The sequence below is a fragment of the Bombina bombina genome, chromosome 2 (assembly GCF_027579735.1).
Source record: "Bombina bombina isolate aBomBom1 chromosome 2, aBomBom1.pri, whole genome shotgun sequence".
Lineage (NCBI taxonomy): Eukaryota > Metazoa > Chordata > Amphibia > Anura > Bombinatoridae > Bombina > Bombina bombina.
This window is the reverse complement of record NC_069500.1, coordinates 59,349,776-59,638,133: the sequence shown is the minus strand read 5'-3', so window position 1 is coordinate 59,638,133 and position 288,358 is coordinate 59,349,776. Positions and strand designations below refer to the sequence as shown.

The following is a 288,358-nucleotide window of genomic DNA, read 5'->3' as shown; positions in this document are numbered from 1 at the left end:
ATGTGGCAGTTTTTGTTTTCTGAATGGAATTGATGAGAAAAGCCTGCCATACCGTTAAAATGACATGTATGTATACACTTCAGTATTCTGGGGATGGTATTTCACCGGAACTACTGTGTTAAGGTCACTAATCCTTTTAATAACTATTCTCATGTTAAACGTTTTTGCTGGAATGTAGAATCGTTTACATTGCTGAGGTACTGTGTGAATAAATGTTTGGGCATTATTTTCCACTTGGCAGTTTTTTGCTTTAATTGTGACAGTTTCGTTTCTCTTCACTGCTGTGTGGGAGAGGGAGGGGCCGTTTTTGGCGCTCTTTGCTACGCATCAAAAAATTCCAGTCAGCTACTTTTATATGTCCTGCATGATCCGGTTCATCTCTGACAGATCTCAGGGGTCTTCAAACTTCTTTGAAGGGAGGTAAATTCTCTCAGCAGAGCTGTGAGAATTCTTATAGTGACTGTGTATAAAAAACGTTGTTTTGTTTTCTTATGTACAAATTTAATTAGTGTTGTTTTTTACTAATGGGAACAAACCTTTGCTAAAAGTTGTGTTGTTTTAAAATTTGATGCAATAACTGTTTTTCAGTTCATTATTTCAACTGTCATTTAATCGTTAGTACCTCTTTGAGGCACAGTACGTTTTTTGCTAAAAAAGATTATAACCAAGTTGTAAGTTTTTTGCTAGTGTGTTAAACATGTCTGACTCAGAGGAAGATATCTGTGTCATTTGTTCCAATGCCAAGGTGGAGCCCAATAGAAATTTATGTACTAACTGTATTGATGCTACTTTAAATAAAAGTCAATCTGTACAATGTGAACAAATTTCACCAAACAGCGAGGGGAGAGTTATGCCGACTAACTCGCCTCACGCGACAGTACCTGCATCTCCCGCCCGGGAGGTGCGTGATATTTTGGCGCCTAGTACATCTGGGCGGCCATTACAGATAACATTACAAGATATGGCTACTGTTATGACTGAAGTTTTGTCTAAATTACCTGAACTAAGAGGCAAGCGTGATCACTCTGGGGTGAGAACAGAGTGCGCTGACAATGCTAGGGCCATGTCTGATACTGCGTCACAGCTCGCAGAGCATGAGGACGGAGAGCTTCATTCTGTGGGTGACGGTTCTGATCCAAACAGATTGGACTCAGATATTTCAAATTTTAAATTTAAATTGGAAGAACCTCCGTGTACTACTAGGGGAGGTCTTAGCAGCTCTCAACGATTGTAACACTGTTGCAATACCAGAGAAACTGTGTAGGTTGGATAAATACTTTGCGGTACCGGCGAGTACTGACGTTTTTCCTATACCTAAGAGACTAACTGAAATTGTTACTAAGGAGTGGGATAGACCCGGTGTGCCGTTCTCACCCCCTCCAATATTTAGAAAGATGTTTCCAATAGACGCCACCACTCGGGACTTATGGCAAACGGTCCCCAAGGTGGAGGGAGCAGTTTCTACTTTAGCTAAGCGTACCACTATCCCGGTGGAGGATAGCTGTGCTTTCTCAGATCCAATGGATAAAAAATTAGAGGGTTACCTTAAGAAAATGTTTGTTCAACAAGGTTTTATATTACAACCCCTTGCATGTATCGCGCCGATTACGGCTGCGGCAGCATTTTGGATTGAGTCGCTTGAAGAGAACCTTAGTTCCTCTACGCTAGACGACATTACGGACAGGCTTAGAGTCCTTAAACTAGCTAATTCTTTCATTTCGGAGGCCGTAGTACATTTAACCAAACTTACGGCTAAGAACTCAGGATTCGCCATACAGGCACGCAGGGCACTGTGGCTAAAATCCTGGTCAGCTGATGTTACTTCTAAGTCCAAATTACTTAATATACCTTTCAAGGGGCAGTCCTTATTCGGGCCCGGTTTGAAAGAAATTATCGCTGACATTACGGGAGGTAAGGGCCACGCTCTACCTCAAGACAAGGCCAAAGCTAAGGCTAGACAGTCTAATTTTCGTCCCTTTCGGAATTTCAAAACAGGAGCAGCATCAACCTCCACTGCACCAAAACAGGAAGGAGCTGTTGCTCGTTACAGGCAAGGCTGGAAGCCTAACCAGTCCTGGAACAAAAGCAAGCAGGCCAGGAAACCTGCTGCTGCCCCAAAGACAGCATGAACCGAGAGCCCCCGATCCGGGACCGGATCTAGTAGGGGGCAGACTCTCTCTCTTCGCCCAGGCCTGGGCAAGAGATGTTCAGGATCCCTGGGCACTAGAGATCATATCTCAGGGATACCTTCTAGACTTCAAATTATCTCCCCCAAGAGGGAGATTTCATCTGTCAAGGTTGTCAACAAACCAGATAAAGAAAGAAGCGTTTCTACGCTGCGTACAAGATCTGTTAACAATGGGAGTGATCCATCCGGTTCCGTGGTCGGAACAAGGACAAGGGTTCTACTCAAACCTGTTTGTGGTTCCCAAAAAAGAGGGAACTTTCAGGCCAATCTTAGATTTAAAGACTCTAAACAAATTCCTAAGAGTTCCATCGTTCAAAATGGAAACTATTCGGACAATCTTACCCATGATCCAAGAGGGTCAGTACATGACCACAGTGGATTTAAAGGATGCTTACCTTCACATACCGATCCACAAAGATCATCACCGGTATCTAAGGTTTGCCTTCTTAGACAGGCACTACCAGTTTGTAGCTCTTCCATTCGGATTGGCTACGGCTCCAAGAATCTTCACAAAGGTTCTGGGTGCCCTTCTAGCGGTACTAAGACCGCGAGGGATTTCGGTAGCTCCGTACCTAGACGACATTCTAATACAAGCTTCAAGCTTTCAAACTGCCAAGTCTCATACAGAATTAGTTCTGGCATTTCTAAGGTCGCATGGATGGAAAGTGAACGAAAAGAAGAGTTCTCTCTTTCCTCTCACAAGAGTTCCATTCTTGGGGACTCTTATAGATTCTGTAGAAATGAAGATTTACCTGACAGAAGACAGGTTAACAAAACTTCAAAATGCATGCCGCGTCCTTCATTCCATTCAACACCCGTCAGTAGCTCAATGCATGGAGGTGATCGGCTTAATGGTAGCGGCAATGGACATAGTACCTTTTGCACGCCTACACCTCAGACCGCTGCAATTATGCATGCTAAGTCAGTGGAATGGGGATTACTCAGATTTGTCCCCTACTCTGAATCTGAATCAAGAGACCAGAAATTCTCTTCTATGGTGGCTTCATCGGCCACACCTGTCCAGGGGAATGCCATTCAGCAGGCCAGACTGGACAATTGTAACAACAGACGCCAGCCTACTAGGTTGGGGCGCTGTCTGGAATTCTCTGAAGGCTCAGGGACTATGGAATCAGGAGGAGAGTCTCCTTCCAATAAACATTCTGGAATTGAGAGCAGTTCTCAATGCCCTTCTGGCTTGGCCCCAGTTAATAACTCGGGGGTTCATCAGGTTTCAGTCGGACAACATCACGACTGTAGCTTACATCAACCATCAGGGAGGGACAAGAAGCTCCCTAGCAATGATGGAAGTATCAAAGATAATTCGCTGGGCAGAGTCTCACTCTTGCCACCTGTCAGCAATCCACATCCCGGGAGTGGAGAACTGGGAGGCGGATTTCTTGAGTCGCCAGACTCTTCATCCGGGGGAGTGGGAACTTCATCCGGAGGTCTTTGCCCAAATACTTCGACGTTGGGGCAAACCAGAGATAGATCTCATGGCGTCTCGCCAGAACGCCAAACTTCCTCGCTACGGGTCCAGATCCAGGGATCCGGGAGCAGTTCTGATAGATGCTTTGACAGCACCTTGGAACTTCAGGATGGCTTATGTGTTTCCACCCTTCCCGCTGCTTCCTCGATTGATTGCCAAAATCAAACAGGAGAGAGCATCAGTAATTCTAATAGCACCTGCTTGGCCACGCAGGACTTGGTATGCAGATCTAGTGGACATGTCATCCTGTCCGCCTTGGTCTCTACCTCTAAGACAGGACCTTCTGATACAGGGTCCATTCAAACATCAAAATCTAACTTCTCTGAAGCTGACTGCTTGGAAATTGAACGCTTGATTTTATCAAAACGTGGTTTTTCTGAGTCGGTTATTGATACCCTGATTCAGGCTAGGAAGCCTGTTACCAGAAGGATTTACCATAAAATATGGCGGAAATACCTATACTGGTGCGAATCCAAAGGTTACTCCTGGAGTAAGGTTAGGATCGCTAGGATATTGTCTTTTCTACAAGAAGGTTTAGAAAAGGGTTTATCAGCTAGTTCATTAAAGGGACAGATTTCAGCTCTGTCCATCTTGTTACACAGACGTCTGTCAGAAAATCCAGACGTCCAGTCCTTTTGTCAGGCTTTAGCTAGGATCAAGCCTGTGTTTAAAGCTGTTGCTCCACCATGGAGTTTAAACTTAGTTCTTAACATTTTACAGGGTGTTCCGTTTGAACCCCTTCATTCCATTGATATAAAAATGTTATCTTGGAAAGTTCTGTTTTTAATGGCTATTTCCTCGGCTCGAAGAGTCTCTGAGTTATCAGCCTTACATTGTGATTCCCCTTATCTGATTTTTCACTCAGACAAGGTAGTTCTGCGTACTAAACCTGGGTTCTTACCTAAGGTAGTCACTAACAGGAACATCAATCAAGAGATTGTTGTCCCATCCTTGTGTCCAAATCCTTCTTCAAAGAAGGAACGTCTTTTACACAATCTGGATGTAGTTCGTGCCCTCAAGTTCTACTTGCAGGCAACTAAAGATTTTCGCCAAACTTCTTCCTTGTTTGTCGTTTACTCTGGACAGAGGAGAGGTCAAAAAGCTTCTGCTACCTCTCTCTCTTTTTGGCTTCGTAGCATAATACGTTTAGCCTATGAGACTGCTGGACAGCAGCCTCCTGAAAGAATTACAGCTCACTCCACTAGAGCTGTGGCTTCCACTTGGGCCTTTAAGAATGAGGCCTCTGTTGAACAGATTTGCAAGGCTGCAACTTGGTCTTCGCTTCATACTTTTTCCAAATTTTACAAATTTGACACTTTTGCTTCTTCGGAGGCTATTTTTGGGAGAAAGGTTCTTCAGGCAGTGGTTCCTTCTGTATAATGAGCCTGCCTATCCCTCCCGTCATCCGTGTACTTTTGCTTTGGTATTGGTATCCCAGAAGTAATGATGACCCGTGGACTGATCACACATAACAGAAGAAAACATAATTTATGCTTACCTGATAAATTCCTTTCTTCTGTTGTGTGATCAGTCCACGGCCCGCCCTGTTTTAAGGCAGGTAAATATCTTTTAAATTATACTCCAGTCACCACTTCACCCTTGGTTACTCCTTTCTCGTTGTTTCTTGGTCGAATGACTGGGACTGACGTAGAGGGGAGGAGCTATATGCAGCTCTGCTGGGTGAATCCTCTTGCATTTCCTGTTGGGGAGGAGTTATATCCCAGAAGTAATGATGACCCGTGGACTGATCACACAACAGAAGAAAGGAATTTATCAGGTAAGCATAAATTATGTTTTTCCCGCCTCTAGTTCTTCTGCCAAGAGTGATCTCCAAAATCATCATGGAGCAATTGTTTGTGCTGCTGGTGCCTCCAGCATGTCCTCACAGGTTTTGGTATGCAGAACTTGTTCGTATGTCCAGTTGCCAACCTTCGCCACTTCCATTAAGCCCAGACCTTCTATCTCAAGGTCTGTTTTTCCATCAGGATCTCAAATCATTAAATTTGAAGTTATGGAAATTGAACGCTTAGTGCTTTATTCATAGAGGTTTCTCTGACTCAGTGATTAATACTATGTTTTAGGCTCGTAAATCTGTTTGTAGAAAGATTTATTATCAAGTTTGGAAGGCTTACACTTCATTGATTTTTTTCTCATAAATTCTCTTGGCATTCTTTTAGTAGAATTCCTAGAATTGTACAGTTTCTTCAGGATCGTTTGGATAAAGGTTTGCCTGCAAGTTCCTTGAAAGGACAAATCTCTGCTATTTCTGTTTTATTTCCTAGAAAGATTGCTAAACTTCCTGATATTCATTGTTTTGTGCAGGCTTTGGTTCGTATCAAGCCTGTCATTAAATCAGTCTCTCCTCCTTGGAGTCTTAATTTGGTTTTGAAGGCTTTACAGGCTCCTCCATTTGAGCCTATGCATTCTCTGGACATTTTGCTACTTTCTTGGAAAGTGTTGTTTCTTTTGGCCATCTCTTCTGCTAGAAGAGTTTCTGAATTATCTGCTCTCTCTTGTGAATCTCCTTTTCTGATTTTTCATCAGGATAAGGCAGTTTTGCGGACTTCATTTAAATTCCTACCTAAGGTTGTAAATTCTAACAACATTAATAGAAAAATTGTTTTCCCTTCTTTGTGTTCTAATCCTAATAATTCTTTGGAAAGATCTTTACATTCTTTGGATGTGGTGAGAGCTTTGAAATATTATGTTGAAGCTACTAAATATTTCAGGAAGACTTCTGGTCTATTTGTTATCTTTTCTGGTTCCAGGAAAGGTCAGAAGGCTTCTGCCATTTCCTTGGCCTCATGGTTAAAACTTTTGATTCATCAAGCCCATTTGGAGTCGGGTCAAGCCCCATCTCAGAGAATTACAGCTCATTGTACTAGATCAGTTTCCACTTCCTGGGCTTTTAAGAATGAAGTTTCAGTTGATCATATTTGCAAAGCAGCAACTTTGTCTTTTTTGCATACATTTACTAAATTCTACCGTTTTGATGTATTTGCTTCTTCGGAAGCAGTTTTTGGTAGAAAAGTTCTTCAGGCGGCGGTTTCAGTTTGATTTTTCTGCTTTTGATTTAAGTTTTTTCCTCACATTTATGAGAATAAATTTATATTTTGGGTTGTGGATTATTTTTTTCAGCGGAATATGGCTGTTTTTATTTTTATCCCTCCCTCTCTCTAGTGACTCTTGGGTGGAGTTCCACATCTTGAGTATTGCTATCCTATACGTCACTAGCTCATGGACTCTTGCCAATTACATGAAAGAAAACTGTAAGGTGTTGGTTTCAGGGAGGGAGGGTCAGGCCGAAGCCGCGGGCCCACTGTACCACCTGAAGCAGATGTAGATTATCTGATAAGGATATCCTTAGAACAGACTCAGACCACGCAGCAATGATCCAAAACTATTCTTCTTTATTGAAAGACACACAACATGTCTTATAGGCACCAATTACAGTGTACAGGGTTAACTTGATGACACGTTATGCCTGCATCATTTTACACAGTTATACACAGTGTTATTCTGGAAAGTTACTAGCTCTAAACAATCTATATAGCCATAATAAGAAATGCATCTGCGAGAACGACAAGGTCGTTTGACCATCTTACTGAGAGAGTACTCTCCTGGGCCTAGTGCCAGGAACATGTACAAGGTTAGCTGGCTTAGCAGAGTAAAATAACAAGCCTATATTTCTCACTACAGAATAACCCATTATTATAAAGTTTAATCATTACAAGATGGATGCGAAGAACAAGATAGCGCTAGTCTGGTTCACATTAACCCTTAACATACCACCCTTTTATTCTAACAGAATAACATAAAAATAGACATGCGCAGAAAATGAGTAAAACCTTTAACAACAGTATGAGCCTAATACTACAGTAACATAACTCTATGTGAGAATACTAGAGAGAAAAATATTCACATGTCATGGTATAATTTTATAGGCCAATAGGGTACAATTTGTCACTGCACATAGGTGCGGCCCCTCCAATACCTTCCGTCTACCTTCCAGCATCCCCAAAACTACCGGTCTATCCGCACAAAGACCCAACCAGCCCCCCATCTACCCCAAACAACGCTGCATCTTTTATTTTTCCACCTGCATTGCTAGCACCCCCCAATATGTCCAACAGTTCTTTCTCCACAGTAAAGCATGACATGGTAACAGCACAACTGTTTCTAGGTGGCCTCTGATCACTTTAAGAACAGTCTTTGTCCTCTTAGAGTGCTCCACCTTCCTCAGACACTTTGCGTTAATACAGTTCATTTGCAGTAGGGATGCTTATCCAGTGCTCTTCCGGAGGGAGATGATGGAAATCTGATGGTTTGTTCATGAGGTAGACAAGGCAGCCAGTGGATCCCCATGGCAAGCAGACACTCGAGTCACAGGGAGTCTAGGAAGAAAACAGAAACAGTACAAGATGAGTACACACCCCAATACAATCACAATTATGTCCAAGTAAAACTTCTTTCATCTTTTTTCAAGCATTACAATTCCTGTAGCTTAACTCATCCTATGTCAAAACCAAGAAAAAACATTGTTGATATAGAATACAAACTAAATACATTGATACTTTACAGTGAATAATTCACAGCTTCTCTAAACAATTTAAATGATACTTCATGAATACTAAGCAAGTGAAAACTGCTAGACTTCCTCAAGAGGCCGAATGGCTATGCTAAAACTTATGCTAAGGCCTGCCCTGCAGCAAAAATGATAAAGAAAAACAGTCAATAAGAACAAATGAATCTCTTTACACTGTCACTTTGAACTACTAAAAATAAAAGAACCTAGTGTTGCTTAATTCAGCAAATCTACTATCTATAATGTTTATAATTCTCCAACCATGATCCTAATAGTCAACAATCTCATCTGATATAAACACTACTAGTTTCTAATTATTTAATGCAACCTAAATTCTCTCACACTCCTGTATGAGGAAAGAATACAATCATAACATCATTTAAAACTACACAATCTTTTAAAAATAAACACATCTTTATGGTAAGATAAATCCTTTCTTTGACAAACATCAGGAATTACCAAATTCACTTAGCAGATACCATACCAATTAATAAAAGGGAAGAAATACATTTGCTTTCATAAACTATAATTATGCTACTCCCTAAATAAATATTTCTCTGTATAATTAATATAAACTTCTAGCTGAGACATGTCCTCATTATGTTCTAGAGGGTGAAGGGTCTAAAATATTCTGATATATTGCAGCATTTTCTTTACAAGGTGCAAACATATTTTCTCCTACATTGGTGTGTCCGGTCCACGGCTTCAGCCTTACTTGTGGGATATTCTCTTCCCCTACAGGAAATGGCAAAGAGAGCACACAGCAAGAGCTGTCCATATAGCCCCCCCTCTGGCTCCGTCCCCTAGTCATTCTCTTTGCCGCTCTGAACAAGTAGCATCTCCACGGGGATGGTAAAGAGTATGTGGTGTTAGTTGTAGTTTTATTTCTTCTATCAAGAGTTTGTTATTTTAAAATGGTGCCGGTTTGTACTATTTACTCTACAACAGAAAGTGATGAAGAGTTCTGTTAAAAGAGGAGTATGATTTTAGCACCAGTAACTAAAATCCATTGCTGTTCCCACGCAGGACTGTTGAAACCAGAGAACTTCAGTTGGGGGGAACAGTTTGCAGACTTTTCTGCTCCAGGTATGACTAGTCTCTTTTCTAACAAGACATAGTAATGCTAGAAGACTGTCAGTTTTCCCTTATGGGATCGGTAAGCCATTTTCTTAGACTCATAACAGAATGAAGGCTTATAAAATGGGCTGGTTGACACTATTGTGGGCTAAATCGATTGGTTTATATCATATTTATATGACATTTGGAGTGCTTTGTGAATTTTGAAACACTTTTGGGAACGTTTTATTACTCCTGGCAGTTGTTTAGACGCCTAATCTAGTCAGGAAGGCCCCTTCACTCTGGTATGCAGAGGGAGGAGGCCTCATTTTCGCGCCTCAGTTGCGCAGTTACTTCTAGAGGCAGTGCATGCAGCTTCATGTGAGAGGGTCCTGTGGCTGAAAAACGGACTCAGGAAGGCTTATTTCTGTGGTGAATAACCCCCAAGGAAGGTAAAAGCCGCAGCAAAGTCTGTGGCAGGGACTGTAGTGTGTTTAAACCGGTAAATTGAACAATTAGCTCCGGTTTGCTCATTTAAGGGGTTAGAGACTTGAAATTTGGTGTGCAATACTTTCAAAGCATTAAGACACTGGGGTGTGAATTTTGTAAAGATCGGATATTTCCTTCATAGTTTTTCAAACATTCAGAAATAAAGGGTGCTCTTTTTATTATTTAAAGAGACAGTAACGGTTTTGTTTAAAAACGTTTTTATTGCATTAATAGCCTGCCAAAATCTGTCTAACATATCTGTACCTTCAGATAGCATATGTTCTGTGTGTATGGAGGCCAAGGTGGTTCCCCCTTTAAATGTATGTTCAAATTGTGCCATGGCGTCCAAACAAAGTAAGGACAGTACTGTCACATTTAATAAGGTTGACCAAGATGATTCTTCAAATGAAGGTAGTGGGGATAGCTCATCATCCTCTCCTTCTGTGTCAACACCAGTTTTGCCCACGCAGGCGATACCTAGTACATCTAGAGTTACTATGCAACAATTAACTGCAGTAATGGATAATTCTATAGCAAATCTTTTATCCAAACTGCCAGCATTTCCCAGAAAGCGTGATTGCTCAGTTTTAAATACAGAGGATGAGCAAGTGGGCGCTGACGATAATTTATCTGTTATACCCTCACATCAATCTGAATTGGCAGTGAGGGAGGGTCTGTCTGAGGGAGAAATTTCTGATTCAGGAAAAGTTTCTCAGCAGGCAGAACCTGATATCGTGGCATTTAAATTTAAGTTAGAACATCTCCGCGCCCTGCTTAAGGAGGTGCTAACTACTCTTGATGATTGTGACTCTTTGGTGATTCCAGAGAAGTTGTGCAAAATGGACAAATTCTTAGAGATCCCTGTGCACGCTGATGCTTTTCCGATACCCAAGAGGGTGGCGGACATAGTGACTAAGGAGTGGGAGAAGCCAGGTATACCTTTTGTTCCACCACCTATATTTAAGAAACTGTTCCCCATGGTCGACCCCAGAAGGGACGCATGGAAACGGTCCCTAAGGTTGAGGGGGCAGTTTCAACGTTAGCCAAGCGCACAACTATTCCTATTGAGGACAGTTGCGCTTTCAAAGATCCTATGGATAAAAAATTGGAAGGATTGATTAAAAAGATATTTGTTCTGCAAGGTTTCCTTCTCCAATCAATTTCGTGCATTATTCCTGTCACCACGGCGGCGTCTTTTTGGTTCGAGGAACTAGAAAATTTGCTCCAAAAGGAGACTCCATATGATGAAGTCATGAACAGAATTCACGCACTAAAGTTGGCTAATTCCTTTATTTTGGATGCCGCTTTTCAATTGGCTAAATTAGCGGCGAAAAATTCAGGTTTTGCAATAGTGGCGCGCAGAGCGCTTTGGCTAAAATCTTGGTCGGCGGATGTGTCGTCCAAAACAAAATTGCTTGATATTCCTTTCAAAAGTAAGACCCTTTTCGGGCCAGAATTGAAGGAGATTATTTCAGACATCACTGGGGGAAAGGGCCATGCCCTCCCACAGGATAGGCCTTTCAAGGCTAAGAACAAATCTAATTTTCGTTCCTTTCGCAATTTCAGGAACGGACCGTCTCCTAACTCTGCAGCCTCTAGACAAGAGGGTAACACTTCCCAGCCTAAACCAGCATGGAAACCAATACAAGGCTGGAACAAGGGTAAACAGGCCAAGAAGCCTGCGGCTGCTACCAAGACAGCATGAGGGGGTAGCCCCGATCCGGGACCGGATCTAGTAGGGGGCAGACTTTCTCTCTTTGCTCAGGCTTGGGCAAGAGATGTTCCGGATCCCAGGGCACTAGAAAGTCTCTCAGGGGTATCTTCTAGAGTTCAAGGTACTTACTCCAAGGGGAAGGTTCCCCATGTCTCGCTTATCTTCAGACCAGATAAAGAGACAGGCATTCTTACATTGCGTAGGAGACCTATTAAAGATGGGAGTGATACACCCAGTTCCAACAGCGGAACAAGGTCTGGGTTTTTACTCAAACCTGTTTGTAGTTCCCAAAAAAGAGGGAACTTTCAGGCCAATTCTGGATTTAAAAATTCTAAACAAATTACTCAGAGTTCCATCATTCAAAATGGAAACCATTCGGGCGATTTTACCAACAATCCAGGAGGGTCAATATATGACTACCGTGGACTTAAAGGATGCGTACCTGCATATTCCTATCCACAAAGATCATCATCAGTTCCTGAGGTTCGCCTTTCTGGACAAACATTACCAGTTCGTGGCTCTTCCATTCGGTTTAGCCACTGCTCCCAGAATTTTCACAAAGGTGCTAGGGTCCCTTCTAGCGGTTCTAAGACCGAGGGGCATTGCTGTAGCACCTTACCTATACGACATTCTAATCCAAGCGTCGTCCCTTTCCAAAACAAGGGCTCATACAGACATTATGTTAGCCTTTCTCAGGTCTCACGGGTGGAAGGTGAACCTAGGAAATAGACATGTGCGGTTCGTTTCGGATTAATTCGGTAAATTCGGAGATTCGGATCGATTCGGATTTCCGAATTAAAATACTTCCGAATCTACCGAATGAATCCGAAATAGCTGCCGTATCTCCGAATAAATCCGAATTAGCTCGTTAAAATTCGGCATTTCCCCATAGGAAACAATGGGAGTTTCGGCTGAAAAAAAACTAACACCGCAGCCCCATTGTTTCCTATGGGGAAACACTAAGTCTGCACCTAACACCCTAACATGTACCCCGAGTCTCTAAACACCCCTAATCTAACACTTATTAACCCCTAATCTGCTGCCTCCGCTATCGCTGAAACCTGCAGTATTTTATTAACCCCTAATCTGCCGACCGAATATCGCCGCCACCTACATTATAACTATTAACCCCTAATCTGCTGTCCCTAACACCGCCGACCCCTACATTATAGTTATTAACCCCTAATCTGCCCCCCCAACGTCGCCGCAATCTAACTACAAGTATTAACCCCTAATCTGCCGACCCGATATCGCCGCCACCTACATTATAACTATTAACCCCTAATCTGCTGTCCCTAACACCGCCGACCCCTACATTATAGTTATTAACCCCTAATCTGCCCCCCCAACGTCGCCGCAATCTAACTACAAGTATTAACCCCTAATCTGCCGACCCGATATCGCCGCCGCCTACATTATAGCTATTAACCCCTAATCTGCTGTCCCTAACACCGCCGACCCCTACATTATAGTTATTAACCCCTAATCTGCCCCCCCCAACGTCGCCGCAATCTAACTACAAGTATTAACCCCTAATCTGCCGACCCGATATCGCCGCCGCCTACATTATAGCTATTAACCCCTAATCTGCTGTCCCTAACACCGCCGACCCCTACATTATAGTTATTAACCCCTAATCTGCCCCCCCCAACGTCGCCGCAATCTAACTACAAGTATTAACCCCTAATCTGCCGACCCGATATCGCCGCCTACATTATAACTATTAACCCCTAATCTGGTGTCCCTAACACCGCCGACCCCTACATTATAGTTATTAACCCCTAATCTGCCCCCCCAACGTCGCCACAATCTAACTACAAGTATTAACCCCTAATCTACCGACCGCAAATCGCCGCCACTATAATAAATGTATTAACCCCTAAACCGCCGCACTCCCGCCTCGCAAACACTATAATACATTTTATTAACCCCTAATCTGCCCTCCCTAACATCGCCGCCACCTACCTACAATTATTAACCCCTAATCTCCCGCCCCCAACGTCGCCGCTACTATAATAAGGTTATTAACCCCTAAACCTAAATCTAACCCTAACACTAACACCCCCTAACTTAAATATAATTTAAATAAAACGAAATAAGTTTACTATAGTTAAATAAATGAATCCTATTTAAAACTAAAGACTTACCTGTGAAATAAACCCTAATTTAGCTGCAATATAACTAATAGTTACATTGTAGCTATTTTAGCATTTATATTTATTTTACAGGCAACTTTGTATTTATTTTAACTAGGTACAATAGCTATTAAATAGTTATTGACTAATTAATAGCTACCTAGTTAAAATAATTACAAAATTACCTGTAAAATAAATCCTAACCTAAGTTACAATAAAACCTAACACTACACTGTCATTAAATAAATTAACTACCTACAATTATCTACAATTAAATAAACTAAAGTACAAAACCCCCCCACTAAATTACAAAAAATAAAAAACCACTAAATTACAAAAAATAAAAAAATATTACAAGAATTTTAAACTAATTACACCTAATCTAAGCCCCCTAATAAAATAACAAAGCCCCCCAAAATAAAAAAAATGCCCTACCCTATACTAAATTACAAAAGTTAACAGCTCTATTACCTTACCAGCCCTGAACAGGGCCCTTTGCGGGGCATGCCCCAAAGAAAACAGCTCTTTTGCCTGTAAAAAAAAAACACAATCCCCCCCCCCACATTACAACCCACCACCCACATACCCCTACTCTAACCCAAACCCCCCTTAAATAAACCTAACATTACCCCCCTGAAGATCTCCCTACCTTGAGTCGTGTTCACCCAGCCGGGCCGAAGTCTTCATCCGATGGGGCAGAAGAGGACATCCAGACCGGCAGAAGTCTTCATCCAAGCGGGGCAAGAAGAGGTCTTCCATCCATCAGAAAAGTACAAAAAAACAAACAAACACTACATTAGCAAGAATAATAAAATATTACAACCATTTTAAACTAATTACACCTAATCTAAGCCCCCTACTAGCTATTAATATAGCTACAATATAACTAATAGTTACATTGTAGCTATTTTAGGATTTATATTTATTTTACAGGCAACTTTGTATTTATTTTAACTAGGTACAATAGCTATTAAATAGTTAATAACTACCTAGCTAAAATAAATACAAATTTACCTGTAAAATAAACCCTAACCTAAGTTACAATTACACCTAACACTACACTGTCATTAAATTAACTAAATAAATTAATCCTATATAAAACTAAATACTTACCTGTAAAATAAACCCTAATATAGCTACAATATAACTAATAGTTACATTGTAGCTATTTTAGCATTTATATTTATTTTACAGGCAACTTTGTATTTATTTTAACTAGGTACAATAGCTATTAAATAGTTATTGACTAATTAATAGCTACCTAGTTAAAATAATTACAAAATTACCTGTAAAATAAATCCTAACCTAAGTTACTATTAAACCTAACACTACACTATCATTAAATAAATTAACTACAAGTACCTACAATTAAATACAATGAAATAAACTAAACTAAAGTACAAAAAAAACAAACACTAAATTACAAAAAATAAAAAAATTACAAGAATTTTAAACTAATTACACCTAATCTAAGCCCCCTAATAAAATAACAAAGCCCCCCAAAATAAAAAAAATGCCCTACCCTATACTAAATTACAAAAGTAATCAGCTCTATTACCTTACCAGCCCTGAACAGGGCCTTTTGCGGGGGCATGCCCCAAAGAAAACAGCTCTTTTGCCTGTAAAAAAAAACACAATACCCCCCCCACATTACAACCCACCACCCACATACCCCTACTCTAACCCAAACCCCCCTTAAATAAACCTAACACTACCCCCTGAAGATCTCTCTACCGTGTCTTCACCCAGCGGGCCGAAGTCTTCATCCGATCGGGCAGAAGAGGACATCCAGACCGGCAGAAGTCTTCATCCAAGCGGGGCAAGAAGAGGTCTTCCATCCATCAGAAGTCTTGATCCAGGCGGCATCTTCTCTGTTCATCCATCCGGAGCGGCAGCATCCTGAAGACATCCCACGCAGAGCATCCTCTTCTTTCTTGATCCGACGACTAGGTGACTGTACCTTTAAGTGACGTCATCCAAGATGGCGTCCCTTGAATTCCGATTGGCTGATAGGATTCTATCAGCAAATCGGAATTAAGGTAGGAAAAATCTGATTGGCTGATTTAATCAGCCAATCAGATTCAAGTTCAATCCAATTGGCTGATGGAATCAGCCAATCAGATTGACCTCGCATTCTATTGGCTGTTCCGATCAGCCAATAGAATGCAAGCTCAATCTGATTGGCTGATTGGATCAGCCAATCGGATTGAACTTGAATCTGATTGGCTGATTGAATCAGCCAATCAGATTTTTCCTACCTTAATTCCGATTGGCTGATAGAATCCTATCAGCCAATCGGAATTCAAGGGACGCCATCTTGGATGACGTCACTTAAAGGTACAGTCACCTAGTCGTCGGATCAAGAAAGAAGAGGATGCTCTGCGTGGGATGTCTTCAGGATGCTGCCGCTCCGCTCCGGATGGATGAACAGAGAAGATGCCGCCTGGATCAAGACTTCTGATGGATGGAAGACCTCTTCTTGCCCCGCTTGGATGAAGACTTCTGCCGGTCTGGATGTCCTCTTCTGCCCCATCGGATGAAGACTTCGGCCCGCTGGGTGAAGACACGGTAGAGAGAGATCTTCAGGGGGGTAGTGTTAGGTTTATTTAAGGGGGGTTTGGGTTAGAGTAGGGGTATGTGGGTGGTGGGTTGTAATGTGGGGGGGGTATTGTGTTTTTTTTACAGGCAAAAGAGCTGTTTTCTTTGGGGCATGCCCCGCAAAAGGCCCTGTTCAGGGCTGGTAAGGTAATAGAGCTGATTACTTTTGTAATTTAGTATAGGGTAGGGCATTTTTTTTATTTTGGGGGGCTTTGTTATTTTATTAGGGGGCTTAGATTAGGTGTAATTAGTTTAAAATTCTTGTAATATTTTTTTATTTTTTGTAATTTAGTGGGGGGGGTTTTGTACTTTAGTTTAGTTTTTTTAATTGTATTTAATTGTAGGTACTTGTAGTTAATTTATTTAATGATAGTGTAGTGTTAGGTTTAATTGTAACTTAGGTTAGGATTTATTTTACAGGTAATTTTGTAATTATTTTAACTAGGTAGCTATTAAATAGTCAATATCTATTTAATAGCTATTGAACCTAGTTAAAATAAATACAAAGTTGCCTGTACAATAAATATAAATGCTAAAATAGCTACAATGTAACTATTAGTTATATTGCAGCTATATTAGGGTTTATTTTACAGGTAAGTCTTTAGTTTTATATAGGATTCATTTATTTAGTTAATTTAATGATAGTGTAGTGTTAGGTGTAATTGTAACTTAGGTTATGATTTATTTTACAGGTAAATTTGTATTTATTTTAGCTAGGTAGTTATTAAATAGTTATTAACTATTTAATAGCTATTGTACCTAGTTAAAATAAATACAAAGTTGCCTGTAAAATAAATATAAATCCTAAAATAGCTACAATGTAACTATTAGTTATATTGAAGCTATATTAATAGCTAGTAGGGGGCTTAGATTAGGTGTAATTAGTTTAAAATTATTGTAATATTTTATTATTTTTTGTAATTTAGTGTTTGTTTGTATTTTGGTACTTGTATGATGGATGGAAGACCTCTTCTTGCCCCGCTTGGATGAAGACTTCTGCCGGTCTGGATGTCCTCTTCTGCCCCATCGGATGAAGACTTCGGCCCGGCTGGGTGAACACGACTCAAGGTAGGGAGATCTTCAGGGGGGTAGTGTTAGGTTTATTTAAGGGGGGTTTGGATTAGAGTAGGGGTATGTGGGTGGTGGGTTGTAATGTGGGGGGGGGGTATTGTGTTTTTTTTTACAGGCAAAAGAGCTGTTTTCTTTGGGGCATGCCCCGCAAAGGGCCCTGTTCAGGGCTGGTAAGGTAATAGAGCTGTTAACTTTTGTAATTTAGTATAGGGTAGGGCATTTTTTTTATTTTGGGGGGCTTTGTTATTTTATTAGGGGGCTTAGATTAGGTGTAATTAGTTTAAAATTCTTGTAATATTTTTTTATTTTTTGTAATTTAGTGTTTGTTTTTTTTTGTAATTTAGTGGGGAGGTTTTGTACTTTAGTTTATTTAATTGTAGATAATTGTAGGTACTTGTAGTTAATTTATTTAATGACAGTGTAGTGTTAGGTTTAATTGTAACTTAGGTTAGGATTTATTTTACAGGTAATTTTGTAATTATTTTAACTAGGTAGCTATTAATTAGTCAATAACTATTTAATAGCTTTTGTACCTAGTTAAAATAAATACAAAGTTGCCTGTAAAATAAATATAAATGCTAAAATAGCTACAATGTAACTATTAGTTATATTGCAGCTATATTAGGGTTTATTTTACAGGTAAGTATTTTGTTTTAAATATGATTCATTTATTTAGTTAATTTAATGATAGTGTAGTGTTAGGTGTAATTGTAACTTAGGTTAGGATTTATTTTACAGGTAAATTTGTATTTATTTTAGCTAGGTAGTTATTAAATAGTTATTAACTATTTAATAACTATTGTACCTAGTTAAAATAAATACAAAGTTGCCTGTAAAATAAAAATAAATCCTAAAATAGCTACAATGTAACTATTAGTTATATTGCAGCTATCTTAGGGTTTATTTTACAGGTAAGTCTTTAGTTTTAAATAGGATTCATTTATTTAACTATAGTAAACTTATTTCGTTTTATTTAAATTATATTTAAGTTAGGGGGTGTTAGTGTTAGGGTTAGACTTAGGTTTAGGGGTTAATAACCTTATTATAGTAGCGGCGACGTTGGGGGCGGGAGATTAGGGGTTAATAATTATAGGTAGGTGGCGGCGATGTTAGGGAGGGCAGATTAGGGGTTAATAAAATGTATTATAGTGTTTGCGAGGCGGGAGTGCGGCGGTTTAGGGGTTAATACATTTATTATAGTGGCGGCGATTTGCGGTCGGCAGATTAGGGGTTAATAACTATAATGTAGGGGTCGGCGGTGTTAGGGACAGCAGATTAGGGGTTAATAGCTATAATGTAGGCGGCGGCGATATCGGGTCGGCAGATTAGGGGTTATTACTTGTAGTTAGATTGTGGCGACGTTGGGGGGGGCAGATTAGGGGTTAATAACTATAATGTAGGGGTCGGCGCTGTTAGGGACAGCAGATTAGGGGTTAATAGCTATAATGTAGGCGTCGGCGATATCGGGTCGGCAGATTAGGGGTTAATACTTGTAGTTAGATTGCGGCGACGTTGGGGGAGGCAGATTAGGGGTTAATAACTATAATGTAGGGGTCGGCGGTGTTAGGGACAGCAGATTAGGGGTTAATAGCTATAATGTAGGCGGCGGCGATATCGGGTCGGCAGATTAGGGGTTAATACTTGTAGTTAGATTGCGGCGACGTTGGGCGAGGCAGATTAGGGGTTAATAACTATAATGTAGGGGTCGGCGGTGTTAGGGACAGCAGATTAGGGGTTAATAGCTATAATGTAGGTTGCGGCGATATCCGATCGGCAGATTAGGGGTTAAATAATGTTATTATAGGGTTTGCGATGTGGGGGGGCCTCGGTTTAGTGGTTCATAGGTAGTTTATGGGTGTTAGTGACTTAGTGTACTAAAAACATACCGAATTTCGGAACGGAATAGAACCGAATTCAGCCGAATCCGAATAAATCCGAAACGAATTTATTCGGATCCGAATAAATCCGAAACGAATTTATTCAAATTTTGCCGAATCCGATTCGATCCGAAACGAAATTCGAAAAGTCCGAATCGATCCGAACCGAAAACGAACCGAATTTTTTAGCGGTGCACATGTCTAGTAGGAAAGAGTTCCCTGTCTCCGTCCACAAGGGTTCCTTTTCTGGGAACAATAATAGATTCTGTAGAAATGAAGATTTTTCTGACAGATGTCAGAAAATTAAAGCTTCTAAACGCTTGTCAAGTTCTTCAATCTATTACTCAGCTTTCCATAGCTCAGTGCATGGAGGTAATAGGATTAATGGTTGCAGCAATGGACGTGGTTCCTTTTGCTCGAATTCATCTAAGACCATTACAACTGTGCATGCTCAAACAGTGGAATGGGGATTATGCAGACTTGTCTCCCCAGATTCAAGTAGACCAGGTAACCAGAGACTCACTCCGCTAGTGGTTGACTCAGGATCACCTGTCTCAGGGAATGAGTTTCCGCAGACCAGAGTGGGTCATCGTCACGACCGACGCCAGTCTCTTAGGCTTGGGCGCGGTCTGGGACTCCCTGAAAGCTCAGGGTCTATGGTCTCGGGAAGAGTCTCTCCTCCCGATAAACATTTTGGAACTGAGAGCGATATTCAATGCGCTCCTGGCCTGGCCTCACCTAGCGAAGGCCAGATTCATAAGATTTCAGTCGGACAACATGACGACTGTAGCATACATCAATCATCAGGGGGGGAACAAAGAGTTCCTTGGCCATGAGAGAGGTATCCAAGATCATCAAATGGGCGGAGGATCACTCCTGCCACCTATCTGCAATCCACATCCCAGGAGTAGACAACTGGGAGGCGGATTATTTGAGTCGTCAGACTTTCCATCCGGGGGAGTGGGAACTCCACCCGGAGGTCTTTGCCCAGTTAACTCAACTATGGGGCACTCCAGATATGGATCTGATGGCGTCTCGTCAGAACTTCAAGGTTCCTCGATACGGGTCCAGATCCAGGGATCCCAGGGCGACACTAGTGGATGCATTAGTGGCGCCTTGGTCGTTCAATCTAGCTTATGTGTTTCCACCGTTCCCTCTCCTTCCCAGGCTTGTAGCCAGGATCAAACAGGAGAAGGCCTTGTTGATTCTAATAGCTCCTGCATGGCCACGCAGAACCTGGTATGCAGACCTGGTGAATATGTAATCGGCTCCACCATGGAAGCTACCTTTGAGACAGGATCTTCTAGTACAAGGTCCATTTGAACATCCAAATCTAGTCTCTCTGCAACTGACTGCTTGGAAATTGAACGCTTGATTCTATCTAAGCATGGGTTTTCAGATTCAGTTATAGATACTCTGGTTCAAACCAGAAAACCTGTAACTAGGAAAATTTACCATAAGATATGGCAAAAATATATCCGTTGGTGTGAATCCAAGGGATTCTCTTGGAGTAAAATTAAAATTCCTAGGATTCTTTCCTTTCTCCAAGAGGGTTTGGATAAAGGTTTGTCAGCTAGTTCTTTAAAAGGACAGATATCTGCTCTGTCTGTTTTGTTACACAAACGTCTGGCAGCCGTGCCAGATGTACAGGCGTTAGTTAGAATCAAGCCTGTCTACAGACCTATGACTCCTCCTTGGAGTCTAAATTTAGTTCTTTCAGTTCTTCAGGGGGTTCTGTTTGAACCCTTACATTCCATAGATATTAAGTTACTATCTTGGAAAGTTCTGTTTTTGGTTGCTATTTCTTCTGCTAGAAGAGTTTCTGAATTATCTGCTTTGCAGTGTACTTCTCCCTATCTGGTATTCCATACAGATAAGGTAGTTTTACGTACCAAGCCTGGTTTTCTTCCAAGGGTGGTTTCCAACAGGAATATTAACCAGGAAATAGTTGTTCCTTCTTTGTGTCCGAATCCAGTTTCGAAGAAGGAACGTTTGTTACACAACCTAGATGTGGTCCGTGCTTTAAAATTCTATTTAGAAGCAACAAAGGATTTCAGACAGACATCATCCTTGTTTGTCGTTTATTCTGGTATGAGGAGAGGGCAGAAAGCTACTGCTACCTCTCTTTCTTTTTGGCTGAGAAGCATCATCCGATTGGCTTATGAGACTGCCGGACGGCAGCCTCCTGAACGAATTACAGCTCACTCTACTAGAGCTGTGGCTTCCACATGGGCCTTCAAGAACGAGGCTTCTGTTGATCAGATCTTTAAGGCAGCGACTTGGTCTTCTCTGCATACTTTTGCCAAATTTTACAAATTCAATACTTATGCTTCTTCGGAGGCTGTTTTTGGGAGAAAGGTTTTGCAAGCCGTGGTGCCTTCCGTTTAGGTAACCTGACTTTTTCCCTCCCTTCATCCGTGTCCTAAAGCTTTGGTATTAGTTCCCACAAGTAAGGATGAAGCCGTGGACCGGACACACCCATGTAGGAGAAAACAGAATTTATGTTTACCTGATAAATTTCTTTCTCCTACGGTGTGTCCGGTCCACGGCCCGCCCTGGCTTTTAGTGAGGTTTAAAATTTTTAGTCCATACACTACAGTCACCACGGCACCCTATAGTTTCTCCTTTTTCTCCTAACCGTCGGTCGAATGACTGGGGGGCGGAGCCAGAGGGGGGGCTATATGGACAGCTCTTACTGTGTGCTCTCTTTGTCATTTCCTGTAGGGGAAGAGGATATCCCACAAGTAAGGATGAAGCCATGGACCGGACACACCGTAGGAGAAAGAAATTTATCAGGTAAACATATATTCTGTTTTTTTATACTCAGTGGGCCATTCAATAGGGTACCATACTGCGAGGTTTAGAGTTACACTTATCTAAAGGGTTACTTTTCTTAAGTACATAAACTACAATGTGCACTAAGACCAATAAGGCATGCTTTTCTGTAGACAAAACTATATGACTTCTTATAACTAATATGATCAACAGAAAATAACACCAATACAAGAGCATACAAAACAAGAAATATAAGTAAATGAGTTAAAACAATACTCCCCTAATTTAATTGGTTGACCCTGTAACAGCATAACAGGTCCTCAATATCAACCGGCAAGGCACAGTCCAGAGAAGGATAGTCTTTATGTTCTGACAACCCACATCAGAGGAAACAGTCATGGATTACCCAGAGTCCAGTTCTGGGGCTGGTACCAGCATGCAATGCAAAGAATGGATCCAAAGATAGTTTAGCAACTTTTACTGCAGTATGGTGGTTAAAACAAGCTTGACAAAAGGTCTTTTATCTTCATTTTTCCTCTTTAAAAGGTTTACTTGCATTCAATCTTCAATCTTTGGAAGAGTGCACTTATGGAATCTTATCTGTACAGATTTTACCTAAATATGGGAACTCAAAAATAATTCAGTTAGTGTATTTAATCTCTGGATACAGCTGCATGATCTCATCCTGCAAATACAAATATTGTGTTAAGAACAAAATCGAAAAATAAAAGATTTTAGGTTCACTTTCTTACTTAAAATACTAATCACCTAACTCACACAAAGATACTCATCAATACTTCCCCCTTGTTTACGTGAAACATCCCATGTGGCACGCAAACACAATATAACAAGAAACTAAAAGACAAATCATGCACTCCACTCATGCATGCAGAATACAATTCTCAATAGCAAGCCACATCAAATAGACCTCACTATGCAATATGTCATTCAGACAGCACGCTTCCACACGCAATCACAAAAGAGAAAAACATAACAATCTCTTAGAAAATATTTAAAACCACTTGTCTATGCCACACAACAAAACATTAACAGCCGACAACAACTTCGAACAACCACAATTAACCTGAAATTCAACACCTATACTAACATTCCCTGAAACAGCACTCGCAAAACACTACACAGAATTAAAAACATCCCATAAGAATCATCTATACCCTGGCTCTGCAACGTCTACTATGCACAAGACTTTGATATCATGCTAATGATGATGCTCATTAAACTCCAGTTGCATATTTACACATAAAATCCTGACCATAAACTTACAAAGGAACACACAAACACACCTAATTATCCTAGTTTGGAAAAGATCAGATAACTATGGTACAGCCACCGTTCTATATAGCTCCTGCCCACATGCACCATGCAAATCCACTGTGAAATAAATCAGGTGTGGCACAAATAACTTGGAAAAAAAACTCTAGAATCCAGTCTATACTTTTACATAACCAAAATTTTAACAACACCACAATTATTGGATCTAACTTTGTAGATAATTTGATATTCGCCATTCTGCAGCACTCTAGCCAAATATAACAATTGCATATAACACAAAAAATAAGATTTCTACAAAAGAATAAAATTTCCCCTTTAAATTATTCCCAATGATCCATTAGCCTTACTTATAATAAAAATGTATACTGACGTTCATTAAATAGCCTAAGCAAGCATAAGCAGCATAAAAACACACTCACAGTGGGATGCAGGCTAATTAAAGGGACATTTTACCCAAATTAAAAATTATCTTTAATTGAAACTGCTGACACAGTTAAATATACTAGTGTTAGGCTTACAGTAAACCTCATTGTCTTCTCTGTAAATATTTCCTTAAAATCTCAGATTTTATATCAGGTTGCCTGTATCCCTTTAAATATTTTCACTCCTCTGTTTGTCTTTCTTTTTTTTCTGCTAGTCTCACAGATCGCAACACTAAGAATGTAGACAACTTATCAACTCAGTTTGCATTACAGAGAGAATTAAGTTACACTGCAAAAGAAATATCTGCTATCTAAACGGCAGATTTAAAAAGAATAATACAAAGAAAGGTCTCAAAAAATATATTTTGCAAATTACTAATAGTGTTATTGCTGCTCCTGAACTCCTTTCACATGAGTGAACTGGTCCTTCAAAAATAAAATGACAATTTTCTATTGCTCCGTCTACGCACTGAGCTCTGATTTTACAGACAAATATAAGATAAAGATTATCCGAAATTCAACCCATTACAATTTACTTCATATATACACATAAACTCACAAATGCAACTTCTCCTACATTTTAAACTATTCAGCTTGTATAACAAGCCATTGACAATACATTAATATCAAAACTATGTTACAGTGGACTGTCCCTTTTAAGGACTAACCATTTATCACGTAAATTACATATGTATACTCTAACCATAATTTAGGCTGCTTGTATGATTTACCACACAAATTCAACTTCTGTACTGTATCATGACCTGCATATTAATTTACTTGCAACAGAAACGGACCCAAATACTTTTAGATACATTTAATGACATACAGCCTATAACTATATTTTATTCTTTCCACAAATTCTTGCAAATATAACATACAACCCATTAATCATGCCAGAAAAACTTTCATAGTTACTAGAGCGTGACAAAAATCACACACACCATCGCACTTTCAAAGTCGTTAGTTACTTCACTTGCAAAAACAATATATTTATATGCCACAACAGGTGGACAGTTTTTATATTTACATATAATTATCACTTAAAACTAAAACTGCACCTATAACACACATGCTTAAAACATGCTGTTGACTTTAAAATACCTTTATAAAAATAACACTACAAAATACCTCCTTACAACGTCTGATTTCCCAGCAAAGAAACAGAAAGAAACATTTTTTTTACAGTGATACACTCACACAAGCCCATCTCATCTCGCATACCAGAATTCACTCCCCCTTTTTTTTCACCTTTCCTCCTCCGAAAAACAAATATTCCATAACATACCAAAGACACATAAAAATACAATAAGATCAACTTTCCACCAAATGTAAAATGTATTTGAAAGTCTCCGAATTTGCAAAGAATGGCCATCTCCCCACAAATTGAGAAAACATTTCAAAACAGGATAAAAATATCCTCCGTTCCTTTTTTTTATTTTGTTATTCTGTTGATCTACGCAACTCTTTGACACATGATAACAGACACATTACACTTGACACATCAAAATATACAAAATTTCCTTTTCATTACTGCAAACAAAGAGAGAAAGAGTTTTACCAACGTAGCTGCTGTAACAGTTTTTTTTCCCTCTGTTCTCTGATCTGTGTGTGCGCTCTGTGGCGGCCCCCCTTCTTTGCCCGCTACATTTTTAACACAGAGATTTCTCTATTTACCACACAGCAGTGCTTACTGACAGTGTTTTTTCGTTTATGATCCCCCTCCCTTTCTCGAGTGGATGCAGTATGTCTCTCTGTTTGAAATGTTTCCGTCTTTAACAGAAACTGTTAACCCTTTTGTAGACATTAAATATGTAATCTTCTCTGTGCATTATTATCTATAAGCAGATCCCATTCCTCAACACAATAATAGCAACAATAATAAAATGCATAGCCACTTAATATTTTCTAAGCACAGCACAATTTTATAGCAATAAAAAGCAAATAAGCAAAGCAAAGCATCAGATACCAAACATTAGATCCAGGTGGGTAACAAAACTCTATTATGGGAAGGGATATGGAAAACTTAAACACACGTGAGACTCAAACTCACTGTCGCACGGCCATGCCACCTTGCATGCCAATTATTATCTTGCGCGCTTACCAGACAGGACTGCAATACCTGTCTTAACCTAGCCCAGGACTGTAAACCTGTCTAGAGGGATTATCACACGTGCCGACAGGACTGAAACCTTTGCACAAAACCCTGCTTCTCTCTTTACTGCAGGAATATCTTTTAACCCTTTATCATATATTACCAACACCTATTGCAAGACTAAATTTAGGTTCAGATTCACAGAGGGAAAGCAAGTAAAAACACTCATACTTACCGACTGCGAATCCCATGAGCTGACACCAGAAACTGTAAGTTGTTGGTTTCAGGGGGGGAGTGTCAGGTCAGGCCGAAGCCGCGGGCCCACTGTACCAGCTGAAGCAGATGTAGATTATCTGATAAGGATATCCCTAGAACAGACTCAGACCACGCAGCAATGATCCAAAACTATTCTTCTTTATTGAAAGACATACAACATGTCTTATAGGCACCAATTACAGGGTTAACTTGATGACACGTTATGCCTGCGTCATTTTACACAGTTACACACAGTGTTATTCTGGAAAGTTACTAGCTCTAAACAATCTATATAGCCATAAAAAAAAATGCATCTGCAAGAACGACAAGGTCGTTTGACCATCTTATTGAGATAGTACCCTCCTGGGCCTAGTGCCAGGGACATGTACAAGGTTAGCTGGCTTAGCAGAGTAAAATATCAAGCCTATATTTCTCACTACAGAATAACCCATTATAATAAAGTTTAATCATTACAAGATGGATGCGAAGAACAAGATGGCGCTAGTCTGGTTCACATTAACCCTTAACAAAAACATAATTTATGTAAGAACTTACCTGATAAATTCATTTCTTTCATATTGGCAAGAGTCCATGAGGCCCATGAGGCCCACCCCCTTTTTTATGGTGGTTATGATTTTTTTTTGTATAAAGCACAATTATTTCCAAATTCCTTTGTTGATGCTTTTTACTCCTTTCTTATCACCCCACTACTTGGCTATTCGTTAAACTGAATTGTGGGTGTAGTGAGGGGTGTATTTATAGGCATTTTGAGGTTTGGGAAACTTTGCCCCTCCTGGTAGGATTGTATATCCCATACGTCACTAGCTCATGGACTCTTGCCAATATGAAATAAATGAATTTATCAGGTAAATTCTTACATAAAGTATGTTTTTATTGTTTCCCTTGAATGCAGCTTGTAATGTCACTGTGATAAATATCTTACACATGGTAAACAAAACAGGCCCCTGTACTAAACCATACACAGGTAATTCCCTTTCCTTTGGACATACCTCACTTCTTAAAACACTCTTGTTTATCCCTGTGCCAACATTCTACCATCCAATTATGCTTTAGTTTGTGAAAGTGTTAAAGGGATATTAATCCATGATCTTGTAGTAACTGATCTTGTAGTAAAAATGTTAAATAAAAATAAATATAAACAGATTGTGTATATTAAAAAAAAAACGTACTTGTTTTCTTGCTAAATGAGCACTTAGAAATTCTATATGTAGCCATTGCTCACAGCTAGATAAGAAAGCTACCATTACAGAACTTAGGTCACATGATTTTTGCAGCAAAAGTCCTATACTAAACTTGGGCAATAAACAATTTGCAGCTAGCAGATAGGGGGCCCCTAGCAACATTTCAAAAGAAAAAAACTGCTCTGTCTTCCTGCAGAGGCCTCAGCCCCCTTGTAGGGCTGTGACAGGAAGTAATGGGCTCTACACAAATAAAGTAAAATTTAAAAAAAAGGTAAAATCCTTTTAACCCCTTTGTGCTGGTACTTATTTGTTATAAAGGAAAAAAGTTCAGATGTAAACATATAAGTAAAAAATATAAATAATGCGATTGTGTTATTTCAATGATAGGATCGAGTCTGGGGGGAGTGCCTATGATGCTAGACACGCCCTCCAGCCCGCAATCCCAGTTAGGAAGCCGTTATGGCTTCAGGACAGCAGAATGGCTAGGACGACCCATGTTGTCCTAACGGCGCAAAAGCCTAGCGTGGTTAGGATGGCATGGATCGTTCTAATGGCATGAAGGGGTAAAGTGATGAATAACCCACTGCTTGATAGTTTTTTTATTTTATTTATTACAACAATGAAACAGACTTTTATATCCCTTTTAAATGATATATTAAATTCAGAATACCTTTAGTTGTGTGGTTTTAAAGCAACTTTTTAGTCTATAGCACTGGTTTTCAAACCTGTCCTCAGACCTCCCTAACAGGACACATTTTGAAGATATCTGAACTGGAGCACAGGTGAAACAATCAGCTGCTTAGTAAACATAGTTATTTTACTGCTCTCATCAAAGGTAATCCTGAAAACCTGACCTGTTGGGGAGGCCTGAGGACAGGTTTGAAAACCAGTGGTATATAATGAGCTTCATACAATAAAACAATGCTGGCTTTGATCTTGAACGTTGTTTCTCTTTAGTAGACACACGTTTTCCCCCTACTACTGACAACACAATCAGTCAATCACAGGCCTAACATCCGCTAATACTGATGAATATTCACTTACAAACATTTGGGTAACTTAGATTTATTCACTATTATTTTGACAATGGCAAGAAATTTAAAAAAAAAAAATTATTTGCTAAATAGAGAGATTTAACTTTATTTCCCTTTATAATAGCAAATCTTCTCAATCTGTTGTAAAAATAAAGCAAACGTAATCTTGAAAGCTATTTATTTATCTCTAACAATTTATACTTTGTCTCTTCTTTCATTAATAACAGGTTGTTAAGTTTTCTTTTGACTGACTGCTCTCTTATCTGCGTGAGCCATGATATGTATGCATAAATATCTGCAGTCTTCCTTTGTTGGAATATCCATTTAAGTTACTGGGTCTTTTTTTTTTTTTAAAGGACCATTTAATACAGTTTAGCTGCATAATAAAAACGCAGTTCCAGTATCAGAAGAAAAATATTAAAGGGCGTTACCACAATATATATGAAATATGCTGTATATATTGTATTGTGTATTTTTTCCACATATCACTGATATTACCTACACCATAATAATTAGAATTTTAATCCAAAATACATAAAGGGGATTGTTTAATTCTGACCATTCTGCAAGCGGTTGGGAATCTAACTGCTGTGTATTAGCTAAAAGATGAAATACGATTACTGTGTTTTGTCTTTAATTTTGAGTTCATTTAAATAATTGCATTTTTATGGTGGGGTGGGATAATTAGCTTCTCCAAAATCTGAAACTGTTGTTTTTGTCTATTTACTCAATCTATACCTGAATACTAAACCATACTGACTGATGGTCACTGGATAATAAACTCACACCTACAGATGAACCTGATATTACGGTTTGTATTACATCTAAGATATACCTTTCTTATGAGTTCACTCTTTAACCAACTGCCTAAGTGATTCTCCTTGCAAGGATTAAAAGGACAGTCTAGTTAAAATTAAACTTTCATGATTCAGATAGAGCATGTTATTTTAAACCACTTACCAATTTATTTCAATCTTTAAATTTGCTTTATTCTTTTGTTGAAAGCTAAACCAAGGTAGGCTTGGGGAATGGGGAATAAAGGGATTATATATATATTTTAAATCTACATTCTGGAGTAGACTAATATTATATATTCAAACTGATCTAGCAACAGGACACGTAGCTTCTAACTTGGTATATACCCATAACCTTGCACTCTGTTGTCATTTTATTCTTCTAATAACCTGTCTAATCATCACATCACTGAAGAATGCAGCTTCACATCCTATATAATAATTGGCCAAGTATGTTTGTCAGATGCAGTCATGCGCAGTAGAGACTGCACGTGACAAACATACCTGGCCTTAATCATTGTCGGCTTGGAGAGGTGAGTGACAGCTGTGAGATAGGGAGCGCGAGGTACACAGCATACAAGCAGCTGTGAGATAGGGAGCGCGAGGTACACAAACAGCTGTGAGGTCTGGGGAGCACGAGGTAAGCTGATTGAAACAGCCTGTGGCAAGAGATATGGAGCGCGAGCTACTCAACAGCTGTGAGGTCTGCTGCGTGAGAAGCGGCAGTGCACGCTCCCCAGACCTCACAGCTGTTTGTGGCCGACGGGAGCGTTGCGATGGGGGCGTGGCCGGGCGTCGTGAGGGGCGTGGCTGGGACGGGTGTCGCCGTGATGGGGCGTGGCCGGGCGGGGTCCCGCGATGGGGGCGTGGCCAGAGAGGCAAAGGCTTTCAATGAAGACAGAGCCAGAGAGGGAGCAGGAGAGGGGGGAGAGAGCTAAAGGGGGGGAGAGCCTAATTGGGGGAGAGCCAAAGAGGGGGGAGAGAGAGAGCCAAAGAGGAGAGAGAGCAAAAGAGAGGAGAGAGAGCAAAAGAGGGGAGAGAGCCAAAGAAGGGGGAAAGAGAGCCAAAGGGGGGGGCAGAGCCAAAGAGGGGGGGGGAGAGAGTCAAAGAGGGGGGGGAGTGCCAAAGAGGGGGGGGAGAGCCAAAGAGGGGGGAGAGAGCCAAAGAGGGGAGAGAGAGAGCAAAAGAGGGTGGGGGAGAGCCAAAGGGGGGGGGGAGCCAAAGGGGAGCGGAGAGCCAAAGAGGGGGGAGAGAGAAAGCAAAAGAGGGGAGAGAGAGCCAAAGAGGGGGCGGGAGAGAAAGCCAAAGAGGGGGGAGAGCCAAAGAGGGGGGGGAGAGAGCCAAAGAGGAGGGGAGAGAGCCAAAGGGGGGGGGAGAGAGCCAAAGGGGGGGTGAGAGCCAAAGGGGGGGGAGAGAGCCAAAAGGGGGGGAGAGAGCCAAAGGGGGGGGGAGAGAGAGAGAGACAAAGAGGAGAGAGAGCAAAAGAGGGGAGAGAGCAAAGAGGGGGGAGAGAGAGCCAAAGAGGGGGAGAGAGAGCCAAAGAGGGGGGGGGGGGAGAGCCAAAGAGGGGGGGGGGGGGAGAGCCAAAGAGGGGGGAGAGCCAAAGAGGGGGGGGAGCCAAAGAGGGGGGGAGAGCGCCAAAGGGGGGAGAGAGAGCCAAAGGGGGGGAGAGCCAAAGAGGGGGGAGGAGAGCCAAAGAGGGGGGGGGGGAGAGCCAAAGAGGGGGGGGGAGAGCCAAAGAGGGGGGGGGGAGAGCCAAAGAGGGGGGGGGAGAGCTAAAGAGGGGGGAGAGAACAAAAGAGGGGGGAGAGAGAGCAAAAGAAAGGAGGGAGAGAGCAAAAGAGGGGAGAGACAGAGCAAAGGAGAGGGGGGAGAGAAAGCAAAAGAGAGGGGGGAGCGAAAGCAAAAGAGAGGGGGGAAGAGAGAGCAAAAGAGAGGGGGGAGAGAGCAAGGGGTGGGACCGCTGTACTGCAAAAAATGGCCCGTGTACACGGGCTTTAGTACTAGTTTTATATAATTGGTGAGATTATAGTGAATCACTGACCTGCCTGCACAGTAGTTTTATATAATTTGATCTGTTTCTTATTAGTTGTGTTTTCCCCATTGCAATGCTGCATGCGTTATTACATTCTGTGAGATCTTGGTAAGTCAGGATAACTCAGTTCTGTATCCTGTTGGTACACTTCAGATACTAAAGGATTCAGGATTACTATGCCCTTTTCATAATCATGAATGACTTTGGTCATTACAATCTATTTCTGTGCTCATCTGTATTTCTTTTATGTAATTGTCAAGAGTCCATGAGCTAGTGATGTATGGGATATACAATCCTACCAGGAGGGGCAAAGTTTGCCAAACCACAAAATGCCTATAAATACACCCCTCACCACACCCACAATTCAGTTTTACAAACTTTGCCTCCTATGAAGGTGGTGAAGTAAGTTTGTGCTAAGATTTCTACGTTGATATGCGCTTCTCAGCATTTTGAAGCCCGATTCCTCTCAGAGTACAGTGAATGTCAGAGGGATGTGAAGGGAGTATCACCTATTGAATGCAATGATTTTCCTCACGGGAGATCTATTTCTTAGGTTCTCTGTTATCTGTCATAGAGATTCATCTCCTACCTCCCTTTTCAGTTCGACGATATACTCTCATATTCCATTACCTCTACTGATAACCGTTTCAGTACTTGTTTGGCTATCTGCTATATGTGGATGGATGTCTTTTGGTAAGTATGTTTCTCCAACATTGGTGTGTCCGGTCCACGGTTTCATCCTTACTTGTGGGATATTCTCCTCCCCTACAGGAAATGGCAAGGAGAGCACACAGCAAGAGCTGTCCATATAGCCCCCCCCTCTGGCTCCGCCCCCCAGTCATTTTCCTTGCCGCTCTGAACAAGTAGCATCTCCACGGGTATGGTGAGGAGTTTGTGGTGTTAGTTGTAGTTTTTTATTTCTTCTATCAAGAGTTTGTTATTTTAAAATAGTGCCGGTTTGTACTATTTACTCTACAACAGAAAATGAAGAAGATTTCTGTCAAAAGAGGAGTAGGATTTTAGCAGCAGTAACTAAAATCAATTGCTGTTCCCACGCAGGACTGTTGAGCCCAGAGAACTTCAGTTGGGGGGAACAGTTTGCAGACTTATCTGCTTCAGGTACGATTAGTCATATTTCTAACAAGACATGTTAATGCTAGAAGACTGTCAGTTTTTCCCTTAGGGGATCGGTAAGCCATTTTCTTAGATTCATAACAGATTAAGGCTTATAAATGGGCTCTATACTGGTTGACACTATTGTGGGCTAAATCGATTGGTTTATATCAGATTTATTGGACATTTAGAGTGTTTTTTTGTGTTATAAAAGCACTTTTGGGAACGTTTTTTTCGCCTGGCATCTAGTTAGACTACTACTTTAGTCAGAAAGGCCCCTTCACTCTGGTAATACAGATGGAGGAGGCCCCGTTTTCGCGCCTCAATTGCGCAGTTTATTTCCTTGGCAGTGCATGCAGCTTCATTTGAGGGTCCTGTGGGTAAAGAAAACGGACTCAGGAAGGTTTATTTCAGTGCTGTATCACTTTAAGGGAAGGTAAAAAGCCGCAGCAAGGCTGTGGCAGTGATTGTTGTGTGATAAAATTGTTTATTTGAACAAATAGCTCAGTTTTGCTCATTTTAAGGGATAAAGTCTTGAAACTTGGTGTGCAATACTTTCAAGGCACTAGGACTCTGGGGTGCAAATTTTGTAAAAATCGGACATTGCCTTCATAGTTTTTCAAACTTTCAGAAATAAAGTGTGCTTGTTTATTATTTAAAGAGACAGTAACACTTTTCTTTAAAAACGTTTTTATTGCATTATTAGCCTGCCATATTCTGTCTAACATGTCTGTACCTTCAGATAGCTTATGCTCTGTATGTATGAAAGCCAAGGTGGTTCCCCCTATTAATGTTTTGTGCAAATTGTGTCATAGCGTCCAAACAAAGTAAGGACAGTACTGTCACATTTAATAAGATTGCCCAGGATGATTCTTCATGTGAAGGTAGTGGGGATAGTTTATCATCCTCTCCTTCTGTGTCAACACCAGTTTTGCCCGTGCAGGCGATACCTAGTACATCTAGCGCGCCAATGCTGGTTACTATGCAGCAATTAACTGCAGTGATGGATAATTCTATAGCAAATCTATTATCCAAACTGCCATCCTATTCTAGAAAGCGTGATTGCTCAGTTTTTAAATACAGAAGATGAGCAGGTTAGCGCTGAGGACAATTTATCAGTTGTTCCCTCACATCAATCTGAGTATAGCAGTGAGGGAGGGCTTGTCTGAAGGGGAAGTTTCTGATTCAGGAAAAGTTTCTCAGCAGGCAGACACTGATATAGTGATTTTTAAATTTAAGTTAGAACACCTCCGCGCCCTGCTTAAGGAGGTCCTAACTACTCTAGATTATTGTGATTCTCTGGTAATTCCAGAGAAATTGTGCAAGATGGACAAATTCTTAGAGGTTCCAGTGCACGCTGATGCCTTTCCGATACCCAAGCGGGTGGCGGACATAGTGACTAAGGAGTGGGAAAAGCCAGGTATACCTTTTGTTCCACCTCCTATATTCAAGAAAATGTTCCCCATTGTCGACCCTAGAAAGGACACATGGCAGACGGTTCCTAAGGTTGAGGGGGCGATTTCAGTGTTGGCTAAGCGCACAACTATTCCTATTGAGGACAGTTGCGTTTTCGAAGATCCTATGGATAAAAGATTAGAAGGACTGTTAAAAAAGAATTTATTCAGCAGGGCTTCCTTCTTCAACCAATCTGGTGCATTATTCCTGTCACTACCGCAGCGTATTTTGGTTCGAGGAACTGGAAAATTCGCTTCAAAGGGAGACTCCATATGATGAAGTCATGGACAGAATTCACTCACTTAAGTTGGTTAATTCATTTCTTTTGGATGCCGCTTTTCAATTAGCTAAGTTAGCGGCGAAAAATTCAGGGTTTGCTATAGTGGCGCGCAGAGCGCTTTGGCTAAAATCCTGGTCGGCGAATGTGTCGTCCAAGAACAAATTGCTTAATATTCCTTTCAAGGGTAAGACCCTATTCGGGCCGGAATTGAAAGGGATTATTTCAGACATTACTGGTGGAAAGGGACATGCCCTCCCACAAGATAGGCCTTTTAAGGCTAAGAACAAATCTAATTTTCGTTCCTTTCGCAATTTCAGGAACGGACCAATTCCTAACTTTGCGGCCTCCAGACAAGAAGGCAACACTTCCCAACCTTAACCAGCATGGAAACCATTGCAAGGTTGGAACTAGGGTAAACAGGCCAAAAAGCCTGCTGCTGCTACCAAGACAGCATGAAGGGGTAGCCCCGATCCGGGACCGGATCTAGTAGGGGGCAGACTCTCTCTCTTTGCTCAGGCTTGGGCAAGAGATGTTCCGGATCCCTGGACACTAGAATAGTCTCTCAGGGATATCTTCTAGAATTCTAGGAACTTCCTCCAAAGGGAAGGTTCCACATATCTCGCTTATCTTCAGACCAGATGAAGAGACAGGCATTCTTACACTGCGTAGGAGACATAGTAAAGATGGGAGTGATACACCCAGTTCCAATAACGGAACAAGGAAGATTTTTCCAACAATCCAGGAGGGTCAATACATGACTACCGTGGATTTAAAGGATGCGTACCTGCTTATTCCATTCCACAAAGATCTCTATTAGTTCCTGAGGTTCGCCTTCCTGGAAAGACAGTTCATGGCTCTTCCATTCGGTTTAGCCACTGCTCCCAGCATTTTCACAAAGGTGCTATGGTCCCTTCTAGCGGTATTAAGACCGAGGGACATTGCTATAGCACCTTATCTAGACGACATTCTAACCCAAGCGTAGTCTCTTTCCAAAGCAAAGGCCCATATAAGACATTGTTCTAGCCTTTCTCAGATCTCACGGGTGGAAGGTGAACGTAGAAAAGAGTTCCCTGTTCCCGTCAACTAGAGTTCCCTTCTGGGAACAATAATAGATTCTATGGAAATGAGGATCTTCCTGACAGAGGTCAGAAAATCAAAACTTCTGAGCGCCTGTCAAGTTCTTCACTCTATTCTGCAGCCTTCCATAGCTCAGTGCATGGAAGTAATAGGATTAATGGTCGCAACGATGGACATAGTTCCTTTTGCTCGAATTGAACTAAGACCATTACAACTGTGCATGCTCAAACAGTGGAATGGGGATTATGCAGACTTGTCTCCCCAGATTCAAGTAGACCAGGTAATCAGGGATTCTCTCCACTGGTGGTTGTCTCAGGATCACCTGTTTCAGGGAATGAGTTTCTGCAGACCAGAGTGGGTCATCGTCACGACCGACGCCAGTCTCTTAGGCTGGGGCGCGGTCTGGGACTCTCTGAAAGCTCAAGGTCTATGGTCTCGAGAAGAGTCTTTTCTTCCGATAAACATTTTAGAACTGAGAGCGATATTCAATGCGCTCCTGGTTTGGCCTCACCTGACAAAGGTCAAATTCATATGGTTCCAGTCGGACAACATGACGACTGTAGCGTACATCAATCATCAGGGGGGAACAAAGAGTTCCTTGGCGATGAGAGAGGTATCCAAGATCATCAAATGGGCGGAGGATCACTCCTGCCATCTATCTGCAATTCACATCCCAGGAGTAGACAACTGGGAGGCGGATTATTTGAGTCGTCAGACTTTCCATCCGGGGGAGTGGGCACTCCACCCGGAGGTCTTTGCCCAGTTAACTCAACTATGGGGCATTCCAGATATGGATCTGATGGCGTCTCATCAGAACTCCAAGGTTCCTCGATATGGGTCCAGATCCAGGGATCCCAAGGCGACACTAGTGGATGCATTGGTGGCGCCTTGGTCGTTCAATCTAGCTTATGTGTTTCCACCGTTCCCTCTCCTTCCCAGGTTTGTAGCCAGGATCAAACAGGAGAAGGCCTCGGTGATTCTGATAGCTCCTGCGTTGCCACGCAGGACTTGGTATGCAGACCTGGTGAATATGTCATCGGCTCCACCATGGAAGCTACCTTTGAGACAGGATCTTCTAGTACAAGGTCCATTCGAACATCCAAATCTAGTCTCTCTGCAACTGACTGCTTGGAAATTGAACGCTTGATTTTCAGATTCGGTTATAGATACTCTGATTCAGGCCAGGAAGCCTGTGACTAGGAAAATTTACCATAAGATATGGAAAAAATATATCTGTTGGTGCGACTCCAAGGGATACTCTTGGAGTAAAATTAAAATTCCGAGGATACTTTCCTTTCTCCAAGAGGGTTTGGATAAAGGTTTGTCAGCTAGTTCTCTAAAAGGACAGATATCTGCTCTGTCTGTTTTTTTGCACAAACGTCTGGCAGCCGTGCCAGATGTACAGGTGTTTGTACAGGCTTTACTCAGAATTCAATTCAAGGGGTTCCGTTTGAACCCTTACATTCCATAGATATTAAGTTACTATCTTGGAAAGTTCTGTTTTTGGTTGTTTTTTCTTCTGCTAGAAGAGTTTCTGAATTGTCTGCTTTGCAGTGTGTTCACCTTATCTGGTATTCCATACAGATAAGGTAGTTTTACGTACAAAGCCTGGTTTTCTTCCAAAAGTGGTTTCCAACAGGAATATTAACCAGGAGATAGTGGTTCCTTCTCTGTGTCCGAATCCAGTTTCGAAGAAGGAACGTTTGTTACATAATTTAGATGTAGTTCGTGCTTTGAAATTCTATTTAGAAGCAACGAAGGATTTCAGACAGACATCTTCTTTGTTTGTCGTCTATTCTGGTAAGAGGAGAGGACAGAAAGCTACTGTTACCTCTCTTTACTTTTGGCTGAAAAGCATCATCCGATTGGCTTATGAGACTGCTGGACAGCAGCCTCCTGAACAATTTACAGCTCATTCTACTAGAGCTGTGGCTTCCACATGGGCCTTCAAGAACGAGGCTTCTGTTGATCAGATCTGTAGGGCAGCGACTTGGTCTTCCCTGCATACTTTGCCAAATTTTACAAATTCGATACTTATGCTTCTTCGGAGGCTATTTTTGGGAGAAAGGTTTTGCAAGCCGTGGTGCCTTCCGTTTAGGTAACCTGATTTGCTCCCTCCCTTCATCCGTGTCCTAAAGCTTTGGTATTGGTTCCCACAAGTAAGGATGAAACCGTGGACCGGACACACCAATGTTGGAGAAAACAGAATTTATGTTTACCTGATAAATTTCTTTCTCCAACGGTGTGTCCAGTCCACGGCCCGCCCTGGTTTTTTAGTCAGGTTGAAAAATTTCTTTCTTTCTTTATACACTACAGTCACCACGGCACCCTATAGTTTCTCCTTTTTCTCCTAACCGTCGGTCGAATGACTGGGGGGCGGAGCCAGAGGGGGGCTATATGGACAGCTCTTGCTGTGTGCTCTCCTTGCCATTTCCTGTAGGGGAGGAGAATATCCCTCAAGTAAGGATGAAACCGTGGACCGGACACACCGTTGGAGAAAGAAATTTATCAGGTAAACATAAATTCTGTTTTTCATTACTTAAGACACTCTCAGCTATGGTTTGGCACTTTATGTATTTTTATGAAATTCTAAATATATGTATTGTACTTATATTTGCCATGATTCAGCTTTTCAGTATTTTTCCTTTTGCAGGCTGTCAGTTTCATATCTGGGAAATGCATTTTTTCGGAAAAATTTATTTTCTTACCTGGGGTATAGTCTCTTAAATTTGCGGGCAGAATCAGGCTCGCGAGGGCGCAAAATGCCAAAGTATATTGCATCATTCTTGGCGCAAGATTTTTTTGGCGAGAAGTTACGTTTGTTGATGCAAATTTGTCATTTCCGATGTCTTAGTCGACGCCGAGTACTTCACAAGGTTGCGTCTTCTGTGACGCGAGTGTGTCATTTCCGGACGTTTTTGGCGCAAAAAAAATATTTTTCTGTTTGTGTGCGTCATACTTGGCGCCAAATATTTTCATTATTTAAGACCCCCTTTTCTATATGCCTCTTGCCTTTTTTCTCTTTCAGAGGGCTATGCTGTTTGCATTTTTTCCCATTCCTGAAACTGCCATATAAGGAAATTGATAATTTTGCTTTATATGTTGTTTTTTCTCTTACATTTGCAAGGTGTTTCAATCTGATCCTGTCTCAGAAATCATTGTTGGAACCCTGCTGCCCGATAACAGTTCTACCAAAGCTAAGTGCATTTGTTGTAAACTTGTGGAGGTTATATCTCCAGCTGTGGTTTGTAATAGTTGTCATGATAAACTTTTACATGCAGAGAATGTATCCATCAGTAGTAGTTCATTACCTGTTGCTGTTCCCTCAGCATCTAATGCACAAGATATACCTGTAAATTTAAAAGAATTTATTTCTGATTCTATACAGAAGGCTTTGCCTGCCATTCCGCCTTCTAATAAACATAAAAGGTCTTTTAAAACTTCTCATAAAGTTGATGAATTATCCTGCTCTGATGAGGATCTATCGGGTTCAGAAGATCCTACCTCAGATATTGACACTGAAAAATCTACTTATTTATTTAAAATGGAGTATATTCGTTCTTTGTTAAAAGAAGTGTTGACTACATTGGATATGGAGGAAACTAGTCCTCTTGATATTAAAACTAGTAAACGTTTAAATTCTGTTTATAAACCTCCTGTGGTTATTCCAGAGGTTTTTCCAATTCCTGATGCTATGCTATTTCTGATACGATTTCTAAGGAATGGAATAGGCCTGGTACTTCTTTTATTCCTTCTTCAAGGTTGTATCCTTTGCCAGCAGTTAGAGTGTTGGGAAAAGATCCCCAAAGTTGGGGCGATCTCTACTCTTCCTAAACGTACTACTATTCCTACGGAAGATAGTACTTCTTTTAACCCCTTAACGACCAACGACGTATGGGGTACGTCCTGCAAAAAAATGCAGTTAATGACCAAGGACGTACCCCGTACGTCGTTGGTCTTTGAAAGCAGTGGAAGCGATCCTGATCACTTCCAACTGCTTTCATGTTATAGCAGTGATGCCTCGATATTGAGGCATCCTGCTATAACATTTTTTAGCCGTCCGATGAAGAGAGAGCCACCCTGTGGCCCTCTCTGCATCGGCCAACAATGGCCATGTTCGTTGGTGGGTGGGAGCTGATCCAGGGAGGCGGGTGGGCGGCCATCGGTGGGGAAGGGGGGCGGGATCGAGTGCGCGCGGGTGTGGGTGCGTGCGCAGGCGGGTGGGAATCCTACACTATGGAACAAATGTTAAGTGGTACACGGTGGGAGAGAGGGTGGGAAAATTACAAATTTTAACGATCTGGGAGGGTGGGAGGTTGGGGGTTGAGGGGGGGCAGCTACACTACAGAAAATAGAATTTTTAAAATAATAAAATGTAAAAAAAAACTATTTGATTTCAAACTGGGTACTGGCAGACAGCTGCCAGTACCCAATATGGCGCATAATAAGGCCGAGAGGGGGGTTAGAGAGCTGTTTGGGGGGGATCAGGGAGGTTGGGGGCTAAGGGGGGATCCTACAGAGCAGAATTATCTTTTTTTTTTTTTAATCCCCAAAAAACTCTTATTTTAGTACTGGCAGACTTACTGCCAGTACTTAAGATGGCGGGGACAATTGTGGGGTGGGGGAGGGAAGAGAGCTGTTTGGGAGGGATCAGGGGGTGTGATGTGTCATGTGGGAGGTTGATACCTACACTACAGCTAAAATTAACCCTGCACGCTCCCTAATTAACCCCTTCAATGCTGGGCATTATACACGTGTGGTGCGCAACGGCATTTAGCTGCCTTCTAATTACCAAAAAGCAAAGCCAAAGCCATATATGTCTGCTATTTCTGAACAAAGGGGATCCCAGAGAAGCTTTTACAACCATTTATGCCATAATTGCACAAGCTGTTTGTAAATAATTTCAGTGAGAAACCTAAAATTGTGAAAAATTTTACGCTTTATTTTTATTTGTTAGCATTTGGCGGTGAAATGGTGGCATGAAATATACCAAAATGGGCCTAGATCAATACTTTGGGTTGTCTACTACATTATACTAAAGCTAAAATTAACCCTAAAAGCTCCCTACAAGCTTCCTAATTAACCCCTTCAATGCTGGGCATAATACATGTGTGGTGCACAGTGGCATTTTGCGGCCTTCTAAATACCAAAAAGCAATGCCAAAGCCATATATGTCTGCAATTTCTGAACAAAGGGGATCCCAGAGAAGCATTTACAACCATGTATGCCATAATTGCACAAGTTGTTTGTAAATAATTTCAGTGAGAAACCTAAAGTTTGTGAAACAATTTGTGAAAAAGTGAACAATTTTTTTTATTTGATCGCATTTGGTAGTGAAATGGTGGCATGAAATATACCAAAATGGGCCTAGATCAATACTTTGGGATGTCTTCTAAAAAAAAATATATGCATGTCAAGGGATATTCAGGGATTCCTGAAAGATATCAGTGTCCCAATGTAACTAGCGCTAATTTTGAAAAAAAGTGGTTTGGAAATAGCAAAGTGCTACTTGTATTTATGGCCCTATAACTTGCAAAAAAAGCAAAGCACATGTAAACATTGGGTATTTCTAAACTCAGGACAAAATTTAGAAACTATTTAGCATGGGTGTTTTTTGGTGGTTGTAGATGTGTAACAGATTTTGGGGGTCAAAGTTAGAAAAAGTGTGTTTTTTTCCATTTTTTCCTCATATTATATAAAAATGTTTATAGTAAATTATAAGATATGATGAAAATAATGGTATCTTTAGAAAGTCCATTTAATGGCGAGAAAAACGGTATATAATATGTGTGGGTACAGTAAATGAGTAAGAGGAAAATTACAACTAAACACAAACGCTGCAGAAATGTAAAAATAGCCTTGGTCCCAAACGGACAGAAAATGGAAAAGTGCTGTGGTCCTTAAGGGGTTAAAGATCCTTTAGATAGGAAACTTGAATCTTATCTAAGGAAAGCCTATTTATATTCAGGTCATCTTCTCAGGCCTGCAATTTCTTTGGCTGATGTTGCAGCTGCTTCAACTTTTTGGTTGGAAACTTAAGCGCAACAAGTATTGTATCCTGATTTGTCTAGCATTGTTGACTTGATTCAACATGCTAATAATTTTATTTGTGATGCCATTTTTGATTATATCAAAATTGATGTTAAATCTATGTCTTTAGCTATTTTAGCTAGAAGAGCTTTGTGGCTTAAATCTTGGAATGCTAACATGACTTCTAAGTCCAGATTGCTATCTCTTTCTTTCCAATGTAATAAATGATTTGGCTCTCAGTTGGATTCAATAATTTCAACTGTCATTGGGGGGAAGGGAGTTTTTTTGCCTCAGGATAAAAGACCTAAGGGTAAATCTAAAGCTTCTAACCGTTTTCGTTCCTTTCAACAAAATAAGGAACAGAAACCTAATCCTTCCTCCACGGAATCCGTTTCCAATTGGAAGCCTTACTCAAATTGGAATAAATCCAAGCCATTTAAGAGATCAAAGCCAGCCCCCAAGTCCGTATGGAGGTGTGGCCCTCATTCCAGCTCAGCTGGTGGGGGGGCAGATTAAGATTTTTCAAAGATGTTTGGACCAATTCGGTTCAAAATCAATGGATTCAGAGTATTGTCTCTCAGGGGTACAGAATAGGATTCAGAGTAAGACCGCCTGTGAGAAGATTTTTTTCTTTCACGAATCCCAGCAAACCCAGTAAAGGCTCAGGCTTTCCCGAAGTGTATTTCAGACCTGGAGTTATCAGGGGGTAATCATGCCAGTTCCGTTTCAGGAACAGGGTCTGGGGTTTTATTCAAATCTATTCATTGTCCCAAAGAAAGAAAATTAATTCAGACCAGTTTTGGATCTAAAAGTTTTGTATCGATATGTAAGAGTACCAACTTTCAAAATGGTGACTATAAGGACTTTTCTGCCTTTTGTTCAGCAAGGGCATTATATGTCCACAATAGACTTACAGGATGCATATCTTCTTATTCGATTCATCCAGATCACTATCAGTTCCTGAGATTCTCTTTTCTAGACAAGCATTACCAATTTGTTGTTCTTCCTTTTGGCTTAGCGACAGCTCCAAGAATCTTTTCAAAGGTTTTCGGTGCCCTACTCTCTGTAATCATAATATTGCAGCGTTTCCTTATTTGGGCGATATCTTGGTACTTGCTCAGTCTTTACATTCTGCAGAATCTCACACGAATCAACTAGTGTTTTTTCTTCAAAGACATGGTTGGAGGATCACTTTACCAAAAAGTGCTTTGATTCCTCAGACAAGGGTAATCTTTTTAGGTTTCCAGATAGATTCAGTGTCCATGACTTTGTCTGTCTCTAACAGACAAGAGATGTTTGAAATTGGTTGCAGCCTGTCGGAACCTTCAGTCTCAGTCATTCCCTTCAGTAGCTATGTGCATGGAAGTTTTAGGTCTCATGACTGCAGCATTGGACGCGATCCCCTTTGCTCGTTTTCATATGAGACCTCTACAGCTTTGTATGCTGAACCAATGGTGCAGGGATTATTCAAGGATATCACAATTAATATCCTTAAATCTCAATTTAAGACTATTTCTGCCTTGGTGGTTAGATTACCATCGTATTGTTCTAGGGACCTCTTTCGTTCGCCCAACCTAGACTCTGCTCACAACAGATGCGAGTCTCTCAGGTTGGGGAGCTGTTTGGGGATCTCTGACAGCACAAGGGGTTTGGAAATCACAAGAGGCGAGATTACCAATAAATATTTTGGAGCTCCATGCGATTCACAGGGCTCTTTAGTTTTGGCCTCTGTTGAAGAGAGAACAGTTCATTTGTTTTCAAACAGACAATATCACAACTGTGGCATATGTCAATCATCAGGGTGGAACTTGCAGTCCTCAAGCTATGAAAGAAGTATCTCGGATACTTGTTTGGTCAGAATCCAGCTCCTGTCTAATTTCTGCGGTTCATATCCCAGGTATAGACAATTGGGAAGCAGATTATCTCAGTCATCAGACTTTACATCCGGGAGAATGGTCTCTCCACCCAGATGTGTTTTCTCAACTTGTTCAGATTTGGGGCCTTCCAGAAATAGATCTGATGGCATCTCATCTAAACAAGAAACTTCCCAGGTACCTGTTCAGGTCCAGGGATCCTCAGGCGGAAGCAGTGGATGCATTGACACTTCCTTGGTGTTATCAACCTGCTTATATTTTCCCGCCTCTAGTTCTTCCAAGAGTGATCTCCAAAATCATCATGGAGCAATCGTTTGTGCTGCTGGTGGCTCCAGCATGGCCTCACAGGTTTTGGTATGAGGATCTTGTTCGGATGTCCAGTTGCCAACCTTGGCCACTTCCATTAAGGCCAGACCTTCTATCTCAAGGTCCGTTTTTCCATCAGGATCTCAAATCATTAAATTTGAAGGTATGGAAATTGAACGCTTAGTGCTTACTCATAGAGGTTTTTCTGGCTTAGTGATTAATACTTTGTTGCAGGCTCGTAAATCTGTTTTTAGAAAGATTAATTATCGAGTTTGGAAGACTTACATTTCATGATGTTACTCTCAAATTCTCTTGGCATTCTTTTAGAATTCCTAGAATTTTACCGTTTCTTCAGGATGGTTTGGATAAAGGTTTGTCTGCAAGTTCCTTGACAGGACAAATCTCTGCTCTGTCTGTCTTATTTCACAGAAATATTGCTAAACTTCCTGATATTCATTGTTTTGTGCAAGCTTTGGTTCGTATCAAGCCTGTCATTAAATCAATCTCTCCTCCTTGGAGTCTTAATTTGGTTTTGAAGGCTTTACAGGCTCCTCCATTTGAGCCTATGCATTCTTTGGACATCTTTTGGCCATCTCTTCTGCTAGAAGAGTTTCTGAATTAACTGCTCTCTTGTGAATCTCCTTTTCTGATTTTTCATCAGGATAAGGTAGTTTTGCAGACTTCATTTAAATTCTTACCTAAGGTTGTGAATTCTAACAACATTAATAAAGAAATTGTTGTCCTATCCTTGTGTCCTAATCCTAAGAATTCTTTGGAGAGATCTTTACATTCTTTGGATGTGGTGTGAGCTCTGAAATATGTTGAAGCTACTATAGATTTCAGGAAGACTGCTAGTCTATTTGTTATCTTTTCTGATTCCCGGAAAGGTCAGAAGGCTTCTGCCGTTTCCTTGGCTTCGTGATTAAAGCTTTTGATTCATCAAGATTATTTGGAATCCGGTCAAGCCCCACCTCAGAGACAGCTCATTCTACTAGATCAGTCTCCACTTCCTGGACTTTTAAGAATGAAGTTTCAGTTGATCAGATTTGCAAAGCTGCAACTTGGTCTTCTTTGCATACATTTACTAAATTCTACCATTTTGATGTATTTGCTTCTTCGGAAGCAGTTTTTGGTAGAAACGTTCTTCAGGCAGCTGTTTCAGTTTGATTCTTCTGCTTCAAGTTTTTTCCTTTCATTTATGAGAATAAATATTAAAAAAGAGAAGAGAAATAAAGATATCTCACACCAGCACTCTTGGTCCAATATGTTTTACTTAGTAAAAGATAGTTCACATATGCTTAAAACTATCTACTGTGCACAGTTAACACAACTAATACTAAGGCAGGACTTTTGTAACAGGTATATACACCCTATTACCATTCAAAATAAATATTGAAACAAAAAAAGGAAATGATAAAAATAACATTAAATTCTGAGGAAAACACTCGCAATTAAAGTAACAAACGTGGATAAATAATAAAGTTCATGAGATGCAAAACAGCAAAGATATACTTATCGTTGGCCAACGTTAGTGCTGTATAGTTGCTGTCCTTAAAGTAACAAAGTATCCCATGAACCGGTCATCAAAGATTTATCCGCGTGATTTGTAATCCGTCTGTGACTGTTCCTTAGGTGAAAAACAGCATATTCTCTGTAACAGAGTGATCCTGGAGGGAGCTGCGCTTCACAGCCGAAGGCCGGTTGATCCCAGCACACACAAGCCGTGGCGTGTAGTATAAACGTAGCGGTAATTCCTCCCTCTACACTTTGTTACTTGCTTACTTGCTGCTTGACAGGAAATCCTCCCAACGGAAATGTACACTTCTTTGTAACTTGACAGTTGCACAGGCTACTCTGGGCGTTCTCCTCACTGTCGCTCAGATCAGACTGAGCCGTTATAGCCGATGTACGTTTCACCAATTCTTTGGCTTCATCCGGGCAATTGTATGTTTGTATTTGGTGCCGTCCTCATTTAAAGGGATATTGAGTGCCATTACCTCCGGAAACATAGCTGGTGAATATTGGTTCCTATTCACTGGATTTCATTAATAAATATATCTTTATAATGAAAACTCTTCTGTTTCAATATAATATTTGTAACCATTTACAAAAAGCAACATAATAATTGCTGAGTGTCAACCATATTGGTGTGTATTAACATACTACTATTCACTTTATAGTTGACTACTTTGTGCAGAGGCAAATTCACTCACAGTAACAGCGACTTTTAATCAGATGCCACCTCAATTTCTAAATTTAACCTTAAGGCTACATCTTATACTTAAGACCTTTTCAATTCAACTCAAAATAATATACAGTCACAGACATTATTTATATACAATCATAGAAAATGACCTAAATTATTTTCTTCATTCAGACCTTGGGGCGTGAGGGTTCCCAGGTTGAAAATCCACTTACTTTCTCGCTGTAGCAATATTTTGTCTACATCCCCACCGCGAATACCTAAGTGGACCTTATCAATACCTATAAGCCTAAAGCAGTTAGGAGAATTATGATATTCTGTAAAATGTCTCGCCACACTTGAAGTTATGACATCTTGTTCGATGTCTCTTACATGTTCAAGTGTGCGATCTCGTAGAGCCCTTGTGGTTTTCCCCACATAATATTGGGGACAGTTGCATTTTGCTAGGTATACTAGGCCCTCCGTTCTACACGTTATCTTAGAGCAAATCCTATAAATTTTACCTTTCCTATCAGAGAAAAAACGTATTTTTTCTATGTAGTTGCAAGCTTTGCATTTTTTACATGGATAACACCCTGGCTCCATACTCTTCCTGTCCAGCCAATTTCCATCCAATTGTGGCCGAACATAATGACTATGGACCAGGCTGTCACGTAAATTAGGAGCCCTACGTGTAGTCATTAGGGGTTCTGGAGTCAAAATTTCACATAGTTTAGTGTCCGTCAGAAGAATATGCCAATATCTTCGCATTATTTTCCTCAAATCCTCCCAACTTTCATTATATCTTGATATAAATCTTATTGGTCCACTCTGTCTTTTATTAGGTTTTTTAGCTGTAGCATTAAAGATACTCTCTTCCTGTGTTCGCTTATATTGACGTTGATATGCTGTACTTATCATTTTTTTAGGGTACCCCCCGTCTCTAAAACGTTTTGTCAGCTCCTGTGATTCTTTAATAAACTCCTCATCTGTTGTACAATTCCTTCGTGCCCTAAAAAACTGTGATACTGGAATGCCTTTTATTTGATGTTTAGGGTGAAAGCTGTCAGCCCTTAACAGGCTATTGGTGGAAGTTATTTTACGATAGACTTTTGTAGTCAAAATACCTTGATAGGCCATTACTGTCACATCCAAGAAATTGATAGAGTTAAAGTCACAAGTAGGTGTAAATTTCAAATTGAATGTCTCATTGTTCAAAGATTCAACATAAGACTTCAATTGTAGTTTTGTACCCCGCCACAGGAGGAACACGTCATCTATGTAGCGAAGCCACATAGAGACGTGCTCATTCACTGTGGCAGAGTCCAAAACATAAATGTTTTCCCAGAAACCCAGATAGAGGCACGCATATGAGGGCGCAAATTTCGCCCCCATAGCCGTGCCTCGTATCTGCAGGAAATACCTGTCATCATACACAAAGAGGTTATTTGTAAGTGCAAATTCCAATAAATCACAAACAAAGTTTGTGTGTCTCTGAAAAGCACTCCCCCTTTGCTGCAGAAAGAATCGTGTAGCCTGCATTCCCTTTTCATGGGGAATGCTAGAATACAGCGACTCAACATCAATAGTTGCCAATATTGTATCCTCTTCAATACTAATGCCACTGATCTTTCTTAGAAAGACATTTATGAGAATAAACTTATATTTTGGGTTGTGGATTAATTTTTTTCAGCGGAAATGGCTGTTTTTATTTTTATCTCTCCCTCTCTAGTGACTCATGCGTGGAGTTCCACATCTTGGGTATTGCTATACGTCACTAGCTCATGGACTCTTGCCACTTACATGAAAGAAAACATAATTTATGTAAGAACTTACCCGATATTCATTTCTTTCATATTGGCAAAAGTCTATGAGGCCCACCCTTTTTATGGTGGTTATGATTTTTTTGTATATAGCACAATTATTTTCAAAGTCCTTTGTTGATGCTTTTTACTCCTTTCTTTATCACCCCACTTCTTGGCTATTCGTTAAACTGAATTGTGGGTGTGGTGAGGGGTGTATTTATAGGCATTTTGAGGTTTGGGAAACTTTGCCCCTCCTGGTAGGATTATATATATCCCATACGTCACTAGCTCATGGACTCTTGCCAATATGAAGAAATTAATTTATCAGGTAAGTTCTTACATAAATTATGTTTTTCTTACTCCAGGAGGAGCTCATTTTGAAGGAAACAGAAATCAGGTACTGTATATGGCACTTCCATGATGTGACATGTTCATATGCTTCTAATATACTTCTATAGATGAAGTAAAAGATGGGTCCATGCTGGATAAATCCTGGTGTCTTCATAGTTGTCTCAAGGGCAGAAGCGCTGGAGTTACTGTCAATATCCCCAATAGTAATGTAATAGCTGCTGTGTTGGGGAGATTTGCTGAAGTCAACAAGAAAGTCACATGATTACTTTTATTATAGTGATGCTGTGTTCATTTCTAGTTGGTTATCTAATGGATATGTAGTTCATTGATTTAAAGGGATAGTAAACACCAAAAATGTTATTGTTTAAAAAGATAGATAATCCCTTTATTTACCATTCCCCAGTTTTGCATAACCAACACTGTTATAGAAATATATTTTTAATTCTGTACTTACCTTGCATCTAAGCTTCTGCAGACTGCCTCCTTATCTCAGATCTTTTGACAGACTTGCATTTCAGGCAATTAGTGCTGACTCTTAAATAACTTCACGTGCGTGAGCATAGTGTTATCTATATGAAACACATGAACTAACGCCCTCTTGCTGTGAAATGCATTCAGCTGAGAGGCAGCCTTCAAGGGTTTAGAAATAAGCATAAAATGAGCCTACCTAGGTTTAGCTTTCAACTAAGAATACCAAGAGAACAAATCAAATTTGTTGATTAAAGTAAATTAGAAAGTTGTTTAAAATTACATGCCGTATCTGAATCATGAAAGTTTAAATTTGGACTTTACTATCCCTTTAAAACAGCTTTCTAGATTCAATGTCTTTCTTAATGCATTCAGGTAGAAGTACCTGTTCGGTGTAAATTATGTACAAATTGAGAATTTCACTTTTTTTTTACATAATAGGAATCTTTATTTTCAGTATGCGATTTTGTAAGTTCTAACATGGCAGATAATGTTTTGGAATAACATAAAAAAGTTGGCATATTAAGTCTATTTAAATATTTAGTTTAGAATCATATAGCAATCAATTGACGTCATATGTTAACTATTACATAATGTGTCAACAGCTGATTTAGTTACAAAAGTTTATGAATTTCTTTTGAGGAACACAGACAAAATTACAACAGTTCAAAAAAAATAAATGAAACAGAAATATTTATAAATATACATATGAGGTTGTTTGTTTTTTTAATGTTGAAAAAAGTTTTTGGGAGTTGGAATCTAAAATTTTATTTAGAACAACATAATCAGCAATAATAAAATATAAACGCACAGGTTACAGCCATCATGAACAAGGTGAAATGGCAAACGAATCATCTAATTGCTCTACCACAAGAGTATTGTTGCATTATATCAGTGAGATTTTCTGCATTGGTCTATATACAAATAGGAACCATCTGTGGCTGTCATCTTGAGCTATCCTGAGGACACTTTCCAACATCTTCAATTCTAATCTTGTTTAATGGATAGTGATAACTAAACCTCTCTCTTTAGGGCAGAGCAAGTGCTCTATGGTCTCTGGGTTATGAATCAACAATATATAGGGAATATTTTTACATTCAGCACCAGAAAAACACAAGATTTGGTTATAATCTTCTCCTTGCTGGTTCTGGAGGCATAAATTCCATCATATTCACTTTCATTGTAAGTTCAGCCTCCGTGGCTTTCTGCAAGAGGGAAAAAAATATAATACAAAAAAATAAATTAGGGTTATACTAAAATATATAAATTAAAAAAGGACATGTGGTGATATTGTATTTATATATTCACAGTATACCAGGTCAGAGACAGAAAAGGGGACATACTGGTTATTTTCAACAGCACAATTGGTATGTAGTGCAAGTTTAGAAAAACAATTCTTCAATAGGGATCCGTTTTGAAATGTGCATAATTTACTATAAATTCTTATTACAAAAATAGATTAATTTCACTGCCCACAGAATAGCATAGTATATAAGCCAAACAATGGCAAAGTATACACAACCAACCCATTGTCCGGGACCTGCGTCCATGTGGCTGGTGGTCCCTTCTCACTGGAAATGTGCACATGTAACCTAGTGCACAACTGACCAGTCAGAAACTGAGCCATCTACTGTATGTCCATGCAGAGATCAGCAGTATCTAAGTTTCTTTTCATGATCATAACCAGCAATATAAGAAATATGTTGCAGTCAGCATTTTAAAATAGAAGTATATTGAGGTGTCAGACCCAGGGCACAGTCCTGCTAAATGAGTCCATCATCATGGTGCATGAGGTATAATAATTGATTTGCTATTTTTTTTTTTTATCATGTATGTGTGGGGTAAGGAATTTCAGTGCATATGGGTCTAGCTGTGTTTAAACAAGGACATTGGTTTAAGGGTAGCCTACAAGACTTACTGTGCAAGCCAAGCAGCAATGGTGTGCTCAGACCTACAGGATAAAACTACTCTGGTACTGGAAGAGGGTAAAAGCTCAATAATGAAAGTAAGTCTCTTTTTTTTAACTGTATATACACTCTTCAGAGTACTGTTTTATCAATGGTCTGCTACAAAAGCTGTGTGTTTTTTACCCCATTAGAATTCAAATTCTAAAAAAGGTTAGTGTACCAAAGATCTTATCTTCTCCTCATTGTACCTCTATATAATATAATAGAGATGGTCGCTGTATCTTAATAACCACTGTTCCAGAAACATTTTCCAAAATGAGGGTTGTACATGACAACACAATGAGGGTTAAAACACTGCTCTGTATGTAACGAGCAACAAAAGGGGGTTAAACCACCACTCTGTGTTACTGCCACAAAGGGGTTAAATCATTGCTCAGTAATTGTACTAGCACAATGGAAGTAAATCAATGATCCATCTGTATTCATGGTAGCCATGAAGGGTCAAAACACTGCACAGTTTGCAAGACAAAAGAATATATTGAATTGAGGAAGAGCACATATTTCAGGAAGGAAAGTAAATTATATATATCCCAGTCACAACCTAGCAATACCCCATGGACAATAAATATACCATCTTATACAAGAGTAGCAATACTTACAAGTTCTCGCTTTGCTTCTTCGATCTTCACTTTAACAAGAGATGGGTTCTGGAGGGAAAAAATAAAATAAATTTATCAGCAGTGTGTGAATTCTGAATGTGTAAATTAAAAATATGAATCTTAAAATTCCTGGGAAAACAGCATAGAGTGTGAATTTACAATATATAAGTCCCTTGGTACAGTATAGGCATGGACTTTCGTATGTGGAATAAGGCAGCCACTCACAACCTTCGGCTCTTTTCAGACCTGGATTTCTTCTTGTGAAAGTGCAACACATTAAGATCGGTGGAAATCTGGATCTTAGTGTGTTGCACTTTCACAAGAAGAAATCCGGCTCCGAAAAGAGACAAAGGTCATGAACAGCTCTTGTCTACCACGTGAAAACTAATGAAGCATCCGAATGACTATGCCTAGTACAGGAAGCTTAGCTAAAGTTATACGATTGCTCCAAAAATGAAACAAGACTGTACGATCCAGTACTAAAATAAAATAAAACAGGTTGAGATCTGTGCATCTTCTAAAAGGGCTAATTAATTAAAAATTGTTTGCATAAAAAAAAAAAAAGTTTAAAAATTGCTAGCAAGATTTTTAAAATAATTATCAAAACTAAGCAAAATGAATTACATAGCTAAACTGCCTGGAGCAGTGTATTTCAATTTAGTTCACAGCTTCTAGGCATGGTCCAGCAGATAATCCCTGTTCACTTTTGCATTCTACCAAAAGAACAATAAATATAGATACAGCCATAGAAGGCTATGTGTGGTGGGAGTTAGAGCTTTACAATTCAGAAGCTAAAAAACATAATTTATGTAAGAACTTACCTGATAAATTCATTTCTTTCATATTAGCAAGAGTCCATGAGCTAGTGACGTATGGGATATACATTCCTACCAGGAGGGGCAAAGTTTCCCAAACCTCAAAATGCCTATAAATACACCCCTCACCACACCCACAATTCAGTTTAACGAATAGCCAAGAAGTGGGGTGATAAAAAAGTGCGAAAGCATATAAAATAAGGAATTGGAATAATTGTGCTTTATACAAAATCAAAACCACCACAAAAAAAGGGCGGGCCTCATGGACTCTTGCTAATATGAAAGAAATGAATTTATCAGGTAAGTTCTTACATAAATTATGTTTTCTTTCATGTAATTAGCAAGAGTCCATGAGCTAGTGACGTATGGGATAATGACTACCCAAGATGTGGATCTTTCCACACAAGAGTCACTAGAGAGGGAGGGATAAAATAAAGACAGCCAATTCCTGCTGAAAATAATCCACACCCAAAATAAAGTTTAACGAAAAACATAAGCAGAAGATTCAAACTGAAACCGCTGCCTGAAGTACTTTTCTACCAAAAACTGCTTCAGAAGAAGAAAATACATCAAAATGGTAGAATTTAGTAAAAGTATGCAAAGAGGACCAAGTTGCTGCTTTGCAAATCTGGTCAACCGAAGCTTCATTCCTAAACGCCCAGGAAGTAGAAACTGACCTAGTAGAATGAGCTGTAATTCTCTGAGGCGGAGTTTTACCCGACTCAACATAGGTAAGATGAATTAAAGATTTCAACCAAGATGCCAAAGAAATGGCAGAAGCTTTCTGGCCTTTTCTAGAACCGGAAAAGATAACAAATAGACTAGAAGTCTTACGGAAAGATTTCGTAGCTTCAACATAATATTTCAAAGCTCTAACAACATCCAAAGAATGCAACGATTTCTCCTTAGAATTCTTAGGATTAGGACATAATGAAGGAACCACAATTTCTCTACTAATGTTGTTGGAATTCACAACTTTAGGTAAAAATTCAAAAGAAGTTCGCAACACCGCCTTATCCTGATGAAAAATCAGAAAAGGAGACTCACAAGAAAGAGCAGATAATTCAGAAACTCTTCTGGCAGAAGAGATGGCCAAAAGGAACAAAACTTTCCAAGAAAGTAATTTAATTTCCAATGAATGCATAGGTTCAAACGGAGGAGCTTGAAGAGCTCCCAGAACCAAATTCAAACTCCAAGGAGGAGAAATTGACTTAATGACAGGTTTTATACGAACCAAAGCTTGTACAAAACAGTGAATATCAGGAAGAATAGCAATCTTTCTGTGAAAAAGAACAGAAAGAGCAGAGATTTGTCCTTTCAAAGAACTTGCGGACAAACCCTTATCTAAACCATCCTGAAGAAACTGTAAAATTCTCGGTATTCTAAAAGAATGCCAGGAAAAATGATGAGAAAGACACCAAGAAATATAAGTCTTCCAGACTCTATAATATATCTCTCGAGATACAGATTTACGAGCCTGTAACATAGTATTAATCACAGAGTCAGAGAAACCTCTTTGACCAAGAATCAAGCGTTCAATCTCCATACCTTTAAATTTAAGGATTTCAGATCCTGATGGAAAAAAGGACCTTGTGACAGAAGGTCTGGTCTTAACGGAAGAGTCCACGGTTGGCAAGAGGCCATCCGGACAAGATCCGCATACCAAAACCTGTGAGGCCATGCCGGAGCTACCAGCAGAACAAACGAGCATTCCTTCAGAATCTTGGAGATTACTCTTGGAAGAAGAACTAGAGGCGGAAAGATATAGGCAGGATGATACTTCCAAGGAAGTGATAATGCATCCACTGCCTCCGCCTGAGGATCCCGGGATCTGGACAGATACCTGGGAAGTTTCTTGTTTAGATGGGACGCCATCAGATCTATTTCTGGAAGTTCCCACATTTGAACAATCTGAAGAAATACCTCTGGGTGAAGAGACCATTCGCCCGGATGCAACGTTTGGCGACTGAGATAAACCGCTTCCCAATTGTCTACACCTGGGATATGAACCGCAGAGATTAGACAGGAGCTGGATTCCGCCCAAACCAAAATTCGAGATACTTCTTTCATAGCCAGAGAACTGTGAGTCCCTCCTTGATGATTGATGTATGCCACAGTTGTGACATTGTCTGTCTGAAAACAAATGAACGATTCTCTCTTCAGAAGAGGCCAAAACTGAAGAGCTCTGAAAATTGCACGGAGTTCCAAAATATTGATCGGTAATCTCACCTCCTGAGATTCCCAAACTCCTTGTGCCGTCAGAGATCCCCACACAGCTCCCCAACCTGTGAGACTTGCATCTGTTGAAATTACAGTCCAGGTCGGAAGCACAAAAGAAGCCCCCTGAATTAAACGATGGTGATCTGTCCACCATGTTAGAGAGTGTCGAACAATCGGTTTTAAAGATATTAATTGAGATATCTTCGTGTAATCCTTGCACCATTGCTTCAGCATACAGAGCTGAAGAGGTTGCATGTGAAAACGAGCAAAGGGGATCGCGTCCGATGCAGCAGTCATAAGACCTAGAATTTCCATGCATAAGGCTACCGAAGGGAATGATTGTGACTGAAGGTTTCGACAAGCTGTAATCAATTTTAGACGTATCTTGTCTGTTAAAGACAGAGTCATGGACACTGAATCCATCTGGAAACCCAGAAAGGTTACCCTTGTCTGAGGAATCAAAGAACTTTTTGGTAAATTGATCCTCCAACCATGATCTTGAAGAAACAACACAAGTCGATTCGTATGAGATTCTGCTAAATGTAAAGACTGAGCAAGTACCAAGATATCGTCCAAATAAGGAAATACCACAATACCCTGTTCTCTGATTACAGACAGAAAGGCACCGAGAACCTTTGTAAAAATTCTTGGAGCTGTAGCTAGGCCAAACGGCAGAGCCACAAACTGGTAATGCTTGTCCAGAAACGAGAATCTCAGGAACTGATAATGATCTGGATGAATCGGAATATGCAGATATGCATCCTGTAAATCTATTGTGGACATATAATTCCCTTGCTGAACAAAAGGTAAGATAGTCCTTACAGTTACCATCTTGAACGTTGGTATCCTTACATAACGATTCAATATTTTTAGATCCAGAACTGGTCTGAAAGAATTCTCCTTCTTTGGTACAATGAAGAGATTTGAATAAAACCCCATCCCCTGTTCCGGAACTGGAACTGGCATAATTACTCCAGTCAACTCTAGATCTGAAACACATTTCAGAAATGCTTGAGCTTTTACTGGATTTACTGGGACACGGGAAAGAAAAAATCTCTTTGCAGGAGGTCTCATCTTGAAACCAATTCTGTACCCTTCTGAAACAATGCTCTGAATCCAAAGATTGTGAACAGAATTGATCCAAATTTCCTTGAAAAAACGTAACCTGCCCCCTACCAGCTGAGCTGGAATGAGGGCCGCACCTTCATGTGGACTTAGAAGCAGGCTTTGCCTTTCTAGCTGGCTTGGATTTATTCCAGACTGGAGATGGTTTCCAAACTGAAACTGCTCCTGAGGATGAAGGATCAGGCTTTTGTTCTTTGTTGAAACGAAAGGAACGAAAACGATTATTAGCCCTGTTTTTACCTTTAGATTTTTTATCCTGTGGTAAAAGAGTTCCTTTCCCACCAGTAACAGTTGAAATAATGGAATCCAACTGAGAACCAAATAATTTGTTACCCTGGAAAGAAATGGAAAGTAAAGTTGATTTAGAAGCCATATCAGCATTCCAAGTTTTAAGCCATAAAGCTCTTCTAGCTAAAATAGCTAGAGACATAAACCTGACATCAACTCTGATAATATCAAAAATGGCATCACAGATAAAATTATTAGCATGCTGAAGAAGAATAATAATATCATGAGAATCACGATGTGTTACTTGTTGCGCAAAAGTTTCCAACCAAAAAGTTGAAGCTGTAGCAACATCAGCCAAAGATATAGCAGGTCTAAGAAGATTACCTGAACACAGATAAGCTTTTCTTAGAAAGGATTCAATTTTCCTATCTAGAGGATCCTTAAACGAAGTACCATCTGACGTAGGAATAGTAGTACGTTTAGCAAGGGTAGAAATAGCCCCATCAACTTTAGGGATCTTGTCCCAAAATTCTAATCTGTCAGACGGCACAGGATATAATTGCTTAAAACGTTTAGAAGGAGTAAATGAATTACCCAAATTATCCCATTCTTTGGAAATTACTGCAGAAATAGCATTAGGAACAGGAAAAACTTCTGGAATAACCACAGGAGCTTTAAATACCTTATCTAAACGTTTAGAATTAGTATCAAGAGGACCAGAATCCTCTATTTCTAAAGCAATTAGTACTTCTTTAAGTAAAGAACAAATAAATTCCATTTTAAATAAATTTGAAGATTTATCAGCATCAACCTCTGAGAAAGAATCCTCTGAACCAGAGGAATCATCAGAATCAGAATGATGATGTTCATTTAAAAATTCATCTGTAGGGAGAGAAGTTTTAAAAGATTTTTTACGTTTACTAGAAGGAGAAATAACAGACATAGCCTTCTTTATGGATTCAGAAACAAAATCTCTTATATTATCAGGAACATTCTGCACCTTAGATGTTGAAGGAACTGCAACAGGCAATGGTACTTTACTAAAGGAAATATTATCTGCTTTAACAAGTTTGTCATGACAATCAATACAAACAACAGCTGGAGGAATAGCTACCAAAAGTTTACAGCAGATACACTTAGCTTTGGTAGATTCAGCACTAGACAGCGATTTTCCTGTAGTATCTTCTGACTCAGATGCAACGTGAGACATCTTGCAATATGTAAGAGAAAAAACAACATATATATATAAAGCAAAATTTATCAAATTCCTTAAATGACAGTTTCAGGAATGGGAAAAAATGCCAAAGAACAAGCTTCTAGCAACCAGAAGCAATAAAAAATGAGACTTAAATAATGTGGAGACAAAAGCGACGCCCATATTTTTTCGCGCCAAATAAGACGCCCACATTATTTGGCGCCTAAATGCTTTTGGCGCCAAAAATGACGCCACATCCGGAACGCCGACATTTTTGGCGCAAAATAACGTCAAAAAATGACGCAACTTCCGGCGACACGTATGACGCCGGAAACGGAAATAGATTTTTTGCGCCAAAAAAGTCCGCGCCAAGAATGACGCAATAAAATGAAGCATTTTCAGCCCCCGCGAGCCTAACAGCCCACAGGGAAGAGTCAAATTTTTTTGAAGGTAAGAAAAAAAGATTAAATCAAATGCATTATCCCAAATATGAAACTGACTGTCTGAAAATAAGGAAAGTTGAACATTCTGAGTCAAGGCAAATAAATGTTTGAATACATATATTTAGAACTTTATAAACAAAGTGCCCAACCATAGCTTAGAGTGTCACAGAAAATAAGATTTACTTACCCCAGGACACTCATCTACATGTTTGTAGAAAGCCAAACCAGTACTGAAACGAGAATCAGCAGAGGTAATGGTATATATAAGAGTATATCGTCGATCTGAAAAGGGAGGTAAGAGATGAATCTCTACGACCGATAACAGAGAACCTATGAAATAGACCCCGTAGAAGGAGATCACTGCATTCAAATAGGCCATATTCTCCTCACATCCCTCTGACATTCACTGCACGCTGAGAGGAAAACCGGGCTCCAACTTGCTGCGGAGCGCATATCAACGTAGAATCTAGCACAAACTTACTTCACCACCTCCATCGGAGGCAAAGTTTGTAAAACTGAATTGTGGGTGTGGTGAGGGGTGTATTTATAGGCATTTTGAGGTTTGGGAAACTTTGCCCCTCCTGGTAGGAATGTATATCCCATACGTCACTAGCTCATGGACTCTTGCTAATTCCATGAAAGAAATAAAGGGTTAATGGCGAGGCACTGCAGTATAAATGCAGTATAAATTTGCAGGTAAAGTAATTCAAGTACACATTATATGATTTTGTCTCTATCCCCACTTGTTGTATGTCCCTTTAAGCATTTTCATTTGCTAAATGTAATGTATTGAGAGTGTTGGTGTCTGTGCTGATACATTCTCCTGGTAGAAATACAAATCCCAACACTACCATGCATAGGAGTTAAATTCATAAAATAAGGATAAGCTGTTCGTACATCAACTTTATATCTCATTTATAAGGATTAAAGCAAAAAAATATTTACAGGTGCTAAATCCTGATAAGACTTCAGTTTCTCCTTCAAAAGTATAGATTCTGCTTTTAGTTCAGCAAGCATCTGTAGGAAAGAATTAAATACAAGAGCATTACTATGAACAAACAACATCACAAACATCACAAATGAATATTGTATTTATATAGATTTGCTAGTTTACACCAGTTAAAATCGGAGCATGTTAATGTTTTTTTGCACTTTACATGTTGAGCAGCACATTACAGGCATATGAAAGTTTACCAATACAAACCTCGGAATGAGAGACAAGAGAACGATGTGTTAAAGAATCATCTATCCCTGAAGCTGAGAGCTGATCCTGCAACAGACAAGAGTTATAATCTAGTGATATACAAGCTTCTTACAGTCTGACACGTACTGACATTGGATTATACATTATTCTACTTATACTCTATGTGGTGCATCAGAGATTCAGGTACTAGTTAGGATACTCTGCCTTGTACCTTCCTGGGGTAGGTAGAAACTTTACCAAAGTCTTCAGTACAGATAAAGAAAGATTGGTTCTAACCCCTCTCAGTACAAAAGGGTCAATAAGGGGAGCTTGCATGTATTGCTCGGGGAAGTTCCCCAGACCTCTATATATTGTGGCAATACTCTAAGTTCCCTACCATTTCTGGCTACCCTAATCCAGTACAACATTAGAAATGTATATGCAGGGGGCTTGCTGCAGGAGGATTCAACTACTGTTTGCTGAACCCACATTTCCCGCACTATCCATTTTCAGTTGGACCAGCCCTGCTTCAGACTTCTGCAGATCAGATTGTATGTTCCGAATTATTTTGGCACTTTTGTGTTATGGATCAGTGTTCAATACGTACGTTCACTTTCTATGCAGAACATTAACATGACTTTGTGTGAATAATATGACACATTTAATATGGTTTTCACTGATATGTTAAAGGGATACTGAACACAATTTTTTTTTCTTTCACAATTCAGATACAGCATGCAATGTTAAGCAACTTTCTAAGATGTACTCCTGGTATCTTTATTTGAAAAGCAGGAATGTAAAGCTTACAAGCCGGCCCATCTTCGGTTCAGCACCTGGGTACAGCTTGCTGATTGGTGGCTAAATGTACCCACCAATCAGCCAGCAGAATCCTGGGTGCTGAACCAAAAATGGTCTGGCTCATAAGCTTACATTCCTGCCTTTTTAAATAAAAATACCAAGAGCACAAAGAAAATTTTATAATAGAGCAGGCAATTTTAAGCAACTTTCTAATTTACTCCTATCTGAATCATTAAAGAAAAAAAATTAGGTTCATTATCCCTTTAACATTCAAGATAAATTATTAGGCCTAATTATTCATGCTATACAGTTTGTGTGGTACTAGGACATTAAAGGGACACTCAATCAAAATTAAACTTTCATTATTCAGATAGAGCATGCCATTTTAAACAACTTTCCAATTTATTTCCATTAACAAAATGTGCACAGTCTTTATATTTAAACTTTTTGAGTCACAAGCTCCCACTGAGCATGTGCAAGAATAAGTGTATATGCATTTGTGAATGGCTGATGGCTGTCACATGGTACGTGTACGCATTTGTGATTGGCTGATGGCTGTCACATGGTACAAGGGGAGTGGAAAAAGACATAACTTTTAAAATTGTCAGGAAAAAAATCTACTACTCATTTGAAGTTCAGACTAAGTGCTATTGTATTGTCTTGTTATCTTGAATTTGTTGATTATGCAAATCTACTGTGTTGACTGGTCCTTTAATACGTTTAACAGCACATGTAAAAAGCAATTCAAAGTGTAATATTTTCCCCGCCTCTGCTAGTGGGCGTAACTTAAATCTCTCCTCCAGTCTTGTGTAAACATTTTCCCCCTGCAGATCTTGCCATTTTTTTCTCGCAAAATAAAAGGTGTCGAGATCTGTCAATAAAAACACCTGCATATGAAATTAGAGGCTATTGTAAAATACACTGAAAAGAGAGTAATCTGAGTTGTACTGTACAGCAGGGATTAATGTGTAATGTGCTCCCCCTGCTAATTTGACTCCTTTCCCCTTCCAATGAACTCTAATGCTATGGAAGACATCTCTCCCAGGACAAACCTTTTTTATTTTTTTATAGAATTCCCAAAGGCAGCACCGGCAAATGTCACCACTTCCACTCTGAAATACAGAAACAAACAGAAGGCACCTAGAGCGTTTATAGCTGAGAAATGCGTTGCAGTTTTTTTTATATCACAGAGGGCAACTTTGTCGTTCCCTTAATGTGTTTTTAATAAAAGCTTTTAAATCAGGTGCACAACTGATTCTTGTGTATCCTGAATGAAAAGCCGCTGTGGGTGATTACTCCTACCTGGAGCCTGTATATCCTGAACCGGTAGCCACTGTGGGTGACTACTCCTACCTGGAGCCTTTATATCCTGAACCGGTAGCCACTGTGGGTGACTACTCCTACCTGGAGCCTTTATATCCTGAACCGGTAGCCACTGTGGGTGACTACTCCTACCTGGAGCCTTTATATCCTGAACCGGTAGCCACTGTGGGTGACTACTCCTACCTGGAGCCTTTATATCCTGAACCGGTAGCCACTGTGGGTGACTACTCCTACCTGGAGCCTTTATATCCTGAACCGGTAGCCACTGTGTGTGACTACTCCTACCTGGAGTTAGTGAGCTGGGACACTGAAAGTTCCTAGACTGGGTGAATCGGCACAATAAAGTGCTGCCGGCTTTATGAGTACATTTGTTTATGCACTGAAACAGTTTGAGCTGTATATTACAGTATTACAGTAGGAGGCGCCTTCTGTTTGTTTCTGTATTTCAGAGTGGAAGTGGAGTCTTTTAACCCTAAGAAGAGCAACCTTGGTGGAACATATGAACTGTTATATATGGTTCCTAATTTGTGACTCTTACCTTTTGAATTAGAATATTATTATAGATTTAATACCTGGAGTGCTGGTATTAAATGTCAGCATACTTTTTCAGGTCTGCCCCAGCAACGTTTTTAGAATAAGACCTACAGTGTCAGGGTAAATTAGTTCATTTGGAATAGATTTGAAGAGCTTCCAGTCATTCTAGAGATATATCTTTAATTTTTCCTGTAAATGCTTCCCTGAAGAAAATGTTGCCTGTATTAATATTTTTTCTGGGAAGGGAATTTTGTTGGGGTACCTTTTAGTAAAATAGCCATTATAGCTAAAAATGTGTACACTGTAATTCGTTACAGCATGTCATTTTAAGACTAGAGACGGTGCACCTCTATGTGTTTCTCCCACAAAGGGTTTTCTTTTGGTATCCTTAGTTGAAAAGCATACCTTGGTAGGCTCAGGAGCAGCAATGCATTACCAGGAGCTAGATGCACATATACACATCAGTAGCTGACCTATTCAACAAAAGGCCCAGGTGCAAAAAAAATCTGGGCCCCCCAAAGGTAACTCCATAGTAAACAATAGTAATAATATACATGCTGCTCTGTATAATTATTGTGAGGATAGACAAACAGATGATAGACAGACAGACCTGCAACTTGCACTAAGAAAAGGCTCCCCTGCATTAGTTTTGTACACATTCTGCACACACCTACAGCCCCCCCCCCCAGTACTTGGACCCTGGTGCAACTGCACCTGCTACACCAATAGTAGCTCCGCCCCTGCCTTGTCATTGGCTTACGCTATGTGTTCAGCGATCATTGCTGCTCCTTCACCAAAAAAAAACGAACAGAAAAACTAAATTTAATAATAGAACTAAAATGGAAAGTTTAGTGTTTTGTGTAGCTTTAAAGTGATGGTAAACTTTCCTATATGTATAAACAGATCTGGAATGTTAGCAATATTTTAGATGGAGTTTAATTCATCAGTTGTAATGAAGATGCGCTATAACTTAATTTTAATGTAGCAATAAAGTTCAAATACCCAAAACTCCGGCTGCTCACTTCAAAAGTAATTTTTGTGAACAAGTTTGAACTATTCTCCAATCAGCTCTCTATACAGCACTCACACCATTTTTTTGTGTGGGTAGAGCACTGATTGGACAATAGTTCAAACTGTTAGCTCACAAAAAGAAATACTTTTGAAGTGAGCGGCCGGAGTGAGGTATTTGATTTTCAGCACTACATTCAAAAGCTAAAACGGATCTTCATTACAACTGATGAATTAAACTGCGTCTAAAATATAACTAACATTACGGATCTATTTACACAAAGGTGAACGTTTACCATCACTTTAAAACACAGCACACAAAAATTACTGTTTTCTGAAATATAAATCGACTAGGTTTCCTGCTGACATTCATCATTTTTTCTTTTTTTCCCCATTTAAAAGAACACACCTGAGCAGTTCGGATGCTGTATTTATAGTCCTCTGATTTGCCTTTCAGTATTTTCATGTTTTGTAGTCGAACTTCAACTTTGTTTTTCTCAAACAAACATTCTTCCTCTGCTTTCTTAAGATCCCTTAGTATCAATAAAATAAAAAAAATAGTATTAAGAATTCTATTCAAACCAAAATGAACAAAAGTACAAATATACACCAACATAGTACATTTCCATGTTTTGACTTCAACATAATTGTAACATTCACCAGTGAAACCTATCCATTTACTAGGGATCAAGAGAGAGAAAAAATCAGGACCTCTAAACTCTCCCTCTTCCCTGATAAAAAGGTGCCATTCCAGGCTCTCTTTTGTACCAACCTGTAAAATAAAAAAAAAGAGTGGCTTTTAGCAGTGCTACATCGAGCTTGGAGCCAAGATATTGACATTATATGAAAATTCGATTTCCTTCTATCTTGGCTCACTCACGAAACAAACAACTATTCACCAGTGAAGACTTATAAAGCAGTAATCAAATGGCTGGGTTAAACTATTTTTTTATTTATATTTTTATAATTTTTATTTCTTTAAAACAGAAGATATTGCTCCAAAACCTGGTCTTAGTGAAGGCCTATACAGCTATCTGTAAAACGTATAAGATTATGGTTATTATAGCCTGGGTAGAGATATTAACCTTGCAGAGTGAACTGTGGTATTGGGGTTGGCATGATTTAGTAAAAAAAATAAAAATAAACTGGACAACCCATCTTGAATTTGCAAGAATCTGACTTTTCAGAACACCGTAAGGCAGGGCTCAACCAACTAAGGCACCAGGGCGACACTGATGTCTTAATATTAGGCTTCCTCAACTCCTGATGAACATTGCCATCAAATGAGAAATTTATCAAAAAGGGACTGAGATCCAATTTCCTTGTCTAGTTTTTGTATCCTTATTTCTGTTGCTTATAATGAAATAGCAGATATATTTTTAATATATAATCAATAGCTCCTTGCAACAAATATCTTCTTTTAAGATTCAGATTTTCATTCCATTGGGTCTCCAAAGACCACCACCATCAACCTCAAAAAAGATCATTATTTTGGCTAATCTAGAAAAAGCTGGTGTAGTCATACCATTTTCAATTAAAGTTAAAAGGAAAGAAACTTGAATGCTTAATATAATGCTTTACATCCTAAATTAAAACATTAAAAGGGACATGATTCAGATAGAGCAGTGTTTTTCAACCAGTGTGCCGTGGCACACTAGAGTGCCGTGAGAGATCCTCAGGTGTGCCACGGCAGACTGACAACAGTGTGACATATTTTTTAAACTTTGCTTGTTTTTTACTCCCAGTGCAGGGGTAGTTTGTAGGAGGCATGGCATAACAGCACAATACATACAGTATGTGTGTGTTTTTGTGTATGTGTATATATATATATATGCTGTATTAGGCTACAATGTGTGATTTTTTTAACATTTTGGGATGGTGGTGTGCCACAGGATTTTTTTTATGTAAAAAAGTGTGCCACGGCAAAAAAAAGGTTAAAAATCACTGAGATAGAGCATGCAATTTTAATCAACTTTCCAATTGTGCTCTTGTTATATTTACACTTTGAGTCACTAGCTCCTACTGAGCATGTGCAAGAATTCACAAAATATACTTATATGCACTTGTGATTGGCTGATGACTGTCACATGATACATGGGAGTGGAAATAGACAATTTTAAAATTTGTCACAAAAAAGAATCTACTACTCATTTAAAGATCAGACTAAGTGCTATTGCATTGTCTTTTTATACTGTATTTACTTGTCTTTTTCAATTTTATTTTATTTGAGGTTCAGTTCAAGGCATACAGCAGTAATACTATAATGATTGTATTACATTGTACACAGATGTCAGGTTAACAGTTAGAGCATATTACAAAATCAAATGATTAAAAACAAAAAGATAATAATTACACTGTGTGCAGAATTATTAGGCAAATTAGTATTTTGACCACATCATCCTCTTTATGCATGTTGTCTTACTCCAAGCTGTATAGGCTCGAAAGCCTACTACCAATTAAGCATATTAGGTGATGTGCATCTCTGTAATGAGAAGGGGTGTGGTTTAATGACATCAACACCCTATATCAGGTGTGCATAATTATTAGGCAACTTCCTTTCGTTTGGCAAAATGGGTCAAAAGAAGGACTTGACAGGCTCAGAAAAGTCAAAAATAGTGAGATATCTTGCAGAGGGATGCAGCACTCTTAAAATTGCAAAGCTTCTGAAGCGTGATCATCGAACAATCAAGCGTTTCATTCAAAATAGTCAACAGGGTCGCAAGAAGCGTGTGGAAAAACCAAGGCGCAAAATAACTGCCCATGAACTGAGAAAAGTCAAGCGTGCAGCTGCCAAGATGCCACTTGCCACCAGTTTGGCCATATTTCAGAGCTGCAACATCACTGGAGTGCCCAAAAGCACAAGGTGTGCAATACTCAGAGACATGGCCAAGGTAAGAAAGGCTGAAAGACGACCACCACTGAACAAGACACACAAGCTGAAACGTCAAGACTGGGCCAAGAAATATCTCAAGACTGATTTTTCTAAGGTTTTATGGACTGATGAAATGAGAGTGAGTCTTGATGGGCCAGATGGATGGGCCCGTGGCTGGATTGGTAAAGGGCAGAGAGCTCCAGTCCGACTCAGACGCCAGCAAGGTGGAGGTGGAGTACTGGTTTGGGTTGGTATCATCAAAGATGAGCTTGTGGGGCCTTTTCGGGTTGAGGATGGAGTCAAGTTCAACTCCCAGTCCTACTGCCAGTTTCTGGAAGACACCTTCTTCAAGCAGTGATACAGGAAGAAGTCTGCATCCTTCAAGAAAAACATGATTTTCATGCAGGACAATGCTCCATCACACGCGTCCAAGTACTCCACAGCGTGGCTGGCAAGAAAGGGTATAAAAGAAGAAAATCTAATGACATGGCCTCCTTGTTCACCTGATCTGAACCCCATTGAGAACCTGTGGTCCATCATCAAATGTGAGATTTACAAGGAGGGAAAACAGTACACCTCTCTGAACAGTGTCTGGGAGGCTGTGGTTGCTGCTGCACGCAATGTTGATGGTGAACAGATCAAAACACTGACAGAATCCATGGATGGCAGGCTTTTGAGTGTCCTTGCAAAGAAAGGTGGCTATATTGGTCACTGATTTGTTTTTGTTTTGTTTTTGAATGTCAGAAATGTATATTTGTGAATGTTGAGATGTTATATTGGTTTCACTGGTAAAAATAAATAATTGAAATGGGTATATATTTGTTTTTTGTTAAGTTGCCTAATAATTATGCACAGTAATAGTCACCTGCACATACAGATATCCCCCTAAAATAGCTATAACTAAAAACAAACTAAAAACTACTTCCAAAAATATTCAGCTTTGATATTGAGTTTTTTGGGTTCATTGAGAACATGGTTGTTGTTCAATAATAAAATTAATCCTCAAAAATACAACTTGCCTAATAATTCTGCACTCCCTGTATAGTATGGATACAGAATATAGGTAATATGCCAATTTATCTAGAAAACTTCTATTTGACACAAAAGGTAAAAGCCCATTTTTAGTATATGGAACCTTCTAAATAGAACTATAGGCCGCTTTTAGACCTTGTAAATCTTATGCTTAAATCAACAGGAGTTAAACTGAATAAAATAAATCACTCTTTGATCTTGAGTAATACATATGAAAGGAAACATATGGTATATACCACTGGTTTTCAAACCTGCCCTCAGGCCTCCCGAACAGGCCACGTTTTGAGGATATCTGAACCGGAGCACAGGTGAAATATTCAGCCAAATAGTAAACATGGTTATTTTAACTGCTCTCATTCAAGGTAATCCTGAAAACCTGGCCTGTTAAGGAGGTCTGAGTACAGGTTTGAAAACCAGTGGTATATACTGATGAGATGGCTCTATATAGAATACTCTAAATACTGATGGAGCTTGGTACAGGAGTTGTGCACAAAAGGAGTTCAACTATTATGACAGCTGAGCTTACTTTAAGTGTGTGGCTTAGTTTAATTACTTATCACATTATAAAAAATGTGGTTAACTAGTAGTTAATATTCGCGTAAGGCTGACTAACATACGTGTTAAACTTCCTTATGATAAACATTTACAGTTTGTACCACCACGGCCGCAGGCAGCACGATGAAATAAAACATGTAGAGAAGAATCAGCGGTACTGTAAAAATACAACATGCATTTCCCCAAGCCTAAATCAAATAAAATTAGATTAAATCAATATGTGTTTAACTGTATGAACATTTGAAAATGGACTGCAGGAATGAGAATAAAGCTTCTAAAGTGCAAAACCTATTTAACTATGAATATTATAAAAGTTTGTTATCATAGCAGACAGGACAATATGTACTACTATAACACTTTGTTAGATTAATATAAAAGTAATGGTCTAGGAAGTACATGACAGCCGCATAAAAAAAAAAGAGTCGATAGCTAGGGCTATGGTATACATGGATTGGCAGTAAGTATTAAAGTCCACTGAGCATCAGGCTTAGTTACCGTCATTTAGGGAGAGTCCGTCTGTACAAAGAAGTGCGCTCAAGGAGTGAAATCGTGTACAGCCGGAATAGGGAAAAGGTGGCAGTGTGTTAAGACTTATCGTAACAAGGTTTATTTCTAGGCTGTATATACTGTTGGAGTCTATGTATATCTAAAACCTCATCCTACACCGGACTGTGTGAAGATCAGAACGTTCTTTGCTGCTTCTGCCATTCTTCCTGGAGCGGTGTGGGTAATTTCCCAAAGTTCAGCTAACAGCGTTGTCGACTTTAGCTCAATAGGGTTAACAAATCGTCCCTGCAGATTCAACCAAGAATAGGGCCATCGCCTGCCTTGTCTGATATTGATGTCCCAAACACTGCGTCATGAAGGAGCTTCTCTCCGGTAGGGTAAGAGCTGAACAAGAACTGGCTTGAGGGTAATTTACTTCTTCCTTTAGCGTGTGAGGCCAGTGTTCTCTGTCATAGCGGGGCAGATGGGGCATCTAGGGGAAGCTTCTTCAGCTAAAAAGCTGCGTCACTAGCGGGGCCAACCCCGGTAACTGGGGATGGCCCCACTGTCTCTAAATACCGCTGCTCCATAACTTGTCCGCCTGCTCTGAGGCAGCGGACAAAAATCAACCCGATCGAATACGATCGGGTTGATTGACACCACCTGCTAGCGGCTGATTGGCCGCGAATCTGCAGGAGGCGGCATTGCACCAGCAGTTCACAAGAACTGCTGGTGCAATGATAAATGCCAACAGCGTATGCTGTCGGCATTTATCGATGTGCAGCAGACATGATACGCTACATTGTATTATGTCCACTCACACATTAATAAATATACCCCTAAGAGTCTACTTCTCTGTGTTACTTCATTAAGAAATGGGAACTGCTAGATAAATACTCACAAGTCAGGATAGTTCAGAATACAGAACACCTAATTAATAGGCCGAGGTGCAAAGGATCAAACCTGACTTAATGCAGCTTATAAATAAATAAAACATGTTGTAATATACTAAAATAACTTCAGTTATTTAAAGAAAGTTTTTGGTTCAAGTAACAAACTCTTACCTGTGACACATTACACAGTTATACACTGCTGCTGTGTGGTTAAGGGCTTAAAGGAACATTATACACTAGATTTTTCTTTGCATAAACGTTTTGTAGATGATCCAGTTATATAGCCCATCTGGTAGTTTTTGTAACAATGTATAGGTTTACTTATTTTTAAGAACATTGTGCTGATTTTCAGACTCCTAACCAAGCCCCACAGTGTCAGATGTATACATGCGTTTACAGACTCCTGTAGGCTACTGCTTATGTTATCTTTCTTTTCATATGCAGGGAGGGGGGCGTCTACTATTCTTGTTTTTGCAGCCCCTTCCAGTGGGTGTTCCAGACTAACCTCATTAACAGTGCTAAACTGGGAGTATATAAGTAGGTTTTTAAAAGGTTTCATACTGGATTTTTATATCAGTATCTGTGCATATTCTTCTATAGTAGTGTCTATTATATGAACATTGGTGTATAATGTCCCTTAAATATTAAACATTTTGTAATTAAATGAACGTTATACTCACTGTTCTAGAGACTTTTCCAACACTAAAGCCTCAGTTAGTTTTTTTCTCAGGTTTGTCAGTTCAAGTTCCATTTCTTGATTGTTAGCCTCTATTGCCAATAGGTCAGAACTCAGCTCATTGACAGCAGGAATGTAACTACAGAAAATAAAGCATTTGTGCAGCTATTACATTTTAGGCAATAATAATTGTGATACTAAAAATGTAAAATTATTTTTCTAACCTACAAATGACCTACGTCTCTCTCATCCCCAAAACATCATTCATGGTAGTGAAATGTTCTAATTCATGGTTAGGCTGTATCCCACCTTTCAAAGCTTTAATTGCTTACCCCCTCCTAACGTTCCTTATAATCATACCCCAACAGAAGTCGTATCTCACTGCTGATGCAATTACAAAGCAGCTCAGGTAAGCAAACCCAACGCTCTTAGTGTAATTAGCCCCTAAGGTGTCCTAACCAGGTTTAAATGTGTATTGTAAAACCCTGTCATGTCCTATATCTGAATTATATCAAGGGCTGTTTATTATATACCCTGTGCTCATGTACTCGGCACAATGGAATTTGTTAACACTTTATAAATAAATATGGAAAACGTTGCGAATAATTACATTACCTTGACAATGAAGAATCCTTTAATTCTAGTGCAACACAACTATCAATTAGTTGGTTCAAATAGTTATTGCTCATTCGGGATAAATTTGAGTATGATGGACCCAAGCTATCGGCTAGAAGTTCCTGAAGGTATTTAGCTGTGGGAAAAAAAAAAAAAAAAAAAAAGGCTTTTATGCAGGATAAATAAAAATCAATTATTTAAAAAAAATAAAAAAAAAATAAAAAAAAGATTTTTTTTTTTATTGAATTCTGATTTTTTTTATTTTATGTAATTTTATTATTTTAATTTCTTTAATCAAATATGTTTTGAGGAAAAATCTATCCAAAGTGGATTTGCACTTTCACAGGAAGAAATTTGTCTTCTAAAAAAAGCCCAATGCCACAAGCGGCTGCCTTCTACTGCATTTAGCTGCTAACGAAACTGCCAAACGCACATCCCTTATCCAAAGATAGGTTTCTATTTAAAGTTATGGTAAATTTCAGACTTTAAGAATGTTGTAATATAAAATATATATTAGTATACAAGCAAAACTGCATAACATTTAAAAAAAAAAAAAGTGTATATACATTTTATAATAAAAGATTTATAATCCTATAAACCCACTCTCTACATAGGCTTCCTAAGGACTTTTAAAGGGCTGGACCTCAAGAGTGTCATATGACACACACACTGATTGGATGTTCATTAGAATTGTCATTAAAAAAAAAAAAAAAAAGGTTTATCCCAGTGGACCAGCATAATATTGTAATAGAAGCATTACTATAGGCACGGATTTAAACCTTTTAACAAAAAAAAAGGTACAGAATGCACATATACTATTTAAATGGCAAAGATTACATATATGGCATTTGATTAGCTAACGTTTACCATCTCTTTAAGATACATTATTATCAATTTTTATTCGTTCTCTTGCTTTATTTGAAAATGCATGAATGTAAAGTAAGGAGCCGGCCCATTTTTGATTCAGCACCTGGGTAGAGCTTATTGATTGGTTTGCTACATTTAGCCTCCAATCAGAAAGCGCTACCCAGGTACTGAACCAAAAAATGGGCCGGCTCTTAAAGGGACATTATACACTCGTTTTTTCTTTGCATAAATGTTTTGTAAATCTATTTATATAGCCCATAAAGTGTTTGTTTGGTTTTTTTTTTTAAATGGATAGTTTTGCTTATTTTTGCTCTGATTTTCAGACTCCTAACCAAGCCCCAAAGTTTTAGGAGAATACCAACGTATAACTTCTCCAGCTTGCTTCTGTTTGTGTAAAGGGTCTTTTCATATGCAAAGGAAGGGGGGGAGTGTCTGATATTTCCCACTTGCAGTGGGAGTTCCAGTAACCTTTTAAACAGAGCTAAACTGGAAGCTTCTAAGTAAGTTTTAAATGGTTTTATACTGGATCTGTATCTGTGCATATTCTACTTTATAGTGGTGTCTATTACATGCAGTTATATAAAAATTGGTGTATGCTGTCCCTTTAAGCTTACATTCCTGTTTTTTCAAACAAAGATAGCATAAAAATGAAGAAACATTGATAATAGGAGTAAATTAGAAAGTTGCTGCTCTATCTGAATCATGAAAGAAAATAATTGGGTCTAGTATCCCTTTAAAGGGACAATGAACCCAAATTTTTTCTTTCGTGATTCAGATAGAGTATGACATTTTAAGCAACTTTCTAAATTACTCCTATTGTCAAATTGTCTTCATTCTCTTGGTATCTTTATTTTAAATGCAATAATGTAAGTTTAGACGCCGGCCCATTTTTGGTGAACAACCTGGATTGTTCTTGCTGATTGGTGGATAAATTCATCCACCAATAAAAAGTGCTGTCCAGAGTTCTGAACTAATAAAAAAGCTTAGATGCCTTCTTTTTCAAATAAAGATAGCAAGAGAACGAAGAAAAATTGATAATAGGAGTAAATTAAAAAGTTGCTTAAAATTGCATGCTCTATCTAAATCACAAAAGAAAAAAATTGGGTCTAGTGTCCCTTTAAGCATTGCTGTAATGTAAAAAAAAATTTGGCAAATCAATTTTATTAATCCATTTACGTCGTCATGCTCTCCCAGGGATTTCTGTCAGATTATTTTGAGCATTTTTTCTATCTAGAAGGTATTATTACATATTTTTTTTATTTTGTAGTTCTCAAAATTGTGAATTTTTGTCTGCAGAAATAACCTGTTTGAATTGTTGCTTTTTGAGTTTAGAAAGATTACTAAATTGTAAACTTTTAACAAATATTAACAATTGCTTTAAATTGGAAAACACTCAAAATGTTTGATGTAATTAAGCGCAGCATTTAAATAAGGGGATTTTTTTTTTTAATGAAACAATAGGAGATAAAGTTGTTTTCTTATTTAACATGAAATTAGTAGAGCTGTATCAGTTGTGTACAACCTCATAATAAAACTCATTACCTATTATAAACAAATTCTTATGGAGCATAAGCAGGAAGTATACAATTGATACTGCTGTATTAGTTTAAATTTAAAGGTTAACAGTTTTTATCTGATACATTTTTTCCAGGACAAAAAAAAACACAAATAAATTATACACTTGTAGAATAATGATAGCCAAATTTGAGTACAGTTTTAAAGGGATAGTAAAGTCCAAATTAAACTTCCATGACTCAGATAGGGCATGTGATTTTAAACAACTTTCTAATTTACTTTTATAATCAAATTTGCTTTGATCTCTTGTTATTCTCAGTTGAAAGTTAAACCTAGGTAGGCTCATTTGCTAATTTCTAAGCCCTTGAAGGCCGCCTCTCATCTGAATGCATTTTACATTTTTTCACAGCTAGGAGCCTGTTAGTTCACGTGTTTCATATAGATAACATTGTGCTCACACACGTGAAGTTATTTAAGAGCCAGCACTAATTGCCTGAAATTTTTGTCTGTCAGAAGATCTGAGATAAGGGGGCAGTCTGCAGAGGCTAAGATACAAGGTAAAAAGTATATTTCTATAACAGTGTTGGTTATACAAAACTGGGGAATGGGTAATAAAGGATTATCTATCTTTTAAAACAATAACATTGTTGGCGTTTACTATCCCTTTAATCTATGTTACCACTGCTGAAAGTCTTTAAAAGGGACAGTATATACTGTAAATTTGTTTTTCCAAGCTGCAGAGTATAAAATGTATGAGAAATTGCTTCTTTGGGTTTATTTTTTATATGAAATAGCTGGTTTTGTTCTTTGGAAACACCACCCATTTAAATAGATGATTCTTGCAGGAAAATCAGATCTTTATTTCATCACTCTCTGTACACAAGCAAGCTTCCTTATATTGTCTCTGTCAGTTTACTGAAGCTTAAAGGGCCATTATACAAGCCCCAAAGTTCTATTTGAGGGCCATTAACCAAGCCCCAAAGTTCTATTTGAATACCGTCAGCTACCTTCTCCAGCTTGCTCCTGTTTGTGTAAAGGGTCTATTCATATGCAAAAGAAGGGGGAGGGGGGTGTCTTATTTCCCACTTGCAGTGGGCTTTCCAACTGCCTTTTCAACAGAGCTAAACTGAAAGCTTCTAAGTACGTTTTTAAACAGTTTTATACTTGATTTATATATCAGTATCCGTGCATCTTATTCTTTATAGTAGTGTCTATCACATGCAGTTATATGAAAATGAGTGTATACTGTCCCTTAGAGAGAAGAATTGAAAATGAGCAGTTTTCTCTCTCATAACCCCCATTGGGAGAGTAATTTCTTCTGCTGGCTATGTGTACTCAGCTTTTCTATAGCAATACTTAAGTACAGAAACATTTAGTATAGGTAGGGATACTACAGGCAAAATCAGCTATTTCAAATGCTGAAATAAAGGTAAACTATTTAATACACTTCCGCATATAAGATTAATCGCTGGGAACAAAGGAGAGAAAAAAATGAGGGTAATAATTTGGCAATAATTAACTTGATTGACAGTAAACGGCTATTTCACCTTCGGCTTTCACTTCTGCGGACTTTTGCTTCAGGTCATCTGTAACCAGAGCTATATCTTTGTCACGAGCTTCATTCCATTCTGCTAACTGGTGTAAGATTTCAATTGTTCTGTTGTTCACCTCATATTGTGGAATTGGTTTATCACCAAATATATTCTTTAGCCATGTGACTATCTACAAATAGAATGAAATATAAGATTAGTTGTGCTTGCTTTACAGTTAAAAAGGGAAAAGAAAGTCAGATAGGGACATAAAAGTGCTCGGTCTTACAGCAGCTTATTATTGCAGCATTGATTGCATATAACGGTGTTTAACCTCTGTACAGTGATTAAACACATAGCTAAACTCAGCTACAGAGCAGCAATGCCCTACTGGAACTAGGGTTGCACCGATACCGATACTAGTATCGGTACCGATACCAAGTACTTGCATGAGTACTTGTACTCGTGCAAATGCACCGATACCTCCACTTACTACCCATATGCTATCTTGTGGTGTTTTTTTCAAACTGCATGTTCCCATTTCATTTAAAGCTGGAGTGGAGACTAAACTAAAAATTGTTTACTACTGTTCTGCCAATACAAATTGCTCTTATTGTAGGAGAGATCACTGTACTGTGTTCAGACAAACCCCTGAAGTACTGGGCAGTTAATAAACTGAGATTTCCAGCTCTGGCTAAAATGGCCCAAAAATATCTTTCTGCCCCATGCAATAGTGTGGAAAGTTGAACCTCCTTACTGATAGCAAAAACAGACTTATAGCTGAACATGCAGAGATGCTTCTGTTCCTTAAAAAGAACTTGCCACTAACTTTTGAAAAATTATTCTAATTCCTAGATTGCCTTTTATACTGCTAGTTCTCATCTTGCACAATTATGTTCAAAACATACTGTACTCTGAGGAACATCTTAGCTTATATAATTGCAGGAAGAGTACTCATAGGAAAAATGAAGTTAATCCCAATGAACACTCATCCTGCAATTATAGGACTAGATTTAGATTACATTTGATTGGTAAGCTTTACCAATGCTCTGCTCACATTTCCAACGCCATAGCCTTTAATGGAGTAGGACTGGTAAAGCTTACCAGTCAAATATAATCTAGCCCATAGTGTTGTTCACCATGATTAAACAGTATTCTGTTATATTTTTTACTGTATGGCACTTTTGGTTGGTTGTGATTTTATATTTGTCATTTGTTGTTATTATTAATATATTTTATTGTAATATTTTTATTTCTAAACATGTTCAGTGAACTTTTTTATTATTTCATAATGTCTTTTGAATTACAGTCCTTTATAATTATAAAGAAGGAATCTTAAATAATTAGTCTGTATTGTGCTTGGTAAACTGTCACATGACATTAAAAAAAAGTATCAGTAATTGGTATCGGCGAGTATTTGAAAACAAGTATCGGTACTTGTACTCGGTCTTAAAAAAATGGTATTGGTGCAACCCTAACTGGAACCTAGATGGAAACTGTGAGCCAATGAGAAAAAGACTGTGTATAGCCACCAATCCCAGTAGTGAATTGCTGCTCCTATGCCTACCTATCTATTGTTTTCAGCAAAGGATACCACAAGAACAAATTAAATTTGATAACAGAGATAAACTGCTTAAAATTGCATGCACTTCCCAAACCATGAAAGTTTAATTTTGACTTTGTGTCCTTTTAAGCAGAGTTAAATGATTGGGTACAATGTCCCTTGTATAATATATGCTATATTTTAGTTTGCTGGATGATTCCTTCCAGTATCAGTAGCTGACTGCTTCTCCCCGACTGACTGTAAATTATCAGTAGGTAACTGTACAGCAGACCTGAGATAAAAGCTTTTCAGTAACGTAGCCCACTTCAGTTTCACACAGCTCTTTCTAAAGAGGTTCCAGGTTTCATGGCAAAGAATAGACGAAGGCAGCAGCTAATTTCATTAAAGGGACATTCCAACCAAAAATTGGAATCCACACGTCTGTATTTCAGTTTTGAATAGAAGCATTTTTGTAATATACATGTATTAGCAAAACTGCTTCTAATAAACACTAAAGTGTATTTAAGTATGCACCGTGCACCAGCATTTTAAACAAAACACTTGCTCAGAGAGCCTAAGGTGCTTGTACCACCTGGTAATTACTCAGTTTGTTAGTTGCTGACTTGATACAAGCCCCACTGGAGCTCTGAGCAGCTGCATTATTCAAAATGCTGGTGCACTGAGAAAGTGTGTTCCCATTACAGTTCATGGATCAGGAGGAATGCATCGGATTAGCTGCACCACCAGCCTCAAAGGGACAATAAAGTCAAAATTAAACTTTCATGGTTCAGATAGAGTGCACAATTTAAACAACTTTCCAATTCACTTCTTTTAGCTAAATGTGCACAATATTTTTATAGAAACACTTTGTGAGGCACCTGCTCCTACTGAGCATGTGCAAGATTCACAGGATTTGTCCAAAAAGAACCCACTACTCATTTGAAATTCAAACTAAGTTCTTTTGCATTGTGTCTGTATTATGTATTTATTGATTATACTATTCTACTATGTTTAGTGGTCTTTTAAAATAAATAAATCTGTGGGAGGGGAACTGTCAAAAAGCAAACCCACAGTGGTGATGAAATACAACTTCACCTATATTCATACAGTAAGAGAGAGACACAGTGCTAAAATTCTAAACCGTTTACTGCTGTCCCTTATTCTCTTCAATGGATTATAGTGAAAAACAGCAACATTCCAAGCTTGTGCTTTTATATGCTAGGCAGAAACACAGATGGAACCCAATTAATAGGTTAATTATTGCCATTATCCTTTTCTCAGGCATATCAAGCCTTATTCATAATCATATATATGCCATATACTGGCCATTAAAGGGATAGGAAAGTCATGACATGATTCAGATAGAGCATGACATTTTAAGACACTTTATATTCACTTATTTATTCAAATGTGCTTCGTTTAATTAGTATTCCTTGTTGAAAAATAAATATGCACATATCCTACAGTAGTGGGAGCAAGCTGCCGATTGGTGCCCGCTCTCATTTGTCTCTTGTGATTGGCGAACTAGATTTGTTCAGCTAGCTGCCAGTAGTGCAAAACTGTTCCTTCAGCAACGGATAACAAGATAATTACGTAAATTTGATAATAGAAGTAAATTGCAAAGTTGTTTTGAAATTATATTTATATCAAATTCATGAAACAAAATTAGGAGTTTCCTGTCCCTTTAATGTTAAAGTACAATCCAATAGTTAAAAGGGACATTAAACAGGTGGGCATCACTACAGTACCAAGAATTGTATTACCATATTAATACTTAAAAACATTTTTCCTTTCCATATGTACACAAGAGTGTCTACTCGTCAACAGAAGTTAAAGAAAAACTAAACCCCCAATTTTTATTTCATGATTCAGATAAAGCATACAAATAAAAAAAAAAAAAAATTTTACAATGCACTTCTATTATCAAATTTATTTTGTCCTCTTGAAAAGCAGGTAGGTAGGTTCAGGAGCGTGCACATCTGCTAATAAATATATGTTACAAGAATGCTTTTAGCAATATTATACATTGTGCAGACATTGCTGTCATCTAGTGGTCAAAAACCTTCTTGAAAATGACTGCTGCCATATACTTTTCCACTTTGCTATTCTTTAATAAAAAAAAATAACATCAATTTATTAATAGTCATAAATTAGAAAGGTTTTTAAAACTGTATGCTCTATCTGAATGATGAAAGAAAAATGTATTAGCTTTTCACAGCAGGAGACTGCTAGTTCATATGAGCCATATAGAGTAGACTGTCCCTTTAACACAGCGGGTCTTCTTAGGCTTAGCAGACTTGTGCATGGTCAGGCACGTATTTATTTTGTAGATTGAATCAGTACATACTTTCTATAAACTAAAAATGAGTTAACTGGTCTTGTTAAAAACAAGAGTCAGAGGTGAATGCCAGATAAAGTGCGTTATAACCAGATGTGCCAGAGTCAAATTAAATACATAAACTGTGAATGCTGCAAAAGAGATTCCGTGAATATATCACTGTTTCAAAACTGCGGTCCTCAAGTACCCCCAACAGGCCAGGTTTTTATTATAACTGAACTAATACACAGGGGAAGTAATCAGCTGATGAATGGGAGCAAGTTAGTAACCATGGTTACTAATCAGCTGATTACTTTCCCTGTGCACTGGGTCAGCTATAATGAAAACCTGGCCTATTGGGGGTACTTGAGGACCGCGGCTGAGAAACACTGATATAGATTGGGTTATAGAAAACCTATGTAAACAAGAGTCAGCAGCAGAAATCAACCTCCAAGTGGAGGTAAAAGAGAAACAGACCTGTTCATTTAAGAGTTTTTTCCTGTAGCAGGTTTGACTATCATTGTTTGTGTAATTTATCCTTTGTATATATATATATATATATATATATATATATATATATATATATATATATATTATATATATATATGAGAAATAACGTACACAACACAAAATTAAACTACTTTATAAAGAATTGAACATGCCCCCAAACCATTGATAACAGGGAACCTTATTTAAATGACACTGATAAGATACTGTTTACAAGTGATGCTATTCCCCAGTTATACAACCCGCCGCATATCACTAGCAATACCTTAGTGTTCCTATGATCCATTACTGGGTTTATTCAACGACTGAGCCTGGCGCCATAACTTCATCTGACACGTGACTCAAAAGAGGCCAATCACTATGCAGGACGGCAAGGACACAGACGAACCAATCCTTAGCGATAGGTCGGTGTACGTTGTCACGTGAGTATACGCTTATCCTCATTATTGCGGCCATATTGGATGAGGAATTTATTATAAATATAATTTTATATAAAATAGTGCCGTTTATTTTTTGTTATCGTTCCGTTTGTATAAAGTGACGATAAGTACCATTATATGGGAGCTGTGCAAACAAAATGATTTTAGACCTTTTATTTATTTACAACTGTGTCTGGTCATGTCTTAATCAGAAACAAAACTTTATTTTTGTGTGGTTTCCTGTTTTTGTTTAGCATAAGTGGCATCATACAGTCAGTTTGATGTTGTTTGAAGCAGAGAACTAGTGGCCCCCACTATCTAGTCGTAATGGCTGGTGAGCCAGCCAATCAGCAGACAGAGGCTGTGTTCTATCTGCTCAGTAGCTGCAATGCTTGAGGTTCCCGAATTGGTATTTCACTGTAAATACTCTGGAGCACCTAATTTGTGCACTTCTATGTCCCTTTAAACCATCTGATTGAGGGTTAAAGACTGTAGCTTTTTTTTTTTTTTGCAAATACAGATGTTAAATACGTTTTATGATTAAAATATTGGCTAGTACTTTCCAAATAACCCTAAATTCTGATTTAAAGCAATATCAAATCAATTTTTACCCAATTTTTATTATCAAATTTGCTTCTCTCTCCTGGTATTCTTTAATGAAGAGCATACCTTGGCAGATAGTGTGCACATTTCTTGGTGCACATGGCAATAAACACAGCTGCCATCTAGTGCTCTTACAAATGTATAATAATTGTTTAAAGTATTTTTTCAAAACTTCTGCCACATAGTGCTCCGGACACATGCACACTCTTGAGCCTACCTACCTGCCTTTCAATATAGTATACCAAGAGAACAAAGTAAATTTGGTGGGTTTCATGTCCCCTTAATTACAGTCAATGTACCCTGTACATCGACTGTCATTTTTATGCTTAGGGGTTAAATAGCGGGGGTCCAGCCAACAGCATAGAGACAGAACTATTTCCGAATGCCTTAGCGAGTGTGGCATGTAATAATAGCTATTCTTATTGACACGTGACATACAGGTTACATCTGTATCGTTAAAGGGACAGTCAACACCAGAATTTATGTTGTTTTAAAAGATAGCTAATCCCTTAATTACCCATTTCCCAGTTTTGCATAACCAACACAGTTATAATAATAAATGTTTTACCTCTGTGATTACCTTGTGTCTAAGCCTCTGCAGACTGCCCTCTTATTTCAGTTCTTTTGACAGACTTGCATTTTAGCCAATCCGTGCTTACTCCTAGGTAACTCCACGTGAGTGAGCACAGTGTTATCGACATGATTCACATGAACTAATGCCCTCTAGTGGTGAAAAACTGTCAAAATGCAGAGGCAGCCTTCAAGGTCTAAGAAATTAGCATATGAACCTCCTAGGTTTAGCTTTAAACTAAGAATACCAAGAGAACCAAGAAAAAATGCATGCCCTATTTGAATCAATGTTTTTTTTTACTTGACTGTCCCTTTAAGTGCTTAAAACAGTTCTTTCCATGAGAGAATACTTGGGAATGCTCAGGAGCGTTCCCGTGTCTTGAGCACTAAATGCAGAAGATTTTTAGAGACATTGTTGCTAACACTTCTGCCACATAGTGCACAAGACAGGCATACCCTCCTGAGCCCACCTCTTTATGCTCTCATGTAGCAAGGTTTTTAACAAGGATACCAAGCAAAAGAGTTAAATGTGAAGCTAAAAGTAACTGATACTTTTTCTTTCTTTTAATTTGTACAATCTATCTGAATCATGAACAATTAATATTGACTTGCATGATCCTTATGGTTAAACTTGTGCTAAATAAAATCATGTGTTCCTGTGTACCTTGACAGCCCCCTAGACATGTGACATAGACAAGTGTCATGTAATATCAGTCTGCATACAGTGTGAAATGGAGTCTTACTTATATATACCTATACTTATTTGCTCATAATGGGTTAATGGGACAGTGAAGTCAAAATTAAACATTCATGATTCAGATAGAGCAGGCAATTTTGAACAACTTTCCAATTTACTTTTATTTTCAAATTTGCTTCCTTTTCTTGGTATCCTTTGTTGAAGCATTAACCTAGGTAGGCTAGTAGGAGCTTAGTAGCGTGCATGTGTTTTTAGCAGTCTATGGCAGCACAATTTGCAACATTGTATAACACTGCAATAAACAATGTTGCAAACACTTCTGCCAGGTGGCTATAGACACATGCACGCTCTTGAGCACACCTAGGATAATTATTTAGCAAAGGATATGAAGGGAACTAAGCAAAATTGATAATAGGAGTACATTGGAAACTTGTTTAAAATGTCATACTCTATCCAATCCCTTTAAGTTTAGTTTTGATTTTAAGGTCCCTTTAAGGAGAACAGATCCATTAGAAAAATGCATCTAACAATTTATCTACAAAATCCCTATACTTTTTTATTATTATTATTATTACTAAGTATTAGGATTAACCCCAAAGTTAAAAATTGATTTAATCTATTTTGATGGTTAAAATGCTCAATCATTACTCACTGGTTTAAAACATAAAAAATACAACTGTATCACCAACAAGACAAATAATGTGCTACAACAAACCATGATTCTATATTTACATATGTAACGTAAGGGACACAGCAGCAGCAGCAGACATGTGACTCCCTAGTGCTGTGACCAATCAGATAAAGACTCCCAGTGCACAGCTCTGTCATTGAGATCACTGTGCAAGTAAAACCTATGCTTCCGGGTCTCGCACAACCCTCCCTGATTCACTGGAAGCAGTCTTGGAGTGACTACAGTTTGCAGTTCCCTCCCATACATGGGGAAAGCCTCTGCAGTATAGCTGGTGTCTGAACCATTCATAGTTTTGTAAATATATAAGAACATTAATTGGTAATAAATTAACATTTTGCTAGTGAGGCAAATGTGTATCTGCAGATCTACATTACACTAACATTTGGCTTTTTATTCATAGATGACATAAAACAGACACAATTCAATATAGCACTAGGTTTCAAAGTCACTCCTGTATGTGTAAATGCTCAGCCAAACTTTTACATTTTTCCAAAGTTACAGTCCTCCGTTTATACGTATGTATAGCACCAAATGCCACAAGAAAGCAGGATCTGTGTATTAGCGGCTCACAGCAAAAATGTTATACGAGTCTTATTAATTAGCTGTCGGTCCGTATATTGACTCACCCCTTCGAGGATAAGCTACTGTCGGGATTAGTAGCGGGCCATCATACAGGTACTGCCTTAGCCCTTCTTTATCTCCATCGACCGACACTTATCGTTAGTCCAGGTTATAACACTCCAAGAGCCTCCTCTGCTCCCGCTACTACTGCAACTCGTGTACCTGGCACCTCCGGATGACGTCAAAGGTCCGCAGCTTCCGACTTCGTCTGTGCTGTTTGCAACTTTGTATCTGCTCCTCTTTTTCTCCTGCTACTTGAAACTCCTGCGGCTGGAACAAAACTGAGTGTAACCGTTCAGGCCAAGGGATCCGAATTGAAAGCAAGGTAGGGTCGTGTAGAACAGGAAAGAAGAAGCTTCCCACTCCTCCATAAATAGTGAAAAAACAAGTTTCCAAAAGAACGAGGACACACAGAATTTGTTGAAAGATAAAACGTTCAATTTATTAGGTACAAACAAGTTTAAAAATATACATAGCAGAGCAGCATCAAAAATGTGCTACGAAAGCAAGTAAGATCACAGTCTTACGCGTTTCAGCATTAATTTGCCGTAATCATAGACTCAAACTAAAACAGACTAAAACAGACACACTCTATTATCAAAGTTTCCAAGAGATTTGCAAGAATATTATTATTATCTTTATTTGTAATGTACCTACAGTGACCAGAGCCTTATACCAGAGTGTGTACAATAAAGGGCCCTGCTCCTCAGAGATCTTACAATTTATTTAATAATACAGTTAGGGGCCGATTTATCATTGTGCAGACGGACATCGATAAATGCCGACAGCAAACGCTGTCGGCATTTATCATTGCACAAGCATTCCTTGTGAAATGCTTGTGCAATGCCGCCCCCTACAAATTTTGCAGCCACTAGCAGGGGGTGTCAATCACCCCGATCGTAGCCGATTGGGATGATTGCTGTCCGCCGCCTCAGAGGTCTTAACACCGCTGCAGTTTCAGGGAAACCTGAAACTACGGAGTTAGATTGCAGCATCCGCTGCTTGATAAATCTACCCCACTGTATTCAGTATTTCCTATAATGGGCTAGATTACAAGTGAAGCGCTAATTTATCGTGTGCCCATAAACGGGTACATTTGCCTGTTTACGGGTACACAATAAATAATTAGCCATTACAAGTGGCTGGTTTTAAATCAGCACTAGCAAATGTTTCAGAGCGTTGCCATGGTAACCCCCAGCAACGCTCTGAAACATTTGCTATGAATTAGAGGTAAGTTCATTGCTGAACCTACTCTTAGCTATCATTGGGACCCCATAACTCCGCTCTGCCCACCCATAGCAAACAAAGCTAATCACCTAAATAACCAAGACCAAGCTAATCCCCGCGATACAGTGCAGCTGATATGCATCATATGGGTATGCTGCCCTGCAGGGCGGGACAGATGCGCTTTCTATATTTCTAACAACAAAGATGCTGTGCGTGCGACAATGCGAGTATTGCTCCTCCTGCCACCTCTAGCTGCACGGTACCTTCATGGATTCTTGCACCGGGGCCCTGAGGTTTCTAGTTACGCCTCTGGTGGCATCTTTATTTTTTTAATAAATAACTGCACAAAGCAGTTATAAGGGGTTAAAGTGAGCAGATCTGGTGTGTTAGAAAAAAAACGTGCGTTGGCATTGGAGCGCAAATATCGAGCTCACGAGAGCACAATTTTGCGCTTCACTCATAATCTAGCCCAATATGTTTATAGCTACACTCATGGACTACAGAATATACTTTTTTTTTCTATTTTAAACATATATATATAGATTACAGAAATGGTACTGGGAGAGGATTGCTGGGACCTTCCTGATTGAACAGGACAGGGAGCTTTCCACAGCAAAAATATTTGTTTAAAAATCTAGGCGGTAGTTAGCCGTACTCAAGATCAGGTGCAGACCCCCAACAACAATTATAACTTCAAAACTTGCTAGAAAAGATAAAGTGCCACAGTAGAGCTATATGAGATACTGTGTAAAGAAGGGGGATTTCAGCACTCAATAGAACTTCATTTTACCCAGTTAGGTGTTTGGCTGGAAGCTATTAAGAGACACATACACGGATGCACATAAGTTCAGATAGCACGACAAATTTATTTACTAAGTAACAAACATACTGAAAAGACATTAGCATCTCGTCTAGGTACTAGAAAATATATTACTACCACTGCAGTGGGATATTATAAACAAAATACCAATCGTAATATATTGCTGAAGCATCAATTATGTAACAACGTTCTATCAATTCATGCACAGCAGGGAGTTGTAGCTATTAACTAAACAGACTGATTTGTGATCATATATACGACCTGTATTAAAGTCCTCCTTATGGTTCAAGGATAGAAAAAAAAAAAACCACAGGTTCATAAAGAGTCCATTTCTGCCTGGGCCCAGGCTCCAAATGAAGACCTTTGTAACAAGACTTATATGCTAGGGCTCCGAGGTAAAGACGTCCTCTCTAGCTAGCATGGATATATGATACTGTGTTGCAAACCAAATTATGTTGTTGCTTATGACCCACGACAAGCGCAGCTTTCCAGGAGACTGCGGTGAGTAGTGGTCCGGGTATCTGTATTAATGCTCACCTCCGTGTCCTCTTTACAAGCGCAATTGAAAACTTCAGTCTCTGGTTCGGGTATAAGTAATGTAATGCTTCCGTGCATTTGTGTGCGCTATTACTAAGTTGAGCACAAATATCGCTTTTGCAAAAGCGATATTTTGCGCTTAACTTGTAATCTGGTCCTTAATGTCTTTTTACAAAAATCTTTCTTCTCCCTTACCTCTCTTCTTGCTTTGCATAAGGCACGGGAGTGTAAAAAAGGCACTGCCGGGTAAATTCAGGTCAGCTGGAGCCAGTGAGGTTTACAGGTTCTCCAGTGATAAGTAAGAATGCAGAACCCCTCCTCCAGAATCCTCACTGGCTATTTCAGATACAAGATGTAAACTTAATGGGACATCCTTGCATTTGTTAGAGCATGTAATGTTTGTGTCACTGGTGCTATATAACTCCCACCAATAGATTAAACACATTAGTAAAGTGTTGTTCATCAGGAAGACACAGATAATCACCCAATCAGACAGTTGCAGCACCACTTTCTGCTTCGGAGCTGCAAGCACTGAACCCAATTTTTTTCTTTTATGATTTAGATAAAGCATGCAATTTTAAGCAACTTTCTAATTTACTCCTATTATCAATTTTTTTCGTTCTCTTGATATCTGTATTTGAAAATAAGGAATGTTAAGCTTAGAAGCCGGCCCATTTTTGGTTCAGAACCTGGGTTACATTTAGCCACCAATATGCAAGCACTATCCATGGTGCTGAACCTAAAAAGGACCAGCTCCTAAGCTTTACATTCCTGCTTTTAAAATAAAGATACCAAGAGAATGAAGAAAAAATTATAATAGGAGTAAATTAGAAAGTTGCTTAAAATTGCATGATCTAGCTGAACTTGGGTTTAGTATCACTTTAACTGGACTTTAAAGGGACAGTAAAGTCAAATTTAAACTTTCATGATTCAGACAATGCATTTGATTTTAAAAACCTTTCCTATTTACTTCTGTTATCAAATTTCTTTATTCTCTTGGTATAATTTTTTGAAGTAGCAGCAATGCACTGCTGGGAGCTAGCTGAATAAACTGGGTGAAACAATGGCAAGAGGCATATATTTGCAGCCTCCAATCAACATCTAGGTCCCAGTAGTGTCAAAATAAAATAAAAGAAGGCGCCACCATAGTGCAGATCAGCAATATCAAAAACAACCCACACTCAACTGTATTGTACTTACAAGATGTAAGGCACTTGATAAGTGCTACAAATGCCTTCTGAGCTATTATAGTCGCTCAGCAAACTCTTCCTCGTACACGCCAGACTCCTCTGTATCCTGTTAACAGCTCTCACTGTGTTCTTTTTGGTACAGTACCACAGGTAGGTCTCAGAGTAGGGATAATAAACTGTTCACATTAACAGTATGTATATACAACGGTCACAATGGTTTGTGTAAAATAATCTAAAATTCCGTGGAAAGTCTGTTATAAGTTAAAAGACTTTATTTAAAAGTAATAAACCACAACGTTTCACGGTCTACAACAACCGTTTCATCAGGTGCATTACATGTTTAAAATTGTCACGGATATAAATACACTGCTCGGCATCCTCAGAGTTGCACTGCACCTGCGCGAAGACCTTTCAATCTCTTCATAGAGTCTAGTCCTGATTTGTTAAACACTGACCAATCACTGTCTCCATTTCATTCACACCTCCAGTAAAGGTAAACATAAATTAAAATGAACTCGAATTGCTTGTTGATCAAAATAGACCTTTTTTTTTACAAGGAACCATCATTTTCTCACTGATCACAATCAATTTTATCGATCATTTTCAACAGGTTTTCAAGAACATTTTACATTTATTAAATTCAACACCTAAATTTGATTGATAAAGTCTCAAACTAGCCTTTATGACATATTGGAAAGTATTCCAAGAGGATTTGGAATAATTCTATTTATGTTGCACATATGCAAGACACAGTCAACATTTAGAGGTGTATTTGTATACATTGTCTAGATTCATTAAAGCTCTCTTCATCCCTATAGTCCATCTGCAGTGAGCAAGACGCAAATGTGCCTATTGTATGTATATGTATTTAATACAATTTCCCATACAGCTAATAGGATCTGCAGGAAAAGCAAGAAAATGGAAATTATGATCGCAACATGTAGAAACTGTGCGTAGCAACCGCATTCTAAAAATGTTTGTGTTGAATTCAAACTTGCATTGTCGTGATTGTCAGTTACAGTACTATCAGCTTTGTGACTGTATTTCATTTTTTTCTTTCTTTCTTCTGTTGGCGATCAAGATATTTTGCAATATTTTTTTTTTTTTTTAAATGAGAAGGTACAAAAGTCATGTTTTGAATATTAGGGACATGCAATACTCAGGACCCCTTGACGTTACCTTTTTACAGTAATGGAAATTAAGTAAAGAGAAACTCTACAGTGAGGTTTTCCAGTTTTGGCCCCATATTTGTGGCTTCGTTATTGCAATAGAGGAAACCTCATCACTTTCACAATTTACAGTATAGGAACTATTAAAATTGTGTTCTAGAAGATGAGATAGGTTTGTCAGTATATTTATACGTTCTCAGCAGTGCTCTCCATATAATATGTCAGTATATTTATAAGAATCTCAGCAGTACTCTCCAAATAATATGTGAGTATATGGCAGGGTTATAACTTAATATATTTAACAATCTTTCTTTAAACTAAACCCACAATCAAATATGCATATACTAAGACAATAAAATTAATATAAATTCCTGAATTCTTTATTATTAGTTAATATCTATGAACACATTGAAATATATTTGTGGGAACCAGAATATGAATAAATATTATACGCATTTAAAAACTATTAAAATATGCTATGCAGAGTTCATACACGTTTACCTTATTCACAATAGCCTTTCATTCAGAGTTGCATTTAAAATATCACAATGAGACTTAAAGGGCCACTAAACCCAAAATCTTTCTTTCATGATTCAGATAGAACATACAAATTTAAACAACATTACAATTTACTTCTATTATTTATTTTGCTTCATTTTTTAGATATCCTTATTTGAAGAAAAAGCAATGCACATGGGTGAGCCAATCACATGAGGTTTCTATGTGCAGCAACCAATCAGCAGCTACTGAGCATATCTAGATATGCTTTTCAGCAAAGAATATCAAGAGAATAAAACAAATTAGATAATAGAAGTAAATTAGAAAGATGTTTAAAAATGCATTCTCTTTCTAAATCATGAGAGAAAAAATGTGGGTTTCATGTCCCTTTAAGATAGCAGCTACTAACATTCAGCAATACAATTAACAGTGCTAAGTTAAACAATAGTACAATATACACTTCTATTAAAACATCAAAAATTGTATATATTATTTGTGCCAATAGCCAAACTCTGAATTATAACTCTATATTTGCACAGATAAAACAATTTAGCATTAAGGATATATGTTTAACAAGACTATGAATATGAGCTAAAATACAAATTGCTCTTTAAATGTATTTACTACAGCAATCTTTTAATACATTACCAAGATGAACACCAATCGATGTCTAGTATTTCTTAACAGGAACAATCTCACCTCAGAATACAAAAAATTGGGGATATCCGCATATGGAGCATAAGAGTAGCTGTTTGCTTTATAATAACTGCAGCAGTTATTTTCCTTCAGGATTAGCCAGAGTTAGCCAGCAGCCTATTTTTTTCCCTCTATGCTTGGGGTTAAATCATCTGATCTCACCCCTCCCCTTTTTTTTGATCAGTACCCATCATTGGTGAGATTGGGAACGCCCAAACGGAAGCTTGTCTCCATTTGGGCGTTTCCAATCATGTTGTCAGGGAGATGCATCCCTGCAACAACCTATCGTCTCTTGGCTGTAATACCTGCATTGCAACACCGGATTTTGTCCATCGGGGGCAGCATGACAACAACACAGCAATACATTTCACCATCCAACATTCTTAACAATTCAATATTTCTATGAAGTGGTTATTCATCAGACCATAACTTCCTGCATCAATCACTTACAATATTAATTGTAGATGGGGTAGTATCATTTTTCTGATTATTTTAATATGAAACATCATGTGTCTTTAACATTATATTATATTAAAGTAATTTATATTGCTAACTATTCAAGATTGATAGCATTTAAAATCCTGGGGCGCGATCCGATATACGGCGTAGTTTGCGGCGCAAGCGAGGGAACCCGCGTCGCCCGCAGTTTCAGCTCGCAACTCGAGCTATCCAATATACGGCGCCGTCAGATGCTAACGTGCCGTAAGTCGGATAAACCAGCGATGTCCAGAAATCTGCGCAAGTACAAATTTCTGGCATCGCCAGTGACTTGCGCCACGTTAGAAACTGCCGGTGCCTACAAAACCTGACTAAAGTATGAAATCACCCGCACTGTCTAACACGCCACCTAAACATAGCCCGACACGTCTAACCCTCTATCCGCTATCCCCCCTCACTAGCCTAACAATAAAAAATGTATTAACCCCTAAACCGCCGCTCCCAAACCCTGCTGCAACCTAATAAAGTTATTAACCCCTAAACCGCCGCTCCCGGACCCCCGCCAGCTATATTAAATCTATAACCCCCTAAAGTGAGCCCCTAACACCGCCGCCATCTACCTTACCTACCCCCTAAAGTGAGCCCCTACCCCGCCGCCATCTATTTTAAAATTATTAACCCCTAATCTAATCCCCCTACCCCGCCGCCATCTATATTAAATTATTTAACCCCTAAAATAATAAACTATCCCTACCACTAAACCTAAGTCTAACCCTACAAATAGCCCTGAAAAGGGCTTTTTGCGTGACATTACCCCAAAGTAAACTGCTCTTTTGCCAGCCCTTAAAAGGGCTTTTTGTGGGGCATGCCCCAAAGAATTCAGCTCTTTTGCCAGCCCTTAAAAGGGCTTTTGGCGGGGCTTTGTCACAAAGTAAACAGCTCTTTTGCATCTAATCTAAATCCCCCTACACCGCCGCCAGCTATAATAAATGTATTAACCCCTAATCTAATCCCCCTACACCGCCGCCAGCTATATTAAATACATTAACCCCTAATCTAATCCCCCTACACCGCCGCCAGCTATATTAACTATATTAACCCTAATTCTATTAGGGTTAATATAGTTATTATATATATATATATATATATATATATATATATATATATATATATATATATATATTAAGTATAATAACCCTATCTAACTCTAACATCCCTAACTAAACTCTTATTAAAATAAATCTAATAATATTATTAATTAAAATATTCCTTTTTTTTTTTCCAATAATTTTTTATTGAGGTTAAAAATCAAAAAAACAAAAAACATCAAGCGTGATGAATTACAACAAACATATACATATGAAAAGAAAACCTAGCAAACAGGTTGCTGCAAAATAGCAAAATACAGTAAATAAACCTCACATTTTCTATTTTAGTTACAAAAAAAAAGAAAATTTTAAACCTTATATTTCCAAAAAACAAAAATAAGAGATAATCATTACGCAAAAATACAGTAAAAAGAAGGAAGAAAAAAAAATACCCCCACACAATTTATTATAGAGATATGCTTATTACTAAAGGCTCATAGATTACGTGAGATCCTTCTCTCACTTGACCTAAAGGAAACAAAATCGCACAATTTATTACAGAGATAAACTTATTACTAAAAGCTCTTAGATTACGTGAGATCCTTCTCTCACTTGACCTTACTTCTCGCCTATATAATAACATAACAAGGGGGGAGGGAGAGGGGAAAAAAATAATAATTAAATATTCCTCTCTTTTCTGTTTTCATAAATGGATAAAACACAAAAGTTAAATATCTCTCTCTCGATCCCGACCCCGCCCGCCTACCCACTCCATCCCCCCCGAAAGTTATCAACTAGTGCTCCCTCACAGTGCCCTCAATCCACGTATGTGGAAAAACATTAAGTAACGTTAATTCCGCAAAACTCACCGAGGAAAGAAAGGGGGAGAGTATCCTTTTTTGCAAGGGATATGGCTAGGACAAAATAACTGGTGTCCATTTCAATAGAAACTTCTTGATCCTTCTCTCCGATACATCATAAAGATAAAATGATTCAAAGACAATTTGATCTTGCAAAAATCTAAAAACCATAGCTAATCCCGGCATCCGCCTAGCCTTCCAATTTTTGAGAATACAGTATCTAACAGTAAGAATAATAGTATTTAAACTATTTATGGTGTTCACATTAAAGGGCTCTTGTGGAGGACATAAGAAGATGACATCTTCCGCTGATAGAGCAATTGATACTTTGTATAGTTTGTTAAACCAAAATATAATCTTTAACCATAATTGTCTTACCCTAGGGCATGTCCAAAACATATGAAGCAGGTCAGCCCTATCATGTGAACAGCGGGGGCATACACTAATAGAAGTCGGGTAAAATCTGGAAATTTTCCACGGAGAAAGATAAAAATTATTAATCAATTTCATGTGAGATTCATTCCAAGATACCGGAGCTTTACACTTACGTAAAGAGACAAAACTCTGAATAATCTTATCATGATTTACTGATGGGATTAACGACAGCCAGGACCTACAGATATTATCCCTAATTACGAGACTCTGCTTGGTCAACATGATATCATACATCAATGATATTGAAGAGTTTCCAGCCACAAATTTTCGTATAAAAAGCTTGATAACCGACCAGTCCGAGAACGAGGGAGAGGGCCAGCTTTGTGATAGGACAAAGTGGCGAATTTGAAAATAAGCAAATAGATTAGATCTAGCCAAGTCATATTTATTAAAGATCGTATCCACTGTTAATAATTGGTCATTCTCATCTAGTAACTGTTTGACGTAATGTAGTCCTTTATCAGACCAATCTTTGAAAACTTTTTGATGGAGGCCGGGCAAGAAATTAGGATTATTTACAATAGGCAACCATTTGGAAAATGAATAATCTATATTTAACATTACGCAGAACTTTTGCCAGGCAAAAACTATATTTCTAACAGTAATAAGACATCTAACATTCTGAGGCAACTTCTGGACATAAATATGTAATATAGCTTTTAACACAAATGGGGCAATCAAATGATTTTCTAATTCTTCTGATGAAACTAAATTAGTACCAGCAATCCAATCTATTGCCGTTTTGACCATGGCAGCTAAATTATACAATTTAATGTTAGGAAGCGCCAATCCCGCCGATCCGGAGTTTTGCATTAATCTAGCCAGCGCAATTCGGGGCTTTTTATTGTTCCAGATAAATTTAGAAACTTGAGAATTAAAAAGCTTTAAGTCCTTATTCAATAAGAATAAAGGCAAATTCTGGAGTGGGTATAACAAACGCGGAAAAATTATTGATTTTATCAAATTGACTCTGGCTGTGATAGATAATGGAAAGGTAGCCCAGAGTTGTAAATCAGATCCAATTTTTTGGAAAAGGGGCTCAAAATTGGCTTTATACCAGAGTTTCGGATTTTTATGCAAAACCAAACCTAGATATTTAATAGTATCAACCAATTTAAATGGGATATCGAGGCCTTCCAACTGAGAATTATTATACACATTAATTCGCTCTTTTCCAAGTTTATCTTATAACCTGAAAAGGAGCTGAAGACTTTTAACACCTGTAGAATCGTAGGAATAGATTGCTGGACATTGGTAAGAAAGATCAACACATCGTCTGCATAAAGCAACTTTTTAAGACGGTATATACCGAATGGGACTCCAATCAAAATATCTCTGCAGCGAATCGCAAGAGGTTCCAAAGCTATATTAAAAAGTAAAGGAGAAAGAGGACACCCTTGCCGAGTGCCTCTTTGTAATATTATTTTAGAGGATAAAGACCCATTAATAAGTAAAAAGGAAATTGGTTTATGATATAATCTAATAATAAATTGTAGAAATTCCCCTTTTAAGCCAAACTTCTCCATCGCCCTAAAAAGATGTTCCCACACAATTGAATCAAAGGCTTTGATCGCATCCAGGGAAAGTATTGCAGTCCCTTGCCATAATGGCTTCTTCCTCTCCTTATCCACATTCCAGGCATAATCTAAAAAATTAATCAATTTGCGAGTATTCTTAGCTGGATTTCTAGCTACCATAAATCCAGTCTGATCTGGATGAATGATTTTATGTATGTGAGAAGAAAGCCTTGAAGCAATAATAGCCATTAAGATCTTATAATCTGTGTTCAGAACCGAGATCGGCCTATAAGAGGCCGGGTCTTCGGGATTTTTGCCTTTCTTTAAGATGAGCGAAATATTGGCCGCAGAGAAATAGCTAGAAATCACATTATTAGACATATAATAATAATTAAAGAGTTTTTCTAAGGTAGGCAAAAGGACCTCGCCAAGACATTTATAAAGCTCCACTGGAAACCCATCTGGTCCAGAAGCCTTATTCATCTTCAAATGATCTATGGCTTTTCTAATTTCATCAATAGATATTGGAGCATTGATCGATATTAAGTCTTCGCTACTTAATTGGGGCAACTTTAACATGGACCAAAAGGTATCTTGGTTAATAATATCTGTCTCTACTCCAGAGTATAATTGTTGATAATAGGCAAGAAATGCCTCCATAATACCCTTCGTCTCCGTATATCTTCCCTTTTCAGTTTGAATCGCAGGAATGATATTTCTCTTTTTTCTAACCTTAGTGAGTCTCGCTAGATATTTAGCGGAGGAGCCATGCAATCCTTTAAATTGAAGATTTTTTCTTCCTTCCTCCTCCAAAAGTTTTTGTTTTAAGAACAAATCTCTTTCCTTCCTATTGTCTTGATATTTCTTCCAGTTTCCCGAAGTGTGCCTCAAGCAATATTTTCTATATGAGTTCCTAATTTTATTCATGATTTGGGTTTCCCATGCTTTACTCTTTTTCTTCGCTATACTAATATATGATTGAACTTCTCCCCGCATTACAGCTTTAAAAGCTTCCCAAAAAATTTCCGGTTTATTAGCATAGCTTATATTATCAGAGTAGTATCGTTGCCAGAGGGATCTCAAAAAATTAACAAATTTAGGATTAGTGTGCAAATATCGAGGGAAATAAAAACTAGGCGTTTGTGTCCTATTCTTTAGCCCAGAAAGAAGTGACAAAGAAATAATTGCATGGTCTGAAATAATGATATCTCCGATTCCTGCCTCTAATTTCTGATTGGCCAAGTTCTCCGCAATTAAAAATAGGTCAATTCTCGAAAAGGTGCAGTGTGCTTTAGATTCGCAAGAAAATAACTGTTTATCTGGGTTTTTTAAACGCCATATATCCAATAATTTTAGCTTTGCACAAAATAGTGATAGATATTTTGCATTCTTTACGTTAGCTAATCTATTTTTATTAGAGAATCTATCTAGTGCCGGAGATAAGGTAGCATTAAAATCACCCCCTAGAATTAAATTTTCAGCACTAAAGGGAAATAATTTGATTTGTATTTTCTCCCAGAATTCTCTAGAGAACTTAATTTAGAATTCTTTATAGACACATGAATTAGGATGTATCTTGCAGCCGGATCTATTTCTACCTTATCTATTTTATATTCTAACTCTTTGTGAAACAGAATAGCAACCCCGCATTTTCTAGCACGACCAGTTGTAGAGACTACTTCCCCTACCCATTTTATCTTCAATTTAGCCGCTTCCTGCTCATTAAGATGTGTCTCCTGAAGGAGAACAATATCTGGTTTATAGCTAGCCAAAGTTTTAATAATCAATTTACGTTTAATGGGGGAAGATATCCCTCCTATATTCCAAGATAAAATCTTAATACCTTCCGCCATCTAAAATCCGGCTAATTTAGCCATTTTACAAGAGATAATCCGCTCGGGGTGGGTTGGGGGCACGGGGCGAGGGAGGTAGGGGAGGGGCGGCGGCGGAGAGGGGCGAGAGAGAGAGAAAAAAAAAAAAGGGGGGGGGAGGGAGGGGGAAAAGGGAAAGACAATACATAAAAGGTACAAAAACAACAGCCTCACAACTTCTATTGACATATGGTCCTTATTATCTGGGAGAGAGAAACACATTTCCACATAAGACAACCTTACCATTGTGTAAAAACTAGAACTTTACCCTGTCTCTATAAATTTTTTAACATCTGCTACCTCTTCAAAAGAAAGTTTAGTACCTTTGTCCTCAATAATTATACGTGCTGGATATACCAGTCGAGCTTTAACCCCTTTATTTATCAACTGCGAACAATATGGGGCCATTAATTTCCTTTTGGCAGATGTCTCATATGAAAAGTCTTGAAACAGCAGAATCCGATTCTTTCCAAATATAGGAAGATCATTATTTTTAAAAAGTTTCAATATTTCAACTTTATCTTGAAATATTAGTAATTTAAAAATACAGATTCTGTTCCTCGAGACTCCATCCGAGGAGGGTTTCTTTTGGCCCAGCCTTTGTGCCCGTTCTATCGCCAGGGGTAACAACTCAGGGGCAATCCCTAACATTTGTGGTAATGTAATTGAGGTGAAATTCAATAAATCCTCAAATTCTGGTGTTTCTGGGAGACCCACTATCCTAATATTGTTCCGCCTGGATCGGTCCTCCAGATCCTCCAGGTGTGACTGCATACTTTTAATTTTAGCATCCTGTTTCTGAATTTAGTCTCCATGAATATGAGTTATATCTTCAACCTCAGAGATTCTAGTCTCAGCCTCAGTTAGTCTGTTTGAAAACTGTCTGATTTCAGAGGACAATGAAACTAATTCAGCAGAGATAGTCCCTAGTTCTTTCTTAATTACATCAAACTGAGGAGAAAATATCAGTGTATGTGAATCAGAAGACATTTTACTAGTTTCTGATGAGCTATCCAAACTGGTATCTGATATTTTACTTTTTTTATCTTTTACTTTTACAGGCATTTTGGGTGAATTCAACTTCACCTGAGTGATAAATCTATCCATAAAGGATAGAGCAAACAACAAAAAAAATAAATCAAGTGCACTTAAAGTGAAGACCCACACAAAAAAACATCACAAAACCCCCCTCCCAACCGTTATATATTCTCAAACTTATTATATAGCAATTATACTAGTGTTACTACATAGTGCTTAATAGTGCAAAGTAGTGCGTACAGCCTGAAAGTCTCTACTACCCTATCCAGTTGGTGTTAGCTTTTTTCCTTTTTTTTTTTTTTTTTTCCCCCTTCCTTTTTTGTTCCTTTTCCTTCCCCTTTTTTTTCCTCTTTCTATCCTTTTCTTTTTTATTTTTCTATGAGCTTGTCTCCTTCCAGATAGAAATGCACAGGGCTTTTAACAGTTCCCTTATAGCTCAGTTTTATCACAGATTTGTAGCGGCTTGTATAACACTTCAGTACTGGCTTACACACCCAGTTTAATTACCTGCATCTAGAAAAAACACAGGAATTTTTTTTTAAATAAACTGAAGCGTTTCGGGGTAGTTAGCCCCTTCCTCAGACAGAAATATATATATAAACACGCAGAAAAAATGCAATATATATTCTTATAGACTATTCCCCTTAACCCTCTCCTTAACCCACTCCAATATGTGATCAGAATAGTGTGTATCAAAAATAGATCACCAACAGATAGGAGGTCTCTAGAGAGTCCCCAAACAATGAATGGGCTGGGTAAAGGACAACTGGGGTGGAGGACTAAGTACAGTCAAATTAAGACGGTCAGCAAAGGGGCTTATTACATAGTTACTACACCTCTGTTTGTCCACAGAAAGCTTCCCTAAACCTAGATCTAATAGTTAGCTTATCTAAGAGCCAGAGAGTATACAGAAAATGTAAAGGAAATTAGAAAAATGCACAGCACCTATAGCAAACCTTATTACACATTACTATGTAAGTATAGGCAGACAACCCCAATTTAACACATTCAAAATCTCCCTATGAATGATGGAATTTGACCAGACTTGTCTTAACAGGTTAATACATAATTAGACATATTAGCTATCCCCTCAAATCTCAATTTACATAATGCATCCCTGGTAATACATTTCTAACAATTCTTTATTCACACATATGATTAGCCACTTTCGTATATTGCCAATATTGTCCTCTGCATCTATGTGGCAATCTGAGATTCTCTGTAAGATGCTCTTCACTAGCAGTTCGAGAGTCTCACATATAAGGATAGCACTATTAGGGCAAAAGAATCCCGATCAGTATCCATCCTGACGTGGCAAAACCAGTTCACTGTAAAGATATCCCCTTTTCTTTTCTTGTGGTCTAACAATAGGAAAAAGTACAGACACTATGTCTATTAGCTAGAGAGTCAGCCTCTCTCCTTCAGCTAATGTCTAATGGCTACCGTTAGCTAGCGGGCTTCTCAGTTCTATGGTAGCAAGGCAGGCAACGGGAGATTTTAACTTACGTGCCCCACTCTGGACTTCTCCTCTGTGTCCAATTATAACCGCTAGTACCTAGCAGCCCGTTCCTCTGCCTGTGTAACCCGGACACTGCTCCGATATTCCAAGTAGAGACCGTCTGGGCACGAGGCGAGACTTGATTGGAAGATCTTCACACACCTTCACTTCTCATTGGTAGATTTAGAGGGCTCAACCGCAGGGTGGCCCCCAGATTGGTCGGCTCCCTTCTTCTGCTGCGTCGCTGTTCTCACAGCTATCCGATGTAGCATACACCTAGAGCAGGGAGAATCCTTCACCTTGAGCGAATCCTAGGAGGTGTAACCACCCCACAACGGGTACCGCTCTCCTTCCCTGATCACAGCTCGGTCCTCTGCAAGCGCTCTGCTCCAGCCACCCTGTAATGCCTCAGTGACGCTGTATCCGTGCCGGGCCAAGTGCACCCCAGCCCCGCCAGCTAAGTCCTTACGGTATGCAGAATAGGTATGTCCACAGGCTTCAGGTAACAGGTATAAACAGCATTATTTTAATTTGTTTCTCTCTAGTCCCGCTTTTATTTTTAAAAGTGAGGTTGCGGCTCGGACTAGAAGCCGTAGAAAACAGTCTATAGAGGTTTCCCAGCCTGGGCCAGGTTTTATTCGGCCGACTCCCTAGGATGCAGCCTAGCACCGACAGCGGGAGAAATGGCCACAGGAGTTCGTTGTGCACAGCTGCTCAATCTCCATGCAACACTCCAGACTCAACGTGTGCTACTGAACAGCTCCTCCCACCGGAAAACCATCATCAATGTATCTCAATTAAAATATTCCTATTTAAATCTAAATACTTACCTATAAAATAAACCCTAAGATAGCTACAATATAATTAATAATTACATTGTAGCTATGTTAGGGTTTATATTTATTTTACAGGTAAATTGTTAATTATTTTAACTAGGTATAATAGCTATTAAATAGTTATTAACTATTTAATAGCTACCTATTTAAAATAATTACCCAATTACCTGTAAAATAAATCCTAACCTAAGTTACAAATACACCTACACTATCAATAAATTAAATAAACTACAAATATCTATCTAAAAATACAATTAAATAAACTAAACTAAATTACAAAAAAAACAAAACACTAAATTACAAAAAATAAAAAAAGATTACAAGATTTTTAAGCTAATTACACCTATTCTAAGCCCCCAAATAAAATAATAAACCCCCAAAATAAAAAAAATGCCCTACCCTATTCTAAATTAAAAATAGTTCAAAGCTCTTTTACCTTACCAGCCCTTAAAAGGGCCTTTTGTGGGGACATGCCCCAAAGAAAACTGCTCTTTTGCCTGAAAAAAAACCCACAATACCACCCCCCAACATTACAACCCACCACCCACATACCCCTAATCTAACCCAAACCCCCCTTAAATAAACCTAACACTACCCCCCTGAAGATCTCCCTACCTTGTATTCACCCCGCCGGGCAGAACTCTTCATCCGATCCGGGCGATGTCCAATCAAGCGGCAAAGAAGAATTCTTCATCCCGGCGATGTCTTTCTCCAAACGGCAGCAAAGTCTTCTTCCATCCGGCAGCATCTTCCATCAAGCGGCATCTTCAATCTTCATTCATCGCTCCTCCGACGCGGAGCATCCATCCCGGCCGACGACTGAACGACGAATGAGGTACCTTTAAATGACGTCATCCAAGATGGCGTCCGTCGAATTCCAATTGGCTGATAGGATTCTATCAGCCAATCGGAATTAAGGTAGAAAAATCTGATTGGCTGATTGAATCAGCCAATCAGATTCAAGATTTTTTTATTTTGGGGGGCTTTGATATTTTATTAGGGGGCTTAGAGTAGGTGTAATTAGTTTAAAATTGTTGTAATATTTTTATTATGTTTGTAAATTATTTTTTTATTTTTTGTAACTTAGCTTTTTTTATTTTTTGTACTTTAGTTAGTTTATTTAATTGTACTTATTTGTAGGTAATTTATTTAATTAATTTAATGATAGTGTAGTGTTAGGTTTAATTGTAGATAATTGTAGGTAATTTATTTAATTAATTTATTGATAGTGTAGCGTTAAGTTTAATTGTAACTTAGGTTAGGATTTATTTTATTATTTTAACTAGGTAGCTATTAAATAGTTATTAACTATTTAATAGCTATTGTACCTGGTTAAAATAAATACAAAGTTGCCTGTAAAATAAATATTAATCCTAAAATAGCTACAATATAATTATTCTTTATATTGTAGCTATATTAGGGTTTATTTTATAGGTAAGTATTTAGCTTTAAATAGGAATAATTTATTTAATAAGAGTTAATTTATTTCGTTAGATTTAAATTATATTTAACTTAGGGGGTGTTAGGGTTAGGGTTAGACTTAGCTTCAGGGGTTAATAAATTTAATAGAGTAGTGGTGAGGTCCGGTCGGCAGATTAGGGGTTAATACTTGAAGTTAGGTGTCGGTGATGTTAGGGAGGGCAGATTAGGGGTTAATACTATTTATTATAGGGTTATTGAGGCGGGAGTGAGGCAGATTAGGGGTTAATAACCTTATTATAGTAGCGGTGAGGTCCGGTCGGCAGATTAGGGGTTAATAATTGTAGGTAAGGTAGCAGCAACGTTGGGGGGGCAGATTAGGGGTTAATAAATATAATATAGGGGTCGGCGGTGTTAGGGGCAGCAGATTAGGGGTACATAAGTATAACGTAGGTGGCGGCGGTGTGCGGTCGGCAGATTAGGGGTTAAAAAAATTATTAGAGTGGCGGCGATGTGGGGGGACCTCGGTTTAGGGGTACATAGGTAGTTTATGGGTGTTAGTGTACTTTAGAGCACAGTAGTTAAGAGCTTTATGAACCGGCGTTAGCCCAGAAAGCTCTTAACTCCTGGCTTTTTTCTGCGGCTGGAGTTTTGTCGTTAGATTTCTAACGCTCACTTCAGCCAAGACTCTAAATACCGGCGTTAGAAAGATCCCATTGAAAAGATAGGATACGCAAATGGCGTAGGGGGATCTGCGGTATGGAAAAGTCGCGGCTGGAAAGTGAGCGTTAGACCTTTACCTACACGACTCTAAATACCAGCGGTAGCCCAAAACCAGCGCTAGGAGCCTCTAACGCTGGTTTTGACGGCTAACGCCAAACTCTACATCTAGGCGTTAGGTTCTCCACATATTGATGTGTATTGGCAGCGTTTATCAAGTTTTTGTCTGATGTACGGTACAGCAGATGCTGAGGTAGAACCATTTTTCTACCAGTCATCAGTTCAAAAGGTGACATCTTGGTAGCACTACTTGGAGTTGCTCTTAATGCCATTAAGACTAGAGGTAGTTTTACATCCCAGTCTTTACCCGTTTCACTCACAAACTTTTTGAGGATTTTAACAATGGATTGGTTGTAACGCTCATTACCACCACTTGAGGCAGCTCTATAAGCAATATGGAGCTTTCTTTTTACCCCTAGTATTTTCCACATTTTTGTCATCACTTCGCTAGTGAAGTGGGTTCCCCGATCTGACTTGATTCTTTGGGGCAAACCAAATATGGAAAACACATGGTTGATGAGCAATGCTGCACATGTTTCAGCACTATTGTTAGGTGCACTGATGCACGCTACCCATTTAGTGAACAGGCATGTCACTGTTAACATGTACTTGTTACTGGACCAATAAAATCAATTTGTATATCTGACCATGGCATTACCATCCCCCTTTTCTGCAATGGCACTCTGTGCGTTGGTGCAGTGGGTTGGAACTGTGGGCAGATTAGACACCCTTGACAGTAGGTTTGAACATCTTTTAACATATGTGGCCAAAAAGCGTAGTCACGCAATATTTCATACGCGAGTTTGGCACCACGATGGCCAGATGTGGGAGCATCATGGGCATGTTGAAGCATTAGACCTCTGAACTTGGTGGGTACTACCCATTGTTGGATGCCAGTTTTGGAGGTTCTAATTAACAAACCATCCTGTAACTTGAATTGTGATCTGGATTTCATTAATATTCTAAGATCTTCTTTGCCAATACAATCATCTTTTGAGATGGGGTTGCTTTCAGGATCTTCTATGTGTTTATAGAAGATGCCTACAATGGGGTCTTCTTTTTGACTAGTGATCAGGTCCTCACTAGGAGAATCCTGATTCCATTGTACCAGGTTAGGCTCTGTCATATTTATTGTGCATGCCTACTTCTCTAATCTATCCTTTACAAGTAACTGTTTTTCCACACTTGGCGCTGACACCTCCCACAGAAATTAACATAAAATAACACAGGCACAAGGAATCACTGCTTGGTTATTTCTAATGCAAGCTGTATACTTCACAGCCGCACTACTGAACAACTCAAACCACTCAGCTGCGCTCTCACAGCAGCATCCTCCTCTCCCGTGCCGACCAGACCGCTCGCAGCAGAGCAACGGAGCAAGCAACCCTCGCCACCTCCGCTTCTAGGAACCCAATCTCCAGGCTTACTATTACCAGACCTCCTCCTTTATTACTTGAAGTAAGTCACGCTGATATTTAATGCCACAGTTCAAAGTCTTTGTTGCTGCCTAATCCAAATTTGGCTAAAACCAGATCTTGATCTCCCTTACTCCGTTACTTGAATGTACCTTGTCTAACAGCTATATCTGCCTTATCTCTCTAATAAATAACTGTCACGCTCATACAAATGACTTAGTAGATCCTGACTTAATACATATAATTGGGCCAAACCGTACTATATCTATATAAGTACTGAATTAGTATTCCAGTCCTGGGATACTTAAAGCAATTGCTACAATACTTAAACCAGGTGTAGAGAACCAATACTGAGCTGGGCTATAAGCTCAATTATCTCAGCCATTGATCTCTAGAACCTAATATAAAACTAAAGTGCATTGGCTCATACTGCTACCCACGCTGCGCCCATTACTGTTAGCAGTATGTCACATACACTTTATACAACACCACTAAGCTGCAGTTGTGGTCCTTACTTTAATCAAATCCATTTTGACTTGCAGGGAAGTACCGAATTATAGAAACCCTGACAGGCTCACTCTGTTGTTAAGTCTGGTTTCTGGTAATGGCTTCTACCTGAATTGCACCCATTAAGTGGTCAATATTAAGGAGTTCTCCAGTTATGGTTCCTTGTTTGGCTAATGAATCCGCAAGATCATTGCCTTCCTTATCTGGGCCTAGAACCCTGGAATGACCCTTGGTCTTTTTCCAGTGTATGGTTAAATCATTGGATACCACCAGATCATCAATCTCACAGAACAACTCTCCATGCTTGACTGGCTTGTTATTGCTTTTCTGCATGCCATTTCTTTTCCAAGTTGGCAGGTATTTAACAAAACTGTCACGCACATAATTTGAGTCAGTTATGATCACAAATTCATGAATACCATGTTCAATAGCCATTTCAATGGTTTTTAGAACAGCAGTTAGTTCTGCAACTTGACTGGATCTTGGTTCAATGTTGAAACCTATAGATATATTTGGGAATCCATTTGCCCAAGTTATACCAATGCCAGCAACTAATCTGTGCTCATTATCAATAGTGGCATGGTAAGAACAACCATCACCATACACCCAAGGTAATTATTGACAATTGTCCTCGTACATTTTATATGGGGAAAGCAATTGTTCCTCTAGGAAATCATCTTCTGACGATTCTTCCCCAGGCTCCTTAGCAGTACAGTCGTGGAGCTCAGCAAGCCCCTGTGCAACTGGATTCTTTTTATTCTGCTTGTAGTGAATTTCTAAAGGCCAGCCTTGTAAGGAAAGAGTCCACGCTGTTATGCGGCTAATTGACAAATTCCCATCTCTTATTCTCTCACTTTGCAAATATAGCAAAGGCTGGTGGGCCGTTTCTACAATAATTTTCTCGCCCTGTACATAGCTTCGGAAATTTTGTAGATTCCATACAGTAGATAAGAGGGCTTTTTCGCAATCGCTAAATTTTATTTCTACTGGGGATAGAGTTTTGCTTGCATAAGCAATGGCTTTGCTTAAATTATCATGCTTTTGGTATAAAACAGCACTCATGCTTACATCTGTGTAACCTGTCTCTAAGAAAAAAGGTTTACCACCTTCAGGGTATGCTAAGCAAGGTGCTTGTGTGAGTTTTCTCTTCAGCTCTTTGATGGCTGTCTCTTGACACTCACTCCAGTGCCATTTCACATCCTTCTTTAGAAGAAGTAGTAGTGGTTTAGCTAACTCTGCATAATTATCAATGAATTTGCGAGAATAATTCGTCATACCCAGGAATGATCTCAATTCCTTTAAATTAGTTGGGTTTTTAGAATTTACTATAGCTTCCACCTTTTTCTTCTGAGGATTTAGTCCTTCAGAAGTAACTTCATGTCCCAAGAAGTTTACACGAGTGCGGCACCATTGAGCTTTTTGTAGGAATAATTTGACACCTGCCCTTTTAAGTTGGCTGAGGACGTGTTTAAGCTCTGCGATGTGTTTTTCAAAGTCTGTGCTTTTGATCAAAACATCATAAACATAAGATAAGTTCCCCCTTTCCAGTGCATCAGGCATAGCCTTATGCATGAATACAGCAAATTCATGTCCAGAATTTATGTATCCAAAAGGGAGTCTCTGAAATGCATATTGGACCTTTTGGAATGAGAATGCCAGCTTATACTGGTCCTCCTCATGTACCTTTATGGTCCAATATCCTGTGCACAATCAATGGCAATGAATATTTTGGATCCCTGCATTTGTGCTAGGCACTGGTCAATATATGGCACAGGCCAGCCAGACATGTACACTTGTTTATTTAGCTGTCTTAAGTCAGCACACAAACGCCATTGTCCATTGGGCTTAAGAACACCTAGAATAGGATTATTATAAGAGCTGTGCGCCTGTCTGATAATACCTCTTTCTTCCAAGTTCCTTATGATTTCTGCGAGAGAATCATATGAGGCTAAAGGAAGTCTGTATTGTTTAACAAAGACAGGTGGTGCATCGGGATCTGTTTGTATTCTTGCAATGTGCAAGTCTGTAGTACCACAGTCATAAGAATCCCCAGCAAAAATATCCTTGTTCTCCACCAGGAGTTCTCGCAGCTGTTGGCGTTCATCATCGCTGGAACAGCCATTAGCTAAGGATATTTACTCTTCGACTATTTGCTGAAATCCTGGAAAGATTTCAGGCTGTCCTATTTCATAGGCTTCTTCCAACCTAGAGGTGAGATCCCCTTGATTATAATTTACATTGCCCCCATGACTCTGGGTATTGGGGTATTCTTGATCTTTGATCGGCTGATCAAATACTAGAGAGGCTTCTTCAATTTTACAGATGCCTTCCTCTGAGCTGAAGGGATAAATAGACTGAACAGTAAATAGACCCTCTGGCATAGATGCAAAGGATTGTCCTATTAATTGTTCTTCAGTTAAGTATCCTTCAGGTATTAGCCCAATTACATTATTCTGGAATCCAAAAGTGTAATAACTTGATTCCAGCGCATATCCTATGGTAGTCCCCTTGGATAAGTTTATATCCTGTGGGGTCATGTTATGTACAATAACATGTATTGGAATAGTTCCAATATTTACCATAGGAGTATAGGTCATTGTGACACCCAGATTTTGTATTCCATGGGAGAGGCAAATTAGTGTTTCAGAAGTTTTTAATTTCTGACCTCTCTTTACCTGTAAGGGTAAAAGAAATTTATCAGCCCCAGCAGGAATCATAACATTGTTAGACACCTGCATATTCACAGCATATGGCAATTGCTGGTTTGATTTCAGGGCTGCCTTTTCATCCTGAAATACTTCAGGGTCCCATTTTAACCTGCTCCAGAGGCAAAAGTTAATCAAATCTATTTGTATGGCATATCTATGTAAGATATCATTGCCAATATAGATTTAATTATGGGGAGTATTTAAAACTAAAAACAGGTGCTTCACTGACTTATTACCTATAGAAATAGATAATAAGCACTTAGATGTGATGTTATAGCTTTCAAACCTGTTATCCAGGCCGTGGACACAGTGGTCTTGGGGAGAAAGATATTTAATCACTTTACGTTCAGCTATCTGCGCTAATAAGCCTTCGCTTACATAGCTAGCTTCCTGTTTTAAGCTCAATTTGGCATATTTTGTTGTACCAAGGTCATGCACTTGTATAGGGATAAATAGATCCTCTTTAACTCTCTCAATCCCTGTGAGGTATTGAACGTGCCCCCCCCTTAGGGATTTTATGATCCCCCTTGTAGAGAGATATGGTTAATACATTGCCGTCTAAGGAAATATTCGCTATCTTTCCAGGCGAAATTTTACCATCAGAGCCACTTAAAGGAGTCTGATCATCTATTTGTAGGCTAGTGATTTCAGGTACAGAGTTATTCCTGAAGTGAATATCCACAGCATCTGGTTTCTCTTCCACCACGTGACAGTTATGTCGGGGGCGAGATATACCAGATTTCTCATAATTAATAGGTCTTTTAACTTGTGACCAAATTACATTATTTATGCAATCAATTATGGTGCTTAATCGCTTCAGGAGATCACTACCAATAATTAAACGATCAGTTGGCAGATCCACTATAATGACAGGGTGTCTTATGACCCTGTTCCCCAATTTAAATTTTAACCAGGCCGTACCGTAGACGTTTAGAGAATCACCCCCAACACCTATTAGAGAACCATCAAATTCTTTTATTTTAGGTTTGTGGGGTGTTAGCTCGTTTAGCTGTGTGTAGTACCTGTGGAATAAAATAGTTGCCTGAGACCCAGTATCAATTAATCCCATGATAGGGTTGGAGACGGAATCCTGCAGCTCAGCTAATACATAATATCTCCCTGCAGTTTCTACCATTTCACACATAAAATTGGCATTATCATACATCTGTGGGCTTCGCCACGTGTTACCTGAATCCGCCATGTTTTCCGACACAGAAGAAACTTCATACCTACCGGTCTCCTCTATGACAGGGCCGGCTGGATTCTTGTGTACTGCATCTGTGGAAATAAGGTTAAGAGAACACTGCAAAGGAAAAGATTGGTTAATGCTTTCAGGCCGTGGTTGCTCGTCATCACAGCTAAATCGTCCGTTTCCGGTCTGTGGGGAGAGAACATGATTAGTACCATTGACATTTATCATTACATTTTGTAAATCTCTCCCCTCCCTTTCTGGTGATACTGTAGTATTTATGACTGTGCCTGTGGTCCACTGCTGACCACTGGTTGTACCCCTAAAAAAGTATTGTTCGGTTGCTGAGCCGTAAAAGGTTGACTCATATTAGCGAATTGTTCGCTCAACCGATTTAACTGGGTATAAAGCATATCTACTTGATCATACAAGTTACCTCTACTCCTGGGCCTATCTCTGGATGCCCCATAATAATGATTCCTGGACCATTGGTTCCCCTCAGAATTAGGGCCGCTGTTTCTATCCTGGCGTGGTTGCCCCTGGGGTTCAGCTTGTTCAGCATTAGTATTTTGGGGAGCATTATTTACTTGGGGTGTCTGGTTACCCTGATAATATCTTTGCCATCTATTGTATCTACCCTTGCGGGGGTACCAATTATTTTTGGGGTATTCTCTTTGGGAGTAATTATTTACCTGAGTATGCCCCTCACTTTGGTTATAGTCTCTCTGCACCTCAGCCCGTGTTGGGGGAGGGGTAGAGTTAAATCTCTGTGGAGATGGCCTGTTTCTTTTGGCCACCTCCGCATAGGTTTTCTTTTTAGACTCCAAATTGAGGGGGCTAGGTGACACCCTAGTTTCTGCCACAATTTTGGGTTTTGATTCCCGTTTAACCCCCTGTTCACTGGACTGCTGAATAGAGTATAACTTTGTACTCTCTTTGATCAGCCATTCCAATGAGCAGTTCTCATCAAAATCTCTAGCTAAATTAATTTTGATGGGTGCGGGCAGTGCTTCAAAAAATAAATTCACAAATTCTGAGCATTCAGATATGGGATTATCTTCAGCCATACTGTACGCATTTTTTCAGTACGGAAAGGAAGTCTATGGGGCTCTGATTTGCACTACATTTTAAACCATATACAGCTATTTTCACTGCAGTTTTAGTGCGATGTTGCCCGAATTCTTTTCTGCACTGTCGTTTTGTTTCACTCCAGGAATAAATATTCATATCCTTTAGTGAAGCAAAGAATTTGTGATGTTTACCTTCAAATACCCAGGGCAGAAATTTAATTTTTAATTGCTCACTTGTAACATTCATTATAGCTAAAGCATTTTCAAAGGCCTCTAAGTGATCAATTACAGAGTTTGTTCCCTTGTTGGAGAATATAGGTACTGCATCTTTTAAGAAAGTAATTATTTTATGGGAGTCATATACCTTATTAGACGTATTTTGGGATTCTCTAGGAGCCTTATTTTTGGGTTTGGAGTGTTCCCTATCTTAACTATGGGGAGACCCCCTACGTATATTATTGTTACGTGGGCTATTTGGGTATCTAGCTCTGCCCTCTGACTCTCTATAAAAGTTTCCCTCCCTTTCATCAGCTGAGTTACAGCAGCTCCCTAAATTTACATCATGAGGTGACTGTCTATTTGGGAAATCTATTTCTGACCCAACAGGGGTCCTTTGTCTACATCCTTCCATATATTTCTGCATTTCATCCCTGACGCATTCTCACTGGCCTAGATTTAGAGTTTGGTGGTAGCCGTCAAAACCAGCGTTAGAGGCTCCTAACGCTTGTTTTTTTACGGACTCCGGTATTTAGAGTTTAGTTACCGACACTCAAAAATCACCCAACGCACAAATCTCTACCGACAGCTCAGACCCAGTAGTTAACATCTACCTACAAAATAAACATCCACGAATCACAAAACAAATATTACACAAAGTACACTTACACTCCTACAAACACTACACTATATTTATTTTTCAGATTTAATAATTTTTCATCAAAATAGAAAGGATCAAAGTTGCGAGATCTCGGGTGTTAGAAGAAAAACAACACAAATCTATTTTGCCATTGACTTACATTGACACACGGGAAAAAACCCTCATATAGCTACATCTAACTAATAATATTATCACAAACATACACGCATCAATGCATACAAAAAATATACACCACATTACATACACAAACAAGTTATTTATTACAAAATGAACACGATTTAGCTACTTTTTCACACAAGCTCATGACGTCACTCACTTTACGAGGAAAACCAGTCTTTGAAAAAAAAATTACCAAAATTTGGAGCCTCCATTGACTTCTATGGGGAAGATGTGCTCGTGCACGCGACAGACAGATTTCCCTAATGCACGCAAATAGCGTAGACAAAAAAACTCCAAATACCAGCGCTAGAAATAGGAAAAAAAACATGCTTTTCTGCGTTAGACCCAGCTATGACAAATAGATCAAGAAATGACTATTTCCCTATGGTGGACTTATGGATTTTACTTATTGAATATTCACAACAGCATTAAATTGTTTCATACTTTTATATTACATCAACTACAAATCAACATCACTAGTAACAAACTTTTTTTAAAAAAAATTCACATTTAAACGGACACAAAAATAATTTAAACATTTCAGGATTCACAAACAGTACACAATGGGAAACACCTCTCATTTACCTTTATTATTGCATTTCATTTATTCAACTCATATGCTTGCAGCAACTGCATATCTACATAGGCTTAACACATGATCAGTCATGGATGCACATACATTACTTTTATCATTCACTCATACATGTGCATTCAAATGATGGGGGGAAAACACATTACATTCTCTCTAGGAATCACAAAACAGAACATATGGATTTTACTGTACTTTTAACATCATGATTCCATCACAATATACCATTAGGAATTACGTACAAGAAGAACATCATTACACCAGATTACAGATGTCACTTTATGGGAAGGAACAACAATGCCAGACCGCTATATAGAAATCAGCATATGTGGGACACAATCACAATATATACGTATATGTACATAACACGCATCACCCATCACGCAACCACAAAGCACACATTTATATTTTATTCAGCACACAATAACAATGTAGCACAATACAACAACACAATGAGGATTTCAGAACTACATAGGCAGGTTAATAATATGATGACGTCATTAGAAGATTCAACCATACACATTACAGATTCACGACTGTACCGCCCCTTTCAGAACTTTACCACTCAATACTACAATACAACATATACGTAAACAACAGTTTGGAACAGCATTATTAGGGCGATTTGAATGGGACAATTAATAAATATTGACATCTCGGCAATCACTTATATATATAATACTACAGATGACAGCCGGAAGTTATTCAGTATTAGTGCCATTTGAATGGGACGCATACAATATTGACAGCTCGGCAATCACTTATATATACAATACTACAGATGACAGCCGGAAGTTATTCAGTATTAGTGCCATTTTAATGGGATGCATACAATATTGACAGCTCGGCAATCACTTATATATACAATACTACAGATGACAGCCGGAAGTTATTCAGTATTAGTGCCATTTGAATGGGACGCATACAATATTGACAGCTCGGCAATCACTTATATATACAATACTACAGATGACAGCCGGAAGTTATTCAGTATTAGTGCCATTTGAATGGGACGCATACAATATTGACAGCTCGGCAATCACTTATATATACAATACTACAGATGACAGCCGGAAGTTATTCAGTATTAGTGCCTTTGAATGGGACGCATACAATATTGACAGCTCTGCAATCACTTATATATACAATACTACAGATGACAGCCGGAAGTTATTCAGTATTTGTGATATACCTTTAAGGTATATCCCGCCTACCTTCCTCCACCCTATATCAGGCACACCTGAACAATCATTCCTTGCCTGAAAATTGTTTTTCTCTTTGGAGTTGTTCTGATCGCATTTCTCTTGTTGAAATTCTAATCTTGAATATAACTAACTTGCTTCATTTTTATCCTATCTCTCAGAACATCAGTTGTAAGTGAGGATCTCTAGTTATCACTTAACTTTCAAAAGTATTTAATTATATCTCCAATTCTACCGGAATCCATTATACTTCAATCCGGATCAAGGAGCCACCGGATCTACTTGCAGCGTTCCGGAAGCCGCACTCACACCAACGCCGTATACTGGTCACAGAGGTAAACCGTTCTCCTCAAATCTAAGGTAATACTTAAACCACTTTTAAAGGATCTATTACTTACCTTGTCTCTCTCTGGAAAGCATCCTTGCTAAAATCCTCTGTTGAATATTCTACCGGTTATTACTAAAGGCTGACTGTGTTGTATATATTTTATGTATGAGTGTGTGAGTGCGTGAAGACGTTCCTGAGAATTGTTACAATAAGGATACAACTACTGATGTTAAAATAAACAGCCGGAAGTTATTCAGTATTAGTGCCATTTGAATGGGACGCATACAATATTGACAGCTCGGCAATCACTTATATATACAATACTACAGATGACAGCCGGAAGTTATTCAGTATTAGTGCCATTTTAATGGGATGCATACAATATTGACAGCTCGGCAATCACTTATATATACAATACTACAGATGACAGCCGGAAGTTATTCAGTATTAGTGCCATTTGAATGGGACGCATACAATATTGACAGCTCGGCAATCACTTATATATACAATACTACAGATGACAGCCGGAAGTTATTCAGTATTAGTGCCATTTGAATGGGACGCATACAATATTGACAGCTCGGCAATCACTTATATATACAATACTACAGATGACAGCCGGAAGTTATTCAGTATTAGTGCCTTTGAATGGGACGCATACAATATTGACAGCTCTGCAATCACTTATATATACAATACTACAGATGACAGCCGGAAGTTATTCAGTATTTGTGATATACCTTTAAGGTATATCCCGCCTACCTTCCTCCACCCTATATCAGGCACACCTGAACAATCATTCCTTGCCTGAAAATTGTTTTTCTCTTTGGAGTTGTTCTGATCGCATTTCTCTTGTTGAAATTCTAATCTTGAATATAACTAACTTGCTTCATTTTTATCCTATCTCTCAGAACATCAGTTGTAAGTGAGGATCTCTAGTTATCACTTAACTTTCAAAAGTATTTAATTATATCTCCAATTCTACCGGAATCCATTATACTTCAATCCGGATCAAGGAGCCACCGGATCTACTTGCAGCGTTCCGGAAGCCGCACTCACACCAACGCCGTATACTGGTCACAGAGGTAAACCGTTCTCCTCAAATCTAAGGTAATACTTAAACCACTTTTAAAGGATCTATTACTTACCTTGTCTCTCTCTGGAAAGCATCCGCATTACCTTGCTAAAATCCTCTGTTGAATATTCTACCGGTTATTTCTAAAGTCTAACTGTGTTGTATATATTTTATGTATGAGTGTGTGAGTGCGTGAAGACGTTCCTGAGAATTGTTACAATAAGGATACAACTACTGATGTTAAAATAAATATACCTAAAGTCACATTTATTCTATCAGACCTCTGAACTGTTTGCTTTACGTTTCATACCATTATTGCAACAATTGTTTCTACTCATTTATTCCTTGCTTCTGCTTGGCCTCTACGAAGTTTTCTTTCAGTAAAAGTCTCACCAGTGATTTAACAGGTAGTTCAAACCATACTGCCTGTTTTATTCATTTAAAGAGCAACAAACCCTTACTTTAAAAAACACTGCATAAGATCCTGCATAAAACAGGACATCACAGTATTAGTGCCATTTGAATGGGACGCGTACAATATTGACATCTCGGCAATCACTTATATATACACAATACTACAGATGGCAGACGGGAAGTTCTGAATTCTTATTGCGATTTTAAAGGGACGCATACAATATTGACATCTCGGCAATCACTTATATATACAATACTATAGATGGCAGATGTTACTTTATCGTTTACAAACAATATTGCAGCAACATTGAACGATCACATTCGATGCACATTATACACAACTATGCACTTTCATTCATGTTAGCGTGGATGTGTGCTTTTTACTATAAGATCGCGTTTAAGAAATATTGATTACGCATATGATCAAACATTGCAAACATGCACTGTATGTGTGATATTGTACACTTTAACATTGAGATTCATTGGGGGAAAACAACTTTTCAGCAAACACATAAAAAACGCCCACTTTGAAAGCATTTGCGCCGCTCACATACAAACAAGTGAATTAGCAATCATTACAAACTCACTACCATTGGACTAATTGTACTATAAATCCCCCAAACAACATGGCCAAGGCATCCCTTGTGATCCACATCAGATCAATTTGCATACCTTGTTACGCCTTGCTCTGCTGTTTGGAAATATGGATGATGATGAGATGATAGACGTTGCTGGTGCTGCTATTGGCGAACTAGCTGTTGATAGAATCAGGCAGCCTCGGCGTGTCCGAGTGAGACGAAGGGCTCGTCTGGTTCGCGGTCCTCGTGTCTACAGGGTGAGACCCACCTTGGAAAACATGAGCGACTTTGAGGTTTATGATAAGTATCGGCTCAATCGCGAACAGCTCATTGGCCTTTACGATCTTCTTAAACCTCATTTGGACCACGTATAAGAATAAGGACTGCTGTTCCCGGCATGAGTAAGATGCTAAGTTGTCTATACATCCTGGCCTCCGGGAGTTTTCAATCCGGAGAAATGTACATGCATGGCCTGTCTCAAGGTACATTCTCTGTGGTGTTTGATAACTTTCTGGACGCCATGGTACGTATCAGTAAGCATTACATAGGATTCCCACAGAATGATGGTAATTGGAGGCGCCTGAAGCGGGAATTCTTTGCTATTGCTCAATTGCCCAATGTCTTGGGAGCCATAGATTGTACCCACATTGCGCTGCGTGCTCCAATTGATGACTTGCCCTTCAGAAATCGCAAACATTTTCATAGCCTCAACGTGCAGTATGTTTGTGACGCACAGATGAGGATTATGCATGTGTGTGCGAATTTTGGAGGTGCTTGTCATGATGCCCGCATCCTCTCTCTGTCCACCCTGTGGCCGCAGTTTGAGGAAAGACAAATGCCCCCTGGTTATCTCGTTGGTGAGTATTTGTGCACAACATGGTTAATTAGTTAGACAATTGTCACTGTAGTTTTAAAATGTTAGCGTAATGTGCAGCTATAGGATGCAATTTAACCATTTATTTATCTTTCCGCAAATGTCTAGTTTTAGTTCAATGCAGATATGTAGCATGTCTTACCTTAAATGCTCAGATAGAGAATGCAATGTAACCATTTAGTTGGGATTTTACACAAGGTCTGGTTTAGGAGAAATACGCATATGTAGCATGTCTTAGCTGAAATGGGAAGATAGCAGCAAATGCAATTTAACCATGTCATTGTCTCTTTCCGCTAATGTCTACTTTTAGTTCAATGCAGATATGTAGCATGTCTTACCTTAAACCTCAGATAGAGAATGCAATGTAACCATTTAGTTGGGATTTTACACAAGGTCTGGTTTAGGAGAAATACGCATATGTAGCATGTCTTAGCTGAAATGGGAAGATAGCAGCAAATTCAATTTAACCATGTCATTGTCTCTTTCCGCTAATGTCTACTTTTAGTTCAATGCAGATATGTAGCATGTCTTACCTTAAATGCTCAGATAGAGAATGCAATGTAACCATTTAGTTGGGATTTTACACAAGGTCTGGTTTAGGATACATACGCATATGTAGCATGTCTTAGCTGAAATGGGAAGATAGCAGCAAATTCAATTTAACCATGTCGTTGTCTCTTTCCACTAATGTCTAATTTTAGTTAAATGCAGATATGTAGCATGTCTTACCTTAAATGCTCAGATAGAGAATGCAATGTAACCATTTAGTTGGGATTTTACACAAGGTCTGGTTTAGGAGAAATACGCATATGTAGCATGTCTTACCTTAAATGCTCAGATAGAGAATGCAATGTAACCATTTAGTTGGGATTTTACACAAGGTCTGGTTTAGGAGAAATACGCATATGTAGCATGTCTTAGCTGAAATGGGAAGATAGAGAATAATATTGAACTAGATTATTCTTTAAAAAAATAAACATTTGTTAGTGGATTATCGTGTACACAAACTCTTTTGGGAATCAAAATACCATTTTGATGATTCAGTTTGAATTATGTTCTGTTCATAATTTATAGGTGATTCTGGTTACATGAGCCGGCCTTGGCTTCTAACCCCCCTACGTAGCCCTACTGATGTGGCTGAGGAGCGCTACAATAGGGCTCATAAGAGAACCAGGGCTGTGGTTGAACGAATGTTCGGGCTCCTGAAGATGAGGTTCAGGTGCCTTGACAGGTCGGGAGGAGCCCTCCAGTACAACCCAAAGAAGGTGGCTAAGATCGTTATAGCCTGTAGTGTCCTGCATAATATTGCACAGCGGGCTGGGATGCTGCAGGCCGTCCAGGCGCACCGAAACATCCTCAGAGATGAGGAGGACGATCCAGTTCTCGAGGGGCCATTCCAGGATGAGGGGCTCAATGTCAGAGCAGACATCATCAACCGCCACTTTAGGCGGTAAATAATAGAAGTTAGATTGGAGTATTGTCAATAGATGTGAACTCTAGGGAAATGACAAGTAGAGAATTGTGCAAACATGTTAGGATTGTTCATCAAATGCTAAAAATGTGTTTCATTTATTAATATAGGTGATGCTCTGGTCATTGGGTCCTGTAGCCAGTCTTTGCCACCTGGTTTTTAAAGAGAACATCAGCTGGTAAGTATAAATGTATAGACTGTTGCTGGCATGAATTGTACACAAATACATCATATGGCATACATTTTCAAAACTAGTATTTAGTTTACACATTACTTAAAATGAAAATACTCAGAAAGGGATCCTCTAGCATAACTATCCTCTAGCATGACTATGGTTCAAAGTCACACATTAGAGGTTCGTTATGCTCAATATGACTCATCTTCACACTTGATTGATAGAACATAACACAAGATGCTACACACGCTTATTAAGCTAGTGACAGAAATTGATTCAGAAATGGGGGGTGGGAGAGGGGTACAGAACTGATTCACACACTTGTAGTAACAATTTTGTAAAAACCATTTATGCCATTAGGGAGATGACTTCATGTAAAGACTGAAAGGGAAGAATTCGAAGAATGACAGTGAAGAATTCCCAGACTGACAGTGGAAAAAGACAAGATTGAAATTGAAGAATACCAATGGGATCATGTCTGGCATTATCTTTCAAATCTGCTGACCTTGAAAACCATACAAAGACATGTTCACATGGTAAGTGCCAACTATTTGATAGAATAAGGCTGTGGAGGCATCCTATTGGAAACACTTAGATTATTTTTCAATTTTTAGATGGTATTTCAGTCCTCTATTTTTGAAATGATGAATAAGACACCTATTGAAGATCAACTGTTTTCTCCAGAATTGACTTTCAAAGACCATGCATTATCCAGGTTCGTTTACCAATGCATGATAGTTAAAAATCACAGGAAGAATGTAGAATATTTGTAGCTTACATACATTAGCCATACTTTGTTCATAATTAGATATTTAGGTATCACAATCAGACACTTAGATTATTTTTCATTTCTTAGATGGTATTTCAGTCCTCTATTTTTGAAATGATGAATAAGACACCTATTGAAGATCAACTGTTTTCTCTAGAATTGACTTTCAAAGACCATGCATTATCCAGGTTGGTTTACCAATGCATGATAGTTAAAAATCACAGGAAGAATGTAGAATATTTGTAGCTTACATACATTAGCCATACTTTGTTCATAATTAGATATTTAGGTATCACAATGAGACACTTAGATTATTTTTAATTTCTTAGATGGTATTTCAGTCCTCTATTTTTGAAATGATGAATAAGACACCTATTGAAGATCAACTGTTTTCTCCAGAATTGACTTTCAAAGACCATGCATTATCCAGGTTGGTTTACCAATGCATGATAGTTAAAAATCACAGGAATAATGTAGAATATTTGTAGCTTACATATATTAGCCATACTTTGTTCATAATTAGATATTTAGGTATCACAATCAGACACTTAGAAGATTATTTTTCATTTCTTAGATGGTATTTCAGTCCTCTATTTTTGAAATGATGAATAAGACACCTATTGAAGATCAACTGTTTTCTCCAGAATTGACTTTCAAAGACCATGCATTATCAAGGTTGGTTTACCAATGCATGATAGTTAAAAATCACAGGAAGAATGTAGAATATTTGTAGCTTACATACATTAGCCATACTTTGTTCATAATTAGATATTTAGGTAACACAATCAGACACTTAGATTATTTTTCATTTCTTAGATGGTATTTCAGTCCTCTATTTTTGAAATGATGAATAAGACACCTATTGAAGATCAACTGTTTTCTCCAGAATTGACTTTCAAAGACCATGCATTATCCAGGTTGGTTTACCAATGCATGATAGTTAAAAATCACAGGAAGAATGTAGAATATTTGTAGCTTACATACATTAGCCATACTTTGTTCATAATTAGATATTTAGGTATCACAATCAGACACTTAGATTATTTCTCATTTCTTAGATGGTATTTCAGTCCTCTATTTTTGAAATGATGAATAAGACACCTATTGAAGATCAACTGTTTTCTCCAGAATTGACTTTCAAAGACCATGCATTATCCAGGTTGGTTTACCAATGCATGATAGTTAAAAATCACAGGAAGAATGTAGAATATTTGTAGCTTACATACATTAGGTATCACAATCAGACAAAGGAATACATATTATAGTTTATATAGAGGTATTTGAATGGATATGAAATATTACATTTATTTTCAGCATACATATATATTTATTATTTAAATGTGATATACATTATTATGTATAATTAGAAATGCTGATATTTAAATGTAATTTTTATTACACAATATAATGGTGTATGGTTTATTTTTGGTTTTTAATCCAAATATTTAATTCATAAATATCTTGATAAAATGTTGCACAAAGTTAGAGCATAGACACAAGATGATTGTAAATGTATTTTATGAATATTTTACAACGTGTGTATTAAGTTTGTAAAAAAAATTTTTTTTTTCAGATTCTCATCTGATGACTTCCAGGAATTTTTTTATTTTGTTTTTGTTAAAAGAACTTTTTTATTTTAAATGGTAATAATCAACATTTTATTATTAAATACCTTCTTTTGAACAGATTATAATAAATATCCATATAATCTGTCAATAAAAAACAATTTGACTCCCATGACTGGTAGTTGGCTATTTGACAAGCACATGCATAAAATCAAATTAGGCATCATGTATAGCATTAATTTTAGAAAATCCACTGATTCAGAGAATATTAAAGTCAACTATCTTTTTAAAATTAATTGGGGAGTGAAATCCATCGATGCTTTTATTGTGTAATTTTTAGATGTTAATTTTAAATATTTTCGGATATGTAGTCAGAATTTGACATAAATTTATTTTTTTCACTTTTAAGAAGGGGAAGTGGTTCACTTACATTAAAGTGACAGTGTTGTTGAATGTAAAATTTATTTTATAAGATCTTGTATCTTCCTTAGGTATCTAAAAACATTATTTTAAAACATTTATAATGTTTAAATAGAAAAATGGTAGGTCAGTTAACTTCATATTTTGCACAAGCTACTTATTGGATGCCATGTTAATAGATTTTATGTTCTAGTGGATTCATTTAAAGGGTCATTTAACTATAGTTATTAATATTATGTAGTTTTTTAAATCTTACCTCTTGGGTTAGACATCACATATCTATATATAATTTTCATTCCCCTTTAGTTTCTTTTGACAATGTTAAATCAACATTCCGAATGTTTTGGTCCTTAAAGGGACATTCTCAAAATATATTGTGTTTTGAATTTTAAACAATCATAAAAGAATTTTAACATATTTATAAAGTACTATTGAATTACATTCAGTCTTTAAATATACTTAGAAAAAGATACATCAATGCACATATCTTAGACAATGACATAAGGCATCTATGTGCAACCAACAATCAGCATCAAAATAGCCTATGTAGATATGTATTTAATCCAAGAATATATATAATTAAAATCTAATGATCGAATAACAAAACATATTAAGTTGTTCAAATATTATAATCTTATCCAAAATGCATAAATAACATATAGCTTAATGTCCCTCTAAGCTGAAGACTGCGAAATACATCCATTACAATATATTTTTCATTCAGTGTGTAAAAAAATCCAGAAGTTAATCTAAATATGCTTTACTCATATGTTATACTAATTTTGCCAAAGGAAGGGGCCTAGGTTTATGGTATTTCAAGCATTATTGTGAAATGTCTCCTTAAAGGGACATGAACTCAAAATATACTTAAAGGGAGACAGTAAAAAAAAATAATTATTTAGACATTCTGAACGAGTATTCAATTTTAAGCAACTTTATAATTGACTCATATTATCAATGTTCCTTGTGATGTTGCTATCATTACTTTAAAAATAAGGCATTAAATTGATAATTTATTTGCTTCAGTACTCTGGACAGAACTTTTTTTTTTTGGGTGGATTAATTTATCCAACAATCATCAAGGACAAACCAGGTTTTTTGCAAAAAAGTGTCCGTAATATAAAATATCAATTTTGATTTGCAAAGAAAGATAACAAGATAATTCTTTACATTTGAGAATCGGATGAAATTATAAAGTTGCTTAACATTTCATGCTCAATCTGAATCACGAACGCTAAATTTTCCTGGACAGTGTCCCTTTAAGAGATTTAAAGAGTATATTTACTTCTCTTATCTTGACATACTTTGCTTGAAAAGCGTATCGAGATAGGCTCAGTAGATGAAGATTGTTGGATGCACAGAGATGCCTTATGTGATTGGCTGAACCATGTGCATTTAAATTTCTTCTGTGGAGGATATCTAAATACAAAGATAAATTGAGTTACATTTTAAAGTCTAAACAATTTTATATCTCTACAGATCATTTGATACAATTGTTTGGTTGTAATGTCTATTTAAAAATAAAGACGCCATTGCACAATAACATATGAGCAGTTCAGAAAAATACAAGCTTGAGGTTTATTTACTAATAACAAACAAACAAACCTGTAGTTTAACATCTATAAACAGATTATCCAAGTTACTGACATTATAACCTGAATTTGAAGATTCAGAAATGTTGAGTGGGAAACGGATCTTGAAACACCAGATTTGCATCTTTAAACATTAGAGTCTAATGTCACGCAATAGCACACAATCAATGTGCATTATAAATACATTTAATAGAGCAATGTCAATACTTCACAATAAGTCACGAAATTGATTTTATGAACAATAAAGACATACAATATTAAATGTGTATTAATCCAACATATTTGTATTAAAGAAACAGACCGTTATTAAATCGAGAAATGTCTACAACATTTAATAATGTGACAGTATTAGATTTTCAAGAGAATTTAAACATTAATATTTAACGGATCACGGATATTAAATCTGCGTCACACATATCCGCATGACAGGCCCATGAGTTACAAATAAGTCTACATGAAAAATGAAGTAACAGCACCACCAGGAGGTATGTGTATGGAAGTTGCTAAGATATGAAACATTAAGGAACGGCCAATCAGAGTTCATCACACAAACACAACTTGAGTCAGGATGGTCTCACAGACATTCTAACAATATTTCAAACTTTTACCCAATCAGATGTACAGATAACTTGTCCCATGGTGCATCTCATGTTCACTTCACCATATAAAAGTCCATTACATGTTGCCATCTTTGTCAGTTCTCTAATGCCTGCAGGCAGTATATATTATTATTATATATTATATATTCTACAACCCAGCAGGCATGAAACCTCCCAGGTTTACTAAGCAGGAGAGCGCTGCACTGGTCCACGCCGTCAAGGAATTTTTACCCCAGCTGTTTGGGAACAAGAGGAGGTTGACAGATGTGCCTGTTAAGAAGGCCCTCTGGGAGTCTATCACCAATGCGGTTCAATTGGTGTGTGACATCCAGAGGAGCCAGGATCAGATCATGCAGAGATTTGGAGATATGAGGTTGCGATTGACAAAAAAAGTCGAACTCATAAGGGAGTGGGTACAAGCCCGTAAAAGAGGGGGCCAAAGAAAGGCCCCGCGGAAACTCTACCTACTCCCTTATGAGGTCACTTTATGCGAGCTCCTCACTCTCCGGGTCCCCAAAAGATTTAGATCCTCGCCATCCTCGGCCTCCTCTTCTTCCCTCCCAGCTGCTGGATTCGAAAGTCCTGACTCAGGGGCCAGGGCAGCTGTTTCTCCGTCCGGTGGCCTGGGAGGAGATGAAAGAGAATCTGAACCAGGTAACTATCCAACTTCATATAATATATTATTTTGATTAGATTTTTAAGAAATGTGTATATAGTCTGATACTAAACCTATATAGATCTCACAACATACGCTACATATGATGTTTAGATATCTGATTTTAGATTAGTGACACATGAAATAGGAATGATGTTTCTTGCGCTCTACAGAATATGCGTCACAGAGCGAAAATTGAATTGCTCATACACGTTAACATGGGTTTGCTGTAAGTGGCATTGCTTTACACATGTTGGTCAAATGACGGATGCGTAATTCCGCTTGGAATCATTGCGCAATGATCCCGAAAATTAGAATTGCGCATACACGTTAACATGGGTTTGCTGTAAGTGGCATTGCTTTACACATGTTGGTCAAATGACGGATGCGTAATTCCGCTTGGAATCATTGCGCAATGATCCCGAAAATTAGAATTGCGCATACACGTTAACATGGGTTTGCTGTAAGTGGCATTGCTTTACACATGTTGGTCAAATGACGGATGCGTAATTCCGCTTGGAATCATTGCGCAATGATCCCGAAAATTAGAATTGCGCATACACGTTAACATGGGTTTGCTGTAAGTGGCATTGCTTTACACATGTTGGTCAAATGACAGATGCGTAATTCCGCTTGGAATCATTGCGCAATGATCCCGAAAATTAGAATTGCGCATACACGTTAACATGGGTTTGCTGTAAGTGGCATTGCTTTACACATGTTGGTCAAATGACGGATGCGTAATTCCGCTTGGAATCATTGCGCAATGATCCCGAAAATTAGAATTGCGCATACATGTTAACATGGGTTTGCTGTAAGTGGCATTGCTTTACACATGTTGGTCAAATGACAGATGCGTAATTCCGCTTGGAATCATTGCGCAATGATCCCGAAAATTAGAATTGCGCATACACGTTAACATGGGTTTGCTGTAAGTGGCATTGCTTTACACATGTTGGTCAAATGACGGATGCGTAATTCCGCTTGGAATCATTGCGCAATGATCCCGAAAATTAGAATTGCGCATACACGTTATCATGGGTTTGCTGTAAGTGGCATTGCTTTACACATGTTGGTCAAAATGAAATGTGAATTATTATATATGTGAAGAATACAGTATTCTTATTTTCAATATTATACATAATAAAAAAAAGACTAGCAGAATCAAAATAAATAATAACATATGTCCATCAATTGATGAGAATGAAATAACACAAAAAAATAATTAAAGGGACAGTCTACTCAAAACTAAACTTTCATGATTCAGATAGGGCATGCAATTTTATACAACTTTCCAATTTACTTTTATCATCAAATTTGCTTTGTTCCCTTGGTGGTATTTTTGAAAAGCTAAACCTAGCTAGGCTCAAACTGATTTCTAAACAGTTGAAAACCGCCTCCTAGCTCAGAGCATTTTGAAAGTTTTTCACAGTTAGACTGTGCTAGTTCACATGTGTCATATAGATAACATTGTGCTCACTCCCGTGAAGTTATTTAGGAGTCTTCACTGATTGACTACACTGCATGTCTGTCAAAGGCACTTAGATAAGGAGGCTGTCTGCAAAGGATTAGATACAAGGTAATCACAGAAGTAAAAAGTATATTAATATAACTGTGTTGGTTATGCAAAAACGGGGAATGGGTAATAGAGGGATGATCTATCTTTTTAAATAAGAAAAATTTTGGTGTAGACTGTCCCTTTAAAGCTACAGTAAACAACACAACTGATTGAAAATAAGAGTACAGGATATATTTATCATGAATTTAATTGATGAAACAATTAACTCATGGGACTACCAAAAGATTAATAGTTTTTAATTGATTTGGTAATAATGTAAAGATTTTAAACATGGCATGATTTGTATTAATGATATCCAATCCTCATTAAATATATATTACAGATAGTGATGTTGGTGCTGGAACCTCAAGCCAGGGCTTGCTACAGTATGGTATGTCTCATTTTAATTGACATTTGTCTTAGAAACATGGACAGAACATTACATACAAAATCCACATTGTTCAATATTTATATGTATCCGCAAAATAGATTTGTATTGCTTAATCTTATTTGGATACATTTTGACAAAATTCACACACATTTGCATATGTTTTGATTTTAAAAATATAGATTAAATTTTTGAAATTGATCACGTCATTTAAGGGACATGCCAACTAAATTTTACATTGAATGATTTGGAAACGTGATTTTATTGTTTTGTTTAAACATTTTATGAGCTACATTGGTTCAGTCTATTGTTTTAGTTCTTCTAAAAACATATTGATTTTGGTTTAGGTTAAACAATGCATTACTGGTATTATCCGGCTGTTTTTTTATGCATAAATTGGCATTTGGTCAAAAGTTAAAATCATGTGTTCAGATAACAGTAGTACATAGTTTCAAAAAGTATACAATTACACATTTTGAGCTTCATGTCCCTTTAAGAGAGGATAATTAAAAAAATTCTAGGATATCCTTAACTAACATATTAGATTGTAATTGCATGCTCCATCCCATTCATTACATCAACATATGGAGTAGAGAATTAATTAACAGCAACATTGTCAAATCAATATTTTTTTATATTAAAGGGACACTGAGCTAAAATTATTACTGTGGTCATTCAGATAGAGCATGCAATATTAATCAACATTTAAATATAATACTATAATCATATTTTAAATATTTTATTGCTAAATGTATTTTAAAATCAAGAATGTACGTTTATCTGCATCTCCATTTTGGTTGACCAACCTGGGTTTTTATTGATGATTGGTGGATACCTTCAACAAACAATATTTATTGAATCCAATATTGCTTATCTGCCTTTAAGATTAAAATGTAGCAAAATTAAAATAGGAGTCAATGTTAAATCATTTGTAACAGTTTGAACAGTGAAATCACTGATTGAAATAAATCATGTCAGTGTCCCTTTGATAAACAATAGATTCATTAATCCTTACATTCTTTGGATTAAACAATATTGATATATAATTCCCATATTCACTGTTTGAGTTACTTTCTAGATATAAGCATACTCTAACAGCACCATGATTACATATTTGTACAAATCAATTTGGTTTGGTATTGTGATCAATATGTGTTGTGTCTTAAACAAGATTACTGTACATTGCACAAATGGCTCGATGTGCCACATGTCTTTGTTTATATTTGTCAACAGCTGTTATTCAAAATGTCGTTTGTGTGTATTCTTTTAAGAACATTGATCAATGGGTATATTTAGATATGCAATAGCATCGTATGAGATGAGTTTGATGTCTAATATAGTCAGAAATTAAACATATGTTAAATACATCATTTTTTACAGAATCCCTTTGATTCAGTCAAGCATTTTTTTATTCTAATGACTGCTCTATTCTTCACATTTTCAAGTTGATTATTCTTAGAAATCGATACAGATGTGATTTAGTGCTATCCCAAATGTGTTCACTAATATATATCTATATCATTCATAGAGAGAGTTGTTGTGGGGAGCCCAGAGGGATCCAGCACCGACGCAGAGCTGCCTTTGCGGTCTTCTGGTAAGTCCATTGACTCATTTATATGTCATTGAAGGTGTATTGGTAATCAATATTATGAGAACAGGAGAAGTGGACCGAGCGCTACACCCAGGGCCTTAAGCTTACTAACTATATAGCCTCCTAGTAGGCTAACAATACAAAAGTTAAAATGGGGAGAGAGTAAGTGCTAAAAAAGCTTAAAAGGCTAGTAAAAGGTACATTTTAATACATATAAAAATTTACAAATGGCAAACAGACGCATGGATCCATGTCTGACTTAACAAAAAAATATATATATATAATAAACAAATCTAAAAATATCTAAAAATATCCAATGGAGTATAGCATGTGACGCTGACTTAGTGAGCCAGTGATGAGGAGTTAGAAGGACATGTACATTCAATAATATAAACAACCTAAGTGAGTGATTGAGTGCACACAATAGCTTTCAACAAAGAAAAATAGCATTCACAAAAAAGAAAAATAGCATTCACAAAAAATAGTGTTCACAAAAATTGGCGTACATAAAAAATGTTCAAATGTTCAACCGGTTATATGTAAGTGAATCCAGTAGTGTTTCCTCCAAAGTGACGTGTAGAAATATAACGTGAAGTCAATAATAGTAGAATGTAAACGTTGAGTGGGTCAAATTAATGTGGTTCAGCTGCTAAATTAAAAAATTGTAAATCCGTGAGGTGTATAAAAATAAAAATAAAAATAACTTGTGAAAAAATCCACGTGGAAAACTTGAATTCAAATGATAAACAAAGGTCAAAAATCAAAAGACAAAAATCAAAAGACAAAAATATCAAAAGACAAAAATAGAAAATCAGTGATAATATTAAAAAGCACTAAAGATCTAGTGAAAACAAATCCTTAATTCAGGCGTTAAAAATCCTTGGTAAGATCCATAACAAACAAATACATCGATAAAATACCTAAAAGGGAACAAAAGAGAAACAAATAGTGCAACACTGTATATGATATATAATATAGGTAATTAAAACCAAGCTCACCAGTATGCCTGGCATGTTATGGATCTTACCAAGGATTTTTAACGTCTGAATTAAGGATTTGTTTTCACTAGATCTTTAGTGCTTTTTAATATTATCACTGATTTTCTATTTTTGTCTTTTGATATTTTTGTCTTTTGATTTTTGACCTTTGTTTATCATTTGAATTCAAGTTTTCCACGTGAATTTTTTCACAAGTTATTTTTATTTTTATACACCTCACGGATTTACAATTTTTTAATTTAGCAGCTGAACCACAATAATTTGACCCACTCAACGTTTACATTCTACTATTATTGACTTCACGTTATATTTCTACACGTCACTTTGGAGGAAACACTACTGGATTCACTTACATATAACCGGTTGAACATTTGAACATTTTTTATGTACGCCAATTTTTGTGAACACTATTTTTTGTGAATGCTATTTTTCTTTTTTGTGAATGCTATTTTTCTTTGTTGAAAGCTATTGTGTGCACTCAATCACTCACTTAGGTTGTTTATATTATTGAATGTACATGTCCTTCTAACTCCTCATCACTGGCTCACTAAGTCAGCGTCACATGCTATACTCCATTGGATATTTTTAGATATTTTTAGATTTGTTTATTATATATATATTTTTGTTAAGTCAGACATGGATCCATGCGTCTGATTGTCATTTGTAAATTTTTATATGTATTAAAATGTACCTTTTACTAGCCTTTTAAGCTTTTTTAGCGCTTACTCTCTCCCCATTTTAATCAATATTATGAGCATGATTCTGATGAAGCATAACATTTGAAACAAACATATAATTTACTCCTCTGATTATATATTAATTTTATTTTAATATTGAAAGATTAAGAATTAAAATTTTCTTAGTCTACACCTTTGTTATTCAGAAGATGTATAGTATATGTTTGTTTCCATGTTCAATTTTGACAACAATCATCAAGTGATACACACATGAGAAATCTTAAATGTTCAATGTACTATGCTTTTATGATTTTAAAATTAATACAAACAATAAATCGAGAATCTGAATAATTGAGAATAACAAATCTAATGTCATTTGTATGCTCCATCAAAATGATGTAAATCATAACTTTGGGTGTGTATATCTTTAATGCAACATTGATGTGTGTCTTTGAGCAACAGTAACATATGTTATAATATCTGATCTTAACGTGTACACAACATGTTATGTTTTACAGAGATTGATTTAACATGTGGGACGGAGGAGGAAGAGGCTCCCTTGAAGTCTGATGGTATGTGAAATATATCTAACATGTATCCAACATGTTTCTTTATTGGAAATCATTTTATTGAAGACATTCAAAGTCTACAGCTTTTGCACTTTAAAAAGGAATATTATTGGTCTCTTCAAATACACTACTGCCCCCTTTATATATCAGGCAGCATGAAGATATGCTTGGATTATTTAAAATCTTTGGATTTCTAATTCATGCCATCATGATGTCACATGCATATTCCAGGCCAAACCACAATAATAATTTTATAATTGTACAGACAGTCATTGCTATTCATCTGAGTGCCTATATGCATACCATATCCTCATGTCATCATTGTTTAGAAATTCAAACACACTTCTAAGTATATTGCAAAAATAATCAAGTTGAAATGCGTTGATTTGATTTCATGATGTATGAGATGTTAATATATTTTTATTATTTATTTCAGATGGATCCTCCTCTTCTGGTCATCATTGTTCCACCCCTGCCCAGTCCCCTGCCCAGCCCCCTGCCCAGCCCCGTGCCCCTCCACAGACCACAGACCCTCCCGGCCCTTCCCATTTGTCCTATCCTATCCCTCACAAAAAACGCCCCTTCGTCCCCCTTCGCCGCTCTCCCCGTCTTTTGGCCCGTACAGCTACCCCAGCTGCCCTATAAACTTACATTCTTGCATTTAAAATATAGCTAGAGAATTCTAACATTTAAAGAATAGGAGTAAATTAATAATTATTTTTAATGTCATGCTCTATCTGAATCAGTAACTAAAATATTTTGGTTTAGTGTCCCTTTAATTTGATATCACTACATATACCAATCACCACTACTTGGATCCAACAATGTATGTACAAATGTTCATACATTATCTCTTGTATAACCCAGTGGGAATGTAATTTCTTCTGGTTGCTATGTTTACACAGCTTGTCCTCAACGCCAAAATGTTTAAGGATAGGTGTGCCTACCACAGTATAGCTAAAATATTTAAATTGCTAATGTAAGTACAATGTAAATCCTTTTACAAGATTTTAGACACTCAAGCTGTAAAAGTGGATCATCAAAAACCAATTAAAGGGGACAACATGTTGGAGTAAAATGTCCCTTTAATGGTTTAGGTCTGTCTGAATAACATATTTCATGTGTAAATAATCAATGTCAACAAATTAATTTAAAGAATGATTTGTCTTTATGATGACAATGTATCTTTGCTTATTTTCTGTTCTGTTGTGTAATTATCATTAATATTTTATTTTTTCTTTATTTTAGGCTGTGACTCAACATGGCTCACGCTAGAAGCTCTAGCCCGCATAGAGCAGGCCGTGTTGAGGAACGCAGCTGTCCTGAGAGGGATGAGCGACACCATGCAGGCCCAGCTACATGTTCAGCATATGACTCTACGTCAGATGAGGCGGTGGAATTCTATGCTTGAATCTGTAGCTGGACAGGCACAGGACGATGAAGGGGATGACCAGTAAGTGGAGGATCTGGAGATGCTCCAAGGGCGCAGATAAGAATCCTCCGTCCACATGTTGATGTTGTTTATTATGGTTGCCATTTGGCCTTTTTTTATTATTGTTGTGCCTGTTGCACTCTTTTACCTTGTCATATGGGTCCAATGGGGCTATGCTGGCCCTTGGCTACTCTCTTCATGGACTGTGATGCACTCTGTTACCTTGTCATATGGCTCCAATGTGGCTATGCTGGCCCTTGGCAACTCTCTTCATGGACTGTGATGCACTCTGTTACCTTGTCATATGGCTCCAATGGGGCTATGCTGGCCCTTGGCAACTCTCTTCATGGACTGTGATGCACTCTGTTACCTTGTCATATGGCTCCAATGTGGCTATGCTGGCCCTTGGCTACTCTCTTCATGGACTGTGATGCACTCTGTTACCTTGTCATATGGCTCCAATGTGGCTATGCTGGCCCTTGGCTACTCTCTTCATGGACTGTGATGCACTCTGTTACCTTGTCATATGGCTCCAATGGGGCTATGCTGGCCCTTGGCAACTCTCTTCATGGACTGTGATGCACTCTGTTACCTTGTCATATGGCTCCAATGGGGCTATGCTGGCCCTTGGGAACTCTCTTCATGGACTGTGATGCACTCTGTTACCTTGTCATATGGCTCCAATGTGGCTATGCTGGCCCTTGGCTACTCTCTTCATGGACTGTGATGCACTCTGTTACCTTGTCATATGGCTCCAATGTGGCTATGCTGGCCCTTGGCTACTCTCTTCATGGACTGTGATGCACTCTGTTACCTTGTCATATGGCTCCAATGGGGCTATGCTGGCCCTTGGCTACTTTCTTCATGGACTGTGATGCACTATTACCTTGTCATATTTTCCTGATCTTTAAAATATTATTTATAAACGTTGTTGATGTTTTCTAACATACTAATAAAAGACATGTCATTCCATTACACGATTCTTTGTCCTCTTTATTCATGTCATTGATTGAAATCTCTATTTTATCTGGTTGATCCTTAAAGGGACCTTAGCAAAAATAATGGTGTTTCCTGAATCATATATGTAATACAATTGTAAATGACTTTAAGATTATCATCTCCAATTTAATTTTATTATTTGTCTTTATATATTTTTCGTCAAGCTTTATCATTGCATGATTATGATTAGCATAGTAATTATTTTATATATGTATATGTAGATTGTTATTTGTGTATATATATGTATATTGCAAATTTCACATCCATGTGTGTATTTATAAACTCTGCGTGAATTGATGCACCTTTAACAAATGATCTGAGGATTGATACAATGATGTAATCCCTGTAAAGTGTTCATTTTATTGAAATAGTATTGTCTCTGTGTATCCTCTTTTTAAAATAAAAAATCATGTCCCTTTAAGTGATGCTGAGCACAATTCTTAATGAATGGATTTCCATTTCGAAAGCGTTTTTGTCCTTTTTACATGAACAAGGACATATAATCTTATTAATAAACAATCTTATTGTAATGTTGACAGCACATGTATTTCATTTTCAATTCTATCTTATTGTAGTAGTGTAACCAAATCAATCTCTGTGTGTAATGCGCATATTTTAGATGAGGAATATGTTTTTCAAAATATTTGTAAAAAATACTTCACCCATATATGGCTATAGGTAGGCTGACCATATTTCAACTTGAATAAATGACACGTTTGATCAATACATGTGTCATTATTGTTATTCCAAAACAATCTAAACATATCTTAAAACATCAATGGCATATGTATTTCTCATGTGTATCTTTTAAATGTAAAGATATACACCATAGCTATAGTTAAAGGGACAGTCAAGTCCGAAAAGATGATTCATGATTTAAATAGGGCATGCGAGTGTAACCAACTTCCTAATTAGCTTTTATTCAACATTTAGCTTTGTTCTCTTGTTATAGTTATTTGAAAGGTAAACAGAGGAGGTTCATATGCTAAGTTCTTCGACCTTGAAGACTGCCTCTAATGCTTTAAAAATATTGACTACTATAAGGCATTAGTTCACATGTTTCATATAGATAACATTGAGATCATGCACGTAAAGTGACCTAGGAGTGAGCATTGATTGGCTAAACTGCATGTCTGTCAAAAGAACCTAAATAATGGTGCAGTCATCAGAAGCTTAGACACAAGATAATAACAGAAGTAAAATGTATATTAATATATAACTGTGTTTGTTGTTCAAAAATGAGTAATGTGTAATAAAGGGATTATCTATATTTTTTATAATTCAATTTCTGTGGTTGACTGTCCCTTTGACATATAATATCTAACACATACCTATTTTACTAATGCATCTCCTAGCATTAATTTTCTTTTAAAGGGACAGGAAACACAAAAATCCAAATATTTACATTTATTGTAACAATATATTTCAAATTGCAATGTCGTACATAATCGTGTAACCAATATTGATTTAATTTTTAATTAAAAAATGCTGCTTGATAAATAGTTTAGTTATAAATCCTCTGCTTCTAATGAAATATCTCCTTATTTTCGATAATGTATTATATTTTATAGATCACAGTATTTCGTTATCTATCGTGACATTCCTAGATAGCAATCTAGACACATACTAGTTACTAAAATATAAATACGTTTCTTATTGATATGCCAAGCTGTCAACTGAGTCCTTGTATTGGCTGCGGTTTTTCAGCAATCTCGGATGCGCCATGTTGCTTAAGACGTCACCTACCAGGCTGTCCAATGACTCCTTGTATTGACTGACGTTTTTACGCGATAAAGGATGCGCCTTTTATTGGATTGCGTTCTTACGTGATCAAGAATGCTCCTTTTATTGGATTGCGTTCTTACGTGATCAAGAATGCGCCTTTTATTGGATTGCATTCTTACGTGATCAAGAATGCGCCTTTTATTGGATTGCGTTCTTACGTGATCAAGGAAGCGCCATGTTAATTAAGACGTCACATGCAAAGGTGTAAAAAAACGTCTGATTGTATTACGTAGTCCCGCAATATTTGTTTGTGCACGTTACACACGTTTGTGAATGAGAAGACAAGTTTAAAACCATGGCGAATATGGATTGTATGCATCATGTTACATTGTTGACCCATAGCTGATAAAGACCACCACATTCTGTTTTGCTGGATGTCTGGTTGAATAAACGAACGCAAGCAAAATGTTTTCATGCATAAGATATTTCGAGGCAAGTGCAAATATCTATAGTCCATCTTGTTTAATATGTTTGTCAACAATATGTTCCTTTTTATGAAAAATGACTGTTGTGTTTAATGTTAAAGATATGTAATTCATAAATATGCGCTACTGTATTAGAATAAAGTAATCAATATGCATTTATCTTTATCATATGCTAAATATATGATGCCGACTTCTTCTAAATGTAATTTCGTCGTATATTTTATTAAAGGTTCATTAGACACTCACCTTAAAAGCAAAAATATTTTATTTGGTCTCTAGTTATATAGTCCATTGTTTACCAAATACATGTCTACTTTTGCTTCTGTTCAAATAAAATTGAAGTAATTTTCAGACTCCTCGCCAAGCCTCAAAGTTTCATGTGAGTACCATCTCCAGCTTTCTCCTGTTTGTGTAAAGGGTCTTTTCATATGTTAATGATGGGGTATTGTCTTGTTTTACGGTTGTAATGGGGGTTCTATCTATCTTTTCAATAGAGATAACCCGATTTTCTTTGAAAGTGTTTAAAGCTTTTTAATATTTATTTTGATATCAGTATATGTTAATCTTGTTGTTTCTAGTAGTGTCTATTACATGCAGTTCTGTGAAAAAGATAGTATACTGTCCCTTTAATGCAAATGTTGATTTTTGTATCATGTATGAGTTCCACATTGGTTAATCTACAAATTATTTTCACTCCTAAAAGGACTTTAAACCATATTCATTGTTAAAACAAATGTCTTTCTAAAAAAAATAATAACACAATGTCTCTTTAAGAAAATAGACTTTATTTAACACGTCAATATAAATCTTTTTTCAATATTTCTTGTTTGAACAAGTACATGTAGCTATACCAACAATCACCAAATCTTATATGTTAGCATATGTAATTTTGTTAAAGGGACAGTTTAGAAAACAAATAATGTTTTGCATTCTTAAAAAAAGTCAATTTTGTAATATCAATGATATCAAAGTTTTGTCACCAATTAATCATTTTTCTGTGTTTATTTTGATTTGCTAGCTAAACCTATGAGGTTCGTGTGCTCATTTCTTAGAGCTTGAAGAGTGCATGTAATCAGAATGCAATTTGACCACTAGAGGGCATTTGGATAGCATTTGTATATATAAAACCTTGAGCTCATACAGCATATTTACCATGTATTGATCATTGATTGTGTAAAATGTTGTTATGTCAGAACAACAAATAAATGGTCATTTTTCATAGGCATAGATACAAGGGTAAGCACATAAGTCACACGTATTTCTCCATGTTTTGTTGTTTCAAACTTGATAATGCGTAATACAGTGTTTTCTTTGTAATCAATAATGTTCTGACTGTCCCTTTAAGCTGTGTTATTGGCATTCAAACAGTAATATGCCATCATGGATAATTGTAATGGTAATTTTGTTTGCGATTCGGGAAACAGTTTGGACATCACATCACAGAAACCAATCAATATCATGAACAAGGATAGGTATGTGATGTGGTTTTCACACACTTATAACCCACACTCTGCAAACAATCTGCCTCCATGGACCCGGTCCCATAGAAGCAGATTATATACAGAGTGTGGTCCACAAGTGTATGAAAACCACATCATCACATACCTATCCACATTAAATAAAAAATAATTAAACATGAAAACAAATACTTACTTCCTCTTCCTTCCCCTCTTCCCACGGGGCTGAGGCTCTGGGAGGGTCAACTGCCGACTCCGACGAGTTCTCATTGGAGATGTTGTGGGAAGAGTGGAAGGAAGAGTACTGGGACGACCAAGGTGAGGAGGAGGAGATGGCCCGGCATGAGGAGATGGCCTGGCAGGAGGAGATGGCCCGACAGGAGAAGATGGCCCGACAGGAGAAGATGGCCCGGCAGGAGAAGATGGCCCGGCAGGAGAAGATGGCCCGGCAGAAGAAGATGGCCCGGCAGGAGGCCCAGCAGCAGGAGGTCCAGCAGATGGCGGCCCAGGAGCAGGAGGCGGCCCAGGAGCAGGAGGCAGACCAGCAGGAGGCCCAGCAGGAGGCAGACCAGCAGTAGGCAGACCAGCATGCGCCTCCCGGAAGAAATTAAACATCTCTTGTTGGAGTCGAAAGGTTCTGTTTTGGCCTTCTTCTATTCGAGTAAGGAGGTGTATGATTTGGGTTTGGCCTTCAATGATTTTGTTTTGCCCTTCAAGAATTCTACTTCTGCCTTCTATATTTTGGATCCGGGAGTTACGCATCTGGTCAATGTAGTCTAGTAGAACCCGCACCTCCGCTATTTCCTCTTGTTGTGCACGGCGGGGTGCCCATGCACGGCGGCCTGCTGGTGCACGGCGGCCTGCTGGTCCTTGAGGGGCCTCTGCTTCCGCGGCCTCTTCCTCTGCTTGGGGGGCCTCTTCGTCAAGGGGGGCCTCTTCGTCAAGGGGGGCCTCTTCCCTCCGAGGTGGAGATTCATCCCCACCACTCTCATCCCGGGGAAAAGGAGGAGCCTATAGTTGCTGTGCTGCCTCCTCCCCAGACTCTGTATATTTGAAAAAGAAATAAATGTATATATTAGCATATTTCAAAATAAAGCTTTAAATTACTTAGCTTACGATACAATTACAAATGCAGCCTCATTAATCCACTTTGAAATCTAACAATCAAAATACGATTTCCGCATTTTCTAAACCGTGTTTGTGATATCTCTGGTCAATCTGAATGTTTTAGCGTTTGTTTTCAGTCTGTTTAAATGCACACCTAACCTATAGCCTAGATACTGATGTAACCGCAAAGTAATTGTGAATGCGTGTAAACAACGTAATAGCATTAATCTGATCCTTAAAGGGACATGAAACCCAATGTTTTATCTTTCATGATTTAGAAGCATACAATTATAATCAACTTTCTAATGTACTTTTCTTATCTAATTAGCTTCATTCTCTGGATATTCTTTGATGAAAAGCATATCTAGATATGCTTAGAAGCTGCTGATTGGTAGCTACATATAGCTGCCTCCTGTGATTGGTTCACCGTGTGCATGGCTATTTCTTCATTAAAGTATATCTAAAGAATGAAGCAAATTAGGTAATATAAGTAAATTGGAATGTTGTTTAAAATTGTATTCTCTACCTTAATCATGAAAGGAAAGGTTTGCGTATAGTGTCCCTTGAAATACATTTGTATGTTAATTTATTCTTAAATGAGCTTACCGTCAGATGAGAATGGCAGGTTCCCGGTATCAATTCCTCCGATACGACTATATCCACCTCGGAGATGCTGGGACGCAACATTTCCTCCTATCGGCAGTAATCGATTTCCAGTGCAGGACCGCCACCGGTTCCTGCGGCATGTTGGGCCTCCCGGCTTAACTTTTTTTTAAGATCCATCTTGCAGTCCCGGTAGCGATGTTTAATAGAGTCCATATCTCTGTTCCGGCCACTCACTGCATTGACTGCATTCCTTATCTCATGCCAGAGCTTCCTCTTCGCAGTCGGGGTGGTCTTCTGATGCTGCAGCCTCCTATACCTGGCCATATAGGCTTCTACGAGGGCCTCCTTCTCCTCCATCGAAAACCTCGCCTCCCTAGTCGCCTTGGCCTTCCCCTGTGACGATGCCCTCTGTTTCCCGGACTGTGAAGCCCTACTCTGTCCGCCACTGGGCCCAGCCACTTGTTCATCTTGAACCAAGTGGCTGGGTCCACCCACCGCTTCCACCCCCGCTTCCTGCCCCCCTTCCTGCCCTCTTCCTCTCCCCCTCCCTCTCCTCCCCCCTCTACCTCTCCCCTGCCTGCCCTCCATCTCTTCCCTAAACTAAACCCCAAATAAGCAAACAAAAAGTGAGTGTGATCAAATGAAAGGGGGTCAAAATAAAGAACTAAAAAGACCAAAAAAAGTGCTGAAAGTGTGAAAGGGATATAAATAAAAGAGGGTAAGGAGTATTTAAATAAACCAAATGAAGAAGACTAAAAGGAGGATATGTAAACTAAATGTAACTAGGGGATGGGGTATGGGATAAGAGTAAATGGGATGAAAGGGAATGGGACTACAAGGAATGGGGTATGGAGTGTAGTATGAGAGGGTATGGGGTATGGAGTGTATGTAGTGTTATTGATAAGTGTATGTATGTATTGAATGTGTTTGCATGTAAATGTGTTAAGTGTACAGAAAAAGCACTCGCACACTCACCCAAACCAACTGTCGCTCACTAACTCACACTACCACTAACTCTCTAACTCACACTACCACTAACTCTCTAACTCACACTACCACTAACTCTCTAACTCACACTACCACTAACTCTCTAACTCACACTACCACTAACTCTCTCTAACTCACACTACCACTAACTCTCTAACTCCCACTACCACACTCACGATAACACTAACTGACTCTCTCACACTAACACTAACTGACTCACAATAATGCACAAAATCTCTAAGCTCCAATCTCCAAAAACCCACCAGCAACACAGTGAAAGAAGCCATGCTTGTGTGGTGCTTATATACCCTGTGTAAATGTTTAATGATGTACCGGTTTGCGTTGTAAATTGTGTTCAGGTGTGCTTTATTAGTAATTATTATTTGTGCAATGTGTATTAGGTGTGTGAATTTGCGCATGCTCATTTCGAGTTAGTATTTGTGGAATGTGTAGAATGCGATGATGTCATAGTGCTCGTTTTCTATAACATTGTCCAATAGTATTATGTTTAAATGTGAATTTGCGATGGTGTGGTATTAGTGAACTGTTGTATATGTATGTTTGTCCTAATATATAGTAATATTGAATGCGAGTATTTTGCTAGTGTATGATTGTGTTTTTTTTTTCCTTGTTGTTATTTTCCATTTTTCCGCATCTTAAACAATATGCGTATTCCCTGTATTTTATTGTAATAAATTCCCCCCGCTTCTGAATGTGTAATGCTTATGTGCTTTGTTTATTGATTGTTGTTGTGACATTTGCGGCGTGTTATTGTTGTGCATGATGTGGTATACGTCATATGACCGAGCTGTGCGTATTTCTCGCGAGATCGAGTGTTAGGTGAAAAAAGCGTGGAAAAACCAATGCTATACAGCGCTGAGGTCTAAAAACTTATCCAAGCCCCTCCCCAACCACCTCTCCAAATGGCCACAAAAAACAGAGTATTAAAATAAAAAATGAGAGGGCGCTTAAGCAAGAATAAATACCACACTTAATCTCTAAAAAATTATATGGGTTTAATAAAAATAATTATACATATATATAACAGGTAAATATCGCTAACATAAAAATTAAAGGGACGTCTCCCTATAAAAAAGTGAACAATGGATAATAACTAAAATACCACCAATATATTCCAAAAAATTAGAAATGCATTTGTCATCCGTTTAAATAAGGACCATGGAGTATAGTCAGATAGATATATGCCACTGGCAAAGGCAATAGAGTTATTCCGCAAATGTTCAGAGACCAACAGATGGTAGTGATCCAAAATAATTACCAATGTTGCAGAATGGTTTTTGTAACTTTGTTGCAGTTCTTAAATAAATAAGTGCCTTAAGTTAAAAGACAATGTTCCACCTTTTATATGCAAATAACGAAGATACTTGTGTGGTAATAAAAGAAAGTCTCTATGAATTGGCGATAGAGTGTATTAGAAAGAGCGCTCCAGGGCGTCTTACCATTTTCTTCTGTCAGCTGGAACAAGCCGCTCAGCTTTTATGGTAGAGGTTCACCCGTGGTGATAAGATGGAGTTCAGAGTTCCAGGTAAACTCCCACTTGGGTTTGCCCGTCTCAAAGCAAAACCGCTCTGACCACACTGGTGGCGGTTCCTCTCGGTGGGTGAGCACGGTTAAAAGCCGTAGTAGTCCGTGTCACTGGCTGGATCAATAGCAGCTGAGATTAACACCTCACTTTGTGACTGTCGATAACAGCGGCTCCCGGACCAAATTGGAGTTCTAGCAGCATAGATAGCAGAGGATATCAGTGTGTCCCGCACTTAGCGTATATCACGCGCGGGGTTAAGAACTAGGTACCTAGTGTTAGTTGCTCTAAGCAGGATAAGCAACTCTCCTTCTACGCGTTTCACCCAGCTGTGGGCTTTTTCAAGATCGATCGAAAAATTTATATTTTTATTAATTTTGAAATATGAAAAATTAATATTTTTATTAATTTTTCAAAAATTAAGTTTTAAATAATATTTCAAAACATCAATATTAATTTCGAAATATGAAAATCAATATTTCAATTTTCAAAAAAAATTTAAAATTATATTTTCAAAATATTAATTTCAAAATATGAATTTTTTCTCTTTTTTATAATAATTTCTATTTACTACAAATATATTATATCAATATGATAAATATTAATAATATCTCATGCAAAGTGCCTCCAAATAATATGTCAGTATATGGCCGGGTTATAACACAATATATTTAATAATTATCCTTTAAACTAAAAACCCAATAAAATATGCATATACTAGAAACCATCGCCTAGATTACGAGTTTTGTCGGTAAAAACTTGCGGGGCTAATGCTCCTTTTTTCCCAGCACTTACTTTAAACAACGCTGGTATTACAAGTTTTCTGAATGGCTGCGTTAGCCTCAGAAAAGTGAGCGTTGAGCAAAATTTAGCTCCACTTCTCCCTGTAATACCAGCGTTGTTTACGGTAGCGGTAAGCTGGAAAAACGTGCTAGTGCACGATTTCCCCATAGGATACAATGGGGCTGAGCTGGCTGAAAAGAAACCTAACACCTGCAAAAAAGCAGCGTTCAGCTCTTAACGCAGGGGAAACACTTTCTAAGTCTACACCTAACACCTTAACATAAACCCCGAGTCTAAACACCCCTAATATTACACTTATTAACCTCTAATCTGCCACCCCCAACATCGTCGCCACCTGCATTATACTATTAACCCCTAATCTGCCGCTCCGGACACCACCGCCACCTACATTATCCCTATGAACCCCTAATCTGCTGCCCCTAACATCGCTGACACCTACATTATATTTCTTAACCCCTAATCTTCCGCCCCTAACGTCGCTGCAACCTACCTACATTTAGTAACCCCTAATCTGCCGACCGGACATCGCCGACACTATAATAAATGTATTAACCCCTAAACAACTGCACTCCCACCTCGCAAACACTATAATAAATTGTATTAACCCCTAATCTGCCGTCCCTAACATCACCGCCACCTACCTACAATTATTAACCCCTAATCTGCCGCCCCCAACGTCGCCGCTACTATAATAAAGTTATTAACCCCTAAACCTAAGTCTAACCCTAACCCTAACACCCCCCTAAATTAAATATAATTTAAAGAAATCTAAATAAAATTACTATAATTAAATAAATTATTCCTATTTAAAACTACTTACCTATAAAATAAACCATAAGATAGCTACAATATAACTAATAGTTACATTGTAGCTATTTTAGGATTTATATTTATTTTACAGGCAACTTTGTATTTATTTTAACCAGGTACAATAGCTATTAAATAGTTAATAACTATTTAATAGCTACCTAGTTAAAATAATTACAAAGTTACCTGTAAAATAAATCCTAACCTAAGTTACAAATACACCTAACACTACACTATCAATAAATTAAAGGGATAGTCTAGGCCAAAATAAACTTTCATGATTCAGATGCATGTAATTTTAAACAATTTTCCAATTTACTTTTATCACCAATTTTGATTTGTTCTCTTGGTATTCTTAGTTGACAGCTTAACCTAGGAGGTTCATATGCTAATTTCTTAGACCTTGAAGCCCACCTCTTTCAGATCGCATTTTAACAGTTTTTAACCACTAGAGGGTGTTAGTTCACATATTTCATATAGATAACACTGTGCTCGTGCACTTGAAGTTATCTGGGAGCAGGCACTGATTGGCTAGACTGCAAGTCTGTCAAAAGAACTGAAAAAAGGGGCAGTTTGCAGAGGCTTAGTTACAAGATAATCACAGAGGTTAAAAGTATATTATTATAACTGTGTTGGTTATGCAAAACTGGGAAATGGGTAATAAAGGGATTATCTATCTTTTAAAACAATACAAATTCTGGTGTAGACTGTCCCTTTAATTAAATAAATTAACTACAATTATCTAAAATAAAATACAATTAAATAAACTAAACTAAAGTACAAAAACAAACAAACAAACACTAAATTACAAAAAATAAAAAAATATTACAAGAATTTTAATCTAATTACACCTAATCTAAGCCCCCTAATAAAATAAAAAAGCCCCCAAAATAATAAAATTCCCTACCCTATACTAAATTACAAAAGTAATCAGGGCTTTTTGCGGGGCATTGCCCCAAAGTAATCAGCTCTTTTACCTGTAAAAAAAAATACAAGACCCCCCCAACATTAAAACCCACCACCCACACACCCCTACTCTAAAACCCACCCGATCCCCCCTTAAAAAAACCTAACACTAACCCCCTGAAGATCACCCTACCTTGAGCCGTGTTCACCCAGCCGGGCCGAATTCTTCATCCAATCAGGGCGATGTGGTCCTCCATCCGGCAGAAGTCGTCATCCAAGCGGGGCAGAAGAGGTCCTCCAGCCGGCAGAAGTCTTCATCCATCCACGGCTCCATCTTCAAGACCTCCGACGCGGAACATCCTCCTCGGCCGACGGACTAACGACGAATGAAGGTTCCTTTAAATGACGTCATCCAAGATGGCGTCCCTCGAATTCCGATTGGCCGATAGGATTCTATCAGCCAATCGGAATTAAGGTAGGAAAAATCCGATTGGCTGATTTAATCAGCCAATCGGATTAAAGTTCAATCCGATTGGCTGATTGGATCAGCCAATAGAATGTGAGGTCAATTCTACTTTTGTAATTTAGTATAGGGTAGGGAATTTTATTATTTTGGGGGGCTTTTTTATTTTATTAGGGGGCTTAGATTAGGTGTAATTAGATTAAAACTCTTGTAATATTTTTTTATTTTTTGTAATTTAGTGTTTGTTTTTTTGTACTATAGTTTAGTTTATTTAATTGTATTTTAGTTTAGATAATTGTAGTTAATTTATTTAATTAATTTATTGATAGTGTAGTGTTAGTTGTATTTGTTACTTAGGTTAGGATTTATTTTACAGGTAATTTTGTAACTATTTTAACTAGGTAGCTATTAAATAGTTATTAACTATTTAATAGCTATTCTACCTAGTTAAAATAAATACAAAGTTGCCTGTAAAATAAATATAAATCCTAAAATAGCTACAATGTAACTATTAGTTATATTGTAGCTATATTAGGGCTTATTTTATAGGTAAGTATTTAGTTTTAAATAGGATTAATATATTTAATAGTAGTAATTTTATTTTGTTTTATTTAAATTATATTTAAGTTGGGGGGGTTAGGGTTAGACTTAGGTTTAGGGGTTAATAACCTTATTATAGTAGCGGCGACGTTGGGGGCGGGAGATTAGGGGTTAATAAAATGTATTATAGTGTTTGCGAGGCGGAATTGCGGCGGTTTAGGGGTTAATACATTTATTATAGTGGCAGCGATGTCCGGTCGGCAGATTAGGGGTTAATAAGTGTAGGTAGGTGGCGGCAACTTTGGGGGGGCAGATTAGGGGTTAATAAATATAATGTAGGTGTCAGCGATGTTAGGGACAGCATATTAGGGGTTCATAGGTATAATGTAGGTGGCGGAGATGTCCGGTCGGCAGATTAGGGGTTAAATAATTTTATTATAGTGTTTGCGATGTGGGGGGCCTCGGTTTAGGGGTTCATAGGTAGTTTATGGGTGTTAGTGTACTTTGTAGCACTGTAGTTAAGAGCTTTATGTTTCGGCGTTAGCCCATAAAACTCATAACTACTGACTTTTTTATGCGGTAGGAGTCTTGGAGGTAGAGGCTGTACCGCTCACTTCTTCCAAGACTTGTAATACCAGCGTTAGCCAAATCCCATTAAAAAGATAGGATACGCAATTGACGTAAGGGGATTTGCGGTATGGAAAAGTCACGGAAGAAAAGTGAGCGGTACACCTGTACCTGCCATACTCGTAATACCAGCGGGCGTTAAAAAGCAGCGTTAGGACCCCTTAACACTGCTTTTTAAAGCTAACGCAGAACTCGTAATCTAGGAGCATAAAATTAATATAAATTCCTGAATTCTTTTTATTAGTTGATATCTATAAACACATTGAAATATATTTGTATGAACCAGAGTATGAGTCAATACTATACACGTTTAAAAACTATTAAAATATGCTATGTAAAGTTCATAAAAGTTTACCTTTAAAACTAGCCTTATTCACAATAGCCTCCCAAATCAGAATGGCATTTAAAGTATCACAATGAGACTAAGATATAAACCACTAAACAGTCAGCAATACATTCAGCTATATAGTCACAATTGATTCTAATACAATTCTAATTAGGATACTAAAAGTACATATATTCTTAGTGTAAACAGTTACTTTAAATGTCCATTTATTTAAACTGGAACAAATTCTTAATTACTTACAGTTAAAACAAATTCTAAGATATATATACGTCTATATGTTTGCCAGGTTAAATTACTTCGCATCAAGGATTTGTTTAATATACACAGACTATGAATATAAGCTAAGATACAAACTACTCTCTTAAATCTATTACTTACAATTTTACTATGACCTTACCAATTACCTTTGCATACTTTACCCAGATAAAACAAATCGATATCCAATTTTCCTCAACAGGTTCAATCTCACCTCAGAATACGAATAAGTATATTTTGCAATTAATGAGAAAAGGTAGGCCAGCTTTGCTAGAGTAATGGTATTTCAAACGCCCAGTAACCAGTTACAAGTTTAGCTTAGCAGCATCTGTCCCTTCTCCTATATTGCATTAAGCTTATATATGTTTCCATCATAGGTGAGAATATGGGAGGCCCTTACGGAGCTGAGCATGGATTGGATATCTGGGATATCTTATCGGATTGGCCCTGGGAAATGTAATTTTTAACAACCAAAAGGTCTTCTGGCTGTAATTCTCGCATCACAACACCGGAGGGCCACATGACAAACAAAACAGATTCATTCTTAACATTTTTATTTGCTACAATTTAAATATCTTCCATATAATGATTATTTAAAATCATACTATAATTTCTTGCATTAATTACTTACACTCCGAATTCCAGGCAGGATAGCATCATGTGAATTTTCTGATTATTTTAATATGAAACATCAAATTCTTTTTAATATCATATTACATCAAAATAAATTATATTTCTAACTGTTCCAAAATTAATAGCATTTAAAATCCATTTAAAAATAGCATTCAGTATCCTGACATTGCATTGCATTTCAACAGGAATATAATATATTTCATATTTCTAATAAATCCTGAATGCATGAATCTTTTCTATGGTTCATATTCATAGGACATCTTGTTATCATATGTCTAAAAAAAATTAAAGAGATACAGAGGTTGTTATTCTGACATAGTTAGACATTTTAGACTGACTAAATTAGTCACCTATCAAGCTTAGCGAATACTCATGTAATATTAGAAAATTAGACAATCTCCCAAATTTCTATATTCATATATAATATGTTGTCTGAATATATGTACATGTATATATATATATATATATATATATATATATACACATGTATTCATTTCTATGTTGTCTTTTAACAATAGGTTTAAGAGTATAATTTAGAACATGTGTTTTTAGCTGGTCAAATTTTTACTGCCTCAATACACAGGCAGGAACTAAATAACAAGTCTATGCTAATCACTATGTAGTCATAATTTAACTTGTTTAACTGATTTTAGGCCCAGAATGTTGTCTCCATCACAGTAGGATGTGTTTGACCATCAGTCCTTGTTTGCTAATTTGGTTTTTACCCCCTACAGGGCTGTGGGCTTCAAAAACTATGTTATCTTTTAATTAGGATAAACATGTCTTCACCCAGCCAAAACCATTTGGCAGGGGGGTTTGTGATTTATAGTGAAATAGCATTGTTGTAAATAGCCTCATATTTAATTAATTCTGTGGTCTCACCAACTATATATATATATATATATATATATATGAAAATTATATATATATATATATATATATATATATATATATGTATATATAATTTTCATTTATAATATTCGTATACCCTGACACTTCTGCCCGTCTGGAGGACCACTTCGCCCGGCTTGGATGAAGACATCTCCCGGCTTCGTTGAGGACTTCGGCCCGGTTGGGTGAAGACGTCTCCCGGTAAGGTGATCTTCAGGGGGTTAGTGTTAGTTTTTTTTAAGGGGGGATTGGGTGGGTTTTAGAGTAGGGTTGGTTGTGTGGGTGGTGGGTTTTAATGTTGGGGGGGAATTGTAATTTTTGTTTTACAGGTAAGAGCTGATTACTTTGGGGCAATGACCTGCAAAAGGCCCTTTTAAGGGCTATTTGTAATTTAGGGTAGGGTAGGGCTTTTTTTTACTTTGGGGGGGCTTTTTTATTTTGTTAGGGGGATTAGATTATGTGTAATTAGTTTAAAAATCTTGTAATTTCTTTATTATTTTCTGTAATTTAGTGGGGGGGTTTTGTACGTTAGATAATTTTATTTAATTGTAATTAATTGTATTTAATTTGGGTAATTAATTTAATTATAGTGTAGTGTTAGGTGTAATTGTAACTTAGGTTAGGTTTTATTTTACAGGTAAATTTGTTTATATTTTAACTAGGTAGTTATTAAATAGTTAATAACTATTTAATAACTATTGTACCTAGTTAAAATAAATACAAAGTTGCCTGTAAAATAAAAATAAACCCTAAGCTAGCTACAATGTAACTATTAAATATTGTAGCTAGCTTAGGGTTTATTTTATAGGTAAGTATTTAGTTTTAAATAGGAACAATTTAGTTAATTGTAGTAATTTTATTTGGATTTATTTAAATTATATTTAATTTAGGGGGTGTTAGGGTTAGACTTAGGTTTAGGGGTTAATAACTTTATTATAGTGGTGGCGACGTTGAGGGCGGCAGATTAGGGGTTAATAAATGTAGGTAGGTGGCGGCGATGTTAGGGCCAGCAGATTAGGGGTTAATAATATTTAAATAGTGTTTGCAATGCGGGAGTGCGGCGGTTTAGGGGTTATTATATTTATTTTAGTGTTTGCTATGTAGGAGGGCCTCGGTTTAGGGGTTAATAGGTAGTTTATGGGTGTTTTAGCACTTTAGTTAAGAGTTTTATGCTACGGCGTTGTAGTGTAAAACTCTTAACTACTGACTTTAAAATGCGGTACCAGTCTTGACAGGAGAGGGTTTACCGCTCACATTTGGTCAGACTCGTAATACCGGCGCTATGCAAGTCCCATTGAAAATATAGGATACGCAATTGACGTAAGTGGATTTGCGGTATTTACGAGTCTGGCCAAAAAAGTGAGCGGTACACCTGTACCTGCAAGACTTGTAATACCAGCAGGCGTTAAAAAGCAGCGTTGGGACTGGCCAACACTGCTTTTTAAGCCGAACGCAAGACTCGTAATCTAGCCGATAAAGAATTTAGGAATAATTATTAATTTTAATTGTTTCGTATATGCATTTTAAATGGAGGTTATTTTAAACAATAATTATTAAATAAATTATATTATAACCCTGCTATATACTGACAACATTGCACCATCTCATATACTCACCCCTGAAAGTGCGGGGCCCCCCAAAGCACGGTGCCCTGGGTGAGTGCCCCTCTCGCCCTGCCCAAAGGGCAGGCCTGTTTCAAAGATTGGTATTAGATTCTGTATTGCAGTGCATTATATAGTACTGTACTGTATTGATTATCATAAATTACATGCACACAGTGTGTGTCTGTATATAGCACTACTATACTGACTGTCATAAATTACATGCACACAGTGTGTGTCTGTATATAGTACTACTGTACTGGCTGTCATAAATTACATGCACACAGTGTGTGTCTGTATATAGTACTGTACTGGCTGTCATAAATTACATGCACACAGTGTGTGTCTGTATATAGCACTACTATACTGACTGTCATAAATTACATGCACACAGTGTGTGTCTGTATATAGTACTACTGTACTGGCTGTCATAAATTACATGCACACAGTGTGTGTCTGTATATAGTACTGTACTGGCTGTCATAAATTACATGCACACAGTGTGTGTCTGTATATAGCACTACTATACTGACTGTCATAAATTACATGCACACAGTGTGTGTCTGTATATAGTACTGTACTGGCTGTCATAAATTACATGCACACAGTGTGTGTCTGTATATAGTACTGTACTGGCTGTCATAAATTACATGCACACAGTGTGTGTCTGTATATAGTACTGTACTGGCTGTCATAAATGACATGCACACAGTGTGTGTCTGTAAATAGTACAGTACTGTAATGGCTGTTATATATTACATGCACACAGTGTGTGTTTATAGTACTGTACTGTACTGGCTGTCTCACATGAATTACATGCATACAGTGTATATAGTACTATACTGACTCATGTATTACATGCATACAGTGTATATAATAATGTACTGACTCTCATGTATTACATGCACACAGTGTATATAGTACTGTACTGACTCTCATGTATTACATGCACACAGTGTATATAGTACTGTACTGACTCTCATGTATAACATGCATACCGTGTATATAGTACTGTATTGGCTCTCATGTATTACATGCATACAGTGTATATAGTACTGTTGTTCAAAATGAGGAAGTGAGCGCTAAAAGCATAAATGGCTGAAATAGAGATGGTATAGGTTTAAATCCCGTTAAAATGTTTTAATATAAACAAAATACAGTACAATATAATTTGAAATCTTCATGGATCCATGGTATACATATAAACAATAATGCAAAAAATGAAGAAAAGCAATGAATACACAATGTAATTAGTTAAGGAAGACACAACATATGCCACTCCTTAGTACAACAATACAATGATGCAGTTAGAAAAAACGTGAACGCAGATATTACAATAGTGGAGACTTTCTGTGTGAGATTAACTATAGTGGAATAAGGTGATGGAGAATTCTATAATGAGTAATAGAAAATTGTCCAATGTATCTCATATATGATAAAGTCCAAGAAACATCCAAAAATTCAAATGATGCAGGAAATTCAGAGATCAAAAAGCAATCCAAAAAAGGTATACAAATGGCTATTCAAAAAATGCAAAAAATATATGCAATATATATATATATATATATATATATATATATATATATATATATATATATATATATATATATATATATCAGAATATGTGACAAAAAATTGTGAAAGTGAAAAGACAATAGTGGATATAAACAAAATCTAAAATAGAAAAATAACTGTGATAAAAAAAGCTGCTGTGTGTTGTATGATCTAAGTACATGAAGATAAAAGTCCAACAGTAAAAATCTAAAAAATAATGTCTGAAGAGGTATCCAAGCTGGAATCTTGTTTCTTGAAAAGTCTAAAAGATATATGTGTGAAGAAGTTTCCAAGCTGGAATGTTATATCTTTAAAAGGGACCCAATAAAAAGGTCAAAAAAGTACCAAAAATATGACTAAGTTTGAAATCCTCAATCTGTAAAAAACAAAAACAAAAAACAACACCAGTAGTATGTCGATGCGTTTCGCCTTTCCCAGGCCTTTCTCAAGACACTGTACTGACACTCTTATGTATTACATGCATACAGTGTATATAGTACTGTACTGGCTCTCATATATTACATGCATACAGTGGATATAGTACTGTACTGACACTCTCATGTATAACATGCATACAGTGTATATAGTACTGTACTGGCTCTCATATATTACATGCATACAGTGTATATAGTACTGTACTGGCTCTCATATATTACATGCATACAGTGTATATAGTACTGTACTGACACTCTCATGTATAACATGCATACAGTGTATATAGTACTTTACTGGCTCTCATATATTACATGCATACAGTGTATATAGCATACCTCCCAACATTTCAAAATTCAAAAGAGGGACCCCCCGCGGCAAAAAAAATTGAAATGTGGTGGGCGGGGCTTAAAAAATCATAAGATTAAAGTAATATAAATAAAATTCTAAATAAAGTCATATATTTTAATACACTTAGGCAGCAAATCAAACACAAGCTCAAACCACTGGTATGGCTATGTGAGCTATGTATTTAATTAGCCTTTGCAAAGACATTACTAAATATTTTTATCTTAATTGGATAATTCTTTAAAACTGCTCTCTGCATTCCCCATTAATATTCTAAATTCTGGCCTTTAAAGTCAGCAAAAATGCACAGTAGCACACTACATAGCATACACTTACACATGCAGATACACACACACTACATAACATACACTTATACAGGCAGATACATAGACACTACATAGTATACACTTATACATGCAGATACACACACATTACATAGCATACACTTATACATGCAGCATACACTTATACATGCAGATACACAGACACTACATAGTATACACTTATACATGCACACACACACACACAACATAGCATACACTTATACATGCAGATACACACTTATACATGCAGACACACATACACACACTACATAGCATACACTTATACATGCAGATACACACTTATACATGCACACACATACACACACTACATAGCTTACATTTATACATGCAGACACACACACACTACATAGCATAAACTTATACATACAGATACACACACACAGTTATGGATACAGATAGATACACACACTACATCATATATGAGTATCTGTAATTCATTGTGGGTCCTAGGGTTGGCAAGCACATTAGCTGGCAGTCTGCGGCTGCCACTGTTCATTACCCTGGTATTAGCACTGCTCATTGTATAAAACTGAAGCCATGCTAGTATTATCACCAGGGGTTAGACATCATCACTACCAGAGGTAGGTTAGAGAGGTCACCATTACCCGTGGTCAGAGTGTATACAGCCTTCTTACTCCTGCTTAACCCACACACCATTACTTTTCCACGGGGAATCTAACAGGTATCTAACCCTGTGAGAGCAAAGTCAGCTGCTTCTGAGTATGGGCCCAATAGAATTTAAAAAAAAAAAAAATTTTTTTTTAATGCATGGGGAAAATCGGGACAAATGGCTAGCAACCCGGGACAGGGGGACAGACCCCTAAAATCGGGACCGTCCCGCGAAAATTGGGACAGTTGGGGGGTATGAGTTGTACTGGCTCTCATGTATTATATTACATGCATACAGTGTATATAGTACTGCACTGGCTCTCATATATTATATTACATGCATACAGTGTATATAGTACTGCACTGGCTCTCATGTATTATATTACACATGCATACAGTGTATATAGTACTGCACTGGCTCTCATGTATTATATTACATGCATACAGTGTATATAGTACTGCACTGGCTCTCATATATTATATTACATGCATACAGTGTATATAGTACTGTACTGGCTCTTATATATTACATGCATACACTGTATATAGTACTGTACTGACTCTCATATATTACATGCATACAGTGTATATAGTATTGTACTGGCTCTCATATATTACATGCATACAATGTATATAGTACTGTACTGCCACTCTCATGTATTACATGCATACAGTGTATATAGTACTGTACTGGCTCTCATATATTACATGCATACAGTGAGTGTATATAGTACAGTACTGGCTCTCATATATTACATGCATACAGTGAGTGTATATAGTACTGTACTGGCTCTCATGTATTATATTACATGCATACAGTGTATATAGTACTGTACTGGCTCTCATATATTATATTACATGCATACAGTGTATATAGTACTGCACTGGCTCTCATATATTATATTACATGCATACAGTGAATATAGTACTGCACTGGCTCTCATGTATTATATTACATGCATACAGTGTATATAGTACTGCACTGGCTCTCATATATTATATTACATGCATACAGTGTATATAGTACTGTACTGGCTCTCATGTATTATATTACATGCATACAGTGTATATAGTACTGCACTGGCTCTCATATATTATATTACATGCATACAGTGTATATAGTACTGTACTGGCTCTTATATATTACATGCATACACTGTATATAGTACTGTACTGACTCTCATATATTACATGCATACAGTGTATATAGTATTGTACTGGCTCTCATATATTACATGCATACAATGTATATAGTACTGTACTGCCACTCTCATGTATTACATGCATACAGTGTATATAGTACTGTACTGGCTCTCATATATTACATGCATACAGTGAGTGTATATAGTACTGTACTGGCTCTCATGTATTATATTACATGCATACAATGTATAGAGTACTGTACTAACATTCTCATGTATTACATGCATACAGTGTATATAGTACTGTACTGGCTCTCATATATTACATGCATACAGTGTATATAATACTGTACTGACTCTCATGTATTACATGCATACAATGTATATAGTACTGTACTGACTCTCATGTATAACATGCATACACTGTATATAGTACTGTACTGGCTCTCATATATTACATGCATACAGTGTATATAATACTGTACTGACTCTCATGTATTACATGCATACAATGTATATAGTACTGTACTGACTCTCATGTATAACATGCATACACTGTATATAGTACTGTACTGGCTCTCATATATTACATGCATACAGTGTATATAATACTGTACTGACTCTCATGTATTACATGCATACAGTGTATATAGTACTGTACTGACTCTCATGTATAACATGCATACACTGTATATAGTACTGTACTGGCTCTCATATATTACATGCATACAGTGTATATAATACTGTACTGACTCTCATGTATTACATGCATACAGTGTATATAGTACTGTACTGACTCTCATGTACAACATGCATACACTGTATATAGTACTGTACTGGCTCTCATATATTACATGCATACAGTGTATATAATACTGTACTGACTCTCATGTATTACATGCATACACTGTATATAGTACTGTACTGACTCTCATGTATTACATGCATACACTGTATATAGTACTGTACTGGCTCTCATATATTACATGCATACAGTGTATATAATACTGTACTGACTCTCATATATTACATGCATACAGTGTATATAGTACTGTACTGACTTTCATATATTACATGCATACAGTGTATATAATACTGTACTGACTCTCATGTATTACATGCATACACTGTATATAGTACTGTACTGACTCTCATGTATTACATGCATACACTGTATATAGTACTGTACTGGCTCTCATATATTACATGCATACAGTGTATATAATACTGTACTGACTCTCATGTATTACATGCATACACTGTATATAGTATTGTACTGGCTCTCATATATTACATGCATACAGTGTATATAATACTGTACTGACTCTCATGTATTACATGCATACACTGTATATAGTACTGTACTGACTCTCATGTATTACATGCATACACTGTATATAGTACTGTACTGGCTCTCATATATTACATGCATACAGTGTATATAATACTGTACTGACTCATGTATTACATGCATACAGTGTATATAGTACTGTACTGACTCTCATGTATAACATGCATACACTGTATATAGTACTGTACTGGCTCTCATATATTACATGCATACAGTGTATATAATACTGTACTGACTCTCATGTATTACATGCATACACTGTATATAGTATTGTACTGGCTCTCATATATTACATGCATACAGTGTATATAATAATGTACTGACTCTCATGTATTACATGCATACACTGTATATAGTACTGTACTGACTCTCATGTATTACATGCATACACTGTATATAGTACTGTACTGGCTCTCATATATTACATGCATACAGTGTATATAATACTGTACTGACTCTCATGTATTACATGCATACAATGTATATAGTACTGTACTGACTCTCATGTATAACATGCATACACTGTATATAGTACTGTACTGGCTCTCATATATTACATGCATACAGTGTATATAATACTGTACTGACTCTCATGTATTACATGCATACAGTGTATATAGTACTGTACTGACTCTCATGTATTACATGCATACACTGTATATAGTACTGTACTGACTCTCATGTATTACATGCATACACTGTATATAGTACTGTACTGACTCTCATGTATTACATGCATACAGTGTATATAGTACTGTACTGACTCTCATGTATTACATGCATACAGTGTATATAGTACTGTACTGGCTCTCATATATTACATGCATACAATGTATATAGTACTGTACTGACTCTCATGTATAACATGCATACACTGTATATAGTACTGTACTGGCTCTCATATATTACATGCATACAGTGTATATAATACTGTACTGACTCTCATGTATTACATGCATACAGTGTATATAATACTGTACTGACTCTCATGTATTACATGCATACAGTGTATATAGTACTGTACTGACTCTCATGTATTACATGCATACACTGTATATAGTACTGTACTGGCTCTCATATATTACATGCATACAGTGTATATAATACTGTACTGACTCTCATATATTACATGCATACAGTGTATATAGTACTGTACTGACTCTCATGTATTACATGCATACACTGTATATAGTACTGTACTGGCTCTCATATATTACATGCATACAGTGTATATAGTACTGTACTGGCTCTCATATATTACATGCATACAGTGTATATAGTACTGTACTGACTCTCATGTATTACATGCATACAGTGTATATAGTACTGTACTGGCTCTCATATATTACATGCATACAGTGTATATAGTACTGTACTGGCTCTCATATATTACATGCATACAGTGTATATAGTACTGTACTGGCTCTCATATATTACATGCATACAGTGTATATAGTACTGTACTGACTCTCATGTATAACATGCATACAGTGTATATAATACTGTACTGACTCTCATGTATTACATGCATACAGTGTATATAGTACTGTACTGACTCTCATGTATTACATGCATACAGTGTATATAGTACTGTACTGACTCTCATGTATTACATGCATACACTGTATATAGTACTGTACTGGCTCTCATATATTACATGCATACAGTGTATATAGTACTGTACTGGCTCTCATATATTACATGCATACAGTGTATATAGTACTGTACTGACTCTCATGTATAACATGCATACAGTGTATATAATACTGTACTGACTCTCATGTATTACATGCATACAGTGTATATAGTACTGTACTGACTCTCATGTATTACATGCATACAGTGTATATAGTACTGTACTGACTCTCATGTATTACATGCATACAGTGTATATAGTACTGTACTGACTCTCATGTATTACATGCATACAGTGTATATAGTACTGTACTGGCTCTCATATATTACATATAGGCCTCTCCCGCACTGGTTCTCCTATCTCACGTACAGTATACACACAGGTCATTACTTCTCTTTCTAAGGACACTAAGAACTTGCACCTTCTGTGTCTATTTTAATAAAGTTTAGTTTATTGATAATAAAAAAAAAACTGCAGCTCCAGTCTGGAAGAGGCGGAGTTCCGGGGGCGGGGTGACCTTCCCTACACAAGCTCATTGCCGGGGACGCCATCTTCTCAGTCTGCGCTCAGAGGCGGACGCGGCACAGTCACCAGGAGCAGTAATACCGTCACTCAGCACCTACAGCCGCCATGCTATCAGTCCGTGTAGCCGCCACTCTTGCCCGATCCCTGCCTAGGCAGGCCGGCCTGGTACGTACCTAAAAGAGACTGTGTCACCGTAGCCCTGGAGCTTGCTGGCCCATGCCTGAGCTGTACCGCCATCTTGCCGGGATGTCACGGCTCCGGCCCTGGGCATTGAAGGGAGGGAAGTGCCCGGGTATTGCCAGGCAGCACCAGCTAGGTGTGGGTGTCACGGACATTGTAATAGCGCGTAGCCGGGAGCGGGACCTCCGGTGTCACTTGAAGGTCACTCTCAGGACGCGCTGTCATTGTGTGACAGGCCGCACACTGAGATCAGGGCTACCTAGCTTTCACTGGGCACCGCGGGCTCTAGTAGCGGTCAGCTCTTGCCGCGTCCTCCTGAAGCTCACCCGGATGCACTGTGCCTGCTCACGGCCCGGGTGTGCGCGCTCTGTAACCTTGACCTGTGGTCCGTCCTAATGCTCGTTATACAGACTGCAGCTCGTAGCAAATGTGAGACGCGCACAGGCTTACCCAGATATGTCTTATTATTTACACGTGATTTGTCGTCTAGCTGGCGTGTGCATGTAACATACTACGGCTGTATCTGTCTCTTGTGTGAGGCTGCAGACGAGGTATTGCAGAATAATAAAACGGCTTAACTTTATGGTTAACATTCGCACCTCCTCTGCTGCTCTTATATCTGTCATTGTCCTTTGTTAAAGTATTGACAGTGGTTACCAAGTACTTCCATAGCAAGTTTTATTTTAGTGCAATATTCTGCAGTGGTTTTTGTTAACATTTGACTGTTCTTTGAATGCAATGAGTATTAAGTTGTAAAGCTTTGCTTCTGTAATGTGTGCCTGTTATTTTACAGCAAATAGAAAATCATTCTGTGTGTACCCTTAGTACTGTGAAACATGACTTTTTTTTATTTATCTTTTTAGGTTTCCAAACAAGCTCTTGGTGCTGCTTTTGTTGCAGCTAGAAACCTCAATACATCTGGGTCATGGCTGCAAAAGGCTGGTATGCATCAAAGCTCTAATTCTTGCTGTTGCCTTATTTATATTAAACTATAGAACATACTAGATAAGTTTGTGGCTGGGTATTGTAACTGAGCTACCTTTCAACTAATTGTTGTATTTTGATACCAGGGGGTGTGCCTGTCATTTCTTTAACATTTGTTCTCTAGTTTGCAGAATGGTATAGAAACTCTGCAACAGCCTGCAGATCAAAGGTGACCTTTGCAAAGATCTTGCCTATAGGAGCTTCCAAGTTCAGCTACCCTTTAGCATGCATGTGACATTTTACTAAATGGAATATATTGTAAAACTACTACAAGACAAATGCCAGTTGATATTCAATTCTGTGTTATTGGGTAACTGAAATTTGGTGCCATAAATTGATAGTAAGATAAAATGAACCTCAAAGCTAGATAAATAAAATAAATCTGGAACTAAATTAAATCCTGGATTGCAAGATCTGCATTACATCTTGATCAGAACAAGATCAAACTGTAGTTTTCTAAGTAACCTTTTGTATTCTGCAGTACATTTCCCAGATCTCGTATGTCTTTCCTTTGCTGTGGTCAATTATATGCAGGGGCGCATCTATTAGTGTCTAAATCAATCACTGTGTAGCATGTGGATGAAAACTCCCCCCCCAGGTATTTGTAGAACACCAACAGATTCCACAGCTCTAGCATTTTGTGTATTAACTACAGAAAGTGTGCAAAGTAAAACAAGTGCATTTTTTTTTGGTTAATTTTCATGAGTTGTAATAGCCCTATGTTGTCATGCACATGATGCAAGCAAGGGACATGTCAGATGCATTTTTATCCCCGCCCTGTTAGTGTATAATCGGCAGTCCGTGTGTGTGAGAATCTGTGTGTGTGTTTCACCAATATACTTGTGTAAATTTGAATAGTGCTATTATGCTTATCAAATTTTCCCTGTTAATTACTTCATTCATTTATATAGAATTCTGTGCACCACCCGGCTGATTTTACTGACCACCCTGCTAAAACTGTAGGCAATATTAAGCTAAAATTTACTAATAAAAATGTTTTGTTTTTAATAACTTGTACAATAAAAACTTGTCTTAAATTATCCCATTTTGTACTGTGGGTAGCAGGAAACTATATATTAGAAAATATTACAGCCCCCCACTCGGGTACTTCATACCACCGGCTTTGCAAAATTATCTCTGGAGAACACAAGCTTTAAGAGTGTCTAAGCTGGTACAGAGCCCTATTTTTATACCAGACCTGTGTGTGTTTTATTTTTCTTTGGCTTGTACAACAAGAACCTTTTTAAGTTTACCACTTTCTACATTTTACATGTCTTCACCTGCACATGCCCTTAAGGAAGCATAGTCATGCTGAAAATCAACAGTCTGTGTATTTAAACTTTTTTTTTTATGCAACATGTAACTTATACAATTTTAGGCTATTTTTTTTACCAGTTGGCTTCTGTGTCCACTGAGTTAAAGTGTAAATCTTCTCTGCAGGGACTGCTGAGGTGTCCTCTATTCTTGAAGAACGTATCCTTGGTGCAGACATAAAAGCAGACCTTGAGGAGACAGGACGTGTACTTTCCATTGGTGATGGTATTGCCCGTGTATATGGCCTCAGGAATGTTCAGGCTGAGGAGATGGTGGAATTCTCCTCCGGCCTTAAGGTATTGTTGGTGGGGGTTAAAGGGACACTGAACCCAAATGTTTTTCTTTTGTGATTCAGCTAGAGCATGACATTTTAAGCAACTTTCTAATTTATTCCTATTAAATTTCCTTCATTCTCTTTGAGTCTTTATTAGCCACCAATCAAACTGCTGTCCAGAGTCTGAACTAAGAAAAAAAGCTTAGATGCCTTATTTATATAAAGATAGCAAGAGAACGAAGAAACTTTGATAATAGGAGTAAATTAGAAAGTTGCTTAAAATTGCATGCTCTATCTGAATCACGAAAGAAAATTTGGGTTCAGTGTCCCTTTAAGTGTTATGCTTCTATTTCAGAAGGGTCCAAAAAGGTCTGAGCCATACATTTTTATAAAAGTTTTTAATCCCTCTACACCGTTAGGGCGTTCCATGCCATCCTAACAGCACTGGGCTTAAATGACGTTATAACGGCATGAAACGTCCTGCAGCTTCCCCCTTTGACGTAGGCATGGATCGGCCAGGGTCACCTACCTAGCAGCGTGGGTCTAGTGACCTTATTTATAACTGTCCCTAATTGGCCCTAGCAGAGAAAGTAACCAGTTACATGTCAGCTCCTATTGTTTTAGACACTACAACTTTGCACTTATTTTGTCATTAAACTAATGAAACTTTTAAAAAAAAAAAAAGTTTTATTCTCAGACTAATACTTTTTTCTTTGACCGCATCATTTTATTTAGCATTTATTTTGGGTTTAATGTCGTTTTTTTTTTTTTTTTTTTTTAAAATGACATTAAAGGGACACTGAACCTAATTTTTTTTATTTTTTGTGTGATTCAGATAAGCATGCAATTTTAAACAACTTTCTAATTTACTCCTATTCGTTCTCTTGCTTTCTTTATTTGAAAAAGGCATCTAAGCAATTTTTTTTTTTTGGTTGAGAACCATGGAAAGCACTTGTTTATTGGTGGGTAAATTTACCCACCAATCAGCAAGAACCGTGAATTCACCAAAAATGGTCCGGCATCTAAACTCACATTCTTGCATTTCAAATAAAGATACCAAGAGAATGAAGAGTTTGATAATAGGAGTAAATTAGAAAGTTGCTTAAAATTGCGTGCTCTATCTGAATCACAATAGAAAAAATTTGGGTTCAGTGTCCCTTTAACATAATAGCATAAGAGGCAAGATAGGGGGCATAACCTCAATACAAGGCTTATAAAATGTATTTAGTGTTTAACCCTTTGAGTGCTAAGCACTTTCCCACCTGGGTGCTATGCTGATTTAATTTATTTGTGAAAAAAGTTTTAACTTTATTTTTATTTTTTCCAGTTCCCCAAGACGTACGCCATTGGAAAGGTTAGGCGATTACTTTTCCAATGGTGGGTCTGTAGCTGCTTAGATGCCTGAGATACAGGCTTCTAAGCAGCATGCCCCCTTTCCCTATACTTTGTATTGACAAATTGTTAATAAAGTTGCACAGTGACGTCACTGCGCAAACATGATGCCCCGGCGATGCCTGTCACTCTACAGGCACGATCGCCGGGGTGGGAGAGTGCTAATGACAGCTCATAGCTGTCATTAGCACTCAAAGGGTTAATGTCCCCTTTAAGATTTATCTTGTATTATGAGCTTGGACTTGAACCATGCTCAAAAGAGGCAAAAAATGCAAATTTGATAAATCTCATTGTCTGGTTACAAAAACTTGAGGTGGATAATTATTTTCAAGATAAATCCAATTATATTGGATGGCGTGAAATAATCTGCTTCATTCATCTGATATCGGTTTATATAGTAATGCTTGTTGGTATATAAACATCAGACATGACCTTTAAACACCTTCAATGCTAGGCACACCCCCTTAGAGATTTTCCATTGAGTAAAAGTAGGTGGGTGCAGGGCGCCAAAGATATGCCTTCCTAACTGTATTAATGCCCAGTTCTTTTAGTACAACATGGAACATTCTATCTGCATCTATGGGTTAAAGACTTCATGTTTTTACTACTTTACATTGTGTAGGAAACAAATATAAATATTGGGCAATTACCTAGTTGTATCTTATATACCCTTTGCCATTGGTAGCTGGCAAGTTTACCTGTTAAACTAATGGTATGTGGGGTTTTCTTTTTAGGGCATGTCCTTGAACTTGGAGCCTGACAATGTTGGTGTTGTAGTATTTGGTAATGACAAGCTTATCAAGGAGGGGGATGTCGTTAAAAGAACCGGAGCTATTGTGGATGTGCCTGTAGGTGAACAGCTGCTTGGCCGTGTTGTAGATGCCCTTGGTAATCCCATTGATGGAAAGGTTGGTATTTCAGCTTTTGAAGGTGTAGCGGATAAGTCAGTCATGTCCTGAAGGGACTTAGCTTTTAATATTTGCTGCCTTTACCCTTTCATGCAGGGCCCAATTGGATCAAAACTCCGCAGAAGGGTGGGTCTGAAGGCTCCAGGTATCATTCCACGTATCTCTGTGAAGGAACCCATGCAGACTGGTATCAAGGCTGTAGACAGTCTGGTGCCTATTGGTCGTGGGCAGCGTGAGCTGATCATTGGTGACAGACAGACTGGGTAAGTCTTGGTGTGACAGGGTGTTTTCAGAGTTAAACTTTTTGCTTCTATCAGCATTTCTTGATCATTAAAAAAATTTCAATTTACATAGGAAAACGGCTATTGCAATTGATACCATCATTAACCAGAAGAGGTTCAACGATGGAACTGATGAAAAGAAAAAACTGTACTGTATCTATGTTGCTATTGGTCAGAAGAGGTCTACTGTTGCTCAGCTGGTCAAGAGGCTGACTGATACAGGTATAATACATGCGTCTTTGTTTTTTATATGGATCTAGTCCTTTTTTCTGTTACATTTCTTTCATGGAAAATACAGCCTTTTGATGTTTAAATCTACCTTCATTTAAAGTGAAAGTAAATGCTAGCGTTTTACAAACGCTAGGATTTACTATTGAAACCAATAAATGGCACTTTCATCCATGCTATAGCAACAGCACATAGGTTGTGGTGTATGTGTTTTTTTTTTTTGTGTGGAGTTCTCTTCCCATTCTGCTCCAAAATGAGTCGTGTGTTTTGTTTTTTATAGGGTATTTTACGTATGCATTTTACTTATAATTCATAAAGTAGAAAACTGTAAGACAAATCTCAAGCCAGTCTTCAGCAGTTGGGGAAACAAAAAGCCTAATTTAAGTTGACTCACTTCTGTGAGTAATTTATGGAATTTTTGGAAACTGATTGGAAACTTGCAGAAAGCTTTTCATTAAATACTTCATGCTGAGTTCCTTTTTTCCCTGCAGCATATGGATCTCTGAGTGCCTCAGGCCACCCACAGCAGAATATATGTTTAGCCAATAGCGTGCTAGCCACAGCATAATGCCAATTGGCATGCACAGCTATTGGCTAGGAGGTGGAAATCCCATTGATAAAATATTATTCTGCTGTGGGAGGCCTGATGAAGTGTTAAGCACGGCATACGCTGCAAGCGAAGTCCCCTTTGTTGCACTGGTAAATCCTGGCATTTAAAAAAACACTAAGATTTACCATGCCTTTTGTTCTATGTACTAATGTTAACTATTTTGTTTGTGTAGATGCCATGAAGTACACAATCGTAGTATCTGCCACAGCTTCTGATGCTGCACCACTTCAGTATCTAGCTCCATACTCCGGCTGCTCCATGGGAGAATTTTTCAGAGACAATGGGAAACATGCTTTGATCATCTATGACGATTTATCTAAACAGGTCAGGCCAGTGGTGGGGATTTTATTCCCTGGTTTTAAATTTTCTGGTCAACGAAGAGGTCATTAGCAAGCTTGAGTCTTCCCCTCAGTCACTTTAAAAGCATTACACTAAGGGCCTGATTTATCAAGCTACGGTGGACAGGGCATACCTGTCTGCCGCAGCTCGCCTCTGGCGGAATTCAGCATTGCACAAGAGTGCTATTTTGCGCTCTTGTGAAACTCTGCCCCCCATCCACACACTAACAATCATGCGCAGACAGGAGCTGTGAATCTCCCTGTTTGTACAAGACCAGGGAGATTGAAATTCTCCACTGAAGAGGTGGAGAAGAGTTAGGGAATTGGTGGTCTGACCGCTGCTTGATAAATTCGGACTGCAGATTCTCACAAGAACTGCAAAGCCTTTGATCAACCCCTAAGCCATGTCTGTTAAAACAAGATCACATAGTGGTATCTAGTTATATAGTTTAGTGTGTCCTGGATCAGTTCTCAATGTGCATTTTGTTGCAGGCTGTTGCCTACCGTCAGATGTCTCTGCTGCTGCGTCGTCCCCCTGGTCGTGAGGCCTACCCTGGTGATGTGTTCTACCTGCACTCCCGTTTGTTGGAAAGAGCAGCTAAAATGAATGATCAGTTTGGTGGTGGATCTCTTACTGCTCTACCAGTCATTGAAACCCAGGCTGGGGATGTGTCTGCCTATATTCCAACCAATGTCATCTCTATCACTGATGGGCAGGTATGAAAAGTGCAACTTTATTTTAGCAACAAACTCAACTTTTTATAAACTTATAATTTTGACTTGTTTGCTTTTTGTAATCAGATTTTCTTGGAGACTGAGCTTTTCTACAAGGGTATTCGCCCTGCCATCAATGTAGGTCTGTCTGTGTCCCGTGTAGGATCTGCTGCCCAGACAAGGGCCATGAAGCAGGTAAATATTTTTTTATTTTTTAGTTTTAAAATCTACCATCTTGTCAGCAGTGAATCTAGGGAAATATATTTAGCTGCTTATTTAGCAATGTAGTTTGCAAACTTGTTGGACTATAAACTTGCTGCCTGTATGATTTGGTATCCTTGGACATAGTGTGAAATTAGCTAATACTGAAACTGGCTTACACTGATTTTGATTCAGGTCTTTTCTGGAGTCAAAACAAACTGGTTTTAGATTATTTATATAAAGATTTATTTTTCTGAGCTACTAGGCCATGTCTCAAAGCTAGTGTTTGATGTGATGCAACTAAAACTGAACAATGTCCACTGTTCTCCTGCAGGTTGCTGGTACAATGAAGCTGGAATTGGCTCAGTACCGTGAGGTTGCTGCCTTTGCTCAGTTCGGTTCTGACTTGGATGCTGCTACTCAACAGCTTCTGAACCGTGGTGTGCGTCTGACTGAGCTGCTGAAGCAAGGACAATACGGTAAAGACACTCCTGACAGCATAGCTATGTCATTTTGAAAAAAATTAAAGTACTTTCCAGCAATTTTCAACATTTTGTTATATTGAGATCTGTGCATTTCCTTAAAGGGTTAATTAACCAACAATAGTGTACATGTTTAACACTTAAATGGACCTCAATCTCCCTTTTTTAGACGTTTTAAAATGAAGGCTTGACATGATAGGGTCAGTTGATAACAGAAGTTTGATACATCTTGTTGTTCATACTTCCCTATTAAAGGCTAGTGTTACAATCTTTTTTTTTTTTTTTTTTTTTTTTTTTTTGCAGTTCCCATGGCCATTGAGGAGCAGGTAACCGTAATCTATGCTGGTGTGAGAGGTCACCTAGACAAGATGGATCCCTCAAAGATCACATCATTTGAGGCTGCTTTCCTTCAGCACGTCAAGAGCCAGCACCTAGACCTCCTTGCTACCATTAGGTATGGCGTTCACTTAGCATTTCCGTCAAAGGGGTTTTGTTGTGGGGGAGCACTGGTAATCAATTGAGAGTTTTGCATTTGTTGTAACAGAGCTTGTGTAGCACTAAATATGGAAGTATTAAAGGGACACTGAACACTTTTTTTTTTTTTTTTTTTTATTCAGATGGCGCATGCAAATTTAAGCAACTTTCTTATTTACTCTTCTTCTCTTGCTATCTTTATTTGAAAAAGTGCATCTAAACTTTTTTTTTGTTTTTTTTTTTGTTCAGTACCCTGGACAGCACTTTTTATTGGATGAATTTATTCACCAATCGGAACAACCCAGGTTGATCACTAAAAATGGGCTGGCATCTAAACTTACATTCTTGCATTTCAAATAAAGATACCAAGAGAATGAAGAACATTTGATAATAGGAGTACATTTGAAAGTTGCTTAAAAGTTCATGCTCCATCTGAATCACGAAATAAAAAAAAAATTGGGTTCAGTGTCCCTTTAAGCTCAGACCAAATCAGTTTTCAGACTTTCAGCCATTGCTATAACTGTTTTGAACAATTAAAAAAAAAATAAAAATAAAATGTGTCATTCTTTTCCTTTCAGGGCCGATGGAAAGATCTCAGAGCAGACAGATGCCAAACTCAAGGAACTTGTAATAAACTTCCTGTCTACATTTGAAGCATAAACTCCAACCATATTTCAGATGCCAGTTTGTGATTTTCCTTGTCCATTGTTCTACTTGGTTCCATTCTAGCTAAACTTATTTTGAAGCACTTGTGCTTTTACTGTACAGACACTTTGAGAATAAAATGTTCCATGGAAACTTTATCCTATTGCACGGTTTTCATTGACACTGGTGTAGATTTCAACCACACATAGTAAGTGGTAACGCTAAAGGAACTCCCTTTTAGTTTGTGAGATTTTTATTTGCATAAAAAAAAATATAAAGTTCATAGTCACTTCTAAAAAGACATGAGAGCCAACATTTTTCATGATTCAGGCAGAACATGTTTAAACGACTTATTTTTTTATTTTACTTATTAACTTGCTTTGTATTCTTGGTGTCCTTTGTTGGAAAGCATACATACCTAGGTATGATCAAGAGCAGCAATGTGAATTACTGACAACTGCTGATTGGAGAAGGCACATAAATGCCTTTCATTGGTTGATTTATCAGATGTGCTCAGCTAGCTCACAGTAGTGCATAGCTTCTCCTTCAACAATAAATACCATGAGAATGAAGAAAATTTGATCATAGAAGTAAACTGGAAAGTATTATTATTATTCAGCAGACATACAATATGGCATTCGCATGAAACCCCAAATCTCTTCATGGTTCACAAAGGGCATACATTTTAATTTATAGTGACAATTCACTCCTGGGAGCTAGCTGAACAGTTGAGCCAGTGATGAAATGCAAATATATGAAGTCCATGATTGAGCAGCTAGCTCTCAGTATGGTCCTGCTCTTGAGCCTTCCTAGATATTAAATAAGGTTGCCAAGAGACTGAAGTACACAGTATTATAAGTTGGAGAGATGTTTAAAATTGCATGTTCTGCCTGAATAATTAAGATAGGATTTGTTCCCACAGCCATGATGGAAGAAGTGTGTAACACAATCTATAACCCTTGGACTCGACATAGCATGTTCTACTTTCTGAGTACTTAAGCACATGCATGTGAGATTGGAGCCAGTGTCTTCATTTCAGGTCCTTGGATATTAGGAACGACTTTGGGCTATTTTGGAATCAAGCTGCTTTGTCTATACAACAAAAATTTACTTGCTAATTGAATGTAAAGTATACCTAGGATTGCCTTGTAAGCGGGAGGGAGAATGACATTTGTTAGGGATATATTAACTTGTGAGGGACAGTACAACTAGTTGCCGAATGGACCAGAACGAAATTAGATTTTTTTTATTTTTTTTTTGTATAAAAATTAGGGTAAAATTAAACAGACTTTATAGGAAAGCCACAAACTAATTAAAATTTCACAGCTTTCATCCAAAACATTTGCTAAAATGGACAGTAGTCTAAAACGTTCAAGATTCAGAAAGAGCAAATACATTTAAAAAGCTTTCCAGCTTACTTCTATCTAATTTGCTATTATGTGTTTTTAAGTTCCTATATCGGGGGGAAATGGTCTAATACAAAATAGAGGCTGACAGTGCATGAATCCAGCATTAGGAGGGCACCTGATACAGGTCAGCCTGTAGCCAAACATTTAGTGGACCATGGAATTTATATTTAAAGATGGATAATCCCTTTATTTACCAACACGGCTATATTAATATACTTTTTACTTCTTGGATTACCTTGTATAATCCAGGTTTTCTCAAGTACCTCAACAGGCCAGGTTTTCATTATAGCTGAACAGTAACACCATGGCTATTAAACTGCTCACACCCATCAGCTGATTCAGTTGGTTTAGCTATGCGAACCTGGCCTGTTGGGTGTACTTGAAGACTGGTTGAGAAAAAATGATGTATGTCTGCAGACTCCCCCCCCCCCCCCCTTATTTCAGTTCTTTTGACAGACTTGCATTTTAGCCAATGAGTGCTGACTCATAAATAACTCCACAGGATTGAGCACAATGTTATCTATGGCTCACATGAACTAGCACTGTCTAACTGTCAAAATGCACTGAGATAAGGGGAGGCGGGTTTAGAAATTTAGCATATGAGCTTACCAAGGTTTAGCTTTCAACAAAGAATACCAAGTGAACAAAGCAAATTTGAAAGATGTTTAAAATTGCAAGTCCAATCTAAATCATTACAGGGACACTGGCCCCTAATGTTTTTTCATGATTCAGATAGTGCATGCAATTTTAAGCACCTTTCTAATTTTTCTTTTAATCTCTTGCTATCTTTATTTTAAAATCCAGAATGTTAATCGTTCAGCACCAATGGATAGTGCTTTCTTATTGGAGGCTTACATTTACCCACCAATAAACAAGCATATAACCCAGGTTCTCAACCAAAAATTGGCCGGCTCCTATGCATCACATTCCTGCTTTTTAAATAAAGATAGCAAGAAATGAAGAAAAATGAATAGGAGTAAATCAGAAAGTTGCTTAAAATTGCATGCTCTATCTGAATCAAAGATTTTGGGTTTAGTGTCCCTTTAAAATTTAATTTTGATTGATGTTGTCCCATTGATCAAATTTATTCAATGGTGAGGGGGTGATCATTAAAATGGTTTTTATTAGAGGGACGCCAATGAATCTTTGAACTGGATACATAACACCCAAAGGGTTTAACCACCCATTTATCATTTGTTAGTGTTTTTTGTAATTAATTGGCTTATTAGTTTATTTAATGGAGTATGTGTAAAATGTGTAGTTTTTACTTTCATATTGTACTTTTTTGTTAAAGGGCCTTGATACCCAAATGTTGAAACACTTGAAAGTGATGCAGCATAGCTGTAAAAAGCTGAGCATCTCTATGTAAAAAAAGATATTTCTCTTGTAAGATGTATCGAGTCCACGGATTCATCCTTGTGGGATATTCTCCTCCCCTGCAGGAAGTGGCAAAGAGCACCCACAACAGAGCTGCCTATATAGCTCCCCCCTTAGCTCCACCCCCAGTCATTCTCTTTGCCTACTTTAAGTAACTAGGAAGTGCAGAGCGCGTGTGGTAACAAAAATGTTAGTTTTTTATTTCTCAAGCAAAAGTTTATTTTAAATGGTGCCGGTGTGTACTATTTACTCTTTGGCAGAAAAAGAGATGAAGATTTCTGCAAGGAGGATTATGATCTTAGCACTTTGTAACTAAGATCCACTGCTGTTCTCACAAGGGCTGAAGAGTACAGGAAAACGGTTTGCATGCTAAGCTGCATATGAGGTATGTTCAGTCTATATTTTTTCTAGACAGACTGTTAATTCTAGAAAAGGCTGGCAATATCCCCATGAGGGAAGGGTAAGCTGTATTCAGACATTTGGATAGGAATTTCAGCTTGCTTGAAGGGTTACTGGTGACACGGTTAGGAAAAACGTTTTTTGTTCAGTAAATGATGCAATTCTAATGTTTTTTGAAGGGACTAAAGGGGTCATTGTGGCTTGTGTTAGGGTTTTTATCCCACATGGTTAATTAAGAGACATTCAGGTGTTTTTCTAATAGGCCTCAAAACATCGAGTGAGGTGGGAGGGGCCTATTTTTGCGCCTCAGTTGCGCAGTTTCTTTTCCTTAAAGGGACAGTCTACACCAGAATTTTTATTGTTTTAAAAGATAGATAATCCCTTTACCCATTTCCCAGTTTTGCATAACTAACAGTTATAATATACTTAACCTCTGTGATTATCTTGTATCTAAGCCTCTGCAAACTGCCCCTTTTTTCAGTTCTTTTGACAGACTTGCAGTCTAGCCAATCAGTGCCTGCTCCCAGATAACTTCACGCGCACAGTGTTATCTATATGAAATACGTGAACTAACACCCTCTAGTGGTGAAAAACTGGTAAAATGCAATCTGAAAGAGGTCGGCGTCAAGGTCTAAGAAATTAGCATATGAACCTCCCTAGGTTAAGCTTTCCACTAAGAATACCAAGAGAACAAAGCAAAATTGGTAATAAAAGTAAATTGGAAAATAGTTTAAAATGACATGCTCTATCTGAATCATGAAAGTTTATTTTGGCCTAGTCTGTCCCTTTAAGAGTCATCCAACTGCTTTTCTAGAGGTTCCTGCTGTGTTTGAAGGCTGTAAAGGAGGGTTTTTTTTTCCCCACAAATCGTTCTGAAGGGCAGGTAGGCGCCACAGCAGAGCTGTGGCAAGGTGCTGAAAGTCTTTTTTTAACCGGTTTTGACGTTTTTTCAATCCGGTTTTGCCGTTAAGGGGTTAATTGTTTATTTGCATAGTTGTGCAAAGTTACTAAGGCTGTAAGATACTACTGTAAAAATTTCGTTAAGTTTACTGCTTTTTTTCTCTTAAAGGCACAGTACCGTTTTACTTCTAAGTGTCATTTACTTTGATTACAGTGTTTTCCAAGCTTGCTTGTTACATTACTAGCCTGTTTAACATGTCTGATACCAAGTAAAATCCTTGTTCAATATGTTTGGAAGCCATTGTGGAACCCCCTCTTAGAATGTGTCCCAAATGTTCTGATATGTCTATAAATTATAAAGAACATATATTAGCACTTAAACATAGAGCAATAGATGATTCTCAGTCAGAAGTAAATGAGGGTTCGCCATCTAGCTCTCCCCAAGTGTCACAACCAGTAACGCCCGCACAAGTGACGCCAAGTACCTCTAGTGCGTCACATTCTTTTCCTTTACAAGACATGGCCACAGTTATGAATACAACCCTCACTGAGGTTTTATCCAAACTGCCTGGTTTACAAGGAAAGCGGTACAGCTCTGGGTTAAGGAAAAATGCTGAGCCGTCTCACGCTTTAGTAGCTGTTTCTGATATGCCCTCACAATGCTCTGAAGGGGAGAGGGATTTGTTATCTGAGGGAGAAATTTCTGATTCAGGAAAGACGCTTCCTCAGACAGATTCTGATATGACGGCCTTTAAATTTAAGCTTGAACACCTCCGCTTATTGCTTAGGGAGGTATTAGAAACTCTAGATGATTGTGACCCTATAGTGGTCCCAGAGAAATTGTGTAAAATGGATAGATACTTAGAGGTTCCTGTTTCCACTGATGTTTTTCCAGTCCCTAAGAGGATTGTGAATATTATTGCTAAGGAGTGGGATAGACCAGGTATTCCGTTCACTCCCCCTCCTGTTTTTAAGAAAATGTTTCCCATATCTGATACCATAAGGGACTCATGGCAGACAGTTCCTAAGGTGGAGGGAGCTAATAGGTATAGTTGTCTAAGCGTACAACTATACCTATCGAGGACAGTTGTGCTTTCAAAGATCCTATGGATAAAAAATTAGAGGGTCTCCTGAAGAAAATTTTTGTTCAAGGTTTTTCTCTCCAACCTATTGCGTGCATTGTTCCTGTAACGACTGCAGCTGCTTTCTGGTTTGAGGCTCTAGAAGAGGCTCTTCAAAGGGAGACTCCATTAGAGGAAATTATGGACAGAATTAAGGCACTTAAGTTGGCTATTTCTTTTATTACAGATGCTGCTTTTCAACTGGCTAAATTAGCGGCAAAGAATTTAGGTTTTTGCCATTTTAGCACGTAGGGCGTTATGGCTTAAGTCCTGGTTTGCTGATGTGTCATCTAAATCTTAAACTTTTGAACATTCCTTTCAAAGGTAAGACCCTATTCGGGCCTGAACTGAAAGAGATTATTTCAGACATCACTGGAGGGAAAGGTCATGCCCTCCCTCAAGATAGATCAAATAAGATGAGGGCCAAACAAAATAATTTTCGTTCCTTTCGGAACTTTAAGAGTGGTCCCGCTTCAGCTTCCTCTGCTACAAAGCAAGAGGGGAATTTTGCCCAATCCAAGTCAGTCTGGAGACCTAACCAGGCTTGGAACAAGGGTAAACAGGCCAAGAAGCCTGCAGCTGCCTCTAAGACAGCATGAAGGGGTAGCCCCCGATCCGGGATCGGATCTAGTAGGGGCAGACTCTCTCTCTTTGCTCAGGCTTTGGCGAAAGATGTTCAGGATCCCTGGGCTTTAGAAATTGTGTCCCAGGGATATCTTCTGCAATTCAAGGGCTCCCTTCCAAGGGGGAGATTTCACATTTCTCGATTGTCTGTAAACCAGACAAAGAGAGAAGCATTCTTACGCTGTGTAGAAGACCTACATACCATGGGGGTGATTCGCCCAGTCCCAAAGGAGGAACAGGGGCTAGGGTTTTATTCAAACCTGTTTGGTCTGAAAGTTCCCTCTTTCTTGGGAACCACAATCTTGGATCTCAAAATTCTAAACAAGTTCCTCAAAGTTCCATCATTCAAGATGGAGACTATTGGGACTATTCTACCTCTGATCCAGGAGGGTCAATATATGATTACCATGGACTTAAAGGATGCGTATCTACACATCCCTATTCAGAGATCATCATCAATTTCTCAGATTCGCCTTTTCTAAACAGGCATTACCAGTTTGTGGCCCTTCCTTTCGGGTTGGCCACGGCTCCCAGAAATTTCACAAAAGTGCTAGGGTCCCTTCTGGCGGTTCTACGACCACGGGGCATAGCAGTGGCGCCTTATCTAGACGACATCTTAATTCAGGCGTCGACTTTCCAGCTAGCTAAGTGTCACACAGACATCGTGTTGGCTTTTCTTACATCTCACGGGTGGAAGGTGAACATACAGAGTTTCCTTCCTAGGGACTTTGATAGAGGGAAGAGAGAACTCTTTTAAGACTCGGTAGAAATGAGAATATTTCTGACGGAGGTCAGAAAGTTAAAACTTATCCACTTGCCGAGCTCTTCATTCCTCGGCCATCAGTGGCTCAGTGTATGGAGGTAATCGGACTCATGGTAGCGGCAATGGACTTAGTTCCTTTTGCCCGCCTACACCTCAGACCACTGCAACTATGCATGCTCAAACAGTGGAATGGAGATTATGCAGATTTATCTCCTCAACTGCATCTGGACCAGGAGACCAGAGATTCTCTTCTCTGGTGGTTGTCTCAGGACCACCTGTCTCAGGGAATGTGCTTCCGCAGGCCAGAGTGGCTCATTGTAACTACAGATGCTAGGCTGGGGTTCAGTCTGGAACTCCCTGAAAGCACAGGGCTTATGGTCTCGGGAGGAATCTCTTCTTCCGATAAACATTCTAGAACTGAGAGCGATTTTCAATGCACTTCAGGCGTGGCCTCAGTTTGCTGCGGCCAAATTCATCAGGTTTCAGTCGGACAACATCACAACTTTAGCTTTTATCAATCAGGGAGGAACAAGGAGTTCTCTAGCGATGATGGAGGTAACCAAAATAATCCGGTGGGCAGAGGATCAGTCTTGCCATCTCTCAGCAATCCACATCCCAGGAGTAGAGAACTGGGAGGCGGTTTTTCTAAGTCGTCAGACTCTTCATCCAGGGGAGTGGGAACTCCATCCGGAGGTATTCGCCCAGCTGTTTCAGCTATGGGGCACACCAGAATTGGATCTGATGGCGTCTCGTCAGAATGCCAAACTTCCTTGTTACGGGTCCAGGTCCCGGGATCCCATGGCGGTACTAATAGATGCTCTAGCAGGCCTTGGTCCTTCAATCTGGTTTATGTATTTCCACCGTTTCCTCTCCTCCCACGTCTGATTGCCAGAATCAAGCAGGAGAGAGCTTCGGTAATTCTGATAGCTCCTGCGTGGCCACGCAGGACTTGGTATGCAGACCTAGTGGACATGTCCTCGGTTCCACCGTGGATTCTGACAATGAGGCGGGACCTTCTAATCCAAGGCCCGTTCACGCATCCAAATCTAATTTCTCTGCGTCTGACTGCTTGGAGATTGAACACATGATTTTATCAAAGCGTGGTTTCTCTGAATCGGTCATTGATACCCTGATTCAGGCTAGAAAGCCTGTCACCAGGAAGATTTATCATAAGATTTGGCGCAAATATCTTTATTGGTGTGAATCCAAAGGTTACTCGTGGAATAAGATTAGGATTCCTAGAATATTGTCTTTTCTCCAAGAAGGTTTGGAGAAAGGATTATCTGCTAGTTCTCTTAAAGGTCAAATATCTGCTTTGTCTATTCTACTTCACAAACGTCTGGCAGATGTCCCAGACGTTAAAGCATTTAGTCAGGCTTTGGTCAGAATCAAGCCTGTATTTAAACCTGTTGCTCCGCCATGGAGCTTAAACTTAGTTCTTAAAGTTCTTCAAGGGGTTCCGTTTGAACCTATGCATTCCATAGATATTAAGCTTCTATCTTGGAAAGTTTTGTTTTTAGTAGCTATCTCTTCGGCTCGAAGAGTTTCTGAGCTGCTTTACAATGTGATTCCCCTTACCTTGTTTTCCATGCAGATAAGGTGGTTTTATGTACCAAACCTGGGTTTCTTCCTAAGGTTGTTTCTAATAAGAATATCAATCAAGAGATTGTGGTTCCTTCTTTGTGTCCTAATCCTTCATCTAAGAAGGAACGTCTGTTACACAATCTTGATGTGGTTCGTGCTTTAAAATTCTACTTACAAGCAACTAAAGATTTCCGTCAAACATCTTTGTTGTTTGTTGTTTATTCTGGTAAATGGAGAGGTCAAAGGGCTACGGCTACCTCTTTCCTTTTGGCTGAAAAGCATCATCCGTTTGGCCTATGAGACTGCTGGACGGCAGCCTCCTGAAAGGATTACTGCTCATTCTACTAGAGCTGTGGCTTCCACATGGGCTTTTAAAAATGAGGCTTCTGTTGAACAGATTTGTAAAGCGGCGACTTGGTCTTCGCTTCATACTTTTTACAAATTTTACAAATTTGATACTTTTGCTTCTTCGGAGGCTATTTTTGGGAGAGAGGTTCTACAAGCAGTGGTGTCTTCCATTTAAGGTCCCTCTCTTGTCCGTCCCCTTCATCCGTGTCCTAAAGCTTTGGTATTGGTATCCCACAAGTAAGGATGAATCCGTGGACTCGATACATCTTACAAGAGAAAACATAATTTATGCTTACCTGATAAATTTATTTCTCTTGTGATGTATCGAGTCCACGGCCCGCCCTGTTTTTTAAGACAGGCATATATATTTTTTATTTTTAAACGCCCTATGGTTTCTCCTTTTTCTTCCTAGCCTTCGGTCGAATGACTGGGGGGTGGAGCTAAGGGGGGAGCTATATAGGCAGCTCTGCTGTGGGTGCTCTCTTTGCCACTTCCTGTAGGGGAGGAGAATATCCCACAAGTGAGGATGAATCCATGGACTCGATACATCGCAAGAGAAATAAATTTATCAGGTAAGCATAAATTATGTTTTTACCTCAAGTTTCTCAGTAGCCACATCTAGGGATGGGCGAATGTTTCGCAACATTCGAAAAATGAAACAAATTTTAACACATTCGTTCGAATCGAATGTTTACATAACATTCGATTTTCGAATGTTCGGTTTCGAATTTTACGATTACATTCGAAAATATTAATTTAGAATACTTTGAATTTATATTTGTAATAGTATTTCTAATGCTTTCTTTAAATGTAATATTCAAATTATGCAATATTCTATATAGGAACATTCGAAATAATATATTTGTATCTATTATGTATCAGTTTACTAGATTTCCTCCCTACCACATGAACTATTGAACTTCTGAATAGTATTTGTTAAATAGAATGTTAAATTCGAAATTTTGAATCTATTTATGAAGAAATAAAGCAAGGATTGCTATTAGAAATGTGTCCACAAGATGCCAGTAGAGAAGCAATTTACTGGTGAAGAGAAGCGATGGTCACATTCCATTGTATGACTTTTGCCTTTATACTATAAAGCTCACAATAGATTACATAGATGTATCAGGAGAAAGATAATAGATGACAGATAATGAAGATGAATGATATATAATAGACAGATATAGTTAGATGGATCCAGCGGAAGAGGGTTGGAAGACTCGACCCAAGACTACTGTGTGTTTAACCCCTGCAAAGCAATACTGCTCGGGACTTGCAAAGCACTGCTGATCCAGCCCTTTAACACAAATTTCTTTGTCATTTAGCTACAACAATGTATCAAATACAGATCTTATGAGGGTTATTGATTTCTGCTTATGATTTATTATATGCAGCTGTAATAGTTTAACTGGTTTCAATATAGAACAATTGGTAGTCTCTGGTAGTTTGTGTGCGTATTTACCTATTGCGTAGTCTATTATAATTTTTATTATTATAATAAAGTACAGAAATATTCAGCAGTGTATAATTGTGACCTCAAGCCTGTTGCTTCTTCTGTAGCCTGGCCACTGTAGGGGTTAAACAGATGGTTCCTAGCCACAAGTCTTTCTTTTTGCTCTGTGTTATCTTTTTATTAATATGTAGAAAACTTTCCCCAAACCCTCACAAAAACAGCTGACTTAAAAGATCAATGCTGGAGGTTTGAAGACAAAAAGCACCATTAACAAAAGCAACACTGTGGAACTGATGGAAGGTGGCAGAGAAAGCAGTGGGTAAGAAGCCTCTACAGACAATGAATTCTCTAGTTTGGTGAGGAACAGGCTGGAATTCTTTTGGGTCAAACCCTTGATTTGAGATTGTGCGACAAGTGATGGTTCAGGTAACAGAGGCTCAAAGAGGAGCAGATCGAGCACCGGCAAGTTCCAAGCAGGGGATCAGCATCCCACAGGAATGATAAACGCTGCCCCAAGAAAAAAAATAAACACATTCTAGAAAGAGCATAAAGGACATACAATACTGTCCCTCTAAGAAAGGGAGAAACAAAGCACACAGGAAATTAGTTATAAATGTGAATTTATTACACAATTTATTCTTCAATCAAGTTTAGCTCAAGGAGCTTGAATAAAATAAACCTAAGCTAGGACTAACAAGAAAACACTTGCATTATATACGTCACAGAGCGGAAACCCATAGTCCTAACTGTAAATAAAGTCCTTAAAACAAGGGAGTGACCGCAGCCAAAGCTGCACTCGAGGCCTAGTTACGTAACCCTCAAAGGCTTCACACCACGGTCATCAGTAGAATGTCTTCCACTTGTAAGCTTGTTTATCCGGAGGTATATCTCTTAGCTCCAAATAGAACAAGCGATAGACTCGCCATCTACCTTCTTTCTCCCGGTCTGTGCCGGTTTAGGTGGCGTGACATAGGTGGGAGTGGTAACTTTTACTCACTTGTTTGTAATTTGTCAAGATCTCGCAGACTCTGTGTCATAGGCTGCCAGCATTTACAGCTGATACATGTACACTTCTCCAAGTCACACAAGCCTCCTCGTGATAACTGTCTCTCACCAGCACCAGGATAACACAGTGCCAACGTACGTTTCACCCCCACATTGAACATGTGTTTCAGGGGCTTCACATAGGTGATCGGATACTTCTCACAAAAGCTGATTCAACCTGGTAAGCCTATGTGTCACAAGTGTCCTTAGATAGTCCCACTGTTAATAACGGTCTCATCAGCACCAGGATAGCACATTGGTGCCAATGTACGTTTTTACCCCTACATAGAACATGTGTTTCTAGTGAACAAATTATGCACAGATGAAGCCCCTGAAACACATGTTCTATGTGGGGGTGAAACGTACGTTGGCACTAATGTGTTATCCTGGTGCTGGTGAGAGACAGTTATCACGAGGAAGCTTGTGTGACTGATGACTGCGGTGTGAAGCCTTTGAGGGTTACGTAACTAGACCTCGAGTGCAGCTTTGGCTGCGGTCGCTCCCTTGTTTTAAGCACTTCATTTGCAATTATGACTATGGGTTTCCGCTCTTTCTGTGAAGTATATAATGCAGGTGTTTTCTTGTTAGTCCTAGCATAGGTTTATTTTATTCAAGCTCCTTGTGCTAAACCTGATTGAAGTATGAATTGTGTAATAAATTCACATTTCTTTCATGTAATTAGCAAGAGTCCATGAGCTAGTGACGTATGGGATATACATTCCTACCAGGAGGGGCAAAGTTTCCCAAACCTTAAAATGCCTATAAATACACCCCTCACCACACCCACAATTCAGTTTTACAAACTTTGCCTCCCATGGAGGTGGTGAAGTAAGTTTGTGCTAGATTCTACGTTGATATGCGCTTCGCAGCAGGCTGGAGCCCGGTTTTCCTCTCAGAGTGCAGTGAATGTCAGAGGGATGTGAAGAGAGTATTGCCTATTTGAATTCAATGGTCTCCTTCTACGGGATCTATTTCATAGGTTCTCTGTTATCGGTCGTAGAGATTCATCTCTTACCTCCCTTTTCAGATCGACGATATACTCTTATATACCATTACCTCTACTGATTCTCGTTTCAGTACTGGTTTGGCTGTCTACTATATGTAGATGAGTGTCTTAGGGTAAGTAAGTCTTATTTTATTATGACACTCTAAGCTATGGTTGGGCACTTTCTATGTAAAGTTCTAAATATATGTCTTTAAACTTATATTTGCCATGATTCAGGATAATCAGTATTCCTTTAAAATCCAGACTGTCAGTTTCATTATTTGGGATAATGCATTTTAATTCAATTTATTTTTCTTTACCTTGAAAATTTTCAATTGATCATTTTACCCTGTGTGCTGTTAGGCTCGCGGGGGCAGAAAATGTTTCTTTTTATTGCGTCATTCTTGGCGCAGACTTTTTTGGCGCAAAAATTCCGTCATTTCCGGCGCCGTAGTTGACGCCGGAAGTTGTATTCTGTTTAAACGTCATTTTTGACGCTTGTGTATTCAGACATTTTTTTGTGCCAAATTTATGGGCTTTGTATTTAGCACCAATAATGTGGGCGTCATATTTGGCGGCAAAAAATGTGGGCGTATTTTTTGTTCCACTTTTTTTCCTCACATTATTTAAACCTCACTTTTTTATTGCTTCTGGTTTCTAGAAGCTTATTATTTTGCATTCTTTTCCCATTCCTGAAACTGTCATTTAAGGAATTTGATAATTTTGCTTTAAATATTGTTTTTTTCTATTACATATTGCAAGATTTCACTGTTCCTGTTTCAAAACAATCTAAGGGATTCCTGTTGACTGAGTTCAGTCCTACCAAAGCTAAGTTCATTTATTTTAAATGTTATGAATGTTTATCTTTAGCTATGGTTTGTAATAAGTTATCATGATAAACTTTTACATGCAGAATCCATTAGTATTTATGCTTTATATATTGCTATTCTTTTTACATCTTATGTACAGAAATATTTAGAAAATTTCTAAGAATATTTTTATGATTTTATTTTAAAGGCTTTGTCTGACATTGTGCCTTCTAATAAAATTTTTAGGTCTTTTTCAAACTTCTTTTTTAATTATTGAAGTTTCAAATGACCAACAACATACTGATTTATCCTTCTCTGATGATGTTTTTTCTCATTCAGAATTTTCTTCATCAGATATTGACACTAACAAATCTACTTTTTTTTTTTTTTTTATTAAAGTACATTTGTTCTTTGTTGAAAAGGTGTTGATTATTTTGGATATTAAGGTAACTAGTTCTTTTTCAAGACTAGCTAACACTATTTCTGCTTATGTATTCTTCTGTGTTTTCAGAGGTTTTTTTCCAGTTCCTCATACTAGGGAATGGAATAGGCTGAGAATTTTCTTTTATTCCTTCTTCAAAGGTTTTAAACTATATTCTTTGCCGGCAGTTAAATTCAATTTGGAGGGTTCTCCAATTTATTGGGGCTATCTCTACTAATTATGCTATTGTTTCTATAACAAAATAGTATTTATTTTCCTTTAGATGGTTGTATCTTATTTATGGAAAATTATTTAGTTTCAGGTACTTTTCTTGGACCTGTGATTTATTTGGATGATGTTGCAATTGCTTCATTTTTTCTGTTTAATAATGCTAAAATAAATCATAATCTGATACTTGATCTTAAAGTAAAGGGACAAAATTTACTAGACTAGGTGCTGTTGCATTTGTCTTGTTGATTTGCATTTATTGATTATGCAAGTCCAGTGTATTGACTGGTCCTTTAACTGGACTATCATGCTAATAATTTCATTTGTGTCTTCATTTTATTGAATATTTTCGCAAATGAGGTTTAATCTATGTCTTTAGCTGTTTTAGCTAGAAGAATTTTGTGATTTCTAAAAATCCATATTTCTTTTGTTCTAAGATAATCAATTATTTGTTTTATAATTGGATTCAATTCTTAACTGTTACTCTGGGCTTCAAGATTGAGTTCTAAGACTAAAACTTTAAGCTTATACTAGTTTGGTTGTTCTTATTAAGGAACGAATTCCTGAATTCTTTCCCAAGTAACATGTTTTTAATTGGAAATTTTTCAGTTCGAAATCAGCTCCCTAAAATTGCGATGTACGTGCCGTATTCCAGCTTGGCTGGCAAGGGGCAGGTTAAGACTTTTTTTTAATTTTTTTGGTTCTATTCGGTCCAAATTTCTTTGATTTTATTCCAGTAAGGCTAACACTTTCTTTAAGTGTGTTTCGGTCCTATATATTTTGGGTACTGTTGAAGCATGGCTGATCACCCGTGGGGTTCAAGCGCTGCTCAGACCTGGAATCTTCTGGGGTATTTCTTCCAGTTCCATTTTTAGGAACTGGGTTTTTGAGTTTTATTCAAACTATTCTGCCTTTTTTTTTTTGCTCAGTGTTAGCATTATTTGTTTTCATTAGATACAATAAATGCATATTTTCATTTTTCTGTTTTCATTCAGATTTTTTTCTGAGGATGCGGAATCTCATATGATTCACTTTGTTCTTCCAGGACATAGTTAGAGGATCTTTTTTTCAAAAGCTCTTGATTCCTCACACAAGGGTCACCTTTTTTAGGTTTCCAGATAGTTTGTGTCACTGTCTTTGTCTCTATCAGACAAGGGACAATTTTATTGGGTTCCGTCTGTCGGTACCTTTAGTCTCTCTTATTTCCTTCAGTTGCTATATATGCATAGAAGTTTTAGGTCTTATGGCCACAGCATTGGATTCAATTCCCTTTGCTCATTTTCAATAGAAAGAACCTTTCCAGTCTTTTATGCTGAATTATGGTGCAAGGATTCTAGGATTTCGCATTTTAAATCTTCAAATCCTAATATTTATCTCTCTTGATTTGGTGGTTAAGATCACCATCATTTAGTTCTACAGGTCTCTTCGTTTCTTTCAACCTGGACCATGATCTCTACAGATGTGAGTCTTTTTGGTTGGGAGGCTGTCTGAGGATCTCTGTCAGCACAAGGGGTTTGGAAATCTCAGGAGGCGAGATTACCATTTGATATTTTAGAACTCCGTGCTTTCTCAGAGTTTTTCAGTTAGTTTCTTTTTGAAGAAGAGACGTTTATTATTTTTCAGACAATATCACAACTATGGTGTATGTCAATCATCAGGGTAGGACTATCAGTCCTTAGGCTGTGACAGAAGTGTCTCGGATATTAGCTTGGGCTAAATCCAGCTCCTATCTAAATTCTGTGTTTTTTTCCCCAGGTATAGATATTCGGGAAGCGGATTATCTCTGTTAATCAAGCTTTACATCCGGGAGAATGGTCTTTCATACCCAGATATGTTTTTCAATTTTTCAGATGTGAGCATTTCTAGAAATAGTTCTGTTGGCATCTCATCTGAATAAAGAACTTCCCAGGGGCCTATTCAGGTCCGGGGATCCTCAGGCGGAAGTAGTGTATGCATTGACATTTCTTTGGAATTATCTGTTTGCCTATTTCTTTCCGCCTGTAGTTCTTCTTCCAAAGTGATTTACAAAATTCTTATGGAGTATTTGTTTGTTATGCTGGTGGCTCCAGCATGGCCTCTCAGGTTTTGGTATGCGGATCTCATTCGGATGGCCAGTTGCCAACCTTGGACACTTCCGTTTAAACCAGACCTTCTTTCTCAAGGCCCATTTTTTCCATCAGGATCTCAAATCATTAAAATTGAAGGGATGGAGATTGAACGCTTGATTTTTAGTCATAGAGGTTTCTCTGACTCTTTGATTAATACTATGTTTCAGGCTCGTAAATCTGTCTCTAGAAAGATTTATTATTGAGTCTGGAAGACCTACTTTTCTTGGCATTCTTTTAAAATTCATAGAATTTTATTATTTTTTCAGGTTGGTTTGGATGAGGTTTTGTCTTCAGTTCTTTCTGTTCTTTTTTCACAGAAAGACTGCTAATCATCCTGATATTCATTGTTTTGTACAGGCTTTGGTCCGTATCAAGCCTGTCATTAATTCAATCTCTCCTCTTTGGAGTCTCAATTTGGTGCTGAGGGCTTTACAGGCTCCTCCGTTTGAAACTATGCATTCTCTGAACATTAAATTACTTTCTTGGAAAAGTATTGTTCCTTTTGGTTATTTCTTCTGCTAGAAGAGTTTTTGAGTTATCTGCTCTTTTTTGTGAATATCCTTTTCTGATTTTTCATCAGGATAAGGCAGTGTTACTTCCTGATATTCATCATTTTGTTCAGGTTTTGATTCGTATCAAGCCTGTCATTAAGCCAATTTCTCCTCCTTGGAGTCTTAATTTGGTTCTGAAGGTTTTTCAGGCTCTTCTATTTGAGCATATGCTTGCTCTGGACATTAATTACTTTCATGGAAAGTATTGTTCTTTTTGGACATCTCTTCAGCTAGAACAGTTTTTGAATTATCTGTTCTTTCTTGTGAATCTCTTTTTTCTGATTTTTTTCATCAGGATAAGGTGGTTTTTGCTGTCCTCATTTCAATTCTTACCTAAAGTTGTAAATTCTAACAAACATTAGGGAGGAATTATTGTTTTCCTAAGACTTCTTTGGTGAGATTCTTACTTTCTTTGGATATGGTAAGAGTTTTTGAAATTCTATGTTGAAGCTATTCAGATTTCAGATAGACTTCTAGTCTATTTTTTATCTTTTCTGGTTTTAGGAAGGTCAAAAGGCTTCTGCCATTTATTTGGCATCTTGCTTAAACTTTTGATTCATCATGCTTATTTTGAGTCGGGTGGATTCCCGCCTCGGAGGATTACGGCTCATTCTACTAGGTAACTTTCTACTTCCTGGGCTTTTTAAGAATGAAGCTTCTGTTGATCAGATTTGCAAAGCAATGACTTGGTCTTCTTTGCATACTTTTACTATGTTCTACCATTTTGATGTTTTCTATTCTTTAGAAGCAGTTTTGGTAGAATGGTACTTCAGGCAGCTGTTTCAGTTTGATTCTTCTGCTTATGATTTCAGTTTTTTTCATTATAAAAATTGAAACTTTTTTGATTTGGGTAGTGGATTAATTTTTCAGCGGAATTGGCTGTCTTTATTTTATCCCTCCCTCTCTAGTGACTATTGCGTGGAAGTTCCACATCTTGGGTATTTGCTATCCCATACGTCACTAGCTCATGGACTCTTGCTAATTACATGAAAGAAAACATAATTTATGGAAGAACTTACCTGATAAATTCATTTCTTTCATATTAGCAAGAGTCCATGAGGCCCACCCTTTTTTGTGGTGGTTATGATTTTTTGTATAAAGCACAATTATTCCAATTCCTTATTTTTTTTATGCTTTCGCTCCTTTCTTATCACCCCACTTCTTGGCTATTCGTTAAACTGAATTGTGGGTGTGGTGAGGGGTGTATTTATAGGCATTTTAAGGTTTGGGAAACTTTGCCCCTCCTGGTAGGAATGTATATCCCATACGTCACTAGCTCATGGACTCTTGCTAATATGAAATAAATGAATTTATCAGGTAAGTTCTTAAATAAATTATATTTTATAACTAATTTCCTGTGTGCTTTGTTTTTCCCTTTCTTAGAGGGACAGTATTGTGTGTCCTTTATGCTCTTTCTATAATTTTTGTTTATTTCTTATAGGGATGCACCAGATTAATATTTAAGTAGTATTAACTCCTCTTTCATATATTTTGCCCCAAGAAAAAGCTGCCCTTGCAGGCCATTCTCACCTTCACAGATATGGAAGGTGACATTGAAGGATTTTTGCAAGACTTTGAAAGACAACGTGCTTCAAAGCATTGACCAGGAGGATTAGGTCACAATATTGGCCAATAAACTAACTGGAAAAGCCACTGGCACATACCAGGCAGTCCTGGACAGTTTAAACCATGACTACAGGGCAGTCAACACCAAGCCCTTTAATTCAGAAAATGTACATAATCAAAGATAAGTGCTTACATTTAAGAAACTTAGGGCGGACAATCCAAACCTGTCCATCTGTCATTGTGGCTAGCGGGCAGCAATATGCTGTCTGCATTTAGCATTGCACAAGCGTCTCGATATATCAGCACTAGTCTCTGAAATGTCATTAATAGTTGCACTAAATGTGAACGAAGAAAAATTGATAACAGGAGTAAATTAGAAAGTTGCTTAAAATTGCATGCTGTATCTGAATCATGAAAGAAAAAAAAATAGGTTCAGTGTCCCTTTAAATAGATTATACTGTGTGTAGTGGTTCTAGATATGGCACCATAAGCATCTCATAATGGGTAAGGAAAACATAATTTATACTTACCTGATTAATTAATTTATTTCATGGTAGTGAGAGTCCACAATCCATTACTCATGGAATTACCCTTCTTTACCACTAGGAGGAGAAACCCCAAGAGCTCTATATAACCTCTATCACATACCTCAGTCTAACATATAGCCAAGCAAGTGAGGGAAGAAAAAGGAATAAGAACCAAAAAAAGGAGCTAGAAATAAACAACTAAACCCAGTAAAAACACAAGGGTGAGGTCTCATGGGCTCTCACCACCATAAAATAAATTAATTTATCAGGTAAGTATAAATTATGTTTTCTTTCATACAGGTGGTGAGAGTCCACAATCCAAGATCTGGAGTCCATGAGTAATAACATAAAGGGAGGGATTTTAAAAAAACAAACCTATTTTTCACTGAGAAATTAAATCCCCAACAGCAAATACATATATTCTTCCTTTTAATTAAGTAAATACTTATATATATATAGATAGAGATAGATAGAGATAGATAGAGATAGATAGAGATAGATAGATAGAGATAGATAGAGATAGATAGAGATAGATAGAGATAGATAGATAGATAGATAGATATAGAGATAGATATAGATAGAGATAGATAGAGATAGATAGATAGAGATAGAGATAGATAGATAGAGATAGATAGATAGATAGATAGATAGAGATAGATAGATATAGAGATAGATAGATAGATAGAGATAGATAGATAGAGATAGATAGATATAGAGATAGATAGATAGATATAGAGATAGATATAGAGATAGATAGATAGATATAGAGATAGATATAGAGATAGATAGAGATAGAGAGAGAGATAGAGAGAGAGATAGAGAGAGAGATAGAGAGAGAGATAGAGAGAGAGATAGATAGAGATAGATATAGATATAGATATAGATAGATAGATATATACATATACAGGGAGTGCAGAATTATTAGGCAAGTTGTATTTTTGAGGATTAATTTTATTATTGAACAACAACCATGTTCTCAATGAACCCAAAAAACTCATTAATATCAAAGCTGAATAGTTTTGGAAGTAGTTTTTAGTTTGTTTTTAGTTATAGCTATTTTAGGGGAATATCTGTGTGTGCAGGTGACTATTACTGTGCATAATTATTAGGCAACTTAACAAAAAACAAATATATACCCATTTCAATTATTTATTTTTACCAGTGAAACCAATATAACATCTCAACATTCACAAATATACATTTCTGACATTCAAAAACAAAACAAAAACAAATCAGTGACCAATATAGCCACCTTTCTTTGCAAGGACACTCAAAAGCCTGCCATCCATGGATTCTGTCAGTGTTTTGATCTGTTCACCATCAACATTGCGTGCAGCAGCAACCACAGCCTCCCAGACACTGTTCAGAGAGGCGTACTGTTTCCCCTCCTTGTCAATCTCACATTTGATGATGGACCACAGGTTCTCAATGGGGTTCAGATCAGGTGAACAAGGAGGCCATGTCATTAGATTTTCTTCTTTTATACCCTTTCTTGCCAGCCACGCTGTGGAGTACTTAGACACGTGTGATGGAGCATTGTCCTGCATGAAAATCATGTTTTTCTTGAAGGATGCAGACTTCTTCCTGCTTGAAGAAGGTGTCTTCGAGAAACTGGCAGTAGAACTGGGAGTTGAGCTTGACTCCATCCTCAACCCGAAAAGGCCCCACAAGCTCATCTTTGATGATACCAGCCCAAACCAGTACTCCACCTCCACCTTGCTGGCGTCTGAGTCGGACTGGAGCTCTCTGCTCTTTACCAATCCAGCCACGGGCCCATCTATCTGGCCCATCAAGACTCACTCTCGTTTCATCAGTCCATAAAACCTTAGAAAAATCAGTCTTGAGATATTTCTTGGCCCAGTATTGATGTTTCAGCTTGTGTGTCTTGTTCAGTGGTGGTCGTCTTTCAGCCTTTCTTACCTTGGCCATGTCTCTGAGTATTGCACACCTTGTGCTTTTGGGCACTCGAGTGATGTTGCAGCTCTGAAATATGGCCAAACTGGTGGCAAGTGGCATCTTGGCAGCTGCACGCTTGACTTTTCTCAGTTCATGGGCAGTTATTTTGCGCCTTGGTTTTTCCATACGCTTCTTGCGACCCTGTTGACTATTTTGAATGAAACGCTTGATTGTTCGATGATCATGCTTCAGAAGCTTTGCAATTTTAAGAGTGCTGCATCCCTCTGCAAGATATCTCACTATTTTTTACTTTTCTGCGCCTGTCAAGTCCTTCTTTTGACCCATTTTGCCAAAGGAAGTTGCCTAATAATTATGCACACCTGATATAGGGTGTTGATGTCATTAAACCACACCCCTTCTCATTACAGAGATGCACATCACCTAATATGCTTAATTGGTAGTAGGCTTTCGAGCCTATACAGCTTGGAGTAAGACAACATGCATAAAGAGGATGATGTGGTCAAAATACTCATTTGCCTAATAATTCTGCACTCCCTGTACACACACACATATCTAATACAGGCACAAAAGTCAAACTGAGACAATTGCCTGAAGGAACTTTCTACAAAGGGCTGCTTCAGAAGAAGTAAAAACCTCAAATGGAGACTAGAAAAAGAGTACCAAATAGCTGCCTAGCAATTTAGATCAACTGAAACCTACAGTGGGTATTGAAAATAATTACCCCCCCTTGAAAATAATCACATTGTGTTGCTTTTCAGCCTGTAAAGTTTTTGTTTATCCAGTTGTAATTACTCTGTGCAACTTATAACATCCAAGTGAAAGATATAACACCAACATGTCAGGCAAAAATAAAGAAAATTCAAAAACAGAATCACTGAGTTGGAAAAAGGATCACCCTCTTCTAAAATTAGTTAGAAACTCAATCAGGTGTAGCTAATCACCTTCTCAATGGCACACACAAAGCCATTTGACCTTCAACTGTGATCTGCTGTGGGCATGTTGATAAGCTCGGCATGAAAAGAACTTTCCTGTAGCATCTCAGTCCCTGGTAATGCAACTAAAGCAAATAATCTACTATGGGTGGCAAGGTACTGTTAAAAGATCTCCGGGATAAAGTTGTGGACAGGCACATGTCAGGAGTAGTGATGTCGCGAACCTAAAATTCACCTTGAATTCAATAGGCAGGCGAACTTTAAAACCTACAAGGACTCTTTCTGGCCACAATAGTGATGGAAAAGTTGTTTCAAGGGTACTAACACCTGGACTGTTGCATGCTGGAGGGGGATCCCTGGCAAAACTCCCATGGAAAATTACATAGTTGATGCAGAGTCTGCTTTTAAGCCATAATGGGTCTAAATCAACTAACATTCCCAAAGTGGCTGTCTCAAAACATCCCGGACAGAAGATAGATTGATAGTGATAGATAGGATAGATAGATATACATAGATTGATAGTTAGATAGAATCGATAGAAGAGAAATAGATAGATTTGTTAGATATATAATTACCCTAATAAATTCTAATAATCAAACATGCGTTCTTGGACCCAACTAGCTTGTGTTAATTAGTACTTTTCTTAGCACTTTAATCCCTGTTCCCCCCCCCCCTATCGGGGGAGTTCTATATGGCCTGCCAGATTACCCAGAAAAATTATAATAATAAGACATGTGGTCTGCTACCTATTTTAACGAGGTTGTGTTTTAAGTACTACCATTCTTAGCACTTTAATCTCTGTAACTCCCCCTATTTGGTGAGGTCTATACGGCCTGGATGATTACCCATACAAAATATAATAATAAGACATCTGCTCTTGGTCTGCGACCCATGGTAACTATGTTGTGTTAATTAGTAATGTCCTTCGCATTTTAATAGCTGTTACTCATACTCACCCTATCGGTGGAGGTCTATATGGCCTGCATGATTACCCTTACAAAATATAACAACCAAACATATGCTCTGGGACCCATGGTAAGTAGGTTGTGTTAAGTAGTACTGTTCTTTGCATTTTCATACCTGTTACAACACCAAATGGTGGTAGGTCTATCTGGCCTTCATGATTAGCTGCACCCAAACCCAAAAAAAAGCCGAGTGGTCTTAGACTAACACCCATGGCTAACTCGGTTGTTTCAATTAGTACTATTCTTAGCACTTTCATCCCTGTTACGGGCGGTCTACATAGCCATCATGATTAGCCGAACAAAATACAGGTAGCCCTCAGTTTACGCCGGGGTTAGGTTCCAGAAGGAATGGTTGTAAATCGAAACCGTTGTAAATTGAAACCCAGTTTATAATGTAAGTCAATGGGAAGTGAGGGAGATAGGTTCCAGGCCCCTTTCAGAATTGTCATAAGTAACACCTAATACATTATTTTTAAAGCTTTGAAATGAAGACTTTAAATGCTAAACAGCATTATAAACCTAATAAAATAATCCCACAACACAGAATATATAATTAAACTAAGTTAAATGAGCAAAAGCATTTGCTAAACAGCATTATAAACCTAATAAAATAATCACACAACACAGACTTCACTTGCATTTTTCTGCAAACAGTTCTTTCTATGAATTCCAATCTGGACTGATTTATAGACAGGAAGATCTCTTTCCTTTGAAATCTGCTTGATAGCTCAGGTCTGGTTAAACTGATTAATTTCAGCTTGCTTGGCTTTGCTGCAACACAAGCGGACAGCTCCACCTACTGGCTATTTTAATAAATGCACTGCTTCTCAATGCTTTTCAATAGCAGTCACATGACTGGAAAAAAAGGTTGTTATTCTGAAACGGTGTAAATTGAACCGTTGTAAAACGAGGGCCACCTGTACTACAATCCAACCTTTGCTCAGTCTTCATAGGCCCTTCATTGTCTGTATTTTGATAGTACAGTTCTTATTATTTTTATAGCTGATACAACACCGAATGGTGGCAGCTCTATATGGCCTGCATGATTAGCCGCACCCAATACAAAAATAAATCCAAGCGGTCTTGGATTAACACCCATGGCTAACTCTGTTGTTTCAAGTAGTACTATTCTTAGCACTTTCATCTCATCATCCCTGTTACTTCCAGGACTCTCGGTGGTGGTGGTCTACATGGCCATCATGATTAGCCTAACCAAATACTACAATCCAACCTTGGCTCAGTCTTCCTAAGGCCCTTCATTGGCTGTATTTTGGTAGTACTGTTCTTATTAGTTTAATAGCTGATACGACACCGAATGTTGTCAGCTCTATATGGCCTGCATGAATAGCTGCACCCAAAGCCAAAAAAAAGCCAAGCGGTTTTGCACTAACAGGCCCTTCATTGGCTGTATTTTGATTACTGACAGTCTAAACAGTGATGATTGACAATTTTTGCAATACTGTTAACAGAAATATGATTGCTGACAACAATTGGCTAGGTGGGCCTGGCTCACAGCAGGCTGCAAGGCAGGAGGAAAGTGCTATTCAATGGCACCAGCAAACTGAGGATTCAAATCACAGCAACTATTACCAAAAATTTTAATTTTTAATTATTAGAATACTGTCACAACAAATATGATTGTTGTAAATATTTTTTAAGTAGGCCTGGCACACAGGCTTGGAAGGCTGTAGAAAAGTGCAATTCAAAGGCACGAGCAAACTGAGGATTAAGATCAACACTAAAAAATGTTTTTATTTAAATTAATAACTATACTGTCTGACTGTGACAACAATTATGATTGGTGTAAATAGTTGGCTAGACGGCCTGGCACAAAAGGCTGGCAGTGGCAGGCAGGAGGTAAATGAAATTCAATGGCACTAGGAGACTGAATATTTGCAGTCCAAAAAATTATGATTTTTTTTATTTTTTTATTACTGTTACAAGAATTGTGATTGGTGCCACTAATTGGCTACTTGGGCCTGGCAGATATGAGTCGTGGATGGTAGGTAGGGCAGCAATTTAACACAGTATGCTGTGTAAGTGACAAAAACACAGGACTGATAGAAAATTAAGTTACATTACACTAGCAAAATATTTGAAAATTAAGAAGTGCAATGCACATATGACTCTATGAGTGGTCGCACTGGCTGGCTGCTACGTAGGGCAGCAATTATAACAACAGTATGCTGTGTAAGTCAGATAGACAGTTAGACACAGGCCTGATAGAAAATACAATTAGATTACACTAGCATAATGATTTAAAGACTTTTTTTTGGAAATTTTAAGAAAAAGGTTAAGCACATACATATGAGTCGTGGCTGATAGCCTTGGAAGGGCAGCTATTAAAAACAGTAGGCTCTGTATGTCGGATACACACACGCCTGATAGAAAATACTATTAGATTACACTAGAAAAATGATTGAAATTATTTTTTTGGGGGGGAAATTAAAAAAAGGTTAAACACATATGAGTCGTGGCTCATAGACTAGGGAGGGCAGCAAGTAAACACAGTAGGCTCTCTATGTCAGAAAAACACACAGGCCGGATAGAAAATTATATTAGATTACACTAGCAAACAAATTTAAACTTTTTTTTTTTTTATATTAAAATTAAGGTGAAAGAAAAATAGATATGAGTGCTGGGTGGCTGCCTGGCACAGACCAATTAACCAAAAGACTGAAAAAAAAAAAGAGGTATATTAATGCTGAGTGAGCCTGACAGACACAGGCATGATAGTAAATGTAATTAAATTACAATAGCATATATTTTTTTTTTTTTTAATTTAAAATAATGTTATAAACGGATATTAACACTGGTGGCTGCTGGCTGGCACAGAGCAATGAACCAGAGTATATGCTGTGTGACACTGGCCTAATAGAAAATGAAAAAAAATTACACTAGAAAAATAATTATATTTTTGGGTTAGTTACATTTAAACTAATGTTGTTAGAGAGATATCAGTGGTGGCAGTAGTCACAGCATATGCTGTGAGCCTTAAACACACAGCTGAAAGCCAGGCAAATGCTAATAAAAAAAAAACGGAAAAAAAAAACGGCATGAAATACAGTATAGCCCTAAAAAGGGCTTTTTGGGGTGCTGTGCTTGCAGCAGAGATGAGTGGAGTCCTTCTGGACTGTAAATACACTAGCCTAGCTATGTTTTTCCTATTAATGTCAGGAGCAAAAACACAACACGTCCTCTCATTAAAAAAGCAAGGTTGTTATGAGTCTAAAATGGCGGATTCCGAGTAGCTGGGAGTGTCTATGAGGGAGTGTCTGATGTTGATTGGCTCTAATGTGTCAGGCGGCTGTGACATAAAGGGTCAAAGTTTCCACAATGATGACACATAGGGGCGGATCGAACATCGCCATGTGTTCGCCCACAAACGCGAACAAGCTATGTTCGCTGTGAACCGTTCGCGGGCGAACAGTTCGGGACATCACTAGTCAGGAGATGGATACAAGAAAATAGCAAAGGATTTATCATTGCTTAGAAGGACAGTGAAGTATATTATTAAGAAGTGGAAGGTATTTTGTACAACACAGACCCTCTCTGAATCAGGATGTCGCTCCAAACTGGATGAAAGAGCCAGGAGGAAACTGGTCAGAGGCTACCAAGAGGTCCACAGCAATGCGTGGTCATTGTGTGCATGTGACAACAATATCACAAATTCTCCACATATGTGGCTTGCATGGGAGGGTTGCAAGAAAAAAGCCACTCCTCAAGACAGACCACATGCAGTCACGACTGAGCTCCACAAACGGTCACCATCAAATGTAACGGAACTGGAGCAGTTCTGCAAAGAAGAGTGGGCAAATATTGCACAGTCTAGATGTACACAATTAGTAGAGGCATATCCCAACAGACTAAAGGCTGTAATTAAAGCAAAAGGTGGTTCTACAAAATACTGACACAAAGGGGTGATCCTTTTTCCAACGCAGTGATTCTGTTTTTAAATTATCTTTGTTTTTGCCTGACATGTTGGTTTTATATCTTTCCCTTGGATGTTATAAGTTGCAAGAGTAATTACAACTGGATAAACAAAAACTGTGTGTCTTTATTTCAGGCTGCAAAGCAAAAAAATTTGATTCTTTTAAATACCCACTGTAATTGTTGAAAGTCCAAGAAGTTACAACTGACCTAGTAGAATGAGCAGAAATCTGCTACAAGGGAGGCAGACCTGCCTCCAAAAAAATGTTTGAAAAACAAAAGTTTTAAACAAAAGGCTAAAGAAACAGCAGAAGTCTTCCAAGCCTTCCCAGGATCAGAAAGAAGAACAAACTAAAAGTTTGCCTAAAATCCTAGTAGAAACAATTAAATATTTATAATCTCCTGAAAGACAAAGAATTGAATCCGGTGGTCCGGTTTGACTTCATATTGAAAGATATAAATGTATGCAAAAAAATTATATCAAGTTTAAAGTTGCTTAAAATTTCATGCTCTATCTGAATCACGAAATAAAAAATTTGGGTTCAGTGTCCCTTTAAATACTTTTAAGAAATTTAAAGATGCACAGTAAAATGTATATAACTACAAAGGCATGAAAAATATTGTGTACACTAAATCAAAGTATAGGACATAAAATATCTACAATGTTACAAAAACACACAGGTTTACATATAAATAAACAATATGTGAACAGATATACATGCAAGTAGATATATACAACCTAATAAGAGTTGTATACAAGACCCTATTTCCTGTAGAGACATACACACAGAGATCAAATGAGGAATTATATGTAGAAAGACTACATATATATAAAAGTACATATGAAAACCATTATGTGCACGAAGCACAAATAAGAAACATGAAAAAAAATATATGGTTTTTTTTTGCAACATATTGGCAAAAATAAGTATATGACAAAACATTATTAAAATGAACTGCAAAATATAAACCTATCTGCATAACATACATTACGTGAAAGCAATATTGTCATATATGCCGGTACTCACCTGTTCAGCGGAGTCAGTCAGTAGCGATCCCGGTGTCTGTGGCCTCTGCTCCCTGGTCATCAGCCTCTGCACCTCGTCCCGTGGCTGGGGAACCCGCGGCGGTCGCTCTATCTTTCCAAGATGGCGGCTGCCATGCGAGAGAGTCGGTCGCCGTGGCGGAGCTCGGGATCATGGCAGGCGGACGGAACAAGGACAGTGAGAAAACCAAGATGGCACCAAGTCCTACCCCCACTTATATTGACTTCAGGTAACTCCCACCTACAGATGAGACCAGATTATGAGATTCAGCAACCCCTATATAAGCAGAGCATACCTGTCAGTCAGTGCTTGGTTGTTTTGCTTCCTGCTTCAGAACTTCTGGCGTTTGTTTCCTGTGTATCCTGTTTTGCTGGTTCTTTGACTTACCCTTGACTTCTCTGATTGCCGCCTGCCCTGATCTTTGGCTTGTCTAATTCTGATTTTTGTCCTAACCGTTTTTTGGATACCTCTGCCTTGGATATTTTGTGCTTATTAGCTGTTTTCTGCTTCTGAGTTCCAGAACTCATCCTAATATCTATAGGTTGTTACAAATATAATGCTATAAGTCTATAGTAAATAAAAAAATAAACAGTATATTATATATACTTATGTATAATCTTCATAATTGCAGATAGGTATAAATGTAATAAACATATACACTGTAACATAAGGCAATCATTAGACAACCTACACACTATTATGCCGATGAGACATTCTGGACAAATACTACAACATCACAAGGGAAATCCCTAGATTTGTGCTTATACTACATCATTTTAGAGATAGCTGCCAAACAATCTTGATAAATAAATGACTTAATGTCCCTATGATATAACTTAACAAAATAATAACCACATCAGATTATGGGGCCGATTTAAGAATGTGCGGCCGGACATTATCCGCTGTAGCCGATCATGTCTGCCGCACATCGATAAATACAGACAGCATTCGCATTTATCATTGCGCAAGCATTTCTAGTGAAATGCTTGTGCAATGCCGCCCCCTGCACATTCTGCAGGGGGTTTCAATCAACCCGATTGTATCTGATCGGGCTGATTGCTGTCCGCCGCCTCAGACCGCCGCTTCTTAACTTCTGCTTCAGGTGGACCTGAAGTGGAGTGGGTCGGAAGCAGCATCCTCTGCTTCATAAATCGACCCCTATGTGTGTGATTGCTGAGTAGAGTCTTTGTGCTGGATTTGAACCCGTGTCTCCTGGTCCTTAGAAAAAGATTATGGCTGATTGCATAAATTAGAGATACACATGTTTGAACAAATTTGTATAGTACAAACAACAGTGGGGACAGTTGTAAATGCTCTGACCCTCTAAAAAAGGGACAGTCTAGCTAAAATTAAACTTTCATGATTCAGATAGGGCATGTCATTTTAAACAACTCTTCAATTTACTTTTATCATCAAATTTGCTTAGTTCTCTTGGTATTCTTAGTTGAAAGCTAAACCTAGGTAGGCTCATATGCTAATTACTAAGCCCTTTAAAGGCCACCTCTTATCTGAAGGCATTTGACAGTCTTTCACAGGTAGAGGGCGTTAGTTCATATGTGTCATATAGATAACATTGTGCCCATGCTGTGGAGTTACTTATTAGAAGGCACTTTAAAATGCAAGTCTGATTGGCTAAAATGCAGTCTGCAGAGGCTTAGATAAAAGGTAATCACAGAGGTAAACAGTATATTAATATAACCATTTTGGGCAGGGCCGGCCCTAGCCATTGTGGGGCCCAAGGCAGGATGACAAAATGGGGCCCCCCTTTATCCCCACCCCCAACCCCTCCCAATCTCTGCCCAACCCCGCCCAATCTCCACCCCAACCCCGCCCAATCTCCCCCCCCCAACCCCTCCCAATCTCCGCCCCCCCAACCCCTCCCAATCTCCGCCCCCACCGTTTTTACAAATAAAAAAAATGGGAGAAAAATCATTTAAGGTAATGCACAACATTTTAAATAAAAAAAAAACAGGGGGCGGAGCCAACTGCCAAAGCAACAAGAAGTCCTATTCTAGAGCTCCTGAAACTTAATTATTAAAACAGTATTTTATGGCACCTTAAGAATCTATATTTTTATATACCTGACTTCTATTGCATCCTAGGCTATAGTCATTAAGTTGGGGACTGTGAGTGTTTGTTGCTGATAAAATATCGACACTGAGGCCTACTAACCAGCTAAGACCACTGCAAAGCTTCCTCCATTATACTTGAAGCCACCCACGCATCGCCTTGGTTGATGAAGATATACCTCCTGCACTTGCTTCTACAGCCTTAGAATGGAACAGCAAATTATTTTCGCACTGCATGGTCTAATGAGATCCCTAGACTCTCACCGGCTAACGCTGGTTACTGAATTGAGGGCTGCGGTAGCCCTGTCGCAGAATATCACACTGGCCAGAGAAGTACCGGAGGAGACAGACTGGTTGGTACCGGGCCTACCACGACTTATCACAGCCTTACCCCAAGATTCCGCAGAGGAGAGTGCAGCGAACTTAGAAGATCTCTACCCAAGCGGACACAAACAACAGGAAATTCCCCTAAAGAATAGTATCCTGCAGCCCTCCTCGGTCCCCACAGTACCGGAGCTATCGCAGACACAACGACTAGGAGGAGCCGGAGCACACAGTCTCCAACAGACAGAATATGTCTCTGGACCGGAGGCGGCTGCGCAACCTAACCCTTGCATCAAGCGCCCAAATCTATCCTCACAGAGATCTGGCTCTAGCTCAATCATAGCCAACATCACCGCGGGCGCCTATATGCTCAGCCGCAATAAGGTTGGTGTCGGGGGAAACTTTCGGGGATACTCAGAGAAGGTGAGGTTTATGCCTCATTGGTGCACCGCCATCTTAGAGCCGCATGGCCCTTTTGACCCGGGAGGCCGTTCTTCTTGCCTGACAGACTGAGTTACGCTATTGAAGACATAGACTTTTGTTCTCATATAAGGCTTCCCTGTATCTGTGTCTTCTAGACATTTCTATGACAATCTTACAGTTAGCTGCACCAAGTTGCTAAGCCGGATACGCCACGGACTGAGTGCACATTACCGAGAAAAAGTTTTGTGAGACATGGTTCTTAATTGTTTTCTTATGCATTTAAATGTTCCTTTGCGTTTCCACACTAAATGTTTTTTTTCTTATGAATGTGTTTAGAGGGCTGGTTGAGTAAACCTATTGACTTATAGTTATATGTCACTAGTGCTCTTTCCCCATATATCTGAGCTAGCATTAGGGTAACCTGTAGGTATTACTTGAGTTAAATTGCATATAACATTATTTAACAGACATCAGCGAAAACTTGTGTCACAATGGATTGAACTACTACTTCTAGTACATATTATAGTTAGAGGGACTTTACCTACCATAAACACTAATTAACACAGGGTGTTAGCGAATCAGATAGACATTACTATACCACTAGGAATAAGTATAGTTTTGATATCTCCTAGAGTTATATATAAGACTTTGAAATATAGTCATACAGATATGGATAACTGAGAAAAGATGGCCCACATTTTGAATTTTATCTCTGGTGGCACCCCATATCTTAAGTATAATGGACGTAAACTCTGTTACTATTGCATTACTGTGTCTTGATGTATTTTTCTCTCTTACCATCTGGCTGCAGCATCTATGGCAAGTGCTCTTTTTTTGTAACTCTGTGGGAAGCGATCGGTTAAAAGCTGCTATACAGATTTATGAGCCAACAAAATTATGTATATGTTTAAACTGGTCTCTAGCTTGTGCTACTTTACCTTCGTTATGATATATTGTGGGGGGTCCGCTTTAGACGTAATAATCACTATTTCCTATTCATGTTGCCTGACAGGTGAAGTCACCCTAGATACTCCTAGATCAATGAAACAGCTAATAGCTCTCCTTATATGTGAACTCATCCTATTCAATCTATGACTGAGATTTAGAATTGTTCTGATACCACTCAAAATTAACAGCACGCATGTGTTTCTTATAAATGATATTATTGTCCTGTACCCACTTATCATTATATGCTAATCCGCAGATTGGCCACATCTGGCATACTGTTTAGAGGTACAGAATAGTATTGTATGTTAATATTTTCAAAGCCTATAGATGCTATTTTTCTAGAATATTGCTCCCAGAGACCCCAGTATCTCTCGGCATCTTCCCGCATTGCCAGCGGCCGAGGCAGTGTGGCATGCTGAGAACTCTACTTATATTACCTGGAGTGATCTAATTCAAGTGGTATGTTAGTACTGACTTTCCATGGCCTTCAGTTAGGCTCCCTAAGTATATAACTTAGTACTGTTATCATGGTCATATTATGGTGCGACTTGCCTGTTATCCAATTATATAGAGCATCCCCTCATAGGGTATCGCCAACACCTCACTTTTTATGTTTATAGATTTACTCCCAAAGCTTCCCTATCTAGTCTATTAGGGCCTTCCATTTAGCCCCTAAACTACGCATATAATTTGCTATATCCTGAGCAACTTTTGTTCCCCCCATATTAACCACATAAACAATAGATTGTCCCTCGTAGTCCATTCCTTTAGCTCTATCATATAATCTTTATCCACCCTTCGCACTTTATTATTTTGATAAATCCAAAGGCTCCGCCCCCTCCATTCCCCTTCCCCACTCCACTAAGAGCGGCTCTTGCCCGCTGAACTCCTTTTTCCCCTCCTCGCCAGCTTGGTCCAAAAGTGACCAAACAACAGCTAATCTCCACTTGCCCCAATTTTCCTTTCTATTCTATTACATACCCGTACGAGTTGCAATGTGGAGACCAGTCTTATTACTCATATAATATAAAAATGAGGTTTAATTATCGTTGGTGGTTCTACCAGTTATTCATGTCTTATAATACTACTTTTGCTTTTTGACTAGATATCTGTTGCAAACTTCTTTTTTTACTATATGTACAATAAGAATAACAGATATAGTCTCATATTACATAGATACTGGTTAGTTATTATTCTGGAGAAGAATTGAATCTATGCTCAGAACTGTTATATTTTTATTTCTTCACTATCTTTTTGAGTATACTGTATTGGTTTCAATGTTATACGATGAACACTCTCTGTAAAATTACTTATAACCTCAATAAAAACATTTAAAAAAAAAAAAAAAAAAAAACATAAATCCACTAAAGTGGAGCACTATACCATTGTATATATTGCAATATACCATTTGTACTATTGGAACAACGGTTTATGTATATAATGAAGAATTATGCTGACAATTAGGAACAGTTGAGTTGAACTGGGCCTTATTTTTATGTGTTTTCTTATGATAACAAGAACATTACAGAGATGCCAGGGCCGCCTCAGCAAGTGCAGGTCACTAGGCAGAATGACAGCGCAGGACTCTACCCAGAACAAAAAAAATACAAAAGAAATGGGGCAATGCACTGTACCACACAAACACAGTGCACAGATATAATACACACACAGAGATACTTATATACACATACATCCACACACACTCAGACAGCCCCCCCCCACACACACACACTCTCAGACAGCCCCCCCCCCCCCACACACACACACTCTCAGACAGCCCCCCCCCCCCACACACACACTCTCAGACAGCCCCCCGGCCCCACACACACTCTCAGACAGCCCCCCAGCCCCACACACACACACTCTCAGACAGCCCCCCACACACACACACACTCTCAGACAGCCCCCCGGCCCCACACACACTCTCAGACAGCCCCCCAGCCCCACACACACACACACACACACACACACACACACACACTCTCAGACAGCCCCCCCACACACACACACACACTCTCAGACAGCCCCCCCCCCACACACACACACTCTCAGACAGCCCCCCCCCCACACACACTCTCAGACAGCCCCCCCCACACTCAGACAGCCCCCCCACACTCACTCTGTCTCCACATACACACAATGCATTTTAGTGGTGGACACATTTTAGTCAAGGTCTGATTGTTAAATTGAGATTGATAAGTATATAAAAGTAAATTTAATTTATCACAACAGTGGGATGTATTATTTTTGGATGTCACAGAAATCAAAGCACTTGCCATACCACAAATGTATCACAAGAAAAATCTTCATTAGCATCAGAAACTCTTTAAACACATATACTATAACCTTAGTCTTTGTGCTCCTCTTAGCTTGTCTCCCCAAATTACCTTATACAAATTTTCTTGAAGATGATATTGCCAAGATGACATCACAGAGTGCATACTTGTATTACCCACCTTCTAATTTATATATATGTATACCCACATACACATATATACATGTGTATGTGTGTGTACTGCACGCAGAGTTTAATAAATTATGTAAATCACTTGTTTTAAAAATCATCTAAGTGCTTTGTTTTCTCAGTTTAAAAAGGAAGTGCTGTTCTCTCATTCAATCTGCTGCTCACCACTTGTATTTAGCACTGCTATGTTACTATCTACTGCACAATGTACAATACTCTCTCCAGTGTGATGCTCACCACATGTATTTAGCACTGCTATGTTACAATACTCTCTCCAGTGTGATGCTCACCACATTTATTTAGCACTGCTATGTCACTATCTACTGCACATATTACAATACTCTCTCAAGTGTGATGCTCACCACTTGTATTTAGCACTGCTATGTCACTATCTGCTGCACAATGTACAATACACTCTCCAGTGTGATGCTCACCACATTTATTTAGCACTGCTGTGTCACTATCTAATGCACATTTTACAATACTTTCTCCAATGTGATGCTCACCACATTTATTTAGCACTGCTATGTCTCTATCTAATGCACATTTTACAATACTCTCTCCAATGTGATGCTCACCACATTTATTTAGCACTGATATGTCACTATTTACTGCACACTTTAAAATACTCTCTCCAATGTGATGTTCACAACATTTATTTAGCACTGCTGTGTCACTATCTGCTGCACAATGTACAATACACTCTCCAGTGTGATGCTCACCACATTTATTTAGCACTGCTAAGTCTACTGCACATTTTACAATACTCTCTCAACTGAGTATTGTAAAATGTGCAGTAGATAGTGACATAGTAGTGCTAAATAAATGTGGTGAGCATTACACTGGAGAGTGTATTGTACAAAGTTCAGCAGATAGTGACACAGCAGTGCTAAATACATGTGGTGAGCATCACACTGGAGAGAGTATTGCAAAATGTGCAGCAGTTAGTGAAACAGCAGTGCTAAATAATTGTGGTGAGCCTCACATTGGAGAGAGTATTGTAAAATGTGCAGTAGATAGTGACATAGCAGTGCTAAATAAATGTGGTGAGCATCATACTGGAGAGAGTATTGTACCTTGTGCAGCAGATAGTGACATAGCAGTGCTAAATACAAGTGGTGAGCATCACACTGGAGGGATTATTGTACATTGTGCAGCAGATAGTGACATAGCAGTGCTAAATACAAGTGGTAATCATCACATTGGAGAGATTATTGTACATTGAGCAGCAGATAGTGACATAGCAGTGCTAAATACAAGTGGTGAGCATCACATTGGAGAAATTATTGTACATTGAGCAGCAGATAGTGACATAGCAGTGCTGAATACAAGTGGTGAGCATCACATTGGAGAGATTATTGTACATTGTGCAGCAGATAGTGGCATAGCAGTGCTAAATACAAGTGGTGAGAATCACACTGGAGAGTCTCCAGTGTGATGCTCACCACATTTATTTAGCATGCTAATTATACCGCCAGCCCTGCCCCTCAGCCCCTGACTACTCTACAAACACACAAGCTCTCCCTCTATATACAGATCCCCCAGATCACCTTTTTTTATATAACACACAAGCTCTCCCATTATATACAGATCCCCTCTCTTTATATAACACACAAGCTCTCCCTCTATGTACAGATCCCCTCTGAGCCTCTCTTTATATAACACACAAGCTCTCCCTCTATATACAGATACCCAGGTCTCCTCTCTTTATGTAACACAAAAGTTCTCACACTATATACAGATCCCAAGGTCCCCTCTCTTATATAACACACAAGCTCTCAATGCTAATTCTTCTCATTCACGCCTCTGCTTGATGTTGTGTATATAGAAGTGTATGTAAAAGGCAGCACATATATACACACATATATATATATATATATATATATATATATAATTACTCACACGCTGCCACCCTTATCTGTTTGTTTTTTGCTTTCTTTTTGGTGCGTGTTTTTTTCACTTATATACACACAATAACAATATCTGCCTGTGCATGAGACAGGTCTCTGTGAAAAATTAAATGTTGATGAGACTTGACAGGGAAACATTTTTTGGATTTAATCCCTGTAACCCCAGGTGTACATTGTGTTGGAAAACGCAGTAGGTATTGACTTGTTTTAGTATAGCAAGCAGCCAGGCGCTGAAGGTTCTACTGTGTAAATTTATGCACAATATGTTTTGTGCTGCTCTCTCTCTGTGCATTATAAGAGATAGTAGTAGTATATAAGCTACAAGTACAACAATCAAAAACGTGAGATAGACATCAATACCTCATGACTCTATTTCTAACTGAATCTGATGTTTAGCATAATGACTCAGCTCTCAGTCTCAGTCCCCCCCACTGCCCTAGTGCTGTCATATACAGCTTTACCAGCCCATGCCCTAGAATTGTCATATACACCCCTACAAACCCCTGCCCTAATGCTGTGATCTACACCCCTACCAACCCCTGCCCTTGTGCTGTAATCTACACCCTGCCCTAGTGCTGTCATATACACCCCTACCAGCCCATGGCCTAGTGCTGTCATCTACACCCCTGCGGGTTGCCACCCGTCCCTTAAAATACAGAACACTTATAAGTTACACATGCTGCAGGGTGAAATATGAATAGTGCTGTCCAGAAGCACAATACATGTTCCTCCCTGCAAACCCTGCAGCATGCGTAACTCATAAGTGTCCAGAAAAACATGGCTGAGGTGGCAACCCTACCTAGTATTGTCATATACACCCCTACCAACCACTGCCCTAGTGCTATGATCTAAACCCCTAACATCCCTGATCTAGTATTGTCATATACACCCTTACCCTAGTGCTGTCATCTACACCCCTGCCCAAGTGCTGTCATCTACACCCCTACCAACCCATGCCCTAGTGCTGTCATCTACACCCCTGCCCTAGTATTGTCATATACACCACTACTAACCACTGCCCTAGTGCTGTGATCTACACCCCTACAATCCCTGTCCTAGTATTGTCATATACACCCCTACCATAGTGCTGTCATCTACACCCCCTGCCCTAGTTCTGTCATCTACACCCCTACCACCCCCTGTCCTAGTGCTGTCATCTATACACCCTACCACCCCCTGTCCTAGTATTGTCATATTCACCTCTACCCTAGTGCTGTCATCTACACCCCTACCACCCTCTGCCCTAGTGCTGTCATAGAGACCCCTACCACCCATTGCCCTAGTGCTGTCATCTACACCCCTACCACCCCTTGCCCTAGTGCTGTCATATAGACCCATACCATCCCTTGCCCTAGTGCTTTTTCATATACACCCCCTGCAATATCCCTAAGGGTATATAGCTTTAAATTATGAATGTAGGTAATCCTATATAAACAGAACTCAATTGTATTGTGAGTCTGATACCTTATAGGAGTAACAGTGGTGAGTTTATATAAAGTAAGTTAAATGGTGTCCTAAGCAGACAATTGATATTTGCAAGGATACCATACAAAACAGAATACTCAATTTGTGTTTGATAGACTTTAGAACATAAATGACTTAGAATGATTTGAATGTCCCCTTCTAGTAAATATAAGTTGACTGTCTCATATCACAGTGCTGTTGTATAGTAAGTTCAGGGTTATTAGAAGGAATGATACAGGATTTTGTGAAAGCGTGTTAATTTAGACTTATAGGCTTGCAGACAGACTGATTAGTAAAAGCAGCAAATACGCAAAAGTTCATATATGGTAACACTTTGAGAGAGATATACTTGCACTTTTAACACAGGAGGTCTTGTCTTCTGTAGTCCGGAATCGCTACTATGTTTATCAGAGGAGAAGTATCAGCAAACTGTACACGCTGTTAGAAACTTGCTTTCAGTGAGAACACAGCGTCCTAAGCTTGCAGCGTCCTGTGTCTGAGTGGGGATGACGTCAGCGAGCTGGAAGCAGATCCGCTGTTCACAGGTTGTAGGTTAGTTTTAATCAGCGTTCTCCTTTTGTTAAGCTGATTTGTTTAGGCAGGTTATTTAATAAAGCTCCCGATCCTTAGAGCTTTCTGAATTAAGGTGTTGGAAGTTAAAGTTCCAATTGCGGATAGATTTGAGAGGCTTAAAACTTAGGAGTTTAGTATCTAGGGAGTTACTGTGTAAACGTTAGATACTACACACTTGCAATTATCAAGCAATTGGTTGAGGTCTAAGTCCCTCCTTAAATAGAATTTCCAGCAAGAAGAAGATATCCTCCTCTTAAAGGGACAGCAGATATGACAGATCCCCCTGTTCAGGATGCCTCCCTCCGACGCAGCGCACCCGGTTTGGTAGGATATCTGGCATGAAATTCCGAGAGAAGTTGAGGAGCATGCAGATCAGAAGAGGAAACCCAGGAGTCTTCCTCAGGTCCATACCCCTTCCAATGGACTAAGTATTCTATTCTTTTCCATCTGTGACGAGAGTCAAGGATTCTTTCTACTTCGTATTCTAACTGGTCAGGTTCTACTACGGAGGAAGCATCTGTGACCTTTGAGGGGTCTTTCTCATTACCACGGTATAACTTCAAGAGTGAAACGTGGAAGGAGGGATGTATCCTGAGATTGGATGGGAGTTTTAGTTCAACAGCATTTGAGTTAATAACCCTTGTGATAGAATATGGACCAATAAATTGATTGGCCAATTTCTTACATGGAACAGTTACTCTGAGATTCTTTGTGGAGAGTAGGACACGATCCCCAATCTTAAAAACTGGTGGTGTACATCTTTTCGGATCATAGTATCTTTTTTGCGTAGATTTGGCTTCTTCTAGATGCTTTTTTAGGAGGAGTAATGAAACTTTAATGTTCTGAGTGAAACCAGATACTGATGGATTATTAGTTACAAGATCTCTTCCAGGTAGAGTTTTCGGATGATATCCATATGTAGCATAGAAAGGGGAAAGTTTGGTGGATTAATTAATTGAGTTATTATATGCGAATTCAGCGAGAGGTAACAAATCCGCCCAATCATCCTGGAGGTGTGAGATGTAGCATCGGAGATACTGTTCCAAGGTCTGGTTGGTACGTTCCGTCAAACCATTGGATTGAGGGTGGAAAGCAGTAGAGAGACGAGAGGATATTTGTAAGATTCGGCATAGTTCCTTCCAGAAATTGGACGTGAATTGTGTTCCACGGTCGGACACAATAGAAACGGGTAAGCCATGAAGCTTAACAATATGTGAAACAAATATCTTAGCTGTGGTAATAGCGGTTGGTAAAGATTTTAAAGGTATGAAGTGAGATAACTTGGTGAGATGATCTATCACAACTAAGATGGTTGTGTAGTTATTAGAAGGTGGTAGATCTACTATAAAGTCCATGCCTATCATACTCCAGGGGACTTCAGGAATGGGTAGTGGACACAAAAGACCAAATGGTTTATGGTGTTCTTTTTTATTCCTGGCACAGGTGTCACATTTATTCACGTAGGTGTCTACCTCTTGACTTAAAAGTGGCCACCAAAATGATCTGCTAAGCTCCTTTGTTTTTATGATACCAGGGTGTCCACTTAGTGGGGAGTCATGGAAATGTTTGATGATTTCTTCCCTTAGAGTTGTAGGTATATAAGTCTTCCCTTTGTAAGAATATATTCCATTCTTAGGATCTTTTACACAACAAGATGGTATGTCTTTATCAGACAGTAAAGCATTTACTATCTCTGATACGAATGTTGTGGCTGAAACGACAATTTTATGTGGTGGGATGAGATGTGTTTTCTCCTGTTCTTCAATGATAGGTTCGAGTGATCGGGAGAGGGCATCTGCCTTTACATTCTTTGATCCGGGTCTATAAGTGATAAGAAAATCGAACCTATCCATGAATAAAGCCCAACGGACCTGTCTTGAAGACAGTGACTTGTTGTTTTTAAGATACTGCAGGTTTTTGTGGTCGGTGAATATATAAAAGGGTTTAGGTGTACCCTCGAGTAGATGTCTCCAATGTTCGAGAGCACATTTAATTGCAAGCAATTCTTTATCTCCCACGGAGTAGTTTTGTTCAGCTTGTGTGAGTGTTCTGGAGTAAAACGCTATTGGTTGAAGTGTTGGATTGGTTAAGCTTTGTTGAGATAGTACAGCTCCAATTCCAATGTTAGAGGCATCCACTTCTAAGGTATATTGATAGTCAGGATGTGGAAGCTGTAGTATTGGGGCTGAGGAGAATTTCTCTTTGAGGAGATGGAATGCCTCTTGAGCTTCATTACTCCAAAGGAATCTTTGTTTACCAGTTAATCTGGTTAGAGGTTTAACAATTGTGGAGAAGTTTTTTATGAATCTTCTGTAGAAGTTTGCAAACCCAAGAAATCTTTGTAAAGATTTTATAGATGTGGGTTTTGTCCAATGTAATATGGCAGATACTTTCTCAGGATCCATATTTATTCCATTGGGTGAAATTATATAACCCAGAAATGTTATAGTATTTACGTGGAAACAACACTTCTCCATCTTGGCATAGAGTTGATGTTCACGCAATCTGGCTAAAACCATCTCACATGTTTAATGTGATCTGTTATATTACGGGAATAGATTAGAATGTCATCTAAATAAATAACAACGCACACATCCATAAGGTCTTTGAATATATCATTTATAAAAAATTGGAATGTGGCTGGTGCATTTGTAAGGCCAAAGGGCATGACATTGTATTGGAACAACCCATATCTGGTCCGAAAAGCTGTTTTCCATTCATCCCCACTCTTCATCCTAATCAGATTATAAGCACCCTTAAGATCTAGTTTAGGTAATATCTTGGCATCACTTAGCCTTTCAAGAAGCTCAGGGATGAGCGGAAGGGGGTATCTATTCTTAATGGTTATGGAATTGAGAGCTCTATAATCAATTATGGGTCTACGTGTGCCATCTTTATTAGTGACGAAGAATATGCCTGCTGCCGCTGATGACGTACTAGGTGAAATGAAGCCCTTACGTAAATTTTCGTCTAAATACTCCCTCAAAAATTGTAACTCTTTTTGTGATAGAGGGAAAATTCTACCAAATGGAATGACTGCACCTGGTTTTGTATCAATAGGGCAGTCATACGGCCTGTGTGGTGGTAGATTCTCCGCATCCTTTAAATTAAATATGTCTGCAAATTCTAAGTATTCTTGGGGTAGGGCAGGTTCAGTGTGATTGATTTCTACATAAGGGAAACAAGTAGATAAGCAATATGGAGATTCTAGAGTGATTTTATTCTGTGTCCAGTCAATTCTAGGGTTGTGTTTATGTAGCCATGGGTAGCCCAGTATAACAGGATGTATGCATCCAGGAATGATATTGTATGAGATGTATTTTTTATGACCTGTTAGTGTTGTTGTGAGGAGAGGTATTGTATGGTGTGTAATGGGACCTTTTAAAAAGTTTGAACCATCAATAACTTTGACATAGACTGGGTTATCTTTCATAACACAAGGAATTTTATTTACAGTAACAATTTTCTGGTCTATGAACATTCCGAAAGCTCCGGAGTCAATCATAGCCTCGCTCTGGTAGAGGTGTTGGTCCCACTGTAAAGACATAGAAATTGTTAGATGGGTGTTTGGTTTGGGGGAGAGATTAATAGGAGTGGGGTAAGTCTTAACCTTCTTTTGACGGCTTAGCAAGGGACATGTTGAAACAGTGTGGTCCTTGCTAGCACAATACATGCATAAATTAGCCAAGCGGTGTCTTGAATTCTCTTCTTGAGATAAAGGACCCTTGAGGGTTTCAATTTCCATAGCTATAGCAGATGTGTTGGGTTTATCAACATGTGTAGGATAAAATTTCTTGGTGTAGGATTCAGGGTGTTGTTTCTCCAGCTTCCTTTCTCTGTAGCGGCGGTCCATTGAGATGCAAATCTTTATTAGGGCTTCAAGGGTGTCTGGAAGTTCGATACGTGAGAGTTCATCCTTCAGGTGTTCCGATAAACCCAACCTGAACTGGTTCTTTAGGCTGATAACATTCCATAGTGAGTCTGTTGCCCAGAGCTGGAATTCAGCTATATAGTCTTCCATGGCTCTTTTGCCTTGTTTCAAAGACCTTAAGTTTTGTTCAGCAGTGCTTTGTTTGTTGGTATCCTCATAAAGGGAGGACATGGCTGCGAAAAAATTATCCAATGAATCCAGTATTGGATCTCCGGATTCAAAAAACCTGTCAGCCCAGGATCTGGGTTCCCCACTCAGATACGATATAGTCGTACAGACTTTGATACGCTCTGTACAGTATGTTTTGGGTTTCATGCTATATAATAGTAAGCATGAATTCTTGAACTCACGGTATTTTCACGAACCCCTGAAAAAGGTTGAGGAGGGTTGATTTGGGGTTCGGGATGATCTGTGGCTTTGGGAGTAAAGTAGTCATTCATTAGGCGTTTGAGAGTATTGTTCTCAGTTTTTAATTAATTTAAACCTAGTGCAAGCAACTCTACCTTCTGGTTGAGAGTGCTTATTTCATTGGTCATTTGGGCTGGATCCATTTTTAAAAAAATGTTTTTTTAGGGCTTGATAATTCTGCAATATCCCTAAGGGTATATAGCTTTAAATTATGAATGTAGGTAATCCTATATAAACAGAACTCAATTGTATTGTGAGTCTGATACCTTATAGGAGTAACAGTGGTGAGTTTATATAAAGTAAGTCAAATGGTGTCCTAAGCAAACAATTGATATTTGCAAGGATACCATACAAAACAGAATACTCAATTTGTGTTTGATAGACTTTAGAACATAAATGACTTAGAATGATTTGAATGTCCCCTTCTAGTAAATATAAGTTGACTGTCTCATATCACAGTGCTGTTGTATAGTAAGTTCAGGGTTATTAGAAGGAATGATACAGGATTTTGTGAAAGCGTGTTAATTTAGACTTATAGGCTTGCAGACAGACTGATTAGTAAAAGCAGCAAATACGCAAAAGTTCATATATGGTAACACTTTGAGAGAGATATACTTGCGCTTTTAACACAGGAGGCCTTGTCTTCTGTAGTCCGGAATCGCTACTATGTTTATCAGAGGAGAAGTATCAGCAAACTGTACACGCTGTTAGAAACTTGCTTTCAGTGAGAACACAGCATCCTAAGCTTGCAGCGTCCTGTGGGGATGACGTCAGCGAGCTGGAAGTGGATCCGCTGTTCACAGGTTGTAGGTTAGTTTTAATCAGCGTTCTCCTTTTGTTAAGCTGATTTGTTTAGGCAGGTTATTTAATAAAGCTCCCGATCCTGAGAGCTTTCTGAATTAAGGTGTTGGAAGTTAAAGTTCCAATTGCGGATAGATTTGAGAGGCTTAAAACTTAGGAGTTTAGTATCCAGGGAGTTACTGTGTAAACGTTAGATACTACACACTTGCAATTATCAAGCAATTGGTTGAGGTCTAAGTCCCTCCTTAAATAGAATTTCCAGCAAGAAGAAGATATCCTCCTCTTAAAGGGACAGCAGATATGACACCCCCTACCATTACCAAAACCTATGCTAAAGTGTTGCATGTGACTATATTAAATAAAGTGTATTTTCTCAATATGTAAAAAAAAAAAGTCAACTAATTTACTTCAAACTTTCAGGGCTTTGTATAAACTCACAATCTGTGCTACATTGTCATATGTTAACCATTTCAAACTTATAAATCTTACAATGATAGTAGTAACCATGGCAACAGACATCTGGCCCTGTAGTGGCACTTTATTACTTGAAGGATGAAGGAAGAGTTGCATATTTATGATGCTTTTTACAAGTGTTATTATTTTAGGATGGTAAATTATTTTGTTAACACATTCAGTTCATACTTTTTTGTGACTAGCCCCACACGCTAAGACTAAGTCGCTAACTTACTGAGTGGCAGCGCCAGCAGTGGCACAGTTGGCCTAGTCATTCACATCACACACATTGTGTCTGTCTGGGGCTGGGGGGCTGGGGGGCTGGGGGGCCTGGGGCCAAAGGCGGCTAATCACTCACCTGGCAACGACGATCTGCCTCCCACGACTGCTCACTCAGCTCTGTTCTGCTGCCTGCTGCACAGTGCGCACTGACTGAAGTCCCTAGCCCTAGTGACAGGCAGCAGGCAGATATGCTCCGCCTCTGCTGTGCTCCACCTCCGCCTCCTTCCCTCAGTGACACAGCACCGAATGATTGGAGATAAAAATGTATATCTTCCAATCATTCTGTGATGCTGTGCTGCGTGTGCTGCTCAGCGTGGACTGGCCTCTCTCCTCTCCCCTGCCTGCAAAAAAATTGTGGGGAAAAAAAAGGCGCCCAAAAATAATTTATTGGGGGAAAAAAAATATTTAAAAAAATAAAAATTTTTTTTTTACCTTTGCGGGGCCCAAGGCGGTCGCCTTGCCGCCTTGCCCAAAGGCCGTCCCTGATTTTGGGTATGCAAAACTGGGGAATGGGAACGTTGTATCTAGACGGTTAGTAGGACTCAGGACATTTGAAAAAGACTGGGAAGTCGAGGGGTGGTGGATCTAACTGCCAGAGTGATGGCAAAAAAGAAAATTGAAAAAAAACAAACAAATAAAAAATAATAATTCTGAATTGAGCAAAATAAGCATTAAAACCCCATAAAAAAACACATTGCCTACAAAATGAGAGTGCCTACCTAAATAGATATTGTCATGAATACCTCATGAGTTAGACGATAAGGGGTTAATTTTCTTTAAGCCCGTATGCTAGAAAACATTTATTTTTTCAAGAAGAACTGTTTTGCTGTGTTTGTGCTAATGAGTTTTTCCTTTGATCAGCCAGAAGCCCTAATAAATAAGCTTGAAGAGGCACAAGAAAACATTATTGCCTCAACATGTCAGCTCAAGAGACACAAAGCAGTGCCTCTTGCCAGAAATAGATAAGGTGTTCTATAATTTTAGGCAAGGGCTCAAAACATTATTGCCCTAACTGTTAGCAAAGGGATTGATGAAAAACAGGGTATTTTTTAAAGAACTAACATAGGGTCATAAAAAGAGAGGAGGGGTATTTCCCTAGCCCCTCTAACAAAGAAAGTTGGGTCAAGCAACTTGATCTCTTGGAAGCATGTATTAGAATTTTGTGTTTAACAATTCAAGTGTTCATTCTTACATGGGAGGCTGTATACCAACAGAGTGAGGGAACATCTTTTTCTGCCAACCTCCCTGGTGCAGATTTCTAAGCTAGGAATGTATAAGGTTTTCTGTTATTTCTCCTTTTTATTTTAAAACTGTTTGCTTGTGTATAACTCTACTTGTTAACATATTTTTATTAATAATGCATTATGCAATTTTTTTGCATAATAAATATTAAATTATTAAGTTTCTGCCTTTGTCTAATATTTAAACCATGTTACTGAAAGAGACTGGCAGTGTTAGTACTGTGATTTGAGGTTATTTGTTTGCTTAATTGTATTATGGGTTTCCTTAAGATTTCCCATGAAATCGTAAAATCATAAGTGGTGGCAGTTTATTTAGTTTGAGTGGCAGTAAAGGGGAGTTTTGGGCATTTTTTTCTAAGGTTAGTACAGACTAGAGAGTGTTGTTAACCCTTGCACCCACTGAACTAAGTCACGGCTTGCCTGGAGTGGCTAGACTGTGACAGATTTGTGACAGTAGAAAGGGTTGTTTAACTCTTTCTGTGCCAAACAAATGACTGGTGCAGGGTTGGTTAACCATGGTTGTCACAGATGTCTTAAAGGGCCAAATTCCTATTACAGAAAAGTGCTAAAAAAAGTCTCTGCAGAGCTGCCAGAGAGTTACAATATTGCCTCTAGAACTATCTGTACATTCCTTCTCTCAATGAGTAGATAATATAATATATAACCTTATGGTATATTATAATATACAATATGACAAGCTGTTCTAGGATAAAAGAGTGGTGTTCCTCATCTATCCTGTAACGTTTTATGGAAAGAAATAGAGAAACCATGTGTATGGAGTATTGTAAAGAATCTTACAGCAGCATATACAAAAGAAAAAAAAGTTTATTATCTTATTACTAGCCCCTTAAGTGTTATTAATTGTCATATGCAAAATAATCTGTTTTTGTATAGGCACCAGCAAAATAGTAACATGTAACAAGGGGCATAACAGCTAACTGTGAAGCCAGTATTAAAAGGACATAATACTCATATGCTAAATCACTTGAAAGTGATGCAGCATAACTGAAAAAAGCTGACAAGAAAATATCACAGAAAAGGAAGATATTTTACCTCAAAATGTCTTCAGCTCACCAGAGTAAGTGCTGTGTAAACAGTTATACTTCAGCTGCTGTCCAGCTGCAAGTTGAAAAAACAAACAAAACAAAACAATCAGCTTAACTTTGCCTTTGCTGTGATCTCATGAGATTTTCATAGAACTTACTTAAACCGAATAGGAAAATAACATGAATGTGCCTGCACATGAGAGATGCACACTCTCTAGCTTTTCCTGGGACAAGCATCCGGATTGGCTGATTAAAGTCTCTTTACAGTGAGGTGTGAATACTTAGGAAATTTAAGGTAAAATATCTTTCTTTTTTTACATAGAGATGTTCAGGTGATATTTTCTAGTCAGCTTTTTACAGCTATGCTGCATCACTCATGTGCTTCAACATTTGGATATAGTGTCCCTTTAATCAAATGAATACCAATTAAGTAAAATTAGACAATTTAGTGGTAAATAGCTAAACACATGGCTGTAGTAACTATTCAAACTTTAGTGTTTCACAGTGCAGTAAGAAGGGTAATAGGCAGAAATGGGTAATAAAATGTTTGACCTTACTACCAAGCAACAAGTAATTAATGTTTTCAGCCTATTCCACTCCTCACCTAGATGGAGGTGAGCCTTAATTCCAGGGTTTGCAAAATCAGGCACGTCTGCACTGTACCCAATGATTCACACCTTGATTGTATATATAGCTGAAAATGATCATAGGCCCTGTTGATTGAAATTTGCTAGTGTCTCTGAAAAGTATAGCACCAAAGCTGATGATTAATCAGCCATTCACATGACCACCATACAAAGTGTTTCAGAAAGTGTGACCTTCATCCACTATCCGCAACTTTGAAGAATTCATAATGGAGGTTTTCAGTCACCTCATAGGTGAATGCATATGTAAAAGCAAGAGGAGCAGAGTATGTTGGTGTTCTATCAATAGCCAAAGGTACCATTCCTGTGTGAGGTTCCATACTAGTCACTAGTTACCATCTTCTCCATCTCTTCCTGCAGTATCTCACATTTATGGATAAAATCATCAAAGGCAGGCATCAGTATCCTTGACAGTTCTTCCACAATTTAGATCATTCTGGATGCTGTCAAAGAGTAGCCCTGTGGATCAAGCTTGATTGTAAAAAACAACAGAGACAGGCCTAAAGTCCCAGGTCAATTTGTAGGGTAAGGATACAATAAATATTTAGTTGTCAGGATGGCCACCGGTTCCTGCCACATTTCACAACCTGTCTCATCTGCTTTCACATGGCCCATGCCTAGTTGCAGTAGTCAGCTGTTCAGTATAGAACGGATTAGACTCCTGGCAATACACTCACCAACTGGGTTACAAGTATGATTCTTTAAAGGCCAGCAAGTGGTCTGAGGTGTATCAAGTATGGCTTTTGCAGTATGCCTCTGATGGCGGAGACCAGATGTGGAGTCTACAGCTAGTTCCAGTGTACTCTTCAAGTCACCCACAGGCCCACGCAGCTTTTCTTCCATGGATGTTAAGCTGAGCAGGTAGAATAGGTGAAAGAAACCCTTATTTGGGGCAATAAAAGATCTAAGTTGACCAGATCTCGCTTCAGACGCAGCTTCTACCATTGCCCGTCCACTGAAAGTCTTCTCTTTTGGACTATTTTATACTGATTCATTTCAGAAAGCTGCAAGCCAGACAAGGCTGTACTCTGCATCAGTACCTACCCATAGTGCAGGCTACTAGGTTGAATTTGTTCCCAGTTAAAGGAACAGTAAATTCAAATTTAAACCTTCATGATTTAGACAGGGCATGCAATTTAATTCTATTATTCTTTACTTTATTCTCTTAGTATCCTTTGCGGAAAAGCATATGTAGGTAGGTTTAGGAGGTAGGTAGATTTAGGAGGGGTGCTAGCAGCAGATTGGTGGCTACACATAAATGCCTCTTGTCATTAGCTCCACCAGATTTGTTCAACTAGCTCCAAGTGCATTATTGATTCTTCAACAAAGGATACCAAGAGAATGAAGCAAATTGGATAATAGATGCACACTGGAAAGCTATTTAAAATTGCATGCTCTATCTGAATCATGAAAAAAACCATTTTGGGTTTCATGTCCCTTAATTTCCTTTTCATGTTGACGTATATGCAAATGTGCCGTGGGGATGTCTCACTAAAAGTTAAGGGGCAACCAGACATGGACTCAATACTCCTTCAGTTTCTAAAGCTTTTTGTAGCAAGTACCCCTACAGGCAAATATTTGTTTTGCCATGAGTACCCTAACTGCACAAAATAAATATTATTAGTTTAATTAAAAAAAAAGAGGCATACCACCTTCTTTTCTGTGCTTTTGCATATGAATATACTGATAAACTTTAGCAGTGTTCTCTGTGAAATGCATTAATAGGTGAAAAGACAGTAAGACTAAAAATGCCTTCTAGTGTAAAAATATTATGCTTTGTGTTAGAGAATTTCAGATTTAAAGAAATGCCCTTTATTACTTTCTTTAACATTGTAAAAGGGAATTAAAGTCAAAACGAAATTTGTTTGCAACATTGTATAACCTTTTTTTTATCACACGGACACAACACTTCAAGATATTGTTTGTTTAGTTGTTGTAGTCTGACAGACGCCTTTAACTGTAAAAGAGGTAGTGCTAATTAACAACCAGGGCTCTTCTAAAAGAAGTTGTATACCGCATAGAAATGCGGGACCTACGTCACTTCCGGTGACGTGAATCAGCTGCTGGAGGTTTGTGGCGCTCATTGAGCATGCGCAAGAGGCCCAACCTCCTTCAAAAAGCTGTTTAAGGCGATTTATGTGAGAACAATTGGTCGAGTAATTCTATGGGCCGTGCCGCACATGCGCACACGGCCCTACTCTTCACTCATCAGACAAGGCACCAGCGGCACACTGGACCCTATTGGTTGTATAGCCACTGACTTAACAGACACACGGACCAATCAGATAATGCAATAACACTTTTTTACTATGTATTATCTGATCGGTCCGTAGTCCGTTTGATTTGCCCACCTCCATTCAATTTCCAAATTGTTCCATCGCATGCCACCGACTTGCCTTATGAGGCTTACAGGGTTTGCTGATGGGGCTTATGTAGGTTACCCCCTCTGTAACCTATATAAGCTCCATCAGCACCCACTGTAACCCCCATAAGCACCCCCTGTGTAACCCCCTGTGTAACTTACGTAAGCCCCATCAGCACCCCCTGTAAACCCCATAAGCACAACTCCCCCCCCCCCCCGGCACAGAAAGTTGGTAGCGTGCGATGGAACAATTTGGAAATTAAATGGAGGTGGGCAAATCAAACGGACTATGGACCGATCAGATAATACAAAGTAAAAAAGCTGCATTATCTGATTGGTCCGTGTGTACGTAACGTGAAATCAGTGGCTGTACAACCAATAGGGTCCAGTGTGCTGCTAGTGCCTTGTCTGATGAGTGTAGAGTAGGGCCTTTTGCGCATGCGCGGCACCGCCCATAGAATTCCTTGACCCGTTGTTCTCAAATAAGTCGCCTTAAACAGCTGTTTGGAGGAGGTTGGGCCTTTTGTGCATGCGCAGTGAGCGCTACACCCCTCCAAGAGCTGATAACACGTCACCAGAAGTGACGTGGTGCACACATTCCTATGGTATACAACTTATTTTAGAACATCGGTACTACAATAGAGGCAGACAAAGCAACTGTCTAAGGACACCCCTGTGGGGGGGCACAAATTTTGTGTTTGACTTCTTTTTTTTTTAAATGTGTATATATATATATATATTGCTGTTTAATTTGGGCATCATAGTAGGGGCCATGTGTGGTGGCTAGAATGGGAGGTGACTCCCTTGAAATATAGGGCGGCAGAGAGTGTAGGTCAGCCAGAACAGCTGGAAGCATCTGGCTCACATATATTATTGCACGGCCCCTGCGCTCTCTGCAAAACTTTAGCAGCCTTCATAAAAGCTGGTATAGCTGGTGACAGCAGTGGGACTAACCTCTACCCACAGCCTTATTGGTTTTACTGGAGCTGATGGGAGTACTTACAATCCTCCAGCCGTTATTATTCAGCTGTACCATGTCTATTATCTGCCTATTCTACATGCACACCTATAAATTAAAGTGTATTCATGGTCATAGTCATTATTCAGCTGTACCATGTCTATTATCTGCCTATTCTACATGCACACTTATACATTAAAGTGTATTCATGGTCTTAGTCATTATTCAGCTGTACCATGTCTATTATCTGCCTACTCTACATGCACACCTATAAATTAAAGTGTATTCATGGTCATAGTCATTCAGCTGTACCATGTCTATTATCTGCCTATTCTACATGCACACTTATACATTAAAGTGTATTCATGGTCCTAGTCATTATTCAGCACAAAATGTCCTATTTCAATGTATAGATACTTGGCACAATTATGCAGAGTGTTCATTTTCAGTGAATACATGTTTGACATTATTGTGTAGCACAGAGTGCAGTGCTCACTATCAGTTTAAACTATGGCACAGATTATCACTATACAGGGTAGCCTGATTTTTTTTTGGTATTGCTAAATTTAATAGAAATAAACTGAAAAGTCTTCTAAAATTGCATGCTGTATCTGAACCATAATACCATGTTTCTTTCATATTCCAATATTAAAACAATATAAATAAGGGTAGTCTGATTTTTACTGTATGAACCCTCATCATCATTATACAGTGCAGCATATCTGTTACCAGTGTATAGGCACTCTTTATTAATTATACAGTGCAGCATATCTGTTACCAGTGTATAGGTACTCTTTATTAATTATACAGTGCAGCATATCTGTTACCAGTGTATAGGCACTCTTTATTAATTATACAGTGCAGCATATCTGTTACCAGTGTATAGGTACTCTTTATTAATGGGACAGTCAAGTCCAAAAAAACTTTCATGATTTAAATAGGGCATGCAACATTCTGTGATATTTTATGTGCAAAGCTGCGTGCTATCTTCTAGCCCATTTATATTTAGATAAATAACAGCATTATAGTGATTTAATGTCCATCTCAGTAGCATCTTAAGCATATTTTTCATCCAGTTCTAATGACCATAGTGTTTATTTGGAGTCTTCATGCTAGAGTGCTTTAATATTTAATGTAATATATCTAACACGTCCATCCAGTGTGCTTGACTTTCTAACCATGGGTATACCTATACACCATTGTTAGTTAGCTCTAGAAGAAGCATAGAACCCTATGAAAACTTAATTCATAATTCAGCTACTTACCCTTAGTTAAGATAGGATCCTACCCCCCCCCCCATACCTTTTATTCACCTTTGGGCCTACTTCGTAGGCAGAGGAAAATATATCCAATAGAATTTTGCTTCTACTGTTCATGTATGTCTATGTTTTTCATTGTCCGTTTGTATTGTGACTCACGGTTTGACCTACGTTCTTGGGCTAGTTAAGATAACATTATGAGTAGCCGAGCTACTCTTGCTGTATTGCTATGATACTAAGTTAGCTTAGAATGTAGACTATATGTAGGCTTCAGATTACTAGAATTCAAGAATTGCATGCCTCTAATGGATATGTTATTGAATTATATCGATAGTGTGACGTACAGTAAGTGAATGTCTAATTATTAACACCCTATAAAAGAGAAAACAAGGTTCATCATTGGGATGCCTGAGCCACCCCTAAATGTCCAAGTCAGACTTCTAGATCTTTATTTGTTTTCGGTCTTTCTGTCAATATTTCAGCTATATATATATACGCTATGTATTTATCTGCTCACTTAATATATGATGTATATGAAGTCATAATCTTTAATGTTGACATATTCTGTACTGGACTGCATAATTTGTTTTGTTATTCACTGAACCCTAATAAAAATATATTGGAAAAAATAAATAAATAGGGCATGCAATTTTTTTTTTTTTTTTTAAGCATTTATTTATAACCAGCAACAAGTACAAGATCCATGATAACAAAAAAAAAAAAAAAAAAAAAATATTTCAGTTGTTAGACATGTTATGTTAGCACCAAAGAAAAACAGAGAAAGAAAAACAATATCAAGCAAACATAAAATGCATATTACAAGTCATATACACAGTGAATTGAACTGAATTATCTATCCATTAACTCATTACTCATTGTTGGGCTTTTTTTTTTTTTAAAAAAAAAAAAAAAAGGGGGGGGGGGGGGAAGGGGGGGGGAAGGGGAAGGGGGAAAAAAGGGGAAGGGGAAGGGGGAGGAAAGATCCCGATTCTCTCTAACCCCCGCCACCTACCAAATACCCAGCAGAACCATCTCTGAGTTCTTAAATGGAGAGATCAAATAGTCAATTTCTCTCTCAGGGAGAATCTTAATAAACGGTGCCCATTTATCAAAAAATTTCCTTACATCTAGTTCGTTATCTATATTCGCGTTTTTTTGTTCTAAAACACATTGTTTCTTTAAGTGATTCCTAATTTCGGAGATGGATGGAGTTGATCTCGATTTCCATTTTTTGCATATCAGGTATCTAGTGGCCAAAATAGACAAATTTACTAGTTTCTCATTAGGCTGGCACCTATCTTCAAATTTTAGACATAGTATGACCTGGAACAGAGTCAAAGCTAATGATTCAATTTTCAATTTATTCTTAAGCCAGTATTCTAGTTTGCTCCATAAATTTCTCAGTCTAGGGCAATGCCAGAACATATGAATTAGATCTGCAGCCAAGTAAGAACATTTGGGGCATTTATTAAATTCCTGATTTCGGACTCTTAGGCCCCTTTCCGGAGTAAAGTATGCCCTGTGCAAAAGTTTTAGGTGTGCATCACGCCAGTTAGAGGAAAGAGTCGTTTTTATTATTTTATTTACTGATGATTGAATAGTTTTCGGTTCAATGTTACTATGTGGAATTAAGGTATTCCATGTCAGAGCGAGATTCTCCAGAATAGAAGTGCCTCTATTTAGGCCCAACATATAATAACAGGGAGCGATGGACATAGAGCTATTTTTAGTTATTACTAGCCAATTTTCCAATTTGCCCAAAGTCCAGCTCCATCCAATTTTATGGACAAGATCAACGACGTAATGCCTTATCTGTAGATATGCAAAAAAGTCTTTGTTGGACAAATTAAATTCCTCCCTCAGCTCTTCAAAGGACCTGACACACTTTCTATCCTGGTCAACTAAGTAAATAACCTTATCCAATCCTTTGTTGTGCCAACTTTTAAAAACCAAAGAGTCTAGACCTGGTTGGAAATTCGGGTTTCTGGTCAAAGGGAGATATTTTGATGCTATACAACTTATTGAGAGAGATTTGGTTAGCTTAGACCAAGCTTTAAGAGGGTTCAAGATAAATTTGAGTTCTTTAATGCTTACTGGAAGATCTCTAGGTTCCAAGTGCGCCAAGGCCACTGGTGAGTATGGTTCACATATGTTAAGTTCGAGTTCATTATTTAAAACATAATTCTTGGAGGATATCCAGTCCGCTACTATGCGAGCTAGGAAACATAAATTATAGGATCTTAAGTTTGGTAGTGCTAGGCCTCCCAGCTCTCTTGGTACTGCTAGTTTAGAGAGGGCTATCTTGGATCTTTTCCCCTGCCAAATAAATTGCCTAATTGATGAATTCAATGATCGTACATCTTTTTCAAAAAGAATTACTGGGACATTCTGTAGGATGTAAAGAAGCTTTGGGAGAAGTACCATTTTAAATAGAGCTGACCGACCAGATATTGAAAGTGGTAAGTTTTGCCAGGCCTTAAGCCTTTCTTTTAAATAGGCAAGCATTGGAGTTATATTTGCTTTATATAGGTCCCTCAAATTAATTGGGATGTTAATTCCTAAGTATTTCATTGATTCCGTTACCAGTCTGAAAGGCAAGTCTAAGTTACTTCTAGTGTTTTTTCTAAGCCAGACTAACTCAGATTTTGTAGCATTTACTTTATACCCTGAGAATGCACCAAAATGATCAGTGATTTTCAGTAGCCTTGGAATATTCTGAGCTGTATTGGAGAGGTAAACAAGTAAATCGTCAGCGTATAGACCGATTTTCATTTCATGATTTTGGATTTTAATACCCTCCAGGGAGCTCCTAATCATAATTGCCAAGGGTTCTATGGCTAGATCGAAAAGAAGCGGGGAGAGAGGACAGCCCTGGCGAGTGCCCCTATCCAATGCAATTGGAGAGGAAGTGTCATTGTTGATAATCAGGCGTGTATAGGATTGGTTATATAAATTCTCCACAAACTTAGGGAGATTGCCCTCAATCCCAAACTTCAATAGGGAGAAAATTATATGCTTATGAATTACTAAATCGAAGGCCTTTTCTGCGTCAATTGACAAGATGGCCAGGTCCGGGGAGTCCTCTCTCCCCGCCCCCCGTAGAGACAATCCTTGGATAAATTCCATGGTGACAAGTAATTCTCTAATTTTAGCTGACGAGTTGCGGTTATTAAGGAAGCCGGCTTGGTCCGGGTGGATCACTCTGGATAAAATAGACTGAAGCCTAGTTGCTAAGATTGAAGAAAAAATCTTGTAGTCCGAATTTAGCAATGCGATTGGCCTATAAGACTCTTTACGTGTAGGGTCCTTCCCCTCTTTTAAAATCAATGTAGTGAATGAAGACGCGAAAGAAGGTGTGACCTGTTTATTATTTATAAAGATATCATTGAACAAATTACCCAGATAAGGGACTATCTCTGATGATAAAATTTTGTAGAGCTCATTGGGTAATCCATCCGGCCCAGCCGCCTTGTTAAGAGAGAGTTTAATGATTGTTTTTTCAATTTCTTCCCTTGTGATAGGTGAGTTAAGTCTGTCAGTTGCTTCAGAAGTAGCCGTAGGGAATGTAATTTTACTCCAAAATTCATTCGCCTTCTCTATGTCAAACTCCTTGCCAGTGTAAAGTTCTTGGAAGTATTGATGGAATATATTTGAGATTTCTTCAGGCTTAGATAGATGTTTCCCATTATGTTGAATTTTGTCTATAGTAGGTTTTTTGTTCTCGTTCTTAATTAACTTAGCTAACATTTTACCAGACTTATTACCAAATCTATGCAATTTAGCTTGCAGTCTAAGCTCATTGTGAGTTTCCTGGGTTAGATAGAAAGTATCTCTTGCAGATTTGGCACGAATATATCTTGCCCAATTTAAGGGAAGTCTTTCAAGTAGATAAAGATTGTATGAATTAATCACTGAGTTACATACTTCCTTCTCTCTTGCCCTCCTTCTCTTATTCAATCTAGCAGTGTATGCAGTGATTTCCCCTCTGAGGACTGCTTTAGCAGTTTCCCAGAAGATATCTGTGCGATCTACATAGCTATTATTAAATTGAGCATATTCCTTAAATTTATTCCTAAGCCATTCTTTGAATTTCAGATCTGTGGATAAATAATAGGGAAAAAAGAATCGCAAAATCTTTGATTTCGGCTGAGCAAAATTAAGCTCGAGAGAGATAGGCCCATGGTCTGACAAAAAAATTGGCATTAATTCTGTTTTTACCTTTGCAGAGCTTAGCCGATCATCAATTAAGAACAGATCAATCCTAGATAAAGATTTATGAGCCTTAGATAGACATGTAAAGTCCTGAGTATCAGGATTTTGAGATCGCCATATATCTCGTAAAGCAAGGATTTGTTTAATCTTATTGATCATTTTAAAATCAAGGCTATCTTTCTTTTGTTTCAAGAGCTTAGTGTCTCTTCTGAGTCTGTCTAAAGGACATTGTGGAGCCATATTGAAATCCCCCCCCAGGATTAAATGGCCTTCACTGCTAAGAAGGAGTTTGGCCTGTAGTGAATCCCAAAAGTCAGGGTCAGTTTTATTCGGACCATAGACATTACAAATTGTATATTTAATCTGACCTACTTTCAGTTTGACCACAGCATACCTCCCCCCAGGGTCGACCTCGGAATGTAAAATCTCCACTTGGACTCTTTTGCCTATAAGTATTGCGACCCCTTTTTTCTTTCCAGAACTTGGAGCCGCTAATACCTCCTTTACCCAGGATGATTTTAGTTTTAGTGATTCCTCTAAGTTTAAATGCGTTTCCTGGATAAGTCCAATATCAGCCTGGGCTTTCCGCAAATGTGTCAATATTGCCTTCCGTTTGATGGGGGACGATATTCCCCCTACATTCCAGGATACAATTTTAAGATTTTCTAGTTTTTGTGTCATATCACTCTATACGTATAGTGAGAAAAAGAAGGTTGAGAGAGCGGGGGGGGGGGGGAGGGAGAGAACCGGGCGGGAAAGAACGGAAGGAAAGAAAAAAAAAAAAAAAGGGGGGGGGGGGAAGGGAGGGGGAAAAGGAAAAAAAAAAGGAAAAAGGGAGGGGATTCCTAACCCCAACCCTGAAGCTACCTTCGCCATACATCTGTCTTGCGGATTAAAAAAAAAGAAAAAAATAAACTAGATTTATAACTAGTATCTATGTGTCTAGGGTCTTAAAAAGATTTTCTGCAGTTTGGCCATCCTCAATTATATGTGTTGTCCCTTTTACTACCACTTTAAGTTTAGCAGGGTAAATCAAGGCCGCTCTATACCCTTGTTGAATGAATTTAGAACACGTCGGGGCCAGTTCTTTTCTCTTTAAGGCTGTATCTGCCGAAAAATCTTGAAAAATCAAGATCCTACTATCCTCTATAGTGATTGGTTGGTTTTTACGAAAATACTGCAGTAGTAGGTTTTTATCTTTATAATTGAGCAATCTTGCGATTACAGGTCTAGGTCTACCACTCTTGTTGCTATCCGAGCGAGGAGCCCCTATTCTGTGGGCTCTTTCCACTATAATCGGTGGATATGTGGATGGGACTTTTAGAGCTTTAACGAGTGTGTCGGAAATGAAAGTATCAAGGTTTTCAAATTGATTAGTTTCAGGAAGTCCAATTATTCTTAGATTGTTCCGTCTGGAACGGTTTTCAAGATCCTCTAGCCTATCCATCATTTTTTGAAGATTTTTGATTGAGGTCTCGGTTTTAGCACTATGTAGACTTACTTGATCTTCCAAATCCGAGACCCTCTGCTCTACTTCCTGCAGCCTATTCGAGAATTGCCTTACCTCTTGAGTTAAGGCGGAGATATCTTGTTTAATTTCAGATTTAAGTGCTTCAAATTTAGGAGAGAGTGCCTCTGCTATGTTAGTTACTAACATCTGCATGTTAAGATTTTCTGGCATTGCTGCGGGATTAGTAGGATTAATTTGGTGATCAGTAGCTAAATCCTGTATGTTCTTGAGTTTCTTGTCCCTATGTCTCCCTGCCATATTAGGGGAGGGTGTTTTAAGAGAGTTCGAGAGAAATTTGTCCATGTACCACGTGACTGGGGGTGAAGGTGAAGAAGGGGTTGTTTAACCAAACGCTCCTAGTAAATAAGTGCAGTGGGAGAGAAGAAGAAAAAAAAAAAAAAAAAAAAAAAAAAAAAAAAAAAAGGGGGGGGGGGGAGTGATTGTGAGTGTGACGTGTGATGTTAAAGTTATAAATTTAGAGAAAGTGAGGTTGTGCCAGTGAAAAGGAAGTGGAAAACTTGTGTAATGGGGCACAAGGCCCAAAAAGTGCAAAAGGCTCAAGGCCGAATAGTAATGTGAATTTAAAGAGAATGATACAATTCTGTTAACTATAGATTATAATTAAGTATATTTTGTGAGAGTGCCTTTTCCCTTATTAACTCTTTCCCTTTTCTTCCCCTCTTATCTGCCCCTCCCTTCCTTCCCCCTTCTTTTAGGGGAGACCACGGCGTATAATAAAGTGTAGACTTGAATTATAGAAACCAGCAATTGCACTTATCTCCTTAGTACAATTTCTAACAGGGTAGTTTTTTCTCTATTCCTGTCTCTCCTCCAACAGCAATTTAACAGCAATTCTGAGTGACCTTATTGTATCCCTTGATACAGTTTCTTTTTACTTCAACTGGCCCCAAGGTGGACTTCTTACCCTAGTCGTGTCTTGTTAATATTAACCCTTTGTGTTATCTAAGGATAGCGAACAGTCTTGACTTTATAAGAGAGAAATTAATTCCTGTTATCTGGGAAGAAGCAACCAAGAACTTCAAGAAACGGTCTTTCGATCCTAGATTATTGTATATTTCTAACCAAGGAGGGTTAAGTAAGGAGCTATATCTTTAGTAGTTTAAACAGTTTTTCAAAAGTAAGATGTCCTCTTATAGAGAACAACTTAATATGATATAGACAATCTTTCAGGAGGGCCTGAGATGAAAAATAAAAAGATAAATTCTCCCACAAGATTTATACAGTGGATATTGTAAAACAAGATATAATTGAGTATATATAGTCTATAACCAAACACTGTCTTTTAAAACATGAGAGCAAGTGGGTTCTAATCTACTAGGCAGTTGGGATTCCAATATAGAATCTATTATTCTTAGGAAGTGAGAGAAAGAGGCTATGTCCTGTTCAATTAACCCCTAAGTCAATTATATAACTTTTACTGCCCTTTCGTGGGAAATAAGGAGGCTATTGAAGGGGCACTCAATTAAATTCTCCTGTGGCAAACAGTGAGTTAAGCTAGAGACACTTCTTCAGGAGTCTCTAAGTATTACCTCAAATGCTCTATATCTCTTTAGGTATAGCCATTTTGTAACCATTCATATGTTAATATATGTATCAATTTTAAATCGGGTTTAATGGCTTCTAAAAGAGAAGCAAGAATTCCAAGATAGAAGGCTCTTGGGCAATTACTTCTATCTATTACTTATATAGAGAGTCTACAATTAGGTCCCTGTACAGAAAACAACTTAATATGGTATATACAAGATTTCAGCCAGGCCTAAGATACAAAAAAAAAGAAAGAAAAAGATTTTACTAGGGTACAAATAATCTATAGCAAAACACCATCTTAAGAAAGTTGAGACCAAATGGATTCCAACCTACTGACCAGGTTGAAATTCTAATACACAATCTAGAAAAACAAATGAAAGAAAAAGAGGCTATGACCTATTAGTTTAACCACTAATTCAGTAATACAGTTTTTGCACCTTTTTCATCAGAGATAAGGGGGCTATGTAAAAAAGAAAAAGCACACAATTAACTTCTTATATTGAGGGCAGTTAAATACGTTAGGGGTGCTTCATCCCAAGTCCCTAAGCGTTACATTAAGCCCTTTGTATAACATTAGATATAACTATTTTGTAGCTATTCATGTGCTAACAAAAAAAGAAAAAATGTATCGATTTTAATTCGGCCTTAGTGACTTCTATAAGGGAAGCTAGGGTTTCAAATTATAGAGATCTTGAACAAGCAAAACAGAGAAATAAACAACCCTTATTACAGACTCTTTTTTTTTTTTTTTTTTTTTCCCTTTTGATGTAAGCCAAACTATGGCAACTTAACACATTACAGCCCTTCTATTCTATAGTAAGTACTGTTATATGTAATAGGTTAATATTTCACTGCCAAGTAACGTAACAGTTTCTGTTTTTTTTCCTGTTTCTCTGGTTGTAGTCCTTTGGCTCAGTTCTGAGACCTTTCAAGACAAGGTTCTTTTTTCCCTTTTTTTCTATAGTTCTTTATCTCCTCTTATTATTGCCTTAATATGAAGGAGAATATAACTCCGGCATTGATCAAGAATTTTGGAAAGTTACTCCCTATGCACTCTCCCGAGAGTGTTTCTCCCACTCACCTCCTCCTTCCCCACTCATCCGCTGCTACTCCTCCTGTTGTTGCCTCTGCGGGGAGTCTTGCTTGCTATATTCGAGTAGTGAGGGAATCCCCCTCGCCGCTTCTCTTCGGCGTTCACAGCTCAGCCGCCAACCTCCCTCCTCTCACGCAGCACCGGTGGGAGAGGAGGGGGAAGGATCCATGCAGGGGCCCGTCAAACGGACCGGCGAACCAGGTCGCAAACCTCCGCTGCACACTCAAAGACAATCACCCTTACCCCCTCTCACGCAGCACCGGTGGGAGAGGGGGAGGGTAGCACCAAAAGCTGGGCCGAGATCTTCACAATGTCCGGCGTCAGAACAAACTGCTCCTGCCAGCAAGTTGCGGTTCCACGACAGGAGCTCTCAGCCAACACTAGAGGTGGGAGGGAAGAGACCGGTGAGGGGAGAGAAAAGTCTCAAGCACAAGTAAATAGTGCGGCTTTCAGAAAAACTCAGGAGGTGCCAGGTAACTTGCAGCTGTAAGCCGGGTCCGTTAGTTTCTTGCTCTGTCTCCTAAGATTTACTTTAAAAAGACAACAGCAGCCAGTACATTGGAACTTCAAGTAGTGGTTAAGTGTATAGAGCCAAACAACTGTCCCTTTATAGCGACCTAAATACTGGGTATGTTAGGCAGCTTATTTGCCTTCTCAACGGGATGAAGTGCCGCTGAGTGGGTTCCTGAGTGATAGTATTAACTGTCCTAATGCAAACTCCCAAACTTGGGAGAGGCGCGAGAATCACCGCCAGCAGCTGTGGGACTGGAGGCCAGAGCTCAGCTTCACCTGCTTGCTCCTCCTCCACCGGAACCTCTAGGGCATGCAATTTTAAACAACTTCCCAATTTACTTTTATCACCAATTTTGCTTTGTTCTCTTGGTATTCTTAGTTGAAAGCTAAACCTAGGAGGTTCATATGCTAATTTCTTAGACCTTGAAGACTGCCTCAAATCTGAATACATTTTGACCACTAGAGAGCATTAGTTCACATGTTTCATATAGATAACATTGAGCGCATGCACGTAAAGTGACCTAGGAGTGAGCACTGATTGGCTAAACTGCATGTCTGTCAAAAGAACTGAAATAAGGGAGCAGTCAGCAGAGGCTTAGATACAAGATAATTACAGAGGTAAAACGTGTATTATTATAACTGTGTTGGATATGCAAAACTGGGGAATGGGTAATAAAGGGATTAACTTTCTTTTTAAACAACAAAAATTCTGGTGTTGACTGTCCCTTTCATTATACAGTGCAGCATATCTGTTACCAATGTATAGGTACTCTTTATTAATTATACAGTGCAGCATATCTGTTTCCAGTGTATAGGTACTCTTTATTAATTATACAGTGCAGCATATCTGTTACCAGTGTATAGGTACTCTTTATTAATTATACAGTGCAGCATATCTGTTACCAATGTATAGGTACTATTTATTAATTATACAGTGCAGCATATCTGTTACCAGTGTATAGGTACTATTTATTAATTATACAGTGCAGCATATCTGTTACCAGTGTATAGGTACTATTTATTAATTATACAGTGCAGCATATCTGTTACCAGTGTATAGGTACTCTTTATTAATTATACAGTGCAGCATATCTGTTACCAGTGTATAGGTACTCTTTATTAATTATACAGGGCAATATATATGTTACCAGTGTATAGGTACTATTTATTAATTATACAGTGCAGCATATCTGTTACCAATGTATAAGTAGTCTTTATTAATTGTACAGTGCAGCATATCTGTTACCAGTGTATAGGCACTCTTTATTAATTATACAGTGCAGCATATGTTACCAATGTATAGGCACTCTTTATTAATTATACAGTGCAGCATATCTGTTACCAGTGTATAGGTACTCTTTATTAATTATACAGTGCAGCATATCTGTTACCAATGTATAGGTACTCTTCATTAATTATACAGTGCAGCATATCTGTTACCAATGTATAGGTACTCTTTATTAATTATACAGTGCAGCATATGTTACCAGTGAATAGGCACTCTTTATTAATTATACAGTGCAGCATATGTTACCAGTGTATAGGCACTCTTTATTAATTATACAGTGCAACATATGTTACCAGTGTATAGGCACTCTTTATTAATTATACAGTTCAGCATATCTGTTACCAATGTATAGGTACTCTTTATAAATTATACAGTGCAGCATATCTGTTACCAATGTATAGATACTCTCTATAAATTATACAGTGCAGCATATCTGTTACCAGTGTATAGGTACTCTTAATAAATTATACAGTGCAGCATATCTGTTACCAGTGTATAGGTACTCTTTATTAATTATACAGTGCAGCATATGTTACCAGTGTATATGTACTCTTTATTAATTATACAGTGCAGCATATCTGTTACCAGTGTATAGGTACTCTTTAAAAAATTATACAGTGCAGCATATCTGTTACCAATGTATAGGCACTCTTTATACATTATACAGTGCAGCATATCTGTTACCAGTGTATAGGTACTCTTCATTAATTATACAGTGCATCATATCTGTTACCAGTGTATAGGTACTCTTCATTAATTATACAGTGCAGCATATCTGTTACCAGTGTATAGGTACTCTTTTTAAATTATACAGTGCAGCATATATGTTACCAGTGTATCGGTACTCTTTAAAAATTATACAGTGCAGCATATCTGCTACTGTAATTATACAGTGCAGCATATGTTACCAGTGTATAGGCACTATTTATTAATTATACAGTGCAGCATATGTTACCAGTGTATAGGCACTCTTTATTAATTATACAGTTCAGCATATCTGTTACCAATGTATAGGTACTCTTTATAAATTATACAGTGCAGCATATCTGTTACCAATGTATAGGCACTCTTTATACATTATACAGTGCAGCATATCTGTTACCAGTGTATAGGTACTCTTCATTAATTATACAGTGCATCATATCTGTTACCAGTGTATAGGTACTCTTCATTAATTATACAGTGCAGCATATCTGTTACCAGTGTATAGGTACTCTTTTTAAATTATACAGTGCAGCATATATGTTACCAGTGTATAGGTACTCTTTAAAAATTATACAGTGCAGCATATCTGCTACTGTAATTATACAGTGCAGCATATGTTACCAGTGTATAGGCACTCTTTATTAATTATACAGTGCAGCATATGTTACCAGTGTATAGGCACTCTTTATTAATTATACAGTTCAGCATATCTGTTACCAATGTATAGGTACTCTTTATAAATTATACAGTGCAGCATATCTGTTACCAATGTATAGATACTCTCTATAAATTATACAGTGCAGCATATCTGTTACCAGTGTATAGGTACTCTTAATAAATTATACAGTGCAGCATATCTGTTACCAGTGTATAGGTACTCTTTATTAATTATACAGTGCAGCATATGTTACCAGTGTATATGTACTCTTTATTAATTATACAGTGCAGCATATCTGTTACCAGTGTATAGGTACTCTTTAAAAAATTATACAGTGCAGCATATCTGTTACCAATGTATAGGCACTCTTTATAAATTATACAGTGCAGCATATCTGTTACCAGTGTATAGGTACTCTTCATTAATTATACAGTGCATCATATCTGTTACCAGTGTATAGGTACTCTTCATTAATTATACAGTGCAGCATATCTGTTACCAGTGTATAGGTACTCTTTATAAATTATACAGTGCAGCATATATGCTACCAGTGTATAGGTACTCTTTAAAAATTATACAGTGCAGCATATCTGCTACCAATGTATAGGTACTCTTCATTAATTATACAGTGCAGCAAATCTGTTACCAGTGTATAGGTACTCTTTATTAATTATACAGTGCAGCATATCTGTTACCAGTGTGTAGGTACTCTTTATTAATTATACAGTGCAGCATATCTGTTACCAGTGTATAGATACTCTTTATTAATTATACAGTGCAGCATATCTGTTACCAATGTATAGGTACTCTTTATTAATTATACAGTGCAGCATATGTTACCAGTGTATATGTACTCTTTATTAATAATACAGTGCAGCATATCTGTTACCAGTGTATAGGTACTCTTCATTAATTATACAGTGCAGCATATCTGTTACCAGTGTATAGGTACTCTTCATTAATTATACAGTGCAGCATATCTGTTACCAATGTATATGTACTCTTCATTAATTATACAGTGCAGCATATCTGTTACCAGTGTATAGGTACTCTTTATTAATTATACAGTGCAGCATATGTTACCAGTGTATAGGTACTCTTTATTAATTATGCAGTGCAGCATATGTTACCAGTGTATATATACTCTTTATTAATTATACAGTGCAGCATATCTGTTACCAGTGTATAGGTACTCTTTATTAATTATACAGTGCAGCATATGTTACCAGTGTATATGTACTCTTTATTAATTATACAGTGCAGCATATCTGTTACCAGTGTATAGGTACTCTTTATTAATTATACAGTGCAGCATATCTGTTACCAATGTATAGGCACTCTTTATAAATTATACAGTGCAGCATATCTATTACCAGTGTATAGGTACTCTTCATTAATTATACAGTGCAGCATATCTGTTACCAGTGTATAGGTACTCTTTATTAATTATACAGTGCAGCATATCTGTTGCCAATGTATAGGTACTCTTCATTAATTATACAGTGCAGCATACCTGTTGCCAATGTATAGGCACACTTCATTAATTATACAGTGCAGCATATCTGTTACCAGTGTATATGTACTCTTTATTAATTATACAGTGCAGCATATCTGTTACCAATGTATAGGTACTCTTTATTAACTATACAGTGCAGCATATGTTACCAGTGTATATGTACTGTTTATTAATTATACAGTCCAGCATATCTGTTACCAGTGTATAGGTACTCTTTATTAATTATACAGTGCAGCATATCTGTTACCAGTGTATAGGTACTCTTTATTAATTATACAGTGCAGCATATCTGTTACAAGTGTATAGGTACTCTTTATTAATTATACAGTGCAGCATATCTGTTACCAATGTATAGGTACTCTTTATTAATTATAAAGTGCAGCATATCTGTCACCAATGTATAGGTACTCTTTATTAATTATACAGTGCTGCATATCTGTTACCAGTGTATATGTACTCTTTATTAATTATACAGTGCAGCATATCTGTTACCAATGTATAGGTACTCTTTATTAATTATACAGTGCAGCATATCTGTTACCAATGTATAGGTAGTCTTTATTAATTATACAGTGCAGCATATGTTACCAGTGTATAGGCACTCTTTATTAATTATACAGTGCAGCATATGTTACCAATGTATAGGCACTCTTTATTAATTATACAGTGCAGCATATATGTTACCAGTGTATAGGCACTCTTTATTAATTATACAGTGCAGCATATGTTACCAGTGTATAGGTACTCTTTATTAATTATACAGTGCAGCATATCTGTTACCAGTGTATAGGTACTCTTTATTAATTATACAGTGCAGCATATCTGTTACCAGTGTGTAGGTACTCTTTATTAATTATACAGTGCAGCATATCTGTTACCAGTGTATAGATACTCTTTATTAATTATACAGTGCAGCATATCTGTTACCAATGTATAGGTACTCTTTATTAATTATACAGTGCAGCATATGTTACCAGTGTATATGTACTCTTTATTAATAATACAGTGCAGCATATGTTACCAGTGTATAGGTACTCTTTATTAATTATACAGTGCAGCATATCTGTTACCAGTGTATAGGTACTCTTTATTAATTATACAGTGCAGCATATCTGTTACCAGTGTATAGGTACTCTTTATTAATTATACAGTGCAGCATATCTGTTACCAGTGTATAGGTATTCTTTATTAATTATACAGTGCAGCATATCTGTTACCAGTGTATAGGTACTCTTTATTAATTATACAGTGCAGCATATCTGTTACCAATGTATAGGAACTCTTCATTAATTATACAGTGCAGCATATCTGTTACCAATGTATAGGTACTCTTTATTAATTATACAGTGCAGCATATGTTACCAGTGAATAGGCAGTCTTTATTAATTATACAGTGCAGCATATGTTACCAGTGTATAGGCACTCTTTATTAATTATACAGTGCAGCATATGTTACCAGTGTATAGGCACTCTTTATTAATTATACAGTTCAGCATATCTGTTACCAATGTATAGGTACTCTTTATTAATTATACAGCGCAGCATATGTTTCCAGTGTATATGTACTCTTTATTAATTATACAGTGCAGCATATCTGCTACCAGTGTATAGGTACTCTTTAAAAATTATACAGTGCAGCATATCTGTTACCAATGTATAGGCACTTTTTATAAATTATTCAGTGCAGCATATCTGTTACCAGTGTATAGGTACTCTTCATTAATTATACAGTGCATCATATCTGTTACCAGTGTATAGGTACTCTTCATTAATTATACAGTGCAGCATATCTGTTACCAGTGTATAGGTACTCTTTTTAAATTATACAGTGCAGCATATATGTTACCAGTGTATAGGTACTCTTTAAAAATTATACAGTGCAGCATATCTGTTACCACTGTATAGGTACTCTTTATTAATTATACAGTGCAGCATATGTTACCAGTGTATATGTACTCTTTATTAATTATACAGTGCAGCATATCTGTTACCAGTGTATAGGTACTCTTCATTAATTATACAGTGCAGCATATCTGTTACCAGTGTATAGGTACTCTTCATTAATTATACAGTGCAGCATATTTGTTACCAATGTATAGATACTCTTCATTAATGTTACCAGTGTATAGGTACTCTTTATTAATTATACAGTGCAGCATACATGTTACCAGTGTATAGGTACTCTTTATTAATTATACAGTGCAGCATATCTGTTACCAATGTATAGGTACTCTTTATTAATTATACAGTGCAGCATATCTGTTACCAGTGTATATGTACTCTTTAATAATTATACAGTGCAGCATATCTGTTACCAATGTATAGGTACTCTTTATTAATTATACAGTGCAGCATATCTGTTACCAGTGTGTAGGTACTCTTTATTAATTATACAGTGCAGCATATCTGTTACCAGTGTATAGATACTCTTTATTAATTATACAGTGCAGCATATCTGTTACCAGTGTATAGATACTCTTTATTAATTATACAGTGCAGCATATCTGTTACCACTGTATAGGTACTCTTTATTAATTATACAGTGCAGCATATGTTACCAGTGTATATGTACTCTTTATTAATTATACAGTGCAGCATATCTGTTACCAGTGTATAGGTACTCTTCATTAATTATACAGTGCAGCATATCTGTTACCAGTGTATAGGTACTCTTCATTAATTATACAGTGCAGCATATCTGTTACCAATGTATAGGTACTCTTCATTAATGTTACCAGTGTATAGGTACTCTTTATTAATTATACAGTGCAGCATATGTTACCAGTGTATATGTACTCTTTATTAATTATACAGTGCAGCATATCTCTTACCAGTGTATAGGTACTCTTTATTAATTATACAGTGCAGCATATGTTACCAGTGTATAGGTACTCTTTATTAATTATACAGTGCAGCATATCTGTTACCAATGTATAGGCACTCTTTATAAATTATACAGTGCAGCATATCTATTACCAGTGTATAGGTACTCTTTATTAATTTTACAGTGCAGCATACATGTTACCAGTGTATAGGTACTCTTTATTAATTATACAGTGCAGCATATCTGTTACTAATGTATAGGTACTCTTTATTAATTATACAGTGCAGCATATCTGTTACCAGTGTATATGTACTCTTCATTAATTATACAGTGCATCATATCTGTTACCAGTGTATAGGTACTCTTCATTAATTATACAGTGCAGCATATCTGTTACCAGTGTATAGGTACTCTTTATTAATTATACAGTGCAGCATATCTGTTACCAATGTATAGGTACTCTTTATTAATTATACAGTGCAACAAATCTGTTACCAGTGTATAGGTACTCTTTATTAATTATACAGTACAGTATATCTGTTACCAGTGTATAGTTACTCTTCATTAATTTTACAGTGCAGCATATCTGTTACAAGTGTATAGGTACTCTTTATTAATTATACAGGGCAGCATATCTGTTACCAGTATATAGGTACTCTTTATTAATTATTAAAGTTATTAACCCCTAAACCTCTGGCTTCCAACATCACTAACACTAAATAAATATATTAACCCCTAAACCTAACCCTAAGCATAACCCTAACTCTAACGTGTCCGTAAGTCTAACCCTAATCCTAACACCCCCTAACTTAAATATAATTAAAATAAATCTAAATAAACCTTACAATTATTACCTAAGTAATGCCTATTTAAAACTAAATACATACTTACCTGTAAAATAAACCCTAAGCTAGCTACAATATAAGTAATAGTTATATTGTAGCTATGTTAGGTTTTATTTTTATTTTACAGGTAAATTTGTATTTATTTTAACTAGGTAGACTAGTTAGTAAATAGTTACTAACTATTTAATAACTATCTAGTTAAAATAAATACAAAATTACCTGTAAAATAAAAACTAACCTGCCTTACACTAAAAACTAGCATTACAATAAAATAAAATAGTAAAAAGCATAGCACAATAGGATAAACAGAGAGTCCAATTGACATCATATATATAAACATTCAGCTAAAGAGCATGTAAGGGAGTCAGTCCATTTATGTCAATCAAATGAATAGTTACCAACTTCCCTTATGAAGCGTCAGATTCAGCCGTCTTCTTCGTTATGTACACCCTGTCCGTTTACGTGGATAGTGATCGATACACCGGGGACTTACTCGCCGGGGGATCCAAACGTGAGAGCATTCGCTCCTCTTACCCCACAATTGCTGGCCGCAGGTCAATCCAAAATCCTTCAAGACGCGTGTACCATCATCGCACAGGGAAGCATCAGTCGACTCCTCCTACTCCACTCAGCATGGGATACACCAAAGAGCCTCGGTCTGGATACGGTCCCGTAAAGATGAATGGACTCCTCAATCCATATAGGTACAAATCAGCAGAAAAAACGAAAGTACCACCAGTATCCATAAAAAGGAAAGTCTTTATTGTTTCCACACAAGCTGTTAAAAATAGATATAACAGCAAACCACCTCGAGGTGAATAATGGGATAGAAAAGCGATCTTACGCATTTCGGCAGAGAGCCTTACTCATAGATTTGTGCTTGCTTGTTATTGGTTGAACATAAAACACACACCCATAATCACATTATTAACCTAATCGTAGCAGCCACAGTGAAGTAACTGGTTGACACAGTAACCATATACCTAGATGAAATTATTCCAGATAGATACAATATAAATGTATGAATAAAAAACATATTCTGTACTCCACACAATATGCATGCATACATAAAAAGTATATTGAGTGTGTGCATATAGCTAGACATAAAACAATTGTCTTTATAACAATGTAGCTTGTACAGACCTATGAATTATATTCACAGTGCATGCACTATAAAATCTTTACAAACATTCTAACAATATTATGTCTTACAATGGTACATATGTATTTTAAACAATACTAAGTCAATCAGAATTAGATATCCAAAATTAAAATAATGAAATTCAATATTAATAAATGTGCAACCAGAACTAAAAAGATACAGTGACAATATTCTACAGGATATCTATGGGTATATGGATATAAATTATTCCCAATAATTCATAATATCCATATCAGAATTGAATCCTTTAGGTATTTGGGTCTGTAATTTATGAATCCAATATACCTCTTGTTTACAGAGGGTACGAAATTTATTTCCTCCTCTTTTAGCATTTTTTATTTGTTCTATGGCTGACCAAGAAAACAAATTAACGTTCTGAGAATGAACATCAATAAAATGTTTGGAGAGTGCTGAGCATCTTATTTTATTTGAAATATATGATAAATGCTCTCTAATACGGGTACGTACGTCCCTAGTGGTCATACCAATGTATTGACCCTTACAAATTGAGCATTCTATAAGATATATTACAAATTTGGATGCACAGTTGATGCAGCTTCTAGTTTAAAAAGTCTCTCCTGTAGAGTGAGACATGTAGCTATCAGTGACTTTGATGTAATCACATGCCTTACATCTTTTGTTACCACATTTATATGTCCCTTTATGACTGAGCCAGGAGCTTGTAGATGAAGGGGTTCTTAACATACTTGGAGAAAGAATACTTTGTAGACTGGGGCCCTTAGAATATACAAATCTACAACCTTTATCCATTATGTCCTTTAACACATCATCTCCATATGTTAAAGGAAGGTATTTCTTGATAATTTTACAAATGTCATGATATTGGTTGGAATACTGTGTGATAAAAGTAGGTCTTGTATCTCTTTCTATAGTGGGTTTCTTTTTTAATAAAGAATTCCTATCCATATGTGACACTTCGTTTTCTGCTCTAGCGATGATATTTCTTTGATACCCTCTAGCTAAGAGTCTATTTTTTAGTTGCATATTTTCCTCATTATATGATGTTTCACTAGAACAGTTCCTTTTCACTCTCATTAGTTGCCCTTTTGCAATACCTCCAAATACATGCCTTGGATGATTACTTGTGGCATACAATATTGCATTGCCTGATATAGGCTTTTGATATAGGGAGGTTTCAACATTACACGTCTCAATATTGCCAATTAGAGTTATATCTAGGAAGTTCACTCTATTCCTGTTCCATTCGTATGTAAAAGAGACACCACAGTCCATTCTATTTAGATAGTCAACAAATAATTCTGCATCTGATGGACTTCCATCCCATATAAATATGAGATCATCAATGAATCTCTTAAATTAACGAATGTTATTCGAATATAGATTACCATCTCCATGGACTGCTATTCTCTCAAACCATCCTAAAAACAGGTTAGCATATGAGGGGGCAAAACGTGCCCCCATTGCAGTATCCAATTTTTGGAGATAGTATTCTCCTTCGAACATAAAAAAGTTATGTTCTAATAGAAACTGAGTGACCTCTAAGATATACTCTATCATTTCATTTGATAGGTGTGCGGTACACCTATACCTACAAGACTTGTAATAGCGGCGTTAGGGAAAAAGCAGCGTTATGAAGCATAACAATGCTTTATCACTCGTAACGCAAAACTCGTAATCTAGCTGTATGTGTTTAACCCTGAAGGAAGTTTGTGTTTACAATAAAAGCAGCCGAATAAAGAGGAAAACAGAAAATGAGTCCCAGTGTGAGATAAAATATATGGAGATTTAGGTTAGTCAAAAAAGGTTTGTGTGAATAATGATTGACTTCCTATAGGAAACAGCTACATACATGACAATAAATAAAGTGCTAAATAGTGTAAAGTCCAATACAAAACTAAATAGCTTGCAAGAATAATAAGAACAGGGAAAAAGAAACCCAAAATAATAGTATACTATATGAGATAAATACTTCTATGTAGAAGAGTGACGTCACTAAGTGAAGAGGCTTATATATCAAACTAGTTGATAAGCCTGCCCGGAGGATAGTCTGTGTGTTAAAAATGTAACACCCCAAGCTACAAAAAGTAAAAATGCAGAAAAAATAAACAAAGCTATATAAATAATTAAATTAAACCTAAACTAATACCCCTATAAAAAATGCCCCCCCAAATTAAAAACACCCCCTAATCTAACACTAAACTACCAATAGCGTTTAAAAGGGCTTTTTGTAGGGCATTGCCCTAAAGAAATCAGCTCTTTTACATTAAAAATAAACAAAGTCCCTCCTAATAGTAACCTCGGTGGCATGGAGGCTCCTTTTCATACAATGTCCGGCGTATACTGAATATTGAATGCAAGGTACCACAATCAATTTGGGGTACCTTGCATTCCTATTGGCTGAATTTTTCAAAACAGCCAATAGGATTAGAGCTATTGAAATCCTATTGGCTGTTCAAATTCAGTAGCTCTCATCCTATTGGCTGATTTTGAAAATTTGAGACAATAGGAATGCAAGGTACCCCAATAAATATAGGGTACCTTGAATTCAATCTTTAGTGTGCAGTTGGCGATTGCATGAAGAGGAACCTCCACGCCTTCGCCAAGGAGCACCGTCACCGAGGATCGACACTTCTGGGAAGACTGTTCCGGACCTCTGTTCCGCCTTCGCTCTGCGCACATCTGGGAAAACGCCACATCTGGGAAGACCTCTCCGGACCTCCACTCCGCGCTGCATTAGCTGTGGATGAAGATGATGGACCTGCCTGGAAGAAGACCTTCTCAGCTGGACTTCTGAAACCACGAGTACCTATTTCTGGCTTTAGTATTAGTTTTTTTTTGGGGGGGTTGTTTTTTTAGATTAGGGTTTATTGGGCAATTTGCAAAAGAGCTGAATACCCATTTAAGGCAGTGAAAAAGAGCTGAATACCCTTTTAAGGGCAATGCCCATACAAATGGCCCTTTAGCGGCAATGGGTAGTTTAGGTTTATTAGTGTTAGTTTTTTTTATTTTGGGGGTGGGGTTTTTTACTGTTAGGGGGGACTTATTGTAAAAGAGCCAATTTCTTTAGAGCAAAGCCCTGCAAAAAGCCCTTTTAAGGGCTATTGGTAGTTTATTCTTAGATTAGGGGGTGTTTTTATTTTGGGGGGCTTTTTTTATTGTGATAGGGATTAGGTTTAATTTTTTTTATTTTGGATAGTGTTGTTTATTATTTTTTGTAATGTTAGCCTTTTTTATTTTCTGTAATTTTAGATTAATGTAATGTATGTTTTTTTTTTTATTATTTTAATTGTAATGTAGTATTTTTTATGTAATTAAGGGGTTAATTTAAGGGGTGTTAGGTTAGGGGGCTTAGTCATTAAATAATTTTTTGCGTTGTGGGGGTTGGCGGTTTAGGAGTTAATAGGTAAATTAGGTTTAATGCATTGTGGGGGGTTGGCGAATTAGGGGTTAATAGATGTATTAGGTAGTTTGCGATGTTGTGGTTGGCAGATTTAGGGGTTAATAATTTTATTGGGTATTTTTTTTTCATAATACTTTGTGCGGGGGGGGGGGGGTTAGTTTATTTTTTTCTTAATAGTTCGTACGGGCGGTTCGTTTTTTTAAAAAAATACTTAATGTGGACGGTTAGGTTTTTTTATTACTTATTGTGGACGGTTAGGTTTTTTTTTTTATTACTTATTGCGGACGGTTATTTTTTTTTGTAATGCTCCGTTTGCCTTCGCTGCATCCTGGTGGATTCCGAAAATGGCTGGGTGGTGAAAGAATCCACCGGCCTCGCATTGCCAACATTCCTTTGAGGATTCTGGTACAATAAAGAAAAAAATGCAATAATAAGCATTATTTGTGTGCATCTGTGATTGTATTTTACGCTATGTCACAGTAATCGTGTATTATTGTGCTATTATTCAAATTATTATTATTATTAACAACAACAATAATAATAATAATAATAATAAAAAAAAAACAACCTGTTTTTCAAACCAAGTCTGATTTGCTGCACGGATCTGGCTATTCCAATAGTGTCCAGCAGGTGTCGCCTTGATGCCAGTGCTTATGAGCAGATCTTTCAGCACAGCTGAGTCAGAACTTTGATCTTGCTCTTCTGGCTTTGCTGCATGACCCAGTAGGGCAGGACTTACAGAAGAGGGAAGAAGTTTTGAGGAACTAAAAATGTCATTATATGCAACACTTTGAAGCACACACTGGTCTTTGCTCATTCTCATTTCCTCCTCTGCAGTGAGCTGGCTATAGGTCTCCTGTCTCAGGAAGAAGTCATGCGAGGGATTTATTTCAAAGAAAACTTCTGGGTGAGTAATAAATTCAGTCATTGGAAATGTGTAGATTATGTGATTTTCTCAGTGTCAGGCTGAATATCCATAAGTGGCACCTCTTGTGCTCAGTGTGTGCCCTGTAATCTGTATGATTGAATACTCATAGCCATGTACAGATCCTGGTATTGTGATATTTATTATGATTGGATGAATCAAGGTAGAAATTGGTCTATGATTATTAGTATTATGATTGGCTGAAGCCACATTCCAATGTGCAGGTGGATCCACATGACATTTATGTCCTTATCCTGACAGTGTGATTAGCTTTATGGTTTAGTGAATGCAGAAATATACAGATCCTGATGCTATAATATTTATTATTGATTGGTTGGAACCAGATATCTGTAATAATCTCCTGCAGTGTGATTAATGTTACAATTTGCAGTGTGATGCAGAACAAACACTGTTAAAACTTTAAACTCAGCTACTAAAATGGTATATGGTCCTAAAACAAACAAACCTTCAAGGAAATAATTCATTTCCTTAAAGGGATATGGAAGTGCAAAAATTAAAATGCTCTAGGTTAGAACATTTTATTATTGTTCTATTACTTGTATATAATTATGTGCTTATTCCCTTCAAGGTTTTCTCTTGGGACCAGCAATTATCTGCAGTGCTTTACCTATGTGTTTAACCCTGTTGCTGCTAAGTGCTGAGTCATTTTGAGTTTTTTTGCTACATTTAAATGATATTGTAATTGTAAGTCAAACTTCAGTGAGTTACCCACACAAACTTTATATTGTTGTTTTTTCAGCAGGCCCAGCAAATTTACAATATACCGTTATTATATTTATAATTAATGGCATGTGAGATAGCTGTGGCAAAAAAACTATAATATATATTTCTTTCATGTAATTAGCAAGAGTCCATGAGCTAGTGACGTATGGGATATACATTCCTACCAGGAGGGGCAAAGTTTCCCAAACCTCAAAATGCCTATAAATACACCCCTCACCACACACACAATTCAGTTTTACAAACTTTGCCTCCTATGGAGGTGGTGAAGTAAGTTTGTGCTAGATTCTACGTTGATATGCGCTCCGCAGCAAATTGGAGCCCGGTTTTCCTCTCAGCGTGCAGTGAATGTCAGAGGGATGTGAGGAGAGTATTGCCTATTTGAATGCAGTGATCTCCTTCTACGGGGTCTATTTCATAGGTTCTCTGTTATCGGTCGTAGAGATTCATCTCTTACCTCCCTTTTCAGATCGACGATATACTCTTATATATACCATTACCTCTGCTGATTCTCGTTTCAGTACTGGTTTGGCTATCTGCTATATGTAGATGAGTGTCCTGGGGTAAGTAAGTCTTATTTTCTGTGACACTCCTAGCTATGGTTGGGCACTTTGTTTATAAAGTTCTAAATATATGTATTCAAACATTTATTTGCCTTGACTCAGAATGTTCAACTTTCCTTATTTTCAGACAGTCAGTTTCATATTTGGGATAATGCATTTTAATTTAACATTTTTTCTACCTTAAAATTTGACTTTTCCCTGTGGGCTGTTAGGCTTGCGGGGGCTGAAAATGCTTCATTTTATTGCGTCATTCTTGGCGCGGACTTTTTTGGCGCAAAAATTCTATTTCCGTTTCCGGCGTCATACGTGTCGCCGGAAGTTGCGTCATTTTTTTGACGTTATTTTGCGCCAAAAATGTCGGCGTTCCGGACGTGGCGTCATTTTTGGCGCCAGAAAGCATTTAGGCGCCAAATAATGTGGGCGTCTTATTTGGCGCGAAAAAATATGGGCGTCACTTTTGTCTCCACATTATTTAAGTCTCATTTTTTATTGCTTCTGGTTGCTAGAAGCTTGTTCTTTGGCATTTTTTCCCATTCCTGAAACTGTCATTTAAGGAATTTGATCAATTTTGCTTTATATATATGTTGTTTTTTCTCTTACATATTGCAAGATGTCTCACGTTGCATCTGAGTCAGAAGATACTACAGGAAAATCGCTGTCAAGTGCTGAATCTACCAAAGCTAAGTGTATCTGCTGTAAACTTTTGGTAGCTATTCCTCCAGCTGTTGTTTGTATTGATTGTCATGACAAACTTGTTAAAGCAGATAATATTTCCTTTAGTAAAGTACCATTGCCTGTTGCAGTTCCTTCAACATCTAAGGTGCAGAATGTTCCTGATAATATAAGAGATTTTGTTTCTGAATCCATAAAGAAGGCTATGTCTGTTATTTCTCCTTCTAGTAAACGTAAAAAATCTTTTAAAACTTCTCTCCCTACAGATGAATTTTTAAATGAACATCATCATTCTGATTCTGATGATTCCTCTGGTTCAGAGGATTCTGTCTCAGAGGTTGATGCTGATAAATCTTCATATTTATTTAAAATGGAATTTATTCGTTCTTTACTTAAAGAAGTACTAATTGCTTTAGAAATAGAGGATTCTGGTCCTCTTGATACTAATTCTAAACGTTTAGATAAGGTATTTAAAGCTCCTGTGGTTATTCCAGAAGTTTTTCCTGTTCCTAATGCTATTTCTGCAGTAATTTCCAAAGAATGGGATAATTTGGGTACTTCATTTACTCCTTCTAAACGTTTTAAGCAATTATATCCTGTGCCGTCTGACAGATTAGAATTTTGGGACAAGATCCCTAAAGTTGATGGGGCTATTTCTACCCTTGCTAAACGTACTACTATTCCTACGTCAGATGGTACTTCGTTTAAGGATCCTCTAGATAGGAAAATTGAATCCTTTCTAAGAAAAGCTTATCTGTGTTCAGGTAATCTTCTTAGACCTGCTATATCTTTGGCTGATGTTGCTGCAGCTTCAACTTTTTGGTTGGAAACTTTAGCGCAACAAGTAACACATCGTGATTCTCATGATATTATTATTCTTCTTCAGCATGCTAATAATTTTATCTGTGATGCCATTTTTGATATTATCAGAGTTGATGTCAGGTTTATGTCTCTAGCTATTTTAGCTAGAAGAGCTTTATGGCTTAAAACTTGGAATGCTGATATGGCTTCTAAATCAACTTTACTTTCCATTTCTTTCCAGGGTAACAAATTATTTGGTTCTCAGTTGGATTCCATTATTTCAACTGTTACTGGTGGGAAAGGAACTTTTTTACCACAGGATAAAAAATCTAAAGGTAAAAACAGGGCTAATAATCGTTTTCGTTCCTTTCGTTTCAACAAAGAACAAAAGCCTGATCCTTCATCCTCAGGAGCAGTTTCAGTTTGGAGACCATCTCCAGTCTGGAATAAATCCAAGCCAGCTAGAAAGGCAAAGCCTGCTTCTAAGTCCACATGAAGGTGCGGCCCTCATTCCAGCTCAGCTGGTAGGGGGCAGGTTACGTTTTTTCAAGGAAATTTGGATCAATTCTGTTCACAATCTTTGGATTCAGAGCATTGTTTCAGAAGGGTACAGAATTGGTTTCAAGTTGAGACCTCCTGCAAAGAGATTTTTTCTTTCCCGTGTCCCAGTAAATCCAGTAAAAGCTCAAGCATTTCTGAAATGTGTTTCAGATCTAAAGTTGACTGGAGTAATTATGCCAGTTCCAGTTCCGGAACAGGGGATGGGGTTTTATTCAAATCTCTTCATTGTACCAAAGAAGGAGAATTCTTTCAGACCAGTTCTGGATCTAAAAATATTGAATCGTTATGTAAGGATACCAACCTTCAAGATGGTAACTGTAAGGACTATCTTACCTTTTGTTCAGCAAGGGAATTATATGTCCACAATAGATTTACAGGATGCATATCTGCATATTCCGATTCATCCAGATCATTATCAGTTCCTGAGATTCTCGTTTCTGGACAAGCATTACCAATTTGTGGCTCTGCCGTTTGGCCTAGCTACAGCTCCAAGAATTTTTACAAAGGTTCTCGGTGCCCTGCTGTCTGTAATCAGAGAACAGGGTATTGTGGTATTTCCTTATTTGGACGATATCTTGGTACTTGCTCAGTCTTTACATTTAGCAGAATCTCATACGAATCGACTTGTGTTGTTTCTTCAAGATCATGGTTGGAGGATCAATTTACCAAAAAGTTCTTTGATTCCTCAGACAAGGGTAACCTTTCTGGGTTTCCAGATGGATTCAGTGTCCATGACTCTGTCTTTAACAGACAAGAGACGTCTAAAGTTGATTGCAGCTTGTCGAAACCTTCAGTTTCAATCATTCCCTTCGGTAGCCTTATGCATGGAAATTCTAGGTCTTATGACTGCTGCATCGGACGCGATCCCCTTTGCTCGTTTTCACATGCGACCTCTTCAGCTCTGTATGCTGAAGCAATGGTGCAAGGATTACACGAAGATATCTCAATTAATATCTTTAAAACCGATTGTTCGACACTCTCTAACATGGTGGACAGATCACCATCGTTTAATTCAGGGGGCTTCTTTTGTGCTTCCGACCTGGACTGTAATTTCAACAGATGCAAGTCTCACAGGTTGGGGAGCTGTGTGGGGATCTCTGACGGCACAAGGAGTTTGGGAATCTCAGGAGGTGAGATTACCGATCAATATTTTGGAACTCCGTGCAATTTTCAGAGCTCTTCAGTTTTGGCCTCTTCTGAAGAGAGAGTTGTTCATTTGTTTTCAGATAGACAATGTCACAACTGTGGCATACATCAATCATCAAGGAGGGACTCACAGTCCTCTGGCTATGAAAGAAGTATCTCGAATTTTGGTTTGGGCGGAATCCAGCTCCTGTCTAATCTCTGCGGTTCATATCCCAGGTATGGACAATTGGAAAGCGGATTATCTCAGTCGCCAAACGTTGCATCCGGGCGAATGGTCTCTTCACCCAGAGGTTTTTCTTCAGATTGTTCAAATGTGGGAATTTCCAGAAATAGATCTGATGGCGTCCCATCTAAACAAAAAACTTCCCAGGTATCTGTCCAGATCCCGGGATCCTCAGGCGGAGGCAGTGGATGCATTATCACTTCCTTGGAAGTATCATCCTGCCTATATCTTTCCGCCTCTAGTTCTTCTTCCAAGAGTAATCTCCAAGATTCTGAAGGAATGCTCGTTTGTTCTGCTGGTAGCTCCGGCATGGCCTCACAGGTTTTGGTATGCGGATCTTGTCCGGATGGCCTCTTGCCAACCGTGGACTCTTCCGTTAAGACCAGACCTTCTGTCACAAGGTCCTTTTTTCCATCAGGATCTGAAATCCTTAAATTTAAAGGTATGGAGATTGAACGCTTGATTCTTGGTCAAAGAGGTTTCTCTGACTCTGTGATTAATACTATGTTACAGGCTCGTAAATCTGTATCTCGAGAGATATATTATAGAGTCTGGAAGACTTATATTTCTTGGTGTCTTTCTCATCATTTTTCCTGGCATTCTTTTAGAATACCGAGAATTTTACAGTTTCTTCAGGATGGTTTAGATAAGGGTTTGTCCGCAAGTTCTTTGAAAGGACAAATCTCTGCTCTTTCTGTTCTTTTTCACAGAAAGATTGCTATTCTTCCTGATATTCATTGTTTTGTACAAGCTTTGGTTCGTATAAAACCTGTCATTAAGTCAATTTCTCCTCCTTGGAGTTTGAATTTGGTTCTGGGAGCTCTTCAAGCTCCTCCGTTTGAACCTATGCATTCATTGGACATTAAATTACTTTCTTGGAAAGTTTTGTTCCTTTTGGCCATCTCTTCTGCCAGAAGAGTTTCTGAATTATCTGCTCTTTCTTGTGAGTCTCCTTTTCTGATTTTTCATCAGGATAAGGCGGTGTTGCGAACTTCTTTTGAATTTTTACCTAAAGTTGTGAATTCCAACAACATTAGTAGAGAAATTGTGGTTCCTTCATTATGTCCTAATCCTAAGAATTCTAAGGAGAAATCGTTGCATTCTTTGGATGTTGTTAGAGCTTTGAAATATTATGTTGAAGCTACGAAATCTTTTCGTAAGACTTCTAGTCTATTTGTTATCTTTTCCGGTTCTAGAAAAGGCCAGAAAGCTTCTGCCATTTCTTTGGCATCTTGGTTGAAATCTTTAATTCATCTTGCCTATGTTGAGTCGGGTAAAACTCCGCCTCAGAGAATTACAGCTCATTCTACTAGGTCAGTTTCTACTTCCTGGGCGTTTAGGAATGAAGCTTCGGTTGACCAGATCTGCAAAGCAGCAACTTGGTCCTCTTTGCATACTTTTACTAAATTCTACCATTTTGATGTATTTTCTTCTTCTGAAGCAGTTTTTGGTAGAAAAGTACTTCAGGCAGCGGTTTCAGTTTGAATCTTCTGCTTATGTTTTTCGTTAAACTTTATTTTGGGTGTGGATTATTTTCAGCAGGAATTGGCTGTCTTTATTTTATCCCTCCCTCTCTAGTGACTCTTGTGTGGAAAGATCCACATCTTGGGTAGTCATTATCCCATACGTCACTAGCTCATGGACTCTTGCTAATTACATGAAAGAAAACATAATTTATGTAAGAACTTACCTGATAAATTCATTTCTTTCATATTAGCAAGAGTCCATGAGGCCCGCCCTTTTTTTGTGGTGGTTATGATTTTGTATAAAGCACAATTATTCCAATTCCTTATTTGATATGCTTTCGCACTTTTTTATCACCCCACTTCTTGGCTATTCGTTAAACTGAATTGTGGGTGTGGTGAGGGGTGTATTTATAGGCATTTTGAGGTTTGGGAAACTTTGCCCCTCCTGGTAGGAATGTATATCCCATACGTCACTAGCTCATGGACTCTTGCTAATATGAAAGAAATTAATTTATCAGGTAAGTTCTTACATAAATTATGTTATATATCATTTTTGAGTAGATTTTAGTAAATAATTTTGAAAAATACCAAGTGACCACTGCTGTTACTGTGATCACCTTACTAAATTGTCATCAAGAGTAGCCACATGTGAAATAGGGGCCTGTATAGGCTTTTGGGGTTTTTAATATAGATTAGAGGCCCCATTGTACAATACAGAAATAAAATAATTTTTTTCTTGCAAGTTGTTACCTAATCACCTGACTATACAGACAAAATCCATATATTTTTTTAAGAGAGGGACTTGTCTGCTAGAAAATAAACGTATGTGCATATGCTGCTAAAAAACAGTAACTGTTACTATTAGTATTTTTGCTTAAAGGGACAGTCAACACCAGAATTTTTGTTGTTTAAAAAGAAAGATAATCCCTTTATTACCCGTTCCCCAGTTTTGCACAACCAACACAGTTATATTAATATACTTTTCTTTCATGTAATTAGCTAGTGACGTATGGGATATACATTCCTACCAGGAGGGGCAAAGTTTCCCAAACCTCAAAATGCCTATAAATACACCCCTCACCACACCCACAAATCAGTTTTACAAACTTTGCCTCCTATGGAGGTGGTGAAGTAAGTTTGTGCTAGATTCTACGTTGATATGCGCTCCGCAGCAGGTTGGAGCCCGGTTTTCCTCTCAGCGTGCAGTGAATGTCAGAGGGATGTGAGGAGAGTATTGCCTATTTGAATTCAATGATCTCCTTCTACGGGGTCTATTTCATAGGTTCTCTGTTATCGGTCGTAGAGATTCATCTCTTACCTCCCTTTTCAGATCGACGATATACTCTTATATATACCATTACCTCTACTGATTCTCGTTTCAGTACTGGTTTTGGCTTTCTACTACATGTAGATGAGTGTCCTGGGGTAAGTAAGTCTTATTTTCTGTGACACTCTAAGCTATGGTTGGGCACTTTTATATAAAGTTCTAAATATATGTATTCAAACATTTATTTGCCTTGACTCAGAATGTTCAACGTTCCTTATTTCAGACAGTCAGTTTCATATTTGGGATAATGCATATGAATAAATCAATTTTTTTTCTTACCTTAAAATTTGACTTTTTTTCCTGTGGGCTGTTAGGCTCGCGGGGGCTGAAAATGCTTCATTTTATTGCGTCATTCTTGGCGCTGACTTTTTTGGCGCAAAATTTTTTTTCTGTTTCCGGCGTCATACGTGTCACCGGAAGTTGCGTCATTTTTGACGTTTTTTGCGTCAAAAGTGTCGGCGTTCCGGATGTGGCGTCATTTTTGGCGCCAAAAGCATTTAGGCGCCAAATAATGTGGGCGTCTTTTTTGGCGCTAAAAAATATGGGCGTCACTATTGTCTCCACATTATTTAAGTCTCATTATTTATTGCTTCTGGTTGCTAGAAGCTTGTTCACTGGCATTTTTTCCCATTCCTGAAACTGTCATTTAAGGAATTTGATCAATTTTGCTTTATATGTTGTTTTTTCTATTACATATTGCAAGATGTCCCAGATTGACACTGAGTCAGAAGATACTTCTGGAAAAACGCTGCCTGGTGCTGGATCTACCAAAGTTAAGTGTATCTGCTATAAACTTGTGGTATCTGTTCCTCCAGCTGTTGTTTGTAATGAATGTCATGACAAACTTGTTAATGCAGATAATATTTCCTTTAGTAATGTTACATTACCTGTTGCTGTTCCGTCAACATCTAATACTCAGAGTGTTCCTGTTAACATAAGAGATTTTGTTTCTAAATCCATTAAGAAGGCTATGTCTGTTATTCCTCCTTCTAGTAAACGTAAAAGGTCTTTTAAAACTTCTCATTTTTCAGATGAATTTTTAAATGAACATCATCATTCTGATTCTGATAATGGTTCCTCTGGTTCAGAGGATTCTGTCTCAGAGGTTGATGCTGATAAATCTTCATATTTATTTAAAATGGAATTTATTCGTTCTTTACTTAAAGAAGTCTTAATTGCTTTAGAAATAGAGGATTCTGGTCCTCTTGATACTAAATCTAAACGTTTAAATAAGGTTTTTAAATCTCCTGTAGTTATTCCAGAAGTTTTTCCTGTCCCTGATGCTATTTCTGAAGTAATTTCCAGGGAATGGAATAATTTGGGTAATTCTTTTACTCCTTCTAAACGTTTTAAGCAATTATATCCTGTGCCATCTGACAGATTAGAATTTTGGGACAAAATCCCTAAAGTTGATGGGGCTGTCTCTACTCTTGCTAAACGTACTACTATTCCTACGGCAGATAGTACTTCCTTTAAGAATCCTTTAGATAGGAAGATTGAATCCTTTCTAAGAAAAGCTTACTTATGTTCAGGTAATCTTCTTAGACCTGCTATATCTTTAGCGGATGTTGCTGCAGCTTCAACTTTTTGGTTAGAAGCTTTAGCGCAACAAGTAACAGATCATAATTATCATAGCATTGTTAATCTTCTTCAACATGCTAATAACTTTATTTGTGATGCCATCTTTGATATCATTAGAGTTGATGTCAGGTATATGTCTCTAGCTATTTTAGCTAGAAGAGCTTTATGGCTTAAAACTTGGAATGCTGATATGTCTTCTAAGTCAACTTTGCTTTCCCTTTCTTTCCAGGGTAATAAATTATTTGGTTCTCAGTTGGATTCTATTATCTCAACTGTTACTGGAGGGAAAGGAACTTTTCTACCACAGGATAAAAAATCTATAGGTAAATTTAGGTCTAATAATCGTTTTCGTTCCTTTCGTCACAATAAGGAACAAAAGCCTGATCCTTCACCCACAGGAGCGGTATCAGTTTGGAAACCATCTCCAGTCTGGAATAAATCCTAGCCTTTTAGAAAACCAAAGCCAGCTCCCAAGTCCACATGAAGGTGCGGCCCTCATTCCAGCCCAGCTGGTAGGGGGCAGATTACGATTTTTCAAAGAAATTTGGATCAATTCAATTCACAATCTTTGGATTCAAAACATTGTTTCAGAAGGGTACAGAATTGGCTTCAAGATAAGGCCTCCTGCAAAGAGATTTTTTCTTTCCCGTGTCCCAGTAAATCCAGCGAAGGCTCAAGCATTTCTGAAATGTGTTTCAGATCTAGAGTTGGCTGGAGTAATTATGCCAGTTCCAGTTCTGGAACAGGGGCTGGGGTTTTATTCAAATCTCTTCATTTTACCAAAGAAGGAGAATTCCTTCAGACCAGTTCTGGATCTAAAAATATTGAATCGTCATGTGATACCAACATTCAAAATGGTAACTATAAGGACTATTCTGCCTTTTGTTCAGCAAGGGCATTATATGTCCACAATAGATTTACAGGATGCATATCTGCATATTCCGATTCATCCAGATCACTATCAGTTTCTGAGATTCTCTTTCCTAGACAAGCATTACCAGTTTGTGGCTCTGCCGTTTGGCCTAGCAACAGCTCCAAGAATTTTTACAAAGGTTCTCGGTGCCCTTCTGTCTGTAATCAGAGAACAGGGTATTGTGGTATTTCCTTACTTTGGACGATATCTTGGTACTTGCTCAGTCTTCACATTTAGCAGAATCTCATACGAATCGACTTGTGTTGTTTCTTCAAGATCATGGTTGGAGGATCAATTTACTGAAAAGTTCATTGATTCCTCAGACAAGGGTAACCTTTTTAGGTTTCCAGATAGATTCAGCGTCCATGACTCTGTCTCTGACAGAAAAGAGATGTCTAAAATTGATCTCAGCTTGTCGAAACCTTCAATCACAATCATTCCCTTCGGGAGCCTTATGCATGGAAATTCTAGGTCTTATGACTGCTGCATCGGACGCGATCCCCTTTGCTCGTTTTCACATGCGACCTCTTCAGCTCTGTATGCTGAACCAGTGGTGCAGGGATTACACAAAGATATCTCAATTAATATCTTTAAAACCGAATTGTACGACACTCTCTGACGTGGTGGACAGATCACCATCGTTTAGTTCAGGGGGCTTCTTTTGTTCTTCCGACCTGGACTGTAATTTCAACAGATGCAAGTCTGACAGGTTGGGGAGCTGTTTGGGGGTCTCTGACAGCACAAGGGGTTTGGGAATCTCAGGAGGTGAGATTACCAATCAATATTTTGGAACTCCATGCAATTTTCAGAGCTCTTCAGTCATGGCCTCTTCTAAAGAGAGAATCGTTCATTTGTTTTCAGACAGACAATGTCACAACTGTGGCATACATCAATCATCAAGGAGGGACTCACAGTCCTCTGGCTATGAAAGAAGTATCTCGAATACTGGTATGGGCGGAATCCAGCTCCTGTCTAGTTTCTGCGGTTCATATCCCAGGTATAGACAATTGGGAAGCGGATTATCTCAGTCGCCAAACGTTACATCCGGGCGAATGGTCTCTTCACCCAGAGGTATTTCTTCAGATTGTTCAAATGTGGGGACTTCCAGAAATAGATCTGATGGCTTCTCATCTAAACAAGAAACTTCCCAGGTATCTGTCCAGATCCAGGGATCCTCAAGCGGAAGCAGTGGATGCATTGTCACTTCCTTGGAAGTATCATCCTGCCTATATCTTTCCGCCTCTAGTTCTTCTTCCAAGAGTAATCTCCAAGATTCTGAAGGAATGCTCGTTTGTTCTGCTGGTGGCTCCAGCATGGCCTCACAGGTTTTGGTATGCGGATCTTGTCCGGATGGCCTCTTGCCAACCGTGGACTCTTCCGTTAAGACCAGACCTTCTGTTGCAAGGTCCTTTTTGGAGATTGAACGCTTGATTCTTAGTCAAAGAGGTTTCTCTGACTCTGTGATTAATACTATGTTACAGGCTCGTAAATCTGTATCTAGGAAGATATATTATCGAGTCTGGAAGACTTATATTTCTTGGTGTCTTTCTCATCATTTTTCCTGGCATTCTTTTAGAATTCAGAGAGTTTTACAGTTTCTTCAGGATGGTTTGGATAAAGGTTTTTCTGCAAGTTCCTTGAAAGGACAAATCTCTGCTCTTTCTGTTCTTTTTCACAGAAAGATTGCTAATCTTCCTGATATTCATTGTTTTGTACAAGCTTTGGTTCGTATAAAACCTGTCATTAAGTCAATTTCTCCTCCTTGGAGTTTGAATTTGGTTCTGGGGGCTCTTCAAGCTCCTCCATTTGAACCTATGCATTCATTGGACATTAAATTACTTTCTTGGAAAGTTTTGTTTCTTTTGGCCATCTCTTCTGCTGGAAGAGTTTCTGAATTATCTGCTCTTTCTTGTGAGTCTCCTTTTCTGATTTTTCATCAGGATAAGGCGATGTTGCGAACTTCTTTTAAATTTTTACCTAAGGTTGTGAATTCTAACAACATTAGTAGAGAAATTGTGGTTCCTTCATTGTGTCCTAATCCTAAGAATTCTAAGGAGAGATCATTGCATTCTTTGGATGTAGTTAGAGCTTTGAAATATTATGTTGAAGCTATTAAGAATTTCCGAAAGACTTCTAGTCTATTTGTTATCTTTTCCGGTTCTAGGAAAGGTCAGAAGGCCTCTGCCATTTCTTTGGCATCCTGGTTGAAATCTTTAATTCATCATGCTTATGTCGAGTCGGGTAAAACTCCGCCTCAAAGGATTACAGCTCATTCTACTAGGTCAGTTTCTACTTCCTGGGCGTTTAGGAATGAAGCTTCGGTTGATCAGATTTGCAAAGCAGCAACTTGGTCTTCTTTGCATACTTTTACTAAATTCTACCATTTTGATGTGTTTTCTTCTTCTGAAGCAGTTTTTGGTAGAAAAGTACTTCAGGCAGCTGTTTCAGTTTGATTCTTCTGCTTATAATTTCATTTTTTTTTCATTATAAGATTTAAACTTTATTTTGGGTGTGGATTATTTTCAGCGGAATTGGCTGTCTTTATTTTATCCCTCCCTCTCTAGTGACTCTTGTGTGGAAGATCCACATCTTGGGTAGTCATTATCCCATAAGTCACTAGCTCATGGACTCTTGCTAATTACATGAAAGAAAACATAATTTATGTAAGAACTTACCTGATAAATTCATTTCTTTCATATTAGCAAGAGTCCATGAGGCCCACCCTTTTTGTGGTGGTTATGATTTTTTTGTATAAAGCACAATTATTCCAATTCCTTATTTTTTATGCTTTCGCACTTTTTTCTTATCACCCCACTTCTTGGCTATGCGTTAAACTGATTTGTGGGTGTGGTGAGGGGTGTATTTATAGGCATTTTGAGGTTTGGGAAACTTTGCCCCTCCTGGTAGGAATGTATATCCCATACGTCACTAGCTCATGGACTCTTGCTAATATGAAAGAAATTAATTTATCAGGTAAGTTCTTACATAAATTATGTTTTTACCTCTGTAATTATCTTGTATCTAAGCTTCTGCTGTCTGCCCCCTTATTTCAGTTCTTTTGACAGACATGCAGTTTAGCCAATCAGTGCTCAGTCCTAGGTCACTTTACGTGCATGAGCTCAATGTTATCTATATGAAACATGTGAACTAATGCCCTCTAGTGGTCAAAATGCATTCAGATTTGAGGCAGTCTTCAAGGTCTAAGAAATTAGCATATGAACCTCCTAGTTTTAGCTTTCAACTAAGAATACCAAGAGAACAAAGCAAAATTGGTGATAAAAGTAAATTGGGAAGTTGTTTAAAATTGCATGCCCTATTTAAATCATGAAAGTTTTTTTTGGACTTGACTGTCCCTTTAAGGAAATATATTGCAAAAGTGCTTCTATTTAACATTAAATGCTCGCACGCACATTTACATTTTGATATTTATCTCTCTTTAACACATGCAATTGAAAGGCTCATAGGGGTAAAAGATACATACTCAACTGTTACTTGTTTTCACTATAATGGCCCTTTAAGTGATTGGTCTTTAGATTCCTGTCACAATCTGCTTCTAATTGTTTGAATCCAGATATCTTGTGCAGGTGCCATTTATGTGTAGGGAAGAAAATGTCATTTCGGATAAAAGTTTTCGATCCGAATATTCAAACGAAATTCATTTCCCTGAATACTCGTTCCCTGCACTATTAGTTTTTTTTGTTAAACATTTACGTTAGTTTTTGTTAAATTATTGTAAATGTTTCAAAGCTACAGGGGGAAAGTTCATCTGTAGCTCCATACTTAAAGTGAATGCAAACTTTCATGAATTAGTACCCGTTTTTTAAAAATACTATTAAAATCAGGGGTACTTTCATTCATGAAACTTTACATTGCACCATATTTTTACAAATACTTACCTTTCTTTTCAGCAAAGCCGGATCGGCTATCCCCTGCCCGCAACTCCTCTGTACTTACGTCACCAATTATGAAACCGGCTTCCTCCAATCATGGCTTCCCCCATAGAGCGTCCATCTCGTGCTACGCAGTGATTGGAGGAAGCCGGTTTCGTCATTACTGTGTAAGTACAGCATGAGAAGCGGGCGGGGGATTGCCGTTCCTGCGTTACTGAAGAGAAAGGTAAGTATTTGTAAAAAAATACTGCAATGTAAAGTTTCATGAATGAAAGTACCCCTGTTTTTAATAGTATTTTTAAGAACCGGGCACTAATTCATGAAAGTTTACATTCACTTTAAAAGGAACACAAAACCCAAACTTTCTAATTTACTCCTTTTATCAAATTGTCTTCATTCTTTTGGTATCTTTATTTGAAAAAGCAAGAATGTAAGCATAAGACCTGTCCCATTTTTGGTTTAGCACCTGGGTAGTGCTTGATGATTGGTGGCTACATTTACCCACCAATCAGCAGGCGCTACCCAGATGCTGAGCCAAAAATGGGCTGGCTCCTATGCTAACAGTCCTGCTTTATCAAATAAAGATAGCAAGAGAACGAAGAAAAATTGGTAATAGAAGTAAGTAAGTAATAGAAGTAAATTAGAAAGTTGCTTAAAATTGCTGCTCGATCTGAATCACAAAAGAAAAAATGTGGGTTTTGTGTCCCTTAAACCTAACAAGTTCTGGAGTGAGCGTTAACCCGATTCTATTCTTGCCAGGTCTCTGGCTGCACTAACAGGAAGCTTAGCTGTTCTGCAAGTCCTGGGTGCCGAAAGCCTCCTGTTAGCGCTGCGAGGGACCTGGCAAGAAAAGGATCTGGTTAGCTCGCTCTCCTGAGTGTGTTAAGGTAAGTATTAAGCCTTTAAATTTTAATTTAAAGGAAATAAAAACTGATTAATTTCGTCAGTAATTTTTAATTTTCTTTAAATGTTGCTGATGCAATCATTAAGATATTAATTTTCGTTTCTGAAAGCGAAAATCCAATTTTCACTACAAATGTGTCAAGATATATGTGAGCAGATCCTGGCAATATGATTGTTATGATTTACAGAATCCTAAAATTAAATTGTGAACCAGCAGTTTAGTTATAATGCTACACAAAGAGGTGGTATATTCCATTCAGCTATTGTCTGTCCCTAACTGTCCTTAGCAGAAAAGAAAAGTGAAACCTAGGTTTCAACATGGCCGCTCCCATTGCTTTATAGAAACTCGGGTGAACTGGATAGCACACAACTTTCAGAGTTAAATTACAATAAAAGGGGAGAAAATGAATAATGAATGTGAAGGGGTGAACACCCCGAATCCTCACTGGTTTATATGGAATAAAACACTTTTTATTTCACCTGTATCAAGTCCAGTGAGTGCTTGTGTTATAACTTGGATATTTGAACTTTCTATAGCACCCTGGCAGAATTGAAATTTACTGCTCGTGGGAGTGCACTTATGTCAGTGGATTTTATATATATATATATATATATATATATATATATATATATATATATATATATATATATATATATATATACATACACATACATACAGTTGTATGCAAAAGTTTAGGCACCCCTGACAATTTCCATGATTTTCATTTATAAATAATTGGGTGTTTGGATCAGCAATTTCATTTTGATCTATCAAATAACTGAAGGACACAGTAGTATTTCAGTAGTGAAATGAGGTTTATTGGATTAACAGAACATGTGCAATATGCATCAAAACGAAATTAGACAGGGGCATACATTTGGGCACCCTTGTCATTTTGTTGATTTGAATACCTGTAACTTCATAGAAAGGTGCATCCAATCATGAGAAAATGTATTTAAGGTGGCCAATTGCAAGTTGTTGTTCTCTTTGACTCTCCTCTGAAGAGTGGCAACATGGGGGCCTCAAAACAACTCTCAAATGACTTGAAAACAAAGATTGTTCAACATTATGGTTTAGGGGAAGGCTACAAAAAGCTATTGCAGAGATTTAAGCTGTCAGTGTCCACTGTGAGGAACATAGTGAGGAAAGGGAAGACCACAGGCACAGTTCTTGTTAAGGCAAGAAGTGTCAGGGCAAGTAAAATATCGGAGAGGCAAAGGCAAAGGATGGTGAGAATGGTCAAAAACAGCCCACAGACCACCTCCAAAGACCTACAACATCATCTTGCTGCAGATGGTGTCACTGTGCATTGTTCAACAATTTAGCACACTTTGCACAAGGAGAAGCTGTATGGGAGAGTGATGCGGAAGAAGCCTTTTCTGCACACACGCCACAAACAGAGTCGCTTGAGGTATGCAAACGCACATTTGGACAAGCCAGCTTCATTTTGGAAGAAGGTGCTGTGGACTGATGAAACAAAGATTGAGTTATTTGGTCATAACAAGAGGTGCTCTGCATGGTGGCAAAAGAACACAGCGTTCCAAGACAAACACTTGCTACCCACAGTAAAATTTGGTGGATGTTCCATCAGGCTGTGGAGCTGTGTGGCCAGTGCCGGTACTGGGAATCTTGTTAAAGTTGAGGGTCGCATGGATTCCACTCAATATCAGCAGATACTTGAGGATAATGTTGAGGAATCAGTCACAAAGTTAAAGTTACGCCGGGGCTGGATATGTTAACAAGACAACAACCCAAAACACTGCTCAAAATCTACTTTGGCAGTTATGCTGAGGAACAAATACAATGTTCTGGAATGGCCATCCCAGTCCCCACACCTGAATATCATTGAAAATCTGTGGGGTGATTTGAAGCGGGCTGTCCATGCTCGGCAACCATCAAACTTAACTGAACTGGAGATGTTTTGCAAGGAGGAATGGTCCAAAATACCTTCATCTAGAATCCAGACACTCATTACAGGCTATAGGAAGCATCTAGAGGCTGTTATTTCTGTTTAAGGAGGCTCTACTTAATATTGATGCAATATTTCTGTTGGGGTGCCCAAATTTATGCACCTGTCTAATTTTGTTTTGTTGCATATTGCACATTTTCTGTTAATCCAATAAACCTCATTTCACTACTGAAATATTACTGTGTCCTTCAGTTATTTGATAGATGAAAATGTCAGTGGTGTCTAAACTTTTGCATTTAACTGTGTATATATATATATATATATATATATATATATAAATATTCTATATTACAATGTCAAAGTGTTTAATTTTTCATTAAATCAGAGTTGTTATTTTTTTCATTAAATCAGAGGATATACATTATATAAATTTGTACAAACATATACATGTATTATGGGAAAGATGATAAAATAAGACATGTGCACCTCTACATGCAAGTAGGTATGCACCAAAAACATACATAACCTATTCATGAAGATTGAAAGGTCACTAAAGCATATAATCAGGCAATAGTAAGAAAGCAAGACCAATGGCACCACCCTAGGAATAATAATCAGCTATAATAAATATAATTCCGATTTTGTGATCTGATTGAATATATTTTATTTGTATTGCTGATAGGTGCTGTGTATTTGATAAAGTATTAAAAAAAACAATTAGCGGTAAGGAGTCCACCAATTGCAACAGAATACACTAATAGCGCTCTTTATTCCTTCTGATTGAGAGTAAAATTGTATTGGTGTAGTGTTTGCTGTGACTTATTTCACAGACCTAATTTAAAACATAACAACATTTATTAGTTAAATTGGGTGAAAGATTAAAAACATTAATCCAAGACAGTAATATACCAATAATTAACCACTATTGTGAAACATAAGGTTGGCTGCCTAGTTGCCTGAGTTACTGCATAGGTACTTTAACACTCTGACTGCTAAGCCATTTCCCACCTGGGTGCTAAGCTGGATTTGAGTTTTTTTTTCTTTTTCTTCTAAATATATTTATTTTTTACTTTTATACTTTTTTTTCCAGATCCCCAACGGTGGGTCTTGGGGGTCTGTAGCTGTGTAAGTGTCTGAGATACAGACTTTTAAGCAGCATGCCCCCATTTCCCTATATTGTCAATTGCTAATTTTAAATAAAATGTGCGGTGACGTCATCACGTCATTGGGCGGGATGTCACTGCACGAATCGTGAAATCCCGGCGATGCCTCTCACTATTCAGGCAAGATCACCTGGGTGGGAGTAGGTGGGAGCCCCCAGATTGCCCTAACGGGGTGTGAGTGCTAGTGACGGCTCTGAGCCGTCGCAAATTGTCCCATTCGGCTCCAGAGCCGTCGTTAGCACTCAAAGGGTTAATTTAATATTGAAGTATGCACTATAACACAATAATTCAACTCCTAATGTTCATGCACTAGTGCTAATATGTGATTTAGTACGGTATGATAATTGCAGTGTATTGCTGCTATATCCTAAGAAAATAGATACTTCGTATTGGTCTATTATTAGTTAACAATAGATCAGCTCAAAATTAAAACGTTATCAATAGTCAGAAAAGAACCAGTATGTTATAAGCGGCTGCTTGAAAAAGTGTTTGCCTTAGCAGTGATATCAAGACACTTATGAATTAAGTGGCAAATTAGTTAGCAATATTTGTTTCAAGCAACTAAGTACACAAACAGAAATGTAATTAATGTGTATTAAATGACTTGTATTCTGCAATCTAACGATTGCAAGCTATGGTAATAGACAAGGCTGAGCAGTATATATAGTATGTCAAGCAAACGCACTGGCCAACGATTAGTACTAGATTAAACTGCTGCTCTGTAGTTTAATTATACCACACAGACACGATCTGTATTTTAGGATTACGCTAAACAGTTATCAGCAGCTATAGAGATCAAAGTGACAAATAAGGTAAGGTCTTAGAATTTTTTAAAACTAATTAGAGAACCCCACAACTCTCCCTCCCGCCCTTAACATGTTTTTCGCCAAAGTAGCTTTTTCAAAAGGGTCAGGGAATAGTATTCATTTTTTCATGTCTAGTACTGTACTGTAACAGCTAAAGCAGAGTGAGGGTAAGTGTTGTAATTAAATTTAAAGAGAAGGTCAGTATGCAATCCGATTGACTGTATCACTCACTTAAATAACAGCTAGCAAGTGGTAAGTAGCTGGGTAGGTATGAAAAAATGGCATCTACAAGGAGTTAAAGGGTTAACTAACTGAATGCTTTAGAAGTCCTTGTGGTCATAAACAGTATGCTTGCACTTGTTTCCTTACTATGCAGTGTATAAAGAGACAGTAAAGTCAAACCTCTTGATATCCTTTAATGAAAAGAATACCTTGTTAAGCAAGAACAGAAATGCACTAGTGGGGATTAGCTGCTGATTGGTGGCTGCCTATATATGCCTCTTGTCATTGGTTCACCTAAGAAAATGAAGTAAATTGGAAAGTGTTTTTAGAATTACACACTTTCTGAATCATGACATTCTTTTCAGAGCTATTAACCCCTAGCTTGACATTGATCACTATAAATCACTGGCACTAATACAGCAGCACTTTTTTGCTCTCTGTGCATTTTTTTAGGGGTTCATTTTTTTTAGTAATTTTTTTGTGAGACCCAAAGCCACTTTACAGTGCCATTAGGTAGTTTTAATTATTTTTTTGTAAAATTTTGTGAGACCCAAAGGCCCTTTTCAGAGACATTAACCCCTAGCTTGCCAGTGATCACTATAAATCTTGCACAACAGCAATTTTTTGCTCTGTGCATTTTTTTAGGGGTTCATTTTTTTAAAGTAATTTTTAGATACAGTCTCAACTGATGGTGATGTATCTGTGGCTGCTAGCCCCCCCTGCCAGAAGGAGACCTGTTGCTCCAGCTGGCATTGCTGCCAAAGAGGGGGTAACGCCTCATCACCAGAGGCCAGCTATCCCACCCTTCACTGCAAACCCTGGCATCAATGTGGATTTGGCAGGATTTAGCCCCCAACAGTTTATGGAGGTGTTTCTAGTCGATGATATATTGGGGAACATTGTCACCAAAACTAATTTATATGCCCATCAGTTCCGTGCTGCAAAGCCTGACACTTTTTTGTCAAAGCAGCAATGGGCTAAAATTACATGCTATTTCTGAATCATAAAAGAAAAAAAATTGGGTTTCATGTTTCTTTAAGACCACAGTTACATAAGCTCTCTGTTTCCTCAGGGGCAGCAGAATTAAACCATCTTGATAGGTCCTCACAGCATATGTGCGTATGCAGCAGAGAAATTATTTTAAACTTCAATAGACTTCAAAAACAAAACTCTGCTAACCTTAATCTATTTCCTCTTGCATCAAAAGCCACCACCTCTTTCACTTGCGCACTTTGGAACTCTCGCTCTTTTCAACAATCTTCTGGCTCTCACAGAAACCTGGCTGTGTCCTTCAAACACTGCTTCCTCTGCTGCACTGTCACATGGGGGTCTCCACTTCAGCCACACCCCTAGGTCTGACAATAGACAAGGAGGTGGTGTTGGTATTTTACTTTCCTCTCGTTGCACCTTTCAACAAATACAGCCCTTCTCTTCCCTCACATTTTCTTCACTCGAAACACACATGATTCGCTTATTCTCTCCCCGCGTTGCAGTCATATATCGCCCCCTGGCTCCCCAACTCTATTTCTAGATCACTTTGCCACCTGGCTACCTTGCTTCCTTTCATCAGATACCCCTGCCCTCATTCTCGGTGACTTCAACCACCCTGTTGGTAATCCCACTGCCTCTTCTGCAAAACAACTTCTGCAATTCTCTTCCTCTTTCGGCCTGTCACAGTGGACTGACTCTCCCACTAATAAGATGGTCACTCCCTTGATCTAATTTTCAGCTATCGATGCACTAGCTCAAACTTCACAAACTCACCTTTTCCTCTTTCTGACCACCACCTCCTCACTTGTAACATCACCTCCCTCCCTACAACTCTCCCTCCTTCTACCCCTCAGACTAAACTTCACAGAAGTATCAAGTTACTAGATCAGCAACAGCTCGCTAGCTCTCTTGAACCTCTTCTCTCTTCCATCCCCTCTTTTTTCTGTCCTGATGAATCTATCTGCCACTATAACTCCACCCTTACATCGGTCCTTGGTAATCTGGCCCCACCTACCATAGCTCGGAAAACTTACACTCATCCTCAGCCCTGGCATACTCCTCTGACACAGTACCTACGTAGATGTTCCCGTACTGCTGAGTGACACTGGAGGCAATCTCGGAGTTCTGTTGACTTTCTTCAATATAAAGTCATCTTGAACTCTTACTATTCTGCCCTTAATCTATATAAGCAACATTGCTTCTCTACTCTTATCTCTACTCTTTCTTCAAACCCAAAACTTCTGTTCTTCACATTCAATACTCTTCTCTTCTTTGATACTGTCAACCACCCTCTTTTGCTCCATACCCTCCAATCCTTCGGCATCTGCAACACAGCTCTCTCTTGGTTCTCTTCCTATCTGTCTATCCATACCATAGGGTAGCCTTCTCTGGGGCATCCTCTGCCCCGTTACCTCTTTCTGTTGGGGTACTGCAAGGCTCTGTCTCAGTCCTCTTCTCTACTCAATCTACACGTCCTCATTAGGTTCCTTAATAAAGTCCCATGGGTTTCACTATCAACTGTAGGCTGACGATACCCAAATCTACCTCTCTGCACCAGAACTATCTCCTTCCTTGCTAACCCGTGTCACTAACTGCCTCTCTCATATCTCATCTTGGATGTCCTCTCACTACCTCAAGCTAAATCTCTCCAAAACTGAGCTCCTTATTTTCCCCCTTCTTACAAAATCTCCACCCCCCCATGTCACTATAACTGTTGATAACTCCATCATTACCCCAACCTCACATGCCTGATGTCTTGGGGTCACACTTGACTCAGATCTTTCTTTCACTCCTCACATTCAGTCCTTGGCTAAAGCCTGCTGCTTCCACCTTAAAAACATTGCTAAAATCAGACATTTCCTTACACAAGACATAACTTAGATTTGAATCCACTCTCTCATCCTTTCCCGCCTCGACTACTGCAACTGCATCCTCTCTGGTCTCCCTAGCTGCCTCATAGCTCCTTTACAATCCATAATGAATGCCTCTGCCAGGCTCATCTTCCTTACACGTCGCTCTTCATCTGCCACACCTCTCTGCCAATCCCTTCACTGGCTTCCTCTTTCCTACAGGATTGAACACAAAATTCTCAATCTGACACATAAAACCCTCAATTGCATTGCTCCCCCCTACATCTCAGACGTTGTCTCCAGATACTCTTCCTCCTGACCCCTTGCTCTGCTCATGATCTCCTACTCTCCTCCTTTCTTCTTACCTCCTCACATTCTCATTTACAAGATTTCTCCAGACTGGCTCCCATCTTATGGAACTCTCTGCCTCGCTCCACAAGACTCTCCCCTAGTTTTAAAAGCTTCAAGTGCTCCCTGAAGACTCTACTATTCAGGGACGCATACATCCTACGCTAACCTTCCTATCTCCACTGCATTCCCCTTAAACCCCATAGCATGTAAGCCTATGAGCCCAGCTGTTTGTAGTCCACCTTCATAAGAGCCGACTACAACAGTGCAACTGTCGGCAGGACCCTCTACCCATTTGATCCCTGTAATTGTATTTATATACCACCTATGTTCAAAGCGCTGCGGAACCTGTTAGCGCTCTACAAATACCTGATAATAATAATAAACTGAAATGCACCCATGCAAATTTCAATTTTAACCTTTCTATCCTTTTCAAAAATATTTATTTTGATGTGGGTTTGGTATATACTGTAAAAATGGCCGATTAGCCTCAATAGCCCATTTTCTTCTGTGGAAGTGTGCTCACAGGTTTTCTCAGCATGAGAACCTTTACCATTTTTGTGCTTGTGCATGGCTTATTACTCTCTGTCCCACAAAGAATACTCTTTGAAGATAATGGCTTAAGCTATTTAGCTTTTGATTGGCTGCTGTGTTGGCAGCAGGGCACAGTCAGAGGCCGCAGAAATAAACAAAGTTTCCTTTAAAATATACAGATGAAAGCATGCAGATGTTATTCCCCCTTCTTATTTCAGAAATGACGAATCCAGCTTCTTCCAATCACGGTGTGGCCTTAGACAATGTTTGCTCTGGGGGGAAGCCGTTATTGGAGGAAGCTGGATGCGTCATTTCTGACGTAAGAAGAGACGACCTGGAGGCGGGACAATCACTGTTCCGGTGTTCCACGCTTGCTAGGAATAAAAGGTAAGTATTTTAAAAGAACGGCTTTAATGTAAACTTTCATGAATGAAAGTGCCCCTGTTTTTAATAGTATTTTTTAAAACAGGACTTTAATTCGTGAAAGTTGACATTCACTTTAATTCACTGCTTTTTTCATAAAAGATTATTAGTTGTGCGTTAGGCTGAAAACTCAGCGTTAACAGGTCCTAACGCTGCTTTTTCACTACCGCTGCTATTATGAGTCTTGCAGGTTTAGGGACACTGCACACTTCTTTGGCCTTACCGCAAAACGACTTACGTAAACTTCGTAAACCCTTTTTTCTATGGGACTCCCATAGCGCTGGTATTAGGAGTCTGTCCTGGGAGGCTAAAAAGTGAGCGGTACACCCTCCAAGATCCGCAACGCATTTTAAAGTCAGCAGTTAAGAGTTTTATGGTACAACGCCGTAGCAAACTCATAACTAAAGTGCTAAAAAGTACACTAACACCTATAAACTACCTGTTAACGCCTAAACCGAGGCCCTCCCGCATCGCAAACACGGACATCCAATACAGCCAATAGAATATTGGAACAGCCAATAGAATGCAAGCTCAATCCTATTGGCTGATTGGATCAGCCAATAGGATTGAAGTTCAATCCTATTGGCTGATTGCATCAGCCAATAGGATTTTTTCTACCTTAATTCCGATTGGCTGATAGAATTCTATCAGCCAATCGGAATCTAAGGGACTCCATCTTGGATGACGTCACTTAAAGGTACATTCATTCAGTAAGAAGACTCCGGATGAAGAGGATGCTCCGCATCGGATGTCTTGAAGATGGAGCCGCTCCGCATCGGATGGATGAAGATAGAAGATGACGACTGGATGAAGACTTCTGCCCGTCTGGAGGACCACTTCGCCTGGCTTGGATGAAGACTTCTCCCAGCTTCGTTGAGGATGGATGTCCGGTCTTCAGAACAGTAAGTCGATCTTCAGGGGGTTAGTGTTAGGTTTTTTTAAGGGTGTATTGGGTGGGTTTTATTTTTAGGTTAGGGCTTTGGGCCGCAAAAGAGCTAAATGCCCTTTTCAGGGCAATGCCCATCCAAATGCCCTTTTCAGGGCAATGAGGAGCTTAGGTTTTTTTAGTTAGGTTTTTATTTGGGGGGGTTTGTTGTGTGGGTGGTGGGTTTTACTGTTGGGGGGTGTTTGTTTTTATTTTTTACAGGTAAAAGAGCTTATTACTTTGGGGCAATGCCCCGCAAAAGGCCCTTTTAAGGGCTATTGATAGTTTAGTTTAGGCTAGGGTTTTTTTTTATTTTGGGGGGGCTTTTTTTATTTTGATAGGGCTCTTAGATTAGATGTAATTAGTTTAAAGATCTGTAATTTGTTTTTTATTTTCTGTAATTTAGTGTTTTTTTTTTTTTGTACTTTAGCTAATTGTATTTAATTTATCCACAGAAGAAAATGGGCTATTAATTAATTTAGGTCATTTATTTAATTGTAGTGTAGTGTTAGGTGTTAGTGTAACTTAGGTTAGGTTTTATTTTACAAGTACTTTTGTATTTATTTTAGCTAGGTAGTTATTAAATAGTTAATAACTATTTAGTAACTATTCTACCTAGTTAAAATAAATAGAAACTTGCCTGTAAAGTAAAAATAAACCCTAAGCTAGATACAATGTAACTATTAGTTATATTGTAGATAGCTTAGGGTTTATTTTACAGGTAAGTATTTAGTTTTAAAAAGGAATTATTTAGGTCATAATATTAATTTATATTTCGATTTATTGTTATTATATTTAAGTTAGGGGGTGATAGGGTTAGACTTAGGTTTAGGGGTTAATACATTTAGTATAGTGGCGGCGACGTTGGGGGCGGAAGATTAGGGGTTAATAAATGTAGGTAGGTGGTGGCAATGTTAGGGATGGCAGATTAGGGGTTAATAATACTTAACTAATGTTTGCGAGGCAGGAGTGCGGCGGTTTACGGGAAATATGTTTATTATAGTGGCAGCGATGTCCGGAGCGGCAGATTAGGGGTTAATAAGTATAATGTAGGTGGCGACGATGTCGGAGGCGGCAGATTAGGGGTTAATAAGTGTAAGATTAGGGGTGTTTAGACTCTGGGTTCATGTTAGGATGTTAGGTGTAAACATACATTATATTTCCCCATAGGAATCAATGGGGCTGCGTTACTGAGTTTTACGCTGCTTTTTTGCAGGTGTTAGACTTTTTCTCAGCGGCTATCCCCATTGATGTCTATGGGGAAATTGTGCACGAGCACGTACGACCAGCTCACTGCTGACTTAAACAGCGCTGGTATTGAAGTGTGGTAAGGAGCACAATTTTGCTCAACGCTCACTTCTTGCCTTTTAACGCTGGGTTTGTAAAAACCTGTAATGCCAGCGCTGTTGGAAAGTGAGTGGTGAGAAAAAACTGCTCGTTAGCACCGCACAGCTTCTAACGCAAAACTTGTAATCTGGACGATAGTTTGTTTGTTGTAAAAATATATTAATATAGTCTACACTATTGGGAGATAGCTGATTATTGGTGCCTACACACATTTGTCTTTTGTCATTGGTTCACCAGATGTGCTCAGCTAGCCCCTCCCCCCCGTAGTGCATTCCTGCTGTAAAGCTGACTTTAACTATGTGTTTTTCAGGAGTGAAACACACAAAAGCATTAGAGCATTTTCTTACTGCACTTTTTTATCCCTTTAAATACCTGGAATAGAAAGGAATTGCACTTAGAACCTTTGGTATTACTTGTAGTAAAATTATACCTAATTAAACAGTAATAGGGTATTTTTACAATATTTCTACCTTTAAAAAAACTTTCTCTCTCCTGATGAGATATAGGGGCATATTTAACAATGTGCGAGCGGACATGATACGAAGTAGCGTATGCGTATCATATTCGCCACACATCGATATATATTGATAAATGTCGACAGCATACGCTGTCCGCATTTATCATTGCACCAGCAGTTATTGTGAACTGCTGGTGCAATTGTGCCCCCTGCAGATTCGCTAGCAGAGGGTGTCAATCAACCCGATCGTATTCGGGTTAATTTCTGTCCGCCACCTCAGAGCAGGGGACATAACTTTTGTTTCATAACCTCCATACTGAGCTTGATAAATATGCCCCATAGTCAAATTTGATTAACCCATGGATTTGCAAATACATGTTTGCCCTGTGTGTTTTTTATTTGACTGGTTATTCCAAAAGGCCTTTAGTTACTACACACCCTGCAACAATTTCCTGTGGCCAATCATTAATTTATTTTCAAAGTGAAAAAATAAAACCTCTGCAAATTCAATAAAGAGGCATTATTTGTAAAATGATATCAAGTGAGCCGAGTTTCACTTGGCCGTGAGCTGTTTTGTGTTTTTAGACAAGTGCCCTTTGCTCAGTTAGACGATGCAACATTTTACTATTTGCACTTAAAGGGACATGAAGCTCAAACAATTCTTTTGTGATTCAAGCAGAGCATTCAATTAAAGGGAGGATATGAAACCCATAAAATGTATTTGTGATTTAGACAGAGCATACCATTAATAATAGCAGTAAATTAGAAAGTTGTTTAAAAACGTATACTCTATCTGAATCATCAAAGAGAATTTTTGGGTTTCATGCCCCTTTAAAAGAAAGTTTCCAATTTACTTCTATTTTCAAATTTCCTTAGTTTCCATGGTATTCTGTGTTGAAGAGATACCTAGGTAGACGTCTGGAGCACTGCGTGGCAGGAAATAGTGCTGCCCTCTAGTGCTCATGAAATGGATAACATTTTTGTAAAACTGCTGCCGTATAGTGCTCCAGACACGTGCACACTATTAAACTTACATCCCTGAGGTTCCACAAAAGATACCAAGAGAACAAAGAAAAGTAGATGATAGAAGTAAATTAGAAAGTTGTATAAAATTGCTTGCTCTATTTGAGTCATGAAAGAAATAAACATAAGGTTCATGTCCCTTTAAAGGACCATTAAACACTTTAAAAGGACACTCAGGTCAAATTAATCTTTAATGATTCAGATAAAGCAGCAATTTTAAACAATTTTCATATTTACTTCCGTTAACAAAATGTGCACAGTCTTTTTATAGTTACACTTTTTGAGCATGTGTAACAATTCACAGACTATACATATATGCATTTTTGATTGGCTAATGGCTGTCATGTGGTACAGGGCAAGTGGAAATAGACATAACTTTGAAATGTGTTAGAAAAAAATTTCTTACTCATTTGAAGTTCAGACTAAGGGGCCTATTTACTATGGTGTGAGCCGCATCAAGCTCCATACAGACCTTGATAAATATGCCCCTATTGCATTGTCTTTTTATCATGCAGTTGTTGATTAAGCAAATCTACTGTATTTACTGGTCCTTTAAGAGGCCTATTTAACAAACGTCTGTCGGACCTGATGAGGTCCGACAGACATTGCTGAATGCGGAGAGCAATACGCTCTCCGTATTCAGCATTGCACCAGCAGCTCACAAGAGCTGCTGGTGCAACGCCGCCCCCGCCAGCAGGGAGGTGTCAATCAACCCGATTGTATTTGATCGGGTTGAATTGCGGCGATTCCTATACGCCTCATCAGAGCAGGTGGACAGGGTTATGGAGCCGCAGTCTTTAGACTGCTGCTTCATAACTGGTGTTTCTGGCGAGCCTGCATGCTTGCCAGAAACACAGGCTCTCAAGCTCCGTATGGAGCTTGATAGATAGGCCCCTAAGTGTGTAATAGAAATTAAATTATATGCAGCAAAGAAACATTTGCAATATACTTTATTTTTTATGTAGGACAAAATTTCTACTTAAAGTGTAAGTGCGGGATCCAAACCTAGCACTGCTATATCCCACACAGTCATTGGCTGCTTACACTAGTGACCTATTATTCCCACCTCACTACCTGTCCCCTCAACCCCATCCCCTCACAGTTACTCCCCTCCCTCTCTTCTACCCTCACCCCCATACTCACACACATTTTTAACCTCTCCCTCAGCACTGGTATATTTCCCTCATCTCTAAAACACGCACTGGTCACAGCTATCCTCAAAAAACCTTCCCTTGATCCAACCTCCCCTTCCAATTACCGCCCTATTTCCCTACTCCCTCTTGCCTCAAAGCTCCTCGAAAAGCTAGTTTACACACGTCTTTCCCATTTCCTGACACTAAACTCTCTTCTTGACCCACTGCAATCTGGATTTCGTTCCCATCACTCTACAGAGACAGCAATTTTCAAGGTTACCAATGACCTACTTACAGCAAAATCCAAAGGCCACTTCTCTCTGCTTATCATCCTTGACCTGTCTGCAGCCTTTGACACTGTTGACCACCCTCTTCTGCTCCAAACCCTCCAATCCTTCGGCATTTGTGACACAGCTTTCTCGTGGTTCTCTTCCTATCTGACTAACCGTACATTTAGTGTAGCCTTCTCCGGAGCATCCTCTGCCCCGTTACCACTTTCTGTTGGGGTAAATCAAGGCTCTGTCCTTGGTCCCCTTCTCTTCTCAATCTACACGTCATCACTAGGTACCTTAATAAAGTCCCATGGGTTTCAATACCATTTGTACGCCGATGACACCCAAATCTACCTCTCTGCACCAGACCTACCTCCTTCCTTACTAACCCGTGTCACTAACTGTCTTTCTCACATCTCATCTTGGATGTCCTCTCACTACCTTAAGCTAAATCTCTCTTAAACTGAACTCCTTATTTTTCCCCCTTCTTCCAATGTCTCCACCCCCAAAATTTCTATAACTGTTGATAATTCCATCATTACCCCTACCCCGCTCGCCCGATGTCTTGGGGTCACACTTGACTCAGATCTTTCCTTCACTCCTCACATCCAGTCCTTGGCTAAAGCCTGCCGCTTCCACCTTAAAAACATTGCTAAAATTAGACATTTCCTTACACAAGATACAACCAAGATTTTAATCCACTCTCTCATCCTTTCCCGCCTTGACTACTGCAATTCCGTACTCTCTGGTCTACCTAGCTGCCGCATAGCTCCTTTACAATCCATTATGAATGCCTCTGCCAGGCTCATCTTCCTTACTCGTCGCTCTTCATCTGCTGCACCTCTCTGCCAATCCCTTCACTGGCTTCCTCTTGCCTCTAGGATTAAACATAAAATCCTCACCCTGACATATAAAGCTCTCAACTGCACTGCTCCCCCCTACATCTCAGAACTTGTCTCTAGATACTCTCCCTCCCGTCCCCTTCGATCAGCTCCGGATCTCCTCCTCTCCTCCTCTCTTGTTACTTCCTCACATTCACGTTTACAGGACTTCTCCAGACTGGCCCCCATCTTGTGGAATTCCCTGCCTCGCTCCATAAGACTCTCCCGTAGTTTTAGCAGCTTCAAGCGCTCCCTAAAAACTCTACTATTCAGGGATGCATACAACCAACACTAACCTTTCCTAACGCCATTGCTTTCCCCTTGAACCCCTTAGATTGTAAGCCTATGGGCCCAGCTGTTTACAGATCGCTTCATAAGAGCCGACTACAACAGTGAAACTCTCGGCAGGGCCCTCCACCCACTTGACCCCTACAAAAGCTATCCTGTACACCGACTATGTTAACAGCACTGCGGAATCTGTTGGCGCTCTACAAATACCTGATAATAATAATAATAATAGAAGATTAAGCTATGTCCAAGAGCAAAATGCATCAGATTGTATCCTCTTCTTGTGTAATATTGTTTTAAACATGACTGAATAAAAGGTTTTGTTTTATCAACTGAGCAGTGCATGAATTTGGATTTATGTATAACATTGTGGCACCCATTGCTTTATAGACACTAAAACTTTTACAACTATATATATATTTATTTTTAAACAACTAATGTATTTTAAAAAAAATCCATCTGCATAATATTCTTTGACTAATATTCAGACTTTGAAACCCAGCATTCAAATGTTAAAATGCGCACATTTTAATATTGCCTTTGATAACGTGATCAAGAAAAGATTAATTTGCAAAAATAAATATTGATTGTTCAACATTAGTTTGAAATGAATGTAGGCAGCATTTATTATTTAATTATTAACTACTCTGCTGAACTAAGTGGCCATCCATAACCCAACACTACAATGCAGCTATGTTAACACATATTTCACAATGGAGATCTAAACAAAACCCTAGCAGATGGAGGGACATTGAACAAGCTTCCTTACCATTTCATTTACAGCTACCTAATCTAATATGGACCCCCCCTTGCACTGCTGCAGGTTCCTTATCATTTCAACCCCATTATATGAGAATGCCTCTATGCCTGGGACAGGATCAAACATAATCACTTGGTTTCCCCATACCCTTCCCCCATCCACTCTATAGCAGGCCTTCTCACAGGCCTCCCAGAAACCCACCCAAATGTGTGGGCATGACAGGGGATATTACAGGTCCAGGACCTGTTGATACCCTCCCAGCGAGACCAATTCATCACACTCGACCAGATTTGCTGTGACTATATTATTCCTCCATATTTTCCCTTCGAATACACTAGAATCAAAAACCTTTTGAAGAGTTGGGGCTTTAAAACGATTCCCGCTCACTTACCCCTTGGTAAACCAGATGGATTCTTGGAGGAAGGCCATATAAACCTCTATCTTTCCACAATGCCCTGATGGAAGGTGCCATACCTGACAACAAAGCTCCCCACTTACTTAGGTGGAAAAACATCATAAACATCAGCCCCACACCAAAGATTTAGCAACACACTATTACAATCACTAAAAAGCCATCCATTGTGTTACTTTCTTTGAAATGTACTACAAACTACTTACCCTTTGGTATTATTTACCGACCCGCCTTGTTAAAATGACTCAGACTGTTTCACCCATGTGCTGGCGCGTATGTGGACGAGTTGGGGATTCCAAGCATATTTGGTGGGAATGCACCAAAATTAAAAGCCGCTGGCACACGTATTTTTCAACCTTATTTAGCCTAGGCCTACAGCTCCCCAAAACTCTTGAACTAGCACTCCTTCACAAAGGACTACACTCCTTGCCTAAGCGACAAAGTTATCTCTATATCTAGATGGTGGTTAAATTGCTAAATCCTGGAGACAGGAACTACCTCCTTGTTGGTCCTCTGTTATAAAAACTATTGGCTATATACACTCCATGGAAAAAATATTTTTTATGCTCTAAACCAATCTGACCTTTTTGAACTGATTTGGGCAGACTGGGTCTTCCAGTACAATCCCAACTGGAAGCCATCAAGTTAAGCATCATAACATAGTTTGGGATATTTCAATGCCTTTTTTTTGTCTCACTTATTCAGGACTTCCTAATCTTCCCCTCAACCACTATCCCTCCTTGCCTCCTTCTTTCCTTCTCTGCACTTCTTTACTTTCTCTCCCTAATTTCTTTTTCTTTCTACCTTATTTGTCAATACCTCCAAGAATTCACCATGTGCCGAGTTTGAAGCACAAATGTCTTATATTTAAGTGTGTATTGGTTTTCAAGAACTACGTCTCACATTCTTAATTTCAATGTCACTGTATATCCTTGATTTATGAGGATACGCTGGTTATGTATGTTTTATTATTGAAAATAAAGAAATTTAAAAAAAAAAGAAAAAAAAAAAGATGTGGCCATCCTTATTTGATACTTTGCATAACACTTTTTGCTAAAAATAATAAAGCATTGTTATTACAAGTATTAACGGAACATGAAATACAAAATGTTTCCTTCATGATCCAGAAAAAGTGTATATCTGGAATATGAACATTCAAAATAAAAACTATTAATATGACGTGTAATAAATTTCATGTGTATATTGGTACATTACATATATGATAAATATGCCCCAGGTAAATAAGGAGGAGTTTTAGGGGCTATATAAGTCCAATTTAGTGAACAAAACATATCGACCCTTGAGAAAGCTTTTCTGATGAAATATGAAACGCTTTGGGTATTTTGTCTCACGGCTGTCACTGTATATTAGTGGAGAATGTTGATGGATTTAATGCAGAACAGAAAAAGATACAACTCCCTTGTTCATTCTAGTGTGTCCTTTCAGTATGTTTGACATTCTTTAATAAAAATTGATGTTTTTAACACCAAATAAGTGCTCTTCGGTTTGTTACCAGTTGTGCAAGTGCACCCTTAGTTTAAGAGCGCGTAAGGAGTAGATTATTAGTGTGTTTACTTACACTGAGTACTCCCCCCAAAGTAGCAAGTCAGGGCGGAGTTTGGTGTGCCGCTGCTGTGACAGTCATCTCAGTAAGTGGGTATGCTGGGGCTCTAGGGAGGTGGATCAGATAATTCAAGTACCATTTTATGAGTGAATAATTGTCAGGATTGCTTATAACTACCTCTCATGTTGAGCACACATACAATTTGATATCTCTGTGTTCTATATTATACCAATAGAATTGGCTAATTTTAGAACAATTATATTGAGCTGCTATGGGGTCTTACTGAGTGCCTGTTAGGAGGAATTTTGGTTTCATTAAAAGTTGCCACCCTCAAGTCTTCCTCACCTCCCTGTTCCATATTCCTCTGAGAAACATCAGCAGGTATGTGAATTTGTTCAGCACTCTCTCAAAAACAACTGCGCTTTATTTTTCTCTGGCAGTGGAAAAGGAGAGTGTAACCTTTTTATGATGGTGAATGATTAATTTTCTAAGTGTCTGCTGAATATGGATACTTCTTCACAGTTTTTCTGTTATAATCCATACTGACATTTTAGCCAACAATTCTAAAAAAAATTCAACAGAGAGATCTGTAAAGGAAACTGACAGCTTGAAATTGCCTTATTGTGAAGTTCACATTACATTGAATCCAGGGGCGAAACTACAGGGGGTGCAGAGGTCGCAGGTGCGACTAGGCCCCTGAGGGTGGGGGCCCAGCTTAAAAAAAAATAATTTTTTTTTAATAAAAAACGTTAACCTACCACTGCCTGCACTGATATCATGTGAATGTGACATGACTGCAGGGGTTAGTGTTTCTGTTATACCCATTGGTGTTTATGTGTGTGTGTATGGTGTGTGTGTATGTATGTGACTGTGTGTGCATTTATGCATGTATGTGTGTTTGTGTATGTTTGTGGAACCAGCAAATTACAGACCTTGTTACTACAGCATGGGGGGGGGACAGGGGGTAAACAGTGTAACTATACAGTACCACTATATATAGTATGGGGGGTGGACCATGTCACTGACTACTATGGTCACTTTATAAAGTACTGGGCAGGTAGGGTCAGGCCAGCCATCTCACCGGCAGATTACAGGCTGTGTCACTAACTCACTATATACAGTACTGGTGGGTTAAACAGTGTCACTATATACAGTAATAGGGGGTCAGACCATCTCACAGACTGTGGGCACAGGGTACCTCCTTTTGCAGACATGTAATCTGATTCACATTTTTTTCTGTGTTAAATGTAAAAAAAAAAAAAAAAAGTATTAAATTCACCTTTTTTTGGAGGGGGGAGGGGTGGTGGGGGGCCCCTTCTTAGATTCTTGCACCTGGGCCCTGTGGTTTCTAGTTACGCCTCTGATTGAAGCCATCTCCTCTCCAAACAAAGAAAGCTAAAAAAATGTAGAAACAAATTATTTTAATGGCAAATACGAGACAGAAAGCACATCTAGTGTACTCTAATCCGAATGATCAGATTGGTTAATGACCTAGATTTAATAAAAACCCTTATGCAAAACTAATATCTTGCAGGGGAAAAAAAAAACATTTGAAAATTACCGAATTCAAAGATATTGGTACCTGTCCCTTGTCACATGAGTTTATAATAAGTCTGTCTCACAGTTGGTAATCTACTGCTGTGTAACCAACCTTAGCATTATTTACATGCTAAATGCATAATTTTGTGCTTTGCCTGCGTGTTCTGTATTTTGCGGGACAGTCCCGAACCACAACCTCTTTGTAATTCCCCCATTTCTGTATAGTTATGTCTGCACTCACTGCACCCAGTCCATCTAACTCAGCCTGGGCTATCCTAACCCTGCCCCCTAGCCTTCCATGGCTGTACCCTAGATCATTGGTTTTCAAACCTGTTCTCGAGCCTTCCTAACAGGCCACATTTTGAGGATATCTGAACTAGAGCACAGGTGAAACAACTGCTTAGTAATCCTGAAAACCTGTCATGTTAGGGAGGCATAAGGACAGGTTTGTAAACCAGTGCCCTAGATTGTTCCAGCCCTGCTCCTTTATAGCTCAATTCATTTAGAACACTCTCACTTTCAGAGAATGTATCGTCTGCAACCTCATAAGCTTAGAGGAATCTGTGTGATAACGTTAGTTTTACAATATTTCACAACAATAGGTAAATGATTTATTTATGCAAATGGACAATAACTAATGTTATGTGTGCACCTGTGCTAAAAGCTTATTCTATGAAAATCCCATTTGTTTTAGTAGGGAACATGGAGCAGATCTACCTAAACTCTACAGCTGGGAGATTCCCACAAATATTCTACAACACACACAGCATAAAGTCCAAGTTTAGTCTCATTGTTCAGTGTTTGCTTGATCAACTTGACTATTAATGTGCCACAACTTCTGCATTCAGTTAACACTTCTTTTATTTAGAATTCCTAATAAATACTTCTAGAATATGTGATTTTTTTCATTTTTTCTGCTCCAGTCCAGGTTTGCACAAACAGTTTATAACAGGCGTAAATGTTTAGTCAAATTAAATGAAGTTTCTTTGTCATTTATAGGACAGAATACAGGTAGCCCTCAGTTTACGCCGGGGTTAGGTTCCAGAAGGAATGGTTGTAAATCGAAACCGTTGTAAATTGAAACCCAGTTTATAATGTAAGTCAATGGGAAGTGAGGGAGATAGGTTCCAGGCCCCTCTCAGAATTGTCATAAGTAACACCTAATACATTATTTTTAAAGCTTTGAAATGAAGACTTTAAATGCTAAACAGCATTATAAACCTAATAAAATAATCCCACAACACAGAATATATAATTAAACTAAGTTAAATTAACAAAAACATTTGCTAAACTGCATTATAAACCTAATAAAATAATCACACAACACAGACTTCACTTGCATTTTTCTGCAAACAGTTCTTTCTATGAATTCCAATCTGGACTGATTTATAGACAGGAAGATCTTGTTCCTATGAAATCTGCTCGATAGCTTTGGTCTGGTTAAACTGATTTATTTCAGCTTGCTTGGCTTTGCTGCAACACAAGCGGACAGCTCCACCTACTGGCTATTTTAATAAATGCACTGCTTCTCAATGCTTTTCAATAGCAGTCACATGACTGGAAAAAAAGGTTGTTATTCTGAAACGGTGTAAATTGAACCTTTCAATTGAGGATGATTCTGCATAGCTGTGCATGGGCAGAGAGTACAAGGGCAGCCGCAGTGGTTGTGTAGTGATGTTTAGACATGTCCTTGACTTAATTAAAGGGACAGTCTACTTGAAAATCATTATTGTTTAAAAAGATAGATAATCCCTTTATTACCAGGGATAAGCGAATGTTTTGTTTGTTTGAATTTAGAATGTTTGTACAGTATTCTAACATTTGTTTAATGTAATAGTATTTCTAATGCTCTCTTTAAAGTGAATGTCAAGTTACTAATAGTGCCCCACGGCATTGGATAGACTTTTAAAAATTAACAAGGGTTTAATTCATGAAATCTTTTATATGTATATATTTTGGAAATTTTTTACCTATTTACTGCTGCGACAAAAAGCGCAGCTCTCCCGTACGCCATTTTGTCATATTGATTGACAGATGACGATTTGTAAAATAACTAATCCTTGTCTCCCCCCCCCCTGGGGCGTTCACCCCCTTTGCATAAACGTCACGGCCCGGTGGGAAGCAAGGCGAACGGGAGAGCTGCGCTTATTGTCGCAGCGGTAAATAGGTAAAAATTCTGCAAAATATATACATATACAAGCTTTCATGAATTAAACCCTTGTTAATTTTTAAAAGTCTATCCAATGCCATTGGGAACTATTAGTAACTTGACATTCATTTTAAATGTAATATTCAAATTATGCAATATTCGAAATAGAAACATTCAAATCTATATATTTGTATCAATCTATTAAATTCCCTACCACATGAACTATTGAACTTCTGAATAGTATTTGTTAAATTGAATGAGGATATTCAATCTAATTATGAACATTTGAAAACAAACTTAATATTTGAAAACCGGAAATAACATTTGATTACCAAATGTTAATGTATTTTCATTCTTATCAACATTCGATTGTGCAAAATGAATGTCCATAAGACTTTTTGTTCAGCACATTCGCCCATCCCTATCTATAACCCATTCCCCAGTTTTTCATAACCAACACAGTTATATTAATACACTTTTTACCTCTGTGATTACCTTGTATCTAAGCTTTGGCAAACTGCCCCCTTATTTCAGTTCTTTTGATAGACATGCATTTTAGCCAATCAGTGCTGACTCATAAATAAGTCTACGGGAGTGAGCACAGTGTTATCTATATGGCAGACATGAACTAGCGCTGTTTAGCTGTGAAAAACTGTCAAAATGCTCTGAGATTAAAGGGAACCTTCATGGGTTTAGAAATTAGCACATGAGCCTACCTAAATTTAGCTTTAAAAAAAGAATACCAAGAGAACAAAGCAAATTTGATAATTAAAGTAAACTGGAAAGTTGTTTAAAATTGCCTGCCCTATCTGAATCATGCACATTTAATTTTGACTAGACCGTCCCTTTAAACTGTCTGTTTCTATTCATACTCACATTTTTGTGATTCTAAGTTATTAGTAACTTTCGGCTAGATTACGAGTTTTGCATTATGAGGGGTGCGGTGCTAACTTGCATGTTATTGTCACCGCTCACTTACCTACAGCGATGGTATTACAGGTTTTCCTAAACCCGGCATTAACAGGCAAGAAGTGAGGGTAGAGCAAAATTGTGCTCCATACCTCACTCCATTACCAGTGCTGCTTAAGTCAGCGGTGAGCTGGTTTTACGTGCTCGTGCACGATTTCCCCATAGACATCAATGGGGAGAACCGGCTGAAAAAAAGCCTAACACCTGCAATAAAGCAGCGTAAAGCTCTGTACCGCAGCCCCATTGATTCCTATGGGGAAACTAAATTTATGTTTACAGCTAACACCCTAACATGAACCCCGATTTTAAACACCCCTAATCTCACACTTATTAACAACCCCTAATCTGCCACCCCCGACATTGCCGACACCTACATTATACTTATTAACCCCTAATCTGCTGCTCCGGACATCGCCGACACTTACATTATACTTATCAACCCCTAATCTGCTGCCCCCAACATCGCTGACACCTACATTATATTTATTAACCCCTAATCTCCCACCCCCAATGTCGCCGCAACCTACCTACACTTATTAACCCCTAATTTGCCGCCCCCAACGTCGCCGCCACTATAACCCCTAAACCGCCGCACTCCCGCATCGCAAACACTAGTTAAATATTATTAACCCTTAATCTGCCGCCCCTAACATCGCCGCCACCTACCTACATTTATTAAACCCTAATCTGCCACCCCCAATGTCGCCACCACTATAACTAAATTTATTAACATCTAAATCTAAGTCTAACCCTAACCCTAACACACCCTAACTTAAATATAATTAAAAGAAATCTAAGTAAAAATTCCTATCATTACCTAAATAATTCCTATTTAAAACTAAATACTTAGCTGTAAAATAAACCCTAAGCTAGCTACAATATAACTAATAGTTACATTGTAGCTAGCTTAGGGTTTATTTTTATTTTACAGGCAAGTTTGTATTTATTTTAACTAGGTAGAATAGTTACTAAATAGTTATTAACTATTTACTAACTACCTAGCTAAAATAAATACAAATTTACCTGTAAAATAAAACCTAACCTGAGTTACACTAAAACCTAACTTTACACTACAATTAAATAAATTACCTAAATTAAATACAATTACCAAAATTACAAAAAACAAACAAACACTAAATTACACAAAATAAAAAACAAATTATCAGATATTTAAACTAATTACACCTAATCTAATAGCCCTATCAAAATAAAAAAGCCCCCCCAAAATAAAAAAAACCCTAGCCTAAACTAAACTACCAATAGCCCTTAAAAGGGCATTTTGTGGGGCATTGCCTCAAAGAAATCAGCTCTTTTACCTGTAAAAAAAAATACAAACAACCCCCCCAACAGTAAAACCCATCACCCACACAATCAACCCCCTAAATATAAAGCTAACTTAAAAAACCTAAGCTCCCCATTGCCCTGAAAAGGGCATTTGGATGGGCATTGCCCTTAAAAGGGCATTTAGCTCTATTGCTGCCCAAACCCTAATTTAAAAATAAAACCCATCCAATAAACCCTTAAAAAAACCTAACACTAAGCCCTGAAGATCCACTTACAGTTTTGAAGAGCCGACATCCATCCTCAACGAAGCCAGGAGAAGTCCTCAACCAAGAGGCAAGAAGTCCTCAACTAAGCCGGGAGAAGTCTTCATCCCAGCCGGCAGAAGTGGTCCTCCAGACGGGCAGAAGTCTTCATCCAGACAGCACCTTCTATCTTCATCCATCCGGCGAGGAGCGGGTCCACCTTAAAGACATCCGGTGCCAAGCATTCTCTTCAAATGAAGTTTTCTTCTCGAATTAATGTTTCTTTAAGTGACGTCATCCAAGATGGCGTCCCTTGAATTCCGATTGGCTGATAGAATTCAGCCAATCGGAATTAAAGGTGAAAAAATCCTATTGGCTGATGCAATCTGGATGAAGACTTCTGCCCGTCTGGAGGACCACTTCTGCCGGCTTGGATGAAGGCTTCTCCCGGCTTCGTTTAGGACTTCTTGCTGCTTCGTTGAGGACTTCTCCCGGCTTCATTGAGGATGGATGTCGGCTCTTCAAAACTGTAAGCGGATCTTCAGGGGTTAGTGTTCAGGTTTTTTAAGGGTTTATTGGGTGGGTTTTATTTATAGGTTAGGGTTTGGACAACAATAGAGCTAAATGCCCTTTTAAGGGCAATGCCCATCCAAATGACCTTTTCAGGGCAATGGGGAGCTTAGGTTTTTTTAGTTAGCTTTTTATTTGGGGGGTTGGTTGTGTGGGTGGTGGGTTTTACTGTTGGGGGGTTGTTTGTATTTTTTTTACAGGTAAAAGAGCTGATTTCTTTGGGGCAATGCCCCGCAAAAGGCCCTTTTAAAGGCTATTGGTAGATTAGTTTAGGCTAGGTTTTTTTTTTTGATAGGGCTATTAGATTAGGTGTAATTAGTTTAAATATCTGATAATTTGTTTTTTATTTTGTGTAATTTAGTGGGGTTTTTTGTAATTTAGGTAATTGTATTTAATTTAGTTAATTTATTTCATTGTAGTGTAAGGTTATTGTAAGACAGGTTAGGTTTTATTTTACAGGTAAATTTGTATTTATTTTAGCTAGGTAGTTAGTAAATAGTAAATAACTATTTAGTAACTATTCTACCTAGTTAAAATAAATACAAACTTGCCTGTAAAATAAAAATAAAACCTAAGATAGATACAATATAACTATTAGTTATATTGCAGCTAGCTTAGGGTTTATTTTACAGCTAAGTATTTAGTTTTAAATAGGAATTATTTAGGTAACGATAGGAATTTTTATTTAGATTTCTTTTAATTATATTTAAGTTAGGGGGAGTAGGGTTAGACTTAGGTTTAGGGGTTAATAACTTTAGTATAGTGGCGGCAACGTTGGGTGCGGCAGATTAGGGGTTAATAACCGTAATGTAGGTTGCGGCGATGTTAGGAACATCAGATTAGGGATTAATAATATTTAACTAGTGTTTGCGAGGCGGGAGTGCAGCGGTTTAGGGGTTAATATGTTTATTCTAGTGGCGGTGATGTCCGTAGTGGCAGATCAGGGGTTAATAATTTTATTTTAGTGTTTGCGATGCGGGAGGGCCTCGGTTTAGGGGTTAATAGGTAGTTTATGGGTGTTAGTGTACTTTTTAGCACTTTAGTTATGAGTTTTATGCTACTGACTTTAGAATGCGTTACGAATCTTGCAGGATAGGCTGTACCGCTCACTTTTTGGCCTGCAAAAAAAAGCTTGTAATATCGGCGCTATGGAAGTCCCATTGAAAAAAGACTTTACGCAAATTGCGTAAGTTAATTTGCGGTACGGCCAAAAAGCGTGCGGGACAGCTGTACCTACAAGACTCGTATTATCAGCGGTAATAAAAAAGCAGCGTTATGAGCCTTAACGCTGCTTTTTTGCTCATAACACAAAACTCGTAATCTAGCCGCAAGTCTTCTTAAACAAGATTTCTTTTAGCAATTGTGTATTTGGAATAGGGATTTAACAGTTGGCCGTTTTGTGCTGCATATTTATCAGGTTCCTTGGTTATTTGAATCACAACTGCAGAGTATAAATAAATTATATTTGTTTCACAACTGAAGTACAGGCTATTATATCAGCATAGACTGTTTTACTCAGAGTGATTTTTATAAGTAATGGCAGTAAGTCTTTATATGGTTATATAATATTGTTATACCATATAAATATTTAGAGGCTGAAAATAAGTATTATTATTAATAACAACTTTTGACATTAGTTGTGCTCAAACCCAAATGAGAGAGATAGTGTTCATTGTAATAAGCACTGAAGCATGAGAGATGTGAGACACACAGACCGCAGCTGCTGACAGGGGCGTGACCTGCTGCGAGACACAGCACACAGAGTAATGCTTGCAGCGTGGATATCTGAACACAGACTAGTGATTGCAATAGGTGCTGTGAGACACGCTGAGTGTAAGGAGCTGTATGGCACGCTGAGATGAATGAAGCTGTGTGACGTCACATAAAGTCCGTTACTGTCCGGTATGAGAATGTAACAAAGGAAGTTCATAGAATTAGATAAAACATACGTTGCAAACAAAGTAATATCTGAGAGACAAAGTCAATTTAGATAAGTTCAAGAGAAAACATGAAATTTGTAATTAGCCGTTACTTAAGGCATCCAAGGTAAATTAGAATTGATACAAGTACCGTAGCGGTAGTAGGTAGAATCCTCCTGTTGGAAATTAAATAGCAATTCCTGTAGAGATGTGGAGTTGAAATAAATTAATACTTCTTGGAATAGCGATCTTCAGGATGAATGAGACTAGTTGTTATTAGTCCCTTTGTGAGACCAAACTGCAGCTGGTATTTGTAATCCCAAATGTTAAAGTAGTAGAAGTAAATCTTCTTTTGATAAGAATATAGCTTATAAGAATCAGAGCACTGGTTTCAGCAAACAATACTCAACAACTAAGCACTTGTTTGGGGCGGGGTGATGCCTTAAGTACAGGTGAGGAAGGTGAGTTGAGGCAAAAAGTAAAAGCAGGACTGGAATCCTTACAATATTAGTGACTAAAATCAGTTGCACAGGTTTTTACATTAAACAGAAGATTTACAGTATCTAGAATCTTGCGTTATCTATGCTTACAGTAATAGTAATATTCAGCAAAGATTAAACTTGTTTTGTACAGTGAGGTTTGTAACTTTAGGTGATATTTTAAACCTTGTCACATAACAGTTTAATCATTTACAGTGGAAGAACTGTTGAAATCCTTTTATAGAAGATGAGCTACGTTGCGGCCATTTTCTTCTTATGTAAACTAATTTCCTTTAGTATTGTTCTTGATTTTAGATAACAATCTTGTGAAAATGAAAAACAAAGTTTCTTTAATGAATTAAAAATTAATTTAAAAATATATTTAAAAAATTAAGTTTTATAAACATAAATTATAAAAAATGCCCAGTATACCCATCATGCCCATTATATAAATTACATTCAGATTCTTTAACACTTACCATAAACACCACTCTGTAAAATTCCAAAACATACCCAATTAACCCATATCATGTATTTCAGTGATTGGCATCCAGTATCGGCAGTTCCGAGATACTATCTTGTATGAGTTAATTTAAGCTTTGTTTGACTTGGAAAGATTATGATAATTTTGCTAAAGAAAAAATATTGGGGAAACACCCCCCAAAAAAGATTAGAATCAACCTCAATGTTTAAAAAAATATTACAAATCTCTTACACGCACAAAAGAATAGTTTAAGGAAAACAACATGGAAAGCCATACAACCTCCTCAGCTTTGACATAGCAATACACAACTGTAAGACTAGAGCAATTGTATCTTTTTAAATATCACACTTTGAGTCACAGCTTAGGTAAAAAATTTCAACCGTGCTTTTGAGAATGCCCTTATACGACCTTGGTCAGCTCCTGCTAAATTGGCAAATCAATTTCAATTCTATTAAGAGAGACTATGTTAACATAACAAAACAGACGTGTGAATATGTAACAATTACACGCATTTTCAGAACCCGTTTTCAAATTGTGTTTCCAAAGTTCTGTGGATGTAATTATTATTTTCCCACACTGCTAGTGATTATCCTTTGTTCTAATATATGACAGCCCTTCCCTCTTCTGTACTTATAGTTTTAATGACGCTTTCAGTATACCAGCGCCTAATTGTCATTTGTTTTATATCTCTATACTTATACTATATATGTGTTTGGTTTGCAAGTCACTAACTTAACTTAAGTCAGGGGATAAGCTCAGAGAGCAGTGGCTTACCCGCTCTTCAGGAAAGCTATCTTTTCTTTGTCCGCTCCAGCAGCTCTTGATCTTTGTGTAATCCAATGTGTCTTCAGTTCTAACCCTACTTCCGTTCCTCGCCTTGTCTGGCGTTTGACGTAAGTGAGCCGGGATGTTTGCTCACAGTATGTGCAATCGTCACTCCCTGATAGAATAGTGATTGTAACCAAATACAATATATTAATTTCCACTAAGGTGATATTTTTGCAGAACCTTCACAGGATAACTGTAATGTTGAAGTTCACTTGTGGGTTGCTCCTCCAAATCAACTTGCTTCACCCCTATGGAGTGACCAGGTTTAGACGGAAGAGATATATGAGCAAACCGGAGAAGGTGAGACTTTCTGATCTATTTTCTTACAGCCACCGTTAGCAGTACGGTTTAGCACAAGCCAGCGGAGCACCGCCATTACTTGTATATCAGATTTTAGTGTGTCTGTCCTGGGACAGCTTAGGGGATGAGCCTCATGCACTCTCATATTATTTCCCTATTCAGCTTACTATGAAATCTCATGAGAGTTAAGTGAAATCTCATGAGATCACAGTAAAAGTTCATGACCTTAGCACTGCTGATGCTGATTGGCTGCTGTTCATTTCTTCATTTTTTTTTTTTTACCTGCAGCTGGGAGTAGCTGAGTATAACTTTTTACACAGAACTTACTCTGATGAGTTGAGGAGATTGTGAGGTAAAATATCTTCCTTTTTTACATAGAGATGCTCAGGTGATATTTTCCTGTCAGCTTTTTACAGTTATACTGCATCAGTTTCAAGTGATTTAGCATATGAGTATTATGTCCCTTTAAGATGTGGTGAAGCTCCAACATGCCACTTATTTAAATCCCTTACTCCATTTTCATTGGTTGCTCCCTAACTGAAGTGGAATTCTCAATCTCAATGTTATTAGTGTGTCTCTCATTTACATACACATTTACTTTTGTTAGATATTCACATACTCTAAATAGTTACCTAGGTTTATACTAACTTCTTAGGTTTGGAATAATTTATTGAAGGCTCTCATCTGATTATCCTATTATAATATTATCATGGAGTGAAGTATTACTCAGTTCTGGTAGGGGATTATAAATCATACATACAAAAGTAATTCTTTACTTATTGGAACATCATTAATCATACATGAATGGGGTAACATTCAATTCTGAGTTTAGTCCCTGTGGGTGTTCTCATTCTATATATTATTTCAGCGTCTTTCTTTAAATGGACAGTCTAGTCCAAAATAAGCTTTTATGATTCAGATAGGGCATGTAATTTTAAACAACTTTGCTTTGTTCTCTTGGTATTCTTAGCAGAAAGCTTAACCTAGGAGGTTCATATGCTATTTTCTTAGACCTTGAAAGCCATCTCTTATCTGAATGCCTTTTGACAGTTTTTTACCACTAGGGGTTGTTAGTTCATGTATGTCATATAGATAACATTGTGTCATGCACGTGGAGTTACCTAGGAGTCAGCACTGTTTGGCTAAAATGCAAATCTGTCAAAAGAACTGAAATAAGGGGGCAGTTTGCAGAGGCATAGATACAAGGTAATCACAGAGGTAAAAAGTACATTAATATAACTGTGTGGCTATGAAGAACTGGGGAATGGGTAATAAAGGGATTATCTATCTTTTAAAACAATAACAATTCTGATGTAGACTGTCCCTTTAATAATCGTTTTTCAAAATTACCTCCCCTCCATTCTGGCTTAACTTTAACAATCCCTAGAAAGAGAAATCCTTAAGACTGTTTTTGTGTATTTCACTAAAATGTTTGTAGAAATGTGTGTCCTTGTTTCCTTTTTGTATAATACAAAGGTGTTACCTTATTATTTACTAAAACAAAAAATGAAGTGACCAGTGCCAAATAAGTAATACTACACACTCGAACTAGAATATAGGATTCTCTCAATAAACCTATAAAAATTCTACAACAAAAAATAAAAAGTACTAGGGAGCGCTCAAAAGAGCTTAAGAGTATCTAATAATAAATAACAATTTATATACACCAATATAAAATACTGTTTAAAATAGGATGTAATACTTGTAACTTACAAGCGCAGAAAATTAACCACAAATGTAAGAACAAATATAATCTAGTAACTTCTAGAACCAAACAACAAATAAAGATCAGTAAAGGTGCCGGTTACAATAAGAAACACAAATACAAATATAATTGAATATAATTCAATTGTATTCAAAAACAAATTATATTTGAGAACAATACATGTATTATTAAAAAACATTCGCAATATACCAAAATTAATATACAATTTTAATACATAAAATATTTAATCTAGGTCGACCTAGTACAATAAATGCATTTACAATATAGATAAAAGTGGAAAACAATAAAAACAGTAATCGAAACACAGTTAATTTAGTTACAAAAACTGCTAAGCTAAGCCTAAATGTATATCGACTCAAGAATAAACAGTGTTAACACTGACTAATCGTCCCAAATGTAATAGGTTTAGAACATACAGCCTAAATAGCGTCAATATATAGCTGATATCAACCCCACGAGTGGACAGTGTGGACACTGGCTGATCGTATCAGAGGCCGTGGGTATAGAACAAACAGTCTGTTAATGGAGTCGGCGTATAACCGGTGATAGCCCCACAAGTCTTTATACGGATGTACAGGAACTCTAATATTGACGTCCGGAGTCTTTTTAACAGATGACAATGTACTCCTATGGACGAAGAGTTCTTTTAGTGCAATATCAAGACCACGTTTTAAGAAGTATATCCGTACTCACATCTCAGTTTAAGAAAGTCGGCATCAGGTATACAGTGCACCGATCATGCCGTGTACCTCCCACAAGGTGAACCTCTCAGGTAACAAACGGAAGTACTTAAAATTATGTTAAAATAGATTCGGCTGGAAACCCAGTGAATAACAGCAGTTTTATTTTACGGGTTAGATTGTCAATACAGATCTAAACACCCAAGACCCACCTGAATGGTCACACTGCTGTATCACCGCTAAGGGTTATTTCGCCAGAATCAGTATTTAAGATATAGAAGCTCCCTAAACAGGAGCGGCAGTAAGAGCAACGCGTTTCAAAACCGTAGTTTCTTTTTCAAGCTTGAAAAGCTACTTCACTCTATTAAAGGGACACTTAACCCACATTTTTTCTTTAATGATTCAGATAGAGCATGCAATTTTAAGCAAACTTTCTATTTTACTGCTGCTATCAAATTTTCTTTGTTCTCTTGCTATCTTTATTTAAGACTATTCGAATGGATAAAGTTGTTTGCATCAACTTTTTGAAAAATGTTTTCATATCAAAATTATTCTTGGTTATTTCTATATCAAGGTCTAAAAAAGAGATTTGTTTCTTATTTTATTCAAAGGTAAAAGTTAAACCGCTCTCATTCATATTCATCTCTATGAAAAAGTTTTTTTGAGAATCCTCACTTCTTTTCCTTATGATAAGTACATCATCTATGAATCTCTTTTAGAGTGCAGGGTACTCCACGAAACCCCACGAAACCAGGAACTCAGTTTCCAAATTTCCTATAAAAAGGTTTGCGTAGCTTGGTGTGAACCCTTTACCCATGGCAGTGCCCTTAATTTGTACAAACATTTTTCCATTAAAAGAATTTTTTTTTTCTATAAAATGAATTTAATACTCTCCAAAAAAAAGTTAATTTGTTCTCCATCTACATTAGTTTCACTGCTTAGATATTTATGAACTGCTTCTACACCAAGGGGCTGAATTATCAAAGTGCGAGCGGACATAATCTCCGCCGCACATTGATAAATGCCGATAGCATACACTGTCGGCATTTATCACTGCACAAGCATTTCTAGTGAAATGCTTGTGCAATGCTGCCCCCTTCAGATTCGCAGCCAATCGGCCGCTAGCAGGGGGTGTCAATCAACCCGATCTTATTCGATCTGGGTGATTGCTGTCTGCCACCTCAGAGGTGGCGAATGAGTTAAGGAGCAGCGGTCTTAAGCCCGCTGCTTCTTAACTCGTGTTTGCAATGAGCCTTAAGGCTTGCACGGAAACAGGTGAATACAGGGGTTGATAAATCAGACCCCAAGTGTGTGTTTTGTATGGGTATAGAGAAAAACCACGTTGCATGTTGCCAGAAAAACTTCTCTCTCTAGTTTTATAGTGTCAAGTAGTTGTAAAACTTGTGTGGACTCTTTGAGATACGAGGGTAGTTGTTCGACAGATTTCTGCAAATATCTATCCACATATTGTGATAGGTTAGAGGTTATGGAATTAATTCCTGATATGATAGGACGGCCTGGTTTTTTTTTGTAGATTTTTGTGTATTTTTGGCAGAAAATGGAATATAGGTATCCTTCGAAATTTTGGATGAATTAATTCAAATGCTTTCTCATTTAGAATTCCTTTGGTTTTTGCTTTCTCTACATTCCTCTCTTGAGTTCTTTATATATCGAGAAATCACACACTTCTTTTAGAGAGTATTTTCTATCCATTGTCTGCTGGTTTTATCACAATATCTTTGTTCTTTTTTAACCTTTTTGGTGTTTTTCTCTCTGATTTTTTAAGATTATTTTTTAGCCTGACATATATGTTGCATTTTTCTTTATCTTTTACCACAATTTTTTCAAAAAGTTCAAGTTTCTTTCCTTTCTCTTATGTGGATAGAACCTGGATTTTTTATTTCAATCTGTGTGTTTATACCTATTCTGTATATTGTTCGTCCCATTAGTATTTTGAGAGAGCCTATTTTTTTTCTACTGGATGCTTTTTCTAATGAATTGATGCACATTAATATGTATCTCAAATGTATTAAATTTTGAGGTTGGCGCAAATTATAATCCTAGCCCTAACACTTCTCTAGGTTTCTTTTTCTTGTGGCCATCATTGGCGCTAGATCTACTTCTTCTGTAAGAAAGTCTTTTGAACTTTCTACCTCTGCGGTACTCCCTAAAAAACTCTGTTCTATACCTCCTCTACATATTTTTTTCTCATTATCAGATGAAATGTTATATATATAGTGCTTAAGACATGGGGGCCTATTTATTAATCTACGAGTGGAAGTGAACTGGACAGTTGTTTCATATTAGATGCTCTATCTAGCCCATGCAAGATTTGTTTTTTTTTATTTAGATTTTTATGTTATAAATTAATTTTCATTCTTATTTTCCACATTGTATCTTATGTACCTTTTTATGTTGTCATAACATATTTGAAGGGACACTACACCATCTATACATGTCAGTGTATTTATGTTTATTTTGTATGAAAAAACCTATGAAGTAAACAGTTTGTTAAGGATTATTAAACATAGCAACATTGCATAATCAACAGATGAATAATAAAAATACAATACAATTGCACTTAGTCTGAATTTCAAATGAGCAGTAGATTTTTTTCTGAAAAATGACATAGTTTAATTTACTTTGTCATGTGACAGCCACCAGCCAATCACAAAATGCATATACATATATACTGTGAATTCTTGCACGTACGAACTGGTGCCTCAGAAAGTGTGTGTATAAATCGTTTGTGCATTTTGGGAATGGAAGTAAATTGATAAGCTTTTTTTTAAAATGATAAATTGTATGCTCTATCTGAATCATTAAAGTTACATTTTTACTTTAGTGTTCCTTTAAATATAAATTGAAGCCAATACAACAGCTTGTTTACTTCTTACTAATTCTCATTGCCTTAAGGGGACATTAAACTGCTGGGCACAGCTACCCTAGAATTGTTACTACTCACCATATTATAGCATTTCATCCTCTTCCTACAGCTCTTTTCAAATCAGTTGTCCTGTTTTAATAATGTAAAGGAACATGAAACCCATATTTTTTCTTTCATGATTTATAAAGAACATGCCATTTATTTTTTATAACAATTCTTTATTATCCAGCAAAAACAAAAACAGAAAAAAAGCAATATTGTACAATAATATGGCCTTGACTCATTACAAAAAATAAAAATAAAAATAAAATACAAGACACAAATTTATCATCATCTGAGAATCTGAACAATTTAAAAAGAATGAGAGCTGGAGAAAAGAATACATTCAAAAATAGATTATGTTAGATAACCTCTAACCCACACTCTTCTCCAGAAAAAAAATTACTTTTCATCAGAAAAGAAAAAAGAAACATTGCCTCCTTATATCACCTTATGCTGGGATTTTCCTTTTTTTTTTTTTTCCCTTTCCCCAAAAAATAATGAAAAAAAAAAAAGGGGGGATGAAGAAAGAAGGGAAGGGGGGGAAATAAAAGGGGGGGAACCCCACTCGCTCAACTCCCTCAACCTTCCCTCTACCATATGCCTAGAAGAATTAATTCTGAATTTTGAAAAGGAAAAATCATATATTCTCTTTCATTTTCAGAAAGTGATTTGATGTATACTGCCCTTTTGTTGAAAAAAATTCTAATGTCCTCATCATTATCTATATCTGTATCTTTTTGTTCTAATAAACATTGTTTTTTCAAACAATTCTGAATTTCGGACACGCTGGGCACTGAGCGCATTTTACATTTTTTGCATAACAGATATCTAGTATCTAGAATGGAATTGGAAATCAATTTATCATTGGGATGACGCTTATTTAATTTATCCATACATAATATAATCTGATATAAAGTATAGGTTACTGGGGGGATTTTCAATACCATGTTCAGCCAATATTCTAACTTGTGCCAAGTATTTCTGACTTTTGGGCAAGACCAGAGCATGTGTTCTATGTTAGCTGCTGGGAGTGAACATTTAGGACATTTATCAAATCCTGAGTTATGTAGCCTGCGACCCTTTTCCGGAGTGAAGTATGCCCTATGAAGCACTTTAGTATGTGCTTCACGCCATGTAGCAGAACGAGTTGTATTTTTCACTTTACTTATAGAGTGTTGCAGTGTTTTTGGGTCTACCTCGTTCTGGTCAGACAATGAGATCCATGTTGAGGCAAGTCTTATTAAGTTCAAATTGCCCCTGTTAGTACCCAAAAAATGATAACACATGGAAATCTGATCAGCAGCCATTAGTATGAGCCAATTTTCAAGTTTACCTAAATTCCAGCACCATCCCTCTTCTCTAGTTGTTTCAAAAAAGGAAATGCCTTATCTGCAAATAGGCAAAAAAATCTTTGTTGAGTAGATTGTATTCCCCTTTTAATTTTTCAAATGTTTTAATATTTTTTCTGTCACCATCTATTAACAGGATCAGTTTATTTAGCCCATTCTTATGCCATCTATTAAAACCTTGGAGTGTAATCCAGGTTGAAACTTTGGATTCCCTATCATAGGAAGATATTTTGAAACTTTAGTATTAATAGAAAGGAGCTTAGATATTTTCCACCACGCCTTAATAGGATTAGAGATAGTTTTGAATCTTTTAATTTCTGGAGGTAACTCTTTAGGGGGAGAATGTAGGAGTGCTAGGGGAAGATAGGGATCACACATGTTTGTTTCAAGATGATTGTTTAAGATATAGTCTTCAGATAAAATCCAACCCGTCGCTGTTCGTGCCAAAAAAATAAGATTGTATGCTCTAATATCTGGAAGTGCAAAACCCCCAAACTCGCGTGAAAGAGAAAGTTTATTAAGGGATATTCATGCTTTTTTCCCCTGCCAAAGAAATTGGCTGATTAGACTATTGATCAGCCTAACATCCTTTTCAAAAAGTATTACTGGTACGTTCTGTAGTACATATAATAATTTCGGGAGGAGAATCATTTTGAACAATGCTACTCGTCCCGAAACTGAAAGGGGTAAAGTATGCCATTGTCTGAGTTTTTCCTTAATTTGCCTAATAATAGGAGGTATATTAAGTTCATATAATTTGTCAGAGTTCACCGGGATGTTTATTCCTAGGTATTTAAATGAATCTGTTATTCTTTTAAATGGGTTTTCTATGCATGAGTCATTATCCCTGCGAATCCAGTATATTTCTGACTTAGATGCATTTATTTTGTATCCTGAAAAAGTACCATAATGGTCTATTATCTGCAAGAGTTTTGGGATGGTAGTTTTATTATTTGATATATACAGCAAAACATCATCTGCGTACAGACCAATTTTCATCTCATGATTTGAGATCTTTATTCCCTCCAGACTTTGTCGTATCATAATCGCCAGGGGCTCGATAGCCACATCAAATAGAAGGGGGGAGAGCGGACAACCCTGACGAGTTCCTCTTTTTAAAGTTATTGATGGAGATACAGCACCATTGATAACACTTATAGAGTTTCTCTATAAATTCAGGGAATTTACCCTTAATACCAAACTTTGTCAGGGATGTGTTAAGATGCTCAAAAGTAACTGAATCAAACGCTTTTTCTGCGTCAATGGAAAGAATAGCCATGTCCGGTACTCCAGATATTTCCTCTCTCCCCCCCCCCCCCCATCCGAGAGGCTTTTTCAAAGTATTCCAATGTAACTAATACCTCCCTAATTTTTGCAGAGGAATTCCGTCTATTTAAAAAGCCCGCTTGGTCCGGATGGATCACTTTTGGTAATATTTGCTGCAATCTAGATGCTAAGCTAGAAGTAAGAATCTTATAATCTGAGTTAAGTAAGGCTATGGGCCTATAGGATTCTTTAAGCCTCGGGTCCTTCCCTCCCTTAAGTATTAGGGTCGTGTATGAGGCAGATAATGGGGCTATGACTGGTTTACCATTAATATAATAGTCATTATATAAATTTGATAGATATGGAGAGATTTCTGATGAGAGTATTTTGTAAAATTCATTAGGTAGTCCATCCGGACCTGCTGCCTTATTAATAGAAAGACTGGAAATTGCCTCATCTATTTCTTGAGCTGATATAGGAGAATTGAGACTATTGATACAATCATCCGTCACTGAGGGGGTTATAATCGTGTTCCAAAACTCTGCGGATTTAACCTGATCATAGCCTTTGCAGGAATAAAGGTCTTGATAATATTTCACCAAAGTAGATACGATTTTACCAGGTTTTAGGATTCGCTCGCCCTTCTCTAGAAGTTCTTCAATGTGGGATTGTTTTTTCTCATTATTGACCATTCTTGCCAGCATCTTTCCAGATTTGTTCCCAAATCTATATAGTTTAGCCTGAATTTTTAATTCCTTCTGTGTTTGACGAGTCAAGATAAATGTATCCCGAACTTCTTTAGCCTGCACATACTTAGCCCAGTTTAGAGCATTCTTATGTAACATAAATTTATTGTATGAGTTAGTTAATGCTTTTTGTATTTCTCTATCCCTTAGTTTCGCCGCCTCCCAGAACAGTTCTGGGCGATCAATATATTCAGAGTTAAACCGTAAAAAATCCTCAAATTTAAATCTGAGACGGGTTTTAAACTTCATATCGGTCGCTAGATAGTATGGAAAATAAAAACGCAAAGATTTAGATCTCGGATGTTCAAGCTTAATGTCAAGAGTAATGGGGGCGTGATCCGATAGTAATATAGGGGTGATTCCTGCTTGTGCCCTTAGAGATCCCAAGCGCTCGTCTATGAGAAATAAGTCTATTCGGGATAATGTTTTGTGTGCCTTTGAAAGGCACGTGAATTCCTGAGTATCTGGATTCTGACTTCTCCAAATATCATATAATGCTAGGTTTTGTTTTAATTTCTTGAACATTTTAAATTCTAAATTGTCCTTTTTTTGTTTTTTTTTGTTTCATAGTTTCTCGTAGCCTGTCTAGCGGGCAATGCAGGGCCATATTAAAATCGCCTTATATGATTAAGAGCCCCTGACTATACAGAAGAGGTTTAGTTTGAATTCTATTCCAGAATTCTAGATCAAGGGTATTGGGACCATAAATTTTACATATTGTATAGATTTCCGGGGGCGATTTTTACTTTTAAAAAGACATATCTTCCCTCCGGATCGGGCTCACAGTGAATCACCTCAAGCTGGAGTCTTTTCCCAATTAAAATTGCCACTCCCCTTTTTTTTACCAACACTAGGTGCAAAATATACATCTCTAATCCATGAGGATCTGAATTTGCTAGATTCCTCTAAGTTAAGATGGGTTTCTTGGATTAACCCTATGTCCATCTGAGATTTTCTTAATTGTGCCAGTATGGTTTTCCTTTCGATAGGAGAAGAAATCCCCCCCACATTCCACAAAATTATCCTAAATTTTTCTATTATTCTGCATCTTTAAAGCTTTCTATGAGATGAGGGAGAGGTGAAGGAGCGAGAGAGAGGGGGGGGGAGGTAGAAGAAGAAGGAAAATAAATAAATAATAATAATGTAGAAAAAAAAATAAACCCTAACAACTGCCCAAGTTGCCCCATCTGCCCCTAGGTGAGGGATCTTCCCTATTGTTGAGCCTACTCTAGCTAGGTGGGGCTGCACTTTCTGCTGCCAGTGAGTCTAGAGATGAATAGCATGCATCCAAAAAGAAATGTACTGTTCCATTCACAGTTACTTTTAATTTGGCTGGATAGATTATAGTCGCATTTATTCCAGATTTTATAAATTTGGTACACATGGGTGCCAGATCTCTTCTTTTGGAGGCTGTTTCAGCCGAGAAATCCTTGAAAATAAGAATTTTAACTCCATTGATAAGGAGAGGTTGAGTTTTACGGAAATGTTGTAGAAGAGAAACTTTATCTTGATAATTAAGTAGTTTTACAATGACAGGTCTAGGCCTATTAGCAGTTTGTACTGTCTGTGATGGCCCCAGCCTATGGGCCCTTTCTACCAGAATATTATGGTACAGAGGTGGAAATTTAAGAGCTGTCTTCAGTGTGTCAGAGACAAAGAAGGCTAAATCCTCATACTGTTTTTCCTCTGGGAGGCCTATTATTCTAATGTTGTTTCTTCTACTGCGATTTTCCAAATCCTCTAACCTCATGAGAATTTTTTGATTGCTTCTATTAATATTATCAAGCCTAGTGCCATGTAATGCTGCCGTATCTTCCAGATCAGATACTCTCTGTTCGACCTCCTGCATTCTTGAGGAGAATTGTCTAATTTCCTGCGATAGGGAGGAAATGTCCTGTTTAATTTCCATCCTTAAAGCATCAAATTTGGGAGAGAGGGCATCAGAAATGCTGGCAACTAAGCTTTGAATATTTAGTACTTCAGGCAGGGCTGTACTTGATAAGGCTGATTGAATGTCAACTACTGGGTCCTGTGTACTCTTGAGTTTCTTATCCCTTTGTCTGCCTGCCATTACTGGTGAAGATTTTTTACCAAGAAATTTATCCATATACTAATTTGTGGGCGGGGGGAAGGGAAGAGAGAAAAAAAAAAAAAAAAAAGTAAAAAAAAAAAACAGTGAATGGCCCGTGTGAAGTGTTTGGGCCGAGTTGGCGCTTGTGACTGCACCAATTCTAAAGTGATGCGCCTTGTGTAATAGTGTCGTATTGTGCTATTGTGATTTCAGGGAGGAAGAGATAGGGGAGAGGAGAGAGAAAAAAGAAAAAAAAATTATTAAAGAAGAGAAGGACAGAGAAAAATTGTTTTAGAAGGGGAAAAATTTAATGGCCCCTAGGTGTGATTTCAGCGAAGAGGCACTAAGAATGCACCAATTCTGTGGCGAGCTATGTGTTGTGATATCCTAGACTAGTTATGTGTATCTTAAGTGTTTGCTGCAAGTGTGAAGGAGAGAAAAAAAAAAGGGAAGAACCCACCCACACAATTTTATTAACTTTTTCTTATATATAAGCAGATAAGCTTTCTAAGGCAATTTTAGTGTTTTCCAAGACCATTTATACCAAAGCTTTAAAGTTAAGTCAGCCCTTAATGCTATTTACTTACGGCTAGATTTGGAGTTTTGTCGGTAACGACCCGAAAAACTAACGCCCGCTTTTTTCTGGCCGCACCATAAAAATAACTCTGGTATTGAGAGTCCACATAAAGGCTGCGTTAGGCTCCAAAAAAGGAGCGTAGAGCATTTTTAACGCAGCTTCAACTCTCAATACCAGAGTTGCTTACGGACGCGGCCAGCCTCAAAAACGTGCTCGTGCACGATTCCCCCATAGGAAACAATGGGGCTGTTTGAGCTGAAAAAAAACCTAACACCTGCAAAAAAGCCGCGTTCAGCTCTTAACGCAGCCCCATTGTTTGCTATGGGGAAACACTTCCTACGTCTGCACCTAACACTCTAACATGTACCCCGAGTCTAAACACCCCTAACCTTACACTTATTAACCCCTAATCTGCTGCCCCCGCTATCGCTGACACCTGCATTTTATTTTTAACCCCTAATCTGCCGCTCCGTAAACCGCCGCTACTTACATTATCCCTATGTACCCCTAATCTGCTGCCCCTAACACCGCCGACCCCTATATTATATTTATTAACCCCTAATCTGCCCCCCACAACGTCGCAGCCAGCTACCTACAATAATTAACCCCTAATCTGCCGACCGCAAAGCGCCGCCACCTACGTTATCCTTATGTACCCCTAATCTGTTGCCCCTAACACCGCCGACCCCTGTATTATATTTATTAACCCCTAATCTGCCCCCCTCAACGTCGCCTCCACCTGCCTACACTTATTAACCCCTAATCTGCCGACCGGAGCTCACCGCTATTCTAATAAATATATTAACCCCTAAAGCTAAGTCTAACCCTAACACTAACACCCCCCTAAGTTAAATATAATTTACATCTAACAAAATTAATTAACTCTTATTAAATAAATTATTCCTATTTAAAGATAAATACTTACCTGTAAAATAAATCCTAATATAGCTACAATATAAATTATAATTATATTATAGCTATTTTAGGATTAATATTTATTTTACAGGTAACTTTGTATTTATTTTAACCAGGTACAATAGCTATTAAATAGTTAAGAACTATTTAATAGCTAAAATAGTTAAAATAATTACAAAATTACCTGTAAAATAAATACTAACCTAAGTTACAATTAAACCTAACACTACACTATCAATAAATTAATTAAATAAACTACCTACAATTACCTACAATTAACCTAACACTACACTATCAATAAATTAATTAAATACAATTCCTACAAATAAATACAATTAAATAAACTAGCTAAAGTACAAAAAAATAAAAAAGAACTAAGTTACAAAAAATAAAAAAATATTTACAAACATAAGAAAAATATTACAACAATTTTAAACTAATTACACCTACTCTAAGCCCCCTAATAAAACAACAAAGCCCCCCAAAATAAAAAATGCCCTACCCTATTCTAAATGACTAAAGTTAAAAGCTCTTTTACCTTACCAGCCCTGAACAGGGCCCTTTGCGGGGCATGCCCCAAGAAGTTCAGCTCTTTTGCCTGTAAAAAAAAACATACAATACCCCCCCAACATTACAACCCACCACCCACATACCCCTAATCTAACCCAAACCCCCCTTAAATAAACCTAACACTAAGTCCCTGAAGATCTTCCTACCTTGTCTTCACCTCACCGGGTATCACCGATCGGTCCTGGCTCCGATATCTTCATCCAACCCAAGCGGGGGCTAGACATCCACTGAAGAAGTCCAGAAGAGGGTCCAAAGTCTTCATCCTATCCGGGAAGAAGAGGCGATCTGGACCGGCAACCATCTTGATCCAAGCGGCATCTTCT

General features: G+C 38.1%; 3 protein-coding genes across 4 annotated transcripts in view; 2 read left to right on the top strand and 1 right to left on the bottom strand.

Moving 5' to 3' along the window:
• Window positions 1–48,468: 48,468 nt before the first annotated feature.
• HAUS1 (HAUS augmin like complex subunit 1) lies at window positions 48,469–186,820 on the bottom strand. Of its 2 annotated transcripts, none has more exons than XM_053701067.1 (9): window positions 186,590–186,820; window positions 72,542–72,716; window positions 68,613–68,748; window positions 68,002–68,136; window positions 61,893–62,016; window positions 57,842–57,907; window positions 57,583–57,654; window positions 50,612–50,659; window positions 48,469–49,250 (listed from the first exon to the last, which is right to left on the bottom strand). In XM_053701067.1, exons 1-9 carry the CDS (start codon window positions 186,647–186,649, stop codon window positions 49,170–49,172), a joined length of 897 nt encoding a protein of 298 aa, XP_053557042.1. In that variant the 5' UTR covers window positions 186,650–186,820; the 3' UTR covers window positions 48,469–49,169. The 2 variants fall into 2 exon arrangements, with proteins under 2 accessions (XP_053557042.1, XP_053557043.1); XM_053701068.1 differs by lacking the exon at window positions 186,590–186,820 and adding an exon at window positions 77,156–77,262.
• ATP5F1A (ATP synthase F1 subunit alpha) lies at window positions 150,583–159,758 on the top strand. Its single transcript, XM_053701066.1, has 12 exons — window positions 150,583–150,740; window positions 151,619–151,697; window positions 153,180–153,349; window positions 155,454–155,627; window positions 155,724–155,890; window positions 155,982–156,130; window positions 156,919–157,070; window positions 157,577–157,801; window positions 157,886–157,993; window positions 158,334–158,478; window positions 158,785–158,935; window positions 159,534–159,758. Exons 1-12 carry the CDS (start codon window positions 150,681–150,683, stop codon window positions 159,613–159,615), a joined length of 1,662 nt encoding a protein of 553 aa, XP_053557041.1. The 5' UTR covers window positions 150,583–150,680; the 3' UTR covers window positions 159,616–159,758.
• Window positions 186,821–232,165: 45,345 nt separating the features above from the next.
• The window catches only part of PSTPIP2 (proline-serine-threonine phosphatase interacting protein 2), a 535,836-nt gene continuing 479,643 nt past the window's right edge, over window positions 232,166–288,358 (top strand). The window contains exon 1 of the mRNA XM_053701065.1: window positions 232,166–232,330. Coding sequence (XP_053557040.1) covers window positions 232,298–232,330 — 33 coding nt within the window. The 5' untranslated portion in view covers window positions 232,166–232,297. The remainder of the gene's footprint in view (window positions 232,331–288,358) is intronic.

Excerpts from the sequence above, each read along its gene's own strand:
- ATP5F1A (XM_053701066.1), top strand. The coding sequence starts at position 150,681 with ATGCTATCAGTCCGTGTAGCCGCCACTCTTGCCCGATCCCTGCCTAGG. Across the intron at positions 150,741-151,618 it reads TGCCTAGGCAGGCCGGCCTG|GTTTCCAAACAAGCTCTTGG; the intron begins GTACGTACCTAA and ends TTATCTTTTTAG. Across the intron at positions 153,350-155,453 it reads AATTCTCCTCCGGCCTTAAG|GGCATGTCCTTGAACTTGGA; the intron begins GTATTGTTGGTG and ends TTTTCTTTTTAG.
- HAUS1 (XM_053701067.1), bottom strand. The coding sequence starts at position 186,649 with ATGACCAGGGAGCAGAGGCCACAGACACCGGGATCGCTACTGACTGAC. Across the intron at positions 68,749-72,541 it reads CGCAGAAGTGAAAGCCGAAG|CTAAATACCTTCAGGAACTT; the intron begins GTGAAATAGCCG and ends TTTTTCCCACAG. Across the intron at positions 49,251-50,611 it reads AAGAAGCAAAGCGAGAACTT|AAAGCCACGGAGGCTGAACT; the intron begins GTAAGTATTGCT and ends TCCCTCTTGCAG.